Source organism: Anguilla rostrata, chromosome 16 (genome assembly GCF_018555375.3).
Source record: "Anguilla rostrata isolate EN2019 chromosome 16, ASM1855537v3, whole genome shotgun sequence".
Classification (NCBI taxonomy): Eukaryota; Metazoa; Chordata; class Actinopteri; order Anguilliformes; family Anguillidae; genus Anguilla; species Anguilla rostrata.
In genome coordinates, this window is record NC_057948.1 from 24,833,368 (window position 1) to 25,045,987 (window position 212,620).

Sequence of the window (212,620 nt, forward strand, 5' to 3'; positions counted from 1 at the left end):
AAATAAAGCTGTCAACACAATTTTGATCATGTCTATTTTTATTAATGCATTTCAAGTACTTCAAAAAAAAAAATTACATATCTTTGCACAATACCTTCTGCAATTTTTAGTAAAAATTTTCAAAGTGAATACAGAACAAAAGAAAAAAAATTGTATATACTGTATAAAACACAGCGGACATTAAAATCAAACAGTAGTATTAGACTTTTCACCTTGTGATCTCTGCGTAAATCACCTACCACATTTCAACTCAAATTGGACATTTCAGTGCACGTTTCTCTCAAAGAATTTTACTGAGACAAAAGAAAGGAAGTACTGGAAATAGTGATGTCAGGCATTTTTCGCTTTCACCCACTTTTACCCAAACCATACCACAGGATAACACAGACAAGAACGAGGAAAAAAGTGTCACTCCCAAATGAAATTTACTGTTGAGACAAAGAAAGAAAAACCTACATTTTACTATGCAGCACAAGCCCCATTCCAACCAGCACAATGCCAAATAAGTAAAAATGGATACCAAACTCAACTTTGCTTTAAACATTTCTCTGTGGAGTTCATATACAAAAATTCAATTTTTATACATGTATAAAAATGCCTGTTTTAATCTTTAAAAGTAAAGTGAATTCTTCCATTAACTGTACAAGTTTACAAGGAAAGGGTCCAGGGGGTGGGGAGGGTGAGGGTTGGTGGCTTCAACATGGCAACCTGCATGGCTTCTCCCGTTGTTCCGGGTGAACTCCCTGATGAGTCATGTAGGAGAACAGTCCTCCAATCTTGTAGCATGATGTCATAAACATATATGCATATATAAATGGAACTTTTAGAATTGCAATTTTAAAAAAACAACAAAGTTGCTAGGTTTTGTCTTAGCTTTGTTTACACTGCAAACACTGGTCTCTGTCCATTCTCAGGAGCTTGCTGAAACTCCAAGAACAGCGCTGGGTGTCTTAAGCAGGCCATGAAAAGTAGCTCATTTTCCTACAGGGAGCCATAGTCCCCCATTTTGGTTTGTATGTAACGGATGAAAAAAGACAAACCCAAAAACCAACACACATGGAGTAACGTGTGGCCTGTTTTTTTTCTCTCTCTCCTGAGACAAACGTTAAAACTGATAAACCTTAAGTCGCTTTGGAGATCATCTGTTCAGACGCACGATAGCTCTTCTCCCTGATTCAGAGCAAGCAGTGGTTCAGTCTTCACTGAACACCGAAAAGGTGGGGGGGGGGGAATGCAGAGTGGGGAAGGATGTAGAGAAAGGGGGGGGTTCATTCTTCATTAAATTCAGGCACATTTTTGGCGTCTTTATGCAAGACTGGTGTTACATGACTGTTCACTTCCCTGATCTGATCCATCTTCTCTGTGTAAAGTGGGGTTTGGGAAGTCGTGGGTCGTGGGGAGAATGACGATGGCAAAAACAAGGGGATCTGATTGGTGGCCTCGTCTTCCTGAAAGTATGCCCTGCGTGGAGATCTGCTGTGTGGAGGAACTGCGGCCAGAACAGTGAAAAGATCCCTAAGCAAAGCCAAACAGCTGCTCTGCACATACAGACACCTGCGCCCGTACAAGTAAAAGTCTCAATGTGAGCTGCGTCTCAATCAGACAAGCAGCATACTGGTGAATTTCAACACCCTCCTCTACTTTCTCCCCATGAGCTGCGATATTTTGGATATGTCCACACTTCAAAGAGGCAAGATACTGGCTCAATTGCACAGGCTACTCTAAAATCTAAAATGGCAGCCACCTCCTCAAAGCTGAGTTTTCAGCAGCTCTGCCTGCACTCTCGGGGAAGGTGTATGCATTGGGTGAGACTTTCAGGGTACGATTCGGTGGCATATGGCGCCACTTCAGACTGTAAGACCGCATGCATGTGCTGCACAAACCCTCCCCCTGCTGGACATCTGAGCATTTACATTCCATATTTACTGTTGTCTCAAAATCCCGTGACAAGGGCCATGAGATTTTTTTCCCCACCCTTGTTTCCACGGATGCAGATTGTCCACCAGGCATCTAAAACATCAAACTCACGGCTGAAATGTAATGGCAGGTACATAAACACAAAGATTATACTGTATATTATCATAATTACTGACAAAAAAATAATCAACTGTACAAAGTCCTCGTGTTCTCAAATGTGTGAATGTCCTGTTGATGAAAATGAGGACCAGCATTATTTTCTGTAGACTGGCAGATAGCCTACATCTCGCTAGCTTAAGAATCATAACTGCAGCCAATTAACAGAATGAAGCAGGCTTGTTTAAATCGTGTTAAGTTGATAATGTTGCTAAAATTAAAAGAAAGTGAATAATTGAAAAAAAACTTGTCCTGATCGCCACCACATGGGAGGAGGACTGCACTGCAGGAGAGAGCTCAGGGCCCAACCCATTACTCACAGTGGCAAAGACCCAACTATCTTCTGCATATAGTGGTTATTCTTCAACTGACATCAGTTAAATAAAACATAGTAAAAAAAAAAAGACAATGGAACATAGTATGATGAAACACATGGATACTCTCAATAAACCAGCACATTACACAACAGCTTATTACACAACATCTCAAGAGAATTGTGCAGACATCTTAATTCCTTTAGCAACCCCTGCGTGCCACACGTAACTACAGAACCCCAAGCCTCCATCTCCCCAACTCCCCTGCTGTCTCCTGGCCTTCATCACTCCTGATTGTATCCTCTAAACCGATGGATCCTTCTTTCTCCTAAATCTGGTAAAATTTGACACCGAATCAACATCAGCCCAGCCAGTTAAAAACACATCATGAAGTCTTAGGACTGAACTCCCCCAATTTTCTTGTTGCCGCTGTACAGCATAATAATAAAAAAAAAGCATCAGGATTTCTCTATGCTGCTCTTTCGTTCGTTCACCCTTTCCTCTGTATTTTTAATCCTGAGAGTTTCCGTTCCATCGGCAAATCATCCTTGTCAAACAGCAGAAAAAACGGACATGACACGAGGAAGGAAAAAAAGAAGCGATTTTTGCGACAGCTGTACAAACGGCACGCAGGAGGACGCGCGCGCTGGGAACGAAAGCCTGCGCTTCCATGTTCTCTTATTCCTCCGACAATGTTAATAACAAGCAGGTCCTCCGCTCTGAGGTTGGTCTGGCTTTCCTAGCCTCGATTTGGTGGCAAAACCCAGGTCACCTGCAGTCATGCTCTAGTCCACAGGAGAACAGCACGGCCCAGATGTGGCGCTGGGAGGTCGGGGGGGGGGGGGGGGGTAGAAGAAAGAAAACTACGAAAAGAGGTCGGACAGTATTAACACTACACTATCCCTGACTCCTTGCCTTCCAATAAAATAAAAAAGTTTAAGGAGAGGAAACAAAGTTAAGACCACATTAAGATGAGAAACAGCGATTTTCTCGCCTGTTCCTCGTTGAGACCATTTCAAGAAGGAGGAAAAGGAGTTGTTTTTTTAAATATATATATCTTTCTTTGCTTAAAAAGCTATGTGAAGTCAGCTTGGCTGGCTCCAGAAGCAGTGTTGCCTGGTTTTAATTCTCTCTTTTTTTTTTTTTTCTTATTTTTAAAATAGATTTTTTTTAAGGTATTAATCTCCGTTAGGAACGGGCTGCGCTCGTTAGCTGGAGGATGGAGGGGGAGGGGCGACGCTGCAGGTAATTCTTTGGAGTGAAGTTTTCCCGCTGTAGGCACAAGGAAGAACCAAAGGCAAAGAGCGGCCGGAGGCCTCAGCGTCTCATCTGGCCCATCTGATAGTTCTCTCTGGGCTGGCGGTGGCGCTGGGGCTGGGGCTGGGCGCTGGCCTGCTGGGCCCGCCTCCTTTTCAGCGTGCCTGCGAGAGACACGCCCACAGCGACAGGTCAGCGCGGGACGCTAACAGCTACAGCTCCCTGGCCTGTGAGCCCAGAATGCATTTACCCTGCTTCTACTTCGATGGCTCGTTAATAGAGCTCTGCTGGACTGCTGCAGCCTGACTGTTCTGTGGACACTTGACTAGCCTTGGATGAAAACACAGGGATTGTTCTCTCTGTCTGGTTATTTTTTTTACTTCTCAGACGTTCCAAAGAGAGATTCCTCTGTAGATTTCAGTCTTTATTCTGTCTGTCTGTCTCACTGTGCAGTGGGGGCTGGTACTGAAGCAGGGGTGTACAGGGGGAATGGAGCTCTCCTGTCTGTCTCACTGTGCAGTGGGGGCTGGTACTGAAGCAGGGGTGTACTGGGGGAATGGAGCTCTCCTGTCTGTCTCACTGTGCAGTGGGGGCTGGTACTGAAGCAGGGGTGTACTGGGGGAATGGAGCTCTCCTGTCTGTCTCACTGTGCAGTGGGGGCTGGTACTGAAGCAGGGGTGTACTGGGCTGATTGGAGTTCTTATCAGGCAGGCATGGGGGTGCAGTCAGGGGGTACTCACCAGGCAGGGGTTTGGGCGGGGGCAGTTTGGGGTTGCTGCTGGGGGTGTGGACGCTGCAGATCTTAATGAAGCCAGCCATCAGCATGATGAGAGCAATGCCCATCAACAGCACAGCCCACCAGTGAGCCTGTAACACACACACATACACACATGCACACACACGCACAAACAGACATAAACACAGTGAGATATTGGCTTCTCTATATGATAAAATCAAATCAAGGCTTTATAACTGAGGGAAACATCACTAAAATACACATTTAGATGAAGAGGTGGAGCACGGAAATGCTAAATATGAAGGAGAAATACAGCTTTCATATTTTAACTGTCAGGGTCAGTCAAATTAATGGTGCCGAAATGTCTTTTCAATCACAAGCAACGAAGCGTAGGCCTCAAGCTGGCAGACTGTACGGACGACTCGTCAAGTGTGGCTCGGCCCTGAGACACTTGCCACTATCCACTCGGCGATGTTCTCGTAGAGCTCGGGGTTGAAGATGGCCTTCTTCAGCCTGGCCAGGGGCCCGTCGGCATCCACCAGGCGGCACTTCATGAACACGTCGCAGTAGCCCTTGAAGTCGTTGCAGGGGGAGCCGGGCTGCAGGGTGATGACCCTCCGGCTGAAGTAGCGCGCCCACTCATCTGAGCCCGTGCTTTTGCAGGTGTTGGGCTGCACTGAAGGGACAGAGATGGCCCACACGCAGGTCAGTCCACACACCTCTGCTCGTACATAAGCCTCAACTCTGCTCATACCTTAGCCTCACCTCTGCTAATACATTAGCCTCACCTCTGCTCATACCTTAGCCTCACCTCTGCTCATACATTAGCCTCACCTCTGCTCACACATTAGCCTCACCTCTGCTCACACATTAGCCTCACCTCTGCTAATACATTAGCCTCACCTCTGCTCATACATTAGCCTCTCCTCTGCTCATACATTAACCTCCCCTCTGCTAATACATTAGCCTCTCCTCTGCTCATACATTAGCCTCTCCTCTGCTCATACATTAACCTCCCCTCTGCTAATACATTAGCCTCTCCTCTGCTCATACATTAGCCTCACCTCTGCTCATACATTAGCCTCTCCTCTGCTCCTACATTAACCTCCCCTCTGCTAATACATTAGCCTCTCCTCTGCTCATACATTAACCTCTCCTCTGCTAATACATTAGCCTCACCTCTGCTCATACATTAACCTCCCCTCTGCTCATACATTAACCTCCCCTCTGCTAATACATTAGCCTCTCCTCTGCTCATACATTAGCCTCTCCTCTGCTCACACATTAGCCTCTCCTCTGCTTACAATGAGGGGCGGGGCGTGTGGTTAATGGGACTGTGAGGGGCGGGGCGTGTGGTTAACAGGACTGTGAGGGGCGGGGCGTGAGGTTAACGGGACTGAGGGGCGGGGCGTGTGGTTAACGGGACTGTGAGGGGCGGGGCGTGAGGTTAACGGGACTGTGAGGGGCGGGGCGTGAGGTTAACGGGACTGTGAGGGGCGGGGCGTGCGGTTAACGGGACTGTGAGGGGCGGGGCGTGAGGCTAACGGGACTGTGAGGGGCGGGGCGTGAGGTTAACGGGACTCACTCCTCTCCTGGCAGCACACATGGCACAGCTCGGTCTCGTCCTTCCCGTCCGCACTGCCGCAGGTGCACACCTCCAGACTGTACTTCTCACAGATAGAGCCTGAGCAGCCCTGTGAGAGAGAGAGAGAGGGTGAGCTTCTCACTGCCTACCCACACACACTGCAATATGCACTGAGTCTGCTGGACACACACACACACACACACACACACACACACACTCACACACGCTCTCTCACACACACACACACACACACAAACACACTCACACACACACGTGTTCTCACACACACACACACACACACACAAACACACTCACACACACACGCTCTCTCACACACACACACAAACACACTCACACACGCTCTCTCACACACACACACAAACACACTCACACACACACGTGCTCTCATACACACACACAAACACACTCAAACGCACACTCTCTCTTTCTCTCTCTCACACACACACACACACACACACACACACACACGCTCTCTCACACACACACACAAACACACTCACACACACACGTGCTCTCACACACACACACACACACACACACACAACCCGCGCTTGACGCAGGCAGACTCAGCACGCACCCCGTTGAGGCAGACTTGGGTATCTCCATGGCAGGCGGTGAAGTTGGCCTTGGGTTCGGAGGTGGGGCACCGCGGGATGACCCCGTTGCACATGCCCTGATGGGCGCACTCCGACTCCTCCCGACACTTTTCCATGTTGGACTTGTACCCGCACTCAGGGGTACAGCAGGGACCCTGGCTGGGGCTGGAGAAGAGGAGAAAACATCACTAAAATATCACTTTCCAACTTCTAAATGCACACACACAAATGTGCCTAATAGCTCCATATAAGGCAAAAAATAAAAGAAATGTGCCAGTGCCTGATTGGTAACATATTAAAAGAAAGAAAGTGATGTAGCAGTGCCTGATTGGCTACTTGCCTGCAGACTTTCCCAGAGATCAGCTTGCACTTCTTGCCTTCGGTGTCGGCGTCATGGCAGCACTGGTCTTTGCACTGGTCCCGGTAGCCACAGTCACACTCCTCCCCCTCCTCAACCAGCCCGTTTCCACAGATAGGCTGGCCGGACTCTGCATGTGCACACGCACGCACGCACACACACACACACACACACACACACACACAAACAATATAAGTGATCTTGCTTTTTTACTTCCAGTGCACCCTGCTGTATCACATGATGGCCACAATGCTGTCAGTCCCAGTCTGTGGCGCTGTGGTAAGAATCTCATGTAAAAACCGCTCTCTTAGTAATAGCTTTAATGGAAGTGTGGCATTCCTTTTTAAAAGGTTCATGCACTGAGCTTTTCTAAAGCTTAATATAATGAACCTCAAATGTGCACGTCTTCGCAATCTCAGCATTGACAGTGCACCCTGGCTCACATAACCAGACTTTGTACAGGTAAGATGATTCAAAGCAATCTTAACCACCGTCTCACCCCGCCTCCATGTGGGTAAGGACCTGTCATCGGAGCAGTTTGCTCCCTCTTGGAGCAAGTCAGTCTCCCCAGAGGAGAGCACCCAAATGTCTCTGAGCCCCTGATTCACTCTGGGTGAAGCCTGCTTATGAAGCAGAGATGTCCTCACTCTGCAGGCCGTGTTGTCATCGAGAACCCAAATAAACCCACGAAGCAGCTCTCTGTTCCTCTATAATACTTTTCCCTATCGAAGAGAACAGATGTATAGCCACGAAGCAGCTCTCTGTTCCTCTGTAATACTTTCCCCTATCGAAGAGAACAGACGTATAGCCACGAAGCAGCTCTCTGTTCCTCTATAATACTTTTCCCTATCGAAGAGAACAGATGTATAGCCACGAAGCAGCTCTCTGTTCCTCTGTAATACTTTTCCCTATCGAAGAGAACAGATGTATAGCCACGAAGCAGCTCTCTGTTCCTCTGTAATACTTTTCCCTATCGAAGAGAACAGACGTATAGCCACGAAGCAGCTCTCTGTTCCTCTGTAATACTTTCCCCTATCGAAGAGAACAGACGTATAGCCACGAAGCAGCTCTCTGGTCCTCTGTAATACTTTCCCCTATCGAAGAGAACAGACGTATAGCCACGAAGCAGCTCTCTGGTCCTCTGTAATACTTTCCCCTATCGAAGAGAACAGACGTATAGCCACGAAGCAGCTCTCTGGTCCTCTGTAATACTTTCCCCTATCGAAGAGAACAGACGTATAGCCACGAAGCAGCCGTGTTTCCCTCCGTTATCCCCAAACATACCCACGAAGCAGGATGCCCTCTTCTTCTCCAGGACCTGGGTGATGTTGCGTATGCTGCAGATGGAGAACTTGTTGTTGTAGAGCTTGTCCCCGGACGTGGCCCTGGCGTACATGATGTAGTTCCCCTTCTCCTTCAGGTCCTGGACTTTCGACTCCCCCGGGGTGCACTCTGTCCCCGAGTCGTGCTGACAGAAGGACAGAAGAAGCGAAGGGTTAAAGGCCAGTTCATCAGAAACAACAGTAGCCGGTTTGGTGGATGTTTCCGGAACAGTGGTGACCCCTGTGGAGCCCGTCAGCATGGTGTACCCTGGGGCGGAGCACGGGGCCAGGGACTCACCGGGGAGCCGAAATTGTGGCCGACCTCGTGGGCGAAGGTGATGTGCGAGACCTTCGGCGGGACGTGGGAGGCGTAGTTCTGCACCGTGATGATGCCGGTGTTCAGGGACTTCTTCTTCCCGTCCGAGTAGTTCTTGTACTTCTCACAGATGCCCCCAGAGCTTCCTGTGAAAACAGACAATCCGGATCCTTCCATGGGTATAACCTGTGGGGATTAAAACCCCCCACCTTTGGAAGGAGCCCCCTCCCCCAACGCCCCGGGCTGTTTGAGCAATACAGCCGCTGGGTGCCAGCCCCTCACTTCACCATCAACCAATAGCATTTCCCCCTTCTGTTCCTTAACCGAAACCTACAGTACCGTGTCCATCTAACCTGCAGCACACCCCCTTACTGAGGATGTCAGTCATACTGCATCACAGGCTACATCCCCGGAGGGGGGAGGGGCATCTGTGTAGTTACCTTCTGAAAAGTGACCTGAGGAAACCCTGAAGCGCACACTGAGGGAGCCGTCTCTGTGCGCATAACCTTCAGTCTGATCTCCTGTTTGAACACTGCGGCGCTTTAATTCAGCCTGTCAGCAGGTTTTACGCAGCGTGAACACACACACACACACACTCACGCACACGCACACACACACACACACACTCACACGCATGCACACACACACACTCACACACACTCACACGCATGCACACACACTCACACGCATGCACACACACACACATTCACACTCACACGCATGCACACACACACACACACACACACGCATGCACACACACACACACACATTCACACTCACACGCATGCACACACACACACACACACACACACGCATGCGCACACACACACACTCACACGCATGCACACACACACACACACACACTCATGTACACGCATGCACAGACACACGTGCACACACAAAGCCCCTATATACATTTTGTTTGGGTGGGGCAATTCCCAGCTATCTTCATGGTAACATTGTACATTGTCCCTGGTGTCTTCTCCTCAGTCACTTTAGGTAAATATTCAAAAGGGCTCTCCCAGAATCCACCGCACAGAATCGATACGCATCCAGCTAACACCTCTGCTAAGTAGACAGCATTGATTTCTGTGCTGTTCATTTTTCAGCACATGGAGTCTGTATTCCAATAAAGCACACTGATATCTGCACCAGGCGTAACCCCCTTAATGGAGTGCACTGTACACGCATTTTAAGTAGAATAAACAGAGTGAACTGTGAAGAACAGTAAATTAGGCAAGGAGCCGGAGTCTGACCAAGCACACAGCTCCGTGTCTCTGACTGAGGGACTTGCACACGAGGGACACTGGGACAGAGGAGCTCCATAATCTGCATGATGATTGGCTGAAGCCGCCGAGTAACCTGCCTGCAGATTGAGGCCCAGGGCGAGGGCTGAAAGTGGCCTAAACGACACGCTGCGTGTACACGCCAATATTCTCACCGCTGTTCCAATACAGACACCGGCAAAGTGAGGGCTTAAAGAGTCCTGGGTTTAGAGCAAGTCTAACCTCAATTTTAGCTAAGGTTAAACTTGTGGGGAAAAAAAGAAACTGTAGCAACAGCCGGTAAGGCACACAGGGGCCATATTGAATGACAGAGACCAGGACAAAACACCAGGACATAAAATCCGAGCGGACAGCTAACTGCCTAGTCTAGACAGAAACCTCTCAATTTCACTGGTTCAACATTAACGGCTCTGCTTATCTACAGGAGTCATTCCAGCAGATTTACACATCAAATGCCCTGACACAACATCGCGATGAGTGCTCATTGGCCCAGAGACAAACAGGGTGAAGAGCACTCCTTCGTTACACACAAGCACAGCTGCACTGCTGACACAGGGGGGAAGAGGATCCCTGGGCTTTCGGGGGGGGCGTGTCCATACCTGCCGGGGCCCCCACCCAGGCCAGGCCCAAAACGCCATCGTCAAAGTCCCTGTCCGTGAAGACGTAGGCCAGGCAGTATTCGTCATGGTCCTGCTCCGAGTTCAGCTCCAGAAACTTCTCCACCCCGATGTTGGAAAAGCGGAAGGGGTTGGACTTGTCCTTCTCGTCGGCCGTAGTATTGATCTGCAAAGGCATGGATGCATGGATTAGTTATGAGAGAGGACACTGTGTACATTAGAATGGAAAAACACGCACACACACACACATTTATTTATTATTTATTCATTATCCTTTATTTCACCAGGAAGGTCCCATTGAGATACAATATCTCTTCTGCCAGGGAGTCCTGGTCCAGATACACACATAGACACACACACACACACAGGCTTGGACACACTCACCCGAATCCTCTTCACCATGAAACTGATGTTGCGGATTCCCATGAAATCAGTGCTCTGGTAGATGGAGTCGATGGCCTTCACGTGACTGGAGATCTGAAATAAAACAAATAAGTCAATCTCACCAAATACTTTTGTCTTATATTTAGACTTTAATTTCATTTCTTTTTTTTTTTTGCTAAATAGGACAAAAATATTGCCAATGAGGTGAGACAGTTTGACTCATTTCAAGATTTGCCAATGGGGTAAGCAAATTTCACAAACAGAAATTAAAAACAAGCTAATATTTTCTACTTGAGAGAAAAAAGGGATTTTAGGTCTGATTACAAGACTAAAACACTTTCCTTTTTTTGTAGTGTGCGCACACTTCAATGAAATCACCCTTCATTTCGTCAAGTTTAGTCCACACTAGTCTTGAGCTAATCTGTGTTTTGGGAGATGAATAAATCTCAGGGCAAACTTGCATGCATGTAACCGAAGTGTGTGTGTGTGTGTGTGTGTGTGTGTGTATGTGTGTGTGTTCATACAGGTGACCCGGCAGTACCTGTGCAATCACAGCCTCTCGGGTAGCGTAGTAGTTGAAGAAGAGGTGGTCAGTCTGGATGTAGAGCTGGCAGGTGTTCTTCTCCACCTGGGCCGCTCGTCGTTTCCGCAGCAGCACCGGACCGTCCGACCGCTCCTCCTCCACCAGCTGATTGGTCTCCTGCAGGGGTCAACATGGAGGTGGGTGTGGCATTATGGAATTAAGGGGCAGACAGGACCAGGCCCCCAGTAGGTTTCCCAGGGCGACGTAGGAAGAAACCGCTCAGAGCTCACCTACCGTTGCACACCTTCCGAAACCCCATACGGTACTGTCACTCAATTCTGAGATCATTCCAAATATACACACTTTAATCCAGGTGGTATTGAGTTCACGTTGAGAATTCTGTGAAATTCTTCACATAACATCACAAGAACCATCCTGTTAAATCTGATGATTACCGGCGTATTTCACAAAGCCCTTTCAGAATGCTCCCTCACCCCGCACACTGGCTTAAATTCCTTGCAGTGGCATGTGAAATTATATGTGGTGGAAACCGGAATACGTCGCCAATCTAATTACAGTATTTTGCAGAGACAAACATAATACACTCCATGAAAAGCCACTGAAACATTACCTTTAATGTAGAGTGCACAGGGCCCACTGCATCCTGAACACATCCGCAAGACCTTCAATGGTGTTAAATGAAGTGTATTCCAGTAAGGCAGAGGAGTAAATACTAGTGTAAAAGGCAGGGCTCAGTTATTTATTTAGTCAGTTATGCTGCTACTATATGTGCTTTGACATAATGGGTGTGTGTACACCTGTAAAGCTCCAATGTTATGCATCACACAGGAGTCAACACCACAGCAGTCAAGAGCAGAGCCTCACAAAGCACCCAATTAAACCTGTCTGAGCTGTTCTTCACAATCACAGGCTGACCATCAGCGCCATGGGAACAGGAAAGCAGAGCTTTTCTGTGTTTGCTTTCCTTATCTACACTTTCATTCCGCCCCCACGTACGTTACATGCTGCATGTGTGCGCGCACGTGTGTGTGTGTGATTGTGTGTGTGTGTGTGTGTGAGTGTGTGCACGCATGCGTGCCTGTGTGTGCATGTGTGTGTGGGGAAGGTAGCCCCTGGTTTCTGGGAGGGGAGTTTCCAGCAGTAGCAGGGCCTCTGCCAGACTGTAGACAGGAGGGCTGAGGTACAGGCCAGAGCCCTGACTAATGACTGTGTGACAGAAGGTGACGTGAAAATCGATGCTGGAATCTGAAGGAACGTGTCCAACAGGGGAGGCAGGAACAGCTGCTGTACTCAAGGTCAAAATGAAGGGATGACATGAGCCCACGGCCCTTTCTGAAGTAGGCAAGGAGTCCCCGACCCAGAGCACAGCTCCATTTCTCTTTCAGACCAGGCACACAGAGGCACTTTTTTTGGGTAGATAAAAGTTCCAATGGCAGCTAAGGTACCAGGAACCTCTGCCGAGCCGCTTGTGCGATGCCTGCACATCCTAAAGAGGGCTGGATAATGGGGATGGGTGTTTTCATGAGTGTTTCAGTATGGAGTCCTGACTGTACGTCAGGAGAGTGTACAGACTAGATTACCACTGTGTCATTGTGTGCAGAGGGGAGTGCCAATATCATGCTCTCACAGTCTGTATATAGTTAGTGGTGAGATTACATACATGCTGAGTGTGCTAGAATGCACTGAGATGAGCACCTGTGCAATGGCATTAGTGAGACTAACATACCATCAGCCTGTATGCAGTGAAGCGAAACGGTTGTAAGGTTTGCTAAATGACTGTAATGTAGACTGTACATGACTGTAAGCCTGTGTGACTGAAACACACGCACCTTAGGAGACTGCTCCACTGCAGTCTGCTGGTACTTCCTCATCCGCTCGAAAACGGAGTGGTCCGCACACCCGCCTTCTGATCCATACTTGTGAGGGTAAACTGGGGAGAGGAGACAAGATGGCGTCCTGCGTGAGCCGATACTCCCTGCGCATGGCCCACAATTCTTTCTTTCCCTCTCTCGTTCACTGCAGAACGTCTTATTACACGGTAAAAACGTTGCTTCCACACATTCTCAGAAAAATAGATAACCCGACCTAACCAAAGAGTTGACTGTGTGACCAGTGTGTAATGAGTTTTTGAGAAAGATCTGAGGATACTTTCATCCTTTCACTCCCCCCCTGGCTGAGCAAAATAGTGTGCGCTAATTTCTGGTCTCAACTAAGGGTGTTAAGTTTCTGTAATCCGCCAGGGGAGGCTCAAACCCCGCCCCTCCCCAGCGAGGCCTCATGCCTCACGCACAACCTGCCTCCAATCAGAAGAACAGGAAGCTCTTCCCCCTCACCCCAACATTATTTCTTTTCTTTTTTTTCCTTCTAGAGAAAACAAGATAATCGACATTTCTGCTGCTTGTGAACAACAACTTACAGGACAGCGTTCTCGCACAGAAATTAGACAACCTCTCTAACCTTGTCAACCACAGCCTTTTGGGAGAGATTTTTGTAATCCGCACACACTGAGCGTTTCAGAACAATTCCCCGTGGATGGTTCCTTTATACTTGTTCTTTAATGACTTCTTTTTGTTCCAGCAAGACTGTCAATATTCATTGTGTAGTTAATGACATGCCAAAAAAGGAACATAAACCTTTCAAATCAGTGGGCAACATGCACACAATGCATGGACACATATCACTCTTCTCCACTGCATGCTGTCAGAGACTTGTTGTGTGTGTGCATGTATTTGTGTGTGTGTGTGTGTGTGTGTGGAAGGGGAGGGGGGATGATCACTTTTTTGGCCTTAAATCAAGGAACCACATCCCTTGTAACCATGGATCTCACAATTTTCTTGCCACAGTCAAGGGTTAAATTGTGTCTGGGTGCAGCTGAGGGTGTGGTGTTGGTCCATAATGACTGAAGGGACAGTGCAGAGGCCAGTGCAGAAGGCCCGTCTGTGTGAAGTGTGACAGTGCGGTACTGCGTGAAGCACGAGTGGCGGCCGCCATGATACTCCTGCCCACAGACCCAGAAATCTGACTGGGGTATCAGGAGGGGTCGCAGTGTCCCGTGTACATCCCCACAGCCCCTGAAAACAGGCCCAACCGGGTCGCCATGAGTGCCAAACACCTTCCGGGTGCCGTCTGAAGGGTTCATAGAGAGGACAGAGATTAGCTGGTGCCTCGCTGTCCGCGACGAAGAGGAGATAAGAAAAATGTGATGAAGAGATCTCAGCGGCAGCGATAACAGAGCTACTGGGATTATTATATACGAGACCACACCTGCCAGCATTTTATAATGTCATTTTATAAATGTCTTACTTTCACAGGTTGATGTTGATGCATTGAGATGATTATGTGTGTGCTAATTAGCCTAAGTGGTTTCAAAGTGCTTTCTGCGAGCGCTAAAAGGTCTCCTCTTGCTCATTAGCGACCCCTGCAGGGCTCACCCTGCAACAGCGAGGTGCGAGCCGCGGTCCGAGTGGCCGCGCACGGGGAGGATGCGTTGCCATGGGGCTCGTGTTTACGCACGCAGCATCCCGCTGCTCTTCAAACGGCCTCAATCGCTCCGCTGTGCGTGCAGCCCCATTACCGCCAAACTGAGCGCTGTCACTCAGGGAAGGCTTTGAGGCGGCGCGGGGTTTAACGAGCGCCTTGGGATGGCATCCACCGTGTCCCTCCCCAGGGGGGCTCTGCCCACCCCCCCCTCCCCACAGCTCACTGATGAAAGGCTCAGAGACCGCCCGGCCCCCTCAGAGAGGACAGACTGGTGCACTCATCCCATGCGTCCCCAAAATACAGAAGCTCACCAGGCCTGTGGAGCTAAGCTTACAATGGTGACAGTAGTGCAGAGGCTGGTCCCAACACAGCCACTCTTAAACACAATGAGCTCAACACAGAGAATTCTTCCATTCTCTGCAAGCAGCGCCGATTTAGGTAAAACGATGAGAAAACAACCTGAATGCAGTACTGAAAAACCAAGACCAGTTCATGAACCATCCTGAATATGGTCTTCTAAGTATTTACTTTTGAAGGTGAGCGGCTTTGTTCAAACCAAAGCCTTCAAGCACAGGATGTACTGTCACATGATATCTCTGCCCACTTGAGAACAGATTGGACCGGGAGACCAAGGCTTTCCAGCTTAACACCGTAGAGGCTGGGGAAGAGATGCTGAACAGTTCAGCACTCAGTCCGTTAAGTGGCTGCAATGAAAACCTGCGGACTACCCCTCATTTACAGCTGTACTGGCAGCTCTGCAGCTCCTCCCTCAATAGGCATTCATACAGACAGCCCCTGATCGGCAAGCAGCAAACAGAATAACCTGGTCATCTGTGTCACTGTGAAAGACCTTGAGTTTACAGGTGAAGGTAGAACCGAGGGCCACTCTCACCAGAGAACAGCATGGGCCTTCCTTTATCGATGAACGCAAAGGACTGTGGGAAGGTCAAGAGAAACCAATGCGCACTTTCACAGGGGAAACTCTCACCCCCCCCCCATCATCATACCCACCAACCCCACTCCAAGGCTGCTCTTCTCAAACATCACACTCTTTCCTAAAAGAACGTGAAAAAAGTTTGCTTTTATTGCTTCACACATTCAGACTGCCAACAATGTTTTTCGGAACTATTTATAGGCGGTTTCGCTGAAAGTTAGAATGGAATGGGACGGGCCAAGACCACATTCCCGAAACCAGGCAGCCCCTAATAAATTACCACGGCTCATTTGCATGGACGGGAACAGATAATGAGTCATCACACAGCAGCTCGCCCTGGCTGTGGGCTGTTGGGGGGGACAAGGAGGGGGGGGGTAGTCTGGCCAGGGTCACTGCTCCATGGTGAACAGCGCATTCCCTGAACATAAGGACCAAGGCCATGCAATTAATCACTGGCAGTATATCCTCCATGTCTAGCCTACCCAAACAGCTCGCTTTGTCTCTGCATGAAGGCCGCCATACTGACATGCAAATGGCGGAAGGTCATAAAAGGAGATGGGCAAAGGCGGGGCCAGGGTGAGAAAGTCTTATTCTCTCAGAGCTCCTTGTTGTTTTCAGCCAATCAGGGGCTTCCATAGACAGGAGTCTAATGCTATCTATTCCATCCAATCCTCTATTTGCATCAGTAATGACTCCTCTGATACGCTCCTGAGAGATAGCAGAAAAAAGTTTATGTATTTTATTTTTTTTGACATAATAGTGTGACATTATGTCAAAAAATAGATGCTAAATAGATTTTTTTTATAGAGATATTATTTATTTTATTTTTATTGTAGACCCCATTGAAAATATGCTGTATTAGTTTCATTCAAGCACTTTTTTAATCATGTACTGTATGTTCGTATGTGTTTATATGGGTGATGTACTGCACATTTTATTGCTGTGGTTGTCTAGGCCAGGTCTACCTTGTAAAAGAGGTCCTGGTTAAATAAAGGATACATTTTTAAAAAATGTCCCTTTTAATGTAGGTTTCAGCATAGCAGAATATGCGGTTATTCAGATTAAGACCAGAGACTCATGAGCCCAACAGGGGGCAGAAATGAATCGCAGGGCCGAGGGAGGATTTGTCGATTCAATTATTTATTCACAAACGGCAACTAAATGAAGCCCTAATTACTCTGGAAAACCTGCGCTCCATATTCAAAGCCATCGATTGGGCAATAAAGTTCAAATGAATTGAATTTCTCCGTCTTGAGCTGCGTAAACAGAACTGATAAACAGCAGGAACTGAAGCACAGCTCTACACACCCGTCTGCCAGAGTCTGCTCTGTTTCAATTCTTCTTGCTGACAAATACCATCTGTTGTATATACATCCAAAGCATATTTTTCATACCGTACTTGGGTCTACTTAAGGTATTAATGTAGGCTATATTTTTGAAAGCATAAGTTGCACCTGGTTTTTACCCCAGCAAAGTGATGATTAGCCTAAATAATTTTGGCATGAACATGATGACCAGAGCCAGACCTTCACAGAAGGAATGCTACTGCAGTGTATGCAGTGTAATGGCACTCACTCACCACACGGAGGTGCTAAAGAGCACAGAATCTATGGCTACCCAATGACGAGGCCTGGGTGATTAATCAAAACAAGGCATTTGCCTGGTGGCCTTTATCTAGGCGGATGTGGTGACACATCGGCTAATGGGACTGCATAGTCCTGAGATGGTCCTCCTCCTTAATTAGACTAGAAAGAAACCTGGATGCTAGTCAAACCAATCGAACGGGTGAATGTCGCCTGCGTTTTCCTGCTTTACAAAATGGCAACATAAGCAGGATTAAAGGTCTTGTCATTTTACATGACACTGCTCAATTTTGTCTTGTTAAGGCATTAAAAGAAATCAAAGACAGCAGACACGCAAAGAAAGAGACATGATGGAGGGAGAAAAGGAGAGAAAGGTGTACAGAAAAAAAGACAGACCGCTTTCCGAGGCTCATAATAGCAGTGTCTACGTCAAGCAGTTACGTCAATTCAAGAGGAGCGTACGAAAAAAAAGAAAAACAACACACAGGAGCTTTGAAAGCCGCAGACAGAGTCTAACCATGGTGCAGATTAATAATCAAATTATGGCCGAATGAGAAACAAGCTTGATAGCAGCAACATCAATAGCATGCAAGACAGAAATACCACTACACAGAGACACAACAAAAAAATACATACACACACAGACATCCTATGTGGTAAATATGTACACGTGTGTGTGTATCTGCATATATGTGTTTTTGGTCTCCTCTCTTGACATCATTTGATCAAATTCTGCAACCGTGGCTAATATTTTGCAGTTTAGCAGCCAGAGCAGTAAGGACATTTAAATGCTACTGTAAGGTGTGTCAGGAAGGATGGATTACTTCACTTCCTTTCCGACACAGTGGTGGCAGTGTGTGAAAGCCCTGGAGCAACAAATGGACTGCTTCACATGAGCTCTCCACACTGCTGATTCTACACGAAGGGAACTGACACTTATTCAACTCAAAAAACACAAGGGTGCTTGAAACTAAAAATAAGAATGCCTATGAAGAGCAGAAAAAAGGTTGCCATAACATAAGAACATATCCCACTCACAACAATAATAGCAGCACCAACATAATAATCAAAATAATTCTCTCCCTGTAAAAAGATCCCATATGCTTTCTAGAACAGGAAGTGTAGTATTCCTCCCATTTCCTAATGGCAGTTGAACACTGAGTGGAATTAGTGGCAGCAGTCTCTACTCATGGAAGGCCTACACAAACGATATGGTACCAACCGCACAGAATTATGGGAATCAAAAGAATGAGCATTTAATGTGGGATCAGAGCGATCACACTGACGCATAAAAACAAGAGAAATAGCAGCAGTCAGTCTCCTCAGCTGCGAGCACAGCGGCATTACGTCACGAGCAGGTCGCACAGAGAGCTCCGAGGGGCCAGGGGGCGGGCTCACCGATGTCGTCCTCGTGGTAGATGACCGAGTGGTATGGGACGTCCCGGTCCTTCAGGTACCTCTCCGAGGGCTCCACGTAGAAGGTGCCCCTGTGGGTCTGGATGAAGCCCTCGAACCTCCCGTCCACAATGGAGCCGTGGCTCAGGCTGCCCTGCTCACCTGCGCGGAGACAAGACGGGGGGTCAGGGGTCAGGGGTCAGGGGTCGGAGGTGACCTTGCGGTCCCGACAGTGCTGGGGACCGAAGTGGGGGCGCTGTCCTTTGAGGATCGTCCCATTTAAAAAGGACAGTTAGAACAGCGTGTTTTTCCAGAAGACAGATGAAAAAATTAAGATGTCTGGAAGCAGAACTCATTCCTATTCTGTTTTCATACACCACAACTCCCCCACACACTTCCCCACTGACCTGCAGATCTCCAGGATAATTACTTTCTTCAGTTCTGTATTGTCAGTGATAATCAAACCATAGCAGGTCATTTAAATAAAAGCACTTTTTTTTGCAGTAGAGCTAAGTACACCCTGAGCATGTTTCAGATAATGTAAGGACAGTGTTGATTGGCTGGAGGCAAAAATGTGATGAAGTAGGCAGTGTGGTGTTAAAGAATCCAACAAATAAACAAACAAAAAAAAAGAAAGAAAAAAAAATGCAGAAATACACATGCCTCTTTAAGGCCAAAGGTTCACTGTTGCCGAGAACATTTCCTTTGTCAGTTGAGTGTAGACTAACCAGAGGAGCTCTAAACCCACCAAGTAGCTCCTTCTCTAGCTCATACCACCATTGTTTCAATCAGTTAACAAAAGCTAAACAATTAATGAGAAATACAGAAAACATGGAAACACAATAAATCTATAATGCAAGAGAAGGAAATAAGGACACTGGAACTGAACTGTAAAGGCAGATGTTAATCCAATAAAGATAATATTCATATTAGCAGACATGCTCACGTCTACTCACAATTCTCTTGCAATACCAAGACATTTAAGGAAAGCATTTATATTTGGTGTTAGGGAAACGTTCAGAAAGTCTATTACAGTTCTCGTCACGGCATCAGCCCGACGAGGCAACCCCAAGGCGATCCCACAAAAGCCTACCCCGCCTTTTAGCCTGCTATAATGCTGTCTGTATCTGCATCTAACACACTGTAACAGACAGAATCAAAACCAGATCACCAATTCTAAGGAAGATCCAAGAAGGGGACTGTGACTGATGTGCCACTGGTCTGGATTTCAGAGCTTTCTGTACAGCTGCTAAGAATGAACAGAGGAGGAGAGAAGCCTTGCATCTTCAGGCACTGTCCAATCAAAGCCTCATATCTTCAGGCACTGTCCAATCAAAGCCTTTCATCTTCAGGCACTGTCCAATCAAAGCCTTTTATCTTCAGGAACAGTCTAATTAAAGCCTTGCATCTTCACACACAGCTCAGTCACAGTGCCATGCTATTCAATCACCAGAGATCCTTTCAAGGAATTCTATAGCCAATCCAAAGTAACAATGTGAGTAAGCTGTACTGTATGTCTCACAGTTAGTATTTACCCCACCGCTACACACCAGCATCACATGCAAATGAGAATGAGTAGATGCTCTTCCAGACTTGTGTAGCACATGAATGCTACTCTGTTCCACCTATAAACTTACTGTCCACCACCACCCCCATCCCACATCCCTGCTTCTCTTGGCTAGTAACTGCCAAAATGTCTCTTGGGCCTGTGAAATGCTTTTCTCATCACAATTTTTTCCATCCAGATGGAAATATACAGATCCATAAAAGGCCGAGTCATTGAGCGCTGTCTGTTCTCGACCGAGGTAGATAATCGGACTGTCAGCACGTGCTTTGCCCTCTCTCAGCCTTCATCGCACACTCGAGGAGCTTTGTCAGACATCGCAATGACACTGCGCTCGCATACTGAGCAGAGACCAGCTTTCACCGCTGAGAGAGAGAGAGAGAAAGCAGCAGAGGCTAGTCTTTTCATACTGCCCTATGGTCTTACACAGAAACAATGCTTAGGGTCGTTATCATTATTCAGCTGGAAAATATTCTTACACAGAGCACATATCTCAATAAGAAAAACAAAGGGGCTGTTTTTTTTTGTTCTTTTTTTTTTTTCTATTTTAAGCGGATGCTCGGCTGGGCTCCAGCAAAGACTACCTCCTGGGTTCTAAGCTCTTGGCTACTTTTTGAAATGCATTTAGCAACAACTAAATGGACAAAGATAATACTCTCCCTCTGGAGGAAGCACCCTGGAGTCAAAAACACAGGCTCTGAACAGACCCCCGAGTCAGAACATGTAATAAAACAGTCATAACAACTTAAATGAGCACCGCAAAACCTGCTTATAACACTGAGGTCATTCACTCATTTGTGTGCGTGCACAAATATGAACAGAAGAAAAATATGCTATGGCACCGAGGGCAGTTGGAAATGGGTGAGGAAGGTCAAGTACACTCATCCAGGAGCTGCTGTCCTGCTGTGTGTTTTTTACTTTGTCAAGTCCTCATCTCTCCATATGGACATACTGTCTGAGGAACATCTGGTACAGTCAATGATTTACTTCTAATTTCCTGTGTGTGTTTGCATGTATGTGTGTGTGTGTGTGTGTGTGTGAGACAGAGAGACCGGGGTTAGTGGAATTGTACTCAGAAGGTTAGCAAATCTCCAGTCCAGCCCTGAGCTGGAATTACAGATGGAATCCTGCTGCTGTTCCCATCTTCTCTGCTTTAACTTCTACTTATCTCCCAGCACAGAATAAGCTCCCTGAGCTGAAAAAAAGACTGCATCTGTATGCGTGTGCGCGCACACACACACCACACACACACACACACACGCAAACACAGGAACTCAGAGCGTCTATCACCCCGTACAGATGCACGTGCACAAACACACACAAACAGGAAGTCAGAGCGTCTATCACCTCACACAGACGCACGCACACGCCATACACACAGGAAGTCAGACAAACACCAGGATGCATCACACTACTCTGGTAAGAGGGACACACAAAGATTAAAAAATGACCTCTGCGTCTAACTGACCCACAGGGCAGGAGCTGAGAGGCTCTCAAACAGAGCGCGCTCACACTGCAGCTCTGAATAAATATGCACAGCGACGGGGAGCGGCCACGGTTTCCAAACATCATCTTCAGAGTTCCACCCTCAATTACCAGCTTCACACGGTTTAATATTTACCTTTCTGAGGGAAAAGAGGATACAACACAGAATTTTAATGCATCTGATTCTCAGCAATTGAAACATTAATCCACTCAGCCAAAGAAACGCACTTAAATTCCAACTGCGCCGTCTACAGACCTACTGAAACACAGGGGCTCCCGCATTCGTCAAACATCCACTTAAGTAATAAATACAGCTTTTTTCCCAGACTCTCAGACTGGTATCCAGACTGGTAGACTGCTGCTGAGGGCGTAGTTGATGTGCATATGTACGTGCCTCGTACTGTTGCCCAGAGTGTGAGACAGAATTCGGAAAGGTATTCCACTGCTGTTGTTTTATTTAATTTTGTTTTGCAGTAGTTCACTCTGGAGCAGGAGGAGGATGCTGTCCTTTCGACGAGCCAATCACAGCACTAGGCAGTGTGAGTCTCTGGGAATGGCTTAAATCAGGGGTTTACAATCTTATCCAAAAAGGGCCGGTGTGGGTGCAGGTATTTGTTTTGGCCCAGCACAAAGACACCTGGTTCTACTTACCAAGTTCTTGATTAAAGACCATAAAACTGAATCAGATTACTGGCTAATCTATCAAAGATAAACCGCTTAAATTCAGAGTTGAAATTCAAAGAGACCATGTAGATTCAGCAAACGCATTAATGTTAATGATCTATATTATGGCAGCTCTGTACAGCATTAGCAATGGGCATGCTGTGGACTAGGTGAATTAAGGTAGAGCTAGCTGGTTAGCCAACATTTACTTAACCACAGAAGGCACTATACAGGTGGATTAGGTCAGCGATGTCCTTTAGATTTCATCCACAGTATCAGATATTAAATCAGCTGTAGAACATCATGCTCTGGCAACCTGACAGTGCGTGTTGTAGAGTTTGTGAGCACTCTAAATGAAAACTGAACGGAAAACGAATTCTCTGAATTTACAAATGACCAAAATGAGCATGGATAATTTACATCAGCTGTGCTGTGGCATGTCGACGATTTAACTGTGCTGAATAACAAAAACATAATAAAGTACGTGAAGGGTTGAGTGAAACTTGTAGTGCAGTGACACAACGCATTTTTAGTGCCGCCCTGCATGTGAATGTAATGTGCCCAACAGAAAGGTCACATCACTTCAGCTCTCCAGCTTCCCTGGATACAGAACTGTTAAATAAAGCCAGCATTAACCTGCGTATCCATAAGCGGAAACAAATGGACTAACACCGACAGACCAAAACACACCGTACCCTGCAGCTAAATCATCGGGCTTGCAGAAGGGTAACAACAGAATTCACCCTTTAGCCAATTAAAAAATAAAACGAACAAATGAATAAATGTATAGTGTCCTACTGCACAGTAGCAAAGACAGCGGAGCTCATGCAGGTGAGTGTGAGGGGGCGGGGAGCTGCTCACTGCACTTAGCCTCACACTGCATAAACACCCCACGACAACATCAGAGCCGAGGGGCGCGTCCGTGCCAGTACCACCAGCTCAGTGTTAAAGCCCCATCCAGCAGGGGGCGCTTGGGGGCACGACGGGGCCCCAAACAGGACAGACGAAGCGCCTTTAATCTGGAAGAGAGGGCAGCGGTGGGCGGGAGGGTTCAACGCGTCCACCTCGCCGGGGATATCCGCGTGGCAGACACGCCAACGCCACAGATGCTGCTACAGAGAGAACTCCGGTGGGCGAAGATCCCCGGAGCGAGGATGAGGAGGAGGCGGAGGACAAAGGAAAGACACAGACGGAGGGTAAACTTAATAAACGAGTGCGAACAGAGACAAAAGACGCGGCTGTGGAGAAAGGGCACCTGGAGACTAATGCCGCCCACAGCTTTAATCTGAGTGCGGGGGCCTGAAGCTGAAAACGCTTCTCAGAGGGGAGGGGGCAGGATGGAGGGTGGGGGGTGGGGGAGGGAGAGACAGGGGCAGGACAGGGGGGAGAGACAGGGGCAGGAGGGGGGGAGGGAGAGAGAGAGGGGCAGTGCAGGTCACAGCCCATGGGACATCCTGCCAACACAGTTACTATAATTAGTAACTTATTTCTGAAAGAGACATCCATCGCCTCTCTTCTGAAATACACACACACACACACACACATTCGCTCCTTTTCACATTCCAGCAGCGGAAGGGCTGAGGTTTTAATTTTTCATAGGATTACTTAACTAATTCTCACACACACACACACACACACACACACCGCGCACACACAGAAAGAAAGAAAGGACAGCAATCCGTTTCCCTAGTAACCATCTTCACCGTTGCAATGCCAAGGCCATTCCAGGAGTAATTGTAAGGCTCACCATGGATTTCTCCGCTGTAGATGTGAGAGGTATCGTAATGCGTTTCTTCCCCCGACACTTCCAGCTTAAAATCCTCTGCAAACAGGGAGGTGTCCCTCTTCATTCGGAGATTGAAATACCTGGGAGGGAAACAAACACACAGAGTTAGTACATCCTGTTAGGGCCTCAGGATGGTTGCGTAACCAAGATATTTTGAGTCCACCTTTTTGCTCTTTTCCTATTTTTATGGCCATTATTATGTTTTCCTAAATGTCAGCATGCATCAAAGTATACTGGCTTCCATACAGACTCCTGAGCAGGTGTGTACCTTTGTCTCTTTATGTTCAGGAAATCAGGCCTGCAATCATAACTCCTAACCTTAACCACCTCATCTTCACCGATGAATGGGGGAGTGGTCCGGTGCAAATCTTCACTAAGCACCACCCAACAGGGTGTTGCACACTGATGGTGGTTTGAGATCAAGGGAGGAAAGATTCTATTTGCACGGAATAAACTGTAACCAGAAAGTTGTGGGTTTGAGTCCTGAGTGATGCATTGCCGTGGTCTGTTGAGTAATTACTGAATCTAACGGACTTCATTAATTACCCAGAATATGTCATTCCCATTCTGAGTAACGAGGCCTGCTAAACGTTCTTTTGATTGCGGAGAGCGCTCACGGGTCACAGAACGCCGTGAGGCGGGCGTCGGCGGTTCAAGTGTCGTCAGGCAGGACCGCCGGGGTTACCGAGGTTACCGAGGGCACCTTCAGCCCTGTGATTAACGGCAGCCCCGAAAAACCCGCGCCGCGCACAATTTTCCCCCTGTAATTGGATTTCAAGCAGCGGATGGGCGAGCACGCTGGCATCCAGCCTCTCACAGGGCCTGACTCCCTCCGCCCGAGCGGTCTCAAGAAAGCCCGATGAAGACAACGCGGCTCTGCCGCTGGGACGGAGGAAAAAGGAAAAAAGGAAAAACCTGATGTTTCTAAAGGCAACGGCAAAATGTGGGTCAGCGATGCTCAAAATTATCGACGAGGCAGTGCCATTAACATTAATGGCAGCAGAGAGAGTGTGGCACATTCATCATTGATTTCTGAAAAAGAACAAAAATCGACACATTCATCAGGGAAAAGCCTAACACCCTCACACACAGTACCTGGCAGCAATTTAAAGAATAATCTGATAAGAAAGAAATGAAAGAAAGTACTCGAAGTTCTTCTCACCATAGTATACCTATGTATTATAGACAAATGGTAAATCTTACGTGCTTAAAAAGATAAAACCTGAGCGACATGCTCCATGTTGCCATGAGCAGAATTGTGGGTACAAGGTGTCATTTCTCAAAAGCAAGTCCCAACCGAAGCCTCATTCTGCTTCGACCGCACGTTTCAGAAGCACGGTGAAACACCACAGGAGCCCTTGACCGGACAGACGGCTTAAGAGAAGCCCTTAACGCGGCAGGCGGTGCGGTAGAGGTGTGCCGGCAGGCGGGAATCAGAGAGGAGTTTTAACCGGCTCCCTGTGCGTGTCGGCACATACGGAGGAGCCGATGGTCGGCCCCTCGCTCTCCCCGCTCCGCTCCTCGGGAGGTCTACCCATTCGTCTCCTCCCGCGCCCACGGAGGGAGTCCTCCCCACACTCTGAGGCTGACTGGAGCTACACTTCAACAGGTGCCCAATGGCGGGTAGGCCACGTTTCCATTAATCTTTCCAAACCGGAAATCCTTCGGTTCAGATCAAAGAGCACCGATTTATTTTTATTAGGTAAGGTATTTTATTAAGGTAGCCTGGCCGAAAATAGCCACTGCATTAGTGCTTGGCAGCGGCTTTTGGCAAGACCTCTGGTGAACTGTGGTGCGCCATCGCAGGTACAGGGAGCACATTTGTTAATGAGAAGATACACAGCCAGCTATTAACAAGGTGCAAATCAACAGAGAACACAGAAGATGGTGCACTCCCTCCATCATTTATTTATCAAAATGTAAACAATGATTCAGCACATTGTGCCCAAGTCAGGGTTTTATAGGGGACATGGCTGGCAGAATATATTAAATGTGCGATCAAGTGGAACATTCTGTTAGAATCCGGCATGCACATTCCCATAAGCGACTTTACAGCTCAAATCTTTCGGTATGATGACTTTATTAAGATTCAGGTTCTTAATGGACATGCCCAACTGCTAAATAATTTGCTAATTCCAGTGAACACTAAAATTAGCCACAAGTGACCAGCCTTTCATTCAAGTGCATCCGAGCATGGATCACAAATCCATTACACTTACATTTAGTACATTTTTAATCCAATTAATGTGCAAGAAATTGGTGTAAAATAGAAGGGATGTTTCTGTTGACACACAGGACTTTGAGAAAGATTCTTCCACCTTCATTCTGACTGCTTATTTTCCACTGAAGGAATTCATACATTGATACCCAGTCATTCCTTCATACCCATTGATAGACCACAATTTTAACAGTCCCTGTAAAAGCCACATAAATCTTGCATAATCCTGTTTTTAGACATAGACTATGAATATTCACAAGTGCACAAAACAAAAAAGCACCACTTCTGGTGGTGGATACAACGGTATTTTGACAAGATTTACCAACTTCTCCTCAAGATTCTACATTGGCCTGGATTCAGTCAACAATTTCTTTCATTTTGGTTTACAATGAAATTGAAGTGTTTTTAAAAATTATTATTTAAAAAAATCACCAATTGCCCACACTTAACAGGCCCAACTGTACTGCTGAAGAAGACTGGAACGCTTGCATTTATTCACGCTGCGTCCTCAAGCTGAGGACAAACCTTGATTGAATCCAGGCTATCAATTCCAGAAAACGTCCATTTATTTTTTATGGTTGTTTACATTGCGGAGTTTCTAAACCACGCTTGGATGGCTTAGAGGAAACTGCCAGGTGAAGAGTGGAGGCATGAGAGCACATCCTTGTGATTTAATCACTCTGCCTGGCTTTTGCTGTTCGCTTGTCAGGTTTCTAATGGAAGAGAGCAATCAAGGCCATTTTTCAACTGACTGGGGTTTGTTGACAGGAATTTACTTGAGCGAACTGCGAGGGAACAAAGGAGAACAAGAGTGAAGGTGTGTAAATAAACAATCTCAGCAGCACTGCCGCTGATACCCGCTGCTACCACACACCATGGGGGCAAAGTGTGACGTGGCAGCCGGGGGGGGGGGGGGGGGGGGTTCTGTGACAGGCCTGTACCCTGGTTCTGGCCTGTGAGGACACGTATGAACGTAGCCACGTAAATCACGTGGGACACGAGACAGATCGGAAATCAGACTCAAACTGACTGAAAGGTGGGAAGGGAACAGGATGATAATAAAGAAAGAAGAGCTTCAACATGACCGGCTACAAGGAAGATGGCGTAATGCTTCAACCTGCCCTCTGAGAAATTGGCTTTTCATTTTAACATCAGAGACCATTAGGATCAACAATGAAGACACTTGTCTCTCCGCTTCCCCCGTCCCCAAAAAATCTAATAAAAAAAGAACGAAACAAAGACAAAAATCAATGACAAGTGAGTCAGTGGCCATTTTCGGCCCTCTGCAGAAGATAATAATATAAAAGTCGAAGAAAAATTTCAGTTGTTCTCATTGAGCCTACATTTGCCATAACATTGCCTGAAAGAAGTGCTGCAAACAGAACTTTGTCCTTTGAGAGAGAGCAGCACCCACTGTGCTGTGACAGTGCCCAGATAGCTGCCTGTGCATGGGGCTCTCACAGGAATCCCACTGCCAACCTGGCAGAGCAAACAGGCTCACTCCCCTCACTCCCTGAGGGGGGCGGGGCCTCTGCGGGGGAAGGGCAAGGCCCTGGGGTCCTTCAAAAATCCCAGTCGCAAATGGCCAAGGGCCAAGGGAACCCCCACGGCAGTGGGGCCACAGTCCAGCAGTTCCAGCGCTACCACCCCCTCCTTGCAGGGTGAACGCAGACAGGCTTACAGACAGAGACAGGGCCTTCGGGGTAAGAGCAACAGAAAAGCAGAATGGTAAGAAGCCAACATTAAGCCTCAGAGCCAAACCCCACTTCAGAGACGACTCCACAGAACCATCCAGATGTCTTCTACAGTTCTGCTGTTTGTTTGCAGATTTGAAGCCCTCCCCCCATAGTAACATTGGCAAAGAACATCTGAGGAATGCAAATGGAACGCCGACCTGTAATCCGCACCAAACTCCCAGCCAGATGGGCCATTACCGACTCCGCCAGACCTGGGAGGGGGACCAACTGGCCGTTCAGAAACAAACAAAACTTTCATCTGAAGGTGGTGTGGCATTGGAATTACAGGAAATCCCGAAAAAAAAAGCACTAAAATTTGCTGCAAACAGGAACAAGAATAGAAGTAATTGGATTAATAAGGGCAACTGGAGTAATCATCAAATAGTAACCTGCAATTTAATATGCCATGAATCTTAATAAAAGCTACTTAGTGCTCTGGCTCTGTACTGGCTGGCTACTTGGTTTTCCTCAAGGAGCTACCTACCTACCCACGGGGGTGTCTCCTGTTCTGATAACAAACTGCCGTGAGCCAACAGCCATTTAATGAGCTGTCTAGGGTTCATGGAACATTCTGTTAGAACAATCTCATTTAGAATAACATGCCTAGCCACCCCTTTTCACATGAAAAAGAGATTCTAACTGAATGAGATTCAGCCAAGGTGAACAGGACAAGTTCTGCTATATAGCAAATGATACAAATACATGATTAATTCAATTTAAAGATCCAATTAATCATAATCCTACAGACATTTCAACAGTGAGCTTCAAGAGTCAACTACATATTCACAAGGGCTGTGCCCACAACTGTTAATAAATCAAATTTTATTTTTTACAAAGAATTTGTTTACAATATGCTTCACAGGGTACCCTGGTCTAAACCCCCCAAAAGCAAGATGACAGTGGCAAGGAAACACTCTCTGGATGACATACAGGATGAACCAGGAATCAAACTCAAGGGTGGGACTCTTCACGCCAAACTGTAAACAGTACACATTAATATCAGGAAGGGTATGTACAGTTATGATCCTTTAATACCTTACTGATGTATTGGCATGAGTAGGCGACTGAATAGCACTTGTTTTAAAGTTCTGTTTTCTGGTGGGGTAAATGACCTAATGCAAAAGTTCTCCTCATAACTGGCTGGTGAGACACGTCCTGGTACACTGGCACCAGTCTCCTGTGACAATGTTGAACATGCTGATCCTCAGCTCTGTTAGCCCAACGGGATTAGCTAACTCTGTGCTTCGCAGGCTTATCGCACGCATCCTGAAATCACACTGAGGTGCCTCTGCGTTGTCATTACACGCCTCGCGTTTCCGCGTCTGTCGCCCTCCGCAGGGTGAAAGAGGCGCGACGTGCCCAGGGCGGGCGGTGGCACCGTTTTCACAGCCCGACGGCTCGGGTTAGCGGCTGGAAGACCTGCCAGCCAGGCTGACTGACACTCCAGGCACCACCTGAGAGAATCACTTCTCGTGACATTGTGACAAGAGTGCAGCTTAAAAAATAAAAAGACAAAAAGGAACAAAGTGGGCCATTTCCCAGAATGCTGTGCGAATTAGAAAAACAGGATAAATGCGGCTTAAAGCTTTCGGTTGCTGAAGGGGGAGAAGGGCACTAATGGAGCTGCTGGAAAAAATAATATAACTCATCGTTTACAGTAAACAAGGATTCCCAGAGGCCCAGGCACGCGCGCCGACTGCCTCAGCTTGTGTTGAATTTACCACACAATAACTCACAGCTAACTGGGGCCACAAGAACGCTTCAAGATGGCGTCAACCGCAGCATCGGAGTGGCATGCCTGGCTGAAGCATGGGTGTGAAGCTGCAGAGGTTCACACTGAGGCCAGGATCCAACCCAGCATCAGAGTGGCCTGGATCCAACCCAGCATCAGAGTGGCCTGGATCCAACCCAGCATCAGAGTGACGTACCTGGCTGGATCCAACCCATACTGTACTCCAACAGACAGATGAGCAGTCGGCCAAAACAATACCCCAGAGGGAATTACCGTTTAATCAGCAGGGTAACCCCCGTCTCCATGGGCCTCCATGTTTTATTGGGTGCCTAGTTTAACTGCACCACGTGCACAGAAGCCAGGCTGCAGGATGCCAGGTCTGCACTGACAAAAGCCTGAGAAAAAACCACATTCACAGCATTTCACCATCCCCCTGATCTGTATCGGACCTTATTTATTCCCCTCCCCTCTCTCCCCCGCTCCTTCCCTTCCTCCCCACCCCCCCTCCAACATCCAGGCTATTTTTACTCCTTCTGTTCCAAATACATCACTGCACAGGTAGAGGACAATGAGGGGAAAGCCATTTACACACAGAACAGTGACAAATGGCCAGGTAATGCCATCTACGGGAGCACACGCAGCCCAAGAGTGACATAGCAGGAATTTACCGCGTGATATCTTGGGCTGAGAGGGTCTTCGCATTCCGGGCCGAACACCAGTCACGTTTGATTAAATGTGCACTGATCCACCGCTGTGGGCTGGCGTTCCCTTTACCGTTAAAGTGGACAGTAATACCAATCCCACATAGTATGACCAGGCTCATATGGAGCTTCACAAAACGGTCAACACATCTTCTCCTTAGCAAAGAATTTGCTGTCCACATACATGCATTTCAAAGGTCAAGTTATAAGCTATGGAAGGTCACCAAGCGCTTCCAGCAGTGCAGAACTGGATCTTTTAGGGACGTGTGCACGGAACCAGCTGACCAGCTGTTGCCCTGGATACACAAGCAAGACCAACTCTCCATGATGAACTCCCACAAAGAAAGAGAAAGCGGATTAAGCTACTCAGTCACGCGCAACTCTTTATGCACAGCTATTTTTCCAGGAATGGGTATCTGCTAATAAGAAGAAGGAAGGTTGGGAAGGGAAATGGAGACCATCAGGGAGAACATCAATTTGCAAAAAAATATTTTATTGAATTAATTAATTGACAATAATTCTGATAAGATCGTAAAAAAAATGGCGAAATGCAGATCTCAGCTCAGTTGACTTTTAGGATGCTCACTGCATGTCCCAAAATGAACACGATCTTTGTTCATCAGCTCATCTCCAGCTGGACCCTGTACAACCTCTGCACTCGAGGTCCGACTGAGCTGACAACGTCATGGCAAACAGCCTTAGCTCTGAGAAGGGAAGAGTGAGAGAGAGAAAGAGGGGGATAGGAGAGTGATGGAAAGAAAGAGGGGGAAAGGACTGTGATGGAGAGAGAGCCCTTGCTGCACAGAAAGGACAAACTTTCACTCATGAAAGCTGCAGTGTTTGAGCCCATCAGTAACCCTCATGCTGTCTGCACTCCCCGCGGGGGGTGGAAGTCACTGTACTCACAGCATTCAGAACAATGCAGGGTTGGGGGGTTTCCTGTACTGCACTACCTGACCCTGCAGAGAGGGTGGACAGGGAGGTGCATTGGGGGACGCAGCAGAACAGGAAGTAAATGAAAACAAGTGGACAAATGGGAAGGGGAAACAGGCCTGTGCCTGTTATTATGAACACATCCTGGTCCAGTGACTGTTTAGGTTGCCCTTGAATTGTTACGGCTTATTACAGCAGCTAGATCCTTTAGACCCGAGGATCTCAAAATGGAGAGGGAGAGAGAGAGAGAGTGAGAGACAGAGAGAGAGAGAGAGAGAGAGAGAGAGAGAGAGAGAGAGAGACAGAGAGCCAACTGCAGGCAGCCAATTATGACCCTCTCATAAAGTAAAAATCACTCAACATACAGTAAACTGAAAAGGCCACTCTTTCAGAACAATATTGTACAATATGCATTTTCCTCCAATACCCTTCATAAAATCTAGATGTTTCTCTATTATTTATAAATGTGCTGTAATGCGGCACTCAGAAAGTTTAAGACTGAAGAAGGTGCAAGTAGCTAAAGTTTCATGGATAAGATCCAAACTGCAACAGAGTATAGAGTAAAACAAGCAGGCTCTCTACACCCACCTACATACCCAGAATTTCCGCTGGCCGGAGCGACGGAAAGACTGAAAATTTGTTATTGAAGAGATTCTCCTTTAACGGTTCAGTAGTCCTTTCTTAGTGAAAATATGAAGTACAACGGCAGACACAGAACAGGAGCACCCTGTTCCTTCACCACACAAGCCTGTTTTAAAAAGGCACTGGTCAGTCAAAGACACTGACGTACAGTACAAACAATAAATAGGGGGCAGTGAAAACAGAATGCATGCTCTCGCCCTGGGGGTGGGGGATTCTACAGTCATGTGCCCAGCGTGCCCCCACTTGGACCCCCCCACTGACCCCCCAGGGTGAGGCTGCCCCCTCAAATTCAGTCACACGGAGCTTCCTGTCTACAAGCCGCAGATTCTCTTCCCAATGATAACTGAGTTTCATTAAATAAGGGTTCTCAGGATTCACCCATGGGCTCTTTGCATAGCAGGCCAAGAAAGTATAATGCTTAAATTACGGTTTTGGGTACCCTCAGTGATTCCACGAGACCAGAGAGGGAGAGCAAGATCTGAGACAGGCTCAGATCACTCATGTCTCTCTCTCACACACACACATTTTAATACTTTTATTCATGTCCACATACCAAAGTAACATCAAAGGACATAAACAGTAGAGACACAGTACATAATAACGACATGAGAACAGCAGTGTGGACATTGCTAGGCTACCAAATATACATACTACAAATCTACATCCATAAGCAAGATGTTCAAGGGCTGACACCAGATGCTGATACTTCAGTACCTTAGTGAGGAAGGCCTCTTATACACTGGAATCAAAGCTACAGCCCACCTCCAAAACAGGAACTGCTCTGCTTTTCTCATCTACAACAGCATCTTGAGTATTAGCAGACACATTGTAGAATAGATCCGTATCATTATTGCACAGGTTGAACATGGTATGAATGACACAGGAATGCTTGTACATTCCCACAGTAGGTGGATATAATGGTAATAGTTTCTTTACTATCAGATCCACAATTCATAGCCTTGCTATGTACATACCTTTGTATGCATAGCAGCCATTTAGAATATGTGATAGAGACGCACGCATGCACGCACGCACGCACGCACGCACGCACACACTTCTCATATCCGCATGCTAAATCTCTCACATTTGGTCTCCAGCGAAGCAGACACACTGGTACTGAAATGACTGCCGGTGGCTGGTGAAGGTGTTCCCTGGTCAACAAAGTGGATTCATCAATCATTCAGTTTCGGCTCCATTAGGGACAGTGCAGGTGATTACAGAAACATTACTATGCCACACAGGTACAGGGCAGGGCAGAGAAACAAAACACCCTCTCTATATCTGCAGCCCACTGCTCAGCCATGTAAAACAGCTGGTGTACTGGCCACTCAGCCTGCTCCAGAACACTCAGCGTCTGACTCATATAATCCAGTCACACGATATTAAATGCATTTGTGTGTGCGTGTGCGCGTGTGTCTGTGTGTGCGCGCGCTTGTGTTTTCTCCTAGTTCCCTTGTTTCAGAAAGCAATCAATGGAGGCGATTGACTGCAGCACATGAACGCTATGTGACTCTCCTTCTCCTAGAAAAATTGAAACCCTCTTTCACAGCAGACACCCCATAATGTCCTCAGGCACCATTCAAACACACACTCTCTGTGGAGAAATGAGATGGCATTTAAACTATGTGGGCAATGGGATACATTGCACAGTGTAAGGGTGCGTGGACAGTCTATTCAAACAGGCAAGTTCTGAGGGACAGATACATGAGCAGTGTGAATCACCAGTGTGAATCTGCTGTGATTCAGGATCTGTTATATAGTATCGTCTGAAAAGACAGTTTTTAATGCAATCTCTTTCTGTTTAGTTAAAACATTCACAAAGCTTCAACACCCTCATTCAGAGCACCTTTTTCTCCTGTGTGTGTCTGAGTTCAGGTCAAGAATCTCCATTTTGAGCGCAGTGAGGTTCAGAAGCGAGGTCCTGCTGTGTTTCCAAACCATTTAACGCAGCGTAAAACGCAATGACACGGTTACTTTGCAAACACTACAAACAATTACCGAGGTGAAGACATTCACGGCAGGAGCACAATTTAGAAATTGAGTGGCTTTGAAGTGAAATTGGCTTTCACCTGAGGAAACCCTGGCAGGTCCCTCTACGGGCTGAAGTTTTGTTTGAAATGCTGCATGTGTACGGTTTCAAGCTGATTTAAATCAATGGGTTTAAAACACAGAAACCTTTTTTTTTTTTACTCTTTGAGGGAAAAGGACACTGGGGATAGGGGCTGCTACGGCACTGGGCTCAAGTGCCCGCCTCACTCATCGCCTGGCATGCCAGTCATGCCAGCGGTGCCCGCGAGGGGCAGCTCATAAGCGCAGGCTGCGGGGGTGTTGGGGGGGTGGGTTAGGGTTAGGGTTAGGGTTAGGTCAGTTTGGGACCCCGGAGAAAGACTGACAGGCCAGTTCGCCACCGCACGCCCCGGGCACCGTGTCCCTGCACAACCCAGTGATGTCATACCCGTCTCTACCCTCCCCCACCCGCACCTGGGACGGCTCATCATGTCAGCAGAGCCCGCTCGGTTAGTATAAACAGCACACAGGTCGACAGCGTCCGCACAGCCATGTGCTCAGACGCTCAGACACAGGCTGTGCTCTCCAGGCCAGGCGTCCGTGCTGCGGCTGCCTGTAGCCCATCTGAGCCGCCGGAGGAGGCCGGCCAATCGCATCGCTCACATTTAATGGAGCTGCGGCAGAGCACCGTGCTCGCAAACGCCACGGCCGTCCGCCATCGCGAAGGACGCTCGCGTGGGGGTCACCGCGGATGCAGAACCACAGGGGTGCGCCCCGTAAATGTGGGGGTGACCTTACACGGCAGATATGGGGACCCCCCGCGGCCGGCCACTGCTGAGAGGCATAACTGGAGACTGAATTATTCACAAGGACAGGGAGTGCAGCCTGCTGTACCACAGCAGAGGAAATGTGAATAAAGAGGGTTTCAGAGCTGCAGTGAAAGGAGAGAGGGACCCATGGCTTCCTGTGCTCTGGAGAGAGGGAGAGTGAGAAAGAAAGAAAGAAAGAAGAAGACAGAGATGGTGAGAGTTCAGGCACAGCAGCGATTCAAGGGACCAAAGAGTGAAAGATAAAGATTTGAGATAAAGAGATGGAAAAAAAAGACTGTGTGAGACATACAAAAGGAGAGGTGCGCTAGGATACGGTGACCTTTGACCCATGTCATTCTCCACCTCACCAAACCTAGCTTTTGCAGAACACAGCTCCCTTCAGGATGAGCAAAATGCTGCGAACTGTTTCATAATTGAATGGGTGCTGTACAGACCATCTGGAGCACTAATGCTAAGGTTGGGCAGTCTGAGTGCAGTATGACTAAGCGTGTACAGAATAACACCAATTCTAAAATACGTCACACACTGCTGCTCCTGTAAAATGCTGCAAAATGGCTGCAGCATATATAGCATTCAAGCAAAACTGTAGAAAAATGATTTTCATTCTGATGTGATAATAAAGACTGCTATGGCAGCGTCCTTAGGGCTCAAGCACCGGTTTTTCACGTCTCAACTGAGCATGCTCAGAGCTGAGGTCTTCCTCCAGAGCTGCAATGTGGAGCTTCTCAGGGGCTCAGCTCCACCAGCACCTGACTGTAGACTCCTGGGAAGTGGCTACTGACATCACTGCAGCCCCATTAATCACTAATCCAGCGACAGAACCAGAACCTGAACACTGCAAGCAATGCAGAGTATTTGGGCTATGAAAGACACCACACACTTATGACATGCACATGCACGCACGGACGCACGTACACACAAGCACACACACCCACAAAACATGTACATACGCACACACACACACACACACGCAAACAGACACAAAACACACACACACACACACACACACACACAGCGTCCCTGTGCGTGGGAAACAGCCGCAGGAGAAGCAATCAATACCGCGGTGACCTCTGAGTGACAGGTCCAGTTGGTCTGGCGTTTCAGCTGAAGCCCAGCCTGCAGTCCTGTTTACACACACACACACACACGCACGCACGCACACACACACGGCAGCTCCCGTTATCTTCCACAGATTATCTCCCTGCTTCATCTCTGCTGACCTCTGCCGCGAGGCACCGCCCAGGTACAGCGGCTAATTCTGGCCAGCCTGGTATAAACACAAAACACAGCCCAAACACGGTGACGTGTGATCTCAGGCAATGTAAGCCCTCTGGTCATTTATCCTAACCTGGAGAAACCCTCCTCCACCACGTCACATGTTTTTTGTAGTAATGACTCAACATGGCCCACACCCACTCTGGAGCAATCACGGGTGTAGGCTTTAGGTGACTGCACTTCAGAAACGCTGAGATGTACATTAGTTTACAAAAAATAAAATTTTCACAAAAGTTTGGCATTTACTATGCCACTTTCCGTAGAAAGGCCATACTCGGCTCTGTAAATGTTACTGACACAGTTTAGCAGATACCGCACAAATCATTTTAGCCACTGATCGCAACAACAAGTCACACAATGTTCACCGCTCGGACTGCACCATCTCACGCCCAGCGCGAAACGCTGCAATTACAGAGCGCCGAAGGAGCGGAGCGGAGCGGACGGCGGCAGACGGCGTGACTCACGCTGACACACACACACACCTCCGTACACGCCCCTGGACATTAGCCCCGCTCTCCGCGTGAATTACTGGGCCACAGTGCAGAACGCGACGGGGTCAGGGGGATTACCGCGCACCCAGCGCACGCAGCCTGGTCTCACGCTCACACAAAGCGCCGCCCGTAAATCAGCGCGGCGGCGGGAGCAAGCCTTCGCGGAAACCTCTTAACCGCCCATCGGCCGACGGGAACTTGGACAATGGCACCGAAATTAGGTCAATTATTTGAAACGTTTCCAAAACAGCGAAACCCCTCCCCCGCTCCCCCCCTCCTGCCCGATTATGGCTGCCTCCTTGATACAGGTGCGAAGGATTGCACCACATCTGAACCAGTCTGTTGCAAAGCCTGTTGTGTTTCCCAAACTGACCTCTAGAGGGAGCTGACAAAGGAAACACGCTCCATCTAAGGGCGCGGCAGCAGAAACCTCTGAGTGCTTTTTAACTGGCGTGTCAGTAAGCGAGGTAAGGAAGGCGTTACTTTAGGTGAGAGGTGGCGCAGTCCATAGGATAGCTGCCTTGAGCTGCACGAGCCCCCTGCGTAGGCCGGTGGTTCGATCCAAGGCACCTTCTGACCTGTGACCCCTTCAGTTACCCACTCTGTTTTCTATCTGTCTGAATAAACTAGAAAACAAATACAAAATGAGGGCAGACTCCACACTCCTTGTGGGGAGAAAAAAAAGTGTATTACACTCATACCATCACTGGTACTAAAAGGTCTCTTGGCTCAAGGTCACTGGTGCTGGAAAAAAGGGTCTAAATGTCATTGGCACAGTGGGCTGTTGTGCCTGTTTCCAGACTACTTGGCACACACAATACATTCAATTGTCCTTTCCATAACCAAAAGCTTATTTGGCCGCACATATCTGCATATTAATCTTTAGCTAGAAACAGAACTGTGAAAAAAAGGACTGCTGTGACATTTTGTTCAAACTCCCAACGGCGAAAACCCGAAAAACTGACTAACTCTAACCTCGGATGACTTTACTGTACCCGTTTAGAAAACCTTCAGTAATGACAGGAAGTCGCCAACCCAAACACCTCCCTTCCTGAACCTACTCATTGACCCTGTTTATCTTGGCAGTCACTAAAGCAACATGTCAGATCAACATGTCAGATCTTCACCTGGGAAGGCTCAGCCGGGCCAAAGGCGCAAGGCAGCCTTAAAAGCCTTCCACGTCACTTACAAACGTCTCAGGCAAGCCCCGTTGCTGTGGCAATGATCATGTTTCAACAGTAACCGCGCAGACTCCCACACACGTTCACACCCCGCCGTTCCCCAAGCAGGCAGTGTGAAAAGAGTGAATTCACAACATGCTATTCCTGCACCTTCTCTCGCTGCCTGAAAGGTCGCAAAACAGAGAGAGAGAGAGAGTGGAGAGAGAGAAGGAGGGCGAAGGAGAAACACTGTGGGCATGTTTCATTCATACATGGAGAAGAAGTGAGGGAGGAAGTGAGGGAGGGAGGGAGAGAAAGAGAGGGGGAGAACAGAGATGGAAGAAGGGGCAGAAAATGGGCTGTCAGTGTGACAGCTAGGGACACCAAGTCCAAACATATATCCCATCTAGAGCTCCTGATCGCACAATGACAGGAAAGTAATTGAGCAGAAGTCACAATACAGCAAAATTAGAATTTGTGATTCACTGTCATTTCTACAATGATCACAGACTGGAAAGGTAAGGGCAGTTTAGTATCCCTCTGACCCTCTTTATTCAGTCATCCGTGGGTATAAATATTCTACAACATGAACGATGAGATTTTCTGAATGGCTGAAATGAATGCTTCTGAAACAGCGGCTCAAAAGGACTGCTCTGTCGCCACAACAACATGAGCTAACGGCAAGGAGCAGTGCTGAGGAAGCGGAACAGAATGCGAAGGGTTAACAGCCTTCCAGGAACACGGGTCCAGGAGTTATCTCCCACACGGGAAAGAATGCGGCGCTGGAGAGACCACACCCTTCAGAGAGACCGCGAGCACGGAAACAGACCAACACCGACAAGAGCTTCCCTAGAGGCACGGGGTGTGTACACTTTAGAAGGTCTCTCTCTACCTCTCTCTCTCTCTGTCTGTGATAACAAAACATTACCCCCATTTCCCTCCCTGCTTTGAATGAAATGCTGAGAGATGTGAGAACGAAGTCAGGCATGACGGCGATATTCTGCCCACGAGCACGCACTGAAAGAGAACATTCCGGAAGTCGCATCGAAGGAAACGCTACACGCCCAACCATGTCCATCTGCTGAGTGGGCTTTCACAGATAACCCCGGGTCTGCAGCTGTGTGTGCGCCCCAGCGAAACGAGCAGTGACGTTCCCTCCGTGCAGACTGAAGCTGTAAAGCAAGGCGAGCTCTGCATAGCCCAGCGCTGATGAGAAGGAACACGGAAGCAGGGAGGACAACAGAAGCAGCCCGACAGAATCCCACACGCAGGGTTCCACAGTCCTGTCAGAGCAAAGAACCGCACTTCGCAGTGAGGAGGGATTCCAGCAAGTCAACAATTCAAAGACCGTGGCTTAGAAAGAAGAGCACAGCAGCCGAGACATTATGTACTATCTGCAACAGGAACTGCAAAGCGCATCCTGGATGAGGGGCACTCCTCACAGCTGCCCCGAGCCAGTTCACTTCTGCCCCCCCATGCCATTATGCAGGCATGTATTTGCATGAAACAAGCACCTCGCTTCAAATTTATGATCCATCTCTCTCCCGTTCAATCTTTCCCAAATCATGTAGGTCTACTTATTTCAGAATATATGAAACTCACAAAGAAACAATAAAACAACTGTTTACAAAGATGTGCTGTCTGATTCTATTATTAAGTTTAATCATAAGTTGTGTCAGGTTTATTGTTCTTGGCGCATTCGGGCAAAAACTGCTTTCAAATACGTACATATTTTCCCTAGGATTCCATTCAAATTATAATGAAATACGCTTGTTCATTAACATTAATGCTGAACTGTATTGAAATGAAACAACAGCAGCAACAAATTTTCACACTTGCACGGTGCAGCATGAAAAATGTGTTTGGGAGCTCAGTTTCTATTAATGGCACAGATTCATTTTATTGTTCAAAATACAGATGTATTAGTCCTTCAGCACTTTAATAAACCATAACATCACACCGCCATAACGTCATCAAGTTTTGGTACGAAAAAAATAAAATAAAATAAATTGAAAAAAATCAATGAATGAACGCAGACTGAACTAGCGGAGACATGTATTCGCTTTTACAATCCCTAAACTTCCTAGTTTTACTGCTGTTAAATTAACCAAGCGCGCGTGTGTGTGTGTAGTTTATCTACCTGGGGGATGTCTGACAGCCATCCCACAAAGATTAGCTGCAGCAGTTCTGCACCGTTGCTAACGCTCGGTAACCCACTGCCCCTGCCTGCTAAAAGTTCATTGTTCGTTTTACGGGCTTCCGAGAGGCAGCTGACTCAGCCGCTCCATTCAGTTGATCAGCTGACGTTGTTAGCGGCGCTGGAATGTAACCGATGCGCTTGAACGCAGGAGCCCCTCGAGCGCACGGATCCCAGCCTCGGCCACCCCTCAATCCAGTACGCGGAGCTTCAGGGGCAAGCCAGCGGGACACGTGTTGGCCGGAGAATGAGCAGCTGTGGGGAAGGCCTAATGCTATTATTGAGACAGCAGTGAAGCAAAATGCATTTATCTGGATCTGAAGTGGCCAATTCCAGCTGAAATGGGCCTCTGGGGATGTGAGGCTCCGTCTGTCATTCTGACTCCAGATCCCTGATCCAGAATCAGGAAAAACACGGATTTCCATTCAAAGCGCAAAACCGATTCCTGATCCCGAATCAGGGAAAGCATGGAGTTCCAACTGAAGCGCAAAAAAAATTCCCAATCCCGAAACAGGCAAAACACAGAGTTCCAATCAAAGCACATAACAGATTCCAGATCCCAAATCATGGAAGTTCCAATCAAAGTGAAAAAACAAGGCAGAATCATGTGCACTGCATTCTCATTGTACCACCAGAGGAAGCATGCTGGTATATTAGTATTCCAGTGAGCCTGTTTTCAATCTCACACCAGCAAACTGTTTTCATTAAAAATCCACCATGTGAATACAGACAAACCTTTTTTTACGACTGGGGTCAGATTTCATTAAAAATATCAAGGAAAGCACCAAGCAGCCACCAATGGAAAAAGCTCAGAAGACTGTCCTCTGCATTAATCCAAGCCAACCGCATCTGACAAACAGCTGAGGGCTGGAGGAGGTGGGTCCTGGAGAGGGGAGCGGAACTTCGAGTAAGTCTGACTCAACGGCAGTTGCAGAGAAGAGACACAGGAAACAGCACAGTCATTTCCAAACCCATCCCTCAGACGTCCGGGGCCGCCACGAAAAGCCCATTATCGATCGTGTGATGCAATCGAAGCGAGAGATAATAGAGCGAGAATGTAAACGAGCCCGATGGTGACAACAGGCTGTACTGCCCATCTAGACTCATCTTTCTAGTCCAGAGTGTGTCCAGCACAGTGAGAAACTGAGGAAGTCGTGCTTCACACAGCAGAAGGACAGAAGTGTCTCCAACGCGCAGAGCATGACTGTGAAGAGAACGTCGACAAACTGAAAGTGTTGAGAAACAGCTGCGGGTTCACGTTGCAGAAAAAACTTAAAAGGTGGCCCAGTATACATTCTGATCACCCCAGTTCTACTCAAAAGGGAGACTTTAAGATTTTCAGACTCTTCACTGTGACAATACTACAGTTCACAATGGATTTCTTATCCTATTTTTTTTTTTTGTTGCTAAAGAGCCTGAGTTTCCAATCGGAGGTAATGTTGGGGGTCAGAGATCGTAATCTCAACCACCCCGGTCCGCAAACACAACCCCCCCCCCCAGTCCGCGATCGGACCCCCCTCCCCAGGTTAAAGCCACCGCTATAGGTGCTGAGGGCATACGATGCTGAACAGCAGACGCAGGCAAACTGACCTTCCATGAGCGTGGAAGTCCAGGTGCAGGAACTGGTCCTGCTGGGAGACCGCTCTCTTGGCCCGCTGGTGCTTGCTGTGCACAACGTCAGTGTCATACGACAGGCCTTCATAGTGCTGGATGTACTTGCTCAGGGGGTTCCCATAGAGACCTAGAGAGAGAGAGAGAGAGAGTGACATGAGCAGTGCACTTTAACATCCTTGGGTGACCCTAAAGCACAGCAGGCTAATTGCACAGGGCAGGGTTAGCCACCCGCATGAATAAATAACACAGGCCTCCTGCAGCAGCAGCAGCCTACAGTCAGAGACTGTCAAAACTGTCCCAGAATCCCAGCCTGTCAGCTGGACTGTGGGAGCATTAAAGTGGGTCACCCTGACTGTGACATGTAAGAAACGTGCCACTGCAAGGGATCTGATCTCACTGATTATGGTGACATAATTATACCTAGAGACCATGTTCTTAATGCTTCTCATTAACAGAAAATCTCAGGCTTGAATTCCTTTAAAAAAGTAAACAGCAACGAGAAGGGCAACAGACAGTGTGGGATGGAGTGTGTGCTGGTGTCTGGATCATATGAGAAACGCTTCACCACTGTCCTTAAAGCACCAATACTTGCGACTAAAAGAGTCAGAAGCAGAAATAGTAAAAACAGCGCCATGATTGCCAAAGCTGGCATCATTCCATTCGCTAGATGAGATCACGAAGCGAGTCCCTACCTGACCCAAAGCTGCAAACTCATTTTCTGAAGTATGAATAATGGCAGAGAATTTCAATTCTGAATTGTAAGGGACCGGGTTTGCATGTGCAGAATCACAGTGCAGTAATTAGTGCTGAGTTTCAGGTGTAATGAACTGGGCAGCAGGGCATTCTGTACAGGAGGGCACAAACACAGCAAAGACACACAATCTAAATTATGAGAAGATATTTGGGCCATTGTGGGACTTCAGGATATGTACAATACGTAAAAATATGTCAACATTCTCTCCAGAATAGTACTAAATGTCCATCAAGGAATCAGATGAGCTCAGAAGTCTCTGCTTCCACACAGCCGCTAATTAAGTTTTACTGTTTCCACAGCTATAAAATTTTAAAAAACAATTAAAAAAAAATAACCTCAGTCCTCTGTACAAACCTACACGAGCCCCAAGAACTTGTCAGACCGGGAAGAGCACTCTACTCCGTGGGTCAGGGACCCCCCACACATGCCTCTTCCACCAGCGTAGACTGGAGGCACACACACAGCCCCAGACCGTGGACTGTGGACCCAGTGTGCGGGCGGTAGAAGCTCCCCCCTGAAATGATGTTGCCAGTGGAGAACTGACCTCCCTGTCACAGCTCAATCTGAAGCTCAGCTGCGGGTTTTGGGCTGACTGGCTGGACGAGCGCTGTGAAAGTGTTAGTGGGGGAGCGCCACTTCTGCTAGCCCAATTTGTCAGGTCACCGGTCTGTCAGAAATCCAAACAGACCACGCTGCGGGACTGACAGAAGCTGGTTAAGAGCCTCGAGGCAGCCCTGTAGAGCAGACACGTTAAACCTGGGAATAATACATCCTGAACAGCAACGTAGCAAGACACTTAGAGAGGCCAGTCCTCCCCAAACACAGAGTGCAGTCTTACACTGCCCCCAAAACAAAGCCTGCCCCTGACAGTCTGATAGCACTGATTTTACACAATAGAATTGAGACAAGAGATTCTGGGGTGACCGTGCGAGTTTTCTTCCTGATAATACTGCGAAGCCTCCCCCCTGGGAGTGAATAAGTCACTGAAGAGTGCGACAGGAGCCAGTAGTCAACCACCAATTACGTAGCTATTGTATGTGAGGACTACCTATTTCAGAAACAACACAAGCCCCAATGGAGCAACATGAGTTCCAATACTCAAGTGACCAGAGACTTTTGTGCTTGTTTGGAAATGTACAAGTAAATATATAAAGAATCAATGGAGAAATGCGAGCACCTGTGATTACGCAGCTGGCTATTTTAGCAGACTGTATTAACCAGAGCATTGCATAGGCAGTACATTGAAATTTAGATAATTAGTCAAGATACTAACTAGTAAACTAGGCTACACCAAGCTAGTTACCAGCACCTCTTTCACTTGTACTGTACAGTGAATAAGTTCCCCAACACACAAACTAAAATAGCGGCTTTCGCTCACATATTATTGCAATGTCGACAACAGCCAAATCACTGAAGAATAAATAAATGACACAGCAGAAAGTCCCCACCTCACTGGGCCATCTTAAAGCATATCCTTTTTGGTGCATTTGAACACTCCAGGAAGGGGGGAGGGGGGGAGGGTCACCTGGTCTCCTTACTGAACATACAGGGCAGGTAGGCCCCAGGCGATGGCGGACTGGTTGGATCAGTAAGGGTGAAAAGACTAAGACCAGCCCCACCACTTATCCTGCACAAGGAGGCTACTACACAGCACACACAACGAGACAAAGCAGGAGCAGACGAGCCACGTCTCTGAAGATTGGGAGATAAAATGGAGGAATGGAATAAGAAGCCCGAAGAAAAAGAAAATTGTAAGCAGCAGTGCATCCACACTCATCCCCTCTGAAATAAGAAAGGACTAAATGTGAATAGTGAACCTTAAAATGTGGAGATGGAAAATGGCAGAGCTCAAGTCAGCAAACAAAAACTCCATTACACCGAATTTAGTGTCTGTTGAATACGAACAGGAAAAAACATGTTTGTAAGAGCAGTGGAACGGTACTGTAAAAGAATTACCACCACTCAGGGGCTTCTGTTCGAAAATCAAATCTGTTTTTGCGTTCATTTTTCTCCCTGAATCTGGACGGGACAGATCTGCAGTAAAACCGGCAGGAAAAAAATTCAGTGTGGAGTCCAAAAGGAAAAAAAAAAGCAGTTTCTTTTATGAAAAAACACATTTACTTGTTGCACGTTAAAAATAAACAGGCCACAAACGCCTTATCATCCAGGTATCCTCAACTAGTCAACAACTTCAAATGTGTGTGTGTGTGTGCCCTTGTGTAGAGACAGATAAAATGGCTTAGTTTTTCTGGACACCCAGGCTTACAGAATCAGCTGTTTGCAATCAGCCCATCTGTTGATGAAGCACATTGCTCCCCTCTGCTCTGAAGCAGGGACAGAGTGTGGAGTCACATGACTCTGTCCGCCTCTGCTCTCCTGCATGCAGACGAGCGGGGACTTAGACACAGGCCATCGCCTCCATTAGGCACCAGTGACACTCGAGGAGCTTTCGCTGCGCTGAAGAGCGTAGCACTGGCAGTCAGCCTCAGCACAGCCCACAGCTACCCGAGATGAGGAGCGCTCTGTCCAGCATTGCCTCCACTGTGACACAGGACGCAGCCAAGCTAACTGTGCACTCACAGCCCCCTACTGCACCACAAGCCTGAATATCACTCCACTCCTCACCGCCTCATGTAAAAATATTACAGGAATCAGACCAAAGGTGACAGCAGTTTAAGCAAGTTCATACCCAGCTGGGCTGCTTTAACAGCACAAACACATTTACTGTGAGTTAGCAGAGCTATCGTTTAAGCTGCATAGGCCTACACACTGACATAATAATGCACATCTTATGCACATAGAAGTTAACGCTTGTCAAATATATTTTTGGCAGAATCGCATTCAGTGTTAGCCATCAGAAGCCAAGCTTATGAGGGGGCCAGCTATCACCAAATGGAAAATATGACAGCAGGCAGCATTTCCAGCAAAGCGTCGCCTGCAGAACTAGAATAACGGCATTAGAGCTGCACTGTACAAACATTCCTAGATTATCCTCGGCAGGGAAAGCACGATGCAGCCCGTATGAAACACTGATAATGCGCTCAATATGTCACCATGGAAAATAGATTCTATATGCAACACTGACAAATACTCTTTCTGGGGGTAATAAACAGCATGAATAAAGGGTTCCCTAAATTTTAACTGCGGCCACCGTCTCTGTTTCCCTGCATTTGTGAATGCTCAATAAATGTAACTCTTTTACTGAGATCATGTCATTGTGATTCTTGGGTTTATATCAATACAGCAATGTATAAACTTTTTACAGGGACTTTATGTGTTCATGTGGGGGGCCAGCAGAACCCATCCCTGCTGTAATGGGGCTATTTCGGTGCAATCTTGCATTGTTCAAAAGTGACACTGACCTGTATATTTCTCTATAAGAACCAATCGCACCTGGTCATACTGTGCCTATAACTCCGCATTAAAATAATAACACATCACCGGGAAGACAAGCTTTAGCCTACTTTACACCTCCCGAGAGAAGCTGCCCAGTGTCAGTGCATAAAGAGCTATTTATGTGAGGTGTGCTCACAGAAAGAGTGCAACTGAAGGTGTGCTCACAGAAAGAGTGCAACTGAAGGTGTGCTCACAGAAACAGTGCAACTGAAGGTGTGCTCACAGAAATAGCGCTACTGAAGGTGTGCTCACAGAAACCCTGCTACAGAGGGTGTGCTCACAGAAAACCCTGCTACAGAGGGTGTGCTCACAGAAATAGCGCTACTGAAGGCTACTGAATCCGTGCTCACAGAAACCAAAGATGCCAAAGCAGCTCTCGACAGAAGGGAGCTGCAGATGTGTCGTGAAGCTAGCCAGAGCACAGAGAGTGTGATTGCAGACCGCCTCTCTGCAATGCAACAGTTCCACTTAAAGACAGAAGTCAGCAGGAACGAGGCGCTCTTCCCCGATACTGGAGGATGACACAGCCGAAACAAGCCATATGGCAACATTAACACAGCCCACGTCCACATTGATCTCCCCCTGACAGAGAATCCAGGCTTCCAGCCTGCACAGCGCTGATATCCCTAAACGTTACACCCAAGGGACCAGCTTGTTATCAGTAAGGACAAACAGAGTTAAGCCTGGCAGGTCTGCTTCATTGTTGTTGTTGTCTCATAAACACACACACTGAATTGCTTGTGTGAAGTCAAGCAAGGCTGTCCGACGGTTACATATTATAAGCACACATACCAGATTTCTTGCTTTGATTGTTATTTCAACCGGAATACAGGCAAATTCTTCCTAGGTTATGCTGCCACAAACAACATTAGCTGAGAACATCGGCATGAACCAAATCACTATACAGCTGCAATACACTTACAGACGTACAGATTTTGGTGCATTATGTAAGGAATCTGTCATTTGACAATGCTGGGGTTTTATGCACAAAGCAAGAATGTGCAGATTGGTACACAGTGTATTGGTGTATTCTTTCCTCCTAGAACAGATACTTGGCTGAGATCAAACGCCTAAAACCTCAAAGAAAACTTAAAAGATCTCATTACAACGGAGCAAAACCCTGAATGCTCTGTGGTTTACCTGCAATTTAATAAGCCTCCCACAACTCTGCTACCATATGAAAGCCCTCCAGGTGCAACTCGGGCCTGCATACTCTGAAGATAATACTGTTCAGACCTTGAATATGTGGCTTTCTTTCTGGTCCTTTGTTTCCTGTATACTGTCATCAATCTCCCATGACTTTAACCTGTATAAGTCTTTGTTTAACTGGGAACTGGTGCTTCTGCCTGTGGTAATGGAAATGAATGCATGGGGGCGGGGGGGCTCCCTGATGGAATGCTGATGATGTCCCCGTTTTGGAGGACAGGCAGAATGGGATGGTGATGGGGGATTGGTTAAGAATGCTTAAGTGGAAATTTCTCATTGGGAACACAGGGGAAGAGTAAAAAGTTGTTTAAAAATGGAAGCTCTGAGATGTGATATGATTGTGCACTGGCGCAAAGAACTGGCTGTAAAATGCATTTGAAACAGCCCAAAATAAAAAAAAATTCTAACATGAAAACATCGGCCTGGAGCCAAAGCATGATGGAATGCAGTTTGTATGCACGTCTCCATCCAGCCTCATGACCATCCTCATCATCATCATCATTATCCTCTCTTCTCAGTCTCACAAGGAGGCCACGGGTCTCCATTCCAGACCAAATCCCCAGACCACGTCCTGCTCCTTTCAACTGTTCTTTAAACTGGAGGCGAGGGCAATGCTAGATGAAAGAGCTCATTGTCTCTGCTGTAATCTATCTGGAATTCAAACTGAGAGGAAAAATAATCCAAAGAATGGATTTAGGATCAATAATTTCCAGTAAAAAAAAAAAGAACTGAAAAAGGCACACCGAACCCTCCTGTTATTTTACACAATTATCCACAATCGACCAACTCCTCCAGCCCCCGACGGTCGTGCCCGTCCACCCTGTCAATGATTAGAGCTGCCGGAATGTCCCCATCGTGCTGACGGAGCTGCTGCCCACGCCTCAGAATCACAGCCTCCTCTCCTGGTCATAACTCAAACGATTATGCAGCGAGCCTTCGGCCGGGGCGACACAGCTTGCCACGCTGCATACAGCTCGAGATGACACTTCCCACAGCTGCATAAGACCATCCCAACGGGGGGTGGGGGGGTTACTACAGCCCTTACGCAGAAACCAGGACGACAAAGGACAGAGAGCAGGAAGAGCTGCTAGAGTTCAAAGCTAAATCAGAAACAGGCCAGGAAATGGAAGAAATATCTTCACTATCTTTCTAAGCCCAATACTTAATTTTTAAAAAGTGTGCACATTCATATGGACTTCAAATGGACTTGTTTTTTCCTGTACGCACCATTGCTCACACCGCCGTTAGGATAATCACAGAGCGCTAGGATTAAGCACTACAGTCCTCTCCTTCACTCTCCTGAATTTGAGAAAAAGAGTCTGGCCCTTTAAAGATATCGGCCACAGCACACAGCAGACACGCCGTGAATCCACCACGATCAATGAACGCCTCAAATTGCAGTTGCTCGAGGCAACGCAAAAAATTATTTATATTTGTATACCAACCACCCACAAGGCCTGAACTGCCTGACAGCTTTAAACACTTTCTCACTTAAAACCGTGCTTCGGCTGCCCATCGGAGGCTTCAATGTCATTAAAAAAGCAAGCATATAGGCCTATATACCAAGGTTTCCCCTCATACAGGCATTTAAAGCTATGAGAGAAAAAAAACAGAGCCTTGCTCAACTGAAAGGAAGTGGAGACAGAGCTGTGAATCACACACTACGGACAGGGTTAATGAAGTGCGTCAGATGACTCTATGGCCTATAAGACGGAAGACTGCGTCTGCTCCACTCTGATGCGCCCTGTCTGACACAGCCGCGTACGGCCAGGTGTGCCGTGGGACCACCGCTACCCGCTTTGACAAAGTGGCTGGGAACGGCAACAGTGACTGGAGACCGTTAGCTACAGACACATGAAATAATGTCGCCCATTAATTTCACAGACTCTGCATTGGAGGCCGCACCTCCGGTTATCAGCTGGGGCCACGGCAGACGCCTCTGAGCAAACAGGCTTTTGTGTTCAACCTGGGAGCTGTGCAATTTTGTGAGGGCAATTGTTCTAGTTGCGAAAAATACATGCAGTCAACTGTGGGGGGGGGGGGGTTGGGGGCAAGGGATTTGCAATACAAAGCAAGGTGGTAATCCTGCTGTGTCATTTTGTGCCAGAATGTGAATCTCCTGCACACAGACAGGGAACAGGAGCAGAAACACTGTAAAAGTTTGTGCTGGGGAGACATGGTGACACTTTAGTTGCAAGTCGCTCTGGATCAGTGACTGATAAATGAATGCATTTGATGTTGATCTTGTGCAGCATTCGACGCTGAACAACTACCATTATAGCTTTAGAGCTATAACTCACAATCGGCAGTACACGGAAATACACAAGTACAGTACACATAAACATTATAACCAGTTCATAGCAACTGGACCGTCATTGGGCATGGTATGCAGTATTATTTCACTGCTATCAGTGCTTATCGTCACATTCTACACAATCTTATGTCAGTGATGGTTAACTATGGTGTTATAAGATTAAATGTACTTATAACAGGGGTTATGGTGATTGATTAGAGTGGATACTGGGGTTATTAAGAGCCACCTCAGTATAGTGTTGACATTTCTTTGACAACTATAGTACTATTAGTACAGAAAGAAATAAGCAAAAATAAAACAAATCAATTCCCACTCATGGCATTAATGATAAAAGGTACTGACTCTGAATGGCTTCAGTAAATATCCAGCTGCATTAAATGAAATGTATGTTAAAAAGTAATCTGTGTAAGTTGCTATGAATGTGTTAGCAGTTGTCTACGACCATGAAATGCACTTTTTTGTACGTCGCTTTGGATAAAAGCGTCTGCCAAATGAATGTAATGTAATGTGTCTGCTAAATGCTGACATATACCACACCTGCAATAGAAATGAAAGTAAACTAAACTGGACAGACAATTTGCTGGCCAAAGCTTCAGTTGGTGATGGGAAAATTGGGTATCATCACCAGAATGGGTGGAGCTACAACATGACACCAGTGACTTGCACAGGATCACCAGCCTCAGGCAATAGGCAGACTGCCATTCAAAATTCTCTGTGCCAAAACCCCTCCAGGAAAAAGAAATTCTTGAACAAACAGGTATGAACGGAACTGAACCTCTGACCACAAACGCTACTGTTCAACAGCCACTTGTCAGGTCTAACACTTCTTTGCTACAGACTAATACTAAAACAGATGAAAAATAATAAGATATTTAGTTTAACTCTAAGATATGATTTAAGTTTAGGCCCAACAATAGGAATGATGCGGGAACCATTTTGTGTCAGTTTAGAGTTTGTTCATTTCATCCTGGAAACTGAAATTCATTCTGGCAAATGTAAGCAGTCAAGGTACTACACAGTAAAATGAACTGTGAACCAAGCCTGTGAACCAAGCCTGTGAACAAACACAGCTATGGGAGGAGAGTGTGCTACACAGACATTTTACATGCTACATTATCCTGCGTTGCAAACCTGTAAACACAGAGACAGCATGTTTTTATTTCTGCAAGTGGATTAAGTCCAGTAAAATTTAATATACAAGTATGGTGTAAATTACTTTTTACCCATTACTGCTGACATAGTGCTTATATAGAATTTAACTCCAAAAAACTACTCAATAAAAAATAATGCACAAAAGTGGACAACAGATCTAATCTCAGGTTTCTGTTTCAGCCTGTGCACTAAAATGATAAATGACAGCTAACTTAATTACCATGTGCAGCAGTACTGATTACTAGGTGGCTAGGGTAAGGAATCTTAAATCAACATGAAGTACCTAAATCAGACTAATAAACCATAGCCAAAGTGCATACGTGACCCAAGCTCCAACATGAATATGTAAATCAAGAAGCTGTTTGAAAAAGGGCGTGCCGCTTCACTCTAGCGTTTGTGAAACTCCTGCGGTAAAATGACACATACTCATTGCCTGCACTTCCTGGTGATAAGAAGTAATTTCTGGTACTACACTTTCAATTGGGAGCCAACAAAAAGTTCTGCCAGTCAAAAGTTCCCAGCAGACAGACCTAAGGAAATGTCTCGTCTGGGTTCAGAGAACTGGACAAATGTTCCTGTTTTACATTTCTTGTTGCTGACAGGGCAGTATTCCTGTCAAATGACCCAGCCTGTATACAAACACAGCCAACAGGTCCCCAGGGGCAAATTTACCTATGGACCTTTCAGAGTGCAGACTTTGAAGCAGTAAGTCAATATGCCATTACTATGTTGCAAGTGCAGTATAATGTCACGTGACACCCTGGTTGTGTCATAACCATTCAGCGCACTTCCCTTTAAAACATGAGGCTAAGCTTACATTTACACACCCTACAAGATGCTCATTTACGGGGTGGACAATTACTGGAGCGAAACGGTTTCGACAAACAGGAAGCTCGGCCAATAGAAGCTGCCAACAGATTTATTACATTTTAAAATGTTGTTCTGCTAACTAACCCTTAGATCTGAAGTGGGCAATGAGGGCTGTATCCAGTTCTGGTTTTCATGCCAACTTCGGGCCTTGATTACTTCATTACCTCTAACATTTAGCCTACACCATCGGCCATTTTAGCCACATTTCTTAAATGACATGAATGCATGAATGACAGCCAAAGTCTGTTCCTGTGTCCCTACATGAAACCTTTCACTGTGATCTAATCTACAAGCGTTGGCATACACAGGCAATTAGCTCATTTAGCCAGGGTAATTGATGGAAACAAAAACCAACACGCAGGTCCTTCCAGGACTGACACTGCCCAACCCCAGCCTTAGACAGTTGAGACAACAGGATTTTCCTGGGGAAGTAAAGCCAAAATTCTGCCATTTCTTTATGGGGTCACTGCTCGTTAAACCTGGACATTCTGTGCTTGCTGCTGTCCAGGTCTTGCCACTTGACTCATGAAATGTAATAGTGGCCTATCCATCACGTTTAATTACCGCTCACAAAGTCTGGCCGAAACAGCCAGGTAAATGGGAGGTGAATACGCTCCACACCAAAGGTGCAACAAACCCTTATTACCTAAATAATACAAGTAGTCTCGGTCACAGAGAGCGACGCAGTGATGTTGTGAGTTAAGGCGGCTTGCCCTAAAGACGTTTAAGTTAAAGGACAGACCAGAGAAATTCTGGGAGCGCGTCCACCACGTACAGAGCCTGTGCAGTACCAGGACCCCAGCCAGTCCTTGAGGAACTCTGAGGATCGTCAGGCCAGACAGCTGATGTTCCCATCAGGCAGAAATGAAAAGCCTGTTTCTGTGGAACACGACTCTGCAAGGACCACATTACCGCTGGTCCTGGGCTCAACAGAATCTGTTAGTAGGTGGTGGATAGTTCATCATTCAAAATACGCCAGTATTATATATTACAACTTTGATTGGATGCTAGTTTTATGCTGACTGCACGTGTAAAAGACTGCACTCCACAAAACAAAAAGGGAGGGACATGGCATACTCTACCGCTCCCAACGGTTGTAAATCAGGTGGTAAAGATCATAAAATGAATGATTTTGTTCATTAATAAAACCGTCTGGGGAGAGCTGAAGAATGGGAACATTGGCAGGCTGGTCTTGGTTTCGGTTTCTCCTCAATCCACATCACAGCAGACACATCACAGCAGATTTTGGGGGTGTCCCTCTCCCTAGCATGCTAGCACATTACATTTATTTGGCAGACGCTTTAATCCAAAACGACGTGCAATAGGCACATACCGAAGGTCATTGGAACAACTACAAAACGCAGGTCCGATAAGGTACAATACTCATTATGTAGGCTAACAGTAATTCATAGCCATGAACACGTTGAGTCCAGTTCACACAGTAAGCATAGGCTAGGTCAGAGAGTAATGTTAAGTCAAACTAGGAGGCATGACAACTACAAAGCTACAAGATAATAATACAAGTACAATATAATATAGCAAATTTAATACAAAATAGCAAATTTGCATGGCCAATTTCTTCTATGGAGCTGCATCACACCAGAAATTTCCAAATCAAAAAACCAGCCACTACTCCTTCTGCGTTGCTAAAGAGGATTCAATGTGGAAGAATATGCACGCTGTATGTAATTTTAATGCAACACGTTAACAGCTGGGAAATTTGGCTAATGGGGAGAAACAAGCTAGCGTGCTGTTTGCAAGAGGAAGATGAAATGGCACCCTGAGTCACAGGTGAAAGGCACACGATCTGAGCCAGGGTGGCCAATTAAAATACATTTTCTTTCTCTGCCTTTTCCCCTTTCTTTTAAAATAAGCTTTCGGTTTCAGACCTTCTAAAAACATCTTTCTCAGCAGGAAAAGATTAGCTGGCTCCTCTAGCTTCAGAATGAATAATTCATTTCCGACTCTTGACATGTACTGCTGTTACCACTGCAGAATATAGCATGCTTTCAACATGCATCCCCTGCTTTGAAAAAGAAAAAAGAAAAACCAAGAGCATTCCTTCAGGTCTTTTTGCAGCCCATTCAAATCAAATTAATTTTTTTTTACAAGAGACAGCTTATATTTTAAATCAAATACAAATATGTAAAACAAAAAAGCACTAAACATGCTCTTGCTAATATGTTTCTTATGCTATTTTTCTATTATTTTAAAACCGAAAAGCATGTTTAATTACCTAAAAATATGCAACATATTATCCATATATCACACCCAGAACAGGCTTCCTTTTTATTAAATGTGTGATCATAAGCCAGTGTAATATTGCACAGCGGGAGTGGGGGGAGGGGGGACCAGCTCAACAAGTTTCATTTCCATACCTGTCTTTTCAGACTGGCTCTGTTTTTTTCCCCAACCAGAGACAGAGCTGCAACATTAATAAATATGCCTCCCCCTGAAGCACCAGCTTGGAGGATCTGTACTCTCCATTAGGACAGAACCCATTTGCGCAAGATCAGCCAATCAAAGACCAGAGTCTTAGTTCTTCATATCAACCCAGCTCTGTCCTACATCTCATTATCCAACCGATTAGCCGTGTTTGCCTGAACCGAAAATCCCTTTGTTTCTGTACAGGATAATCGAGTGTAGCCGTATTGCGTCTCTTTGTGTATGTACAGGATCTTGGTACTCATATAGAAAGGTTACTATGGCAGCAACGAGTTGCAGAGGCCTGGAATAGTTTCCTTGACAGCCTTCGCTGTGACAGAAGGTTGTAGGTACCTTTCCAAATCATTCATTGCCTTGCCAATTCCTACAGGCTTTCAGAGGACATCCTCGTGCTTTAACAACTCTTACATACAAGTTGCTGACAACCATCCATATCTGTAAAAGTTCTACATTAATGCAACATGCTTGATTAAAAATGCTATTAAGTGAGGATCAGCCATTAATTAAAGTCGAATTCAACCATTTTAAAAACACATTGAAAATAAATCACACAGACCAGGGCATCCAGTATTTGGAGCTGGAAGCCTTGAAGTAGCTGTATGCTCTATATTTAGAGTCTGATAGACACATGTGAACTTCTTTGCTGGCAAATGCGGTCAAATGCTAAACTGGTACTCAAGTTGTGCAAATTTGTAATTTTGCATATATCTGTTACATTCCAGCTTATATTGCACCAATTCATCCCATTTAAACTCAGTTTGAAATAACAACAGAAGCAACAGAGTCAGAAGCATAGATGATTCAAACAGGCTTTATTTCAAGCTTAATTAATAATGTTATATGCCATAAAGTCTTATTAGGGAATGTAAGAACCTCCAACTATTTCAAAGGAAACACTTCTGGATACCAGTATGGCCCATGAATCAGAAGATATGTTTAAATGAGCCAGAATTTGTCCTGCATAAATAAATCTTTGGCTTGCACCAAAGCAAAACTTGCCAGCTCCAAAGCGGAAAAATGCAAAAGCATATGATTAAACTTGTCAAAATTTGATTCATTTGCCGACTCAATAAAGCCCCCCTGATAATGTATTAATTAACCCCAGCCTTATGATGGGGAGCACCAAAGACCCTTTTCATGCAAGAAAACCCCTCTGAATGTCAGACAATATCCCCATCAATGCACATGCTGCCCCAATTTTCAGATAGAACACCAACCGCCATCCCCAAAAATTCTACTAAAATAAATTTAGACCTGGAAAGTGAAATGCCCAATGTCTTAACTACAAAGGTTTCGCTTATTTCCAAATATAGGCTTCTGTTTCTCACAAGTACATACCACAGATTAGCCTAATTTTGTGGGGTTTTTTTTACAATAATTGGCCGCAAAATAATAAAAATAAAGAGAGATGTCATATTATCACACTAATAAGGCTAAATTCTCCAGCTCTTATTTCTATGAAAAATAAACACGTAGCAAAACAAGGGACATTTACTCACCATTCCACTCCTCATTATTACAGCATTCAGTGCCACATTTTTTCCATTCTACGTTGTTTATGACTAAGATGTTTATCATGCCTTAAGCTGCTTTAGATAGTAATACAGCTAGTGTTTCCACTGTTATAAAAATATTGGTTTACCAGTCCAACTATTCCAATCTCAATCAGATATTCTTATTCTATCAAATATCTAAAGAAAAAAGGTGTCAAGTTCACTACACCACTTCAACTGCCCAGTTAAAGAAATTTAGCAAAACAGTTCTCAACAACAATGACAATATATTTTTAAAAAAGAAGATATTCATGTTGATGCTACTTTGTGATGTAGAAAAAGAACAGGTGAGTGTCATGCCATAAGCCCCACAATTAATTTCAGCCCAGAGTTCAAATACTGTGAACAATAAAACAGAAATTAAAGTTGTGTTTCACAGCACACGGATGCTGATACTGATTCTCAGACTGAAGACATTATCCCTCTAGCCCAAAACCACAAAGGTCAAGAGAATTTCAGACATGACCATCATACCCACACACCTTACAGCATTACTGTCCTACAGCTTGTACCAAAGACAGAGAACGTGACACTGAAGCAGGTGATCAAAATGTATATATGGGGAGTGGGCAACTGACCGGATGTCCCTCACAGCGCTTACAGAAGGCCACATTGAGTGAGATTCTCAAGGTTTAAAATTAATACCATTTTTCTGAAAGAGTACTTTACTGCTTTTTTTTTTTTTGGAAAATCAGCCCATTTTGAATTACATTCTCAGTCTAATTTTCACACGACAGAAGGAGCTCATATGTTTTCTAAGCATCATCTGTCATACCAAGGCTTACACTGATAGCAAGAGCTTGCTCCCTCTGGTCGCTCCGCTTATGAGCATGAGCTTGCTCCATGGTTCCAGACTCGCTTTGCCTCAAAGCCCCTGATACTCGCCCTGTTCTATCTCTATGACTGTAATATAACCAGTTCAAAGGATTTTAAAGAAGACATATTTAATTTGACAATTTCCCGACCCCCTCCCCCACCACCAACTCCGAACGGGTTCCTTTGATCAGCTGTACCCTGCAAGCATTTGCAAGGTAAGCCCTCCAACAGAACACCTCTGGGCTTTTAGCAGTGATGATACAGGAAGGGAAATGTGTGTGGAGACTTAGCGCAGAGCTATGAACTGCCAAGCTGCTGTTCCGTAGAAAAACGCAGTAACATTTCCTGGAACTGCCAGTGCTCTCTGACACATCTCCTTGATTTTTTCTGCATTCTGTGTAAGAAACTAAAATGCAGCACAACTACTGTGTGCGTGTGTGTGTGCATGCATGTATTATACACACACAATTAATGTACTAATTTATTTACATATAAATGTAATTGTAAAGGTGCCAGCTAGTGGTAACAACACATTTGTCATTTGTGACCGGCAACCCTGAAGACATAAAATTGCTTAAGTACTAGGATTATCTGATTAATTATTAATCTGGTGTACTTTACTGAACCATTTGTTGCAGACTAATGTCACTCGATCAGTTGTAGTTCTATAAATCAAAAGCCCATTAGTTTGAAACGCCATGAAAGCGCCTATCAAAAAGCACGCATTCAGTCCAAAATGCCAAATTTTTCCATATGGATTTTCTTGTGTGTGTTTTTTGTTTGTCTTTTTTGTCTTTGTACTCTTGTGTAAATTATTTCAAACCTGGGAATTAAGTATCTTTACTGCTTGATTGCCAAACTGTATTGCGCCTGCCCGTTTCATTTAGTCATGGTTCTTATTAAGATGAACACCTCTGGCGATATTGGGAAATTTGTTCATTGCAAAACGATATTGCGGCCAATGTGTTAGTCAAATCAGAACAGGATATACCGGTGATTATCCATTCTCTGGTTCCAAAACTATGTCTCGGCTAATATAGCTATTGTTTACAAAGCATTTCATAATTTAACAATCTCCCACATGATAGTGGCTACCAGCTCTGTTTCTCTCTGCAATTGGTAAAAGAGATGTTTTTATTGCAAGATTAAAATGCGTTCATCAGGCATTTGTTCCTTCAGTCATGTTCTCCGTAGCTTACACGGAGTCGAAAGCACGTATGTCAGTTCTTTCTTTCCTTTGGCTTTTATGCGTTTGGTTAACAAATTTTAGTCTCAAAAAACTATGGGCTTGCTTGTAAGATGTTCATAGCTGAATGCCATGCAAAGGAAATGTAATTAGACGAAGCCACCTTGTTGTTAATTACTAAGCAAACGTGATTGTGAGAAGAGAATGCACGCAAGCACTCGAACAAAAAGAACCATCTTACAAGCGATCTTGAATTCGCGACAGTAAATTCACATCCATATTATTAAGTCTTTATTTCAACCCTCTTGCAAATGTCACTGCGGTTACATTCTGCGCTAAACATCAATTAGTCTAAGCTAAGTGTTCGCGGTTCCTGCTTGCTCACAGACTGAACTCTAGAAGTGCTTGTGACTTAACGCACTACTCAGAATCTGTCAAGCAAGTACCACTCGGTCAACACACAATTAGCTCTAATCCCTTTCACTGAGAACACCTTACGATTTCTTTGTATCGCAAACACAAAGTAGTTATCAAGCCAACTACATTCACAGCCTCATTTACGTCAAATGTATTATCAGAAACAGTCTCTTTCATATGAATAACAATTTTTTTCTTCGAGTTCATAAGAACAAAAAACGCAATTACATTGCGCTAGTCTAACGTTACTTCAATGCCAGCGATCAGATGCTAGAATAACGTTACCAATTGTCATCGCATTCTCCAGTTCGTTACCCAGCTAAAACTCCTCCATCTTTATTAAGAATATGCTGTCTAGCTGGCTAGCTACGTTAGCTAGCTATCTCTATCCACAACGCGGAACTTAGCTAGCTAGCCATCCAGCGACCATAGTTAGCCAACTAAGATCTACGTCGAACTCAGTCAAGGCAAATGCGTTTTTTAGCCAGAATAGTAAAGTAGCTAGCCGTCTCTGGGGAAACGACGTCCGAGCATGTTCTTGATTTACTTCTCAGTTCTTGGCAGATTCCCAGAAGTACCTTCGCTAGCTAACCAGCCACATAGCCTGAAAGCTGCTCTGGCTCCCTTTGCCTGAAACAGTCAACCGCTCCATCCTCTCCGGTTTCTTTATCAGATCAGCTCACGTTAGCTAGCTGGCTTGCCATCAAACACTTTTGAAAGCTAAATGTGCATGATATAACTTACCTCCAGTACGTCTTATGCAGTAAAATAAAAAGAAGAGTTTTATCAAAATCATATCGATTAAATTCATTGTTAGCACATTGACACAGAACGGTTTATTGTTTCGCTTTCCACCTCTTAAAGGCGCAGTCGCCCTGTGTTTATGGCTGCGTCCTGGGTCTACTCTACGGCCCTTCGCTGCTTGTCTCCAACGGCCTGACGTCAGGCGCAGGCAGAGGATTGGTTTCCTCCCCCACCCACAGTCACAACACCGATCTGTGCGTAAATTTATTTGAAGGGTCATTGCTCTCCCATTATTTGTAACAAGGCTTGTAGATATAATTTGAAAAATAAAAATAAAAAAACACTCAAATAATCCGGATATTTTATTTATTTTCCCGTTATGCCACCATCGCAATATTACGTATGCTATAAGTCTTCATTCTTTAGTTTATACTACATTTCTCTTTTATTTCTTTAGATGCGATTGCAGCATTGAAGAAATGCGCCATCATTTACGTTTAATAAGCAATTTATATGCCTTTCCATTGTATGTAACTATTTATGTTAACCATTAACTTTATTGCCCTGTCATGCGAAGAGACAGACCTTTATTTTAATGAGCAGCAAATCCGTACAACTGACAGGAAATATATCGTATTTCTATAGGCACAAAGATGAATCTCTTGCCTCAAATGCCTTTGGCACTTTTTACTCTTCAGTGAACATTTGATCAACACCGAATTTGAAGAATGAATGGACAGTTGGTATGTGAAATGAGCATAATGACATATCTTTAAGTTAAAAAAAAAAAAAAATCTATTATCGTATTTCAATATTCTACCGAGGAATGTGCACAGGCTACTTTGCCGTGCGGTGTCCGCCCCTTGGCGGAATAGAACGGTACTGTAGTTTAGGCACGACATTCCCACATCCTACTCAAAACAATCCACACATGTGCTTTGGCTACCGAATATAACCCAGCTGAGAACTGCCTGCACTTTTTAAAATAATAATATTACACATGATATTGCATCCGATGAAACCTTCATAACAAATGATAGCCTAGCTATTTTGTTTTAGATTCTAGTGCCAATATATTCCAGTAGGCTTGAGTACGATTTTTGTCGTTTTTTTCTTTTTGGTATGGTGTATAACACCATTTTTATTTATTCTATTTTATTTTGAACTATGATTTATTACGTTTAACTTTTCTAATGCATGAAGAAAGTAATCTCCCTCCAAATGCCCCTATGACGAGTTCAAATGGCTGATGACCGCTGCTCATGATGAAAAAACAATGTAGCAAGCGTTTCGTTACTTTTTCAAGCAAACACTAAAGCACGAGCCGCTGCATAGTATTGTGAAATAGTTGTGCTTGCTTGCTTGATTTATTCCTAAATCCTAAGACTTTCTAAAACTGCACAATAATTATTGAGGCTATCTCTACCTACCTTACATGATATGCATTCTAAAATGACAAACAATAGATAGATTTCACCACATAATTAATTTAGCATTCATTCAAGAAAAGAATAACGATCGTAAGAGTCTCATTTTAGTTGATATTGCCCTTCCTTGACCTGAAGAAGAGGCGTTCCACTCGTAGTGACGTCACTTCTGTAGATCTGTCATGGCGTCTTTGCAACCGAAGCTGAAGCTGTTATCTAGATAGGAAAAAGCGTCTCCGAGAATCGGCATGGAGAAAAATGCAAACCTGCACCGTGAACTTGGTGGAGGTGCGCCATGTTCCATAATAACAGGGGAAATGGGCGACACAAAAACACAAGGACTGGTGAAAGGAGCGACTGATTGCTGCAGGAACTGTGAGCCTTCTGCGCTCAATAACGTTACTTTGGTTACCAGTAGCGCATCTTCACCGACATCAAGTGACAATGCTTGCTCCTGCATCCATAAATCAGAAGTTATTTCGGAAATGTACGATTCTGCACTGAAAGACAAGCAGGCATGTGGGGGGACGTCGCAATCGGCAGACCAACTTAGCAACGGAATGGGACATAGACTACCCCTTACTCCAGGCTATGATGGTGGTGCTACCTCAAAGTTGGAAAACAAGATGGATTGTGGTTCCACTTCTAGGATGAAAGAATCTACAGTGACTGCAAATGTTGATATTGAGACAACAGGTTGTAAGACACAGGGACGGACTACTATATCGCCTCCGACTATTCTGTGTGCGGACGAAACAAGTTTGAGAAACGTAAAATCTGGGGAGATAATATCCAGCGACCATATTGCGTCCGAGGGGCCGCTGAGTGGGAGTGACCCCAGTCCTGTAGGTGAATCCCGGAGCTTTGACTCTTTGGACTCCTTCTCAAATCTAAACTCTTGTCCAAGTTCCGACCTCAACAGCGAAGGATTAGAGGACAGGGTAATAGCAAACGCTCTTCAAAGCGACGACTATGGGGTTGATGGAGCTAAAGCCTCGTGCGCGAAGGACCGGGGCGCTGGCCAGTCCATGTACCACATTAAATGGATCAAATGGATGAAAGAAAACACGCCTATCATTACCCAGAACGAGAACGGGCCGTGCCCCTTGCTGGCAATTATGAATGTCCTTTTGCTAGCATGGAAGGTAAATAACTGACATGATTAAACAGACTGATTAATTACGAAGAAAGAAATGCTATTCGATTATCAAAAAATGGAGATATTAGCGTATACAATTTAAACGTCGTATTGCCTGTCAATAGCAAAATTGGCATAACTAAGTAGGCTACACTGTAGTAAAATTGTGAGTAGCCTTACGTTTGCTGTGATCCCGTTACGCGAGGTAGCAAAACGTGGTCAGTGAAATCGCACAGTTAGGAGGCGAGCAGACGAGCTTGATGAATTAAAGGAGTGTCATCACATCAATGAATGTAATTTTATACAATCTACCTAGGCAATATATAGCTGTCAGTTCGGGTATTATTATTAATACCACGAATGTTAATCCACAGCAACTGCCGATAATGTGTTTTTGGGTCACCCTGTATCTCAAGGGCCCTAATTCGACCTGCAAGATGTATTTCTATTCTTCCCACAAACAGCCTTGTGACTGTTTTGGTATTCTCAGTTTTGTTTAAACAGAAAATGTTTTACTCCCATTGTTGCTCTCGATTTCAGGGCTACGTTTTACACAGTCTCATCATGTTTACTTAACGAAAGAGGAATCTTGTAAGTCAGTGTGGAGGTACAAGTTATGTCCTGTTTTTGTCTATTAATATTCAGCACTGAACTGGTAATCCAAATGTAGAGTATTGATTGATGAATAGCCAGATCATGTGTTGCGGTATAAGTATGAAGTAAACATTTTCATTCATTTTCATTGCTGCTCAGGCCTGACACCCCTGAACTTGGAGTCCTGGCTTCATTTAGCCTTTTAACCTTCTTTTCTTGTTTTCATGTCTTTTGTTAAATATAACAATGAACTGTGCTTTGTAGGTGAAGATGCCCCCAATGATGGAGATCATAACAGCAGAACAATTGATGGAATACCTTGGTAAGTGTGCAATATACCATTATCTTCATTTCCAGAAAAAAGGTTGGTCCAATCACGTCTGATACTTTGATAAATCTGCAAATGTGCACTGGACGACTATCTACTAACTAGAAAATCCAGGATGAAAACTCACAATTACTTAAGCTGCAGTGACTATGTGATATTTTTATTTTACCATGTGATCATTAGAACCTAGGATACAGTATAAAAAACATGGCTGACTGAAAACTTTATCAGTAATGGTCCTACAATTTGTTTTCTATCTATTGTGGGTTTTTTGATTATCAGTTAGAGAATGACACTTTTCCTCTTTTTTGGTGGTAAAATACAGGTAAAACACAAAAAAAATTTTTTTTACATGACTGGCTCTTAGGCAACAGACACTCTTATCTGACAGAACTTTTTGACATAGTATCCATTAATTAGCTGAATATACACTGAAGCACTTCAAGCTAAATACCTTGCTCAGGGGCACTACAGCCGTGCCTTATCCAGGAATTGAACCTGCTACCTTTGTGTAACAAGCCCATTTCCTAAACCATTATGAAATGCTGCCAAATAGACCAGTGGTCATCAAAAAGGTCTTTACAATGAGCACATCATCTGATGACTGATTTCCTTGTGAGAACTGCTCGCCAGAGGAATCTGTTGCTCTTCAGAGGAATCTTTTCCAAAAATCAGATCAGATGAATGTGTCGGACTATGATTTCCAAAGGCCTTATTCAATATTCCCCCTCAGGCAAGAGTGTAGAAATACATTGCGGAGTCTTCTTTCTTTCGCTACTTTATTGCATTGTGACAATAAATACACCTGCCATTTCAGTACTGAAAACCTGTTGAAAACATGGGAAAACCAGCTGTGTATAGCCACCCCATTAGCTACTGAGCTGAGGGCTGGATCCTTGACACTGCTCGCGGCACTGTAGAGTAACCCAACGCTCACTGTGGCTTTCTCCCGGTTCTGAGCTGTTCGCTATACCAGGGAAGCTGTAAATTCTGCTTTGTCTCGCTACAAAGTTGACAGACGTCAGCTGCGAGATATGATTGATTAGTCTTTTTTTTTTGATTTTCATTGTGGCTGACGACTGTATCTAAGTCCAGTAGTGAGTCAGGTGACGTAAGCCCTGTGATACCCAGCCTCTGTTGAGGTGGTGGAGTGCTTTGTGTGATGGGCCGCTGGAGTGGGGGAATCCCACAAGCCATTTGTTGCTGACGTGGGGGAAACCGGAGCCATCTTCCCCCAATCGTGTGGCACGCTGGTCCCTGTCATCACTGTAACCAGACACCCAGAGCCTCCAAGGAGGTTCTGTGCCGTCTTGCCAACCCATGGGCAACCCTGTCCAAAATACTGCCATGATGTCATGGGTCTGCATTGGGTTACCACAGTGCACACACGGAGAAAACTAACCTGAAACTGTTTGTTGTGGTAAAAAAATAATGAAGGAACCTCTCTCCTGTGGAGTTACTTTATGAAATGGAAAATTAGAAACAAGAAGAACAGGCGTTGTTGCGTTACATGCTGAGAGTGAAGTTATTCCAGATTGGTAGTGCTACAAGAGCGCCCTTTTGACCACTGTTTGTTTTTCGAGATCTACAGTGACTGGAGGTCTGTCAGCACACAGAAGCACACAGCTGTGCCTTTTCCTGAAGACACCACACACGTTAAACATCACATTTCTATAACTGTGATATAATAAAAGAACAAAACAAACAAAAACAAAAAAACTAAACAATGTTTGTTGAGTTCACAAGGTTTTAAGCAGAGAGAGCCATTCCTCTGTGGTAGAGGCATCAGGAAATGGAATGAGAATGAGTACAGTAATGTGGTTCATAACTCAGTGGATGGTGACACGACCAGCTGTTTGGTGGATGAATGATGATTTAGATCTGTGGGAGGCCCTGACACTGCTCACAATGAGTGCTTTAAATGAAGATTGAAGGTGCTTGCTTGCTTGCCTGTATGGTATTAAATGTGCAGTGGAACTTTTGTAACAACATGGTGAAGCTTGGCTTGCTCTCTGGTCAGCCACGGTGGGGGGAATAGCAGGTTGTGACTGAGCTTTGTCAGAGTATGTATTATACACATAACACATTAGTCTTCTTAGAAGGAAATTCAGTATACTGCCCCCAAGTGTAATTTATTCCATGTTCAACAGGGGAAAAGGTTTTGATCAGGCACAACTTTTTTGGAAGTTGTCCCCACTAGACTTTACCTGCTGGAATGATTCCTCTTGCCTTGTCTTTGTCGTGCACCCAGTAAATTATATTTGGAAGCATTAAACTTTGTGTTGCATATTTATCTTGCTGTGCTCTTTGTCTCCCTGTTTGCTAAATGTCTGAATCTAGTGGAAAGAGAAAAAAGGACAGCATGTGATTGCAGCCAACAATAAACACTCATATCTGTCATCTGTCACATGTTTAGGTCTTTGAAGTCACCTTGCTTTCACTGTCAGATTCCAGGTTTTGGATCACACCAGAAAATCTCTAGCAGCTAGAAGTACTTTTATAAAATGGAGTTTTCAGTCTTGATGTAAATTTTCCTGTTTTTATGCCTTCAGTACAATATCTTTCTTGAGGAGAGCTCTTATAGTTGCTGCTGATCCCCCCTCTGAAAAGTGCTGATCTTTCCATGCTTATACTAGGGTTTTATTCTATAGGGGAGGAAAGACTTGCTTCAGGAGACAGTTCTAATATATGTGCCCACAAAAAAATGTGGTTGAATTTCTGCTTTCAAAATTAGCTGTCTTAGAGCACAAACCGCTAAGAGTGTGTAATTAATGGTTTGGATCTGTGTTGGCACTTCCTCTCCATAAGGGCCAGCATAGAGCAGATTATGTTTGCTTTGAGTGATATGAACCATGACACTTTGTTATGGTTACGTCATCATTGGGGGGGGGGGGGGGATCAATGCTCCCTGAAAAACTCCCATTACCAAATTAACGATGGCTGAAGGCGCACGAGTAGAGATTCAGAGATGCTGGTGCATTGAATAAGCTCGCAGACAGAAGTAGGGATCAAAGGGATGCATTTCTTTAAAGCTGAACGCCAGCAGTGTGGCTCTGCTGAGGTAGGAGAGTTTGGGCTTTCTGATGCTGTGCTACAAAGACACACTGCATGGAAAATGGAGGTGAGAGCTTAGGAGGCATCAACGTGTCTCACCGAAACAAAGATGTGCTGCTGGGTGTTGTGTCTGGTCCCTATGGTGGAGTGGGTAAAAAGAAAGAAGCCACACTTGTAAGAGAATACAAGCTTGCTTTATTTTTGAAAGAGTGATTTTATTTATATTTTTCTTCATCAGTTAAGAATAACAAAAAAAATCACATCCATATACACTCTTTGCTTTCACCATGTAGAAATTACTGCACTTTTTATACAACCCCCCCCCCCCAAATTTAAGGGCAGCATAATGTGTGGGACATATTGACGTATTCATTACATAAATTAAAGTAGTTATGTTTATTACTTTGTCGAATATACTTTGCATGGAATGAGTGCTTGACGTCTGTGACCCATAGACATCGCCAGGTGCTGAGTTTTGTTTCTTGTGATGTTCTGCCAGGCTTGTACTGCAGCCATCTTCAGCTCCTGCTTGCTTCGAGGGCTAGTTGTCTTTCATATGCTTTCATATATTTTCTCTTCAGCATATGAAACACATGTTCAATTGGATTCAGATCAGGTGAATGACTTGGCCAGTGAAGAATTTTCCAGTTTTTGACTTTGTTGTTTTAGCAGTATGCTTGGTATCATTGTCTTGCAGTAGGATGAAGCGCCGTCTAGTGCAGGTCCTATTTGCCTCCTCTGCACTTTGACCACATGTGAATTGTTTGATTACAAATCTAAAATTACGGAGCCAAATCAAGAAATGCTTGTCCCAAACATTATGGAGTATATTTATATAGACTGCAGAGCGAAGCTACTTCCAGCCAATTGGATCCACAGAAACGGAAGGTGTGGACAGCATTCTGATTGAATGATGTTATCATATAAATGTAAAATTTGTTTATATGTAGAATATTTATCTTAAGCTGTGAATATTTGGCAGTGATGTCACAATTAAATGCTGAGAGGGCAAAGAATTAATCTATGCCCTTGAGCGAATTAACTGCTACCTGATTTTAAGTTCCTCACTTTTTTTCATGTAATAGCCTATATATTTTTCATGTAATAGCCTGCGGTTAGATGCTGGTATTTAATTAATACAGATTGTTAATCTAATACATGGAGTTACGTTCAAATTCTTGTTAATTAACATGAAATTATGGAAAATGCAAATACATTTTATTATGAATGTTAATGGAGATCTATGCACTCTGCATGAAGTAGGCTAAATAGTAACTATTTGCTCTTATCCTGCCTGAAAGTACAATGTGTTCATTCATATGTCTTTGCAGTGAGTGATTATTTCCACAGACAGAGGTTCATGCAGTGCTTATTTTTAATAATTCAAAGGTTCAGTCTTGACGTAGAATATTTAAAGATGAAAGCACATGAGGTTAATATTCCTGTTTGAGAGGTAGCGTCTGTGGCTGTGAGTTTCACCGCAGGGTACTTGTACGTGGGGTTAATCTGTGATCTTGGTGAGGGGGTTGACAGTAGATTCATAGTCAGGTGGTGGACGGGTGGAGTCGAGTCACCACTGTGGTCGTGGTGCTGGTGAGTAGGCCGGACTGCGGCCAAAACGCCAGTTAAACAGGGAAACCGCCAACCTACTGAGGGTGTCTCTGTCACAACCGCTGCCATTTCCCCTCTTGCTCTTGCCTGTCTTGTGTGAAAGTTGGCTATTTGCACTGCTCTGTGAGCCACCCAAACTCTCACTCACGCAGGTGGGGACAATATGATCCAAATCCTCAGGCCAAATTCTCTCTTAGAAAAACAGCCAGCTCCATGGTTTCTCTCTCACCACACGGTTTGCTCACGGATGACTGTGCAGCTTCAGCCAGGTCAAGGAGAAGCATGTGTCTTCAGGTTTTGATTGACATAAGCGGCTGGTTTGAGATAGCCGCGTGATGTTTTTAATAAGAGAGCTCCGCGCTGGGGTTCCCAGCCCCACCCGAGGTTGTATTTGCACTGGAAATGAAGTAACTGTCCCTCCCAATCCCCTCATGTTTTCTTTGTCTTCCGATCTCTGCCTGCAGGAGACTATATTCTTGAGGCCAAGCCGAAAGAGATCTCTGAAGCTCAGCGGCTGAATTACGAACAGGTAGGGTGCAGTGAGCGTACGCCATGGCCACGGGTCGCACTGTGGACTTTGACTTGGAAGGTTGCTCCAAGCTGAGTTAGAAGGTCACATGTTTGTCGATGAGTCCAGGCAACAGAATAACAGCCTCAGGCTCTCAGGTGTTGGAGTGGCACATCCACTAACAATGACTGACAATGAGATGTTCACTACATCAATATGGTCATCGTTAAAACACCCTCCACACCCCTGCACATGATGTAAAAATGTTTTTGTTGTTGACCAAAAATGCTTCACGCATACCATGTGTCTTATGCGTTTTCTGAAACTCAGAATAATAAGGGGCGGTTTGAAGAGGGGATTTTGTTCAGAGGAAAAGCCATCCAGAAGCAACATGCTCATTTGTGTTTTCTCTCTACACAGAAATTATGCAAAGTTGGTGTATTTGCGCCCGAGGCACTTCAAAGCCGAATCTGTGAATGCTGACAGACCAAAGTCTTCATAATGCTGTCAGCCTTCAGGGATTCATCCCCTGGTTTAGATCAAAGTCACGCCTTACCTTTCTGTCACACAGAAGATGGTGTGATGATAAAGTTTGTGGGGATGCAGCCGTTCCTTGTTCCCATCTCGTGTTTGTGTGTGGAATGTGGGAGAGGTATGTGGGCTTGGAGGCGGGGCCCCAGAGCCCCTCCTCTTCTCTCCTGAGCCCAATCTCTGCATTTTTGGTAAGAAAGCCAGCACATCTGCAAATGCTTTCCTCGCATCGCTGTGGATGGAAAACACATATGCACAACGTAAATCTGCTGATATAAGTCTGAATATTCCTTTAAATCAATTTGCTGCTTTCTTACTTCAGACTACTGTCTTTCAGTGACTGACAAACCGTTTCAGGAAGGAAAGCGAAATTGAAAAATAAATTTACGGACATGTGCTCCACAGAATGAAGGAGGTGAGGTTTACAACTGTCCAGCAGAGTCAGCTTGGACTCATTAGTGTTCTAAGGGGCAGTACTGTCAGGACGTCTTAGATCTCACACTTTAAACCCAACACCTCTGAGGACATCGTCACCCAGACAGGAAGTGTGGGTTAGGGGCTGGACTGCTTGAAAGCAGGGTGCTGATGACAAAATACCAAATGGCTTAGATGGAATATTCAGTACTGGGATCATTCGTCTTTATTCCCGTTTTTAGCCTGGTCTATTTGCGGCCCCGTTGGCGGCTTTGGGATGCGCCATCTGTGGCTGTGTCTTTGAGCGGGACCTCTGGAGGCTGAGGGTGTGAATGGGGCCGTTGCTGCTGTGCGGATAGCCCATCTGGAGCTGAGCAGCGAGGACGGGCCCAGAATAGCGCGGGCGTAATGAGGGGGTTTGTGCCGGAGTGGGTGTAATGGAGGAGCAGTTCAGGGTACGGCCGCAGTCGGCACATGGACCCGCCCCTGACCCTCGAGTGGGAGTGGCCTCCGGCTCGTTTCCCTCCGGCCTCGCGGATGACAGGCGTCTTGGCCAGACGTCCTGTCCGCGCTCACGGCTAACGCTGCATTAGGAAACTCGAGATTTGCTCCGATTAGAGGATATTCCACTGCTGAGGCTTGGCCAAGGCCACCCATTGGGTGGAGTCCCATTTGCTGTAGTTCTGATGGGCCATCACTGCTGCGATGGGAACTAAATTGTGATTAACCTCAGTAATCAACAGTAATCTGTTGTAATCTCTGCTGGTAATACATTAATGCAATGTGCAAGAGATTTATGCGTTTGCCACCAGCCTGTTCTCGTGGATTGGAATAGCAAGCAGCCTGCGACCTTTGGCCTGGGGGGGGGGGTTGTACTCTTCAGTCCTTTGCTTTGCAGGGCTGTGGCATAAGGAGAAAGCTTTGCGGTGTGTACATCAGCCAGATGAGGGGGCCGAGCCCAATACCACACACTTGCAGATTACAGAGTGCTATCAGTGTGCTTTGGATATTGCTTACTTTAAAACTGTTGGTTTTGCTTGGGTTTCTGCATTTATCCACGGTGTAATTTTGAGCTCAACACTGACCTATTCCTGTATTCTCCTCATACTTTAAGCGAGGGAGTGACGCACAGGGCCATATGTATGTTTCCTTTGCCCTAGTTACTTTTGCTGGGGTGCTGTTTAATTGACCAGAGGAGCTGCCAGTCCCAGAAGCCACAGAAATCAAGCGGTCAACATCCTCCGTTCCTCCCCAAGGACTTTTCTCACCTGGCGCATCTCTTGACAGCCAAACACATCAAAAGCTTTTTTCTTTTCCCTCCAATTTGGAAATGCCAGCTGAGCCTTTCGGGTGACTGCTAACCTAACCTAACCCCCAGCAATGGGAGCTGAACCTGCACAGTGTGTACGCCTCCGGTGAATTCGCCTGTGAGCCTGTAACTGTTTTACCAGGCATTTAATGACACTTTTAGTCCCTCTATTAGTGAATTATTCAGCGCTGAAGTTAGGCTCGTTGCGTTTAGGAGGGTCAGTGAGTTTACTGTCTGTGGTTTTTCCTGCCCTGTTTCAGCGTAGCAGTAAGATTGGGGAGTAGTGGATTGTATCCTGGGAACTACTGCTTCAGTCCGGGGCAGAAAATGGGAAAAGCAGCAGAGGGGATGTGGAGAACGGAGGCTTTTGGGCTTATGGGAACGCTTCTACACAGATTCGGGCACGTTGCCCAGAGAGAAACAAATTAAGACCAAAGAAAGTGGTCTCTTAGAAGCACCGGATCTTGATGTTTTAATGCGCTTTTTCCGAAAAGTGTACACGACCTCAAGTTAGTGGGTTAGTTGGTGAGTCTTATGTGACAGTATGTCAGCCTTCTTGTTCCTGTAGCAGAAGTGCAGTGCTTGACGATGATGTAAGGACGGGCAGGGCAGAGCAGGGCAGGCTGACTGGGTGTATGGGAGAATGCATACTGGGGGGGGGGGGTGGAGAAGAGAGAGGGTGGCAGAGGCTGGTACTGATCCTGTGCAGGTTGCTCCTCTGCCTGGGTATTTCTGTCTGAACTCCCCGTGCTCCCCTGCCCTCCTCGCTGCTGATGAGAGTGCAGTGTGCCCAGGACGAGCGAAGCTGATCTCAGGGTTTGGCAGGACTTGAGAAATGACTGTCTGCTGATCCACCATTTTAAACTGATTTTATACACATAATTATTTGCCAAGTCATTGCGTGGTTACTGTCTATGTACTCGTGCATGTCTACATGTAGGCTATGTTACGTCTAAAGAAGCCCTTCAAATATTTTGCTTTATGTAATATTTAACTGTTCGTCTGCTGCAGCCATTTTGTGTTGGTGCATAACAGACGTGTAGATGGAGAGCAATGGAAATAATGGCCGTGACCTCACTGACTCACAAATGAGGACTGCAGAGCTGAGACAGAAATGTCTCTGCTGACCCTTGATCCTTATGGGTCAGAGCATGCTCATGTGACATGATCATGTGATGACATCCCAGTGAGAAGCCCTGGCTCTCTGGTGCAGACTGCCGTTACACGTGCAGGTTAATCCCTTACAACTGCCGCTTAATCTACACACACAGATGTGGGGGGAGGGGGGGCATGGACAGGCCCTTTCACTGAGTGTGGGGGCTGAAGAATTTTCCCCGAGATGCGCGCACACACACGCACACACACACACTTCCATGCTCTCACAGGCACACATTTGTATGTATACATACATGCACAGATTTTCATGCGCATACGCGCATACAAACATGCGCACACATGTTTGTGAGAGGACGTATTTGTATACACGCATACATCTGTGCATACATTTTTGTGAGAGCTTACGCATTTGTATACACATACATACATGCGCACACGTTTGTGAGAGCACACACATTTGTGTTCATGCATGCATGCGCACACGTTTTTGAGAGCACACACACATTTGTATTCACACATACATACATACATGTGCACACGTTTTTGAGAGCACACACATTTGTATTCACACATACGTACATACGCACACGTTTGTGAGAGCACACACACATTTGTATTCACAAATACGTACATACGCACACGTTTGTGAGAGCACACACATTTGTGTACATGCATGCATGTGCACACGTTTGTGAGAGCACACACACATTTGTATTCACACATACATACACACACGTTTGTGAGAGCACACACACATTTGTATACACGCATGCATACGCACTCGCTCTGCTTGGTCTTATTTGCAGGCAGGCAGCTGCAGAGTCCTCCCTTGGCACAGGGACAGAAGGGTCTTTTTTGCCCTGCTTGAGTCAGAGTGACCTGGAGGGAAAAAGAAATGTGTTTCTATTGGCCCAGGGCAGGTGTTGCCATGGTGACCATGTTAAGGAATCGAGAGGATCATGGGATTGTTTTTGCCACTGAGTCGTTTTTAAAAATATTTTTATTAACCATTTCATTCCTGTGTGAACTTTTCTCACTTTTAAAAGGGCCTTTTAATACCTTGAGCAGTCTCGGTGAAATGATTTATGTGAAGGGAATATATTTCTAGATTGTGCTTCGGTCTGTATGGGGTTAATAGTAGCGTTAAAGTGCCCTCCACAATGATGATGATGATGACAATGTTTTATTGATTTTCATTTCCCAGAACATGAGTGACGCCATGGCGGTCTTGCACAAGCTGCAGACTGGTCTGGACGTCAACGTGAAGTTCACAGGCGTGCGGGTGTTCGAGTACACGCCCGAGTGCATCGTCTTCGACCTCCTGGACATCCCGCTTTACCACGGCTGGCTGGTAGACCCCCAGGTCAGTCAGTCCGCCCCACACCTGGTTCACAGCGATGGCCGTCCTCCGCCATTTCACTAGCGTTTCTCTCAGCACTTCCATACTGTGGGATTTCAGTGGTCTGCGTTGGACAGAACAGAGGCTTTTACCACCTGTGCTTCACAGTAATGACTCAGGGGTCCCCAGAGCAGAGGCAGGGCTTATGGGGGTACATTTCCCCCTCTGAAATAGAAAGCTTTTGGACCCTCACCCCCCCCCCCCCCTTTGTTTTTTTAAGTGAGAAATACTCAGGAGTGTGACTTGTGGCTGGTCTTGTTGGGACTTGTTTGTTTGTAAAAATGTGAGAAGCCATCTAGCATCTTGGTTCCTGTGCCTTAGGGGGGCATTGAGCAGGGTGTTACGTAACAGCATTAAAATGGCAGAGGAAATACTGAGGTGATACATTTAAGAACAGTATTGACTGTCTCTCTCTCTCTCTCTCTCTCTCTCTCTCATTCTGTCTTTCTTTCTCTCTCTCTCTCTCTCTCTCTCTCTCTCTATCTCTCTCCAGATGAGTGACATTGTGAAGGCGGTGGGGAACTGCAGCTACAACCAGCTGGTGGAGAAGATAATCTCGTGTAAACAGTCCGATAGTGGCGAGCAGGCTGGGGAAGGTGGGCGTGCCGCGGTCTTGCTCCTTTCTCTGCACTTCCTGATCCCCCTGTCCGCGTTCAGGCCACTCGATAAGCCGGGCGAACGCTGCACTCTTCCATTTCCTTCTCTTCCCTTATCTGTAGTGTTTCAGCCCCAGTAAACAGACTCAGGACCCTACATGTGCGTAGAGGTGCAGTGTGTCCCATTGCAGCTCTGAGCTCTATTACAGCTCGCTGTGCTCAATCCACGAGCCGTCTGTATTTCTGACTTTTATTTAAGAAATGGGAAGCCAAGTTAATTCATCAGCAACTAAGGATGTGCCTTCCCCCATCTCTCTGTCTCTTGCTCTGGTTATTTCACTGCGTTTCTGAGTCTCTTGCTCTTTCTATCCCAGTATTTTTGTTTCTGATTGTTTGTCAACATCGGTCATGCACGGCTAACATCTCTAAATTTTCTGTCCTGCTGATGTGTTTCTGTCTTTCACTATGTCTCTGTGTGATCCCTCTCTCTCAACTCTCGCTCCTGTCAGCTCTCTCCGTCCTGCTCTCTCTCTTTCTCTTCCCTCTCTCTCCTCCCCCCAGTATCTCGCTCACTTTCATGTCTATTTCTGTCTGTTGTAAAAGTCTTTTTATATCTTCCTGTCTAATATCTCTCAGTGCTAGTCTGTAATTGTATCTTACTCACTCAATTTTCACATTCAGTCTAAATATGCTTCATTGGCATGACAAAAATAGTTGTACTGCCAGAACATACACATAGCAGAAAAGCACAGTACAATATCAATGTGTCCAAAAACAAATATATATCATGCAGGACACTGAAATGAAAAAAGAAAGTAATAAATGAGAAAACATTGAATTCAAAACAGATCTTCCATAAATAGAAGTCAAATAAATATAGAATCAGGAAATCGAGAATGGAAATTCTCAACTGGGATGGCCTCATGCTGCTCGTGTGACCTCCCTGTGACCCCTGTATGTCCCCAGGCCTGGTAGCGGAGCAGTTCCTGAACAGCACTGCCACCCAGCTGACCTACCACGGCCTGTGTGAGCTCACATCCACCGTGCAGGAGGGCGAGCTATGTGTCTTCTTCCGAAACAACCACTTCAGCACCATGACCAAATTCAAGGTGAACCACTGCAGCCCCAGCAGCCTCTATTGTGTTTAAATTGGTTTCAGTATGTATAAGGGTAAAGGCTTAAGGCATTCAGAAGGATTTGGTACATCATTCACAAGTAGATGATGTCTAGAGGCCCTCTAGTGGCCATGGATATGTTAACACCTGGCTCAAACTGCCTAAATTTGTTCATTTCCTTGCCTATTTTCTCACTTCACATCATTGTTCCACCCAAGACTGTGTTTTAAACATAATTTTATGTTGTGTTTCTGGACATAAGCCTATTTCCACAATGTAGTCTAAAAGACAGATAACATCTAATGTAATTATCTATGGTGTTAACATCTATGGTCTGTGTGCACATTGCACAGCGAGGCTTTATCTTCAACCTCAGTGCATTCATACTAGTTGTCTCTGCATCATCCGTCTCTCCTGATAAGCGCCTTTATTCTTCTGCAATTCCCTCCTGCGTGGAGACACGATGCGGGCACACAACTTAAGACTTAAAGGGCTGCAGGTTTTAATTTTTTGAGTAAAGCCATGGCTGTGTAAATATATTTCAGCGTGTGATATAGAATTAGAATAAATTCTGTGACTGTTCACATCCCCAGTCTCACACCCTAAGATTGTCCCCAGTCTGACACCTACCCCCCCCCCCCCCCCCAAAATCCCCAAGTCCTAACTGGGGCAGGGATGTGCTCTTCCTGTATGTAAGGGAAGTAGAGCTGGTCTGTACGAACACTCTGGGGCTACATATAGCTGCCAAATGAAACATGCACTTGCCAGCTGCAAATCATCATCCCAAAACTCACACACACACACACGCACATGCGCGCACACACACACACACACACACAGCGGGATTTATCTCCCTTTTTCATCCCAAGGACAGTGGAACAAAGCTAATCAAAGCATTTGGCCTTCTACAGAAGCTTTGTGGTCCAACAGGATGTCTCACTGTTCTGTAACACTGATTTCATTTTTTATTCATGTAGCCATCCAGCATGTAGCTTTTCCATCTGCTCCACTCAATTAAGCCATTTCAGAATCATTCAAGTTCATCCATTGGATCATCCTATATTTCCCTCGAACGAAACACATTCTCCCCTCAGTGTGTGCAAGTGTGGTGACTACAGGGCCCCTGGCTTGTCCTGCGTGCTTGTGGTCACATGACTTGCTGTGGTCACATGACAGGGTCAGCTGTACCTGCTGGTGACCGACCAGGGCTTCCTGACGGAGGAGAAGGTGGTGTGGGAGAGCCTGCACAACGTGGACGGAGACAGCAACTTCTGCGACTCCGAGTTCCGCCTGCGCCCGCCCTCCGACCCGGAGACAGTCTACCACGGCCAGCAGGACCAGATCGACCAGGTCAGACCACCGGCTGTGGGAGAGATATGGACTGTGTCTGTCACCCTCTGCCATTTGCCGTGGGCCTGTGAAACCGTTTTGAATCTGTGGATGTCCGACCATGTTGCACAAATTGGAGCCAGAGACTGCGCAGTTGGGAAAAGGGGGGACCTTTATATGGTCATTAAGTCCGGGCTGGGTCCGGATCGTCCGTTAAGTGTGTGGGATACACTGACCTGCAGTGACTCGGCAGTAGTGCAAACTGTCTCTGAATTGTCCGAAAAATAGTACCAATGCTATATTTATACTTTACAGTAATAGTTTATTAAGCTATCATGAGTGGTAAATATGTATGGCAAAATTAAGTGCTCAGTTTTTCTGAACTGGTATTCTGGGACATTTTAAACATTCCACTTCCTTATTTTTGGGTCCTTGCTGGAAGTCATTTGAGTTCAGATTTATTTGTATGGAGTTTTTCAGAGAGACACTGTGACAATGATGCTTTACAGAAAAACAGGAAGTGGGAAAAAAAATCAGGCAAGACTAAGCCTGAGCCCCCACAAACAAGCAAGTGAGGTTAAAAAAATAAAAAAATAAAAAACCTCTGCATTGGGAAGAAAAAAGCTGTCAAAAAGTGTCCCTGAACTTATGCTTTCAGCTGACAAGTGAGAGGTGAGGGGAGGTATTTTAATGCAAAGGCACCACTGTGGAACAAAGAGCAGAGAGCAGCTAAACCAGGGCACCTCCAGCCAAGACTCCAATGACGTTATAAAACAACGGCACAGAATAACACACGTTTGCACATAAAGCGAACTGCAATGATTTTGATGAGTGTTGCTGTTTTTCCACGGTCCCTGAGGGTTTTGGGTTTTGGTTAAAAGCGGGTTCGCGCAGCTCTGTTTTTTCAGGATCGTGTGTTGACGTCTCCGATTCGGCAGACTCGCCGTGAGGATGTCAGCTCCGCTGCAGTGTCATATCACCCAGCTGCCACAGAGCAGGAGGAGTCCTTCAATAATAGATGTTAAAAGCCCCCCCCTCCCCGCGCGCCCCATCGCCCCGCTCTCTCTCTCCTCTGGGTTTCGGAGCTTGCGCGCGTTATTGGCTAATCTGAGTGACACATCTGACACCCTCCTCTCCGCCCAGATTGGCTCTTCAATAATAGATGATACTCGCACCCCCTGTGAGCTTCTTCATCATCATCATCATCAGCCTCATCGACAGCATCCAGGCGTTTCACTACCAGGACGCAGACTCTGCTGCGTGGCGTGTGGGGCCCAGGGTCTGACAGGGGGCTTTCATCTCTCAGAGCAGTGCCTCCAGCAGTGCCTACTTTCTTATGTCCTTTTTTTGTCAAATACAGTGCCCTCCAGAAGTATTGGCACCCTCAATTAATATGAGCAAAAAGTGCTGGATAACAGTCACTTTATTGTTTATCAAGTATTTTCTATGCTCAGCAATACAGGAAAGTCACATGGTTTTATTGTGATACTATTGCTCAGAGGAAAAAAAATACTTTATTCTAAAAAAATGTGTGTACCAATTATTGACACCCCTGCATTTAGTACTTTGTGCACCCTTCCTTCACTAATAATGCTTAATGAGGTGGGAGAACACGTACAAAGGGATCGCAGATCATTCCTCCACAAAAGATCTGTTTTTCTCACGTTACTGTACCATATTACCCAGTTCCAGTTGAAGTTCCAGTGACCATTAGCAAACTCCAAGTGCTAACGTTTGTAGTTTGATGACAGCAGAGGCTTTCTTCTAGCAGGCCTTCCTAATAGCTTGTTGGCATGGAGGTAGCATCTGTTTGTAGTTTTGGAGACTTGGTGAGCCCAGGATGCAACCAGCAGTTCTTCTGTTGTGATCCTTGGAGGAACTTTAGCGTCTCGACTCTGGAACCGTCCTCCTTACTGTGCGTGGGGTCAAAATGCACGTGCGTCCTCTTCCAAGGAGGTTCGTCACTGCTCCAGTTGTTTGAAACTTCTTAATTATTGCCCTTAATTGTGGAGCTGGGTATTTTCAGATGCCTAGCTAAAACCCTTTGTCTCATTTTATTTTTGTATTCTTTGTTCTTTCCCATGTTGATGGATGACTGAGGGAGTTTGGCCTGCATGTTGCCTCATATTTATACCCCAGTGAAACAGTTAAGAACACTTAAGAGTTCCTAAAGACTCAGGTTTGCTTTAAAAAAGTAAAATATGAAAGGTAATAAACATCAATTAGATTTTGTTCATTAGACTTTCTAGGGATGCCAATTATTCTGATACATGCTTTTGAGTAAAAATGTCTATTTTTTTTATAAACAATTTTTTCTATGAATAATTTGACCTCAATTAAAGGTTAGATTGCTCTTGTATTTTGAGTGTAAGATCAGGCTGATAACAAATAATTTTTTCATAGCTTTTTTTTGCTCATCTTTACCAAGGGTGCCAATTAATCTGGAGGCCACTGTGTATATATTTTGACACAGGCTGTGAATATATTTTCTGTATTTTGGATGAACTATTTTTAGCATACATTAGCATGTTCTTTAATCTATCTCCCTTCCTCTCTCTCTCACTGTCGATCTCTCTTTCTGTATAACTCCCCCTCTCTCTCTCTCTCTCTCTCTCTCTTGCCATCTGTCTGCTCCGAATGCACAGTGTGCAGTTTAAAAATACACACACTGTGTGAAATCATGCTAGCTTGAACCTGGAATGAGAAGATTCCAAAGCTTAAATGTTTGTGCACAATGACATCATCAATTATACAATAGCAAATAAAAACAGTAGGGTGTGCGAAGACTGAAGTGGGGGTCTGTTAATCTTGAACTGCTATTTAACAAATCCATCTGTCAACGTGTTGGGAAATGCAACGAATCACTATTGTTTCACTGTTTATTTCATGCTCAGGTTTTTTCCACTAATCTCATGCTCCAAATATCTTCCAAATATCATTGTTCAGCTTGAGAAATAAAAAATATGTGTACAAACATGTTAATCTGTATTTTCCTAAAAAGGTGTATTTGGGTTTAAACCTGGCACTAAAAAGAATGCCTGTCTCCGCAGGACTACCTAATGGCCCTGTCCCTTCAGCAAGAGCAGCAGAATCAGGAGCAGAACTGGGAGTTCACCCCGGAGGGCCTGAGTGACCTGGAGCTGGCCAAGAAACTCCAGGAGGAGGAGGACCGGCGCGCCTCGCAGTTCTACCAGGAGCAGGAGCAGGCAGCGGCGGCGGCCGCAGAGGAACAGGTGTGTGTCAGGGGCCAGGGGCCAGGGGCCAGGGGCCAGGGGCCAGGGGCCAGTCCAGTGCTGGGGACACAATGCACTACAGTCTCCTTCTACCTTCACATTTCACTTCGGCACATATTGGTGATTACTACACATCAAAAGTGGTAAAATTTTTTTCCTTTTACCTCATTCAATGGGGCTGTGCTGAATGGGTGTGTTGTGTACAGAGTCTTATTTACTGTACATATTTATTGTTCTATGACCATGTTCTCATTTCAAGTTCTGCTCCATTTAAGAGTGAACAGGACATCTGATTTATCATACATGCCATTGGTTAAAGTGTCCATGAAGTAAGACAGGTGAGAGATGAACAAAAAGGGCGAAAAGGAAAAGGTAATGGAGTAAGTGCTTTGTTTGACTTGCAGGGGCAGCCACAGCCAGCAGGGGGCAGCACAGCTGCAGGAGCTGGACAAGCAGCAGTGGCAGCAGCAGAAGAAGAAGAAGACGGAGGAGGAGGAGCAGGAGGAGCAGCAAGTGTCACGCCCAGCCCAGGGAAACAGCCCAGCACTGGGGAGCGAAAGCTGAAGAAGGAGTCTAAAGACAAAGACAAGTGTGTCCTTTTGTAACAGAGGAAAGGGGGCTGAGTGTCGTCTGTGCTCAGCAAAACATTCAGCCCCCTGCCCATGAAGACACAAACAAACCAACACTAAGGAGGAGAGTGGAGAGAGAGAAGAGAGATAGAGAGAACTCACAAGAGCTTGCTACATGCCACCTGTGCCTGCCCCCCCCCCCCCCCCCAAAAAAAAAAAACTTTCCCCTTCGTGTTTTTCCAGACCACGTGGAAGAGCAGGGTAGGTTCTACAGTCCTACAGCTGGAGTTATAGCTTTGATACAGCTGCCCAAACTCTTCCACACTGCACTACATTCATGATGGAGAATTGGGGTCGTAGCAGAACAAAGCACTGAAAAACAAGTACTCAGCGTCAAATCTCACCAACTCATCACTACATTTGTTTCTTATGAATGCTTTAATCATCGTTATTTTGTTAGTCTGTTAATAAGCTATTTTATAAAAAATATATGGACTACAGCACTTGTAAAAATTGACCAATTTAACTTATTCTTGGTCTTTTTTTTTTAATTGACTGAGTGTCTCATTGAATGAGGCCTCTCCCTGCTGCTCTTGATCTGCTGATTTATATTTATTTGCATAGAGGAAAGTCATTTTGAGGCTAAATGAGACAAACATTTTAGCGAAGGCAATAGGGGGGCTGGAGTAGAGGCTGAAACACTGACAGATGGAGCGGGGTTATGGAGTGTGTAATGCACACGCCCTTTAGAAGGCCGCTCCTCCGTGCTCCTCGAGCGCTGGCGGTACAGTCGCCGTGTCGAGCGGATCGCTGGACTGCTGTGTTGTTCTTCCACCACTTTAAAAAAAAAAAACGCTTCTCCGCGTACGTTTACACGTTTCTCGCTGCTAGCAGGCGTTTTGTGTTCATCGCCAATGGGACCTTAACTGAAGGTGCATCGCTAAAAAAAAAGAAAGAGACCTTGGCCCCGGGAACTGACGCGCCCTTTTCCAGCTGTCGGTGATGTCACCCCAGAGGGGCAGAGGTGTGCTGTCGTCTGTCCAGCGTGCTGCTGTTACAGCCCGTGCATCTGCATGGGCACTGATGCCAACCGCATGGTCTCTGAGACCAGTCTGATCCAGGTTTGCCCCCAGCCCCTGTACACACTGCGCTGTATTCTCCATTCCCCACACCACACTTTTCAGTGTACTTCTCACATTGTGTGTTGGGGATCGTGGAGTGGTGGAAGTCCACACAGAAATAACGTCCACAGATGTTTTGAAATTTGTGGCGTGGCTCACTACCTTTACATTGATGCTATTTACATGACGAGCAGCACCTGCCTCTGTGTCTCCTCACTGGATTGCTCCCTCTGAGGTTTCAAAGTTCCCTTCAGTTACTCGCCCCTCATTACTACCAAGTCACCCAGTTGTCCCCCTTCAGTTGTTTGTTGTGGTGTGTCTCCACAAATAAACTGAACACTCAGTCTCCCCTCAGTTAAATTAGCCTTTCAGTTTTGTGCTGCCATCTTGTTGCCATTGTGTCTGCATTATTTCACGTTTCCTCGCAGTTTGATTAGATTGCCCCTTTTAATTGACAGACGTGAGGCACTCTCATTAACCCAGCCTGTGAAATCCCACACAAACCACACCGTTCGGCTCCGCAACTACCCGCCTCGACGAGGCTCACACCTCTCGGGTGCCTTCTCGAGCGTTTGGCCTGGCTCGTGTGCACCTGACACTACATGCTGTATGAGCCCAGGCCAGTGTACAGATGCAGCATGCGCACTACAAGGTCCAGTCAGAAACGTAGCAAACCCATAAGGGCTATTACCCGTGCCAAGTTTAACATCAACCATTTGTTCTGGGTTTTTACTTGGACATGTTCGCAGCTCAGATTAAATCGTGTGGGAATAATGTCTGTTTCCTTGCCGTGTGTGTGTGTGTGTGTGTGTGTGTGTATCTTTGTGTGTGTCTGTCTGTCTGGTGCATAGACACGGCTAGAACTTAATGACCTTTTCTAAACGAAGGCAGTTTCTCCTCAGCAGTCCCAATGCAGTTGTGATCTCCGAGTCATTGCCACACATACACGGCTTGGCAGCGCTCATTTTTGGAAAGGAAAACATGGTATTTGATAGATAACTTGTTTGTGCTGGAAATTTTAACACGAGAGACTGCTTCTGCTGTTCAGCTTTAAGGACATGGGTGACTATAGAGGCTTCGGCTGGCCATGTTATTAGACAGATTTTAATGGATATTGATGTAGAGAGACACAATTATCGCTTTGGGCTTGGTTTGGTTCTGAATGCTCTAGAGCTCTGCTTTGTTTGCTTTGTTTCATTAACATTCTCTCATTGTTTAACTTTCTAAAATCTTAATTTATGACTTTTAATTATGGCAGAACAAAATGATGTGTCTAAATGGCTGTGTCCAATTCCTTTGCTGGCACTGCCACTTCTAGAGCTGTTATTATTCTTGGTCTATACATTCCAACTGAATGCCTTGTCAGAGACATTTATTTTTAGTATATGTAGAGACTTGGGTGCATGGGAACCTACCCTGGCATTACCTGTTTCTTATGTAACCTGGGCCTTGGGCAAACCAACTATGAGAACAAACTAAAAGCCTTACATTACAGGATCTTTTGTAAAATCTGAAAATAGATGTATCAGCAGAGTGAGACAATCTGTAGACTTTATCAGAGGCTTCATAATCACTCTCGGGCCTTTACTGAGGGGACCTTTCCTAGTCTAATGAGTGGTTCCACATGGATCAGCTACATATCCCTGACTATATTTATTCCTTAGTACCATGAGAATGCATTAAAAAAACAGTGTGTGATATGTATCTTTTTTGTTCTCATGGTAAGCATTGACGTTTTTGTTTCAGATGTCTATGGATTCTTGTGTATGTGTGTGTTCACATTGAAGATAGTTTATAAAAATTTAAACGCCAAGAAATTGCATGGTTAATTTACTCATCGTTAATTTGTGTACATTCTTCTCTTTTCTTAAATTTCTGAGCGATCAGTCTTCCATAGGAGACCATACTTCTTCCCCGTGACTGAGAGCTGTATTTTCAGCTTTAGTGTGAAGACTTGCTTTGCAATATTAATGACTGCAGTGATCGATTTCTCATGGGAACTGGGAAATGGAAGACCTCATTTCTGATCACATATAAAAATATCAGGACTGGGGGAAATTCATGGTGTTTCCCAAGCAACAAATTATATATAATATATACTAATTCTGGGTTTTTACTGCATGTGCAAGTGACACCATTGGTTTTGACGAAGATGACAACATCTGGAATTTTTTGAATTCCCTGCACATAGAACACAAATGTTTTTTTAGCTCTTTGTTGCATTCTCGTGTCTGGATTTTAAACACTGCAAAATGGGGCAAGAAATCAATGTTAGGAAGTCAGTTTTGTAAATACTGCAGCATTTGATGAGGAAACAGATTACCAACAATGGTCTTTTTATTTTACATTTTCAGATTAAAAGCCTTTAAGTTCCCTTTCCAGTTGCATGACTGCCATTGACAATGTTCAGGCCATAAGCACAAAATGTAAATGTTAGAAATATGTGTATTTATTGAGCTGCTTTTAAAAAAATATTTTCATGAATATTTGTTGTTTGAGGTGGCCCCTCTTAATGGCTTTTATGAACAAGCACAACATTTAGCCTGCATTGCCTGCAATGCCCTTGTATAAATGAATCTTGTTTTTCTATCGTCTTTGAAACTGCCCTTAAAGTGTTCGAGAGAGACACGTTACTTGTCCTTTTGTTAAATATATACTCAAAGTTTGAAATGCTTGAGACTTTTGTATATGTGTGTTAAAGTGTATACAGTGTAAAAAAGAACAAAAACAGAAGAAAAAAACAATCTTATGGCAATGACAACAGCCGCAATCCACTATACCTCTTCAGAGCTACCTCTGTTTCATGACAAAGGAAAAAAATGTAATAGTCAAGCGTTGCTTCCGTTCATTCATTGTTTTAATTTAAGAAGTGATTTAAGTGTAATGATTTAGCATGGATTTCATACTGAATTTAATGTTCAAAATGAAAGGAAAACCTGATTGGTGGCCCTTCAATTTTACTTGTTCCTCATTGAATTTTATCACCATGCAGTTCTTAATATATGGGAGGAAAATCATCCTCAGTAGCATTTGTGCTATTTAAAATGTCCATTAAAGCAGTCTGATGTAAGGGATTTAAACAGTTAAAACAGAATCGGAAACATCGGCTCAGTATCTGTGATCACAGACTTTATGGGCTGAGCATGAGGTTCTGTATATGTTGGGGACATGTGGATTTGGGGTGTTGGGTGCAAATTGGTAGAAAGATTGACTGCACTCACCACTGTTTCCCATATAATGTATACTAGCTCTTTGTGGTTTCATTTTTTTAATGTCAACTGCTTTCATTATGTTGCAAGAGCGTGGGGAGTATCTTGCTGCAAAGTTGATCCTTGAACATTCAGGCCTGCTCATTAACATTACACAGCCACATGGATATGCTTAAGAAAAGCAATACAAATTATACCCTGTATTTATCCGAAGAAAAAAATTTTGGAGAAATAATACAGTGGAATTGATACCATTTGTACTATGCCAGTGAAATGAAGTCACTTGAAATTTGCTATGGTCACATAGGGTATGTTATAATGGAATATAAACGGCTTTACCTTCGTACTAAAATTTTAGCTGTAAAGGCAGTGAGTCAGGTGAGAAGCGAAGTTATGAGCAGTGTCTAAAGTATTTGGAAATCTTGTGTTTTATTTATCTAACAGTTGTTGGGCAAAGAGATCTAAAACTTCATGATTAAAAATGTGCTTGGATTTTTTAAAGAAAACCTTTATACAATATTTGCATGAATGCCGTGTGTTTTGTTGTATCCAACCCAAGTAATGAGTTTTTCACATTTTATTTGTGATACATAATCATGGCTGAATTTAACCATTCTTCTTACTCTTTTTCCTCTTCCTCCTCTTTTTTTCTCTTCTTCCTCTGCTTCTTTTTCCTCCTCTTCTTCTTCCACTTCTTTTTCTTCATAATAGTTGTAATATTAATTAACCAGAAGTGAAATATTCTTATTTTATCTGCTACCCCATGCTTATTCCTTTATCTCACCTTTGTATGCCTTTATGCCCTCCAAACAATGCTGGTTCACTATTAACAAAGTAAAACATTCAAATGTGGCATGTCTGGGACATAATGCAGTGTCAACTCTTTTGTGATTAAAATGTGTTTATTATATGCGACCAAATAATTTATGTAGTCTCTGTTACAACATGTCAAAACAATTTAGATGCTGGTCATTCTTGGATTATTTTTCCTCTGTATCTTCTGCATTTTTAGTTTATTTTAAAAATGCCTTTGACGATGGACATTTAGCCTGATAACATTAAAATACAGATATAACAGCAGAACTGCTTGTTGGTTTTCTCTCTGATTTTGTTACTCCTCATATCTATGGCTGGAAGTCAAGTTATGTTTTGCTGTTAAAGTGATGCATAATAACTGTGGTTGTGTAAAAAGTTAAAACTCTTCGTGTTTTATGTTAATTTTCCTCATATTTTGTGTTTAAAACAGTCCTAGATTGCACAAATCAAGCCATCGGTCTCCCCATTGAATATCATTGTATCAGTGCTGTAGTTGTGGTCTCTGTGCTTTCCATCAATTTAATAACTTCTGCCATTTCCAGCATGGCTTTTTCATGGAATTAAATTTAGAGTAGGAGTGTCAAACCCCAGTCCTGGAGGGCCACATTGTCTTCTGTTATTTGTGGTCTCCTTTCAGTCAGCAGCCAACTATTGCCTTAAGAGCCCACGTACCTTGTTCTCAAGTCAACAAATGCTGAATCACTGCTGAAACACATCAAAAACCTGTGTGGCCTGTCAGGACTGGAGTTTGTCGACCCCCGTTTGGAATATGCCATTAGCACTTTTGGAAGAACTTGGAATGGTTTTAGCTCTTCAGTGTGACTATCGGACACCATTTTGCCAATAGCATGTTCCTACTTCAAGACCTTTCTTATTTTTCCACAGAAAACCAACTGTTTTCACTATAATACAGAGGGGCATTTCTTCAATTACATGTAGGCTACACATAAAGATTGTTTTATACTGTACATTCTGATCAGTTTAACCATGGCTCAGCAATACAAACTGTAAGGCCCACATCATTTTAAAGGGCCATTAGTGGAATATGAAACAGAAATACAAAACATCTGTAAATTGTAAAGAATATGCTTGAACTCCTGAAATGGTCGGAGCTCATTAAATACAGGAGAGCCCAGCTAGATATTAGAGACTATCGGCATTTTTGTTTGGGATAGTTTTGCCATTTTAATTTATTACCACTAGTGGGCACTATAGGGCAGGTTGAGAAGCCTATGAGAAAGTAATTGAAAGTCGTCAAGGCCCCGACCAGTGTCGCAAAACCCTTTCAGCAGCTATGAAAAAAGCTACTACACAGACGAGACGTATGCTCCGTGCTGTCCGTTAAAAGCGCTATTCTGGTTCATTTAAGTAACCTATGACGTTGCATGGCCGGAACTTTATATATTGTTACATTTCAGGTAAAACCGGAACTTTATATGTACATTAGGAAAGACTTTATAGAGTACAGTCTCCTAAGTGGTGAACGGACAGCCCGTGGTCGTTGAGTGAGGCTCTGGGGATTTTCAGAAAACAGATCAGTCGAGGAGAGAGAAATCTGCCTGGATAAACAACAGTAGACGCCGCGATGAGGCAGGAATGGGGACTTCACCACGGGCCCAAATGACAAACGGAAAGGAATTTCTGCTTTAGCCATCTGAAAAACAGATGAAGACTCACTTCTGAGAATACTTCTTTAGCTTGCTAGTTCGCGACAGAAAAGGGAAAAGACGACATTCTCATTTTACAAGGTTAGCGAGCAAGCCAGCCAACTCGTAGCCCTCCGTCGTCTCTCCCTCCATCCCCTGCTAGGTTTCGCTAGCCAGCATCGGGCCTTTGGTTTTGTGTTGTCAGTTTCACAGCCCGGCTGTTGACGTTCGTTTGCAGTATCACTTAGCTAGACTCCTATCTCCCTTTTCAGTTTATTCGCCTTTTGGCCTGCTAACAAAGGGTTTTAATTGAAAACGGAGCCTCGTACGAATACCGTCGTGTCAGGTCTTGCTTACAGGTAAGTTAGTCTACTTATCCTTTTTAAAATATAAGATGGCTAGCAAGCAGACTGCCCTGCTAGGTATCTGGCTTTTGTTGACGTTAATAGTTAGCTCAGTAGGCTAGCTAGATCTAGCTAACGTTACTTCGAATTGGGCTCGTTTCTCGTGGTTTCTCACCTGTGGTTTAACGTTAGTCTGTCTGAGCGTTAGTTAGGTGAAGCAGACAGAGGAATTAGTACTAGTCTAGATACTTTAGCGAACAAGCGCGTTTGTTAGCTAACTAGCACATAAAGTATAAGAGAACTGAACCTCACTGGGCGACTGTGTTTGCTAGCTGGTTAGCTAACGATACTAAAACTCTAAGCTAGCTATTTACCAATAGTCACTGATTAACTAGCTACTAAATATAACTAGCTTGCTGTTTTCTCTTCCTTCAAGTAAGACGGCTAGCTAACTTGTCACCACCAGACTAATGAATTAACCAACAAAGGGTATGGCTACCCATAGCTATGCAATTTTCGCGTTCAGTGTCACACTTTTTTCTTAAGTTAGACTGGGCCATTTTTGATTTTCTAGACAATTAAAAAAGATGCCCTAGCTAAATAGCTATCTACGAACATAAATGCTAGCACGCTAAACTGGATCTAAGTTTCAGAGCTAGATATCACAAGTTTTACCGAGCAAGTTAGTCATTTTTGTATACTAGCTAGATACACTGGTAACAAAGTTATTTAGCAGCACTGGTATATAGGTGCTAAATGCCTCCAATGTACATATAAATGTAATTATAGTCTTTCCCCCCAACTAGTTAACTATGACTTGGATAGATAATGAGTATGGTATCTTAAGTGGAAAGGAAGTTGTCCTCTTAACTAACTAGCCCAAGCGGACTATTCTGTTTGTTTCAGATTCAGAACTCAAGATCGGTCAGTGTGAAAAAGATGCTGTAACATATACACAGGTTTTTTGTTACCAATGCTGCTATATGGCTTACGATAATTAAACACGAGGACTTCTGTCGGTTCTGTTTCGAAAGAGGACAGCATGTCTTGCTAGTACGGTTTATTATTGGAAAGCTGAGGTAACTTAATTATTACACTTATTAACGTTAGGTCGCTGAAATGATCGATTGTGTGGTTCTTTGCAGAACAGATAGTCGACTTGCTTTGTGCATTAGCTATATCACGTTCTAGCTAAGTCAACTAGGTCAACTGTTTCTGCTGCTACTTCTGGATTCAGATATAGGGCGTAGTGGTACTCAAATCCGTTTTCAGTTCGCTTGGTGGTTAAGGTTTGCTGATATAAATATGCACTTGCTTTGACACCCGAGTGTAGCTCTCCCTCATTGCATTGTAAATTACATTTTGGATGAAATGTGTATGGTGACTACCTCTTTCCCTTTCCATAATGATTTGACTAGACCTCACAGGTTCAGGAGCTGGATGAAAGGACAACTAGGACCATGCTGCTTATCCTCTTTCTCCAAGGGAACTTGTCATTGCCTCTTCCCCTGGCATGGTGCTCATTGGGTACATTTTAGGCTTTGTCCTCAGAAGGCTTGAACAGCACTCCTGGCCTTCGGACTAAATGGCTTCACCGCATTTTGAGAAATTAGATTTCAGCAGCCTCATCTAAGTCAAATAGGATTACTTCGTTAAGCACACATTAGTTTTCCTCTGGGCAGCTGTCAAATGACTGAAAGTACAGTAATTTGTTGAAAACTAGAAGAGCAGAAATGTAACTCTTGATTAAGTAGAAGGCTAGAAGCCTGAAATAGAACCTGTTCTGAATTCATACACATCCCTGGTAGCTATGACAACTTTCAAGACCTAGAGGAGCATCCATATTGCGGAATGATGTCGCACTGCAAAAGAATGACGTTGACATCAATAGAAAGATTTTACTTGTTTCAGGATATTTTTATTCACTCAGCAGTATGCTTCCATGGGGATGTCTGTTTGCACTTCCACAGATTAAATAACATTTTTAATTTCTCATATTACTTGGTGCGTCATGCATGAGTGTTTTGCCAGTTTACTGTCCTGTTCAGTCTCCAGTATTTCAGTCTCTCTCATTCATTCGATTGCTCCGATGCAGGTCTGCTTTTCCCCCAGAGGCCTCCGTGACTTTGTGTGGCTGCTGTCTGCTCTGAGGCACTGTGGCCCATCGCTGGGATTAGGGGCCGCAGAGCAGCGTAGGTTGGGGCTGTAGTTCCCTGGTGGGACCTCTACCTCAGCACCCCTGGGGAGGGGGGGTGACTCCCAATCCTCCCCACTGCCTGAAGCTTTCCCCCCTACACACCATTCCGCCGCACCCGTGCCATTTAATTCCTCTCTGCATATGCAGCAGCAGAATAGCTGTGCGCTGCGCTACATGCTAAAGCCCTTGTGCTGTGAGCATGGAAATGATCCATTGTACTGAGGAACAGGAAAAATTAACCAAAATATATATATATATATATATACCCTCACTGTCTATAGATAATCATGCATAACTCCCAGAGCCTAATTCATGTAATCCCCTGCTTTATGAGATGGTCCTTCTTAAAGTTAGGCAAATTCTTCCTGTTGATGTAGTTGGGGAGAAATCTGCTCCTGTCTAAAACTTAAAGGAGTACCATGGTGATTTTCACACTTTCTCGGTTTTATGTGCTATTTGCACAAGAGGCATTGAAGAAACACAATGAGCAAAGTATTAAATATGTCCGTTCTGTATTTTTGGAGAAATATGCGTTTTAAATTCATCGTCCTATTTTCAGCCGGTTGAGAAAGTTGTCATTTTGCTACGTCACTAATACAGTAACTACTCCCATTTCCACGCCCCGTAAAGAAATCTGACAGCACACACCGTCCTGCTGTTCAGACAATGCAAATATTTGACTAACGTTAGGTTCACTTAAATTAGAGTGCCTTTAGATTATTTCTGGTTATATTCATTTAGCTAGCTAGCTAACGTTAGCTAGCTAAGAGGTTTGCTTTCATAAGACAATGTTATCGATAACGTTAGCTTGCTAGTTTGCTTTTATGAGGACGTTATAGCTGTGCTTTTATCTTAACTTGGCTAGCTAGATATCAAGAATTATAATTGGATATAAGTCAACGTCCTTACCTTAGCTATCTACCGATACTTGATATACTAGCCCTACTAAGCTAGCTAGCTTGTGAAAATTCAGTCTCCCAAAGAGAGCGTATCATGGGGGTAGCTATGGAAACGGGGCACGGTCTGTCAATCATAGCTAACTGACAGTTCTCATTACCACGCCCAGACGGTTCGGGTGAATTTTTATTGTGGGAAATTTAGGCTTAGAAAAATACGTTTTAAAGTACATTGAAATGGATGAAGAATAAAAAATTATGCACATTTGTTTCGTTGTTGCCTGACGACAACTGGGAAGTGTCACGTTCAACCACCATGGTACTCCTTTAAGGCATACTGTGCATGAGTTTTAGGCTAGCTGTGGTCCTGTGTTTACAATCAAAGAAGTCTTTTCCCTGCTCATCCCTGCCCACTCACCTTCGTTTTTATATATTTTTTCCATTTTTATTGTTATATATCAGTTTTTTAATGGCTGTCACCATCAGGGAAAAGCAATTCCAAGGTTGACGCTGGCTTTTGAACAAACCCTGTCAGCTTGTCATTTTGCTTTGCTGTACATGTGCTTTTTTACCTCTGCCATTGCAGTAGATACTAGCTACAAACCATTCATTTAAGTGCTACAAATGCTCCACTGAAACCGATCCCACCCCTCAGGGTGTGTAGCCACACCCACCCCTCCCCACGCAGAAGAGTGCAACACACCAATAAATAGAAATACAGGTGGAGGAGTACATATTTGGCAAATGTGTGCAAAAAATGATTGGCAGTACATCATATATATATGACTGATCATGGTTATTTTATAACACCTTCAAGTTAAAAATCCTGTGTAGTATGACTTTAAAGTACAAATTCATCGGATTTATGCTTATGGTGACTTGTCTTTGTCATTTCAGAATCTTATATTCATGTGTAGGTACTTCTCCTCACCAGTCGAGCTGTGTTAATTCAGTGTTCCTATGTTTTAAACGGTTCCATTTTTTCCATCTGTAGAGATGGTGCAAATTATTTAGTGTTTCCCTTGCCTCAATCTCCCACCGTGCATTGCAGTCTTTGTTTATGATGTCTGAGATGCTTGATGGGAATTGTATTGCAATGCCTAATTGGAAGACCACTGTGACCGGGTTGTAAATTGTGGTGTGAGGAAGTGGGGTTCTTAGTAGTGGGCAGTATTTGTGGTGAGATTGCAGATTAGGGGTTACTCCCCCATGTTGATTTCTGGCCCAGGCAGCCAGGAGGGTGTGGGTATCTTTAAAACCCTGCCCCGTGCAGGGCACGCCTCACCCAGTGGGTCGCTGGGGAGGAGCTGGGAGGGGGTGGGCTGGTATCAGTAACCCCCCCCGTGTCAGGCCGGTCTCAGACAGTGAGTCGCTGGGGGAGGAGGGTCCGGGGGCGGGGCTCTGCCTCAGGGCCTGTGTTTGCAGTCTGTGGCATTCCAGCGCAAGCTTAGCATTCAGCTCGGCGTGTTTTTTCCTGTCTCTGGTATGCTGCCGTTTACATGGGCTGCATACATTTGCAAGACTAATGAAGATGCTGGGGGTGAAGTGTGTACTGTCCAGTGGCTTTGTGCAAATGAAAACGAATGCTGGCTCTGAGTTTATTTAAAAAGGCATCTGTTGAAACGTCTCGTGTTCTCTGTGTATGAAGTCCCCTGGTGTTGTGTAACACGAGAAGACCGTCTCCTACCGAATGTCTCTGAAACAGTCCAGACAGTATTGCCGGGTTTTGGTAATATGAAAATGCGGCTCATTTCCCCTGATATAAGGTGGGACTGGGAACTGATGTTTCTTTTTCTGTGTTTTTACACTGGATATGGACGGGTCGGTGGACACGTTGGTCAGTTTCTGTTTGAATTGCAGAAACTGTGGAACACATCAGTTTTTGGTGTAATATCTGGTTTGAGATTAGCTATGCTTTAGAAGCAAGTATAGGGTTGTACAGTAATGTCAAGCCTGCCTCTGTCTAAGCTTGGGTGAATTTTGGAGATAAACTATCCTAGCTGATTACATTTTTATCAAAGCGTGGTTGCTTTTGTCCTCTGAAAGAGCTCTAATGCTCATTTCCTTCACTGCTGGAGCTCGGCCTGCAGCCTGACCAGATCGCTGTCGGTGAGAGGGAATCTCCGCACGTCCCAAACCTCAGGCTGAGGATCCCTAGTGAGGTTCAGCAGGGTCCACGTCCCACACGCGCGCACGCTCCGCTCACAGCTGTGTGTGCGCTAGTGCCACTCCAGCGGAGCAGAGAAGTAGGCTAATGAGTGCAGCTGATGGGCCTCTAAACAGATGGCCACTTTCATAATTCATAAGATAGGAGATTCGGGGGCTTGAGGTGACTCTGCTGAAGCGTGAGAGATTCTCTCTTCCTCCATTTAAGGAAGGCTGTCAGAAAGGGAGGGGGAGGGGCCTTGCCATTTGGGAGTATTTTAGAGAGGCGGGAGAGAGGAGAAGGAAGGCTAAATTCCTGTTGCAGAGTGAGTGACGTGGGATAATGATGAGCTGGTTGGGTTAGGAGAAAGAGTGAGAGAGTGTGAGTGGTTGTTTGGGGGGATTGATATAGAATGGAGTGAGAGAGAATGGCTCTTTGGGTGGGATTGATATTTTGTGGAGTGAGTGACAGAGAGTGTGGATGTTTGGGGAGATTGATGTAGAATGGAGGGAGTGAGGGAGAGTGAGAGGAGAAAGGGATGAATGGCTTTTCCTCATCTTGTACTCTATTACTGCAAAATGCTAACTGGGTTCACTCATAGCCTATAGCATTTTTGCTCTGTTCTGCTCAGTCACTTGGGTGTATATAGTCTCTGTTTGAAATGTCCTTGTGCTGTACACTGTGTAGCTCAGGTTCTGTCTTGTTTGAAATATCCTTGTGCTGTACACTGTGTTGTTCAGGTTCTAATTCGGGAACAGCTCTGTACGCCATTCATATGACTTTCTGAAATTTGAGCGTGTTTCAGTCTGTAATAGTATGTGTTGCTCTACTCAGCATCCATTCTGTTTTGTCACCCATTCCACTATTACTGCTGTGTCTGTCTCCTGTGTCTGTTTTCCGGTTAAGGGCTATCTGCCCTTGCAGTAACATTAAACATGTTTTATTAATGTGAAAGTTAAGCAGGGCATTTTCAAAGGTGTAATTCCTAATGACAAACTGGTCTGTGAAAGTTAAGGAGTGTGAGTAATGTTGGTACTCATAGGAGAACCTCCTGCTTACTGAACACAGGGCAGTGTTCTGTGTGCTCTACAGCTCCCTCTGAGCAAGCTTTTCTTGGCCTTTCCCTCAGCACTGTTGTATTACTGGAGGTGGGAATCCTGGCAGTGTAATGTATTTTCTACCAGTAAGTACAACTGGCTGCTATTGTTTCTTTTTCCATGTAAGCACTGAAAAGCTGAGGGACAGAAAAGTGAAATTTGTCGTAGCGTAAGAGCTACATTCAGTGCCATGGCTCTTTCCTGGATTACTGGACCGTACAGCAGCCCCTGGCCCTGGCTCTGAGGGTGCTGTACTTGTGCTGGGCCGTAGCCTTCAGGAGGTTGGGGTCATCGGTTTGCTTTTTGAGGGTGTTGGGGATTACGACCCTGCTTTGTAAGTAGCAGCTTGTAAGTGTTCCTGGCTTCATCACGCTAGGCGCGAGCCTGGATTACAGCTGGCTCTGACTCATTCTCTGCCAGGAATGGGTGATGAAACAGGGCTGAGCAGTACGTCTGCCCCAGGATTCTGTTTGTTTTAAATTCCTCCACCTCCTCCTTTTCTTTTCTTTTAGAAAAATAAGATTATCTCAGCTTAAAGCCTGTTTCTGTTGTACGCTTTGCTGGAGCAGTGATGGTATCGGATGTGCTGCTGTAATGTTCACACACATTATCATAATGGAGATGTGTCATTTCCCTGTTTTTTCCCCCTCCCCTCACCACTGAAAGAGTGAGGCCTGTGTGCTGTTAAAATCACCACTGGGCTCCCAGTTTGAATCTGCTCCTCACTCCTCTCTCCCTCTGTCCTCTCTTCCCTCTCCCTCAAACAGAAGGTGGGTTGTGGGCCCCTCCGATGGACCCCTAGGAGCTAGCGCCACCGTCCCGAGTGCAGCTTCGCGGAGGGACAGCCAGGATGAAGAGTGAGGTCCCGTCTAATGCCCCGCACAGACACGAGCACCTGAAGGGGGCGCTGGCCAACCCAGAGCCCATGGAAACCGCCAAGAGCTTCACGGCAGGCGTGGAGGTGATGGCCAAGGTGGGCAGCGAGTTCATGCCGCTGTGCACCGAGCCCCGCCACCGGCCCCTGCGCGAGCCCGGCCCCGGGGCCCGCAGGGACAGCGACCGGGGCCACCCCGGGCGCAAGAAGCGCAAGAGCCAGCAGGCGGGGCCCTCGGCGCGCGCGCTGAAAGAGGGCCGCGTGAGCGGGGGGCCCCTGACCCCGTCGCGCCAGAGGACCGGTCTGCTGGAGGAGCAGAGCGAGGAGGAGCAGCGCCTGGACTCCTCCCTCAGCGAGTGCGTCTCCTCCCCCTCCTCCAGCCTGCACTTCGGCGACTCGGACACGCTCAGCTCGGAGGAGGGGGGCGGAGACGGCGAGGGCGGGGTCGTGGGCGTGGCCGGGCAGCAGCGGAAGGCGGTGCCGGCGGGGGATGGGGGCGGGGCCGCTGCGTGCGCCCGCCCCGTTCTGGGCCGGACTCCGGTGAGCCGGGTGCACAGGTGGGCGCGGCAGGAGGCGGAGCCTGTGCTGCTGAAGCGGCCCTGCCTGGCCGGCCGCCGCCCCTCGCACAGGAAGCGCTTGGTGAAGGCGGTGGCGGGCGCGGCCGGCGTGCAGCGGACTCCAAAGCAGAAGGAGCGGCTGCAGCTCCAACGCAGGAAGCGGGAGGTGATCGCCCGCAGGAAGTACGCGCTGCTCCACAGCACCAGCAGCTCCAGCGAGGAGCTGAGCAGCGATTCCTCCTCCCCGTCCTCCACAGAGGGCGAGGACGAGCTCTACGTGGACATCAGCAGCAGCAGCAGCAGCAGCAGCAGCCAGCCCGGCAGTGCAGCAGTTAGCACAGGTGAGTCTGACTGCGCTCGCTGCACCTTCACTGTGCTCAAACACAGACTGGTTTTGTTCACAGCATTCGAATCCTCAGAAGATAGCAGGACATGATGAATTATACCTGTAAGAGAAACAGGAAGTAAAAGATTATACCAGCAGGAGAAGCAGGAAGTGAAGGATTTTAATTGTAAGAGAAACAGGAAGTGAAGGATTTTGCCTGAATGGGAAACAGGAAGTGAAGGATTACATGAGCCGAACAGACACGAGATGACTCTTACATCTTGCATGCCTTGCGTCCTGCACATGGTTTAATATCCTGTTAGTATGTTGTGTTCCATAAATGTCTGTTTCCAGGGGAACGGGCATTTTCTCCCCCTCTGTTTTCACTTGTTGAGATTTTTCAGGGCAAATGGAGAAGAGAACAGTTCTTTGTTTCTTATTACTTGCATTATGTAGCCACAGTATATTAATGCCATTTGACTTTCTTCATTATGTTTATTGCATTTTTAAGTGTACTTTAGGCAGTTAAAACTAGCAACTGACAATTCCAGTGACTCAAGAAGAGTAGTGATGTTTGGAGTACTTAGTGAAGATTGAAGTATCCAGAGAAGGAGAAATGAAGCAATTTTGCTTTACCCCAGTCGCATTTGTTTTGCTCCGTTTGAGGCTTTTGTTGAATTTCATTTAGTAAGAGTGTCTCTGTAATTGAACTTCCTATTCAGGCAGTGCTTGCTCTCTCTCACAAACTCATATGAACAGGCATGCTCAGTTGGCTGTCAGGTGAGTGTTATTACGTAATACTGTACTCTGTTAACCAAGGCGGCAGGTTGCTGTATATTGCATGTACCAGACACCATTTATATAAAGTTTCTCTTAATAGAAGGTTATTGTGTGAAAGGAGAACTTTATTAACTTCGGTTGTCAGTCCCTTAGCCCTCCGGCATTGTGAGCCTGACCAGGTTGACGCTCTTATTTTAGAAATCCTCTAAATGTCTTAGCATTTGCTTTGGTAATACACCAATGTCAATGACTTCTGCTGTTGAATGCCTATGGTCTTATGTAAGTGAGGGTCTAATTAAAGGCAGCAATTCAAGCCAGCTCAACCACTGGCTAATAATATAACGCTTTCAGTCAGACTGAGGAAGCTCGTCAGAGTGAGTTCCTTTTTCAGAAGCTTTAGTGGTGGTGTCTGGAGTCAGGGCAGGTCAGAGCTGCTGCAGGTGCTCTGCTCTCTCTCTCGTTCCTGTGCAGTGCGGCTATTCTGTGGGCCCCATTCTCCTGGAGAAATGGCTCCTCCAGCGAGTTCACCCACCCGCTCCAGAGCAGGGGACATTTCTCTTAGCATTTGCTTCTTCTTCAGACTGATAGAAATTGCTGCTTAAACCTTTTAAACTTTTATACCACAGCACGCTCGTGTATACATATCAGTCAAATTCAATTTGTTAGTGTATACAGTTCAACCTGTCCAGGGTGTATTCCTCCCTCTCGCCCAGTGCATGCTGGGATGGGCTCCAGCATCCCTTGCGACCCTGAACAGGATTAAGCGGGCGTAGATAACAAACGGATGGGTGGATGTGTATACAATTCACGAGGGCCTCAATGGAAACACTTGATAGTCACGTATATGAGATATTGCTTTGTGTAAACATTTTATATCATTTACAATGTAAATATTTAGTTATTTTGTGCTTGGAAGGATGGAAAAAACTAAACTGAATCAGGGGAAAAGTGGAAGCTGTCATGCATTGAAAGGTGAACTGAATTCAGACCGGATAAATAGTATAATGAAGCTCATTCCTCCAGTCTGAAGAGTGCTGTGGTCCAGGTTTTTAAATAGCTGAAGTTTCAGCTTCAGTGGTGCAGCATGTTAACTATGCTGTGTCTATATGCTGGATTAATGGAATGAAGTCGAGCAAACCGGAATAAGTAATTGCTAATGTTCCAGCCCCCATTTTTCTAAAATGGTGGGGTCCAAAATGAGTTGTAGGTGTTGGCTTTATGTTGGTAAAATGGTAGTGATGGCTCATTCTTGAAAGTCCTGTAGCAGGCATTTAGGCCTGCACACCCAAGAAAGCAAACCTGTGTCCCTGTGGGGAATGGGCCAGCCACTTGCAGTACCCGCATTCCCCTGCAGAAACATACCCCACACCTGCTCCTCACTGTTTGGGCTGTAGGAGGGTGGGGTTAGGTTTGGGGGTAAACGAGTTCATCTTTTTTGTGAACACACATTGAGAGCCCTGTGTCTTCCCAGTGGAAATGGGTTGAAAACAGAAACAGAAGTACTGAAGAAGACTGCCAGAACATTTGGCCCTGTTGTGGCCTGAGGAATAATAAACACCTAATGAGATAAAGTTACTGAGGATTCAGGGAGACGCTTTGCCTGGCAATGACACTCATGGGTGTCATTAGTAACGCGAAGCAGGAGGCGGGGCAGTTCTGCCTGACTCACTCTGCATGTACTCATCTGTCACCTGTTTTCATTTCCATGTACGTTCACACAAATGTTTGCCTTTCAGGGAAAATGTCCAGACAGTTTCTTTACCCGAATGACCATCACTTAACCTTTTTTAAGATTTTTTTATGAGGAAGTAGAAATAATTTTGTTTTTAAAAAAAGCTTTTGGCGATCTCAGATCTGGCTATATGTCCTCATGGCTTGTGTAGTTATGTTTCCCTTTAATTCAGGTGTATTGAGTCGCAGAACCAGGCAGTTCCACCTGTGCCAATGAGACAAAAGGGCTTTCCTTCCTCTATGGCATGAGCATTGTTCTGTGCATGGCTGCGGCCTAAGCCCTGTAGCAGCTCTCTCTCAGGTAGCCTGTGTGTTAATGGAGGGTATTTTTCACACGGACGTGCAATGCATTAATAGCACAGCTGGCTTCATTTCCCCCTTAACCTAAGTACGGTAATCTCGCTATTCACTGGGGGAACGTTCTAGAAATTGACGACCGTGTGAATATCCGCAAACACAGTGAGTGTGCTAATGAACACCTTTCGCTGAGCTTTATTGTAGGCATGATCCAGTAATGCACTTAATGAACAAATGAAAAAAAGGCCAGGCTGCTTGTGTGCGAGGGCAGTGCTATTCTGGCTAAGCCCTGCTCGGTGTTCTCTGTTGAATGCTAAAACAGAATCCCTGAAATAACAGGGGGTTATCATATAATGCACCAGGCTCTATTCTGCTGTGTTCTGTGGTATGGGTTCAAAGCTTGCGTCACAAAAGAGATGACTAGGGATTTTGTTTACTGGTCTGTTTGCAGTGCTACACAGTGGTTCACCTGAACAGAGTTAGCCAAGGGGAGCGCTGCTTTGTAGAGAAGGGAAGTCTTTGCTGTCTGTATTCTCTTGCTCTCTCTCCCTCTCTCTCTCTCACTCTCCTGTTCTCTCTCTCTCTCTTCATGAGGCAGGTCACCTGCTGTGAGTATAAACATTACTTTGAAAGTCCAGCCCAGTGAGTTAAATCCCCGCTGTAGTTATTGGGGATCTCGCAACATTAGGAGAAAAATAAAGACGAGTAGGAGCTAAGGCTAATGTTCACGGTGCTCTTGTGTATGTCTGTTCTTCAGCTACCACCGAACGCCCTTACCTGTCGCACAGGTGTGTGCGAGACGCACGAGCAGTCACACGCCTGTGCGTCACCGTGTGTGTGTGTGTGCTCTCCCCTCTGTGCCAGGCGCTCTGGATGAAGACGTGGTGGTGATCGAGGCCACGCCCGCGCCCTCCGTCCAGGCCAATGAGGAGATCAACGTCACCTCCACCGACAGCGAGGTGGAGATCGTCACCGTGGGGGACGCCTACAGGTGAGTGCCGCGCTGTCTGCAGCGCTCCAGCAGTGTCTGCAGTGCTCCAGCAGTGTCTGCAGAGCTCCAGCAGTGTCTGCAGAGCTCCAGCACTGTCTGCAGCGCTCCAGCAGTGTCTGCAGCGCTCCAGCAGTGTCTGCAGCGCTCCAGCAGTGTCTGCAGCGCTCCAGCAGTGTCTGCAGCGCTCCAGCAGTGTCTGCAGCGCTCCAGCAGTGTCTGCAGCGCTCCAGCAGTGTCTGCAGCGCTCCAGCAGTGTCTGCAGCGCTCCAGCAGTGTCTGCAGAGCTCCAGCAGTGTCTGCAGCGCTCCAGCAGTGTCTGCAGCGCTCCAGCAGTGTCTGCAGCGCTCCAGCAGTGTCTGCAGCGCTCCAGCAGTGTCTGCAGCGCTCCAGCGTCTCTCAGGGCCTCGGTCCAGGGGATGCCTCTTCCGTTCGGCAGCTCCAGTCCAGAAATTACTGCCTTAATTAAACCACTCTTGCGACGTCCCAGTTCTGAGACTGCTGGACGTTTATAGAGAGCTGGAAGAAATCCTGCACACAGGCCTGTCTGGAACAGCAGGAACTTGGACAGGAACTATTGAGATTTGAGTGGCGCAGAACCAAACTGTCCCCCCCCCTGCCCCCGGCTGCTGATAGAGGTTCTCTCTCCTGTTGAAAGACTTGTGTAGATGAAGGCAGATGTTCACTGATTGGAACAGAGACGTCCTGCCTGCTCCTGAGACCGGCCCTTTCTGGTGTGGCCTGAGGCTGGACGTGGCAGCCCTCTGTGTGGGGCTGGGGTTGGGCACAAGCTCTCTGAAACCTGGCACGTCTGTAAATCACAGCTCAAGAGCTTTCCTCCGGCGAGGGTCCCCTGTGCGCTCGGCCTTCTGGGAACGTCGCGGGCCGCTGGCTGCCGGGGTCGCCCCCAGCGTGTTCTGCAGAGCCCCTGAGAGGCTGGCGGGTTCCACGTTACCGCTAACACGCGTGCATTCCACAGCTGCGTACAGCTGTCACTTAAGCCCAGGGCAAGCCCTGCATGTTCCAGGACCGAGACGTGCTTATTCTGCATAAATCTTCCATGAAAAATAGCCATTCAAGCCTCCTTGTTTTACAGAATGGGTCAAAAACATCATCACATTTAACACGCAACGTTTGGCATACGTCGATGCTAAGGGATTGTATAACACCACGCTCGACGTCTGCTGAGTAGTAATGACACCGTAACGTAAATGAAGAGTTCTTTATTTACTTAGAAAACAACGCTAAGTCTAACCTGAGTGGATTTGCTTCTGTTGTGTTTGCATATTGAGCACATCTTGCGTCAAACGCGCCAGCTGTTCGCAGCTTTTGTGTGAAGCTGTGGGGTGGTTATTCTCCCCCCCCCCCCTCGGCCCGCGCGGTCGCACCCAGGGCAGCGTGGGTCTGATTGAATGGGTCTCTGCGGAGCGCGGCGCGTCTGATCTGAAGGTGACGGATGTCTGGCGGGCCAGCAGGAGGCGGGGCCGCACCCGGGTCGCCGCGGCCGTAACGACTTCCTGCGCAGCGAGCGGCCCTGTGTAATGAACAGCGCTGTGTGCTGCGCGCTCTGTGATCCGCGCGTCCTCTCTCTCATCGCACATCGTACCTCTCTCTCCCTGTGCCTTTTACTTTTATGACCCCCCCCCCCATACTTTGGCTTTAATTGTTATTGAGGTGCCTTGGCACGCGGTTCTCAATATCATTTCCACCGGCTGTAGACAAGGAGGGTCTGGCGTCTGCCAGCTGAGTCACTTCGGCAGGCCCCCTGTAACGGCTCACCTCTGGGTGATTCCCGCTCTGTGCTCTGTGCTGGGGACCCGTCCTGCGTGCGGGCGTCCAGGTGCACCTGCTTCTCTTAGGGTTCTCTGGAGTTTAATTAGTGACACCTGCTGTTCTCTCGCTCTTGTTGAGCCCCGGTGCTGTTGCTCGAAGCTCCTGATTCACTCATTGGCAAACGGGAGCATCTGTTTGGCTGTTGAATTTTGTGGTCATTCCCAACGTGTCAGCGATTGGGGAGAGTCAGGTGAGGGCAGCGTCCCAGTCCCTATGCCCCATCACATCCTTAGCCCACAGAGTGTAGGGGCACACAGAGCAGGATAATGAATGTCCCTATCCCAAAGCCGCAGGGGTGGAGGCTCACACAATGGCCTGCTGTGTGTGTGTGGTGTATGTGTATGAGGTGTGTGCGTGTGTGCGTGTATAGATGTGTACATGTGTGCGTGCGTGACATCTGACTGCACTGTGGCCAGTTTAACTTTCACTGCCCTGAACTGTGTCCCTCAGCGGGCCAGCACAGAGCCTGGCAGGCAGGGGGGATTCCAGAAGCATCTGTGCTGTTTACAGTCACTGCAGTTGCAGGGCACTGGTGCGGGGACCTCGTGGGGCCACGTGTGTGACTCAGTCTCTCCTGCACGTTTCACTGCTTTGAAAGGCCTGATTAAAAACCTGAAAACCTTTTCCATAGTCTGATTTACGCCCACAGTTACTTCTGAGGTTAAAGTGACTGGTTTTGGCTCTTCATTTAGTTCCATATCGTGCCATATCTGTTACTTGCTCAGTGACATGACTATCTCAGATTTTCCCATTCCCTTCATAAGGTACTCAGGCTGGGTTTAATTGACTGTATTACCTGGTTCCTGAAGACATACCTCTAGAGATCTGAAGGGTAAATGGGTTGGAAACTAATGATCTGTTCTATTAGGATGTTGTTTTTGGCAGGAAATTGAGCTTGAATGTAATTATGATTTAAAAAAAATAAGTAAAGTAAACAAGAAGTTATTCCCATATAGCTGAATGGATAGGTGATGGTGACTGCTTATTGGGTGGTGATGTAGCGAAATTGTGGACTGGTGTTTAGGTTTGTACTGCAGCCTGAGATGGGGAGATGGGCTGATGAGGCTGTCTGCAGAGACAGGGATATACTGAGGGCAGACACTTCAGTGGTAGCATATCAAGCCCTAGTGTATTATGGGTAATGTGTAGAGATGCTCAGCATGGAATTTCTGGGCTAATATCGCTACCCAACGTGGCTTGTCCATCTCCCTCTGTCTCTCCTGCTTTCTCTCTCTGTCTCTCCTGCTTTCTCTCTCTGTGTCTCCTGCTTTCTCTCTCTGTCTCTCCTGCTTTCTCTCTCTGTCTCTCCTGCTTTCTCTCTCTGTGTCTCCTGCTTTCTCTCTCTGTCTCTCCTGCTTTCTCTCTCTGTCTCTCCTGCTTTCTCTCTCTGTCTCTCCTGCTTTCTCTCTCTGTGTCTCCTGCTTTCTCTCTCTGTGTCTCCTGCTTTCTCTCTCTGTGTCTCCTGCTTTCTCTCTCTGTGTCTCCTGCTTTCTCTCTCTGTCTCTCCTGCTTTCTCTCTCTGTCTCTCCTGCTTTCTCTCTCTGTGTCTCCTGCTTTCTCTCTCTGTCTCTCCTGCTTTCTCTCTCTGTCTCTCCTGCTTTCTCTCTCTGTCTCTCCTGCTTTCTCTCTCTGTGTCTCCTGCTTTCTCCCTCTGTCTCTCCTGCTTTCTCTCTCTGTCTCTCCTGCTTTCTCCCTCTGTCTCTCCTGCTTTCTCTCTCTGTCTCTCCTGCTTTCTCTCTCTGTGTCTCCTGCTTTCTCTCTCTGTCTCTCCTGCTTTCTCTCTCTGTCTCTCCTGCTTTCTCTCTCTGTGTCTCCTGCTTTCTCCCTCTGTCTCTCCTGCTTTCTCTCTCTGTCTCTCCTGCTTTCTCCCTCTGTCTCTCCTGCTTTCTCTCTCTGTCTCTCCTGCTTTCTCTCTCTGTGTCTCCTGCTTTCTCTCTCTGTCTCTCCTGCTTTCTCTCTCTGTCTCTCCTGCTTTCTCTCTCTGTGTCTCCTGCTTTCTCTCTCTGTCTCTCCTGCTTTCTCTCTCTGTGTCTCCTGCTTTCTCTCTCTGTCTCTCCTGCTTTCTCTCTCTGTCTCTCCTGCTTTCTCTCTCTGTGTCTCCTGCTTTCTCCCTCTGTCTCTCCTGCTTTCTCCCTCTGTCTCTCCTGCTTTCTCTCTCTGTCTCTCCTGCTTTCTCTCTCTGTGTCTCCTGCTTTCTCTCTCTGTCTCTCCTGCTTTCTCTCTCTGTCTCTCCTGCTTTCTCTCTCTGTCTCTCCTGCTTTCTCTCTCTGTGTCTCCTGCTTTCTCTCTCTGTGTCTCCTGCTTTCTCTCTCTGTGTCTCCTGCTTTCTCTCTCTGTCTCTCCTGCTTTCTCCCTCTGTCTCTCCTGCTTTCTCTCTCTGTCTCTCCTGCTTTCTCTCTCTGTGTCTCCTGCTTTCTCTCTCTGTGTCTCCTGCTTTCTCTCTCTGTCTCTCCTGCTTTCTCTCTCTGTCTCTCCTGCTTTCTCTCTCTGTGTCTCCTGCTTTCTCTCTCTGTGTCTCCTGCTTTCTCTCTCTGTGTCTCCTGCTTTCTCTCTCTGTCTCTCCTGCTTTCTCTCTCTGTCTCTCCTGCTTTCTCTCTCTGTCTCTCCTGCTTTCTCTCTCTGTGTCTCCTGCTTTCTCTCTCTGTGTCTCCTGCTTTCTCTCTCTGTCTCTCCTGCTTTCTCCCTCTGTCTCTCCTGCTTTCTCTCTCTGTCTCTCCATTCCAATTTCAGTCTTTCTTTCAGTCCGTTTTCTCACTCCATCCACCAGCAGAAACACAGACGCTGCTTAAAGGAATGCATTGGCCTCAAAATGCCGGTGTTGTGTGGCAGCGAGTTGGTTTTAATTAAAAATTTAAATTTATTAAAATTTTATGTATTTTTTTTTTTTTTTTTTTACATTCAGTTTTTCTGATGCCGATCTGTGGCTGGTAGGATTGCTCGTTGCTTGGCCATCCTATAAGATGCCACAGGGAAGTGCACATCAGATTAGCTGTACAGGAACCTAGTGATTTGCAAAACCGAGCACTCAGGCAGGTAGTTTTGCAGATCAAAGTACGTATTGTTTCCTCTGCCAGAGCAGTGACCTCACTCAGGTCAAAATGTATTAACAGTGGAACCTGTGGAGGCAGGCAGGCCAGCAGAGCTGGGCTGTTCTCTTTAAATGAAATGGGGGAAGGAAGAATTGGGAGGTGACTGAAAAGGAGCATTATAAATAAAGTAAGGGTGTTTATGGAGGGAGGCACAGGGGGTTGTATAAGGGCTTATTTCTGCCATGCCTATAGGTCGGCACTTCCTGTAATTGAGTGCCATGCAGTCCAGGACAGAGGACCTAGGAGGTCACTTTACTCGTAGGAGAGTGTGGCCTGGGCTGCCCTGACCTTTTCCGAGATCTGGGGGGGGGGGGGGGGTGAAGGGTCAGAGTTCATCAGGAGGAGCTGTGAAGGTTTTCTGCTGAAAGATCCTTTGTTAGTGGTTTTTGGGCTGAGAGAGCGAGATGGGGGTGAAAAGACCATAAAAGTAAGGGAGGGAGAGAGTGTTGTGAGTAACACTGGTTGTGCCTACTTTTATTTGGGCTATGCTTTGATGGATTAAAAAAAACCCCACAATAAGTCTTGGAGTTTAATGTAACAAGCCGCTGGAGTTTTTGTGGGTTGTGGGTTGTGGGTTTTGCTTGGGAACCTGGCTGCAGAACTGGCTCCTCAGCCAAACCGTTCGCACACCCCTCATAAAGGGAGATGGGGAAATGGACTCGACTCCGCACTCCTGTTTGGCTGCCGTGTGTGGGAACATTTCCCAAGGATCCGTTTGAGCACGTCTCCCCCAATTTCACTCCCGTTATTAATGTTTTCAGAGGAAGCACACGCTGATAATCACACGAGGCACATGCATTCTGAATCAGTCTGCCCCTTGTTCCCTCCGCGGCTGGAGGAGTCGTGGCCGCGGCTGGCGTGTGTGTCAGAGTGCAGTAGCGCGCGGCGTCTCTGCAGGCCGGTGGAGTGCGCTCCGGGCTCCCCGCGTCACGCCTTGCGTTTTACACGTCATGGGAACTGCGCGGCCAGGCCCGTGTGTGTTTTTCCCCCCCTCCCGCGGCCCGCCGCTCCGGGCTTGGATTCACTTCAGTTGAGGCCTGTCCTCGCTGCTTCACGGCTGCTGGCAGCGATCTGAGGAGCCTCAGAAGTCTGTGGGAGCCAATCAGCAGGCGGCAGGTTTGGCGCCCCTTTACTGCGGTGTAAAGCCGGGGTCAGATCATCAAAGGCCCCTCTCTGAGTGCAGGCACAGAGCTCGTGAAGTGGCCACACACAGCGTGCAGAGCGGTCCAATCGCACGGGCAGAAAGCTGTCCAATCACATGGGCAGAGAGCGGTCCAATCGCACGGGCAGAAAGCTGTCCAATCACATGGGCAGAGAGCGGTCCAATCGCACGGGCAGAGAGCGGTCCAGTCACACGGGCAGAGAGCTGTCCAATCACACGAGCAGAGAGCGGTCCAGTCACACAAGCAGAGAGCGGTCCAATCGCACGGGCAGAGAGCGGTCCAATCACACAGGCAGGGAGCGGTCCAATCACACGGGCAGGAGCGGTCCCAATGCAAGGGCATACCGGCAGAGCGGTCCAATCACACGGGCAGGCTACCGGAGCGGTCCAATCCACGAGCAGAGGCGGCAATCACGGAGAGCGGTCCAATCACACGGGCAGAGAGCGGTCCAATCACACGGGCAGAGAGCGGTCCAATCACACGGGCAGAGAGCGGTCCAATCACACGGGCAGAGAGCGGTCCAATCACACGAGCAGAGAGCGGTCCAATCACACGGGCAGAGAGCGGTCCAATCACACGGGCAGAGAGCGGTCCAATCGCACGGGCAGAGAGCGGTCCAATCGCATGGGCAGAGAGCGGTCCAATCACACGAGCAGAGAGCGGTCCAATCACACGAGCAGAGAGCGGTCCAGTCACATGGGCAGAGAGCGGTCCAATCACATGGGCAGAGAGCGGTCCAATCACAAGGGCAGAGAGCGGTCCAAACAAACGGGCTCAGAGTGGGACAGTCACATGGGCCGAGAGCGGTCTAATCGCAGGCAGCCAGCGGTTCAAACGCACAGGCAGGGAGCAGAACATGCACAGAGGCCCACAGTGGAGTGCTTTTCTGTGCTGTGGAATCACTGAAAAGTGGGTCACTTTTTGGACATCTGTTCTTCTCTCAAATCGGCACGAAGCCCGTCCCGCCACTGCAGCCTCCCCTAGAGAGCAGAGGCAGACTGTAAAACGCCTGTGAATCGCACGCAGCCGACTGACCGCTGCACCTTTTCACTGCACTGTCGCTGAGCTGCGCAGCCGGTAATCAGGAGAACTGCGTATCTTGCTTATTGTGCAGCCGTTGCTATGGAGAACTGCATTTATTGCGTATTTTGCAACAGTTACTATGGAGAACTGTGTATCCTGTGCGGGCGTTGCAGTGGAGAACTGTGCTTCTTGCGCAGCCGTTGCTATGGAGAACTGCGCTTATTGCTTATTGTGTAGCCGTTGCTATGGAGAACTATGCTTATTGCTGATAGTGCAGCCGTTGCTATGGAGAACTGCGCTTATTGCGCAGCCGTTGCTATGGAGACTGCGCTTATTGCGCAGCCCCCTCCCCCATGGCTCCTCGCTGCAGTCCTCACTGGCGTGGTCAGGATTTAATTCCAGACTGGGGTGCATGCCAGTCTACCATGATCCAGATGCACAGCCCAACAGCTCTCCAGATATGTTTAAAAGTAAGCTGTATTGCACTGTTCTTTAGGGGAACTGATTGGTTGTGCTGGGATTCTGACCAGTAATGTATTTTTATCCAGTCAAGCATTCAATTTGGTTATCAGTTCAGACTGTAGCTCAGTAAATGATTGTGTAAAGCGCACGTGTACGTGTGTGGTTGTGTATTGCTTCTGGAAATGTACAGAAGCTACCTGAACTCTGAATAACACATAGACTGCTTGTGCAGTCTTTCTGTGATAATGATACGCAGATGCTTCAGGTAATTGAGTATTTAGAGATGGACCTCTTGTCTCACTTGTGTCCTTCGGTGCATGCATAGACACTGTTTTGTGTGGGAGGCTGCCGTTCAGCACAGTGCTGCTATCTGCATTGTGTAACCCTTGTGTGAGGTGTCCGTAAACAAAAGGCCCGCCAAACCCCAGCAGTATGCACCCCTGTGCCTGCACCCCCTGTGCCTGGCCTCTGGGGGCCTGTCCTGGGATCAGGAGTACTCTCTGCTGACCATGCACAGGTACTGTATGACTGACAGGCCTACCAGCCTATCAGCTCATTCAGTTCAGTTTGCTGGTTCTCTCCTCCTGTGAGAAGGGCTGTTTGGTAAACGGGGATATCGGCATAATGCCAAATCTACCTGAGGGTAATGAGGAGCCCCCCAGCCCCCCCTGCGAGACCGCCCGGTCTCCCAGCACATGTTTCTGCTGTGGGGAGATCCGGCTGTAGCCCAATTAAGCAGGTGTCTGCATGGCGAGGATCAGCTCGGGCCCAGAGGAGCAGTGGAGTGGGTGTGCCTGGCAGACAGGTGTCCCTCCCTCCCCCCTCCTCTCCATTAGCTGCCCATTCACCGTCTCTCCCGCACCACCAGCCGATCCCTGTGCACTCCGCTTTCCTATCGCCTGGAGATTGAAAATGGGGAAGAAGGCGTAGTGCCAGCTAACCAATCCACCCCCCCTCCCAGGCAAGACGAGACCGCAGACAGACCAGAGCGAGCAGCCAGGTCATGGTTTGGAACCGTGTTTATGAATTCCGCCCCCTGCCCCTCTCATTGTGACCTCACAACTTGGCCACAATCTGATTGGTCCTCAGTATATCAGAGTGTACTTTCTGTGCTACCCCTTAGGGACTTATTTCCTGCACAAGCCTGTGTGACCAATAAAAATGGAACCCTTCCATGATGAAGGTATGGAGGTGTGTGCTGATGACATTTTGCTGAGAATAGGCTCAGTATAAAATGGTGGATTTCTCTCTTAAACTGATTTTTTATTTTTTGTACAAACTTATTTTCGTTCCTAGCTTGTATGATTGTAATGAAGAAACTGTACCAGTGTTGGCTGTCACACGCAAAGATTTTGACAGCCGCCCCAGTATGGCAGTAATTGTTTGAGACAGACACACACAGACACAGGTGTCTCATAGGAGTTCCTCTTGGCTGTCGCCCCCCCTCCCCAGGCTCACTGGCTGTTAATGATTTTGTTATGATGTTTTAATGATGCAATCTGTGGTTAAGGGGTTACTGCTCTGCGCTGGGGGTGAGGGGCGAGGGGGGAAATCCCTTGAGCTCTTTCCTGAGTTTCGGCAGTGTGGGAAAGGTGCGGACACCGCACCCCTTGCTCTTTGCTAACCGTAGTGCCAAGAGAACAGGAGGGATTAGTGTGGGAGTCTCTGCGTGTGTATGTGTGTGTGGGTGTGGTTACTGCAGGCCACCCGTACAGGAGACCGGGCTTGGCTGTGGTCAGGAATGTGTGTGTCGCTGGCAGGTTTGTGTCCCTCCTGTGTTCGCGTGGGCCTCCCCTGCAGCCTTGAGGGCAGAGGCAAGAGAGGAACACAGGCTCTTTCATTAGGAAGCCACAAGTCTTAGTGCGTGCTTATGGTGCTGTGCTGGGAGCTGCTCTTCCTCTTATGTGCTGCTCTAATGGAATTAGATGGAACACACTGTGTGTGTGTGCGTGTGCGTGACTGAGTGAGTGTGTTCCGCAGGTATGTGTATGTGTGTGCGTGCGTGTGTATGAGAGAGACTGAGTGTGTGTGTTTATCAGCAGTGTGTGTGTGTGTGTGTGTGTGAGTGGCTGTGCGTGTGTGTGTGAGAGTGGCTGACTGTGTGTTTATCAGCAGTGTGTGTGTGTGAGAGTGGCTGACTGTGTGTGTTTATCAGCAGTGTGTGTGTGTGTGAGAGTGGCTGTGTGTGTGTGTGTGTGTGTGTGTGTGAGAGTGGCTGACTGTGTGTTTATCAGCAGTGTGTGTGTGTGAGAGTGGCTGACTGTGTGTGTGTGTGTGTGTGTGTGTGTGAGAGTGGCTGACTCTGTGTGTTTATCAGCAGTGTGTGTGTGGCCGCTGCTCTGTCTCCATGTGACTCGCTGTGTGAGTGTACCCCAGCCCCGCCCCTCGCATCAGCTGGGCTGTTTACATTCTGGCAGACTGTTCCAGCAGCTCCAGAACCCAGGCAGATTCGCGCTTGCGAAAGAGAAACAGAGAAGCTCAGAGCTCTGTGTGGAGTGAAAGGCCGGTCTTTAGAGCTCTTCTATTGACCGAACGTCTGAGAATCAGATCGGGTTTCAGTCTAGCTTTTTCCCCACAAATGCCTTTGAGACAATGTAGGTCATCAGCCAGAGCGTTTCAGGGTTTTAATCTGGTTCTGACTTCTAAAATAAACAGGACACGAGGCAGTTTGTTTGCCTTAATGTAACAATAAGAGGCTGTCCTGTTTTATTCTTTTACTGCTCTGCATACAGGGCTGCAGCGACAGCAGTTTCCCCAGCGTTAAATGAGCTCGAGTTAGTCGTGTCATTAGCTTTCCGATCCCTAAATTACCTTTTAATTGCTCGCTCTCGCTCCGTCCCTTTCTGGCCCACCCTGTTAGCCTCTCACTGCTACCCTCCTCCAGTCTTCTGCTTCTGTCTGCTGCTTTTTACTGTAGCTGCTTGGTTGAAGTCATTTTGCACGTCCGTGTCATAGTGCTGTTGCTGGTTATTGTGACACAGTGGGCAATGATGCGATTGTGAACTGATCATCTCCAAGTGCCGAGGGCGTGCCTGAATCAGCCATTACCGTGACCCCCCTGAGAGGGCCAGATTTGTGTTCTCTTTGGTTTGTCATTGTCTTGGGTCTCGTGAGGAGGCCTCAGGCCGGTCTCTGTCCAGGCCGGTCTCTGTCCAGGCCGGTCTCTGTCCGGGCCGGGCCGCTGGTCCTCTCTGAAGCGCTGCTCAGCTGCTCTCCGTCTGTCTCGCGTCTTCAGCGCTGGCGCTCACAGTACAGTCTCCGCTTCCTCAGCCCCCTCCCCACCAGCACGGCGCTTTCTGGAAGGAGAAACACAGCCTGGGATGGGCGATCGCGTGTTGTGTAGAGCAAATACCTCCCACTGAATGCCGAGCCGTGGCCATCGCCCAGCTCTCTCTCAGCAGTCCAGCAGCTCTCTGTCACAGTTTGGGATTTTCTTTAGTTTCAGCTGCCATTTAGACAAAACAGGAATAATAAACATGGACAGCATCTTAAAAACTGGAGCGGTCCACTCTGTCCCCTCCTCTTTGGACCTCTCTGGATCATGTGACTATGCTGTGATGGAGTTGCGCAGCTGCAGAAATGTGTTGGGCAGCTGGACAGAACTCGACCCGGTTGCGCCAGCAGGTGGCGCATGAGTAATTTGGGGTGCGGTGACGCATGAGTAATTTGGGGTGCGGCTGCCTGTGTGTGTGTGTCACCTGGTCGTTCTGTGTCCCCAGGCCTCGCTCAGGGGGGGCCCACGGCAGGATGCACTGGGGCCCCAGCTGCTCTCAGAACCGGTCCCAGGACCAGCGCGGCCGACACCGCGTCTCCACCGTCATACAGCCCCTCCGGCAGAGCGGCAGCGAGGTGGTGGACCTGACCGTGGATGAGGACGGTGAGCCGCGCTCGCGCCGCGGAGACTGAGCTGCTCTGTGTGTGCACTCACACATGTACACACACACACACACACACATACATGCATACACACATATAGACATGCACACACACACACACACACACACACAAGCACGAGTGCACAAGCACGAGTGCACACGCATTAATGCATGCGTGCACACACATACACAAAATAAAAAGAAAAGGAAATAAAACTCAAACAAAAAACTTGACTATATTAACTACGTTATTAATCTTTTTCGATACACTTTGTATTTTGACTCAGCAAATTAAAGGCATACAGTACTGACTTCCTGTCACAAAGGCTCAGTGCAGTTGTGGAGTGCTGGTATTATTGCAGCCATTTCCTCTCTTACAGGAGCACAGCGCTCACCTGGGCCTCAGTGGTACCTTGTTATATCACTACCACAGGAGGGGGAGCATATTTTAATGGTGATTCAGAAATAAGGCTTGGATAAGCGCACATGCCAGGCATTCTGCAGAGTTTTAGCCCTGATTCTACATGCCTGTGAGGGACCAGATTCCTGCACTGGTCGCATGGGTCCACGAGAGTGCTCTCTCTAGAATCATGAAGTGGGGAAAAAGATTACCTTTTATTCATTTTAGTAAATAATTCTGTCTGTAAAACAGAATTTCATTTGTCGTCATTCCAAATAGACTAACTAACCGTCAGGCATTGTTTTAGCAGGATTCCCCCCACCTTTGAAATTGAAACAAATTTTAGGGCAGTCACATTCTCCACTTTGACGTGTTGTGTGTAGGAAAAATTTTAGATGCTATTAGTTGCACTCATTTGCCGTAATAAGAGGTTCCCCTGTCCTGAATGATTGGTTGCACTTCAGAGCAGAATAATGTTTGCCTACCCCATCTCCCCCAATTAGCATTGTTCTGACATGCTGATTTGCATAAGAATCAGCTCTTGTGTGTGGTTTACTCTCCTTCAGTTTAATTAGCATTGTGTTTGGCATGACAGTGTACATAAATACTGGATGCATGTGAGTATGTGCGCTTATGATTCATTAGTTTTCTTTAATCAAACTGAAGAATGTGCACGGATTCTACCGCTAGGATCTTGGATCTTATGTGTTTTATCTACCTCTGACACAAACTAAAAGCGTTGAGTACTCAACACCATGCTTACTGGTGTATTCTGGCCATGAAAACTCACTAAAGAAGTGAGCTTATGTGACATTGCTGCAGTGCCTACAGCTGGCAACACACACGCACACGCACACACACTTGTCCTGCAGTGGTGGGGAAATAAATAATTTCTAAGAAAGTCTAAATTAATTAATGTTGCAGGGCTCTACAGTGCTTCCATTTTAGAAGCATTTGTTCCAGAAAATTAATGTGTGCTAACTGGAAAAAATAATTTAGGAGCACATCTACTAATTGGGTTGCATTAGTGTGCTCCTAAGCTGAAAAATCTTTCAACTTAAAGAGTCACATCTTCTTGGAAAACATGTTAGCGCGAAGCCTTGTGTTCCTGAAAGCCATTCTGGAGCAGCGTGATGTCTTGCCTGTTCGTGCTGGTTAGCTTAATGCCCTGCGTCTGCAGTGCACACAGTCTCGTTCTGTTTACTTTCGGTGCTGCTGCATGTCCGTGAGCGACCGATCGCACTCGAGTGTGGCAGGCCCGACATAATGAGACTGACATTTGCATTTCTTTGAGGAGGAGCAGTTAATTTGTGCATATTAAGGCATGCAGGCGGAGTGCTTTCGCTGGAATGCTAATGAGCGGGAGCCTGCTGGCCTAGCAGCATCGGCGGTCTCTGAGCGGGACGGGCTGGTGTGTGTGGGGCGGAGGGCGCTCTGCTCCTAAAGGGCACGGCTAAAGCTGCCGTATTTAGTTTTTGCTGTTTTTCCTCAGATCTCTCAGTAGTGCCAACCACCTCTGACAGGACCCGCCCCCAGCCTGTTAGCTCCTCCTCCTCCTCTTCCTCCTTCAATAATGCCTCTACCTCAGAGCCCCCCTGTGACGGGCCCGGCCCCTCTGGCAGCGGCCCCGCCCCAGCGCCCGACAGCACTGTGGGAGTGCAGGCCCACAGCAGCACAGCTGGCTCAGCCACTGCGGGTAAGGGAGCGGCCGCAGTACCGGGAGTGACCTAATGAGGGCGCCTCTTTAGGGTGCAAGTGTGCTTGTGTCTAAAGCAGGGGTGTCCTGTCTGAAAAGGGCCAATGTGGGTGCAGGGTTCTAGTTTTAGCCCTGCACTAATACACCAACATCAGCCCTTTTTGAAATAGATTGGACACCCCTTCGGTCTCCATCCAAATTTAACTTGGATTTAGGTTTTTGACGGGGTTATGTTTCCAGTTTTTCTCACCTTCAGGCAGTCTGTATTGAAATAAAAAAAACAGAATTTTATGTGGTACCATACATAGTTAAACAGATACAGGGGTCTAAAGATGTTCCAAAATGGCTGTCAGTTTTTTGGTGTTAATACTTTTATCTGATTGATTGTATGTAAGGATGTTGAAGAAATAAAAGTTAATTTCTAGTAACAAAGAATTCAGAGAACACAAAATGAGTACAATTTTGTCACAGATATGAATGTTTGAAAATTAGGTCAACAAAAATCTTTAGGAATGAAAGTCGCTTGTGGGCATAATCATACCCTCAAGATGCATTCACAAGTAGAGCATAGTGATACAGTGATGATAGGTGCTAGGTCATCATCATGGTGGAATTCCTTCATGGTTAAAACCAGTTTATTCTTAATCCTGATTATGGACCTTATCTTGATGCAATGCACTGTTTGGACACAGGCAAAGGGGGCGGCATTTCACAACTACAAACCATTCGGAAATATACATTGAGGTTCTGTTCTATCCGCAAAACAATTGTATATTAAAAAGCTTTTTTTTTTTCTTTTTTTTTTAAACAGGGCAGTAGTTAGCAACTGTGTAGTTTTTCTGTTGGAACACTGAACATTTTGCAGTGTAATGCATAATGACTGCAGCTCAGGGTTCTTTCCCATTGTGTTGGTGAATGACAAAACAGATCTCGAACGTTTTGCTTGTTTTGCCTCTTGTGACTTGTTACCCCTTTTTTTTATAATGAAAACCATGACATTTTCCTTGTCTTCATACATTAAAGTATGGCTTTGTGAATTGGATAAAAACATGTTTTTATTTTTTTCCCATCTGTCAGATGATGCACGAAGAGGTGCTTTGGGGACCTCAGGAGAAGGCGGGGGCACTGCCATGCCCCGTCTTCCCTCCTGCTGCCCCCAGCACTCCCCCTGCGGCGGCCCCTCCCCAGGGCACCTGCCCCTCGGGCACGCCCACTCGAGCTGCATGCAGGCTCCGCCTCCCCAACAAGCCCTGCCCCAGCACGGCCACGGCCACGCCCACCACTTCCACCACCACCATCACCACGCGCCCCCTCCCCCGCCCCCTCTGTCCTTCCCCGAAACCAGCTGCCCCTTGGAGAGGCCCACTGCAGTGCCACCACCCTGTGGAGGAGTCAGCAGTACAAGCAACCAGTACCATGACCAGGTAGGCCCTCCCACGCACTCAGTACCATGACCAGGAAAACCCTCCACACACTCAGTACCATGACCAGGAAAACCCTCCACACACTCAGTACCATGACCAGGAAAACCCTCCACACACTCAGTACCATGACCAGGTAAACCCTCCACACACTCAGTACCATTATCAGGTAAACCCTCCACACACTCAGTACCATGCCCAGGTAAACCCTCCACACACTCAGTACCATGACCAGGTAAACCCTCCACACACTCAGTACCATGACCAGGTCTGATGATAAAGGGTTCTCAGGGTTTGGCAGTTATGCCTGTGTTGAGGCTGAAGATGCAGGGGTTCCCTCATCTTGGCTCTAGCTGGAGTGGATAAGGGCAGACCAGAAGGGCACCCTAAGTCCTGAGCGGTCTCTCCTTGGGGCTGCCGTTTGGGAGCATAAACCGCAGATGCTCTTTGGTTTCCCACGCACCCTCCTCTGATCAACTCCGTTTTGTTCTTCTGCTTGTGCCGTGCACCCGCTCACCTGGTAGACATGCGGTCACAAGCAAGAGAGAATGTAAACGCATTCAGTACGGCCTAGAAAATCCTTGCAGTTCAAATCCTTGCAGTTCAAAAGAAAAAATTCTTTTGGAACAATAAAAAAACATTTTTTTTGTGGAGTTGTTTTGTAGCTAGAGTTTTGAATCTTGGAACAGATGTGTCTATACTTGAGCCTCTAAATGCAAATTCATTGATTTTACACAGATGGTAAGAACTGGGAAACATATGCAGTGTGTTTGAAGCTTTGAGAGAGATGGCATCCACATTTATTAACTGACAAGACATCACATGAAAACAAATGGATTCCATATCAGTATCAGCTGGTTGTCCTGGCGGCGTGCTGATTAATAACTAAAAGCGCCAGTCACTTCAACAGACATACCATTTCAGCTTTTAAAAAAAGTTTGCCAGGAGGTGGACTCAAAGCAGAGTTGAGTTACTTATGAATTATTCACTTCCTACTGAAGTTTAATTGAACTTTTTTTTTTTTTTTTATCAGACAGGAGATTTTGCTCCAGTAAGGCTTTCTATATTAAATGGTAGTTGGGGGTAAAGTTCATTGGAGTGGGGGTAAAAGCTTCACTCTTCAGTAGTTTTGTGGCCCTTTTGTTCAATAATTCACAGGAATGGAGAAGGGTGCAACTGTAGCCATTTTAAATCATATGTGTCAGGTTTTTAGGTGGAAAAAAGGAAGTAGCTTACTTTTAAAATGCAAATATTAAGCATTAAGCAAGTGACTAGGAGCAGTCAGGGCTCTTAGGTACCATACATGGCTACTCACAGAAGCTACTGCCAGCATTCGGTTTACACATCAAGGTGTTTATATTATTAAAATTGGAGTGCAGTATGGATTTTAATCTAGCACAGTCTCCTGCAGTAAATGTTTAATACCACCCTTTTACGTCTGTGGGTATGTTTGCATAAAGATATTTACGGCCTTTTTTACTCGCTGTCTTAATATTTTGAGTATTGGGTACGGAACACTTTAGTCTGCTTCCATTTCAGGCTCGTACATTTTCATTTTTGAGAAAAGTTAGCCCTGTTAAAAAAAAAAAAAAAAAAAAAAGACCTTGACTTTCACTGCTACTTCTCTACTACTGAAGATTAGTTTATACTGTATATAAACTAATAAGATGGTGTGTACGAATATTGTGTGCTAATTTTCGTGAAATGTTTTTGAAATTGCTCGTAGTTTCAGTATTTGCCAGGTCCTTCTTGTTCTCTGATTCTCACTTGAGGTCAGTCCTCACTTTCAAAGTGCCCTTTTTGGCAGGTCAGTGAAACTTATCAGACACAAGCACTTGGGTCTAGGAGCTGCTGTGGATACGGTCGGTGTAGTTCAGTGTGGGGTCTGTTCTGAGCGCTCGTCACCAGCAGAGTAACGCAAAGTTTAAAAACACACAAGACATGCAAAACTGCAAGGATAAAAGAATAAGTCATTTTCAGCTGTCCGTTTTGCTCTGTGTGTGGTCAGACCCGAAGCTGCTGCTGCTGATGTTTTTAACGGAGGGGAGGGGGCGTTGGGTCCTAGCGGAGCGTTGGGTCCTAACGGAAACTGCAGTGTGTGTTTTTCTGCCACCAGCCTTCCCTGTCCCACCGCACTCGCGCTAACAAAAGGCTGCAGCACAATCGGCTGATTAACTGCAGCGCGCACGCGTTTCACAAAGAGCTCGTCGGGCCTGTGAACGTGCCGGGCGTCATGAAGGCCGTGTGCGGCGCTGAGGGGCCGTGTGCGGCGCTGAGGGGCCGTGTGCTGTCACCAGCGGCGGCGTGGCGTGGCGTTTTAGCGCTTAATTACGGAGGATGGGCCGCACGGCCAACTGCAGCCGCCGCAGCCGTGAATTACAAGCAGGGGAAGCCTGTGACCCTGCAGAGTTGTGCACGCAGCTGTATCACTATTCACCGAACACAGGAAGGTGTCCTGATACGCGGTTTTCTGCCAAACTGATCGTGGAATTGACATTACTTAATAATGTTTCAGTGTCTGGCAGACGTAGTAAATTCACTTTCTGAAATTAGCTATTGACTGCATGTATTTTTTGGTAGGTTTGAGGGTAGAATTCAGATTTTTTATTGATCTATTCCAGTTGCTAGCTAATGGTTTCAGCCCTGCTTGAGTAGGTCTTTACCTGTAGCTACTCAGCCCAGTTATATGCATCATCAGTCAGGTGGATGAATAATTGAGTGAATGGATGGTTGGATGCATACAGTGTTTGGAGGTTAGTATTGACTGAGAGAGAACATTAGTGTATGTGCTGTCTGAGATAACGGTAGTGTATGTGCTGTCTCTCAGATAACTGTAGTGTCAGAGCCGTCTTTGAGAACTTGTGTATGTGTGGTCTTGGAGATAATGGTGGTGTATGAGCCGTCTCTGAGGTAACAGTAGTGTATGTGCGGTCTCTGAGATAACGGTAGTGTATGTGCGGTCTCTGAGATAACGGTAGTGTATGAGCCGTCTCTGAGGTAACAGTAGTGTATGTGCGGTCTCTGAGATAACAGTAGTGTATGTGCGGTCTCTGAGATAACAGTAGTGTATGTGCTGTCTCTGAGGTAATGGTGATGTATGTGCGGTCTCTGAGGTAACAGTTGTGTATGTGCGCTCTCTGAGATAATGGTGGTGTATGTGCGGTCTGAGGTAATAGTGGTGTATGTGCTGTCTCAGGTAACAGTAGTTTATGTGCGGTCTCTGAGATAATGGTGGTGTATGTGCGGTCTCTGAGATAATGGTAGTGTATGTGCGGTCTCTGAGATAACGGTAGTGTATGTGCGGTCTCTGAGATAACAGTGGTGTATGTGCTGTCTCTGTCTTGCAGACCCTCCCTGTGGACCTCAGCAGTAATGCAGTGCGCAGTGGGGGGAGTGGCGGGTTCCACGGGACGTCAGCCTTCGACCCCTGCTGCCCCGGCTCGTCGTCCCGCCCCCCCACCTATGTCTCGCAGGCCGCCCCGGGCCCCAGCCAGCCTGTAGACACCTACAGCTCGGCCATGGTGACCCCACCCCAGCCCCAACCCCAAATGTCCTCCTGCAGGCATTACATGCACCCCACCTGTGAGTAGCCTGCCTCTGGCATTCTGACCTGTCTGTCTGTAGCTGTCTGTCTCTCTGTGCCTGTCTGTCTGTCTGTCTTCTATGGATGGGAAGGCCAGGAAGTGGACTGCCCTTTTTTATTCAGCTTTCTCCTCAAGAAAGGCCTTATCCTCGGCTCTGCTTAGTTACTGTAAACCAGTGTTAATGTTGCTTTGGAAGGTTCCAGCCGGGCTATCTGTGCAGCGCTGTGCTTAAAACAGTGAGACTCATCATGCGTAGCTGGCTAAGCAGTGCATACATCATGAATCGTTTCTATATGGACCTCGCTGTGTGCCCAGGGGCATTGTCACCCTGAAACAAGAAAGGACCTTTCCCCAAACTGTTGGGGAGGCAGAGAATTGTCTAGAATGTGATTGTATGCTGTAGCATTAAGATTTTCCCCAGACCAAGGGGTGTCCATATACATTTGCGCATATAGTGTATGCAAACACTGCATGAATTGACTTTGTTTGACTGCTAGCTATCATGTGACTGCCTACCTGCAGTGCCTGTACACAGGACGGCTGTGTGGGGTGCTTGACTGTACTGTAGCCTAGCTGTACGTGGATATGTGAAAGTTAAGCCATCTAACTAACTGTGCATAAAGGGGTCTGCTGTGGAGGAAACATTTTTTGGAGTGTTCTTTTTACCACCTTTTCTTGGGCTCAGGGAGACATGTTTGGATAGTCAAGGTTTTCTCATTTTTGTATTTCCTCTGTCCAGGTGAAGGTTCAGTTTGAAAATATGCTTCAACATTGATATTTGATCTTTTGAAATTTTCCTTACACTAACTATATATACTGAGGTTACCTTAATGGTTATAGTACTTAGCCTATGTATTTCTGTAATTACTCTATGTGCAATTCTGTGTTTTAAAATAGGCCTTTTGCACCATGGCTTGGCTAATTAATATCTTAATTAAACTCTTAATTAAACAAAAACTGTATTTTTGTATCATGCTGATGCGTACAATATAGCTATAATTAATAGGTTACCATGGTTACTAATCACCTGGTGTCTTATTCCCACATCTTTATTAAATCATGTGGCTATTTCAGAAGTTGATGTGGATCGTAGGCTGTTTATTTTTGAAATTCTGATTGTATATATTTTTCAATGTGGAGATAACCCTGCTGCATTGTGAAGGGGCTGAATTAGGCCTCACCCAGTACAGATCTCACCTAGTAAAGACCTCACCTAGTACAGATCTCACCCAGTCAGATCTCAGTACAACTCTAGTACAGATCTACATACATTCACTAGTAAAGACCTCACCTAGTACAGATCTCACCTAGTAAAGACCTCACCTAGTACAGATCTCAACCAGTACAGATCTCACCTAGTAAAGACCTCACCTAGTACAGATCTCACCTAGTACAGACCTCACCTAGTACAGATCTCACCCAGTACAGATCTCACCTAGTAAAGACCTCACCTAGTACAGATCTCACCTAGTACAGATCTCACCTAGTAAAGACCTCACCTAGTACAGATCTCACCCAGTACAGATCTCACCTAGTAAAGACCTCACCTAGTACAGATCTCACCTAGTACAGATCTCACCCAGTACAGATCTCACCTAGTAAAGACCTCACCTAGTAAAGACCTCACCTAGTACAGATCTCACCTAGTACAGATCTCACCTAGTAAAGACCTCACCTAGTAAAGACCTCACCCAGTACAGATCTCACCCAGTACAGATCTCACCCAGTACAGATCTCACCTAGTAAAGACCTCACCTAGTACAGATCTCACCCAGTACAGATCTCACCCAGTACAGATCTCACCTAGTAAAGACCTCACCTAGTACAGATCTCACCCAGTACAGATCTCACCTAGTAAAGATCTCACCCAGTACAAATCTCACCTAGTGCGGATCTCACCCAGTACAGATCTCACCTAGTAAAGACCTCACCTAGTACAGATCTCACTTAGTAAAGACCTCACCTAGTACAGATCTCACCTAATAAAGACCTCACCCAGTACAGATCTCACCCAGTACAGATCTCACCCAGTACAGACCTCACCCAGTACAGACCTCACCTAGTACAGACCTCACCTAGTACAGATCCCACCTAGTACAGATCTCACCTAGTACAGATCTCTCTCTCAGACTGAGCCTTTGGTACAGGAGTCAGTCCGGACACCATGGACAGCAGTGGTTTGAGATTTCTTCAAGTAACGTTTAAGAGCGCTGTCTTAGCCCGTGTGCTTTCTGACGCTCTGTGGAGTCCGTTGGTGTGCATTGTGTATTTGTGCTGGTTACTGTTACACCTTGGCCTCTCCTCTGCGTGAGCTGTCTAATATTGCATTTTACTTTGGGGTTCCCGGGCGTCACATAAAAGGACCTGCTCTGTGGTTTTTGAAAATGGAGTTGTCAACCGAACAATTAAATCTCGGCGTGTTCTGGGAGTAACCAAACTCAGCGTAAAGTTCTAATGGCTCTCCTGCCCAAAAATGAGCCTGCTCTTAATAATGAAGAGAGGCGGCTGGTGAGCTTCAGGTGTGAATGGCTTGAGTGCGGACTGTGCCTGCTGACGGGATGTGTGCTGGAGTGCTTTATGGAGCTCACGCTGTCCCAGCCTCTCTGTCCAGCAGAGCTCCACACACACGGCTCTCCGCCGGGCTGCGAGTGTGAGACTAGAGGAGCTGAGAGCCCTAACAACCCCTAACGAGCGCTGGAGGATGTGTCTTTGCTGTGCGCTGGGCTTTGTTTACCGTGTGACGCAGGTGTCACTTCTGCTAACTTTCTCTTCTCGTTTCTCCCGTTTCTGTTCCACGCACAGATGGGCCCCTGGCTCGCTCCCTCCACCACCAGAGCTCTTCCTCCTGCCCCCACTCCCACGGCAACCCCCCGCCCCCGCCCCAGCCACCCCCGCAGTCCGACTACGTCATACCCCATCCCGTCCACGCCTTCCACGCCCCCCTGTCCTCCCACGCACCCGGGCACGGCGTGCCCCCGGCCCCGCCCCCTGCTCTGCCCGCCCACCACCTGTCCGGCTCGGCCGCGCCCCTCCCCCAGCACCTGCCCCCCGAGCACCAGGCCCTGCCCCACCACCTGCCCCCGCTGCCCCCCGCCGTGCAGAGGCTGCACCACCACGAGGTGCTGCAGAGGATGGAGGTGCAGAGGCGGAGGATGATGCAGCACCCAGCGTGAGTGTGACATCACAGCCAGGGGGCACGGGGTCACAGGGTAGCATACAGTTATGGAAATGAAGAAGGGCTCTTCTGGCCTTCCTGTGACCACTCTCTCTCTGTCTTTCTCTCTCCTTCTCTCTCTCCCTCTCTCTCTTTACAGTCGAGCGCATGAGAGACCCCCGCCCCACCCTCACAGGATGCACCCCAACTACGGTCACGGTCACCATATCCATGTGCCACAGACCATGTCCTCTCACCCCCGCCAGCCGGACCAGAGGACGACCTGGTCAGTGCACACTAATCGGGTCACAGGACTCTGCTGCTTAGCCAATCACAAGCTCGTTTTTACTGCTGACCTGGACGATTTTAATGCATAACAGTATTATTCAATGTGTCAGTTTTGAAAACAGTATTCGATCAGGACCATTGCACCAACCCCTGAGGCTTATTTTGTACTTTGTGTGTGTGTGTGTGTGTGTGTGTGTGTGTGTGCGCACACGTGTGTGTGTGTGTGTGTTTTTCCTCTGCAGGGAGTTGGGGATCGATGCTGGGGTGGCTGTAGCTCCATACCCGGCGGGGCATCTGCACCCCCACCTGCCCCACTATCACCCACCCCCCAGGCTGCACCATTTCCCCATCACCTTCATGGTGAGTCTGCTGCCTGGCCTCCCGTCCCGCGGCCTTTCCGCCAGTGCGCTCGGACCGGTCTCTGCTCATGTTCAGTCCCTGTGCTCCCTTATGTGTGCGTTAGCTGTGAATAGCTATGCGTATGCACTGAGTGCACATTCAGCTGAGCACACCTGATGGGTTTGAGATCTGTTGTGATGATTTATCTCTGGACATTTGACTTTTTAAAATGTTTGTGTGTTGCTGTGCGGAGTCTGTTTTCAAACACGTTTTTTTTTGTTTGTTTTTATATTGAAGCAAACTGGCATTTCCGAAGTGACCTACCCCCACATCCGTTACATCTCATCCAGAATGACTGGTTTTGGAAGAACTTACGAAGTAAGTCTCAATGAATATGGGCTTTTTCACTTAAAGCATTAAGCTTTTCAATAAATCAATAAATGGTTATAATATTCACTCTGATGCAGATCTTTGTGCCTGCATGTGCTTGCGTGCGCATGCAAGCATTTGCTTGTTTGTGTGTGTTAGTGCTTACGTGTGTGAGTGGGTGATTGAGTGGGTGGGTGAGTGGGTGAGTGTGAGTGAGTGTAAGTTTGTCTCACCCCTCTCCTGATCTACTGTTGTGCTCTCAGGATCTGCTGCATTTGGAGGAGAGGTTGGGGACAGTGAACCGCGGTGCCTCTCAGGGAACTATAGAGAGATGCACTTACCCGCACAAATACAGGAAGGTGAGCGCTGCAGCACTGCTGCCTGTGCATACGTGTGTGTGTGTGTGCGTGCGCGCACATGGCGTGCCTGACAGAATGCAACCCTCATCAGAGACACGTACCCTGTGCGGCTGGAACGAAGAACCTGTACTCTACAATTTACGATGAAGGCTCAACTCAATACAGCTAAATGGATCCTGCAAATGACATGGCAGAATCAGCACTGGTCTCAATCCTTCAGTTTCTGCAGAGGGCAGAGTAACCAGCTCCAGAGCTATAGTGGAGTTGACTGACCAAAATTATATTGGGTCCCCCCGAGAGAGAAAGACTGTGCGGACAGTTATCCCCCTGAAAATGCGCAGATAATGCCAGGTTGTGGACGGGGTGCGCTGGGAGAGCGGTGGCGAATGAGGGCAGCCCCCGCGGGCGGGGAAAGCGGGTCGCTCCTGCAGGAGCGCCGGCGGCCAGAACATTGGGTGCTTTGTGAGCGCGCGGCGGGAACATTTTGTGTGCGTTCGGGTTCACTTGCAGGCAGACCTTCGCTTTCACGGTTGATGGAGAAAAATGTTTTCTGCTTTCTGGGGTGCATTTATAAAGCCTATTTATATACCGCCTTCCCTTTCTAAACATTTGGGACGTGTTCTTGCCTGACTGTACGCTGTGTCGATGAACACAAAGTTATTCAGTATTTTACATTTCAAAAATATTTTTTGTTTAGTTCTGTTGAATTCCCTTCACGGATCACTGGATTGATACAGATGAGCGGAACTGACAAATGTTGTTTTGTTATAAATCTGCTTTTATTAGGAAATGACAGTACATGAGTACATTCAAGATATTTACTTTTTCTTTGGCATTAAACTCTGTCACCCCTGATTCTTCTGCCCTCTGGTGCTGGAAGGCAGGAACTGCAGCTTTATTGTTTTTGACTCCACAGAGAAAGCTGCACGGCAAGCAGGAGGAGGACGAGGGGCCGGAGGAGGACACGGAGGAGAAATGCACCATTTGTTTGTCCATCTTAGAAGAGGGAGAGGATGTCAGGTACACCCCACCCTACAGCCTCAGATATGCGGTTTTGATTAATGACCATGCAGCGTATTTTATCTTGGTGTGTGCGTGTGTGTTTGCATGTATGCGTGTGTGTGTATGCATAGGAAATGTGCATTCATGTGCACGCGTGCATGTGTGTACATAGGAAATGTTTTTGTAGAGCCCTTTTCCTTTTTAAACATTTTAAATGTATTACACGTACATCTGTTCTCTGTGGGTCGAATAAATGTTTAGTTTGTGGTCTCTTTCTATGTAAAGTGATCCTCTGTACTGGAGAATGTACAGAAAAGCGGTTATGTAGCTAGAAATGACTGCTTTAAATTTAGGCCTGTGGTTATTCGTATTTCTATACTGTGTGCATGTGCGTGTGTATGTGTGTGTGTGTGTGTTTGTGTGTGTGTAGGGGAGGGATTCTTCTGCCCTCTGGTGTTGAAATGAGTAAACTACAACTTTAAATTGCTTTGTAGTTTTGTTAAAGATGTATTCACCATCCTTTTTTATTAATTTAGGAAATTTCTAACAGTGACCATTTGTATTATCAGTACATTTGTATATCAGTTTGCAGTTTACTCTCAGTGTAGTATTAAGTTGTATTAACTTGTAGTCTCCAGCAAACCTTTCTGATTCTGTTATTGTGGGCAGTAGATGTTATTGTGGGAGGTAGAGGTGCTGGATTGTGGATGAGGCCCTTTATCCACCGAGCTCCATGCGCTGTTCACCAGCAGTGCAGTAAATCACACTAAAACGGCACTGAAAACAGACGGCCCCAGACGCAGGAGCGAGCGGCTCGAGTGTCGGCGCGGTGCCTCACTGAACCTGCTGCTGTACAGGCCGTACACGCTGGGTCCTGGGAGGGCAGGCTGCCTGATGCACGTTCTCTCCCTGGAAGAGGAGATCCACATCCCTCACGACTTCTCACCATTTCCTCTCTCCCTTCCCAGACGCCTTCCCTGCATGCACCTCTTCCACCAGCTGTGTGTGGACCAGTGGCTCCTCACCAACAAGAAATGCCCCATCTGCAGGGTGGACATCGAGGCGCAGCTGTCGGCCGAGAGTTGATGCTGCTCTCCTCGGCCTCTCTTTTCTCTCTTTTCATTTGTCGGTTTGTTTTCTTTTTTTCCTTCAGTACTTCAGTCAACCAAAGATGGCATGATTCACCTGCGCAGATTCAAAATGAAAAAGAAAAAAACTTACAAAAAAAAAGACAAAAGAGCATTCAACCCTAGAGAGCTAGCTGTTTTAGTGCCAGTACTGCTAGAAGTGGCATAATCGGAAAAGAGTTTAGTTTTTTAAATATAATTGTATTTATAAAGCTCTTTATTTGACTTTTTAGTTGTTTTTTTTGTTTTGTTTTTTTGGTGTCATTTAATTTAGTATTTTTTTGTTTTGCATGGTTCTTTTTTATGCATTTCTTTGCACACATAATAAATTGGGCTTCATGTGGCCTATCAACTTGCAGGCAAGGGTCACTCTAGTAAAGAAGCGTTTTAAAAATACACAATAATGCCCTGCTTTACTGGAGTAGACCGTCAACTTCCATTTTTTAACATTGCAGGATTCATTTAAGCAATCATTGTATTGATGTGTTTATGTACAGATAATGTGATCATCTAGATAAAATGAAGATTAAAAAAAATATATATTAATCAAGACATTCCTTAATTGGGGAAAAACTTCAAACTGACAGAAGAGCTGCTGTGTCAGTCATTGTACACCGTCGTGCAGTATCCAGCGAACGGGAACAAACTTCAAATATGCATCAGCACAGAATATGCACACCCCTCGTTTACCACTCTCATCCTGCATACACATTTTACACTCTTCATCTGATGTATTTGAGAAGAAAATGAATGTCCGTTTCGTGAGTTGATTGTTCTTTTTTTTGTTGTTGAACTGTTTGAATTGCGAGTGGAGTTTGTGCAGGGCAGGTGTTGGGAAGCGACGGAGCTGCTGTGCATCAGCGGGGCCTTGCGTTGGGGGCCTCGCGTCGGGGGGCCTCGCGTTGGGGGCCCCGCGCCGGGATCTCAGGCCCACGCCCCTCGCCCCTCTCCTGTCCGTCTGTAATCTGTGAAAATTTTGACTGGAAGCCGCGTGCGACCTGCTTTTCTTTTCTTTTTTAAAAAACATTTTTTCCTCTGCGTGTACTTTCTGTTCAGACTGCTCAGAGGAAAGAAAAAGAACACGGTGGCCCCACCTGACTGTTGGGGGGGGGGTCATCAGTTATTTTTACAAAGATCACTGTCACTTCATCTCTCTTCTTCCTCTGTAATGCGCAGCGAGCGTACCTGCTGCGCTGAAGAACTTAACACTAATATTACTCTCAACTAGCTAACTTGCATATACTTGCACATCCAAAGGCGAGAGCTGGGAGACGGGAGCCCTGTGAATATGAAAGCGTGTTTCTGCTCTGGATTTGCCGAGTTTTTAAAAAGTAACTGTCATTTTGAACCGAGTGTTGGTATGCAGTACCTATGGCAGGAATCCATGCATTCATAGACTTAATGGCCCCAGGATGCTTTTCCAAGGGCTTTCTATTAGTTTCAAAGATATTAATAAAGTTAGATAACTCTTCACTGTGTCCAGTGTTTTTTTTCATTACTTTTCACTGTATCCTGTGTAAAAAAAATACATTTAAATAAAAAAAAGTTTTTTAAATGATGTTTGCAGTCAAAAGAGGTTCTGGTCTATCCCTGTTCAGATGTGTCTTGCATTACCAGCTAATTACCAGGTAATTACAAGGGCATGATACCACCCCAGACTGATATCGCCAAAATATATCTGCTAGACATTAGAATGCGAGAAATACGATGAGAATTGGGTTTTTATTTTTAAAATTTCTGATTAAAGGCTAAAATAGTGATTGCAGGCTGCAGTAAATCATTCTGATAATTCAAAGTTGGACTAAGCAGAACTGAGATCAATTTGCTGTCATTCAAGCCCACGTGAATTTCTCTTCCAAGATGCTTCGATGTCCCAGGTGTCCCCTTGCAGGTGTCGGAGGGGAACAGCGTGTGATTTCGAGTGAGGAAGAGCTGCAGTGTGCGTGGGTGGCCCCGAACCAGGAGCAGTCAGGTGGTGTGCGTCTCCAGTGTGGCGCTCTGGAACGAGGACCTGAAGGTAGGTCACCGCAGTGCAGCTCGAGTCAAACAATGCAGCTTTATGCAATGTACATGTCCTGCACACCTGCTGGAGCACTCTGAGACCCTGGCTATGTTCTGTGCTTATGTATGGTGACATACAGTGAGCTCTGTGTTGAAGAGACAGCTTCAAGTCAAATATAATATGAGACAATTCTGGAAGTAAGATTTCACAAAGTTTATTTCATAAGCACCACACCTGCTGGAGTGTCAACGTACCAGTCCAATTTTAACAATCTGAAACGGCACAGTAAATGATTTCATGTGTCTATATTTTGAAAGCATTCATATATACAGGTTACACATATAAGGAATTATTACAAGGAGTCATTTTTATACTGAATATGGACCAGCCATATCAACTAAAGGCACGTTTGATAATCTACTATACACTAACAGTACTTCAGTGGGTTTTCTTTTGCATTTCAGTATTTATATTGATGGTATATCTGATGTGAGCAAGGATCCTCTGACTCCTCAGTTATTCCTCTGCATTTTAGACTAGTTGTGCTGGGGTCTGATGTAGCACACAGTTGTGTTGCTAGCAGAGGTTTTTTATGGGCTCTTCTTAAAACAAACGATGCACATACAAATTATTGATACCTTAACCGTGTTTCTAAACATACATAAATTTGAATTTCATTTTTTTAAATTAAAGCTGAGCATGACGGCTGAACTAAATTCCAGTTCAAAATAAGCTTCTGTCGATGATGCTTCATGAAATTTAGTTCCACAGCCCAATTTCTCACAAATCAACATACTGAATTTGTGAAACGTGCTTTTAAAGTAACAGTCATTACTGTGCATTGCTAGTTAAAAGTTAAGCTAGTTAGAGACCTGTTTGAGGTTGAGAAAGGCACAGTAAGGAACCCACAGTATGTTTTCCTGCAGTTTGAAAATTAATTCCATAAACAATTCCCGGGATCCAGTCCTGGTGATGTGACAAACACATTTTTTTCCCTCACTGTGTGTGCCAGCTGAGTTCTCACTGTTCCTTTGTTTTATAGTGGGAATGGAGGACAAGTGTGAAATGTTTTTAACTAATATTGGACAGAGTGATGAAGGTGAATCCCGGTAGCAGCTGGGCTACTGGTCGCTGCTTGTTCTGTGATGACTGATGCTCTCACACTGCTGCACCTTAGCGGAAATGGGAGGGGTCTGCTGTTCCTTCTATTTTTACACATTGAGGTAAATTAAAACAGCTGAGCTACGGAAAATGATCAAGGTTTCCGATTATGCTACAAAATCAGAAGATTGCAAATTCAGACAAAGGGGACACTTAGTTCTACCTACTGAGCATGATCCAAGATGACTATGCATTTCTCACACACACAGAGCTTTACTTGATGTGAAACAGCCCAGAAATCATGTTCGGTGTGCTTTGGTCTTCTCTGCTGCTGACTTGAAACAAATATTTTCCCTGCTAAGATGGCAGCTGGACACACTAAATTACCCAGTCTTCTGTCAACTCTCTAGAGCAGCGATGAAATGAGCCAAACAAATGCAACATGGTTAATCCAGAACAGAGGCTACAGAACAGAAAGAGCAAAACAAGAGACTTATTTGATCATAAATCATGAATACATTAGATAATTCCTTTCATCATATATCATGACAACATGGAAAAAAAAATTTCTTAGATGGAAAGAAAAATATACCGATTTTCATGTAAACATTTCAGTGAGTAGCACTTCACCAAATTTGGCAAATTCACCCTTTGCCAATATTCTGGGTCGACAGGTCCTTAAAAATAAATCCAAGGTCCTGCCTATTAAAGTGCGTATTAAACACCCTTCCCCCTCCCCCCTTATTCATCATACTTCATTCATTCATTCATTTGTGATGCACTTGCAGTGATTTCGCTAGAGACGGCTTCAGTACAGTTGCCTGATATTATCATGCATCCTGAGTATACTTATTGTGCACTGTTGGTGGGAATTTTTGCCATGAAAGGTATTCCTGAATTTTCTAATACTACTTGCCCAGCAGTCTAAATAAAGACATCCAGCTTTTGAGGACCAACTCACAACATAAATGTAAACCAAAATTAGCCTCATATTTGAAGTGGCAACCCGTAAGTCACTGCCAGTGTAGAATTAGTCATGCAAAAAACAAAACCGCACTTTAACTGTATGGAATAACATATTTGTGGTAATGCTAGCTTTTATACAGGCAATACAATTTATGAAATTAATTTCAGCAGCAAGTGTTTCACTGGGAAAAAAACTGAATTAAATGAGGAGATTTTAGCCTAAAGATGTAAATTCTGTGATCAAGAAGGCAACCACCTTTCATTTGAAATTAGAGGGTTATCGTTTCAAAAACGACATGAACATTTTTTTTTAAAGAATCTATGTGCATGTCATCATCTGAGGTAAAATCTCAGTTACCCTCCAATTAAATTTTCAGGATGATAAAAAAAATAACAGAGGAAGCTACAGTATAATTATGATAAATAGTTTGTTCAGTGCTCAGAGAGATTGTATAGCTGTTACTCGCTCTGGAGGAGAATCTCCAGTCATTCAGGTCCTCACGTTGGTCCTGTACTACAAAGCCCGACCTCCATTTCACCATGGAGCAGGACAGCCGGTAGCACCCAGCACTCAGGTGCAAAGGAGGAGAGGAGAACTCCGTTTCCATCGCTCTGTGCCGTTCTGAATGGCAGCTCTCAGCGTCTCCATGGTGCCCAGGTGTCTCCAGGTGTGTCCAGGTGGGCTGGCTGAGGCTCTAGATCTTGGTGACGTAGTTGTTGGGGAACAGGCCCTGCTTCCCTCGCAGTCTCCCCGTCCACCATCCTGAGGCATCTGACCAGGTGAGAGATGCAAGGTGAGACGAGCATGTGAGACGTGCATATGAGAGGGGCTTTACCATCTTCCCCCGTATGAGTGCAATGTACTGAGAGCCTCTTTATGTACTGTCATTACACATTTCAGCATTTCAGCACTGTGCCAAATGCCTCTGTGCCTTTCTCTTTCTATCTCTCACCTTCCTTGACAATGTCGATGACGTCATCTGCGTTGAAGCTAAGCTCGTCTGTGTCCTGGGCGTCGTAGGCATACAGGGCCTTGCACTGGGGCATCTGTGGTTTGGGTTTCGGAGCGGGCTTAGGCCGGCCTCCTCCTGGGGCGGGCCTGCTAACCGTCTGCCTGCGGACTCTGTGGGGGAGTGGTTTGAACCAGTTTGAACCAGAAATTAACCAATTAAAAATGGGTTAAAATATGTCATTGTCATATGACGTTGACAGGTAAATCAGTGCCAGGGCCATGCTCTATCGACAGCTTGCATATTTTGCAGCCCTCCTGGAGTCAAAGACCGAGTTGTCTTGATCCAGGAAAAAAGTTTATTGTTCAACACACACACCACAAGATGGCACTGCACCCCAAGAAAACAGATAGTCTTGCCCATGAGTACATCTAATGTAATCTCGAGAGGGCAAAATAATCTGTTAAAGATTCATTTAAGTACCTTAAAATCATCTTTCTTTGCCCATGTAAGACCCAATCGTCACAGACTATGAAGCCACCAAAAATAATTTAATTTAAAGGTGTTTTCTAGGTAATATCAGCCTTTTTTAACTGGAAGAAAATAAAACTAAATGAAAAATAAATAAACAGTCCAGAAATCCTACAAAAGGTTCTTTAAACCTCAACTACATATGTACTTTCTGGTGGACTTTCACTTATAGATACATGGTGCCTGTTTCTGTTTTTGATGGGATATTCAGACTGCACAAAAACCCAGAGCTCTTCCTGAAACTGTTGTATGGAGATTGTGAGGCACAAGGACCCTAAACAACTACAACTCTTCGCTGTCTTTGGAGACTGTAGGTACCAGTGTTTAAGAATTATTCTTACCAAGTGGACATGTCCCTTACAGGTTGTTGGGAAAACTCTGAACAATCAAAATGCATAAAAAAGAAAATCCAACCAGAGGTACAAGCAGAGAAATTCAGAGACACAGCATCCACCACAACATGCCAGAGAGCACCACTATTCCATACCACACCAGCTGCACTTCAACCACACCAGCTACACTTCAACCACAACACAGCCGCACGCAGAGACTCACGTTCCTCCGCCAGTAGAGGGCAGTCTGTTACTATGAAGGAGCACAGCACCCAAGTTATGTTTATGAAGCCAACACAAGGCTAGTGACTGTGATGTTGTGTCTGTATACATTTTGTGTGCGTGAAGAGAGATTATGTGATTATGACTGATTTTTGACTATGACTGTGTACGTGCTGTACTTTTTGCAGTGCTACTGACAGTGTGTGTGATTATGACCGTGTATATGCTGTACCTGTGTGTGTGGGTATGATTTGGTATGTAGATGTGAATATGACCGTGTGTGAATATGACCACACACGCTGTATATGTGTGTGTGAATATGACCACACACGTGCTGTACCTGTGTGTGAGAATATGTCCATACGTGCTGTACATGTGTGTGTGAATATGACCACACACGTGCTGTACCTGTGTGTGTGAATATGTCCATACGTGCTGTACCTGTGTGTGTGAATATGACCATACGTGCAGTACCTGTGTCTGTGTAGTATTACTGCTGGTTCAGCACTCACCCAGCAGCGCCCTGTTCAGGGACCCTGAGACAGTCGAGGTTGGGCTGTGCTTTGGAGTTTCTTCCCTTAAACTGGCCAATGTTAACAGTTGGTAGCTGGAAGGGGCGGTTCATGCCGCCTGAGGCAGGCCTGTGATTGGTCTGCTGGTGCGAAGAGGCGTTCCTGTAGTTGGCAGCATTGTCAGTGTACCTCATTCCCCCATTCTGATGGCCAACTGTTTGGAAAAAAAAACATGTTACAGAGGTCAAGTTAAAACTAAAGAAATTCAGCACTTAAGAAATGGCAGCTAAAAAAAACTTTCTTGTGCAACTTCCTTTTAATATCCATGTGATATCTGTCATAATATAACTACTTTAAAAAAATTTAAAAAAAGGTATCAAAACTACAGTTGTTACAGATCAGTTAGCATTAGCATTAGAGTTAGTTAACAGTTAACATAAGATCCTTTAATGTGAAAAGCAATATTGTCTCACCAGGAGGTCCAGGGGCAGCCCGGGTGGGGTAGTTCTGGTGGGTTCTGGAGGTGCTGGAATGGCTCAGTGCAAAGTTCTTTTTAGAGGGACCTGGGCAGGAGAAGAATGTATACCATGACCCGTTATGAAATAATTAAAGTGTATATCAGCATGAGAGAAAGAGAGAGGAGGAAGGGAGAAGGAGAGGCAGGAACTTTGCAGAAGGAAAGAGAGCCCGCTTGCTGGTTTAGGAGCAGTAGTGGCTGTTGGGACTCACGTGTGTTCTTGGCCAGGCCCGGCCCAATGCTGACCTGCAGCGTCTTATTGGACGGCTGTAAGATGGCCTGGTCTCCCTGGCCCTGCAGGAAGGTCACCTGACGGGTGCCCGCAGCGCTCCAGGGGCCCCAGCTCTCCTTCTTCAGCTTCACTTCAAGTCTGAGGAGGAGGAGGAGGGGATGAAGAGGGAGGGAAAGTTAAATTATGTAGAAGCAGGTGCTTTACTGTGTGAGAAATCTCTGGTGAATTTGTGCGTGGAGCCCGACTCACGTGGTGCTGAACTTGAGAGGCAGTTTCCTCTGGGTCTTCTCCTCGAACCTGCGGGCCAGTAGGCTGATGAACTCCGTCTTGAAGACGCACTCCAGCAGACTGTCGTACTCCTGCTCGTGGAGGACCAGGAAGTCATCCTGCATGGTGCTGTGGGCACAGAGAAGGGAGGAGTAAGAGGATGGAACGGGAGGGGAGGAGGAGCACACCATCCAATCTTACCACTTCTCCTCGTTATTTCTGCAGTGCTGTGCACCCCTGATTGTTTTTGCAGTCCTCTGTGGGGTGTTCCTGATTGCATGCCCAAGAGGAACAGGAAACCTAAGTTTGGAAGTGAGGGTGCAGTGGGCATCATTGTGATTGGCTAAACTCCTCCCCAGGTACCCCTGCCTCACCTGAGTGACAGGCCCAGAATCTTCTCCACCTCGATCTTCCTCTTCAAAACCTCTGTCACCTGACCTCGCTCTGGGCCCTGCTTCACTTTCTCCCGTCCAATCAGGTAAACACACTTCGGCGTCAGGATGAGGTCCCTTTTAATGCCCTGGATACACAAGGGGAGAGAAACTGTGAGTGTGTGTGAGAAGTAACTAATGTTCTTCCTCTGATCACAGTGGATTCCAGCCAAGCAGGATCTGCCATCAGAAACCACTGCAGAGATGCCTACACTGCTGTCATTGGGGGGAAAATGTCAAGACAATGTGATGGTAAGGATTAACCTTTGGCTTCAGATTTCCTGCAAAAAAAAGTCGAAAAAAGAAGAGAGTGCCCAAGTCCGCACCTTGAATCGGCGGTCGTATTTGGTGACTTTGTCGGCGAAGTCGATCTTTTCCCTCTTGGCCAGGAACTTTCGGAGCTCGGGCCGGTCGTCCATGCCCAGGTAATCCCCCACAAAGTTCCTGTTCAGGCTGTGCCTCCGCCTCTCCTTCCGGTTCAGCACCAGATCAGAGGCTGGAGGGACAAACGGACACGCAGCGAGAGAGGAGGAAACGCGCACACACACACACACACACACAAACGCAAATGCGCACACACAGGAAGAGGTAGACATTCAGAAACAGAAACAGAAAGGGTAAGAGATGATGGGCATGCACTGCATTTCGGCATTCATAATTTTTTTCTTGTCTGTATTTGTTCATGGCAGTTTCCTGTGCATGTGTGCGTGCTTGTGTGTGTGTGTGTGTGTATATGTGTGTGTGCTTGTCTGTCTGTGTATGTGTGTGTGTGTGTGTGTGTGTGTGTGTGTGTTTGTGTGCATGCCTGTGCGTGCTTGTGTGCATATGTGTGTGTGTGCTAAAACAGCAGGTCTAACATACCTTCCTCCCTCATCTGCACATACTTCTTGCGGGCTGCATACTTGCGCCATGCCCTCTGGATGCTCCTGGCGTAGCCGTCAAACTTACGCTCCCTCATCTCCTCCAGGAGGAAGAGCTGGGGACAGGGAGACAGGTGGCCACTCATTTACACCCGTGCTTGCTTACATCGCTGAAAGGCTTTAAGATGAATAGTGGACAATTTCTCTTGTTTTAGAGGTGCTTTGAATCCGTTTTTCCTTGTGAATTAGATTCTCTTACCCTCGAGTACAGGGCGGTATCAAGACCCTATGTCACTGCATACAGGTTAAAACCAATGACCACAAGTGCAGTGTACAACTACATGAATGCATGTACCTTGACTTATGCTCCATTAAGTTTCAACTAATTTCCTGCCAGATATTATTTTTCTTTCTTTTCTATCACAGCAAGCCTTCCCATGTCCTAAATCCCCCATCCCATATCTCAAATCCTGAGTACCAAGTCTCAGAAAGAGAGTCCCTGCTTGGCTACGCTCTCCCCCACCCCCGCTCACCCTCTATCACAGCCAGTTTCCAGCTCTTACTCCACGAGTCTAAACATCCTGTTGGGTGGCAGAGGGCGCTCAGAGTGCTGGCACAGACCCGGGCACTGCGCTGCCCGCTGGTGAGAGAGGCCCTGATTCAGCCCTGCCACTGCTGGGACAGGCAGAGCACTTTATCTGTAAGACCACCCAACTGCGGATAGTCCTGTCAGTGATGACCATAGGTGTGTGACATCTGACACGTATCTGGATGAAGAAGGGGGAGTGGCTTGGCAGTTGGTCCCTGAATGCACACATCCGCAATAGCTTGCTGAGGTGCGAGTGTGTGGAAAAGTCAACAAGTGAGCTCACGAGCATCCTGCAAGCTGAGCTGGCTGAAAACTGTGAGAGAACTGCAATCACCGTGGAAAAAGGTTCAACATCATCCAGCCCCACACCGCCATCTCCAACCACACAGTACAGCACTTTTTTAATTCCCTTAGTCTTTTTAGACCTACGCTGTGTGAATGCATTACTTTTGGAGGCAGAAAGAGCAGATTTTAGCAGAAACACTGAATACCACTGATTAATAATATTAACATAATTTAATGGCACCGGGGAGGGGGTAGTGCTTACAGACTCTGGGGCTTTGATGAACACTTTTGTGCGTCCCAGCTGGAACTGGTCCTGGTCCATGTTGACGGCCCGCAGGAGGTGAAGGACGCCCTGTTTCTCGTCCCCGCGCCACGCCGGCCACGTCTCCTTGGTCAAGATGGCGTACCTGAGGGGGAGGGGCAGACTTTACCAGGATGTCATGGGCTGTGTGAGTATCCCTCAGTAAACTGGGCTGTCGGAGGAATGAGAACCCGCAAGCGGACATTGAGTGTGTGTGTGTGTGTGTGTGAGTGTTTGTGTTTGTTCTGCACTGACTTCTGCAAGCGCCCCTCTCTCTCAGATCGTCTCTGCGCGTGGGCCCCTGCTCCAGATGTGACCCCCTGCACGTGAGCTGTGCATGTTTACATGACTGAAAGGTTACGGGACAGAGAGGGGTGTGGCCTGGGATTCGCAGCGCTGCAGCAGAGCTGGGCTGGGCAGGGTGGTGTTGGCGGAGAGCGTCGGTGGCGTGATGCCGCCCCCCCCCCCCCCCCCCACCCCCTCTGCATTCCAGCAGCGGTCCCGCTCGGCGGGTCAAACGTGTGGCCCGCTCGCTCGGGCACGCCAACGCAAACACTAACGGAGTGAGCGCTTCCTGACCGCCGGCGAGCGCTGACCCCGTCTTTTCCCTGAGCACAGGGGGGAATGATGGCAGATGAGACAGACGAGCGCAGACTTAACCCCGCGAACCCACCGGTCACTCTCTCTTACTTTTACTGTTACTTACTATTTATATTCCCTCTGCACCTCCCTCAGCCTCCGCCTCTCTCCCCCTCTCTCCCCGCGGCTTGCTATTACTATGGCCATGCACTTTATCATACCATCTTAGACGCAGGAGGTGGGTCATTCCAAGGCCACTGACATTGGTATGGTATGTGTAACTATGGAAACGGCCGTGTGCAGGATACAGCTGGGATTTGAGTTCATTTTGTGAGCGAGCCCCCTGCTTAGAGAAACTTCCAGAGCTGGGGTCCTTCTCCAGGCAAATTCTTCTACCTATGTTCTGCCTTCTAGCCAAACTTCACCAGTGTGTACATAAGTAATGGCTTATCTACAGCATAACTTCTTAAAAAGTCATTTTAAGTATTGAGTTCAGTGCATGTTACTTGGGACAGCATCATAGATTCCATTTAAAAAATGGCGACATTGTAATATTCATAATATTATACATTATATAAAATTTCTAATTTGTTGCAATTTATTTCTCATTTCTGAATGTTTCAACCACATTATGTTTTTCCTGTGGGAGATGAAAATGGAGAGAAGGAGGGATAGTGCTTGGCAGGGGCTGGTGCAGTACCTGTTGAGGAACTTCTTGAACATTCTCCTGTAGGCATAGCCGGCACGCCGCACACGGATGTTCTCCTTCAGCCCCAGGTACTCCACCTGATGCTTCACTCTGCAGAGAGAGAGAGAGAGAGAACAGGGGTGAGCGGCATAAATATGACCCCCCACCCTCAACACACACACACACACACACGACAACAGAGCCCTTCACACAGGCCTACTACTGCATGTGAGTGTGCGACAACTAAACAGCAGACACCTCAAACATGTCCTTTAGCTCTCATACCAGAAACAAAACACTTAACTCCTCCTACAATGAAAAACATACAACTCAGATTCCTCAGGCTCATGTGAAATTAGTTACAGGAAGGGGGGCAATTCTCAATTCAGTTACCCCAAGAATGGTTCTAAGGGAAAATAAAGTCCCGTGCAACTAAATAGCTCCCCAGGGTTTATTTTTTGAGCATATACATCTTCTGCTGAAGCTTATTGCTAACAGTAATGACATACATATTTACAGTTATTGTTGTGTGGGGAACAGTCTTTCAGAGAACAGCCCCAGGTCTGTCAGCTTGAAGAATCTAGCTTTTTCGCCGTGTCTCCCCCACATCCTGCGACCCTCGAGACTGAATGTGCATGTGCTCGCTAAGAAAACATCAATCCCAGCTCTAATTAAACAGCCAAACCTGAGCTCCTGAGCACTGCCACACACAACAGGAAGTACATTAGCCCCTGAACAATGGAGCACAGTCAATCAGTACATCGTGTTCCCAGTGGCTTTCTCAAAGGAAGGCATTGTGTGCGTGTTTGTGTATGTGTGCCTGCATGTGTTTGTGTGTGTGTGTGTGTGTGCGCGTGTGCACTTGCACATGCGTGGGCGTATTTGTATGTGTGTATGTGTGAGAGAGAGACAGGGAGTATCTGTATCCCTGTACTAGGTTATATGTTGCAAGCCTGCTTCAGCAATTTTTTTGAGAAAGTATACCTTCATGTATGGTGGGGGGAGGACCAGTTCTAAAACTTAACCCTAATACATCAGACACCGGAAGGGGCGTGAGCCTCACACGGCTGTCTGATGAGTGATGTCACAATGGAAACCATGGCGATGTCAGTTGATGGACTTCACTCACCGGCCCTCCTCCCAGTCCTTGGGCTTCTTGGTCTCGTTTGGTTTGATGCAGCGGATGTAGTGTGGGGTGCACTTCATCAAGGTCCCTACAAGGTCATTGGCTTGTTTCTGAAGGCAAGAGCAGAAGGAGAGGAATGGTCCTTAGGCATTCTAAACGAAATGCAATGAGAACCGGGACACCTGAGAGACTCAGTCAGAAAAGGATCCTATTTCCTCTAAACTGTAGAGAATTGTTTGCATAAAATAAAATTTTAAAGTTAGAAAAGAAATATGGCTGTCAGCCCACTCTCCAGTCTGGAAGACTGATCAGTCCAGATGAGACCAGGACCTGGATTAGAATACCACTCAGTGGAGGCCGTGAAATAAAACAGAATACCAGACCACCAGCTCTTTTCCTAGAGGCACACGTGTATATATTATATATCAGCACAGCTGCCACAGAGTGATCTTCAGCTTAATGGACCTTGATTTTGCTGCCTGCTGTTGTCGGCCTTCCTTTCTTGTCTGCATTGAGGTTCTCTGGGAACAAAGCCCGGATGAAAGGTCTATAAAACAGAACCAAAAAGAAAATGTAAGGTTCACTCCAGAGTTGCAGTTTGAATATAAAAGATATTAAGTATTATAAAACTGCTCAGATTCCACAGTCTCTTAAAAGTGTGATCATACCAGGTACTTTCAATATGACCATGTGTGATTATGACCACAGTTTCCCACATTGGAGTTTCCCTTGCAGTCAGAACAGAACAATGGCATGAGGCATGGACTGGCCAGCTGTGGGTGGTGTAGCTGGCGTAGAATTTGCAGCCAACAATAAGACAATGAAAAAAATCTCACTCCGTGCTAATGCTGGAACCAAATTCGACAAGAGTGGAGATGTGGGAGCAGAACATTTCCAGTCCTGCCATAATCTGGCAGTCTCTTCATCTGCCTGTGTGTGTGTATGCACCCACCTATGTCTTCTCTGTCTGTGTGTGCCTTCCGCATGCTTGTGAGTGAGTGAGTGAGTGTACGTATGTACGTGTCGGTGTGTATATGTGTGTGCTTTTCCAAATGAATGAGACTCACTGGACACTTTTGGCAGGCACTGCAAATATATAGGGGCGCACCACTATATAGTGGATGTGCCTAAGTAGTGTGTATCACTGAAGGGAGTCAGGGCTTTATGGACCAAGACAGCCAGAGTCCCCTACTGCCCCCAGGGGCACAGACCCTTGGGCTGTCAGACCACGGGACAGGGGAACGGATCTGTTGTGTGGCATTTGCAGTTTGGGCCCATTGGAAGCAGGCACTCACTAATCTAAAGGCATCTTGTTGCATAGTCATGCGCAGACAGAATGTACTGCCACTTACATTTCACTGCTCTGCATCAGCTCGATAAGGTCAGTGAACAGGACGTCCCGGTTCCTCTCACAGAACCCTTCTGAGTCGTACGATACCTGGGGACAGGTGCACAGGGTTGAGTGACAGGGGAAACACCACGGCACGCTAGACCTATGGTCATAGCTTTACTCTTAATCCACACCAAACCCAACACAAACCCAATCTCTAACCCAAAACCCCACAATTATTTACACGCTCGCTCGATATTACCAAGTGAATGGCGCCCCACTACTGTGATGTTTAAATAAGAGAGAGGAGCACCTTTCCAGCGTAGTGGTGAATGATGAATCCCTGGTTCCAGCTGTTGAAGTGCTCGTGGGAGTTGATCTGGACTCTTAGTTTCTGCAGCATGGTCTGGTCGGCTCCCTCCCCCACTGCATGCATGGTGGCACACACATCATCCAGGATGCACATGATACCAGGGGGATTCTGGGGGTGGGGGAGGTGGGCGAGGGGGGGATGGGTAAAGAACATAAAGAGCTCCTGAGATCAACTACCTCATAGTGCCAGAATGGGTGATGGAAATGATGACGATCATGTCCAGTATTATGGTTGTGATAGAAAGAGAGGCGGAGCTCAGGAGGTGCAGAGGAATATAAATTATAACAGTAAAAGTAAATGACGGTGGGTTCGGTTAAGAATAGAGATGGGCAACGATGGCAGTATTTGTTTCTATTTTTCATGCCAGTTTTTGTGCTAAATTACTAGCCTAATTATTAGACCTATAATTTATGCCATCATTTTAGATACATTTCATGATAAAGGCATGCATGACAGGCACTGACTGTTCTTGTGTCTCTAAATGAAGCATTTTACTGTGGTCTAATTGTATGAGTGAACCCAGTGTTGCTGTATACAACCAATTAGCTTATTTAGCCACGGTACCGTAACTGGTGGAAACAAAAACCTGCATACACATTGGCCCTCCAGGACCAGAATTGCCCATCTCTGTTCTAGAACGTAAACTTTTTGGGCATGGATCGATACCTGGCTATCCAGAAAATATACAGTTGGTTTTGCTTAATGAACTGTAAAGTGAGTACATAAAATATACCATGAACATATACTATATTTAAAATAATGGGTTATTCTATATACAGGCCAAGTGTCACTAGAGATGTGGAAGTCTTTGCATGAGATGAACTAAGCTGCTGGATAAAGTAAGTGAGGAAGTGAGCAGAGGTTTAAAGGAGGGCACATGTGTTGGAAAGTGTGTAAAGTATCCCATACCTTGGTCTCAATGAGGTCACACACAATCTTGTTGTTGAAGTACTCAATAGGGGTCCATCGGATGCCTTCCTGCACATACTCTTCCTGGGAGGAGAAGACACAGGAAGTCATACACAAGAGGAAGACCTGCCACAGAGGCATTCTGGGTAACAGGAGGAACAGCACAGGAGGAACTTGCGAATGTGTTACCTGTTCAGCTTTCAGGGTAAGCTCTATGAAAATTTGCTGGAGTTTCTCATTCACAAAATTGATGCAGAACTGTTCAAAGCCATTTTTCTGCAAAGAAAACTGCCATCAGTAATAGCTGACACAAGACATGTGATTCAATTCTTTGTGATACACACAAAATACTAACCTAATTTTTTTATTATTATCTTTATTTTTCTCTTTAAGTTCCATTATTAGTCTATTCAGTATTTTACTCTGAGTTTGGGATGCATATCAAAATAGTTTTATTTATTTATTTATTCTTCTTCTTATTATTATTATTATTATTACTAAATAATAACTGTAATATTTTATTTTGCATTGTTGTGTTTTAATATATAGAAATGAAACTTCAAAAATTGCTAAAATAATATGATCACATACTCTGCCCAGCTCTGAAATGTTCTACTGGGGAAAAATATTACATAGTGGTACATACTGTCTGCTAACAAACGGTTCATGGAGTAACAAGTCTGCAGTTATAGACAATGCCATTGATGCCAAAGATGCCATGAGTTAAACCCATAATCACGGCCTACTAAGCAAATAGTAATAAGATTAGAGATGTTCATTAAGGCTTATCTGTCTGGATCTAAAAATGGGATGTATGCGGAAAGTTAAAAAATTCTGTTTGTGCAAATGTTCTAAATAATTTAAAAGCCTTTTTTTAAACTGAAAAGCTAGTTCCATCCAAGCAAATTTTTCATAGTATCTGATACACGTGAATATATTCTGATATGCATTAATAATCCAATATTTAATTGCTGTTTTTGTTGTTCTTTCAATCAAGTAAGAAAATGAATACTGTAGTGAATAATAAATGCACTTACTTGGAAAATTTCGAAACCATAAATATCCAACACCCCTATATTCCAATCCTGATGGTCCTTCACCATGGCTTTATTGATAGACTGAAAAAAAGAAAGTATTAAACTGTAATGTACTTTTTAAAATCTGCTGGTATTCATTACAATTTCATGCCAACTTCTGCTTAATTATTTATTCAGTCCTGTTATTTACACGATCCTTTAGCTTCTTGTATCGTTAAGCTCATTGTTGACAGCTGGAGGCTGTTCTTGTATCCCTATATGAAATGTTTTAGTGTGGTCTCATCCATAAGTGAACTGAGGGAGAGTAATTGGTGGAAACCAAAGCCTGCCTATACATTAGCCCCCAGGAATGGGGGTTCCACCCTGTTCTAAATGGTGACATATACAGTGCCTATCAGTAATTCTTCAACTAGCCTGTAATTTAATGAGATTAACTCCTGTAATCACAGTCTAGTATATCTATTTATTTAGTCTATAGGTTTCCTCCACGGGTGCATGTTTTGTGTATTAATCCTGCAAAAGTGACTTGAGAAGGAGGCCAATCCCCACGCAAGCTGGACACTATCAGTCCAGTGAGACATTTGTGAGGGCTGCCATCTCCACTCTCAGTGTCCTTGCTTCATTAAAGAACATGAACTTCTTTATTGCCTTCAGCTTCTGCAACCGCAGTACCAATAGGACCCCGCAATGTTAATGAGTGCTTCTGTACGTGGGCACTGTTTATATGGTTGAAGGGCTGTGTGTGTAATTTTAAACAGGACTGCCACTGAGAAGGGCTCCTCCATCTTGGTTAGGGCAGAGGAGGAAATGTGCCATAGCCCCCTTAATAAGCTGCTGGGTGGGCAACAGGGCTTTACGCTGACATTTTTTTCTTTCTCCAAGGAGCACATATTCTCCTAAATTGGAAAAAATTAGGAGCACACTAATGCATCCCACTTAGTAGGCGTGCTCCTAATTAACGTTTCCATTTCAAACACATTCATTTTCAGGAGCAGACGCGAGAAGGAAGAGCAGGTCTCTTTACCTCCACCAGGAAGTCGAAGACGTGGGCGTGCAGGGCCTTGGCGAGCGCGTCGCGGGTGTAGCACGCCTGCTCCACGTTCAGCGTCACGTCGATGGACTCGGACTTGCCGCCCCATTTGCTGTCCATCGTTCGGCTGGTCAGCTTCCCCTTCAGGCCAGTCTGATCTATCCCGAGCAGGAATGCTGGGAACGCCAGGACTGCCGGGCGGGGAGAACAGAGTCATCGCTCAGAATGGAAGTCAAACGCAGTGCACTAGCAATACGTGCGAACAGCACGGTTCTGCTTTTCAGTTAAGTTCAGGTCAGTTCAAATTCACATTTATTTGTATAATACTTTGAGATACTGTCACAAAGATGTTTTACAGAAGAAACCTTGGGCAAAAAACCAGGCCTGAACCACCCGAAAAGCAAGCAGTTAAGCTTAAAAAAGAAAAAAACCTCCCTTTTCCATTTATTCTTCATTTCTTAAAGTTTCCACATTATTATGGGATAATTTAAAGAGCAAAACCATCATGCTGATGCAAAAAAAACAAAAACAAATACCTACATCAGTGCAGACAACATCAAACATGTCATATAGTGGAAAATGGAAAACCTTAAGATGAACCACAGAACAGAAGGAAGAAATTGGTTTGCAAGAGACATGTCTGCACAGAACAGTGTGCTTCTGTACCCTGGCATTCAGTGTCATCATTCAAACTGGGGGAGGGGGGGTAGAGATGGGCAGATGGGCAGAGGGGAAAACAGGAAATACAAAATTCCCCAGAATAATTTTAGGCTGTGATGCTATGTACTGTATTGTGCCCACACCCTGAAATCTTCATTTTTCTCCTGTAATTCAACGTGGCACGGAAGCGTTTGGCCGCGGTCCTGGACCTAACACAATAACAGCGTGGAAGGATGCCGCAGCCAGGAGGCTGAAATATGCTCTCCCTTCCGTCTGAGAGAAAGACACCCGGGAGGGCCTGGGAAAGGAGCCTGGAAGAGCGGGCTGGAAGCGGTAGAGAGGGCCGCCGACGTACACTCCTCGCTCTCCACCGCCGCGTAGTTCCCCGCCTCCTTGAAGCTGATGTTTCCCAGGTGCAGCACCCCGGCCACGATCTGCAGAACCAGGGCGCGGTCCTCTGTCGTGATGCCGATCACACTCATGGCATGCTGGGTAAGGGGGGGGGGGGACACCATGTTCAACTGCAGCTTCCACACACCTGCAGCGGTTCCCTGCTGCTAACTGCTACGAATGCTAAAAATCACTTTTAATCACAAAAAATATAAACCAAAGGGTAAGCGCTTTGCTAGCCATGCCCAGCACAGAAGAAGTCAAACATCTTTAAAAGGCTAATGAATGGATTTATAAATGCTAAATTTGTCCAAGAAAATACTTCAATTAACCAGGTTTCATTTCATTCTCACAGAACTATTATTGGCAACCTTTACCTCAATTAAAAGTTATTGAAAAAATCACAATAGTAAAAAACAGGAGCAGGAGGACAGAGAAAGGAGAGGGAAGAAGACAGAGAGATGGTTGACCATATTTATAGAAAAGTGCTTTACTTCTTTACTGTTATGACATTCCTTCTTTTTTTGTTTGAGGAAGTTCGTTTCAGGTCATTGTCATTCCATCACTATTGTGCTCTTCAAGGCGGCTACACAAAATGTAGCATTCAACAGGAAGGCTCACCATCGTCTCCTGAAAGTCGCTCTTGTCATTAATATCATCTACTTTGTAGGACTCCGACTGATTGAGGTAGCTGTAGTAATCTAAATCAGTGATTCCGAGACTACTCTTCTGGTCTTCCCTGGCTCCTTCTATCAACTGCAAACACACAAGGAAGTTACACAAGGATGGTTAGCACCGTTTGCCACATAATTTTAGACTGAAAGTCCTACAAATGGCTCTTAAATTGCTTATTTGCAGAAATAGGCTGGAGCAAGATGTCTCAACATTTTAAAAAAATCCCTCCGGTCACCAGAAAAAGCAATTGGTGCATGGCTGAATCACTGTTATTTCAGAGGCCTTGTGCTATACTCTGTATCCGGTCTTTAAATGTCAACAAAATTGTATTACGGGAAATTAAACCTCCTTTACCATGGCCACAGACCTCAGGCGGTGCACTTTGAGGGACAATAAAAACAAACAGCTTTAAGAAACGAAATGTAATTTGTAGTTGTTAATGTTCTCAAAAAGAAAAAAGAAAAAAAAAGTCAGGGGCACATCAGGCACAATATCGTACACTTTTCCCACACACATGGACCAGGAGACCAAGCAAACATCCACACACAACACGGACGGGTGTCTGAGGTCCCCACCTGATAGAATATGTGGAAGCTCCTCTCTCCTGGATTTCTCATGACGACCCGAGATTTTTCCAGCAGGAAGTTGGAGATTTTCCCCCCGTCTGGCTCTCCACCAGAGCTGAACTGGATCTCAAAGTATTTCCCCTGCAGAACGACAGCGGAGCTTTGGAATCGAACAGGGGAGTGCTAAACCGAACAGCTGACCTCTCAGGGAGGAAAAAAAGAAATGCAACACATTGCTGCCTCAGTCATAAACCTGTACCCCATTCATAAGCCTGCTGTGAGCTTCATAGGAGTGTGGACATCCATTCTACTACGTTAGTCTCATTCCAATGGATTCACACTAAGTTTGACAATATCTACCCAATTAGCATGCTTTCTTTTCTGAACCTTTCCATAATAACAGATCTGCATGCTTTGCACATGGTGGACAATGGAACCATGTTCTGCGTAAGAACAGTGAGGACGGCCTTGCTGTGCGTGGGAACGCTGCAGTAAAGCAGTAAACGGCTGCAGTGTTCCTGCTCGCGCCGTGGCGGCCTTGGTTTGGAGCGGCCCGGTGGAGTAATAAACAGTGGCGCTCTGCCTCGCTCTGCGGACAGCCTGTGCTCATTCTGGCCCCTACGGAGCCCGCACGTCCCGCCGCTCCAGTATAACTGAGCACGCTCGGGGCCAACGGCCCCGGCCAAAAAATGGAGCGCAGAGAGAGAAATTACTGCACACGTCTTATGTGGAAAAAAACGAAACAAAGCAAGACGAAAAAAGAACATGCTGTTATTTGCATTTGAGTTTCTCTCTCTCACACTCGGAACTGAATGTGCTTTGGTTTGCTTTGGTTCTGGATTGGCATTGGCATGACTAGCTCAGAGAACAGGACAATATCAATCCCACCCCAGCCTTCCCTCTCCCTCTTTTCCACAATCGGAGGAAAGTGCTTACGAATCTGCTGGAGTTGTTGTTCCTCAGGGTCTTGGCATTCCCGAAGGCCTCCAGCAGAGGATTGGACTGAAGGATGATGTCTTTGACATGCTGGGAGGGCAGAGGTGACAGGTGAGTACAGGAAATTGAACTGTGTTGCACTGCACACCCACATCTATAGTGAGCGGGACCTTCAGAGAACACACATACTGACTGGAGGGCATCAACTGCCAATGTAGCCTATCAAAGGACAGTTGAAATCAGAACCCTGGTGATGAGACAGATAAGTCTGTTTGCCTTTCCATGAAAACTGAAAAAAAAATAGTGGAGCTGTGGCATTTCTGAGGCATTCTTAAGCTGCTAAAAATACAGTAGGCAGTTTGCCTGCAATTTCACTGATTCTTTTCCTCACCAAAGCGGCGCAGTAGAAATTGAGTGGCTGTCTTTTGCAGTCTGTGTTGTGAGACTTGAACGGGGTGCCTGTGGACCCCAGTCCCAAATGCCAGCAGAAGCTGTTTATGAGGAAGTGTGCTGTTTATGCTCATGACCATGTGTTCATTTTCACAAGGAGGGAGTCTGAGATGTTTTAGTACCTGGACCTTGGCCCCCCCGCCGGACACTCTGGAGATGTAACTCATGATGTATTTTGCTGCCACAGTCTTTCCAGCCCCACTTTCACCACTGAGGGGACAAAAGAACACCACCCCAAAATGAACACCATCAGGGCTATGGGGAGCATAGATCATATGATTCTTCTATAGCCTTAATAATGGACAACATTTGAGAGATCTCATAGGTTTTTGGATAAAAATGAGGACATGATCGTGCTGTGCACGTTCAAAACCAAGCAGACATTCTCTGGATTGAGACAGTGATACCACAGCTGGATGAACAAGGACAACCAACATTCTGCTCGACAGCAACACTGTCCAGAAATCAGAATGATTTAAAAACTTCCTGATTTACCACATTCTTTATTTTTAGCTATCCTGCCGGTGGGCATCAGTCTTCTGATGCATTTTCCATTTTTGTCTTACCCAATAAATGTTTCCACTCTGCTACAAAAATACATCTTAGCAGAAGCCTTGCAAGCATGTCATGATAATGACATTAAGACCAATCTATCTCCTCCTTCTGCTCTTTTAAATTTGGCATGATTAAATGAATTCACATATGGTATGTGCATTGGCTGCAGATGGCAGCGAATGTCACATTTTTATTTAATTTTTAAAGGGTAGCCATGTTGGTGATGGCTCTTTGAAACAGAACAGCTGCATACTTAAAAAGCCTGAGGACACCACTTCTTCTTGAAGAAATGCACAAGGGTTTGTGATGCCTAATGCATTAAACAGCAGATAAGAGCATCATGATAACTGTATAGGCACACCATTACTGTTAATTCCCCTCACCCCCATATTCATAGGATCTAGCATTGTCTCCACTATCCATTTCCTGCAGTGTTGAAGTAAACTGGTACTGAACATTTGTGTTTGGTTTGCAGTGGTTACCATGGCTCCCAGCTATTGTCAGTTCAGCAGACTTCAAAAAGCTCTGGTGTTCCGGTATACATGCAGTTAGCTTTTCTTCTGTGTCAGGGCTTGAGGTAATGCGTCCTATTTATAAACTCTATTGGGGAGGGAAGGGGGGGGTTTCCCCATTTCTATTGTACTTGCACTGTAGACAGAAGGCAAACACATTGCTAACTTCCTCTGATTTATTGGCCAAACATAAGAAGAAAGAGACAAAAAAGAAAGAGAGTCCATGCAAGTACTGTAATTCTCAAACTGCGCAATCAGTTGTAATATTTTTTTTCTGTTCAGTGACGCCTGCAAATGGCTAATGGGGAAATGAATCACAGTCAAATGTCTCCTCAATGGCTGTAAATTCTGTTTATGGTTATCTGACACAAACAGATTACATTTTCAGTGTTCCATTCACGAGAATGTGATACTGCTATCCACTGCGTGGTGCAGCTTCGCTGTTCAAGTATTTCGCTGTACGAAGGCACTCAAGGTTCCAGTTGGAGGTGTGGTCAAGACCAGGGCTGAGCGGCTAGTGACTCTGGAAAACCGCTAGCCACAGTGGCTGGTTAGCCAAAAAGTTAACGTCAAGCCCTGCTTGTAACGGATGGACCTCCTTTACACTAGCAATAAAGTGCTGGCTCCCACCTCACTAAGCCCATGTGTGTGAATGCTGTTAATTATGATTAATTCTGCAGCCTTTCTGTCACCACCATGTTACATAATGTATTTTCCTCTGTGAGCATATTCCTCTGTTAGCTTTTTTTGTAGTTACTGGAATTCCCTGAGAAAAATGTTCCTTGTTCCATCTGTTTACATTCAGTTCACAAGAACTTAAAAAACAACTTGAGGCTCCAGAGGAAATCCCTATTCTTTATAACAACGTATGTGATGAGAGGGGCTGAAACACCTAAATTCTTATGAACCTGGAAAAATTAACCACAAAAGGTTCAAATAGATGAATGTAAGAGCAGAATCACCACCCAACCACCCACCCAGGGTTGGGAAACTGAAACTTTTGGCAAACTCAAGCAGGGAAATGTCATTTAAACCTGAACTATTGGCTTCCCCTCTACAAAAGTGAAGATAGGGACCAACAGCAATGTCCTGTAGAAACACGAATAAGCTTAACATTGCAAACTTGCCCTTAAACAGGCATTACCAGTAACCAGGATATGCCGCCTAAACACAGGGAACAGAACGCTGTGGTGAATCTAATTGTCATATGACAAAATAGCCTTTCATTGAACTGCCCATCTATGCGTGTGGGACTGCCCAAGATAAGCAAATTTTATACAAAGTTTTGAGCGGTAATGTGTTATTATCACTGAAACATTTCTGCTCTGTTTCTATTTCAGGTGGCCTTCCCCCAAAAAGGAGAAAGGTTAGAAAAACAGATTTGTGAGAAACTTCAAGAAGACGGCACCAGTGCTGCATAACGATCTGAAGTCCTTTATTTCACAGTGAGTTATACACTCTTTATAGCGGGGACAAAATGGCTCTGGTAAAGAGACGCTGACCGCAGTGCCTGTACAGCAATTTCACAGGTGGCTCTGTTTGCTAATCTGGCCTTTTGCCATTATGCTTCCGTTACTTTTATCCAGGTAAGTTTGCACGCAGCTGCTGGCTATGCAAATAGGCTAACAGGGAAAAGTGCTGGGGCTGAAGTCAATGGCCATGAGGTAAGAGCTATGGTCACCAGCCTCAGGTGACCTCTCACATGGTGAGACAATGAGTACTTGCTTAATAGACAGTCTAATGCAGGGCTACTTACATAGCATAGCTTTTTTTGAGGTCACCCGTTTATACAGCTGGATATTTTACCGAAGCTTGCTGAACGGTGCGAAAGTGAACCAGAACCTGGGAATTTCCAGCCCGCAAACATGTGATACAGCTTTATCCCTGAGCTGCTCTCAAAAAAAGCACCTCTTATCCCAGAGCTTTGAGTCCAGAGTTCCTGACACTTCCAGAATAACACTGGGTGACTAAAATGGCCATGATACAGAGGCTTCAATTAGCTCTAAAAATTGTTTCATTTACAAATGTGCTTCTGTTGTATGTCCAATGTAAAATCCATTAGCTGAGTGAGAGCAGGAAAATGCATAATGCTTTGCACACGTTTTAGTGAAAAGAGTATCAGAGAGAACCATGCAGGTGCACATTCTGTTATATGAAAGTGGCTGGAGCAGGACTCCTGCGGTTTATTAATCCCAGACTGCCTTTTCCTCAATGCCCTGCAGTGGAACAGATTTCTAAAGCCAGCAGCCACTAGTAAAATATGGGCCCAGGGCCATTTTTTTAGAACTTAAAATATATAATTGAATGGAACTATTTCCCCTCTCTGTCAGGAAGAATGATATTTTATTATTTTACTAGAGAAACACTACAGATGTTTATAGAAGCATAGAAAGCCTTAGTATGTTCCTTTCCCCATTTAGCCTTATTATTTAATGGTACACTCACATACATTGCCATCATCCATCCAGTCAAACACATCTTTTCCATCTAACTCCTCCCTATGCGCACATTCACCTCATACCAATGCTCCTATTGCCAAATAAAATGTTGGAACATACCCTGACAGAAACCATTTCCATCCCCCACATACCTGATGATCACGCATTGGTTCTCACGGTCAATCATCATGTTTCTGTACATGTTGTCAGCAAGGGCGTAGATGTGGGGTGGGTTCTCGTACTGGGCCTGTGACCAATAAGAGAGCAGCAGAAATACCTCAGGTGGGGGTGGATAGCTTTGCCGAACTGATTGAATTATCTGAAAATCTACAGTGGCTTTTAATTTCTTCTCTTGTTCTGGGGCGTCCGGAGGATCTTCACTCACCGCACCCTGGTACAGCTCCACCTCCTTGTCCCCAAAGTACGGCATCTGCTTGAAAGGGTTTACGGAGATGAGCACAGGACCGATGTACGTCTGCACGCGCACACAGCGGGGGTCAAGGGTCACAACTGTTTTTTCCATGGCTTGAAAAAATGAATCCGTTCATTTCAGTTCAGTGAAATTCTGGGCTTTACTTCCTCATTCACAATGCAGCCTAGTTGTAATGTGAGCCTACGTGATAAAATCTACCGTACACTTACTACATTAGACAAACTGCATGTTTTTAAAGATATCATAGCTCAATACATAACTTTTTTTTTCATCTGCTTTTTAAGATTTTTAGGTTCCATAACATATTGAAAAAATCATGAGCGCCAGATGCTGGATGTAAATAATAGAAAATAAATTATTTTAATCAGGGTGCAGTATGCTTTCGTGTATCCGCACTAGATCATTTTTATTTATCTGGGTCAAGGCCTTTATGAGGCCCAGCACTCAAAAAGGGCAAGTGTACTTTCTGTGGCTTTTTAGGGAGGATGTTGGTTTGAGTGAGTGAGTGACTGAGTGTGAGAGTGTGTGTGTGTGTGTGTGTGTTCGTGTGTGTGTTCATGTGCACACAGGTTTTTGGCTTCCTATCCCAAATCTGCAGTGGATGAACAAAGCATGTATTGGCAGGGGGATAGCAGTGACCCCAGGCCAATGTGGTATTAGCTGGCACACTCTGGTGTTGCTGCTATTTTTACCACAAGTGGAGGATTCATTAACTGTTTAAAATAGCTTATAATTGTAAAACTCCTATATTACTAATACACAGTCTTTTAAAATGGTCTTTCAAAAAGGAGTCTTTTAAAAGACTCATTTTTCTATGAGAGATTAAGAGGACTACATTTTCTGTAGCAACCATACAAAAACACTGGCCACATACCTATAAACAGTCCAGGCCCATCAATGAATCAGCTCAACAGCTGCCGCGGGAATTTCTCATATTTACTACCACTATATCCCCCTTTAAAGTTACCTTTAAAATGAACGCTATCCAGAGGAAAAATAAAATAAATCTAAGGACCAGACAACACAGTGGCATAGTCATAGCCAGTTCAGGTTTCTGGTTCAAATACCAGGTATGGCACGTCTCTTTTACCCTTTAGAGAGCTATTACTTCTGCAAATATCCAGCTGTATTCATTGCGACATAAATTCAAAAGGCATGTAAATTCCACGAAAAGAAACAGTCTGTGAAAGCAGTTGAATAATATATCTAATACGAGTGCTTTTTCTATCCTGGTCCTGGCAAACTCAGGGTGAGTTGTAGATCATGGGTCATGAGGAAGTGAAATGCAAAACAGCACACTCCCTTTTACAGGGAAGAGGGGAAAGTGTGAGAGCTGCCTAGCATCAGCATTCTTCAAACCCGCAAATATGAAGGATACAAAGATATAGTCGTCCATGTATCTCTTCTTGAGGTTCTCCACAATGGCGTCCTCGTTGATCTTTGTCAGCAGGACCATGTCGTCCACGCCACTCTGTTTGACATTGTGGCTCAGCCAGTGGTACCGGTAGTGCCCCCTGCTCCCCTGTGAACACACACACACACACACACAAGAACACACACACAAGCACATAATCACGCAAGCACACACACACACACAAACAATGTGAAATAATGTCAGTTGGTTACACATATTCAGTCGAAGACTAGCTGTCTTGGCACATGGGCTGAAATTAATTGACACTCTCATCAAAAACAAAAGTGGTTCTGTCTAGCAATTTAGCAATGATGTTGCAGATTTTTTGAAAGGCTCTTGTTTCTATCCTACAGTCCACCGAGCAACCAATTTTCCACACAGACATGTCTTCATTTGACCAAATGAAGGTTTCATTTTGCTCTCACAGATGTGAAGTGTTTTCTTCTCTAAAGAGACACTCTGTACAAGGGCAGAGAGATAGCAGTGTCCTGTCTGACACTTCTTTCTGTCTCAGCCTCTACTTCTGCTTTTTGTGCATCCAAAAAGCTGAGGTCATTCATCACGAGCTGTGAGTCAATGTCATCTGGCTCATTCTGGTGGGGATCGCAGCGTGCAGTGAGGGGTGAGTCTCTCTCTCCGAGACAGCGGACCAATCAAAGACCCTCTGCCCCTTTGTAACATTAGTCAACAAGGGAAAAGAGTCCAACTCTGTTTAAGTCTTCCCAGCCTGTCTATTCAACTAAAAAGGCAGCAAGTGAGTAACCCAGCTCCAGTAAAGCACTAAAAGACAAGGCAGGAATTTCACAACACAAATCGCAAGCCAAGTCAATGTAATGCACTAACTTAAAAAGCACTTTAAAACCACAAGCATGCAGAGGCAAACAGATTGATCTTAGTGTATGAGACACCATAAATCAGCAAAACGATGGCCTCAGCAAAGTACAGGGAAGATGCTGATATTGTACAATTGTGGGAAAATAACAGGAATACTGGAAAAATAACATATAAATAGGCACTAGACCGCAGGCAGAGGGACGGGCACATTTTCCCACCAACATTACAAATACCTTTCCTTTCATTCCACATTTTCTATACTCTATATTTTCTTTTGTTCTATACAGTCAGCATGGGGGAACTGAGAGGGAATGTTTACATGCTTTTCTCATCAGGCATGTAGGCATGTCATTAATTACTGCCTGATTGAATTGCCAGGCAGTGTCAATTTTCATGATTTACAACATGCTTTTCTGTCCAAAGTGGAGAGACGTCTGCTCCTTCCTCTCTGACTGACAAACTGGGTGATGAGCCAAATGAGTGCTGTAATGTCAAAAGACCTAATAAACACCTTGACGATGATAAAGATGGATTCCCACGGTCAGGCTAATTCAGTCCTAGCAGTTTCACTAGTGTTAACAGTGTGAACAGGTTTACTGCAGACTCCACACATTGCTGCTCCTCACCCTAAGTCTCAATGATGTGTGAGAACTGTCACAGCCTAAAGGCTCCAGGTCACTTTAACACACCCAGGTTATACAGAGCTATCCAGGCAAAGCAGAGTGTGGCTGTGGGATAGTGTGGGTGAAGACACATGGTAACTGGGATTCCCTGAAGCACCTGGGGGGGGGGGGGGGGGGGGGGGGGAATCTCATCTATTCCCTTTGTTTCAACTTGCATTGTTCATCTACATCGTAATGTGTGAGTGAATGTATGATCCATTAAGATACCGCAGAAAGGAAGAAAAAAGCAAATTAAAATTGCCCTTACAAATAGTTCCATTAACGTTCATCTATTGATGTACTGTGTGTGCAGTAATGGGGTCTCTGCACTGCAGTAAGCCTCCCATAGATATTCCCACGACGCGCTTAACTCAGTTTACAACTTCCGGAAAAATCTCAGGACTAACACAGCCTGTGGAATTCATACCAAATGACTTGTGCATTGGGTGCCCTTATAAACTAGCCAAAATGACATTTAAACCTGCGCTTAGCCAAGTTCTGGATAAAATTACTGAATGTTGTAGAATGCTATTTTTTCCTGTTTGCTGGGGTGATAGCGGGCCAGTTTAGCACGGGGAGGGGGCTGTGAACAGTTTAGCACAGGGAGGGGGCTGTGAGCAGAAGGTCAAGGTTTACTGTAGTCTGGTTTCCCCCAGAAACAGATTACAGTGAAATCTCAGTGAAATCTCCCTAACCTCAAACATGCAAACAAATGTTTTATGGATACTTACAGAACACATCATAAGCAAGGAATGCTTCTGGAAGGGAGGTTTTGTCGTGAGCTGAGTGTTAACACATCCTCACACTGGTAAACATCATCTGTCGACTGGGGTGCAATTGCACGTTCTTGTGCTTTCCTAGTAAGCGCGTCTCCAGCTAACCCGCAGCTGAGTGAAAACCAGCTGGTGACTGAGCTGTTCCCAGAGTCTTTACGTTTGTAATAAGATCTAAGAGCCCATGGCCTCATTGGAGGACAGCTCAGTTAAAATAATGATAATAACATGACCATCGAGTCAGCAGAGATGCCATACTGAGTGTGAGCGTCCACGTGAAATACAGAGGGGCTGCAGTTACCGAGGATGACTTGGTTATTGTTTTGTGCTTCAGAGCAACACCTAGCCACAAAGTAACTTGATTCTTTTTTTGGCGAGTCTGCAAGTTTGAAATGTCCAAGCAAGGCAACTTTACGTTTGCTTTGGTGGTAATCCTCATAGGTTCAAGCTGTGCCTAGTATTTAACCTTGGGGCATGTCCCATGGTTAAAAAATGTCCCCTGTTCATAAAATTGCATGTGCATGCAATGTGTGAACATAACCTCCAGGTTTTGGAGCAAGAGCATATACTGCTCATGTGATCAATCTGGCCTGAAAACCAACACAGAAATAACAAATAAATTAATTTCTCTGCCAGTTTAGTCCCAAAACAGCATTTGCTGAATTCCTGCACCAGCCTGGATCCATAGGCCAGCTTCTCCTTCATGCAAATACCATTCCCATATATGGGAAGCACAAAGCTGACTGAGAGTACAGGAAATGGCTAGGTTTGATTCATTCTTACTAGCCATATTTTTCCTCTTTTCTCTTCTATTTATATTAGTTTTTCTCCCTTTTTGCGGAAGCCACACCTTCATATTTTTAGGTTCCTATATAGAAGGCCAAACCTTTCATCTTTTTCATTGCATGATGTTTTGTGACTGAGAACAAACCCACTCTGTGAATGCATAGCCTACAGCATTAAACCCACATTAACTATCCTGACATGCAGAGATTTTACTGTTGTTAATAATGGGGCCCATTAAATTGATTTGATGGGAATTTAACTTTTAAATCATTACTGTCCTGAGCATATGTGTGTGTGTGTGTGTGTGTGTGTGTGTTTGCACGTATGTGTGTGTGCATGTGAGTGCACAGGCTTGACTGCAAGGTGATTACATATGTATGTGTGTAGGTGTATGTGCTTGCTATGCAAGGGTGTATGTACAGCACTATGCACGTGTCTGTATGTGTGTATGGATGTGTAAAATTATTTCCTAAATTATTAATATACTCACAAAGACTAAAGAGTGCAGGCCTCCCTTTCTCTCAGTGACTCTCACCTAAGAGGTATCCTAGCCAACACCTTGTGGTTTGGCAGAGAATCCAGTCAGGACTCCACTGTGCCATTAACACTGTGAGACTGGACTCCCTAATGAAGTGTAGTCGGTTAGTTAGTCAGTTCAACACCAAGCCTTCCAGAGGGAGTAGTCTAATCCAAGCCATGCCCATCTCTGATGTTCTCTGCTATGTCTTTACGGACTGGAACATGGAAATGCAATTTCCAGCCCCCAGCTGAGTACAGGAATATTGATGGTAACGTCTTGTTAATAGCATAATCAATTCTGCACTAAAAGTGAAGGATGATAATGCCAGCAAAAACAGTCTGAGGACTTTGCAGAAGCTTTTTAAATGCATACATGACAGAACCTGCCACTTCAACCCTAAAGCATTTTCCAGTTAAACCTTTCATAAGCTGGAATCTGGGAGAGGAAACACACAAAGCTCCCACTGGGGATGTATAATGGTTGTGGAGCCAGGCCTGAGTCGGCAGATTTCAAAACCACATCAGTGGTTGAATGTCAATAGGCCCAATGCTGACAAATTATAAACTACCAATAGAACAAGGGCAAACTTAATATGACCCACAAAATCCTGAAAAACATGATCATTCCAGCATCACTGTTCTGCGGAAACAGAATAACAGTGTAATTCAGCACAGGGGCGTGGCCTGGAGATCACAGATCTTTAGACTTTACCATCAAATTCAGGGCTTCCCCTGAAACAGTTTAAAATAGTTGAGTAAAAAGAGGAGGAGTGCCTCAGAGGGTACGCAGCTGTGGCATGAAGCGATGAGCCATGGTATTCCCATGGTGTAGTCTTCACCTTTTTCTACTGTGAGCATGGTATGGATAAACCACGCACAGTCTCCTGCATGACCAAGCTCCAATGTGCCTTTTTACTCTTCCATGGAGATCTGAGTCTGAGGTTTTATTGACTTTTCTCTGATGCTGGCAGAGGTGCTCGTGAATTCAGTGGAGGCGCGGTGCCATTAATACCTGGGGGAGGCCATGAAATACAAGCGCTGTAGACTGCACAGCATGGATTGGAAACGTCTAGCCGAAATTGACCGTAAACTTCCAGCAGAAGTCTTTCAGTATGTTTCTTAGATGTGCACAAAAACAAACCCCATACTACAGACCAGCCTTGCTGCTGCAGACCGCATCACTTTACACGGTTGGTAGAGAATCATTATTAGCAAAGTCCTGTAATATGCTGGATCTCTAATTCTCCTGATGCCCAGTCATTGACTTGAATCCCACAGCATCACTTGACACAACTGTGGCAGTTTCATACTGCTCACACTGAGACTATTTTTGTGTAAACAGATACCACCGGAAAACATGAGTAGTCTTACTGCTAAGCAACATTGTTTTCTTTCTGATAAACAAATTTCCTGTGAAACCGTCTGACACCATTCACATTTTATTTAAATCTGTGTGTTATATTTGATTGAATTTCTTAAACCTACCCTAGCTGTGATATAGCCCACAACCTGAATGTTTTTTTACTGTCATCAAGAAGATTTCACTTGGTTAAAGTGTAATTGTGTCTGCTGCCCTGAACTGAATGTTTCCTAAAAGCAGGCCTGTGTGATTTAACCAAGTTTTGCTACACTAAAATACGATGTTGAGGTCCCCCCCCCCCACCCCCAGAATGCTATCTCTTTAATAAAATATTAAAGAAATATAAATACACATTAAAGCCAAATATAATTTGATATTAATATTGATATTACATATTAAATAGATAATTTGATAATAATAGCTAAAAATTATAGATAAAAAACATTTTTGAAACATATCCTTCCTATCAGCTCTGTAAATATTGTATAGGTATAGATTTTGTCAGGTATAGACTTTTAACAAATTTCAGACACAATAGAAGAATCAGGATCAGTGTCCAAAGACCAAACCCTCAAGGAGTCTATTTTAGGAATTCTGCTCCTTACTGTACATTTATATGCAACAAAATCATGAAATCATGCACACACTGAGAAGAGGAAAGCACTAGAGGTGACAGTGGGCATCTGTCACATTGCTTAGCATGAGATGCCATGGTGGAGGGGGACGGGAGGAGCACCTGCCACCCCGCTTCCCACCGCAGACTATGGATTGGGGCAACACAAGGCCCAGGATCCAGTGCAGACTTTTCTAGTCCTCTGGTGGTATTGGGAGAAACTGCCACTAGGGAGTCGAAGAGCTGTTCATCTTCCCTTATCTCATGGACGAGGGATACTCTACCTTCCAGCTCAGCGATCCTTTGCCTCAGATGGACACAGCTCACACATCCTGAAGAAGAGGTGATTGGTGACATAGTGGGCACAGCTGATGGGGTCCCGTGATGTCACAGCTTTAAAAAGTGTCCAGTCTGTAGAAATGCTGCTCGTCGATTTTAACAATACCCGCAACACAGTCCCCTTTCAACTGTCAGCTGTTTCGACATGGGTGTTGTCTTCAGAACAGAAGACAGTGTATTTTTGACAATGTTTAAAATTTCTCCCTCTGTGAGAGAGAAACTATATCAGCCTGTCTTGACCAGGAAGGATGTTTTATCACCGTCCGTAAAGGTGATATGGAAATAGTGTCCTTTGATTCCCAAGTGAGGCACATACAAGAGGGATCTTCTAGGATGGGAGATGACCTGAGAGACTATGAGACAGGGAGCAAAATGAAAGATGACACTAAGTGCATCAGCCTTGCTAATGATTCACCAGTGTCTCCATTGAAGCTGTGCAAGTCTTTCACTCCAATAGAAGCTAATATTACAGTATCTCGCTGCATCCCCTTTTCATGGGTTGTTGGCCAAATGCCAGATTCTGGGAAGGTAGAATGCCCCTTTCTGGATTTACTGTGGGATAGGTCACTGAAGGTCAGACATACTGTTAAATGATGTGCTTGAATTCAACAGGGCCTTGTCTGTCCTGGACACGTATTGGGGTTGTTACTGTTTAATGGGCACAGTGGATACTAGGGATGCAACAGTTGAGTTCACCACCAACGGTTCAGTCTGTGCGTGTTCGGTTCGGTTACTTTAGAAATCTTCTTTCATGTCTAGCTATGTTTTCAAAATAGGTCCTCACAACTTTGTGCTTCTTTCATTTTCCATGTAAAGGTCATTTTGGCTATTTCTATTTGATATCATACAACACTGAAAGTAAGGAATACAAAGATCAGTTAACTCACGCAGCTTTCACCTAAATCACTTCCAGTGGAACTATTTTCAGAGGTGAAGTCACAGCCAGTGCAGCTTACAGCTGAAGTTGATTTTAACAATTTTATCTGCCAATTTTAGTCAGCTGTTCACTTTGCGAAATGACAAGTGTGTGAGGATTTGTCACACCAAAACCGTGAACCGAACTGATCCGTGGGTTTTGGGAGCCATTGCACCCCTAGTGGACACTGTTAGAGAAATGGGCAGACAGAGACCACAGGGCATAAAGTGGTACAGCAGACCTTCAGAGACAATGTGGAAAAGACATCAGCTGGAAGGGGCACTGTTGAGAGAGTACAATGTTAGAGGTTTTAGCTACAGAACACCCCCAGTATAGTTACTGAAGAAAAGGCTGAAGAGACTGTATGGCTCATTATTCTCCCAGGTGTCTAGGGAGTCCTGCAGGAGCCATTTTCTCACACTGGCTGTGTTAAACTGGTCCATTTGGGAGCCAGAAATTAATTGCTACAGATGAGAACGCTGGCTTCTCAAGAGGCTATGAGGAGACTTGGGGCATGCAGGCCGCATTCAGTCATGTGATTCAGTGGGAGGAAGTCAACAAAACAACACATTTTACGCACCTGCCTAACCCGAATATCTTTAAAAATGAATGTGTTGTTTGCATTTACAAAATGATTACACATTTTTGCCATTCTTTTACATTGCATTTAAGTCATGCCAAAATATTTGTTTCACTTCATGTCTCTTACCCAAAAATAAAATATTGTCAAGTGTCAGTGATGAATAACATCCTGCTTAAGTGGAACCAGTGGGTAGCTGATGGTGCCGACTGAGGAGTGACTCATTCAGAAATAGACTGACCAGCTGAATGTGTGAGCTAGGTAAGACAAAGATTCAAAGTGCATATCACAGATAAGCTAGGTGAGACAAAGATTCCATGTACATAGCACAGATGCATAAGTGTTTTTAAAAGTGAATCTGATCTGAGCTGAGATCAAGAGTTTTACATTATGAAGGTTAACAAAGGATAACTACAAATACTATAGAAAAGAGAACATTTAACGGCAGATTGTTCCTGTTTCTCAACAGTTATCAAAAACTGGGTGCAGTAATAAAATATACTGTAATAATAAACTGAAGTATTTTTACATTTCAAATTTTTTGATAAAAAGAAAGGTACACAACAGAGTTTCAGTTTCCTGATTTGGACCCAGGCCTCAATGAGGTATGAATATCAACCAAGATAGTTTTCCAAACATTTACCCAAGCGAAAGCAAACAGAAAACCAATGGAAATAGATGCTATACTGTAGCTTCCACTGGGGGGGAAATCAGCAAGTCAAATGTTTTCTCAATATGAAAATGCACATACAGCATGCTCAGCATCTTTACTCTTTGCTGCACTGCAATGACCTCCAGGCAAAGGGGTGGGATGTGTTTTGTTTTATCAGGTGCAGTTACCCAGGGATACTTGGAGCCCCGAGGGACAGGAACAGAGAGACTCTCCAGGCATGTACCAGTCTGTACCTGGTGCCCACATCCACCCTCAGGAAATAGCACGAAAGGTACGTTCAAAACAAATCCAACAACACGGCATATGTTATCTCATAGGAATCGTGGCCCATTTAATCCAACATGGATTTCACATGGAAAACTCAAAAGGCCCATAAGGTTCACAGGCAGGATTTTAAAATCCATACACATAAAAAGGATCATAAGTTTAAATGAACGACCTGTAATGTGGTGCTGTAACGCATAAAAGAGCACAGATCTTCAGAAAGTGGACACCATGACTTTGTATCATTAATGAGCGACTGCTCCTCATTGGCCAGGATCATGAATAATTTATTTACTTGCAGAGCCGCCTGCTGCTGGGGCACATTCCCCACAGTGGGACCTCACAGCCTGTCTGTTTAAATGATGCCAGCACCAACACGGGCCTGTGTCAGCTTGTGCTCAGGCCCGGGGGGGAAATGGAGCTCATATTAATGGGTCAAGCATTCACAATTATATGGCAATGGCCCATTTAGACATGGAAAAATCGATCATTGCTGACATCAAATATCAGTTTGTTTTTTAAGCTAATGCGTTTTTTTTTTTGTTTGTTTTTTGTTTTGTTTTAATAGCCCACTGCTTTTTGTGAGCTTATCAAAGTTTGATCAATAACTGGCACACTTCTCCTCCTCCTTGGGTTAAGCGAAAACCAACAGGACAGTGGAACGCACAGTGCAGTCAGACTGTAAAACCGTTCCCCGTCTCGGATCTATGGAGCCTTTGTGTGTGTAGAGAGCTGCCGACTCTATTCAGAGTCCTTAGGATGGGAAACAGGGCTCACATGCTGGTGAGTAAATGAGGACAGTGGCTCAGAGATGTGAGTGAGCAAGGGCCGAGTCAGAGAGCCTGACCCTGAGCTGGCTGCCGCTGACTGACAGCCCGCAAAAACACAGCCCTCCACACACCACCTCCACTGCACAGCTGGAATCAGGCCCTGTTTTCCCAAGCGACCTCTCAGATTAGAGTTTCAGACTGCTGAGAATATGTAAAGAGATATCACTGCGTGAGCACTGAACAGACCGAAATAGCATAGAGATAAAGATTAAAACCGAAATGTGGAGCTTCCCATGTAATATTCAGAGACGAGACTGTGAATACACAAGAAAGATCTGCATTAAAGAGTATCTCAAACTGTATCTCATACACCCATTAGACAACATCAGGGAAATTTCTTTTAATTACAGTCCAGGGATCTGAATTGGAGGAATTCATTTTAAAACCCATTAGATGACTCCATATACATTCAGATTTATAATGTCCAGAGGAAGGCTGTTGTTTATCCTGTCAGATTTGCCCACAGCTGTGGAACATACACAAAATCCAACATTCGGCCACAAAAAAAGAGAGAGAAAAGCCTTACATACGGACTATACTGGCAACATCAGAGTCCAGAACAAACCCAAAAAAAGCACCAGCCACTCAAGAGGTTTGTATATAGAAACATCTACCAATTAGCCCAGTGTACAGTACAAACAAAAGCATTTTACCAAGACATTAACTGCCATATAATATGTGCCGGAGGAAAGCTAACTGAATAGTAAACAGAAGAGGATTTAAAGTGAATTAAATTCAACAGATGGACACTGAGCTGAAAATACCCTTTACTCCAAAGAACATGCTGAGTGGGCCCTTCGTGGGGACTTGCCATTGACAGAGCAGTAATGTACTACACGTCCAATTTTAAAAAGCCAGCGTAAGCCTTTCGCTGCAAAAATTTTAACTGCAATTGTTAAATCAACATTGGAAGTATGCCTCTTTGCCAAAAAATACATTTTATGAAACTACAATGAAACTTTTGGAAATCTCTAGTTTCTAGATACAGTATATAATAGGATCACCTTTATTTTCTAGACCAAATTCTCTCCTAATCACTTGGGAAAATGGTTTTGAAAACTTGCTAGGTATTTTAGAAAAAAAATTGAAAACACAGTGTTTGTGACTCCATTGCCAAAAAAACGTTTCTTTAAGGTTTCATTGATTTGTGATTAAATCTAAAAGTTCAAAATTTCTCAAAGAAAGAGAAATATGACATAAGCAATTTGTCTGTTTTTTTTTTTAAACATAGATGAAATATGTGCCCACTATGGATCTTATGAAATATTTTAATAAAATGCACAACTTTAAATACTTAAGGTTTAAGTACTTGCGAAATCTGTGTCTATATTGACAGGAAGTATCAGAATCCATCCCTTTTTTATTGTCTTGATAATATAAATATTTAGTAATATAAATATTATAATATATGATATATATTAAGAATATAATATAAATATTTAGTAATTAATGTCCCTTCATTCAAGATACACAAATTCCTGGAGAATGAACAAGCGGTCTGGGGGCAGCTTCCACTGGGAGAAAGTTTTCTGAAAGTCATACGGTAATGATTCAGGGTCTCTTTGGGAAGCTGAGCTCCCTACGCTCCCCCGTATTTCAAACAGCGAATAAATTACCGAAAGGATTCAGGGCTGTGCAGAAAAGATCAGAGGCTTCAGCTGTGCCTCTGGTTCAGAGTGCTCACTGGACGTTCACATCTGGGGTGATTTCCGATAACCTGTCACATGACGAGTATGTTGCGTCAAAATTCTTAGAATCTGTGCTGGACTGTTTGAAGTCAAAAAGGAAAATGTATGAAGTAGAGATATTTTCAGATGGAGCGGTTCATCATTTCAAGTAGAAATTCATGTTTTGGTATGCAAGCAAAGCAGAGATCTGTGTGTCAGCTGACACTTCTTTGCCACATCCCATGGAAAAAGTGCAGTAGATGGTGTTGGAGGAACCATCAAAGGAGCTGTTGTTATTTTAGGTGAAAACACATGAATTCCTTGTGCTGTCTGCAAAGCAGTATACACAGTGCTCAGCTAGTGGTAACAGCTGCCGGACTGCACTGCCACTACAGCAAAAAGCTGGAGTTGGGTCACATGTGGTGACCTGTCCAATCGGTGCCAATTACTCAGCAAGTGCACAGGATCTTGTACTTGATTCTGGAGAAATCTGTGTATCTGGCTATTCAAAGGAGCCTGAAATCAAACTGTGCCAGCTGCCTGAAGTAGAATGCAGCATGGTGTCACCTGCTTCTGCACATACCTGCTCTGAAGACCCAGCTGCTAGTCTACAGGTTGGTTGTTATGTGATGGTCAAGTTCACAACAGACAGAGCATGAAAACAAACACTTTGTAGGATTTGTGCTCAATGTAGAAAAAGAAAGAATGTGAGATTAAATTTGTGAGCGTTAAGAATACCAGAAAAAACTGCATTTGTGTTCCCAGAGGCAGAGGATAGAGGCCCATATATCAACAGCAAGTTGTGTCTGACCTCCCAAAGCCTACTATGGACATTAGAGGAAGACACATTTTCCAAAAGTACAGTGTAAATAAAATCCAAACATAGTTTCGATCCTGTTGCCAGACCATTTTCAATTAAATTGCCAAAAAATCACGAGTGGTCATACTCTTGACTTAATAATGTGTTATGTTGTGTAAAACTAAATTTGAAATCATACCATTGAGAAACTATTCAGAAAATTTGATAAGAACAGCATGTCATTGACTGCAGCAACAAAGTCCACTTTTATGTCATTCCAATCATTTCTTGGGTTTAAGTTCTTTTACCAAATAAAAGTTTTGAAGAGACTCCTCCAAATATATATGACATAAAATAAATGAGTAATTTCACGAAAACAGCAAATATGTAACTTTGTAACGTTCTGACTGAGCCCATAATTTAATTGATCAAAGCATATTTTTTATAGTGCAATGTCCAAACAATTTTCACCAAGTGCTGAACAGACTGTTCTTTCCACAGACAATTAAACAGAAAATCAAACGAAAATCAAAAGGAAACCAGATATAGGCCTATTCCTAGACTATGGAAAAGGAATGGGGAAATGGTGGCAGATACAAAAAAACCCACAATATGAACATTTTAATAATGTAGACATTTAAATGAACATATATCAAGGTATTGTCAGGTTCTTTGTCAGTCTGATGTATTGGATTCTGCTACCTTGCTCAAATAAACCACAAAAACTTTGAACAACTATCGCTCCCAGTAAATACAGAGATGAAAACACAGATCAGCACACCCTAAAGCACTGTTGAAACAACAACGCCATCTTAACACCGTCCAGTTACCTAAATCCAAGTAACTGTTATCTACACATCACCCCAGGTTAATTCAGTTTGATTCTGGCCAGTCCGCTACATCAGCGAAATGCTGATCCATGCACCCATTGGACAACGTCAGGGAAATTCCTTTTAATTACAGTCCAGAGAACTGAATCGGAGGAATTTCATTTCAAAACCCATTAGACGACTCCATATAGCCTACATTCAGATTTATAATGTCCAGAGGAAAGCTGTTGTTTATCCTGTCAGATTTTCCCACAGCTGTGGAGCACACACAGTCTTGATTATAATGTGTCACAAACATGTCAAGGAAATGTATATATGGTGGATATATTTAGACATGAAGGATCAATATTATTTATTAACTTTATTTAACTAGGGAGTTTCATCGAAATTAAGAGACCTGGCCAAGACCGGCAGCAGCACAGATAAAAATATAATTAAACAAAAAGAACATTAAACAGTTTACTATAATAATCAAACACAAAAGCTAAATAAAACCATGAAAGCCCAGTGAGACTGACTCCATATTTTCATTTTGTATTTTAAAATATTTAATGAGATTAACTCTGTAAATTTGAAGTCCTTTTGCAACATATTCCAAGCAGAGGGTACAGAATACATATGTAAATGCCCTTTTTCAAATTTCTATACGGTCACTGGATACCAAAAGCATAAAACAGTCCTGGGAGCATAAAACATGGTGTCCAATACTTTTCTACAAAATGTAAATATATAACTAAAATGGGAGCAGGCCAAGAATTGCCTAATATAGAAAAATGTACCAATGATTGAGCCTATGGGTGGCGAAAGCAGCCAACCCAACAGGGTTTTTCAATTTGTAATAAACCTCAGGGCACCACAGTTAGCTGTGTCAATCATATGAAAACACTGAGCAGAAGTATGCATATTGAATATAAATTGTCACCATATCCAACACAGGTAGAAACATAGTGGCAACAACACTCCTTTTGGCTTTAAAAGAAAAACAAAACTTATTTCTAAAATAAAAACTCAATTTAAGCTCAATAAAAGTGACTTGTAAATTTTCAATGGCTTGAACAAGAGTTAACGCACAACAATATTTTTCACCAGCATGGAAATGAAAATTAGCATGTGACACATTATGGCCCCAATTATTTATATAAATAATAAACAAAAGTGGACCAAGCACTAAACCCTGGGGTACACCCTTACAGAACATCAGAACACAGAGCATCATATTTGATGCAATTAGACCTATTATAAAGACAGTCAGAAAAGCAAGCAACTGCTTGATTTCATAGCTTGAACCATATTGTGGTTAACTGTATCAAAAGCGGGAGAACAAAAGCAGACTTCCATATGCTTGGGATTTTATTACATTCCAGTGTAAGGTTGAAAAGATATGTAAGGGGCTCTGCTATAAAATCAGATGCCAATCTAAAGCTTTTAGAGCTTTGTAAACCTCCTGCTCAGTAAAAAACTAAAACAATGACCACCACTCACAGATACATCAGGACAGGGATGCACAAATGCAAAACAAGGAGGAGTCAATTGGAGAGCCAGTAAATATAAAATGCTCATTAAAACAGATCAATATATCAAGTTTGTCATAAAGAGAAACAGACTCCACCAGAACAGAAGTAGGTAAAACTACAGTTATTGCTCACAGACAGGGATTTAATGGCTTCCCAAAATTTCCTGGGCCATTCAAATTTTCTGTGGTGACAGACAAATAAAACTCTGACTTGGCTTTCTTGATAAAAGAAGTGCACTTGCACACAGTTGTCCAACAACAAGACAGTCCATGGCAAAACCCATCTTCCTTGCCTTAACCCCAGCTAAGATCTGCTCATGAATACAATCGGGAAGTTTTGAGGAAAACAAAGGGTTATCCCACCCCACGACTTTTTATATCCAGAGAGGGCCATGTTTATTCATGATTTGTGAGCGGGTAGTTTCCACATCTGGAATGAGCTTTATTCTGCTCCTGTTAAAATAAAATAAATCATGATAAAAACATTGCTCATTAAAATACGAAAGGTTCCTCTTACAAATGAAGTGTGGCTTTATTTTAGGAACCTTGGTGTTCCAAATAGCAGCAACTGCACAATGGTCACTTAGGTCTTTGCAGAAGTAGTCAAAGTAGATTTAGGTGCACTAGATCGATGAGTAAGGGCTCAGAATATTTTGGATTTTGAGGTCCTAATTTAACACGTTCCTGTACTCCCACAAGTGCCTTAGTCTGTTTGTATAAGAGATCCTGGATTCCTGAATTTGTCAGAATCTAGCTGGTGCTGCAGTGTATTGTTCAAAGTGAGGTGCTGATTTTGGAGAGAGGATTTGTTACGACACATTCACCTCCCCAAATGACCCGCTAATGCAAACCACATGCTAACATGCTGACCCACTGAGAAGCATCTGGTAGAAAGAAACTCTGTCAGTGATGCTTCTGTCCGGTGCTCAGTATGGTGCTCTATATCATTTCTTATATACATAAAACCCAAATCCTAGAGAGATCATGGTATTCCTAATATGTATCAACAAATCTGAAAATATTAGTTTTACCTCAGTATCAGAATAAGTCAGTCTGTCAGCCCATTGGACCTGATTACCATGGTGGGGAGACTCTATCATCCCATACAAATTTCTCTTCGCTAATGAAATCTCACAGTGGGGAATAAAGACATCTCAATTTCCCATATGTTTATTTTTCCACACACGCTGTTATAATCTCTTTAATTAGAATTGCATTATCGATTTGGTTTGGTAGTGTAGCATAATACTTAGGGAACTGAACTTGTATCTGGAAGGTTGTCCTTTTTAATGGCCTGGCAGTTTCTTCACAAATAACAAATCACTCTGCTTCCTTGTGCAAATTGAAAACATAAATCGTACTTTGTCGGGGAGACAAAAACTCACAGCTCTAGTCAAAATATAAGTATCAGCCAATTCCAACTGACCCAGTGAAGTTTGAAAAACAATTTACACTACACTTGTCGAAAGATCCAAAAGTTAAATCCCTTTGAGTGTACTGTATGAAAACCACTGTATAAATAAACCTACAATTACTAAGTGCAGTGCAGTGACAGGGACACTGTGCTGTAGGAGATGCTGTCTTCCAGAAAGGTTGTAAAAAAAAAAAAAAGTGGTAAAAAGTAAATTTTGCCCATTTGAGTGCTCCACAACATACGTTAAATTAAGTTATGTTATGTAGGAAAGTCACAACCACGCCAATAGGGACCTTTGAGAAACTCTCACAAGGTGCCATTTTGGTGGATTTTTGTAATCTGAGGAACTCAACCTCTACCTAATTAGATAGACCAGTCAAATTACCCATTTGCTCTCTCTCTCTCTCTCTCTCTCTCTCTCTCTCTCTCTCATAGTGCAGATGAGGGAGTGAAATGTTGGATATAAAGGCAGTTCAAATGTGGCCACTCCCTAACATAATTATGTTCCAAACTAGCAGAAGCACTATGTTATATTTATGCTACATTTATAAATAAAACACACATGTTTTAGTTGGTACAGGCAGCGTCACGGGACACCAATGTCTTTAGTAGGCTAGATCATGTAACACATCAGGTTCAGCTGATTCAGTGATGGAAACTGTACTGCTTGACATACTTGCAGGGTTTTCTAGGACGACTGATTATCATCCATTAAATCCTTCGTTCATCTACAGTATCAGTGCAACTTTAAATAGAGAGGGCATCTACCCATCGGCAGTAAACCTAACACAGACACGACTTGGAACCTATTAATCAAACTAGAATCCTGCCGTAGAGTTATCCTTAAAAAAACAACAGACAATAATATTAGTATGATTGTATAATGATATAGTGCGCCGTTTTCATCCGGTTATTTACTTACGAGTGACTGTGTTTACAAAGCAGGTATCTGCCTTTTAATAGGTTATTTATCTACAGTAGCCCAATGAAGCTGTGAGAGAGAGCCGCCCAGTGTTTGCTCATATTAGTGGAATCACCACCAAAACAATAGTCGAACTTCTGGAACTCTGAGCGTGGCAACGTGCAACGGTACAGCCAGCTGTATCACCAGCTGGCCTACATATCCACAACCGGGGAAAAAAAACCTGTTATTATTATATATCGACTACTTCCTACCTAAATCATAATCGACTTTTTGTTACTGCAATAACAAGTAGCAACCATCAAATAGTCAGACGGGAGCCATATAGTTCACATTATTAGCGGAATTTTACACAGTTATGTTTCCAGAAATTCATGTGGTAGCTATGAGTAGCCTATAGTACAGGCTGATCTGTTTGCCGAAGCTATCTTTGTTTACTTTACTCTTGGGTGAAAATGACAGCACCAATAGAATATCAGTGCTGATTTGTTAGATGTACCATGGACGTTGGCTACCAGGTTTCCATCATTAACTGTTATGTACAGAAGAAAAAATGGTGGTTCTTAATACTACATTAATACAAAAGACCAAATTGTTCACTCACCATTATTTATACCGAAAAGTTACAGTATGATGTGTCTGCTGTATAAGTCCGTTTTGTGCAGGTATTTTCTTTTTCTCTTTTTTTAATGTTAGAGGTCCGTTGCAATTTTTATTTGAACAGGGTGATTTAAATTTTAAAAGATGAGAAAGGTGATGTCCTAGTTTTTCAAAACAAGTCGATTCAGATTCTTCTCACAGCCAAGTGTTCCCCCTATCCATGGCTATTACAGCAAGATAAAACAGCAGCTATCATCTGCGCACACACAAGACAACGAAAACAGTCCAGCACTCAAACTGAAGTTGAACTGGTCGCTGACGACCTACGACGCATACTAAGCAAGCGATCCATAAATGGAGAATTCGTCGTTTGCTCTCCACCAATGGCAGCCATACTTCATTGCGTCACTCTAGAGGGAATCCTCCCAGATTACTTCATTCCTGTGGCCGCTGGTGGGAATAATGGGGGGGGGGGAGGTGGCGGGACAGCCTGTGTTATACTTCTGGGTAATGTAGTATTCAATAAGAGTTCAAATACAGCAGTTAAAAATATATACAAGCTACTAAATATATATCATAGTGCATCGGTGACGTATGTAAAACACGTCAAACTCTTCGGTACATGCTTAGATGCAATCCCTGTCATTTCAGGACACACCTCTCCAGCCAGAACAGCTGTGCTTATGGTTGCTATGGTAACAGCGTCACCAGCGGCACCAGCTGCAGCCGAGGTTTAGACGACTACTCGAAAAGCACATTGCACTGAAATTAAAACAGAAAGGGTATTGTCACCATTTCGTATAAGTGTAATTGCAATAAAATATTCACGCTTACCTGTAGGTTCGTTTTCTGGTTAGCTACGTTGCGCGGGTGAATGCTCTGGTTATTTCAGCAAAACAGCGTTCTGTGGATGGAATTCGCCTACATGGAATATGACTGATAATATGTTTTTACATGGCGACATTGTCTGATGGTGAGTTGCCTTTTGCCTTGCTTTCGCACTTAATAGACATTGGATTTCAGGTTGTTGAAGGCTGAATACTACAGAGGTATTATGCGAAATATGAGTGATTATTGGAAATATACAGTATTCTACTGTGCAAAAGTCAGAGACCACTATTCGTTTATTTAGTTTCCAATGAAAACAGCCATTAAGTGCAAAGTATTTATTTTTCATTGTCAGAAAATAATGCAGCAAACATATATTTAACACAAAACCTCCACAACTATGTATAATATTAAATCTTTCAGTATTTCGTGTACCCACCCTTTGCCTTGCAGCTTCCATTCTTTTCGACTTATTTTAATTTTTTCTAAGAAATCCACAGGGATATATTTCCGTGCTTCTTGTTAACACCTCCATAGTTCAGTCTTTTGCATTTTGAAGTCTGTGGCATTTTCTACTTCTCTCGAAACAAGTAATCCCAAACACATTCAATAATGTTGAGGACTGGACTCTGGGGTGGCCAGTCCATTGTTCTGAGAACACCAGCAGCTTAATCTTCTTAACAGTGTGCTTCGTGTCATTATCTTGCTATAAAATTGATTTTCTCCCAATCAAATATTGTCCAGAGAGTTTTTATTTATTTATCATGCAGGCTTGTTACAGTGCAAACCTTCAGAAACCTTGCCACTGTTGAAGTCAACTCAGCATACTGTTGTCAACAGAGAGCTTTTATCACAAAGAAAATGTCAAGAGCAAGGCCAGGATTTTCGTCTCTGCTGCCTTTCGAAAGGTACTTATTTTTTATTCATTTGGAAGAAAGGCAATGACACATTATCATGCGCTCATCATTCATTAGACGGCAGTGCAGGAGTGTGCGCATAGTGTGTGCACTATTTCTTCTGATAATTATGTATTAGATCTGCATTTACTAGACAGGCTAGACATGTTATTATTTATACTACTTTTACATACATGGCTGAAGGATAATGAAATATTTGCCCACCTGCCAGGGTTGAAATAATGGTCTTCAAAACAGTGCTCAAATCTTTCAGGCTATAACCTTACAATCTTTTACATTCTTACATTTTGTTTTTCTCCCACCTCTCCTTGTTTTCTCCAACTCTGCAGGCCAAGAAGTTCAAGGCATCTCCAACCGCACCATGCACTCCCCCCTCTGCCCCTCCCTCCCGCTGCCTCTGCCTTGAAACCCGAAAGGTACAGCAGACCGCAGATGCTGAACACTAGCGCCACCCTGGTGGACATGGACTGCCAGAGCGGCCGGGAGATTGTGAGCAGTGTGAAGAGACTACAGGGCAGGGGGCCGAGCGATGAGCAGCTGCTCAAGCTGATGTTGGAGGAGCACATCTACAGCGTCACCATGCTGACCCAGAGGCTGAACGGAGATATTGAGGTGAGGTTCTCCTTCGCTCCTGTTTTGTCTTTAGTCCCCCTCTTCCTAAATCCCACACTCCTTTGACCTCTCTGCCTCTTGCAGTCATTTACCTCTCCCAAATTATGGGCTGGATTTGGGGTATCTGATGGTTTTCCAAACCCTTAACTATCCGTGCCAATCATGTTAAGTTGAAGGGAAGTACTTTGGGTTCTAGTGCTGTCGCTCACCAAATTCCTGTGCATTATTCTTACCCAAATGTTAATCCTTTTTGGTGTGCAGTGCACCCTCTCACCCATTCCCTGTCCCTTTCCATATTTTGAGTTTAGTGCATCGTTGAACATTTCAAGAGAAGTTAGTACTGTCAGTTGTGTGCTTAAAGCATTTATGAATTAATTAAAGAGTGAATATGCTGCTGGAGCTCCTGAGTAACTCACTCCTTGGGTATGTAAAGGCTGTGATCAAACTATAAATGTTACAGCTGTACAAGCTGATCTGTCTTATATCTCCCTGAAAAGTAGCAGGAATTAGGAGAAGGCTAAACTGCAAGGCATCTGATTTACATTAATAACCATCATCATAGGCATGACTAAAGGATGGAGGGGGTTGCCAACCCAATATTCTGGAACTCTAGCAGAAAATATGCCAAAGTTGATCATGAAGAAACTGTCGGTTTGGTTAGGAATTTTACCACTGGTCATAATCAAAATTCTAAGTCGCATTATACCATGATGACCCACTTTCTTTTAGTGCTACTGAAATAGGTGCTGATAGCTGAAATTGTACCATAAATTGTTGCACAGCTTAATGTGAGGCATGGCCCTGAGTATTCTTGCACACGGCAATACATCCACATGTAAATGTGTGGCCGTGACGTTTCACAGGTCAGATATGAAAATGTCTCTGTGTTTCTGTGTAGGTGTTACAGGAGAAACTGCGGTCCTGGGCTGAGGTGACCTATGGGACCCAGTCTGCTCTGCAGAGGATGGAGCTGCAGCAGCTTGCCGTCCTGGGAGACCTCCGTGGAAGGATTGCCAGGTCAGGCTGGTGAAATCCTTCCATATCCCATGGTACCCTACAGTAGTTACTTTGACTGTAATCCCTACATTTAATGTATGGGGTATTCTGGGTGACATTCCGTCGACAGTATACAAACAATAATGTATATCGCGTTCCTATTTGACCCTGAGTCTGTACTCAGTCTGTTTTCCAGTTCTCCGTCTCATTGAGGTTTTGCAGTTAGTGCATTTCCAGAAAAATACTCAGTTCTTATATTTCTGCTCCTGTCTGCTTGCACTGCATTCTAGGAGACTTTATTCAGGCTCCAAGCCCTGTGCTTAGCTAGGCAAGATTTCACACAAACATCTGTGTTTATCGGACTGTTTCCTCCTCATCCTACGGGTCTGCATTCCTCTGCACAATGACCTCTATCCGTCTGTGCGCAGCTTTTCAATTAATTCTGCGCGCACCGTGCTTTACCTTGTGTCGACTGGACTGACAGGGCCCGCCAGCTAAAATAATACAATGTAATGGTTACTAATTTGAAGGGAAAGCAAACACGGCCATTGGGTCCTCAGCTCTGTGTCTTTTTAGTGCCATAATTTATGCCGCGCTCTCACACGAGAGCATCAGCTGTGACAAAAGGGCGAAGTGGAGAAGCGAGAAGAAACAGCCTGCTCATTGTTGGAACGTTGACGCACACCCCACTGCTTCACCCGGTCTTCCTTTGGTTTGAAGGGCATTACTCATTATGGGGTCATCGTGGAATGCTGACCCAAATTATCCATTGTGTCCCCATGAAGGGGGCTGCAGGAGATGCATATAACACAGATAATTCCCACAGAGTTAGAATAATTGTGTGAAGCAGCATTGGTAGCCGGATCTAGTAATGGTGTTGTATTGTGGGAAGGTCCACTGTGGGGAAACTGAAAGGGTTTGAGGTTCAGCAAGTATGAGAGATGGGACGACTTGTAAAATTAAGTGTTTTTAATCTTGATTTGAGAGCGTATTAGAAGCCCTGTCATAAGGACAATTGATTCCCGGTATTGATGTTAATCAGCATTGTCGACCTTATCAGGAAAGAATATTTTGCTTGATTTACCAGCAAATGAAACAGCTCTATATTTTATTTTTAACAACAACAAGAGGTGATGCACTTGGCCTGTAACTGAAGCAGAGCTGTTACATCTTCACTCTGGAAGGCAGCACAGTGTGCGGGGTGTCATATTGCGTTTGGTTCTGCAGAATGGCTGCGGGGGTGAGCTGGGAGACAGGGACATGGCCTGACTGCTGACCTTATCTGGGTGTAACCTGCCTGACAGCCTGAACAATGGCGAATGGACACTGCTTGCCAGCAGTATTCTTTTTCTGTTTGTTCTGACGTAAAACCCAGTTATAGGGACTAACATCAGGGAATAATTCATGAATCATGCCTTGCCAGCTCTTGCAACGGCTTTTTCCTGTTACTGGTGACATCACATCAGTCTTGCATAATTTCTGGGCAATGAAGCATTCATTGACTGTAGTTTGGATGCTCTTAAAATTTGATGACTTAATCATGACAAAAATGATTTTGAGCTGCTATTTCTTAGAAGTTCTGAAAGGGATCCTGTGAGGATTACAATTTATGTAACTTGTGTACTTTATAATAACACACAATAACCACCCTTGGAGGAATGTTGTGCTTGTGATTACTATCAACATGGTGTAATATGCAAAGACCAAGAAAAAAAATGACTCATGCATTATGGCTAGTTTAGTACCATGCCAATTAAACGTTTGTAGCTTGCCCATTTTATAATTACATTTAGTGGTGAGGTAGCTGTTTTCAGTATTTTTATAACTTCACATAGTCCATGTGAAAATACTTCTGTACGTTTGATCGCATGTGTGTCTAAAACAGCGCCTGTGATAACAGGTGTGATGCCAACATTGCCAAGTTATCAACTGACCTCCGATCCACCAGAGAGGATCTCCAAAGCCTGGACAAAGAACAAAAGATCTCTAAAGCTGCATTAGAGACCAAACTTAGGGAGGTAGAAACCCAGGTAATGCAAGGTAACCTGAATAAATAAATGAGCATTACTGAAAAAGAGAAGATACAATAAAAAAAAAATGTTTCACTGGATATATTCTTTATAAATTATTTACTTCCGCTTGTTAAGCCTATATTTTGTGGTTTCTCAATTAAAATTCAAATGAACCTTAAATGTTTCAATTGAGAAAACCTAAAAAATAAAGGCATGACAAACTGAAGTAAAATTTTAGGTTTATCCAATTAAACATTGTTTTCAGTATATCATTCTGTTGATAAAATTATGTTGGACCCAATGGTTCCCAATCTCTCATGGCTTTTAAAACACACTATTTGATAGTGCATAAACTGCCCATTGCCAGTTGTTGCATTATCAATGTACTTGAATATATGTTAATAATAATGAACTCTTGAAGGCGCCATCTAGTGTTTGATCTCATCCCCTAACAGCCATACAACCAGTTTTTCATTATGGCGCTGTTTTTGTGTCTAATTGAAGTTTTAATATATTTAATAATTTGTGCTTAATTTCACAAAAATATGATACATCTTGAAATATACCAAAAGACCAAAGAACATTTATGAATGAAGACAGAGATTAAAGTTATTTAAGTAATTTACCGAAAATAACTGAATTGGAGCCATCTTGTTTTTTTTACTCTCTATTAGTTTGTGTTTAGTGCCTTTTTGAATAATGAATAAATATTGTGGGCTACAGGTCTCTCTGATGTGCAGTAAGGTAGATCAGACTACAACCCTAAAAGAAGCCAAGAAGAATCCCATAGAGGGAGACAGCAGCCTACTGGACTCAAAGTGAGTGCACAGACGCTAACTGCACTTCATTCTGTGACCTAACTGGGTTTCAGATGGAGGTTTGCATACAAAACATTTTTGAAGGAAGATGGCATTTATGTATGCAATGAAAGGGAGATCTCACTACTTTTTGTATTCTTTGAATTGTAATTATTTATTTATTTTTACAATTAATCGCAAACACTGAATTGTCATACATTGTCATCACTAAACATTAGTTACAGTTCCCTTCAAAATTCTGATCGACAACCTTCTGTCTTCTTTCTTCTGAGAGTTCTTTGTTGTTCCCCATGGGGATGGAGGACATATGGGCTTTGCTTGTGCTTCACCTCTTTTTTTTTACCCCAGTGAAATAGGAAGCCATGGTAGCCCACAATGCTGTTCTATAAGACAGAGAGTTTAGTAGAGTGGAATGTTATTTTTATTCGATCATATTTATGAGGTTTTTTGGGTGTGAACTATTGAGACGCATTTCTTCTTCCGGGGAAAAACAAATGGTTATTAAACAAAATCTATTTCCCCGAGTATATGTATCAATATAAAATAAGTTCTCTGTTTTTGGAAACTACAATGGAGCTCATTACGTGTATTATTTTACAATGTACAGCCTTCTTTGCTTTTCTTTATAAAATGTATGAATAATTTTGGAGGGAAATGTATGTTGTGTTGTGCAAACAGGAACAAGCCAGCAAGCTATTTTTTTAAATGACTGCCAATACAACAACTGGGAAGAGAAGAGAGGGAAGTAGGTTCTCCAAATAGACTGTGCAAAACAGCATTACTGTGCTTATATTTCAAATCGTAGCCACCAAAATGTGCAGTTATGCAAGTTATTTCAGTTTTATGTTCATATAACATTTCAAACACTTACATAGTTATTTAAGCAGCTGATCGAATAGAATCAATAGAATGTATATACTGTGTGTACAGCATATCATGTATAGTTCACAAATATTCATTTATCTAAGACTTTTATGTAGATGTGTATGTTTTTGCTTCTATGGGCATCTGCATGTATCTCAAATTAATTTATTTTGTGCTTTAATTTCTGGTTTTCTTTATAATTCTTTTCCTGGCAGATTAAAAAGTGTAACTGATGAACTGAAAGCCCAGATCCTCTCTGTTCAGAACTGGATGGACAAGGAACAGGAGAACACACTCAAGGAAGTTCTAAACAAGATTGAGCAGCTTTCCCAACTCATAAAGAATAAGATTGTGAGAACAATAGGAGCAGACAATAAATGCAGCCATTATATATATATTTATATATATATATAATGACTGTGTATTACTGTGATTTTGGCAATGCAATGTAATTCATCTTAGCCTTCACAATGTCTAATTCCTTTCCAACTGCTTGGAGGTTGAATTTTTATGGGTAGCACTGTTTCATCGTTCTTCACACTGTTTATTTTCAGCCATCTAGCTTTGCTTTTGGATGCAGTTCAGTGCTTGAGCAATGAAGGTCATTCAGTCAGACGGGCAGGCTGTGGTGCTCAGCCCTGGGCCCTGCCTGTGTGTTTAAAGGAAGGTGAATGATTGAGATCTTCTTCTTCTGGCAGAGCAGCAATGACAAGGCTGTCCAGTTTGCGGGGAAGCTGGGCAAGCTTGAGGAGACGCGGAGGGAGAAGGAGGAGCCACAGAGAGGGAGAGACTCTGAGCGAATGCTCAAAGCCAAAATCAGCAGGATAGAGCAGAGACTGTGGGATGAAGTGCAGGATTTAAGGGCAGAGACAAACACTGGTGAGTTGTAACGAATCCTCAGGATCTGTAGTCTTCGTGTGCGCATGAATGCCATGACAGTCCTAAATAAGATTTTCCGGTGACAAAATAGGAACTGTGCCAGTACCCAGCTGAAAGCAGAATTGGATTTCCTTGCCCATCACTTCCACTTCTCTTTCATGCACTTCTGACAAGTTACCTAATTTATCGGATGGCCCACTTTTGTTAAGTGGCTCAGTTTTACTGGAATTACGAATTGATTTGTGAGGTGTTCATGATTAAAAAATCAAGTAAAATATTTGATCAAATCAGACAGTTTACCACATGGAATTGTGTTACAAATATTTTGTGTACACCCAGTAAACATGAACAATAACACCCATCAACCTTTACGATGGCAAAGTTATTGGTTTGCTGCACTGTAATAAGCTTTTATTGCTGTTGTTGCAAGGGCACCAAATGGTTCTTAAACCCTTATTTTCTGCTTTTAAACCCATCAGTTTTTTTCTTTGCTAGGATTTGCCATCATCCACGAGAGCCTGGCTTCCCTGAGGAAAGTGCTGGAAGCCAAGATGAAGCTAGGCCATGAGCAGCTGGAGCAGCGGGTTCGACAGGCCCAGGGACAAGGCAGTGGGGCTGAGCACGGCGAGCGTGTGGGGTAACAAGCCCGAACCCACCATTACTCCCCCCAGGAGACTGCAGTGACCCTTCACTCCTTTCTCTCACAAACACAAGTCCTGTTAAAAGCCTCCTCTCCAAAATATTCTCAGGAATATGGCTTTGTATGTATGCAGTTTTATTCATACTGTAAAGGATATACTGTAAAATTTTATTTAGAACAAAATATGCTCTACAATGTCTGCATGAAATTGACGGAAATTGCAGTTCAAAATGGTTAATTCACTGCTCTTCATTCTTTATTCCACTGCAGAAAAGTGAGCAAGGCCTGTGGCTTTGGCCAATAATTTTTCTTTTGACCAAATGTTTAGGGACTGAGGCTCATTACTGAAAGGCTGCAGGTTTAGTTCCCAGCAGGGCCATTGTACCTTTGTACAAGGCACTTAACCTGAATTTCTCCAGTGAATATCTAGCTGTTATTGTGAATATCTATTCATGGATTGTGTATTAAATGTAACCTGTAGAAGTTGCTCTGGTTAAGAGTCTGTCAAACGCTGAAGTGTAAATGTATTGTGCCAAAGTGTTTCTGCTTATATACAAGATGTCCTCTCTTCATCTTGTATTGTTTGCTATCAGATCAGCAGAAATCAGGTTCTTGAATTGATTACATGACATAAAGTGCAATTTCAGGATGCAGCAGGTCATTCATGGGGTAATTTTATGTTTGAACATGAGAGGATGTTTTTTTTTGTTATTTACTCTCAGTGTTGTGTGTCCATGATATAGTGACAGTTGGACAAGTTTATGTTTGTAAATAAAATGTATCTTTTCCTGTGACAGTCAAGATAAATTTCATTTTCAACCTTCTCTTTACTGCAGCTGACTGATGCATTTAACATAGAACTATATAGGAAGTTTCTGAACTATCACAAATACATGATCAACTGATTCAGTATTATTTTGTGATAGTTTTTGTCCTCAAGTAATGAATGTGCTAATATTATTTGTATTTGATGCTTTGCTTGACAGACAACTGTTGCTAGTTGTGTTGTATTCATCTCACAGAAGTTTTATTTTCTTGTTGAACTGAAATGATGCCAGTTTGGCAAGCCATTAGGCCCCTGGGTAATGAGAAACACTGACAACAACTACACGGTAAAACTGTATGTGGAAAGTAACTAACTTTCTGTAAATCAAACAAATACGCTCAACGCTCAACAATTACAGCAAATTCCTGTTCTTCAGTCTACAAACAGGATGGCCAACCCTGGTTCCGCAGACAGCACGAGCTGGTTCCTTTTCCACCTCTATATCTTTAATTGACCGGTTCGTTGCTGACTTAGGACCAGTGTTGGCCCAACCAAGTGCCAATACTTTGAAAGCGGGCGTGATGGAACGCAGAATACATTTTGAGGCGTATTTGTGGTGTTACGTATGTTTACTTAACGAATTGACTTTATGTGTCCGTTTAGATGGTTTCCATTAAATGTAAATCTTGACACAAATGATTCCGAATAAAGAATTTTTGCTATACAAATCGCATGCCTTTTGTTTTAACCTGACACTAGATGGCGCCTAATACCATTCATTTGCCAAAAAAAACATATTTGTAATGATGACGCGTTCAAGTTCGGTACCAATAGCAACGTGTATGTGGGAATATGCACATTTAAAACAAAAATTAACTAAAAAAATATATAATTACAGAAATAATCGATAACCTCTAAAACTACTCATTCTGCTCGCAGTTTGATAAAGCAGGAGATATTTTCGAATTGTCTTCACTGCGATTCCGTAGTTGGGAGTTCCTCCCCGTAGACATGATATGGCCCTCCCCACATTTAAACATGGCCGCAGTGTCTACGATTCTAGTAGTATCGTAGGATATAATCGGGCTGAACTCTTCTAATCGGGAATGCAGTACTGAAGGATATGGTATCCGATGCTAGTCTTTCGCCGTGTTCTGGTCTCGGCTTTGAAGATGTATGACTCCAAACTAACGGAAGAGTTTTAAGGTTGCAGTGGAATAAGAGAGACTCGAAAACTTAATGCACAACATCACTGCACCAGTCTAACGTGAAAGGACGGTACCAGTCGAGCTTGCTGGCTGGCAGTAAGAACATCGTGAGTAAAGCTCAGTGTTGCAAACAGGATAAGTTAGCAGACGTTTCAGGCGTCTTTTAGTGGGTAAAGGTAACACACGACAGTGGTTAAAATCTTCAAACAATGGACCAAACTTTAAACTTTATTTCTACTGGCTAGCGTGGAGCTGACTGGCTCGCTAACGATTTAGTGCTTGAATTTTTTTTTTTTAATTCGGGACATTATTATTGTTGCTTGCTGGATTTAGCTAACGTAAATTAGCCTACCAGTAAGTTCACGTTACTTCGGCAACGTTGGGGAAGGCTAGTTCCAGTCTTCCTCTCATTTCAACTTTGACTAGCTAGTGAACGAACCTGCTAGCCACTCGCAGTGCAAGATGTTTTCTGTCAAACCTTTGAAGCCAACATTTAAGTCCTACCTTCCTCCTTTACAGGTAAGTGTTTGATCCCTATCGAACGTCATCATAATTTATGACGATTCAAAAATGCGTATCGTTAACTGTGAAGATCACACTTTGCTTAGTTAGATTGAACAAATTCCCGCTATCTAAACATTTAGAGGCAGTTTAGTTTGCTAACTACGTAATGTCATATGTTACGAGGAATATTTTGGGGAGACACCCTTTCCCCTCTCGGTTGTTTGCAAAATGGTAAATCAAACTGGTTTAACAGGGTTTGGTGTTTGGATAGCCCGATAGCAACACGTGTTTAATAAAGAACGCCCAAAAGTCTGGATAATTTTAAATTCGTCATTACAGATGTTTATTAGCTTAGCGGGTTTTTGTGGAGAATTGTTGCTCTGAATTGCTTTGCATTTTTGACTCATTAATATACATTGAGGTGCAAATGTTGTCATAATCTCAATATGCCGTTTTCCAGCTATATTGATATTGCGTGCATCTGATTCTATTTTGAAAATAGACCGATTTGAAGAAGACTCCTCAGCCCGCAAAGAAATTAGAAGCAAAGTTACTTCCAGGTAGGTCTCACTGCTGACGTCTTGTTAAAAGGTACTGCATTTTAAAGCGGGATTGTATTTGTCTATTGCAGGCAATAAGCCATTATATTCTCCATTGTATAAAAGTTAAACGTATTGCCACACTTGTGTTCATAACACTTGCATTGGGTAACTTTGTTTACTAAACCTGTTAAGTAATATGACCTTGTTCTATGAGGGAAATATTTCTGAAGGAAAGCCATTACTGCACCCCAGTCTTGGTTCAGAGAATTGCAGTTCATTATAGAGCATGGTGTCTGCTAATGTTTTTCAGTGGAAATTATTCATTTTAACTGTGAGATGATAGAAAAGGGGGTGGGGTGAGGGTAATGGTTGTGATGGTTATGTAAGCAAGACACAGTGGTTTGCAGTATTTACTGCTCTACTTGTAGTCATTGTCCATTAGTTTTCTCAACAAATTCTGTCATATTAACTCTCAATCTTGCTTAGAGGCACAGATCCTCTGTCTTTGAAGGCTTCTGAGTTCCTGTCAGTCGCCATGGTTATCCAGTACTGGGCCCCCTTTTCATTACCATTGGGTTAACAATGCCTTGGTGCAAGAAAGACTTTGTTCCAGAGGTGATCTCTTCTTTCTATGAAAGGAGAAAAATGCAAATGTATCACGGGAGAGGGGGGAATATGCTGTTTCAGGAGCATGACACAAGAAGTGCACAACTATGTTGTATTTGTAGTTGTCAACTGTACCTAGTTGAGAGGCATGTGGTTTTATGCGCAGTTGTACTGCTTTAATTATTTGGAGTATGTGGTTGATTTTCACTGTGTAGTGTATGAGGATCTTTATCCTTTGTGACCTGTTGACAGAGCAGAATGATTTTCATTTGCTTCCCGTCTGATTATGTGAATAAAATGCTCCTGCCTTTGGCCAGATCAGTCTAATTTCCTCCCTGATTTATTTTTATTTCCCCCTGTCTTAACTCTGAGATTAAACTCAAACTTTATCAGGATATTGAGAACATGCACGTCTCAACAAACATTGTGCGTCTTTTTCAGGGTTGTTTGACTCACTGTTTGGAGCTTAGTTACTACTTTTCTTGGCTTTTCCTGTATCGATTGTGTCAAGATTAGATACGTTCGCTATAATTAAAAAGCAGACAAGCAGTACCTACATTTGAGAGAACAGAAAAAATTGTACCTGAGAATATCAGTTGTTGCTTTGTATCTGTGTGAAGATTACATTTAGGTGCTACCAAAAGAATATATGCCCTGTAGCTGTCTATTGTAGATATTTTTGATTGCATTGCGTATTACCAGCGGTTGGTATAGCCTAATTGAATAATCATTTTCATACTGAAATCAATGAACACTTGTGTTTTGTTTTCTTAGAGGACAGAATACTGCTGCTAGTGTTAGCACCTGGCGTTGTATCAATATTACACGTTTATTTCTCTTGGATATTGCATCCTTTCATTAAGAAGAGCTGCACACAGTTCAGTATAGGGTGTGGGTGCCCATAAGGTTCACAGCATCTGGGACTTTGTGATGAGTTTGTATCTGTGACCGTGGAGGCCTTCACAGACATGTTTCATGCATGGAAAGTCTACCAGTCGAGAGCATCATGAATCTGGGGGCTGCAGTGTGTAAATGGCCAATTGGGCTGCTGGGTGGCTCATTTGTGTAAGGCAAAACGCTGTGTTGTATGGATGTCCCACCATCTCGGATCGACTCTGGACTGTGCCTGTCCTGACTGTGGCCGGTAGCCCCATAGGGCAGTGCGTAATTGGCTGTTGCATCACTCAGGGTACTGGAGGTGTCAGTTGGTTAGATGTCTGCACTTCATCGCTCTGTAGTGACCCCCATTCCGACTCAACTCACTGTGAGCTTGCCTGTGGGCTGTGGTGTGAAAAGAATCAAGAGGAGAACTGTGGTTGTCTGGGAAGTGGATCTACCCAGCCCCAAATTGGGTGCAAATTAAATTTTATTTTAAAGTTTTTGGTGCAAGAATATTGAATAAATATTCTTTGACTAATTACTGTTGGATTGTCCTGCTGATTGCTTGCTTCATGTTAAAATGAAATGCAAATAAATTAAGTTCAGTACCTATATTGTGCACATTGCTAATACCATAAATTTGCATGAGTTTAATCATCATGTGGTGAACTCCCACATAACTAACCGTAAATGGGCCCAGAGGGGAGGTGGATACGTGAAATGTTCTATAAATTAAAATAAGCAGGCGCCAACTGATGCGATTTCAAAATGTAAATATGCAAATATGAATTTAGTAACTTTTTTTCTTGTTTTCAATGTGATGAATGCAGAACTTAGCCTATGTGGTGGGAGAGGTCCAGTAGTCCTAGTTTGCCCCAGGAGCAGAACATTTAAATGAGGGCTTCCGATAATTTTTTAGGACGCCTATGTAAGAGTGTAATGCACATGCTACAAAATATGAAGTGAAATGTATCTGAAAATACGCCTCTACCCTTTGTTATTGCCTCCTTTTGCGCTAAATAATGTGAGATTATGTAGGATGTTTTTTAAAAAAAAAATTAAAAAAAATTTTTTTTCTCTAAGCCTCTGCAGACTTGCCGTTTGTACACCTCTAAGTATGAAGGTACTGCAACATTTCCTCCTTTTGTCGTCGGGTGTGAATAAATGCTCTTGATCAGCTTAAAAACGGCATTTTCTTCCTGGCTCCTTGTCAGATCTTTAAAACGGTGAAACTGAACAACCGTCTGGACTGCTACATCCACAAACTGCCATCTTATTTTTAAAAAAAGAAAAGAAAAGAAATGAGTGTGCAACTGTCTGAGTGTACACCAACTCACCAGGTTACTGAAGTGTTCTCCTCAGCTTTTGTTGATTAAGCAACAGTTGGGTGTGAAGTGAGGCTGCATGTGTTGGTGAGCTTTCAAAGCCTAGCAAGGGAGTTTTCTGTCTTGTTAAACTGGTTTCCTGTAGCTACAGGATGCCAGAAATCATGAACCAAATCAAGATCTAGCCTAACTCCAGACGAACCTAGAAGGCAGAAGTACTGGAAACGGTGGAAATGTCAACTGTAACAGTGTGTTCCCGTCACAGTCACAGTTCCGTCAAGTGTTTGTTTTCACACTAAAGATTTAGGGTATTACAAGGAGAAGCAACATATAAAATTGTGCAAAAAATACGGGTTGTTCCAGAGGCTGGCATAGATGCTGCTCAGTTGTTTTTGTTTTTCAGTGCATGTGTACCTCAGTGTTTTATTTGGATAAATATTGGGGGTCCTCGCCAGTTGCTGATCTTCAAATGAGCGCTCACTTCCCACCAAATGTGGGTGAAAGGCACTTGTGATGGGTAATTCATTTAGCCTTACCAGCCACTGTAGCAGGTGGTCCATTTTGCATTTTAAGTTGAACCCTTGTGTTTAGTGCATTGCTGCTTCCATTTAGTTCTTTATAAACCAATTACACTAATGTAGTAGCAGTAGTAGAAGAACTTTATTAATCTAAAAAAGGGAAATTGCTTTATCTCAGACACCATAACTGCCAACATAAAAACACCGTATGACTCAGGCGAGACAAAACATGTAAATGCAGGATTTTCAACCATTTCTGATACTCGGACCCCCACTCAGGCTCAAAGACATCACGGGCATGTGATGGTGGCTCGGTGGGGTGGGGTGGGGTGGCTGGATATTGGACAACCTGCAGGCCCATAATTGAAAACTTGGGCACCGATGTAAACTTGGCATAATATGTTGTTTGCTGGAAAAAATTCTGTGGCTCTTGAGTTCTGATCGATGTCTGCATTTCTGAATTGTTTAGTTGCACTGGCTGGTTTTCAAAAATTATTATTCTAAGCCTAGCATTCAGTTAATTAGCTCTACAGACTGGAACAGATTGCTTATCTTCTATAACCCTATTGTACTATTGCTCATGTGCTTATTGTTCAGGAAGCTGCTCCATAAACCTTGGGTAAGTTGCACTCCATTACGCAATGGAATGGAAAAGGGTTTCAGGTTTTTCAACAGCTCTGCGAAGTGGGCACACTGTCGCTTTCTAAACAATTCCTTAAGAATGACCTTGGGAGGTTGACAAACAACCTTGGGGTGTGGACAAGTGCTGAGTTCACTGCTTGTACGGTGGGATCTTCGGAACATTTTGCAGTTCTGTCTTTTCTGCCCTTGTAATTCACCAAGGCGAGATAAGCCTTCCCTGTTTCCAAAATAGAAGCTGCTCACATAGTTCCGCTTTTGTTTACCGGTGAAACAGAAACTGCCCCCTTCAGATGGCACTCCTCTGCACCGCCGTGATGGTGACCCGTAAACAAGGCTACTTTTAGAGCAGAGTGCTAGGTTGCAGGGTTGATCGTCCTTGTGGTGCTTTACAGACTGCTAAATTGTTGACTGGGGAGCAATGCCCTGTCATTACACGCCTGGGCGGCGGGCGACTGCCAGAGCGTTGGTTTGTTTGTGTCAGTGTCATTTACAAAGTCCTGCAGAGAGAAGTGAGAGCGCGCTGTGTGTGTGTGTTTGCGTGTGTGCTGGGGGGAGACGGGCGCTAAAGTGTGCGTCACTGGGGGGGTTATTCGGCAGTATGATTTCCTGAAGTGTTGCTCTGGTGAGCAGGTGCCTGTGCTGGCCAAGGCTCGGGTGTGGGTAAAAGGTGTTGAGGTGTTTATACTAAGCTTTAAGGGAGGCATTTCTTAAGCCATTTTAGCCAGGTTGGCTTCAGTCATTGGTTTAGTTGCTGGCCATGCATTTGTTTGCTTTATGCATACGCACCTTTGCCTTCAAAATCCTAAAATAATGGCCAGTGTTCTGTGAGTTTTGGAGGTCTTAACATAATATCTGTCTCGTCTTTTTTATAACAGAGTCCAGCCCCTTGCAGGTCCTTGTATTTCATTGTCTTTTATTTCCACATTAAAAAAACAAGCATGTTTTTACCTCCTGGAGGAAGTTTCTACTTACCGCCATTTCCCAGCTCTGCTTCCCTGCCCCACCCTCGAGCATGCCATCGTTAAGCCAGACCTTTTCCGAGAGCTTTCGGGGGTCAGAGTTCAAAGGTTGCACAATGGTCGGTACGGGATGGGGAGGTGGGTGAGGGGAGAATGCGGAATCTATTCAGTTCTCTTATCTTCATGCTTCAGTAAGGCACTGCCTGCCTGTAAGTAGAGGTTGTGTTCTTCTGCAACATCTCTGGCACCTGTTCTTCTGAGGGCAGATTCAACCACTGAGCCAAGAGCTGTGCAGTCTCTGTGCTGCCAGAGTTTACACAGAGCTCGCATTCTCCTCTCTGGGTTCTCTCAGTGTGTCTGAAAGGGTCTTTATCCACAGCTGTGTGGCATTTAGCTTGCCATTATGGCGTCTCGACTCCTATTTCACACCAATTCTACAGACTGCAGAAGCTGTCCTGTTTGTGTCGTTGTGTTCCTGTGCTGGTGATTGGGTGAACTGCCTGACTGCTGACGTAATGCTGGTGCTCTTATAGGGGAGAGGCAGGGACATACCTAATTTGGAGTAGGCTCACTTAAAGAAGGGCTGCTACGTAGTAACCTAAAGCTTCAGACATAAGTTTATTTTCTATCTTGGCAGCCAGGATTTTTTCATCTGTTTATTGGCTGATAAACTTTGACTCTGTACTAATAGTAAAAGAATTATGATAAACGCCATCCAGATGCTAGCTCTGTGCCATACTGGTAAACTGAGCAATCACATGTGCAAACAGTGTGCAAGGTGTTTAGACAGGTTGCCTCTATATGCAACAAAAAAAAAACCACAATATGCAGCATCACATTTTGGCCAGGAGGATGTGGAACAATCGTGGTTCTGTCCTGTCCAGGGTTTTTACACCATCTTATACATGCATAGCCCCTCTGTGTGCCAGCGCTGTCAGAGGAAGCGTGGACAGCACGCAAGCGGTGTTTTATTTAGGGGTGGGGCTTCACTTCATTTAAATTGAAGCCACACTGCTGGTCCTGTCCCCAGTTGCGGTCGCTCGGTTACCAAAACGGGCGTTCCCCCCCCGCCCCTTCTCGCTCCGCCCTCCTCTCGATCCTCCTGGATGGGAAGCCCCTCTGCAGAAGGCCTGGCTCTGGCTCCGCCTCCCACCCCTGAGATGTTTGTTGCGTAGTGTTACGGCAGGAAGAAACCCTACCGCACTGTGGCGTAAACGGCCCAGTAATACATTTATTATACATCATATTATGCATCTCTCACATTTATGTGCTGCAGCTCCTCACACAGCAGACAGGAGCGCTACACGGGTGCACTGGGGACAGAACCCACGCAGAAAGGTGCTCTTTGGAAGAGGACACCCTGGTACAGGGAAAGAACCGGAGGGCTCTCTCTAATGCGTGCTACTGTTCCTTAGTTTGAATGGTGCACTCAAAAAGAGCAGTGTTAAACTGCACCAGCCTCTGTACCGGAGGCTTGCGAAGGGCAGAGATGCCTGTTCAAGATGCGCGGGTTTTGTCAATGGGTGGCATAGTGAAACTGTATAGCGCTTTGTGTGTTTGTTAGTTCCCTTGCTCACTCCCTTTTAGGCGATTTGTTTTTGTTCGTTGTCCTGAATTGCCCTTCATGGTGCCTGGAGACTCTTCTTGCGGATTAAAGTAACATTTGGAAGCAGACAAAAAATTTATTTCTTTGATATCCTCTCAGCTTAAATTGTTAGCCATTTGGCAGTTTACCAACATTGTTTTAAAAATAAAAAAAATAGGTCTGCTTCTTTTCCCACACTCAGATGACCCATGCATGTGAATCTCATTGGGAGGGCACATTCTGTTCCTCTTGTTTTCCCTCTTAGTTTTGTTTTTGCGCTGCAGACATGGAGTGAAGCGAAGTGAAGTAAAGCAGTATTTTCCCCTGAAAGCATGAACGTGTGACAACACAGTGTTTAATAGTGAAACGTCCACAGCTGGGTAAGGTGGCTGTGTGGCATGTGATATTGCAGACCCATTCACACTGGGAGTGAAGCAGTCTGTGATATTGCAGACCCATTCACACTGGGAGTGAAGCAGTCTGTGATATTACAGACCCGTTCACACTGGGAGTGAAGCAGGCTGTGATATTGCAGACCCGTTCACACTGGAGCCTGGGTCATGAAGCGCCTGCTTTGCGCTGGTGTCTGTTGGAGGTTCGTGGGTGTGTCGAGCATCTCTGACAGAAAGGGCAGGTTGATTCAGCGCACTCTGCTCTCTGGCCTTTCAGGTAAATGGCAGTGTGCTGTTGGGCCTGACGTGGACTCTGCACCCAGGTTAAAGAGGGGTCCGCTGATTTGGGACTAATGAGCTTCATATGTGGAGGGGCCAGGAAGGGAAACGCTTTCCCCCTCAGGGCTGCCCAGCTGTAGTGCAGTCCCCGTCGCGTCAGGCTGTTTGCTGTGGCTCTGTGCGTGGGCGTACGGCTTTGTCTGCAGCAGCTTAAATTTGGTACACTGTCGTCCCACGCTCTGAGGAACCGGCTGTGACGTCGAGGACTAATGCAGATTGTTTCTGCTGAAAAACCACTCGGCTGAATTGTGCTGGTTCTTATTTGTGGAACTCCTTAATTGGGGCCCCGTTCCGCGCTCGCAAGGCCGCAGTTGAGCGCAGGGCTGTTTTAAGTTTACAGGCAGGGTTGACACACACAGCCTGTGGCACTTCCTGACGGCCTTTTAAAGGGGGGACACATGAGACCTCTGCTGAGGGCCGGCCCCACCCTTCACTTCAGACAGTCCAGCTGAACTGCTGTAGGGAACCCCCCCGGTCACTCACTGTACGTTTCTTCCTGTTTACACAAGAGGAAAATTAATGAATCGGATGAAATGTCAGCCTCCTTAGCCTCCTTAAGTTCAGTGCTTCCCTGCCTTTGAAGTGTGTGCTCTTTACATTTCTGTGCAAAAAATGGATCAAATGGCCACATAACAGTTTTTGTTAGGACTGAGGCTGTTAAAGAAGGATGGAATGGAATCCCTGAGTTGAGATTTCGTAGCTGAGCTTGGTCTTCCGGTTCAGGTCTCCTCCCTGTCGGTCTCGGGCATGTAATGTTCCTGTGTGAAGCCACTGTTTTCCCAAGAAGAGCTGCCACTATCCCTGGTCTTAAGCAGCAGGTCTCTGGGTTTCTCTGGACAGCGAGAGACAGGACACAGAGACCTGTGATCGGTGCTGAGGGAAGCTGAGCAGAAATAATGGTGAGTCATGCTGCTCTAGCTAAGACCTCTGAAGCTCTTGGCAGCCAAGCTGGAATGGTCATTCAAAAAAATGTAAAAAGTGCCGTTTGTAAGGGGGAGGAAAGAATCCCATAAATGGCGTGAAATCCATGGTTTGCAGTCTATAAGGAATGGCCTTTGGCTTTCGGCTAGGAAAGGGGAAAGGGAAGCCTATTAAACCCTCTGTAGGTGTGCTAACAGGGGGGCATGATGTGAGCTTGAGGTGCTTTCTCAAGCCCCAGTTCAGTAAGGCAGTTTTTACCTTCACTAATCACTACACTGTCCTTTAAAGAAAAAATTGTAGGAATTCAGGAATTGATTTTCCTGTGGGGAGAAACAGGTTTCGTTGAGCTGATGGGAACCTGACGGAACAGCCTTGCAGATGGTAATCAGAACGCTGGAATGAATTGGTAAAGGAGTCACTCCATCTGTGTTTTGGTTTTTAATTCTTTTAATATTGCCCTCCAGCCTTCAGCTCCCCCATGACTCTTTTCCTGCTCATGTCATTGGCTTCGTTGTTGTGGGTGGTGTCACTGTTTTTTGAGCTTCAGGGAAAGGTGGTCACACAACCTTCCTTCTCACTTCACTTTAGCAAAGTCTTTTAAATAACCGGTCTGTTTTGGGAAACGCTATAAGGTGACTTGGCTTGTTTCTGGTCTCTGAAATGTACCCTGCAGTGTTAGATAGGATGACGCAGCACAACTTGTTTCCAGTGTGCAAATTGCTGGCAGACACTCCATTATCCTGGGCTATTTGCAGCGCTCACGGTTTAACTTCCATGGCCGTAAACATTCAGTTCACACGGCTTCTCTAACGGCATGTTTCTTTGGCCATTTGCAGTACGGAACCTTGCTCAAGAGAAACTAATCTGCAGTGCCTCACCTGAGATTCACACCCGGAGCCCACATGTCTGGGCCCATTCCAAGTGTTCTAACTCTTACGCCACACATCCAGTCTTCTGTTATGTTCATGAAGCTTGTGTACATCCAGATGCCCTGTTTGTCATTGCAGGAGAGATCGTGGTGAACGAGGTGAACTTCGTCCGGAAGTGCATCGGTGCGGACAGCAGCAAGGACGATCTGTGGGGCAAGCTCGTCTGCACCAACTTCAAGATCTCCTTCATTACCCATGATGCATTGCCCCTGCAGGTACACGCTGATTCCCGGAGCTTTGGGTTTTACTCGGATCATTTTACATTCACCACTTTGTGTTCTCATATTATTGAAATGTTTTTACCTCATTTACATCTACAAATACTACTTTTTACTGTTCTGTTGCCATTTTAGATATGGCCCTTTGCCACATTTTAGACATTTTAGGCCTAATATTTCACTCATTTCAGTTCTCTCACTGTTTTGCTTAAATTTGGTAAAGTTTTGTGTCCTGACTCTAGACTGTCTTGGGCTTAAGACAGCAGCAGCTTGTTTTTGGACTTGTTTGTAGAACGGGGAGAATGATGAGAGGTATTCTGCCCATCCCTTATTACTCTGCGATCCTGTTGTAAACATTGGCAGATACTTCATAGAGCTGTTCTCCCTGCGTCTCATCTGGTCTGCGAAAGAACCAGTTTTTCCAGCAGACTCATTCTGGCCGGGTTACGTGCGCGTGGCCTGTCTGCATGCGAGGAATCGTGCGTGTGCGTGTGCGCGTGCGTGAGCCCTGTGATCGCTGTGTGTCAGGTTCTGCCTTAGTCAGCAGGTGATGGCTCTGCGGCTGGAAAAGCTGAACCTGCTCCCCCCGCTCGCTCCGCTTTTCCACACGGAGCTCAAAACAGCGATTCGCAGATGTTTCCACAGCCACTTGTCTTCACCCAGCGTGCGGTTCACACGGGTGCTTTGTGTCTGCACGTTACAGGTCTCCAGCTTTCGTTTTAGTGTGGGCGGGGGAACCGTTTACCCCAGCCAAACAGGAGAAGGATGAAGGGTTTTACGATGCGTGCGGGCTGTTTATTCAGATCGGTACTGTAATTGATTTTTTAAGTGTTTTATTACCGTAAATGCGGCGGGCACACCCAGAGCTGCTTTCTTCCCCATCAGGAATAGAGGCTGGTTTGAAAATAAGCCAAATGCGTGGCGGAAGAAGAGCGTGCGGTAATTGGTTTGCAACGCACTCTGCCCCGCCCCTTCTCCCGCTTCACGACGGAGCTCACTGTGTTGCTTCCTCCTCAGAAGTTCCAGTACAGGACCCGGCTGCTGGGAGAGCACGACGTTCCCCTGGCCTGCGTGGAGCAGGTGGTCACAGGTGAGAGAGGCGGGCGGGTGGAACGCCTGGGCGGGCTGCTGTGTGGCGTAGCGTAGCGTAAGATAGCGTAGAATGGGCCCCAGCGTACATCCTGTCCTGTACCAGTACATTAAAAACTAACTGGGGTGACAGGGATGTTGTAACTCATCAGAGAGAATTAGCTTTTTTCCTAAATGTGTGTTGCGTTGGTTTATGACAGAACGATTTGGCTCTCGTTGTTCATTCAGGTGAGCACAAGCCCTGTAAGACTGTTTAATGTATTTGCAGCCCTTCCCTGTTAAATAAAGAACTGCGTTTGACAGCTGTCCTTCAGGAGGGTTTTACTTCATGCCGTTAATGTGCAGTGTTTTTACACAAGGCCGTGTTACTGTACACCGAGGTCTGAGTGCTGTGTGTGTGTGTGTGTGTGTGTGAGTGGACACACAGCCCTGAGGCCTCAGAGAGATGTGTGTATATGTGTGAATGGACACACAGCCCTGAGTCCTCAGAGAGATGTGTGTATATGTGTGAATGGACACACAGCCCTGAGGCCTCAGAGAGATGTGTGTATATGTGTGAATGGACACACAGCCCTGAGGCCTCAGAGAGATGTGTGTGTGAATGGACACACAGCCCTGAGGCCTCAGAGAGATGTGTGTATATGTGTGAATGGACACACAGCCCTGAGGCCTCAGAGAGATGTGTGTATATGTGTGAATGGACACGCAGCCCTGAGGCCTCAGAGAGATGTGTGTATATGTGTGAATGGACACACAGCCCTGAGGCCTCAGAGAGATGTGTGTATATGTGTGAATGGACACACAGCCCTGAGGCCTCAGAGAGATGTGTGTGTGAATGGACACACAGCCCTGAGGCCTCAGAGAGATGTGTGAATGGACACACAGCCCTGAGGCCTCAGAGAGATGTGTGTATATGTGTGAATGGACACACAGCCCTGAGGCCTCAGAGAGATGTGTGTATATGTGTGAATGGACACACAGCCCTGAGGCCTCAGAGAGATGTGTGTATATGTGTGAATGGACACACAGCCCTGAGGCCTCAGAGAGATGTGTGTATATGTGTGAATGGACACACAGCACTAACACTAAGCTGCAGCATAAATCTGTCTGCTGCTCAGTTCCTGTGATACTGACCTTCCTTTAGTGCAGATATACTACAGCATGGGCTCCTGACAAGCCAGAGGCCTTTGCCTTTTTTTTCTTTCTTATTTTCATAGTGCACACAATATATTTATCCTGTCAGAAGCATCACTCCCTCCCACCAATCTGACCCCCATAAACTCAGTATTGGATCCTGTCAGTGTTCAGTCTCCTCACAGGAAGGCTTTGTTCTTGGCTGTTTAAATCACGGCTTTATGATTTTCCCACCCCTGCCAGATCCCTCCGTGTCCAGTGCTTGTTTTCCCACCATGCCTTAATGCCTTTCTACGCCCGCTCCCCCCTCTCCACCAATCCCACTGCGTGCGTCTGTATATCCCAGCGGTGCTAGAAGGCCCTCAGCTCATGTGATTATACCTGTCAAGCGTGAGATCAAACAGACTCTCACCTGTGATGTGGGAGCCAGGTCAGGATGAGTTCTTATTAGATCACAGCTGCTGTTCTTCACATGGCCCCAAGCTATGGCCCTGTTGGGCGTGCTCAGAGAGAAGAGGGCGTTTCTTTCTGTAGCTGCTAGGTGGTGCTTTTAAATGGCGTGGCAGGTCAGAAAGTAGGGAGATTCCTATATTTAGATGAAGATGAAGTGTTTGGTTTTGGATTAGATTTCATGCTGGATCTGCACGGGGAGAACGTAGCCCCAGATTTGGCCGTACAGCACAAGGCCTTGCGGTCTCCTCTTCCTGTGCTTCCTGGGTTCTGTGCAGTGGAAGTGTGATCCAGAGGCATGCCTGCGTGTCGCCGAGACCAGCGTAACCATGCGTCCCACACACAACCGTCAGTTTTCTCTACACGTTTAAAAATAACTTTCCCTTCATAGTCTGCAGTCTTCACCATCTCCTCTCGCCATACGACTTCATCTGGTCACCATCACCCCCCAGTTTGGTGAGGTTTCTGTGCTGTGGCCGGGGGGGGTTTGTTTTCCAGCAGGCCTGGAATCTGCTCAGTGTCCCCGCCCTGTTTGCCACACATACCTGCCCAAACGGTGATTAAGCTGTGTGATTCTGGTGTGGAAGTACAATGCAACACTGGTAGCTCATAAATAAATTGTTACAGTGCTGGTGAACACACTGAATGCTAGTGCAGTCTGCTGCAGTTTCTCTCCATAGCTTCATGTCTTGTGGGATAAAGATTAAGTCCTATTTGAATTTTACTGCCAGGCTGATGAAAATCGAGAAAAATGTAATCAGCCAGACGGCTGTGTTTCAGGAATTTACAGTTCCCGAAATGCGGAGGGGGTTCCTTTGGGTGGGCGTCGACAGCCATTGAGCAGAAGCGAGAAGAGCCATGGAATTGCGAAACTGTCTCTCACGAGTGTGACGGGGGGAAAAACCAGATGCAGTTAATCTACGGGTTTACTAAAGTGCACTGGAGCCACCCCCTCCCGACGACTTTCATTTCCCTGCAGTTAATGTGTTGTAGCTGCATGTCTGAAACTACTTATTTTCAGCCCATTTTCTCAGCAACATTAACTGGGGTAACTCACAGAATGTTCTCTCTGTTCTCAGAACTGCCTGAAAATGAAGAATTTCACATTTCTCCATTCTCTATGGTGTTTGTTCAATACGCATCTTTATTTTACATACACACTAAAGTGATACAGAGGCGGCGTCTGGCCTGGTTTTCAGACCTGCCCATCGATTTGGGGGAAAACAGCGCAGAAACCAGCTGCTCTGCACTGCTTATCCTAGTCTCATTACTGTAAGGACATTGCCACAGTTAAACTCTAGTGATGCATTGGTGGAGGAAAGATTTGGGGGGGGGGGGATCTTTATTTAGTTGATTAAAGATATTGCATGTTAAAAGTGTGGAGGGGATGCATACAGCTCTCACCTTCAGCCAACAGTCTAACACTAGTCTAAAAATACTCTGTTTCCTGCCACAGTGCATTTAACCCTTTCAGCAGTAAGGTCACAAATGCGTGTTCTTGACTGAATGTTGATGTTACAAAAACTACTGGTAGTTGAAAGCAGTGGAGGTCTAGAACGCTGAAAACATTCCAGAAAACCTACTCCGCAAAAGGGTTACCAGTACAGGTGCAGGTGATGGCGGTGACCTTATCAAAGAGCTAATACAGTGGCCTTCCCTCTCTGTGTCTCCCCCCCCCAGTGAACGACGCTAAAGGGAAGCAGAAGGTGTTGGGCTCCAACCAGAAGCTGAAGTTCAACCCCACCGAGCTCATTGTCTACTGCAAGGACTTCCGCATCATCAGGTTCCGCTTCGACGAGGCCGGGCCCGAAAGCGCCAAAAAGGTGCGTGAGGGGAACACAGGGGCGCTCTGCTGGAGCCTGCGTGGAACAGCGTGATCTCTGACACAGAGGAAGGCCCTTTTTAAATCCCAGACTCCAGCCAGCTTTATATGAAAGTGGATTAAATCAAAGAGGATTCCCACTCAACACTGAGACTCCACATGCAGTATGTTGGACTTGTGGTGTTTTTGCAGTCATTGCCAAGGACAGATTGGATTTGATTTTAATCTAGGTCTGTATTGTTTTAGAGTGCGTGGCCTTTAGAGGAAATGGATTCCATTAGTACAAGCCGGCCATATTGAAGTGCTGGAATTCAAGGTTAATAATTCCTTGAGTTCCTCTCTTACTTGATTACTCATTACTGTGTCTTCCCTGGTGCTAGTCATACATTAATCTGCAAATGTCACCGTCACATGCTTTACTGCTGTTAGTCGAGCGCAAGCTCCAAAGTGCTAATCTTATTTATTCATGCATCAGGTGTATTGAGTGAAAACGTGGTGGAGTAAAGCTCACGCCAGCACCCTATTGAGTGTACCAGTGGCCTTTGGCTCTTCTCCTCTCTCCCCCTCTCCTATCCCTTCTTTCATCTCCTTTCCTCTCTTCTCATCCCTTAGCTCCCCTCTTCTTTCTCTCTTCCTTTCCTCTTGCCGAGAATCCGTCACATGACGGGAGATTAGAGTTCATCTGCTGGCCGACGGCTCTTTGATCCTCCTTTCCCATCTGGCGGGCGGCGTGCCTAAAATAGGGCGGGAATTATTCCGCCGTCTGAGGGAGAAACCGGGAGGGAGGGGCAGCCGTTTACCTGAGCCTCACCGCCATTTCCCGCTGCCCTTACACACTGAGTATAATCAGGCCTAACGTGTTGAATAAAATAATTGCAGGTTAAAGTGGATTAGGCCCATTAAGGCATGCAGTTGGCACTGTGTTTGCCTAGCAGTAAAATCCGCTGAACCAGGGATTTCCCAGTCCTGGACAAGGACCGTTTCCCAGTCCTTGTCTTGGAGCCCCTTGTTTGTTTTGCCTTTTGTTCCGACTGAGCTCTTTAAGTTTGTTTGTCTGGCAAGTTACACGGATGAGCCTGCGGATGCCAAATTGAGATCAGCGCTCTGCGAGCGGCTCGTCAGGCCTCATCGGAATAGAGCTCAGTCAGGCAAAAGCAGTATGACATGCGGGGTTACTGTGGGGTAAGGGTTTGGGAAAAGGCTGCTGTGAGGTATGTGAGTGGTGTGTCTGTTCTGGGATTGCGCTCTCATTCCGGGCATGTTTAGTTTAGTACAGGATTAAAGGGGGGAAGGCATTACTCAGCCTCTGCTCAGGGCTTTGGCTGTTTGTAGGGAAAACTGCAAGTGATGATGACTCATAGAGCGCACAGCCGCCGTCACTGCAGCCAACAACTGTGGTTGCTAAGGGAGACGGCGGAGGGTTTTTAAAATGGACATTCCACATTTTGATCATGACTCATTTTTGTTCTGGCAGGGGGTTCGATGTCCAGGGTTACGTTACTTTACGGTTAAAGTATTAAGACCAAAGGAATGTAGTGAAACCACTGAGGGGGTGCGGCCTGTTCCTGATTTTCAGGCATGACTGTTTTCTGAGTTGGAAAGGAATTTGCACCGATTCGAAAAAATGCAAATTAAAAAATGAAAAGTGTCTGCTCATTTACCCAGTGGGTCTGGAATGGGCAGCGTGGTCTGAAGCCTTTGGAGCTGCTCAGCTCATACTGAGGTAAATGTGAAACTGAGTGTAGCTGTGGTGAAGGTTCGGGCTTCAGAAACACAGGAGAAGGAAAAAGCATATTCTGATTAACATGCAGGTTTTAGTACTTCCTGACCCTTCAGCAAACACAAAGAGGCGTCTGCCTCTGGTTCCGTTGCTAACGTTTCCAGCAGCCCGGCTTCCTGCTGCGTAATACCAGCGGCTCAGCCTCCAGACCTCTGCTGCAGGAGCGCTGTCGGTGTGTGGCTCTGTGCTGACGCGTGTGTGTGCCTTTAGCTGAGGTGCCCACGCAGCGTCCGTAGTGCGAATGAGCTGTACGTGTCACAGACCTGATAGAGGAACGGACCCCGCCCCCGACAGCTACTCCGCAGCACAGACCTGAGCTCTAATCTCACCTACATACTGCTTTTTTTACGCCCACCCCCCAGAGCAGAGGGGCGTGTGTGCGCCAGCTCTCCGGGCTGCAGTCTAAGTAATGATCATTGCACTGTTATATAATGGAGGTGGGACAGGGATGTGTTTGGGGAGGGAGTGTGACTGCAGTGGGCTGTTTCCAGGCTGGTTAGTGAGCTGTGGAGAATGGGTGTAGCTGCTGGAAGCACTGCGCTCTTTCTCTCTCTCCCTCCCTCCCTGTCCCTCCCTCTCAGACGCTACACGGTGTAATTATGGAGCAGCTCCAAGGCTCCAGTGTTTCTGTTTTTCTCTTTGTGACGGCTGGTGTGAAGCAGGTCTGTAATGGCTCGTTACGCAGGGGGGAGACTGTGGAGCCAGGAGCAGCTGTGGTGTGGGCAGAGGATGTGCAGGGCTCTGTCTGGCTCTTCCTCTTCTCGATGGACAGCGGTGTGGAGCCGCCTAACGCGGGCAGTCTCAGCTCCTCACGGCAGGCGCAGGCTGTCTGTCCCTGGAGTGATGTGGCTTTCAGCAGAGACTAAACTGTCTTGGGGCTGTGTGTGTGTGCGTGCGTGCGTGTGTGTGTGTATATATATCACACGCCAGGGTGAAAGTCAGGATGTCTTAAATGTCATGGTCTTATTTTAGTGCCTGATGACTCCAAATGTTTGGAAAAAGACCAGCCCACGTTTTAGGAGTGAATTGACAAAAATATTTTGTGTTCATTTTCAATGACTGCATTGTTGAAAACAACGAACCATGCATGTGTTTCCATGCGTTTGATTTCAGATGTGAGCGTCTGGGGCCAAATGCAGTGATAAACATCCATTTCCAATGGGTGCTCGCCGTTATTTTTGGTGGTCAAATTGAGGTTTGACGGTTGAGGACCAGTTCACTTTCGTCTGCCTTCGGACGGGATTTCTGCACGCAGAGCTGTAAAAAACAGCCGTGTGATTTAGTGCCCCAGCTGTTCCTCAGATCACCACTGTGTAAATTCTGCTCCCTAAACGTGGGATTTTGTAGGAAAGGCAGTGAGCTCCTATCGTAGGCCCAGCTTGAGTTGTTATTGAGTGTTTCCACTGTGGGCCAAAAACCTTGTGCCAAGAAAAACTTGGCTGGTCCAGAGGAACAAGTAGACGGGCTCAGAAACAGGTGAGCGGGGAAACACAGAGGTCCTTACAGACGGCGCGCCAGGCCGGAGCAGATTCCCCACCAATGGAGCGCGTCTCCTGGCTGTGGAAGTGCAGAGGAACCGCTCCCTCCGTCATGATTACGCTCCATTCTGCAGCAGCTGTGCGAATACCTCACGGGCACCTTGCTCCTGCACGCTGAGGCAGCTCTGGGCTGCTCTAGTGTAGAGGGGGATTTCTGTGGTTGGGCCGCTCTAGTGTAGAGGGGGATTTCTGTGGTTGGATGCGCTATTTGATAAATGCGCTCTGTGTTTTAAAGGTTTGCCTCGCCATTGCCCACTACTGTCAGCCGGCCGATCCGCAGCTGCTGTTCGGGTTCGAGTACATCGGGAAGCGATATTATGGCTCTTCAGGTATTCTTCCCTGTTCATTTTAAGTGACGGCATTTGACACACCCTGTACCAGATCACCTGCCAACCGAACTGTTTGTACTGTCAATAGTCTGTCATTAGCAAGTCTGGGCGTGTGCAGTGCCTGCTGGAAATTCAAGGAATTCTACATGGAAAACAGTAACAGTGTGATGCCTGAATCTTTACACTCTCTCTGTAGACCATAGACCTGTTTCCCCCCCCCCCCCACAAAACATGGAATATGTTTATACATTTGTCAGACAAAAGTATTCCAGCTGACTATATCAGATGCTACTAAACAGCAAATGAAGTTTTATACCTTGAATGTAGAGAAGTGAAGATATAAGATGGGTCCCTGGTCTGTGCCCGTAGGTGACCGGGTCAATGGTGTGGACCGTGGAGGGGGCCTGCAAACCCCCTTGTTTGACCGTCCCTCTGAATGGGACCGGGAGATTAAGAGGACGGGGGCGTCAGAGTGGAGGGTGTGCTCCATCAATGAGGGCTATGCCGTCTCTCAAAGGTAGGGGGCGCTACATGAGTCGGGCTAAGGGGTTTTGGGTGAGGGAACTTTCCAATTGTTCCCTTGTTTTGATTCATTTATGAACCTGCATCCATCACAACCATCAGTTCTGGATTATGATCGCAGCTTAATTCAATTCAATTTTATTTGTATAGCGCTTTTTACAGAGGACTGTCACAAAGACACTTTACAGAGTAGCAAGGCAAGAGACAGAGTAAAAAGAGCAAACACTAGGCCTGAAGCCCCAAATTGCAAGTACATAAGGTAAACAAACTCCTAGTCGGGAGAAAACCCTTAAATGGCAGTGAGAAAAAACTCCCCAATGGGAAGAAATCTCGAGAGGAACCCAGCTATAGAGGGGGAGCCCATCCTCCACAGGCCAGCCTGGTGTAAAGTAGCAGAGATGCATTATCCTCGTATGGTCCTGACTGCTGGACTGTACATAATAGGCTTCTGTGGAAGCATGCACAAGCACTCACTGCTTACAGCAGTGCAGCTGCCACTGAAGTCACACCTGCAGTGCGGTAAATAGTTGCTGAATTTGGCCTTCTGATCTCTACTGCAGCGTTTTACAGCATCTGTTGCACTGAAAGACTCGGCAGTAATAAGCATGTGAGACCGCACCATGGGGAAGTCCCATTAGGTAGCACGTCTGAGGGAGGCTAATCAGGTCTGAGGTGGGGGACTTGAAGCCACAAGCCTTTGTAATTTTTAGATCATGACAACACCTTTTGTGTAGCAATTTCTTAAATTCTCATTCCGTTATGGTCAAAACAGTCTTTTTTTATCAGGTTAGTGTCTCTGTGGACCCATCCAGTGGTCTCACACAGAACAGCATTTTCTGCACAGCGTGTTCAGTTGTCTTACTGAACCCACTGACCACAAACCCTGTTGATTGACTTATGTAAAGAGATAAGTCACACAGAGACAAGATCAAAGGAGCGTAAAGCCAGACTCCCATATGAAAATGAGCTTATGATGGTTCTGTTCTGTGTGAAAATGAGCTGATGATGGTTCTGCTCCTCCACAGTCTCCCAGAGTACTTTGTGGTGCCCGCGTCCCTGGCTGATCAGGACCTGAAGCAGTACTCCAGCTTCTTCACGGGCCATCGAGTTCCCGTGAGTGTTCAGTCCCTGTTCCATCACTTCTCCATTAACACGGATGGAATAAAAAAAATTGTTCAGTCAACGCTGAAAACCTAAAGTGCCTTTTGTGTTTGTTGTCCGCACACCCACATACGAGGCTACAGTTTAAATAGAAATGCTGTCTGTGAGGTGGCGCTCAGACCGCTAACGCAGGTCCGGTTTCCTGTTTTCCCTTGCAGCTGTGGTGCTGGAACCACCCCAACGGCAGCGCCCTGGTCCGAATGGCCAGCATCAGGGACCCGGCCCAGCAGAGGAAGCTGGACCAGAGGTGAGGTTCTGAGCTCGAGATGATTCCCTGGGTTTTGCATGAAACCTTGGTGTTCAGGTCCCTTCATGTTTATTCATGCTCCGCTTTGCTTCATGAGTCTCTGTATACCTCCGTTCTGTCATCCTTCCATCATTTAATGCTGTCACTTCACGAGTCACTGTGGACCTCTTACATAATTTAATGCTGTCACTTCATGAGTCACTGTATACATCTGTTCTGTCATCCTTCCATCATTTAATACTGTTATTTCATGAGTCACTGCAGACCTCTTACATCATTTAGTGTTGTCACTTCATGAGTCAAGCCTGTGCTTGCCAGTGCACCCAGCCCTCTCCCCTCAGTCGTTTGTTTTGAATCTAAGTGGGAAATGTGCGATTAGTTTGTGGAAGGCGATTTGTTGCTTTGGCTCGGTGAGCAGGCGGCGCTGTCTGAAGCCGTTCCATGATAAGCAAGAACAAAACGGTTGGAGGAAGCGGACACAGAAGGGCGAGGACAGATGCAGGGAAGCGTGCGCTGTGCTGATGAATTAACCCTCTCCCTCCTGGTAGGATCTGTAACGGCATCACGAAAAGCCACCCCAAGCGCAGCGAAGCTCTGAAGGCCGACCTGGACAAGTCCCTCCCCAACATTCAGGACATCCAGGCTGCCTTCGTCAGACTGCGGCAAGTCTGTGTGATAGGTGAGCCTGCGTGTCCTTCAATGCCTGTCATATTACTGCTGAGTTGAGAGTAGCGAATTGATCTCGGCCGATTTCAAGAAAACTGGTTCTGGTATCTTGTTCTCGCATAAATGACACGTCCCTTAAGGTGTGGGAGTGGATGACATCATCGCTTCCACTTTCCCATCGGCTTGCAGTAAATAAGAGTTTCAGCACCTCCACCCCCTCTGTAATTAACTTGGCATAGCCATTATTCATCTTCATTAGGCGTCCAGTAATACAGATCGCTTCTCAGCATATATTACTCACTACTATGGAGTGTGATTTGAGGGTTGGCATTCACTGCTAAATCTTCCTGAGTATTTACTGTTTAGCGATTGTTTTGCTGAGCCACACATGTGGAATCGGGCCCTGACCGTGTGCTTGTCTGACCGCAGAGCCCTTTGAAGAGTCGGAGGAGAAGTGGCTGTCGTCCGTGGAGAGCTCGCGGTGGCTGGAGTATGTCAGGTACGAGCTCACATTTACACAGGCCAGCCGTGGTGGTGACGCACACACACCTGTGCTGGGCTAGAGCGTTCAGGTCTGCATTCTGAACCGTAGCTCTGAGCGGTTGCTCTCTGTGGCAGTTCCTCTTACAGTCTGCTGTGCACTCTTAGCTGTGGGTGTCCGCGCTCAGTCGGTAGAGACACAGTAGGTACGTCAGGGTCTCTGGTTCTCTGAGGATGATGGGTACTGTTAAGTGCAGGAGCGTGACTTGTGTTGTGATTGAATGCAGTCTCTTTCTGTGCTGGTCTCCAGGGCCTTCCTGAAGAACTCTGCAGAGGTGGTCTTCACATTGGAGGGAAAATGTGCATCCGTCATTCTGCAAGGTGATACCCGGACACTAATTTTTACAGTCAAACATTGCACAACTCAACCTGTTTACCTCATAACTTAAGTCTTTTCATGGTTGTAATACCATGAAATACCAAGTTGTTTGTTAGGTTAGTATTACACTTGGTGATCATAAATGGCTTTCTGTGGCTTCTTGGTGATGCTTTATTTTTGTAAAACTAATGTTCCAGTTTAGTTATGTGGCTCTGGATGAGCGTGTCTGCCAAGCGATTGTAATGCAATGTAACACATTGTCAGATCTTGCTTGTTGTTACTTGTTATTGCTGCTCATTTTACTTGGCTCTATCCTGCTTGGTTATATCTTGGCTCAGTTCAGTGATGTGGTTTGAGGAGTGCGTGTGGCGCTCAGTGCTGACCCCCCCCCCCCCCCCCCTGTGCAGAGGAGGAGGACCGGGACCTGAGCTGTGTGGTCTCCTCGCTGGTGCAGCTGATGCTGGACCCTCACTTCCGCAGCCTGAGCGGCTTCCAGAGCCTGGTGCAGAAGGAGTGGGTGATGGCCGGCCATCGCTTCATGGACAGGTGTAACCACCTGAAGAAGAACGACAGAGAGGAGGTCAGGGCTGCTGATTGGGTGCACCTGTGCCGGCTCCTGTAATACTCAGTGCCTCGGTAGAGAGCGTCAGGACTGCCTCTACATTTACGTCTGTCATAAAGCCACAGTTTCCACATCCTCTGTCAGTTTGAGAGGCATACAGTGTTCAGTAGAGTCACTGTATGACAGTAATGAAGCCCGTGTGTTGTATTGTGACTGTTTTAGTAATGCCAGGCTGATGCTCTAAACCTCACAGTGGCCTTCTCTGCTCGCTTCCTCAGTGTCCTCTCTTCCTGCTGTTCCTGGACTGCGTGTGGCAGCTGATGAACCAGTACCCAGCAGCCTTTGAGTTCACGGAGACCTACCTGACTGTGCTGATGGACAGCATGTGGATCCCCGTCTTCAGCACCTTCCTCTTCAACGGCCCCCAGCAGCACGTGGAACACACCAGGGTGAGGCCCCACCTACCTCTGTGACATCACTGTGACATCACTGTTAACCCCAATTAGAGGCCTGTAAATGGGCAGTGCCTGACCGAGTCTCTCCTCTGCAGGAGTTTGCCCAGAATAAGAACATCCCGCTTGGAGAGGATAAGGCGCTGCGTTTCCCCCCGGTGTGGGACTGGTCCCAGCAGTTCAGCCTGAAGGACCAGGCCCTGTTCAACAGTCCTATGTACGTGGGAAAGGGCGCCACCTGTGTGCAGAACGGGGCAGTGAAGACATTCAGGCGCAAGGTAGGCTTCCCGCTAAGCGCCTGTGCTTTGTGATTCTCTAAACTGCTAGAAGAGGCTATATAACTGCAACTCATTATCACCATTATAGTACAGAATACCAATGAGTAACTCAAGTCCTGAAAGGCTGCAGGGTCTGCTGATTGTTCCACCCCTTCAATAAGGTTTAGTAAATTAAGTGTGTAATTGAAAGGTGACTAAAACCTAGGACCGTCTGGTATTGCACATCCCTGATCATTGATGACACTGGACTGTGGTTGTGCCTGAAGTGAGGCGCTCCCCCTGACATTTCCCTCTCGCCCCGCCGACAGAAGAACTACAGCTCCACGCTGCGGGGAGTGCCCTCCCTCCTGCGGAACGGCATGCTGGGAGATCTGGACTCGCTCCCCCGGCGGAGCTCCCTGGTGCTGCGGCTGCGGCCGGACCTGTCCCAGCAGCGGGAGGCGGAGAGCCCGTCGGAGCGCTTCCTGCGGGACTGGTTCTCCCGGCCGGCGGACCTGCAGGGCCTGCTCCTGCCCCAGCTGCTGCCCTCCCACCTCCGGCTGTGGCGCCTCTACTTCCTGCGCTGGGTCCCCGAGGCCCAGATCCCGCGCGGCGGGCCCATCACCGCCTTCCACAAACTGTCCCTGCTGGCGGACGAGATCGAGACCCTGCAGACCCGGCTCCGCCAGTACAAGGGCGGCACGCCCGCCTCCACGCCCGGCACCCCCCAGCCCGAGCAGCGCAGGATGTACTTCAAGGCCCTCTCCCCCCAGGACTCCCCCTCGGCCCCCGAGTACCTGAGCTCCTCCTTCCCCTTCTCCCCCGTGGGCAACCTGTGCCGCCGCAGCATCCTGGGGACCCCGCTCACTAAATTCCTGAGCGGCGCTAAGATCTGGCTGTCCACTGAGACCCTGGCCAATGAGAGCGTCTGAAACCCCGCACGCCCCGCCCACACGTCTATCAAATCCCCAAATTTAGCAGCTGGGACCTACAGGTGGGATGGGGAGCAGGACACAGATCTTGACAGACTTGTTTAGGATTGTCTTTCCTGCACAAGATCAATCCTGCATTGCTCAAATAGCATTTATAGTGCAGTTGTGCTGTGGTTGCCGTGGTTGCATTTTTTGGTGGCAAATTTTGATTTAAGGACTTAAAAATATTTGGGGGGGAAATCAATCAAAGTTGATATTTTTGAAATTAAATGAGGAAATGTATAGAATTTATTCTGTGGTAGCTGGCATTTTCTAATCTGTTTACTTTAACATAGAATATTTTTATGTTTCCTTCTAATACCTTCTGGTAAGGTAGTGTGTGTTGTGTTGAAATTAACAGCCATTTTGAGCATCTTTCGCTAAAGGGTAAGGCTGGGGCAGGTAGTTGTAATCCTGTATATATTCCTCCATTACATGCCATGTCCTGAGGAAAAACCACAGCAAATCCATGCTATTTCCAGATTTACTTTTGAAGAAATGCGGTTGTTGGGTTGGGTTGGGTTGGGTTACCGCTAAGGCAGTGAGTTGCCTGGGGCTGGACTTATTCATTAGTTGCACTCCTGTACAGAAATGGGTAATGGGTAATAAACGCGTACTATACTTGATGCATTTTACGGACCTTGAGGCAGGCTGGCTATCTGCCTGAATTTTAAGGCCCACCCGCTTCCTCTGATTTGGACGGCGGAGGGGGCGGAGCAGATGCTGCTAGGACACGCCGGGGAGGCCAGCGGGCTGGCTGGTCCCGGCGGTCGGGCGCTCAGTCCAGTGGGGTCAGTGATTGAGCCCTTCCTTTTGGGTCTTGCAGCCATGGTCTGGGCAAAGCTGGTTCCATTAGTAGCTGGAGGCACATAGGAGTATGATGTGCTGGAGTAGGGAGTATAATGTGCTGGATTGGGCCACTGTCTGTATCCAGTCACAGGCTGGGTATGTCTTCTAAAACATTCTTCCCTTGCTTAATCCACACCAAACATTAAAATGCCCCTATTAATCAGCCAAATCTTTATAAAGACTTTAGTTTTCTAACAGAACAGGGTTTTTTTTTTTCTTCTTTCCCAGTCTGTTCTGATAAATGTTGTACTTTGTTTAAAAGTAGGTACTTTTTTCAGTGATATCAGGATAGAATTATTTGATTTAGTTTACCACTAACTCTTAATCATAATGCACTCTGCTGTTATTGTTTGAAATTTGTGCCATTCATTTCGGCAGTTTGATATTAGTCGACAGAAGTAGTATTTATTTATTCAGTTGCGTAATACAGGTCAACTTGGGAAATCGTGAAATCCACTGTGCCTTTAAAAGGGGAATTTGGGCTTGAGCTTACACTGTATTCAAACAACTTTTTGTTCTTCTTTCAAATGTGCTTTTAAGAGCGTGCTACATTTTCACATCACTTTGTGGACTGTGTTTGAAGTCACACTGAAACCAAAGCTTGCCACCACCAGAAGCCATCTTGGAGCTGCCGCTTCACCAGTTCCCCTTTAACGCAGAAATGGCCTGATGACCATTGTGTTGTGTGTGGTCTGTGTCTGAATGGTGGTGATCTGTGCCTGAGTTTCGGGACTCCAGGGTGTTCCGTGATGAAACGCAGTTTCGCTGCGTACCTCGGTGGTGAAGAGACTCACTGTGGCCTGCTGGGTAATAACTGTCTGCACTGTAAGTGCAGTGGCACTGCCAGTAGCTTGCAGGCCACAGAAGAGCCAAGCTACGAGTCCAAATGCATACATTACCAATAACTAATACTGCAGATTTAGTGCAAATAAAGAAGCTTTAACAATTATTTGTGGACTTTTTGCATTTTTCTAACGTGGAATATGGGTGTATTGTTAAAATATGGTACTGTTATGAGGTCCATTTAGGAATAAGGATTTTATTTTATTTCACAAGAAATGCATACACGTCATAGCGTACTACCTGAGAGCATTTAAAAAAAAGATTAATCCATCTCAATTTTGAGTTCGTAGTGTTTCATTTGTTCAAGTGCACTGTTTTTGCCACACTCCCTGGCAAAGGTTCATCACAAGCCTACTCAAGAGAAAAGGGGCTCGGTCTAGCAGAGAGGGTGGGGCCGGCCAGCTGTACTGAGCACTCATAGGGTGCGTCTGTCTGAGAGTGCGAGAGCCATCCCGCGTCTCAGTCCAGGCGATCCCCCCGGGCGCCGACGTCAGTCACGTGACACACCTCCACTTCGGCTCCCAGCTTCCGCAGCGCGTCCAGCCAGATCTGCTGCTTCTGGGACAGGCGGTCGTTCGGGCCCTTCACCTCCACCAGCTGAAAGGCCGGCAGGTGGGAGGGTTACTGTGAGCACCTCAGTGTGTTTCTGTCACTCTGGTGCACGGTTACTGACACACATCACAGCGTTACTGACACATAGTACACTAATATCTTCAATATAGGCCTGTCTTTAAAAGGCCAAAAATAAAGGAAAACGCCCTGCAAATAGAAAAGACAATTCCCCATAAACTACAACCTTTAGGTTAGGGAAACAATTGCCTGCTACCCTGAGACCTTACCTTGTAGGCCTTGTTGCTGGTGTTCCACACCACCAGGTCAGGTAGTCCCCCGCGGCAGTGGCGGTAGTCCTCGGCCATGCGCCGCACGATTCCCGCCAGGAAGGCCCCGCCGAGACACGACGCCAGACTCTGCTCAGGCGGAGAACACGGAGACATCTTCATGAAGGTACGTACCCTGTTCCTCTGCTTCCATGTTCTTAACTGCCTTACAGACCACAACTTACCACCCCAACAAACTACACAGACCAACTCTCCTGCTGATTAAACTACTGATTCTACATCTGCGTGCCGTGGTTCCACACAGAATGGGTGGAGTGAGATCTCGGGTGGGTTAGCTGATCCTGGATCAGCGGTGGTGCTGGCAGGTAGCGTACCTGGGCCTGCTGCAGGGAGGAGAAGCGCTCCCAGCTGACCAGGGTGCACAGCCTCCCCTCCTGTGAGCTCCAGGCGTCGGCCAGCAGCGCGTGCAGCGTCTCCTCCGAGGCCTCCCTCAGCACCTCCACCCGCGCCTCTATTGCCTCCCGCCGGTTTCCATAGAAACGGTCCGTGTGGAGGTCCAGAGGGCAAGCCTGTTCGTAACCAACAGAAAGCATTGCAGGTAATAACTTTATGAAAATTCAAACGTGCTTGACTCATAATTCTCTAATGCAGTTTCAGTGGGTGCTGGATCCATTAGTTTGATGAATGCATATTCCTGTGAGGTGTCCACGCAGACTGCAAGGCTGGCAGCGGTGCTAATGAACATTTAAAGACCGGACTGAGTGCTGTCCTCATTGGAAAATACAGGTAATAGCCCAACCCTCTGCCAAAGAACACAGCTCTGTTCAACAGGGGGTCCTACAGTGTTTGTAAATGCAAAAATCTTAAGGATGCTTTTATTTATTTTGTAAATCACTAGGACCTTCTTTCATTTACAAATATCTTAATTTACTGAACTCAACTTCTTTCTAATCCCAGCCTCACAGTTTGGAAAGGAGACTGCATGCTTTAGAGCAGTGGTTCTCAACTCGGGCCAGAAAGGGCCGGTGTGGGTGCAGGCTTTTGACTTTAGTAAAGACTCCAAAGGTTGATTAGTAGAATCAGGTGTGTAACTGCTTGGTTGGAACAAAAGCCTGCACCCACACCGGCCCTTTCTGGCCCGAGTTGAGAACCACTGCTTTAGAGGCTGATGTCACTCAATTTAAACATAACCAAACACCTTCAAGCACTCTGAAAATCCTAAACACTTTCACAACCTTGAGTTTCCACCAATCGTAAACTAAGTGTGTCAAGGTTCAGCGAGTCTTGCGACCCCTCATTCATGCGTTTCCTTACCTGGTATGGATTTCGAAAGACGTCAGGAATGCCCTCCATGAAAATGATATCCCACAACAAGAGGCCAAATAGAGTGGAAAATGTAGAGCCTTCACCGTGAATCCCTAGGGAACAACGGCTTCACTTGTTTAAAAAGCATCTTACCCTTCATATTAACTTTGTCCGTGTGCAGTATAAAAGAAATTTGTTTACTTCTTTACAGTCTTCGGTCAAACAGGTATTTGAAGTACTTTAATCTTAGACAATACTTGCGCAGATTCCTGACTGTTTTTACAGAAACTTCCAAAGGTTTCCGAAGTGTCTATCAGGGGTCTGCGGTGCTCTCAGTTTGCGCCTAAGGTGTATTTCTTGTATTTGTTTCTGTGCATGTATACGAATCATCAGTAGTGTAAAAAATGTGTATAGCCTGAGCATTCAACCATTACGTTAAATGTGCCTGATGCATAGCTGGTATGTAAGGAGAGCCAATGTAAACTGAACTATCAGAACTCCCACTACTAAGAGCCCATTCATAAAATAGCAGCAGTAGCAGGTTTACCTTGGTCGAACCCGAGCCGCCGGTAGTGTGCCAGTGCCAGCTCCTCCACGGAGCACAGGACGGTGGCCTGGGCGTCACCCTCGCCGGCATTCCCTCCGTCCTCATCGGCTGCCATGAGGAAGACCGACTTCCCCATCCCTCCGGCGTGCGGGAACATCTTTCCCCGGATGGTCACCTGAGCAGAGACACGCCCGGCGCAGGGTCACGCCACGCTGGAGCCTCGGGCGCGGCGCGCCGTGCCGTTTTAACGAAAGCCCCGTTTTCCCTCAGCTGCCAGGGAAGTGATGTCATCGACCTCCGTCATTGATACTCACATGCGTGACGTCCTGCACCTCCACCGCGGGCAGGTCCCTCAGGAGCAGCCTGTACTTCCTGCAGCTGGGGGACTCCCTCATCCTCACGGCACGCTGGTACAGGGACAGCCGGTGACCCGTGCGCACCAGAGGGTCCGAAAGGCCCTCCCGAATGGCACCTATGGCCTAGACCAGCAGGTAAGAACAGGTGAGCTTTAAAAGTGTCTGTTTAGAAGAGTACTGTTTAGAGTACAGTACAGATATCACTGCCCAGGCACGACAGATACTATTTTTTGAACAATAACTCACTATATTGTGAGACTTATTATGTAACACTATACTTCTGGTCACATTAGCATTGCCAAGTGGAACATCTGCTGGTCCTGTAAGGAGTTTAAAGCTTTAATTTATGAGCTTCACCATAACGACAGTGTTGTAAAGCGTCTCTTTAAAAGGGGGTAGTCTTTATGTAAGGATCCTTACCATGAATCATTTGCATTTCACAGAGATCAAACGTGTTTCACAGGAGTAAATTAAGCCAAAGCCTCTTTACTCGCTGGCACGAGGCACACAGGGTAGTATATCTGGCTCCTTTACTTGATTGTTAAGGTTAGAGTTCAGGGCTACTGCTGCAGTACCTGCTCAGTGCGCTTTAGGTGCTGCTGTAGATTGAGCGCCAGCCTGTCCCACCAGCGCCCCCTGCTGTCGGGACAGAACGTTGCCTGAGCCAGCAGTGACCGCAGCTCCAGCACTGCTTCCTGTAGAAGCAGTCAACAGGGACACTTTAATCACAGGAACAGGAAAATGGTCACATGACACTCATTACATTCAGGCGATCACATAAATAAAAAGAGACGCACACCTGCTGGAGTTTTCAATCGCATGAACAAGAGACTGAATTAGTGTACACGCCTGTACACGCCCACCTCATAACAGTGCACTATGGCTGTAGGTGTGAATTAGTGTACATGCCCACCTCGTAGCAGCATGCTATAGGTGTGAGTTAGTGTACACGCCCACCTCATAACAGCATGCTATAGGTGTAAATTTGTGTACACGCCCACCTCATAACAGCGTACTATAGGTGTGAATTTGTGTACACGCCCACCTCATAACAGCGTACTATAGGTGTGAATTTGTGTACACGCCCACCTCATAACAGCGTACTATAGGTGTGAATTTGTGTGCACGCCCACCTCGTAACAGCGTACTATAGGTGTGAATTTGTGTGCACGCCCACCTCATAACAGCGTAATATAGGTGTGAATTTGTGTGCACGCCCACCTCGTAACAGCGTACTATAGGTGTGAATTTGTGTGCACGCCCACCTCATAACAGCGTACTATAGGTGTGAATTTGTGTGCACGCCCACCTCATAACAGCATGCTATAGGTGTGAATTTGTGTGCACGCCCACCTCATAACAGCATGCTATAGGTGTGAATTTGTGTGCACGCCCACCTCATAACAGCATGCTATAGGTGTGAATTTGTGTGCACGCCCACCTCATAACAGCATGCTATAGGTGTGAATTTGTGTACACGCCCACCTCATAGCAGCGTACTATAGGTGTGAATGTGTGCACGCCCACCTCATAGCAGCGTACTATAGGTGTGAATGTGTGCACGCCCACCTCATAACGGCGCAGTCTCTGCAGGATCTCCACGCCGCGGGACAGCAGCCGGGTGTAGGCCCAGCCCGTGGTGAAACAGCGCAGGAACACGGGAAGTTCCTCCTGGTGCCTGAGGAATCACACACAAACACACACATACTGGTACAGAGACGTTTACACACTGAGACACAGGTGGTACAGGTAGCAGTACAGTCTATACGAGTGGACTGAACAACCAAATGTCTGAAGACTGAAGGACCAGTCCAGGACCAATACTTCAGATTCAGTATTTACTGTTACATCATATTCCTCACCTGAGGTTTCGGCTGTCCTGCTCCTGCTGCTCCAGCCAGACCTGCTTAGCTGTGGTGTAGAGCTCCAGGGCCCCCTCCCAGCTGCCAGCCTGCATAGCCAACACCACCTCCTGCAGAGCCCGCATGGCGGCCTCGTATCTAACAAACGTCATGCAATCAGCGCTTTCAGTGACAAACTACACAGTCCCAGCACTGTCCTGCAGAGCCTGAATGGCGGCTTCGTACCTAACAAACGTCATGCAATCAGCGCTTTCAGTGACAAACTACACAGTCCCAGCACTGTCCTGCAGAGCCTGAATGGCGGCCTCGTACCTAACAAACGTCATGCAATCAACGCTTTCAGTGACAAACTACACAATCCCAGAACTTCTGGAGTGTTTATTCTGCTCATAATCGCAGGGGATTCACAGCACTGGGTTTCTCTTCCAAGCCAGGCCTGGATTTAATTACAGCTGAAAAAAAGGAGTGCAGATTCCTGCAGCCGTCTGGATTTAAGGTGACATCATCAACAACAGGGTAAAGGCACAACAACAGGGGTGACGTCGTTCAGAAAAGCCTGATCTGAATTCAGCTGTTCGCACTATGTCATCGAGATGCAAAAGAACCAATACAAGGTTTCCAAGACATACTTGGCCACAAATTGAAGGACATTATAAGTAATTTCCAGGTCTCATTCCCACAAATTCAAGGACCGTCAAAACCTGAACTGTGGAACATAACCTCGTTACGCTCTCACCTGATGAGGTCCTCCCTGTCCTGAAACACCCTCTCCCTGCGCAGGACGGTGTAGGCGGGGAAGGCCAGGCGGCCCGAGTTGACCAGCAGGATGGTGTAGAGCTGGTTCTGCCCGCCCGTGCCCGCCTCCTCTTCCTCCAGGGAGTCCGTGAGGGAGAAGAGGAGGAGGACCCGGGAGAAGACGGCGCGAGGCTCGCGGCACACGCGCACGCACGCCCCCGCCAGCTGCCTCGCCCTGCGGGACCGGGCACAGAGCGGTCAGGGTTCAGAGCGGTCCCCACAGCGAGGGGAAAGGGCACAGAGTGGTCAGGGTTCAGAGCGGTCAGGGTTCAGAGCGGCCCTCACAGCGAGGGGAACGGGCACAGAGCGGCCCTCACAGCGAGGGGACTGGGCACAGAGCGGCCCTCACAGCGAGGGGAATGGGCACAGAGCGGCCCTCACAGAGAGGGGACCGGGCACAGAGCGGCCCTCACAGAGAGGGGAACGGGCACAGAGCGGCCCTCACAGAGAGGGGAACGGGCACAGAGCGGTCCTCACAGCGAGGGGAACGGGCATAGAGCGGTCAGGGTTCAGAGCGGCCCTCACAGCGAGGGGACCGGGCACAGAGCGGCCCTCACAGCGAGGGGACCAGGCACAGAGCGGCCCTCACAGAGAGGGGAACGGGCACAGAGCGGCCCTCACAGAGAGGGGACCGGGCACAGAGCGGTCCTCACAGCGAGGGGAACGGGCATAGAGCGGTCAGGGTTCAGAGCGGCCCTCACAGCGAGGGGACCGGGCACAGAGCGGCCCTCACAGCGAGGGGACCGGGCACAGAGCGGTCAGGGTTCAGAGCGGCCCTCACAGCAAGGGGAACGGGCACAGAGCGGTCAGGGTTCAGCGCGGCTCACAGGGAGTCGCGCCTCCTCCCCGTCCTCCTCACCTCTTTAGGATGGCGGCCCCGGCGCCCGTCTGCCCGGGGCGCAGGGCGAAGAGGGAGCGCTGCCGGCCCAGCCGGACGAGGTCCGTCACCAGCTGCTGTTTCTGGGCCCCGGGGGCCCCCAGGTGGAACGTCTTGGCCAGGCCCCTCAGCTCTGGAGCAGGAAGCAGCTCCAGCACCTCCTCCAGGTCCTGAAGGTCACTCTCTGTGGCATGTAGGGTAACAGACTTTATTATGTTAAAGGCTGAACTGTATGTGTATGTGTGAGTGCACGCAGGGGGATGGCCACCCCCTCCCCCTGTACTTTCTGAGCGATTATAATCACGGCTCAGGGAGGAGTGGGGGTGGGATATTGTGACTGCGGATGGGAGGGGGGGGGGAACTGAAACACTCTCTTGGGCCCTATCCAGTGACAGGGCCCCTAAAAGCTTTGCCATTTCCCCGCCCCTTATGTGTGTATCTCCATACGGGCTGCTCTGTCTTTTCTGTGTGAGACACACACCTTTTCTCTCAGCTCTCCCGTCCCGCACACTCACCTCTCTGCAGAAACCCACAGCTGGCCAGCTCCTGGATCACTGGGGCGAGGTCTGAGCCAATCTCTGAGTAATCCAGCCTGCTTACCCGCAGCCAGTGCAGTTTCCTCTGGAAAAGCCGAACGTAGAGCATCTGCCCAGCAGCTGCGCCAACACAACCAAGGGTGAGTGGATTCACAGAGTCATAGCCATGAGACAGGAAAACTGATCATGGGAAAGTGTGACATCATAAGACTTCAATAGGTGGAGCCACCATGTTCTAACCAATGAGTGATCTGAAGCTATAAAAGTGTTTTGCTGTGGCAACAAAAATTTTTGTGATTAGCTCATACACCATAAGCCACTGATTAATGGCACATGGCAGCACCATCCACTATTGGGTTGATGAAGCCACAAGTACTACAGAAATTCATATTGTCTGTATTTAAATTCAGCAAATCATTGGAGTCATTACTTTATGTCTTACACCAGGCACCTAACAAGCCTTAAAATGCACACATACGTTCAGCCTGTTAAGTATAATAGTAACGGGGTCCCAGGTGGTTTTTTGTTCTCATGTTGACAGGATAATGTTGGAGGGTAAGGCTGCGGCTGCAGCAGCGCTGTGTACCTGACAGCTGCTGAAATGCGTGGATAACTGCCAGGTCGTCCTGGTTGAAGAGCAGCCTGTCGTCCTCGTTCTCCAGCACGGCCTCCAGCACGGTCAGGAAGTTGCGCAGGTAGTAGGGCAGCCGCGTCGGCTCTACACCCCTCCCTCCCTCTGCGAACGGGGCATGGCGCACAGTGACCTCGTTCCCCTCTGAACCGCCACAAGGAACCAAATTAGCTTCAGCTTCACTGGGCTTCAGCTCTGAACCGCCACGAGGAGCCAAATTAGCTTCAGCTTCACCAGGCTTAAACTCGGACCCGCTACGAGGAGCCAGATTAGCCTCATTTTCACTGGGCTTCAGCTCGGAACCACCATGAGGAGGCATATTAGCTTCAGCTTCACTGGGCTTCAGCTCAGAACCGCCACGAGGAGTCAGATTAGCTTCAGCTTCACTGGGCTTCAGCTCGGAACCCTCCGCCCTTATTCCTGTGCTCAAACCGGCACCTGCACTTCCCACACTATCCTGAGGTAGCTGGGGGCGCCCTGAGGATGGGGTAAATTTCTTTTTCAGGATTTGACTGTTCGGCGCCTCTCTCTGCCTCTTATTCTTAATTCTGGCAGCAGCTGGGAGGGCTGGTTTGGGAGGGTCCACTCTGCACACTTCTTTGTTCTTGCTATTGCTTAGTCGGGATGTGGAAGAAGACTGCACTGACACGGACACCACTGGAAGAGGAGACTCGGACATTGATTCTTTTTGATCTGAGCCCTCTCCGCTCCCTGTTTGAGGCCTGTTCACAGAAAAAGCAGCTGTCCTTAGAGTGGTCCTGTCGCTTGCCGGTTCAGTGTCACCTGTGGGGCACCTGTCATCAGACACCTCAACACAGTAGTTCTCCTTTTGGGAGCTGTTCAGCTCCACACTGCCCCCTATTTGCTCAGTGTTTTGTGGAGCTCTACTTGTCTGTTGGCACAATGTATCCTCACAGTCAGTGAACTTCAGCCTTTTTCTGGACAGTTTTGAGGCCAGGCTCCCAAGGTCTACATTCCTCACAAGCTTAGTTCCACTATTTCTGGACTCCTGTGGGTCCTGTTGCAAAAACCCTTGCTTTTTAAAATAAGGGCTGGTGGCTGAATGTTTTTTCTCCTCAGGGCATGGTGCTCTGCCCTGATTTGGGACGCCATCATTTGGAGTTGAGGAGACAACGCATTTCTTATCGCCATTCCCCGACAAACCGGCATCCTTGGGGTCATTCCCGATAAATTTCTGGCACTGTGAGTCGATGTGCTCGTTTATTTTGAACCGGGGCACCATCTCACCGCACAGTGGACAGGCCAGCTTGGCTGGAGGCGCGTTGTTGAAGAACGCAGCGATAGAGTTCGTTCCGTTATTCGCTCGGCCATCTCCACCCCTTTTGGTCAGCGATAAAGTCCGCCGCTTCTTCCCCCTGGCAGCCGGAGATGAGCGTCTCTCAGCCATGAGATTGACCTTCCAGGCTTATTGTGTTGTCTTCGGTATTTAATAACCTTTCCCTGAAATAGATATCCCATCGGTGCATTGTTGCGAGACAGCCACCTAAATGAGTGAACAAAGAAACGACATGCGATCAGATGGACAGGTCATTCTGGTCTTAGTATCATGCGCAGTCAATAATACATTGGGGAAAACACGAATACTGATAACTACAAAAAATAATACAGAAGTAACTTGTAGCAATTTGTAGCCATCTGATTAGCAATCTTTTCATAGCTGAGCTAACTATCTAGCGAGCTGTAACAGCATTTCAGAAGACTGCTCTACTATTTCCCTTACCTTGCGTGAACCTGTCATGGTGAAGAAGTTTCTTACGTATTATTTGTCGTACTTGTTGTGCACCCTATCCTTGCATGGAGGTACATAGCTAGCTTGCTACATCTGGTTTAGCAAAGTATTCTTTTCTGACCAGGTTTGCCCGCTTTAAGGCAGCAGTAATCAATCGAGCGAATCATCACTAGGCTAAAGAAGTTGATTTCTACATCGAGCAGTGTGTTTTTTTCCAGTAAGGTCTGACATGGGGGACTCTTGTTGTCAATGTCCCTGTCAGTAGATTAAGATACATTTTGAAAGTTGATCCTTCCTAATATATGCGACTTTATAGGTATTTTAATTCAATTTAAATTAAAAGTTTATCTATGATCGACTTTAATTTGTTTAGCCTGCATTGGGAACAAGCATATTTACTCCCAGTAGAGGGCATTCTTTGCATTTCAATGA

The 212,620-nt window shown here is 45.7% G+C and overlaps 7 protein-coding genes across 11 annotated transcripts; 4 read left to right on the top strand and 3 right to left on the bottom strand.

The window, feature by feature from the left end:
• Positions 1-3,507: 3,507 nt before the first annotated feature.
• Positions 3,508-58,891, bottom strand: LOC135242387 (disintegrin and metalloproteinase domain-containing protein 10-like). The gene is made up of 16 exons (XM_064313427.1): positions 58,689-58,891; positions 41,812-41,962; positions 24,261-24,379; positions 18,805-18,963; positions 13,239-13,339; positions 11,407-11,565; positions 10,866-10,958; positions 10,464-10,647; positions 8,561-8,724; positions 8,225-8,408; positions 6,923-7,070; positions 6,564-6,747; positions 5,966-6,074; positions 4,836-5,056; positions 4,385-4,511; positions 3,508-3,808 (listed from the first exon to the last, which is right to left on the bottom strand). The coding sequence occupies exons 1-16, from the start codon at positions 58,753-58,755 to the stop codon at positions 3,705-3,707; spliced, it is 2,274 nt and encodes a 757-aa protein (XP_064169497.1). The 5' UTR covers positions 58,756-58,891; the 3' UTR covers positions 3,508-3,704.
• A 1,362-nt stretch (positions 58,892-60,253) lies between these two features.
• On the top strand, positions 60,254-84,372 carry LOC135241975 (ubiquitin carboxyl-terminal hydrolase MINDY-2-like). 2 transcript variants are annotated; one of them, XM_064312807.1, is made up of 9 exons: positions 60,254-61,260; positions 62,112-62,169; positions 67,305-67,369; positions 71,923-72,081; positions 72,611-72,713; positions 73,680-73,822; positions 75,005-75,178; positions 78,208-78,396; positions 78,795-84,372. In XM_064312807.1, exons 1-9 carry the CDS (start codon positions 60,364-60,366, stop codon positions 78,993-78,995), a joined length of 1,989 nt encoding a protein of 662 aa, XP_064168877.1. In that variant the 5' UTR covers positions 60,254-60,363; the 3' UTR covers positions 78,996-84,372. The 2 variants fall into 2 exon arrangements, with proteins under 2 accessions (XP_064168877.1, XP_064168878.1); XM_064312808.1 differs by having other exon boundaries at positions 60,255-61,260; positions 78,208-78,390; positions 78,795-79,158.
• Positions 84,373-85,362: 990 nt separating this feature from the next.
• LOC135241974 (E3 ubiquitin-protein ligase Arkadia-like) lies at positions 85,363-124,638 on the top strand. Of its 3 annotated transcripts, XM_064312805.1 has the most exons (15): positions 85,363-85,853; positions 86,024-86,110; positions 93,199-94,203; positions 97,860-97,986; positions 109,273-109,430; positions 111,321-111,524; positions 112,602-112,948; positions 116,293-116,527; positions 119,332-119,698; positions 119,844-119,969; positions 120,214-120,331; positions 120,608-120,688; positions 120,943-121,038; positions 121,955-122,058; positions 123,009-124,638. In XM_064312805.1, the coding sequence occupies exons 3-15, from the start codon at positions 93,282-93,284 to the stop codon at positions 123,124-123,126; spliced, it is 3,003 nt and encodes a 1,000-aa protein (XP_064168875.1). In that variant the 5' UTR covers positions 85,363-85,853; positions 86,024-86,110; positions 93,199-93,281; the 3' UTR covers positions 123,127-124,638. The 3 variants fall into 3 exon arrangements, with proteins under 3 accessions (XP_064168875.1, XP_064168874.1, XP_064168876.1); XM_064312804.1 differs by having other exon boundaries at positions 85,363-86,110; XM_064312806.1 differs by lacking the exon at positions 86,024-86,110.
• Positions 124,639-125,367: 729 nt separating this feature from the next.
• Positions 125,368-166,593, bottom strand: LOC135241973 (unconventional myosin-Ie-like). 2 transcript variants are annotated; one of them, XM_064312803.1, is made up of 28 exons: positions 166,265-166,592; positions 149,331-149,474; positions 147,905-147,994; positions 147,672-147,766; positions 144,137-144,224; positions 143,565-143,654; positions 142,638-142,769; positions 142,009-142,143; positions 141,353-141,485; positions 140,332-140,528; positions 139,308-139,388; positions 138,460-138,546; positions 138,271-138,354; positions 137,302-137,469; positions 137,011-137,096; positions 136,124-136,205; positions 135,662-135,768; positions 134,545-134,643; positions 133,227-133,371; positions 132,092-132,206; positions 131,557-131,726; positions 131,174-131,319; positions 130,782-130,928; positions 130,513-130,670; positions 130,257-130,346; positions 129,784-129,997; positions 128,190-128,359; positions 125,368-128,008 (listed from the first exon to the last, which is right to left on the bottom strand). In XM_064312803.1, exons 1-28 carry the CDS (start codon positions 166,265-166,267, stop codon positions 127,932-127,934), a joined length of 3,333 nt encoding a protein of 1,110 aa, XP_064168873.1. In that variant the 5' UTR covers positions 166,268-166,592; the 3' UTR covers positions 125,368-127,931. The 2 variants fall into 2 exon arrangements, 1 of the variants encoding a protein (XP_064168873.1); XR_010326186.1 differs by lacking the exon at positions 125,368-128,008 and having other exon boundaries at positions 128,261-129,611; positions 129,645-129,997; positions 166,265-166,593.
• Positions 166,594-167,577: 984 nt separating this feature from the next.
• On the top strand, positions 167,578-176,292 carry LOC135242386 (protein FAM81A-like). The gene is made up of 8 exons (XM_064313426.1): positions 167,578-167,996; positions 168,335-168,617; positions 169,516-169,634; positions 171,514-171,643; positions 172,349-172,443; positions 173,523-173,658; positions 174,006-174,186; positions 174,682-176,292. Exons 1-8 carry the CDS (start codon positions 167,950-167,952, stop codon positions 174,825-174,827), a joined length of 1,137 nt encoding a protein of 378 aa, XP_064169496.1. The 5' UTR covers positions 167,578-167,949; the 3' UTR covers positions 174,828-176,292.
• A 308-nt stretch (positions 176,293-176,600) lies between these two features.
• Positions 176,601-202,796, top strand: LOC135242727 (myotubularin-related protein 10-like). Its single transcript, XM_064313950.1, has 16 exons — positions 176,601-177,319; positions 177,807-177,864; positions 187,020-187,156; positions 188,177-188,249; positions 191,513-191,655; positions 195,208-195,301; positions 195,671-195,818; positions 196,849-196,936; positions 197,143-197,231; positions 197,780-197,910; positions 198,327-198,396; positions 198,688-198,758; positions 199,164-199,336; positions 199,597-199,767; positions 199,869-200,048; positions 200,357-202,796. The coding sequence occupies exons 1-16, from the start codon at positions 177,263-177,265 to the stop codon at positions 200,957-200,959; spliced, it is 2,286 nt and encodes a 761-aa protein (XP_064170020.1). The 5' UTR covers positions 176,601-177,262; the 3' UTR covers positions 200,960-202,796.
• Positions 202,797-202,870: 74 nt separating this feature from the next.
• Positions 202,871-212,342, bottom strand: fan1 (FANCD2 and FANCI associated nuclease 1). The gene is made up of 14 exons (XM_064313948.1): positions 212,180-212,342; positions 210,394-211,942; positions 209,787-209,927; positions 209,254-209,455; positions 208,336-208,569; positions 207,600-207,737; positions 207,307-207,415; positions 206,313-206,432; positions 205,696-205,860; positions 205,382-205,556; positions 204,844-204,947; positions 203,904-204,098; positions 203,530-203,658; positions 202,871-203,287 (listed from the first exon to the last, which is right to left on the bottom strand). Exons 2-14 carry the CDS (start codon positions 211,844-211,846, stop codon positions 203,150-203,152), a joined length of 3,303 nt encoding a protein of 1,100 aa, XP_064170018.1. The 5' UTR covers positions 211,847-211,942; positions 212,180-212,342; the 3' UTR covers positions 202,871-203,149.
• Positions 212,343-212,620: the final 278 nt, after the last annotated feature.

Bases quoted from the DNA above. Each gene is read 5' to 3' on its own strand.
- fan1 (XM_064313948.1), bottom strand. From the start codon at position 211,846: ATGGCTGAGAGACGCTCATCTCCGGCTGCCAGGGGGAAGAAGCGGCGG. The intron at 208,570-209,253 runs GTGAGGAGGACG...CCGGTCCCGCAG, and splicing joins GGGGCCGCCATCCTAAAGAG to GGCGAGGCAGCTGGCGGGGG. The intron at 203,288-203,529 runs GTAAGGTCTCAG...CCGGCCTTTCAG, and splicing joins CCAGCAACAAGGCCTACAAG to CTGGTGGAGGTGAAGGGCCC.
- LOC135241973 (XM_064312803.1), bottom strand. The intron at 140,529-141,352 runs GTACGTCGGCGG...CCCGCCCGGCAG, and splicing joins GGCGGTGGAGAGCGAGGAGT to TCCTGGCGTTCCCAGCATTC. The intron at 129,998-130,256 runs GTGAGACAATAT...TTTTCCAAACAG, and splicing joins GGCTGCCCCTGGACCTCCTG to TTGGCCATCAGAATGGGGGA.
- LOC135242727 (XM_064313950.1), top strand. From the start codon at position 177,263: ATGTTTTCTGTCAAACCTTTGAAGCCAACATTTAAGTCCTACCTTCCT. The intron at 177,865-187,019 runs GTAGGTCTCACT...TTGTCATTGCAG, and splicing joins AGAAGCAAAGTTACTTCCAG to GAGAGATCGTGGTGAACGAG. The intron at 196,937-197,142 runs GTGAGTGTTCAG...TTTCCCTTGCAG, and splicing joins TCACGGGCCATCGAGTTCCC to CTGTGGTGCTGGAACCACCC.
- LOC135242387 (XM_064313427.1), bottom strand. From the start codon at position 58,755: ATGAATTTAATCGATATGATTTTGATAAAACTCTTCTTTTTATTTTAC. The intron at 10,959-11,406 runs GTACTGCCGGGT...GTTTTATTTCAG, and splicing joins GAGAGGCTGTGATTGCACAG to ATCTCCAGTCACGTGAAGGC. The intron at 4,512-4,835 runs GCAAGTGTCTCA...TGTGTGTTACAG, and splicing joins ACATCGCCGAGTGGATAGTG to GCTCACTGGTGGGCTGTGCT.
- LOC135241974 (XM_064312804.1), top strand. From the start codon at position 93,282: ATGAAGAGTGAGGTCCCGTCTAATGCCCCGCACAGACACGAGCACCTG. The intron at 111,525-112,601 runs GTAAGGGAGCGG...CCCATCTGTCAG, and splicing joins AGCTGGCTCAGCCACTGCGG to ATGATGCACGAAGAGGTGCT. The intron at 120,332-120,607 runs GTGAGTCTGCTG...TTTATATTGAAG, and splicing joins ATTTCCCCATCACCTTCATG to CAAACTGGCATTTCCGAAGT.
- LOC135241975 (XM_064312807.1), top strand. From the start codon at position 60,364: ATGGAGAAAAATGCAAACCTGCACCGTGAACTTGGTGGAGGTGCGCCA. The intron at 75,179-78,207 runs GTCAGACCACCG...CTGTCTCCGCAG, and splicing joins AGCAGGACCAGATCGACCAG to GACTACCTAATGGCCCTGTC. The intron at 78,397-78,794 runs GTCAGGGGCCAG...TTTGACTTGCAG, and splicing joins CCGCAGAGGAACAGGTGTGT to GGGCAGCCACAGCCAGCAGG.
- LOC135242386 (XM_064313426.1), top strand. From the start codon at position 167,950: ATGTCAAGAGCAAGGCCAGGATTTTCGTCTCTGCTGCCTTTCGAAAG. The intron at 167,997-168,334 runs GTACTTATTTTT...CCAACTCTGCAG, and splicing joins TCTCTGCTGCCTTTCGAAAG to GCCAAGAAGTTCAAGGCATC. The intron at 173,659-174,005 runs GTGAGAACAATA...TTCTTCTGGCAG, and splicing joins AACTCATAAAGAATAAGATT to AGCAGCAATGACAAGGCTGT.